Here is a 288,358-nt window from a genome sequence, read left to right on the forward strand (position 1 = left end):
AATGGTCTTAACTTGCCCATAAAGAAACACAGGATAACAGAATGTACTCAAAGACAGAACCCATCCTTTTGCTGCATACAAGAAACACACATCAGCCTCAAAGACAGACATTACCTCAGAGTTAAGGGTTTGGAGAATATTTTCCAATCAACTGGACCCAAGAAAAAAGCAGGGATAGCAATCCTAATATCTAACAAATTAGATTGCAAAATAAAATCAATCAAAAGAGATGAAGGAGGGCACTTCATACTCATCACAGAAGAGATCCACCAAGATGAAGTTTCAATTTTGAACATCTATGCCCCAAATACAAAGGCACCCACCTTCATAAAAGAAATATTATTAAAACTCAAATCACATACAAAGCCCCAAACATTTATAGTGGGAGACTTCAACACTCCACTCTCACCTCTAGACAGGATTACCAGACAGAAACTTAACAAAAATCAAAGCACCTAATAGAAGTTATGACCCAATTTGGATTAACAGACATCTATAGAACATTGCATCCAAATAAAAAAAGAATATACCTTCTGCCCAGCACCACATGGAACCTTCTCAAAAATCAACCATATACTTGGCAACATATCAAATCTCAACAGGTCCAAAAAAATCGGGTCCAAGAACACATTAGAAAACTCATCCAACATGATCAATTAGGCTTCATCCCAGGCATGCTGGGTTGGTTCAACATATGAAAATCCATCAATGTAATCCATGATATAAACATGCTGAGAAATAAAAATCACATGATCATCTCACTGGATGCTGAAAAAGCCTTTGACAAAATCCAACACCCCTTCATGACAAAGGTCTTGGAGAGATCTGGGATAACAGGAACTTACCGCAACATAATAAAAGCTATATACAGCAAACCAACAGCCAACATCAAACTAAATGGACAGAAACTCAATGCAATTCCTCTAATATCAGGAACAAGAAACGGCTGTTCATTCTCTCCATACCTCTTCAATATTATACTTGAAGTTCTAGCCATAGCCATACGACAACAAAAGGGGATCAAGGGGATACAAACTGGGAAGGAAGAGGTCAAATTTTCACTGTTTGCAGATGACATGATAGTTTTCATAGGTGACCCAAAAAACTCCACGAGGCAACTCCTGCAGCTGATAAATACTTTCAGCAAAGTGGCAGGATACAAGATCAACTCAAGAAATTCACTAGCCCTACTATATACAGACAATAAAAGGGCTGAGAAAGAAATCAGAGAAACATCACCCTTTACAATAGCCGCAAACAATATAAAATACCTTAGGGTAACGGTAACACTAACCAAACAAATGAAAGGCCTGTATAGCAAGAACTTTGAGTCTTTAAAGAAAGAAATCAAAGAAGACACCAGAAGGTGGAAAAAGACCTCCCACGCTCTTGGATAGGTAGGATCAACATAGTAAAAATTGCAATCTTACTGAAAGCAATATACAGATTTAATGCAATCCCCATTAAAATCCCAGCACAATTCTTCACAGACCTTGAAAGAACAATTATCAACTTTGTATGGAAAAACAAAAGACCCTGGATAGCCAAAACAACCTTATTCAACAAGCAATATCTGGAGGCATCGCCATCCCTGACTTCAAACTCTATTACAGAGCCATAGTCCTGAAACAGCTTGATATTGGCACAAAAATAGACAGGTAGACAAATGGAATAGAATTGAACACCCTGATATTAACCCATATATGTATGAACATCTGATTTTCGACAAAGAAGTTAAAAATATACAATGAAAGACAGAAAGCATCTTCAACAACTGGTGCTGGCATAACTAGATGCTGGCATGTAGAAGAATATGAATAGATACATGTCTGTAACCATGCGCAAAACTGAAGTCCAAATGGATCAAGACCTCAACATAAATCCAACCACACTGAACCTATTAGAAAAGAAAGTGGGAGGCTCCCTTGAACGAATTGTTACAGGAGACTGTTTCCTGAACACAACTCCAGTAACACAGACACTAAGATCGACAATTAATAAATGGGACCTCCTGAAACTGAGAAGCTTCTGTAAGGCAAAGGACACAGTCAGCAAGACAAAAAGGCACCCCACACATTTGGAAAAGATATTCACTAACCCTACCTCTGACAGAGAGCTGATCCGCAAAATTTACAAAGAACTCAAGAAGCAAGTCCCCAAAACACCAATGGATCCAATCAAAAAATGGGGTACATAACTAAATAGACAATTCTCAATAGAGAAGACTAAAATGGCTGAGAGACACTTGAGAAAGTGCTAAACATCCCTAGCCATGCAGGAAATGCAAATCAAAACAACTCTGAGATGCCATCTCACTCCTGACAGAATGGCTAAAATCAAAACCTCCAATGACAGTTTATGCTGGAGAGGATGTGGAGAAAGGGGAACACTCCTACACTGCTGGTGGGAGTGCCAACTTGTACAGCCACTTTGGAAATCAGTGTGGAGATTCCTCAGGAAAATGGGAATCAGTCTACCACAAGACCCACCAATTCCACTCAACTCACATACCCAAAAGATGCACATTCATACAACAAGAGCATCTGCTCCACTATGTTCATAGCAGCACTATTTGTAATAGCCAGAACCTGGAAGCAACCTAGATGCCCCTCAACTGAAAAGTGGATAGAGAAAATGTGGTACATTTACACAATGGAGTACAACCCAGTGGGAAAAAAAACAATGGAATCTTGAAATTTGCTGGCAAATGAACGGCACTAGAAGAAACCATCCTGAGTGAGGTAACCCAGGTACAAAAAGAGAAACATGGCATGTACTCTCCCATATATGGATTTTAGACATAGATATGGGGAGTGCCAGCATACAATCCCTCTGCCAGAGAGTCTAGGAAACAGAACCTTCATCCAGCGACTGATAAAAACAGAGGCAGGTACCCACAGACAAACACTGACCTGAACTAGAATCCAGTGTCAGAAAGAGAGAACTGTTGGGCAAAGAGTTAAGAGTGGGCTGGTTTAACCCACAGAAACAGTTGACCTGAACAAGGGGGAGCTTTTGAACTTCAGATTGTTGGCTGTGTGGAAAGCATGGGACTGACCCAGACCCCATGAATTTTGGTGTCAGTGATTAAGCCTAGGTAATCTATAGGGCTTTAAGTAGTATTTATCCCTGCCATGCAAATGGACTTTGAGTGTCTATGCCACAATATGGGAGGCTCTCTCAGCTGGGACTAATGGGGGAAGGCCTAGGCCTTGCCCTGGATGAAATGACAGTTACTGGAGGACCACCATGGAGTGCTTCATCCTCCTTGGGGATCGAACTAAAGATTGGGTGGGGGACTGGGGGACCTTGTGGGTAGGGAGTGTAGGAGGTTAGGGAGACGTAGCTGGGATTGACATGTGAAACAAAATTGTTTCTTACCTAAATAAATAAAAAAAGATAATCTTCTTGGGTACAATAGTCTGGTCTAGCATCTATGATCTCTTAGAGTTTGAAGTACATCTTTCTGGGTCCTTCTGGCTTTTAGAGTTTCCACGGAGAAGTAGAATTCTATTAGGTGTGCCCTTTTATGATCCTTTATTTATTCTTTCCTTGCAGGTGTTAACATCCTTTCTTTGTTCTGTACATTTAGTGATTTCAATAATATATGCTGAGGTTAATTTCTCTTCTGTTCCAGTGTATTTGGTCTTCTATATATTTCTAAAGCTTGATAGACATACTTCCTTAGGTTATGGCAAAGTTCTTCTATGATTTTGTTAAACATATTTTCTGTGTCTTTGACTGGAATTTATTATTCTTCCTCTTCCATTCTTATTCTTAGATCTGGTCTTCTCATAGTGTCTAAGATTTCTTGAATATTTCATATCAAGATTATTTTAGATTTATGTCGCACCTGCTGAGCAGCCTGCATCCGAGAATGTAGTGAGGTGGTCGGGATAGATGACTCAGAGACCGGTCAGTTGCTTTAAGAAAACTTTATGCTCCCTAAGTCGGCTTAGGAGAACTCTCCAAGAAAAAACGCTTCTCTTTTTAAGGACTTCTGCCATCCATCTACATACAATTCTCCAACCGAGCTCTCACACACCTCTCACAGCTCTCCCAGACTTCTCACCCTCCTGGCTGGTGGTTTAATCTCCGGCCCCAGAATCGGGGAGAAACCGCAGGGAGCAGGAAGAAGCATCTAGTCGTAGGGGGGATCAAAGTCATGGTGTTTCAGTGAGCGAGCCCTTATCTGAGCCCTATCAAGAGCTTTATAGCACTGAATTGTTTTCAGTAAACATTATCTCGCAGCTGCCTGCTCCCAGGCTGATGGAGGGGTGGGCTTCCAGCCAGGGTCTGTGATCCCCACAGATTTATACTTTTATTTTACTATTTATCCACTTCTACCATGTTTTCAATGCCTGAGATTCTCTCAACCACCTCTTATACTCCATTGTGAGTCTTGTTTCTCAGGTTCCTGTTCAATTCCCTAAATTTTTCATTTCCAAATTTTCTTCAGTTTGGGTTTTCTTTATTCATTCTATTTCTACTTTCAGGCCTCAAACTATTTTATTCATTGTCTTCCACTGTTTGTTTGTGTTTTCATATATATCTTTAGTGTTTCTTCATTTCACTATCATAGTCATGAATAATAACAACCCAGAGACAGATATCGGGGTTAAAGCTTATGATCAGATAAGCCAAATAACCAGCCACTAGAGAGTTCTCACCTCTATCATTGTTCAGACTGAAGGGGCAGTCTGCTTAACCTCAAACTGCTCTAGACTGCACTGCTGCTCAGATTCACTGGACTACAATGAGTTCCTGTCTCCTTCTGCCTAATATTCCTCTCTCCACACAGACATATCACTCTTGTCTCCACCAACCTAGTGCAGGGGTTAAAGGTATGATCTCTGTTTATCTTTTAGAATGATTCACTTTCATGTAGCCCAGGGTGGCCGTGAACTCAAGGAGATCCATCTGCCTCTGTCTACTGAGTATTGGGATTAAAGATGTACACCACCATTGCCTGGCCTCTATGGCTAACTAGTGTGGCTATCTTTGCACTCTGATCTTCAGGAAAGCTTTATTTTTTAGACCATAAGCAAAATATCACCACAGTAGGATTTCTGGGCTCTAGTGGATGCATAATATTCTAGCTGTTATTATGTTTTTACACTGGCATCTAGTCATCTTGGTTCAGGAAAATTATAATTCTAGGTGATGATATCTGGTTTTGTTTTTATTTTGTTCCTTGGTTTTTTTGTCCTCTATTTTTAGGAAGGTGTGGTGGCTTTCAGTTGCCCAGTAGAAAATTCTTCTAGGATTCTGATAGGTGTGGCCATTGGGGAATCCAGGTAAAATATCTTTCTAGATATTAGAAGCTGACTCTTAGGAATGGGGATGGGCTAGAATGGGCGTGGTATTAGGGGCTCCATAGAAAGGAAAAAAGCAGGGTATTCCACCAGGATCTGCTTAGTACCCTGGGAGTAGGGCAGAGAATGAGGAGTAGTCACAGCAGATAGTCTGCTACAGAGTTGGAGGTGAGAAGGAGGGATTAGATTTGGAGAGTGGAGAAAAAGGTGAAGATTTGCAGTTAGCCTACCTTCTTTCCCTTGCTGGTGTGTCCTCTGGGACCTACCCTACATTTGATTTCTAAAACAGCATAAAATAATAAGTTTAAAATTTTTTAAACATGTAAAATCTGCCCCATGTGTGAGAGCTGCTTCATTTTAAATATAGAGCATCAATTACATTTTAGCATTTCTTTGTTTATGTATTAATTTATGTGTTTCCAGCTGTTTTTGTTTGCTTGCTTTTTGTTTCATCATTTGCTGAAAACATTTTGTTGCAAATGGGTCTCATCGGAATACATCTCTGGGCCTTCTATGGGTTTATTTCATTTTATTTCTTTTTATACTTGAAGTCATGGATAAAAGAAATTCAAAATTGCAAATATTTCTATGCTAACCCAGAAAGTCTTCATTCAGATCCTCTAAAGATGAATTCCAGAAGATTATTTAGGTTTAGTGTGGCTTGCCTCTAGCCTAGGACCAGGAACAAGAAACAGCAGGCTCTTGTTCTGGTTTTGTTACGTGCTGTATATTTTGAATTATCCAAAATAGTGAAATACAGACTCCTCTTTCCCAGCTGGATCCCATTGGATTTTTCATAACTCAGACATTTATTTTATACTCACACACACATATATTGCACTCTGTGTATGTATTCACAAAATTATTCACATATATAAGTCTCTTTAGTCCTATATTGCATTATAAAGCCCATTAACACTGTAATATAGATACTTTGATGTTCTCAAAATGCATGAGGACAGTCTTCCTCTATCTCTCTCCACAGCAACAACAATGCTGGTGATAATTCTTTGAATGGGTGACTTGCGAAAAGCATCCTACCATCTGCTGCACTTGTTAGCAAGCATGCTGTCCTCAAAAATACAGAACAGAACAGAGCACTCTGATGGAAAAAACCTTGGGGAACTAATTCTTCAAATAAGAATAATGAAATAACCAAGGGTGGAAATTTCCCCAAGGTCACACTAGGGAGCCAGGGGCAAAGACGGAAGCTGCATGTCCCTAATTATTTGTAGCACAACACGCTTTGGTTGCTCTTAGCTCTTAGTATTCTTCATTACTTGTTTTGCAGCAAAGTAATTTTTTATGAAAACCATATAGACTCCTTATTATCATTAACAGAACAGTACAGAAGTAGTGGGCTGTACTAGTATTTGTCCACTGACAAGGAAAGACATAAAGCTGTGGAGAATTCTTGCTGATAAAGAAGTAGTTTCAAAGACAGGTATGAGCTTCCATATGGAGACATTTGAGAGACACTGGCTACCGCCTCCTCCAATCTAACTACTAAAGTATAAATCTCAACATCAATGTCTCCCTGAGAGATTTAGTCCATTCTCATGCAGTCAGAAATACTTTCTTATGGCCAGAAAAGTTCCCTGGAATAGATGGACCCATTAGACAGTATTATATGACTTATAATCATTACATTCTTAAGCAATTGAGTAATGATGTACTATGTATACACTAATATGAGAAAAATAAGGTCCCAGGACAGGGCCACTGTCTTAACATGTCACCTACAGATAACTTAAAGATTCTTCTTCCTGTTCAGAGAGAGAGAGAGAGAAAGAGAGAGAGGGAGAGAGCGCAAGCACTGTAGCCAGTTGCCTATTGTAACCTCCTCTTCTTCCCTATCCCCTTCATCTCCAGTGAATGCCAAGGATCTCCTCCAACCTTCCTCCCATCTCATGTTTGTTCACTCAGCAATTACCCTTGACTACTGACCTGCCTTCCTATCCTCCAAACAGGTAATATTCTAGTATCAGCCAGTCAATGCAAATCCAGAATTATTTTGCTTTGAAATCATAATCATAGAGGTAGTGGGGTCATGAAAAACAATTGGCAAATAATTTTTTATGAAGATCACTGATTTATCAGTTCTATGATGGTTATCCAACTACTGAAATATTAATAATAAAGCATTACCATCACCAAACCTCCATTTGACTTTTCCAGGTAATTAAGTTGTAACTTCTCATAGACACCTTCTTCTTCTGATCGCTGACCCTGTTTTCTCTTCATATGCAGTTGTGACAACATTGAGCAATTAGCTAAATCAGCATTGGTTTTTGACAATGTGTTTTGCAGGACTTATTTGTAATTTTGAGTGTCTCTTAAATAAAGCTATGATTTAGAAAGGGGCAAGCCTCCCATAGGTGTCAATAAAACATAACACATCAAGTTGAGGCAGAATGAAGCTTCTCCCCCTGCATCAAGGCAACCCAGCATGGGGAATAAGTTCCTAAAAGCCTACTCAAGCACCAGGGACAGGCTCTGATCCCACTGCTAGAAGCCTCACAAACAGACCAAGCTTTACAACTGTCACACACATACAGAGGGCCTAGATCAGAGACATGCAGGCTCCCCAGCTTTTGATGCAGTGTCCCTGAGTCTTCAGCTATCTCCGTGGATTCTCCCATCATAACCTGAACTACGACAGAGGATGAGTGGATGTGAAGGCAGAGTGGAGGGAGGATGAGAGGGAAGGAGGGAGGGGAAACTGCAGCCTGTATACAAGCTAAATGAAAACATTTAATAAAAATAAATAAAGCTATGAAATGGCAAAGAGAAATGCTAATTAAACTCTCAAAGGATGTCCCACTCAAAACTATCTTGAGGTGATCCTCAATAACAGATTATTTTCCCAGGATTTCCATGGTTCTGAGTTTTATCTTCAGCCCAAAAACCAAACAAAAAAATGCAATAGAACTCATCAGTAAACTACTTCAGATGCACCATTGATTTTGTCATGTGGAGGAAGCAAGGGGTTGTAGGTGTTCAGGACAGTGAAGAGATATTTTGCAAAGGAGGACTTGATAGACCAATAACCACTTCAGATAGCAACGATGGTGTCAGATGGCAGACAGCAAAGAAAACTTCACACTTCACTTACTCTTAGTCCAGTGACAGTGTAAACAATTAGAGGTTGCTAAAAGAGAACACACCATGTTGCAAGCATTGATTTCAGGTTCATTTTATTTTAGAAGATGAATATTTCCATGTGGGGGTTATGTATATGTGAGTGTCTGTGTCTATGGAGACCAGATATACTGGATTACCTTAGGCTGAGTTACAGTGAGCAGCCTAAGATGATACTGGAAACTCAATTTGGGTCCTGTCAAGCAATCTCTCCAGCCACTTCAGACTTGTTTTTATAGTTTTTCTCTTATGTGTATGTATGTGTGTCAGTGTGTATGAATGCCACATGTATACAGGGCCAACATAGTTCAGAAGAAATCATTGGATAACCTGGAGCTTGTGTTACTGATATTGTGCTCCACCTCATGGTAGGTGCTGTGAGGTGAACAAGGGTCTTCTGAGAGAGCATCAAGGGCTCTTAATTGCTGAGCCCTCTCTCCATCACTACAAGTATTGATTTATAAGACTAAGCCATGTAGAGGCATTTTTTCAAAATTGTGAATTCAGCTAATTTATCTAGTCCAAGTATCACTATGCAAACTAGGTTAAACTGAGGTATACTCAGGGCATATGTGTCATTTTCATGTCAGTCCTATGCAATTTTTCATTTCTTTGCTTGCATTAAGATGATGTTATTAAATATCTCTAATAGACGCATGCTTGAATTATATTTAAGTAATGCAGTATGTTGTAGCACATCTCTTATTGTGAAATTCAAGGGCCCTTACTGTAATGTGGCCTATGCATGCTGTTGATAATGTTGTTCATTTCTGTGCTGATATTTTAGGTGCAAATCCAGGACTCTCTGCCCAGGTCAAATTTCTATCTATTACAATCCTGCCAGTGTTCTTTTACATAGGAATTTCTAGAGACAACATGTCTCCCATTGATTGAGATAGCACCCACTCAGAACCTCAAAATTACAGTATAGTCAATTTAGACATATCTATATAAACAAATGAAGAATATACTAATTTGTAATTCTTATCAAAAGGAGGTTAAATGGTAGCGTAAAGACCAGAATTATGTTCTACCTTATCTTTGCTAGCATGTGTATCAATTCCCTTAGTTTATTAATTTCTCTGGAAAGAAGAAAATTCACTACCTGCCCCTAATGTGTATAGAATAGCTTCTTGCTGACTGTCAGAAAAAAAAATCAGTTTTTTTCTAACTTCTCTTGCATCTTTAGACTCAGATTTTGGATTGTACCATTCTGTGTTCTAATCAACTTGCTATTTTGTCTGAACTACAGCAGAGTTTGTGCAAGCCACTACCATCTTTGCTTTCTAAACTCTTTTTTAGGAACTCTATTTTACACTCAAGCTACACCTGCTCTATCCATCTCTGTATTCTTTGTTTGATTTACAATGACCCATTTTCCAGCCTCTTTTCATTTTGGTGAAGAGAGTGAACTCCAGATAAACATCCAAATTTAAAACCTATTCATCCCATGAACAGCAAAGAACCCACACTTTACCTCTCAAGTGAAATTATTAAACATTTGTACTGATAATAAAGATTAAGACTTTATTTCACACCCAATGTAGAAACATAAAACTACTCTCTTATCTTTCAAAGGCACAGATTATAAAATACAGGAAACATGTTGGAGTTAAATTTGCAGCTGATCACAGCTGTCAAGTTAGCAACAGATGGACTCACCCATCAAATGGCCATATGGGCTGACAAGTGACCCATAAAAGCGTCTCAGCCATGAGAAACTCACAAAAGTTATAAAGGGAGAATAAATGACAAAGAAAGTAAGAATGTTCTAGCTATTTAACTATAAAAATAAACAAGTTAATTTACCAAAGCAGCGTTCAAGAAGATCTTTTATTAATATAGTTACTTTTCAGATTTTGTGTCATGTGTTATAACTAAAAGTAAATTTAATATACACATTCCAAACTTGATAACAGTCGCCAAAGTATTTTTCTGATATTATGTTTTCCAAAACGTGTTCAGAAATAGGAATAGTGATTAAAATTTCAAAATGTAGACAGATAGAGGGTTAATGACAATGTTGCATTTTGATGAATAGAAGAAGTGATATTCCAGTGAATTCTTAGAGTCATCTGGGATGACCCTCTTCACTTCTTCAGCCCAAGTTGTCCCAAGTGTTAGGTACACAATCTCACCAAGACAAGTGTGAGTATTAGTACTATGAATATGAAGGAAACCAACTTTTAAGACAGGGTCATGTTGGAATTAGTAGCCTCTCTGTGAAGCAGATGGAAGAGGGGGGAGGGGAAAAGTGGGAGGAAAGGAGGGAAAGAGACCAGGGAATGGAATCTAAAAATAAATTAATAAAAAAGAGAAAAAAGAGACAGGGTCATGTACTTGTGAAAATCTTTATGTCACATATAAATTATATGAGTCCCTCTATGTGACAACCTTTCCACTTACACTTTTTAAAATTTCATTTTAGACCTAATAAACAAGTTACTCTTGAAGTTCTCAATTGTTAATTGGCACTTTAAATGAAGTGATGCTCTATTCCTATGGTTGCTTCTTCTCTATTTGAAATGCATTAGCATTCATTTTTAAAGGCTTAATCATGCAAAATTTTATTTCAAGCTCAATAATTTAGGCTGAAAAGTTTCTAGTTGATGAAAATGTCAAACCCAAAAAGAAAAGAAAATTTAATTAGTTAAGTACCTTAAGTTTTTGACAAATACTAAATGGACTTGTTGAACATTTGCTGCCAGAACTCAGAGACTTATTAAATATAGAAATGGGAAAAAATAGCATCTCTCAACATACAGTTTTCCACGACAGAGGACAAGCACTGCCTTCCCTTTTCTCTCCTGTGTCGCTTCTCTGTGTGGGGTCATCTTTTTATTCTGCTTTCCTTTTGGTGCTTATGCTTTAAAATAGCAAGAACCCACAGAAGTGATGTCTAAAAGCAAGTGTGCATGCAAGGTGTTAACAACCTACAAGAGATACACTCCCATCCTTCTGTCTATATAGCCTCACCAATGTATGTAGTAGATTGGAGCAAATGAAATCCTAGGTCAGTGGTGCTCAGTCTGTGGGGCATAACTCCTTTGGTATTCAACAGTCCTTTCTCAGGGTTCACCTAGGACCATGAGAGAACACAGACATTTACAATAAAATTCATAACAGTACCAAAATTGCAGTTATGAAGTAGCCATAAATTCATTTTATGTTTGGGGTCACTATAATATGAGGAATTTTCCTAAGGGGTTGCAGCAATAGCAATATTAAGGACCACTGCCTTGAATGTTTATCGAGTACCCCAGAGAAATGAGAACACCCAGTAGTTATTGGGGGGACAGAGAGAGACATAGAGATCTAAGGAAGTATGCAAGTGGGGAGGTCAAGCTTCACAGTCTAAGATATGAGCTTGGGACCCAGGGTAGATGATTGTGTAATGTAGTACATGTTCAAATATATCAAGGAATCAGAGGGATTGATAACACAGATTCTAGTCTGAGAGCATGAAAAGATGAGAGATCTGAGCTAAAGCAATGAGGCAGAAAGCCAAAGGAAGTAATTCCCTCTTTCTCTGTCTTTCCCTCACCCAGGTCCTATCCGGTCTGCCAAACATTTGGACAGTGGGGCACAATGTTGTCATCTATAAAGTTCATATTCATGAACTGTTCAATTAGGGGGACAAAAATCTAAAAACATATATTATTATTTTTAAGTAAATTTTCTATTTTATATTGGGTCACATCTATAGCTGTTCAGGGCCATGTTCAGATAGCATGCCACAGACTGCATATACTTGCTTATCTATTCACAAGAGAGAGGGCATTGCACAGAAAGTCCACAGGTTCAATTATAAAAGTAATGTTTAATGGGAGCACCATGTGACCTAGCCAAGCAGACACTTGGTTTAACCAGTGCTTTAAGAGCATTTGAAGTAAGGATTCCGGTTGTAAAGCCAGCTTTTTCCTACTTCCTTCCTTCCTTAATTTGGTAAATATTTTAGAAGAAGAAATCATATCAATTGATTTTTTCATAAAAACTTTCTATATAATATATATATATATATATATATATGCAGTTCAGTTCACCTGCCATCAGTACACTTAACCATAGAGTTAATTAAAAGCATCTTACATGGTTCTTTTCTAAATGCTTAGCTAGTCCAGTAGAAAGACCACCAACCTTTTCAGTGCCCATTAAGAAGCAGTAAAATGTAGTGGCCTCACTTAACCTGAAAGTGGACTGAATTTATTCCACAGTCAGAACTCCTAGTATCTCAGCTTGTATCTCTTCCTAACTAGTGGAAATTTTTATTTGAATACTGAGAAGCATTAAATCCCTTAAATATTAAGTCTCTTAAAAATTAACTCTTGGCTTCTCCTAAAGCCATTTCTGGGAATTTTATGTCATTTGGTTTTATCATATACACCATGACCAAGGTTCATGTAATCTCTAGCTACTCATGTTGGAAGGCTAATGAACTCTTATCTGTTATGCCTCTTCATCAAACTTCTTTTTCATCAAACTAACTTTTAAAGCCTATGCTACTCTCTGTCTCATCTGTCTAAACACAATAACCTGCATTTGTCAACTTTCACCCGGGTGTTTACTTATAAATTTCCCTTGTACCACTGTTCACTTGAAGTTATATAGAAAGAAAAGCTGAATTTCCTTAAGTTTGTGTCCTGTATAAGTATTTAATATAATACTTAGTAAGCTACAGGTAGTCAACTGAGATCCACTGTTAATAATCTAATATGTGATAAAGACTAACTTCCTTGGAAATTCATACTTCCCCTTGAAGGCTCAGGAGATATCACTAAAGAGGACACATAAAACCCACAGAAACAACTAACCTGAACAAGAGGGAGCCATGGACCCTACACTGATGACAGAGAGGCTAGTATGGGACTCTAAATTTGGGTGTCAGTGAGGAGGCCTCAGCAATCTATGGGGCCTCGGGTAGTGTATCAGTATTTATCCCTGGCATACAAATGGACTTTGGGAGCCCATTCCACATGGAGGGATACTCTCTCAACCTGGACACATGGGAGAGGGTCTAGGCCTTGTCCTGGATGATATAACAGACTTTTGAGATCCCCCATGGAGGGCCTCACCTGCTCTAGAAAGGAGAGTGCAGATTGGGTCGGGAGTTGGGGGGTGTTGGTGGGGAGTGGGAGAGGAGGGGAGGGAGAGGGAGAATAAGCGTGTGAAGCGACTGTTTCTAATTTAAATTGAAAAAAGAATATGAGAGCTAAAAGATGGAAACAGTCATAAAAATTTACTTCTAAACGTGGACTTTGCACTTAGGAACTCACAGTAGCTGTGGTTACTCACTTAATATCTGAGTCCATCAGCATTTATTGTGTATAAGCTTCCCCTGACTGTAGGGAAGACTTCACTGCTGAAAATGACCAGATTCCTTAGTCCCTTCCTCACACACCAAACAATAGAGGCTACTGAGACTCACCCTTAGACAAGCAAGCAAAGAAGTCTCAGAGACCAGACCAGCTGCCTGGAAGCAGAAACAAGCCAAGATGCATGAAAGAGGTTTAGATTTGCTGATCCAATTGTAGAGGACACTCTCCTCTCCAGCCTGTTGAACTGATTGACTGAAGCCTGTGCCCTCTGGTCCAGCTTCTCAGTCACTGTGAGCTGCCACAGGTGGTATTTACTGATACAACTGTGCTTTCTACTCATGTAATCACATAGGTAATCTCTACACACATAAATCAATCCTTACCTTCTTTTAATGGCCCCAACAAAACTCATCAGTTTACCAAGTTGGAATTTGGTGGAATCTATATATTTGATCTGTCATGAGCTCCCTATCTGGGGATTATACATGGTTGTTGCATCATCCAAGGAAAAGTATTGTCACACAACATTTTGTCACTGATGTGGAAGACCTCATGAGGTCCCAATCCCTGCTTGAGGCACTATTATCACTATAATGGTTCTGGGAATGGGGATGTTACTTTCTTCAGTGGCATAGCCAATAATAAATTTCCCATACTTCAGTAAATAACTTCTCATCCACATTCGTGTAAGCAACCCTTATTAAATTCACTTGTCTTTCATGCTAAGAGATAACAGTAAGAAGGGAATTTTTTGGAAAGAAGGCTTTCAGTAGGAGAGACTGGGGAGGGGTGAGAGAATAATGAATGCAAATCAACTATTATATGGATGTATGAAACCACTGGAGAATAAAAACAAACCCAGTAAGTTTTAGCAAGACTTTTAAATGCTAGAAAGAGTATAGCATAGTATTCAAGGGCAGTGAAATGTCTTGTATTCTACATTTGAGAAATCTACTCACACGTTTAGCAATCACAGGGGTTAAGACACCAGCCAACATGAAAGAGTAGATTTAAACAAGCCAGACTCCCACAAACACACATGCTCTTCTTGTTAGGAAAACATGTTGTGTATAAAGTTATGCTGAGGGCTCCTTCTCCCACAGAATAGCACCTAAAGGAGGTGATAGAATGCAAGAACATGTGGCACTATGCTTGGAATGTTTCTCTGCCTAATTGGTTTGAATTTATGAGTGTATAATAACCCTCTATGTATTCTCAAACCCAGGAAGCATTATAAAATAAGCCTGAGTAATATCCAGGCTGCTTTGTTTTATGGGAAATTTTACAGCATGAGCATGCCGTGCACAAATGCATGGGCTGTGCACAGATGTTTGCATTCATTTATGCTTCTCAGGGCAACAGCAACAATATGAATGAAGTTTGGACAGCCTCATTAAGAACTGCACTCGGATTTATTTTATTATTTTAAAAGAAGATGCATTGTTTTCCTCTTCCATTTCACCTTCAAAGTCAAAAATTCACTTGGCCAATAGCTGACCACCTCTCCCTTTCCAAGTTCTTTCCCGAAATTGTCATTATATTTGCTTTCGCTTTCACATCTCTGGGTTACTCTGCTGTTTTGGATTTTTTTCCTGTTTTGGATTTTAAGCAGCTAGTCAACTCCAGGAACAAACCATCAATGCTGCCCTGTGCCTGCTGGATTTGTCTTACTGTCTGGTTACTTGAATTAATGCTACAATATTTGGGATGCCATTGCATTATGCCAGAGCTATGCTTCCTTGGCTGTGAGTGCCAGTGGAGAACAGTTTGTAAGTAATATTGTGCTTTCCCAATTCAATAAGTGAGTAATTTGTTCCAGGGAGCAAACCTGCATGACTTTCTCATTATGAAAATAAATAAAATACAGAGCTCACCTGCTCTCCAGATCTCTGCTACATGTTTTGTTTTAGATGTTTGGAGACATTAGGAAAACAAAGAGGTATAAACTTCGGAATTAATATTACGGCCCTTGGTGACATACCAGCTGCAGCTAATGAAAAGTTGGATGGATCAGTATTGTGATCTGGTGCCTCCCTTACAATTGTCTAATTTACTGGTGACTCAAGTAAGCCAGATAGAATTAGTGTCCACCTGCATGACGACTCTTACCCTGATCCCTTCTATGCAGGAAGAAAACCTAGAGGGTATTCTCTGCACAGGAGGTTCATATATGCCAACATTTTTTTGTCTCTAAAAGAACTGAGGAGTTAGGGAATCATAGAATACGGTTAATTTTTTTTCTCTCCTAAAATTCAATCCCAGTCACAGATGTATCTTAAAATGTATTTAGCTAAAACTGCCAAACCAACCTATTTAGTATATAACATGCTATTTTTTAAATGATTTTAAATCACAGTTTTCCTACTTCCTCACTACTGACATCTGCAGCTGTACAGTTCTTTGGGGAAAATGTCTTCTCAGGTATTATACAGTGTTAAGAAATGTCTTGGCCTCTACCCATGTGGTACCCATGTCACCTTCCCCAAAGTCCTGAAACCAGAGCTGTTCAAAATGTTCTCAAAGGCACCCAGGGACCCAAATTCACATCTGGGTATTAACTACTACTTAAATAAAACAAACTAGCTTTTAAACAGGGAAAATATGACTATTGTTTATTCCAAGAAATTGATACAAAATAGTAGGGGCTCAGGTGAGAGTAGAAGCAAGGATTTGGAATCAGCCAGCTTGAAGCATTGTCCTCATCGACACAACACATGCTGATGAGCATCCCATTATGTTTTAAAAAAGAGCATAAAAACTCTTGAAAATAACAGCTGTTTTACTATGAGAAAGTGGAGGCCATTTAAGTGTTAAACTTACTCTCAGCCTCAACATCAGCCTTGGGATTCATTTTGAAATCTACCTTCCTTGTTCAATGAAATGCAACATGGTATTGGGATCCCTAACATGAGAGCATGAGGATGCAGAAGTGAGAGTGAAACAGTAAAAGTAAATTAAGTCTGGATAACATCAAAGGCAATTTCTAGAACACAAGAACACCAGGTACTATGCTTGATTCAAATGCAGACTCCCATAATCCCAGTATGGCATTTCCATTGCTGCTTTATTTTTACCAGAATCCAATAGACCTCAATATTAGTGTCCCTACAGTTCCTTGGGGCCACCACTCTCTAACATGTTGGGAATGAGTGCAACAGACTCTTCTTCTGGAAACAGCAGAAACTGGGGGCACATATTATCCAAAAGCACACAGTCTTTCTAACAGCAGTCTATAAAGAGAGCCTATAAAAATGAAGAAAGAATCCTGGTGATTCATGGGCAATTCTGATGTCTCAATACATTCATTTGGGCTATTGATTAAAACTATTTGGAACTCCCATAGAGTTTTCTTCTGTTTTCTACTTTTGGAGCATATAAAACTAGTTCTCCAGTCCCTTTTCCCAATTACAATTCCATTACTCTGCTTTTATTCAAATGACTCCACACAAGGCAGTTGTATAGCAACCACTCTCAGATAGAGAGCTATTTATCTTGGAAGGTGACATACTCTGAGCTTGTAGGCAATGATTGCTACCACATCCCAGATGGACACAAAACTGTGTGCCTTCCCCAGCACATCACTCACAAATTTTACCACTGCATGTAAAAACACAGAGGGTGTGTTGGGAACAAAAAACCTTGGGTACCAAATCTTCTACCATCACAGTATGACCAAATTAACTACTAAATTTCCACTGTCTCTCAGCTGTGTCCCTTCAGCAGGGAACTTGAGAGAGTTCTTTGTTCTATGGCTCTCAACTCATAATTAGTTTAAATATATTAGAAGGAAACATCCTCTATTAGCATTTTTTCCACAAACTGAAGAAAAGTCTGAAAGAATGTCCTAGAAATGATTCCCATTGTCAGAAGTGGCCATGAAGGGCTTTCTCCTCTTATTTACATAAGTTTATATTCCACCTTCTTCAATGCAAGCAACCATGTGACATAGATTCCTGGTGCTGGCTGTGTAGTTGGCATGGAGTAAATGTTATCTGTTATATCTGCTATTTTCTTTTATTTCCAAAAACAGCCTAGGGCCAAAAGATGTTGTAATTTTTTTTCTTTAAAAGGTTTAATCCTCAAAACTCCGGTGAGCCCAGCTTCAGGTAAGATTGGGTCTCTGGCTATGACACCACCCATCCCCTGCCCAACACCCATCCCCTCCATCTTCCGGGGCTGCTCCTGGCATCCAGAAGACCCGCCCACACAGGAAAGACATAAGCCCTTCCAGGCCCCAAACTCCAGCAAGCCCAGCTTTAGGAAGACATCAGCCCTCCCCTCCGACAACCCCAGCTTCAGCTTAAGCTTTAGTGTCAACATCCCCAGCTTCAGCTTCAGGAAGGAAGGAGACCAGTGGAGACAGAAAGACCCCACCAGCATCCACTGGAAGAAGAGATGGGAAAAAGACAGAATAAGAGCTCACTCAGCAATAGAAAGACCAACATGACTCCAACACAATCTAGGGAACCAACACCAGCAAGACCTGAAAAGCAATACATAAATGAAGCAGAAGAGACAGACCTTAAAAAACATTTTATGAAGATGATAGAGATGCTCAAAGAAGAAACGAGGAAATCCCTTAAAGAAATAGAAGAAAAAATAAACAAAAAAATCCATGAAATGGGGGAAAAATTCAAGAAATACACAAATCTCTCAAAGAATCTAAAGAGCACCAAGAAAAAACAACCAAATAAATGAAGGAAACAACTCAAACAGTTGAAGGATTGAAAGCTGAAATAGAAACGATAAAGAAAACACAGAGCAAGGGGATGCTGGAAATAGAAAAGCTGGGTAAATGATCAGGATTTACAGATGCCAGTATCACCAATAGAATACAAGAGATAGAAAAGAGAATCTCAGGTGTTGAAGACTCATTAGAGGATGTACAGTCGTCAACCAAAGAAAATCTCAAAACCAACAAATCCCTAACACAAAATATCCACCGTGAAGGAGCCAAACCTGAGAATAATAGGTATAGAAGAAGGCGAAGAAATACGACTCAAAGGTACAGAAAACATATTCAACAAAATCATAGAAGAAAACTTCCCTAACCTAAAGAAATATATGCCTATGAAAATACAAGAATGTTACAGAGCACCAAATAGGCTGGACCAGAAAAAGAAGTCACCTTGCCATATAATAATCAAAACATCAAACCTACAGAATAAAGAGAAAATATTAAGAGCAGCTAAAGAAAAAGGACAAGTAACACACAAAGGCAGACCTATCCGAATTACACCTGACTTCTCAATGGAAACGTTGAAAGCCAGAAGATCCTGGATAGATGTCCTACAAACACTAAGGAAACAAGAATGCAAGCCCAGACTACTATATCCAGCAAAGCTTTCAATTACCATAAATGGAGAAAACAAAATATTCCATGACAAAGCCAAATTTAAACAGTACGTATCCATGAATCCAGCTCTACAGAAAGTGCTAGAAGGAAAACCTAATCCAAGGAAGATAACTACACTCACAAAGACACAGGAAATATATAATCCCAGTTTATAAAACACCAAAAGAAAAAGGGAGGAGAAACTACACAAAATAACTGCACTACCAATAAATCAAGCACAAACAAGAATCATCAATCAATGGTCATTAATATCCCTCAATGTCAATGGCCTCAACTTGCCTATGAAAAGACACAGACTAGCAGAATGGATATGAAGACAGAACCCTTCCTTCTGCTGCATACAAGAAACACATCTCAACATCAAAGACAGACGTTATCTCAGAGTAAAGTTTTGGGAAAAGATCTTCCAATCAAATGGTCCCAAGAAACAAGCAGGTGTAGCAATCCTAATATCTAAAAAACTAGACTTCAAATTAAAATCAATCAAAAGAGATGAAGAAGGACACTTCATATTCATCAAAGGAAAAGTACATCAAGATGAAGTCTCAATTTTAAACATCTATGCCCCAAATACAAAGGCACCTACATTCATGAAAGAAACATTACTAAATCTCAAAATGTACATAAAATATCACACACTAATAGTAGAAGACTTCAACACTCTGCTCTCACCGCTAGACAGGCCCTCCAGACAGAAACTTATCAAAGAAACAAAAGAACTAATAGAAGTTATGACCCAACTGGGTTTAACAGACATCTATAGATCATTCCACCCAAACACAAACGGATACACCTTCTTCTCGGCACCACATGGACACTTCTCTAAAATTGGCCACATAATGGGAAATATAGCAAATCTCCACAGATACAAAAAAGTTGGAATAACCCCCTGTATCTTATCAGACCACCATGCATTAAAATTAGAATTCAACAGTAACACAAATTGGAGAAACCCTACAAACTCATCGAAATTGAACAATGCACAATTACACCATCCCTGGGTAAGGGAAGAAGTAAAAATGAAATTAAAGACTTCCTGGAATTCAATGAGAATGAAGACACAACATACACAAACTTATGGGACACTTTGAAAGCAGTGCTGAGAGAAAAGTTTATAGCACTAAGTGCCCACATGAAGAAACTGGAGAACAGTCATACTAGAGAATTAATAGCACAGCTGAATGTTCTAGAACAAAAAGAAGGAAACTCCCCCAGGAGGAGCAGATGCCAGGAAATAATCAAGTTGATGGCTGAAATCAATCAAGTAGAAACCAGGAAAACACTGAGAAGAATCAATGAAACAAAGAGTTGGGTCTTTGAGAAAATCAACTAAATAGACAAACCTCTGTCCAAACTAACCAAAAGGCAGAGAGAGAGCATGCTAATTAACAAAATCAGAAATGAAAAAGTTGACATAACAACGGACTCTGAGGAAATCCAGAGAATCATCAGGGCAAATTTTGAAAATCTGTACTCCCCAAAATTTGTAAATTTAAAGGAAATAAATTTCCTGGATAGATATCACTTGCCCAAACTAAATCAAGAGCAGATAAACAATCTAAACAGACCTATAACCCCTAATGAAATAGAAGCAGTCATCAAAAGTCTCCCAAACAAAAAAAGCCCAGGCCCAGATGGCTTCAGTGCAGAGTTCTGCCAGAAATTCAAAGAAGAGCTAATTCCAATACTCCTCAAAGTATTCCACACAATAGAAGCAGGAGGCTCACTGCCAAACTCTTTTTACGAGGCTACAATTACCTTGATACCCAAGCCACACAATGACACAACTAAGAAAGAGAACTATAGACCAATTTCCCTCATGAACATCGATGCAAAAATACTCAATAAAATACTCGCAAACCTGATTCAAGAACACATCAGAAAAATCATGCACCATGATCAAGTAGGCTTCATCCCAGGAATGCAGGGATGGTTCAACATTAGAAAATCTATCAATGTAATCCACCATAGAAACAAACTTTGAAATAAAAACCACATGATCATCTCACTGGATGCTGACAAAGCCTTTGACAAAAATCCATCACCCCTTCATGATAAAGGTCCTAGAGAGATCAGGGATAACAGGAACATACCTGAATATAATAAAAGCAATATACAGTAAACCAACAATTACATCAAACTAAATGGAGAGAAACCCAAAGCAATTCCTCTAAAATCAGGAACAAGACAAGTCTGTCCACTCTCTCCATATCTCTTCAATATTGTACTTGAAGTTCTAGCTACAGCAATAAGACAACTAAAGGAGATATAGAAGATACAAATAGGAAAAGTAGAAGTCAAACTTTCACTATTTGCAGATGATATGATAGTTTACATAAGTGACCCAAAAAACTCTGCAAGGGAACTCCTAGAGCTGATAAACACCTTCAGCAATGTGGCAGGATACAAGGTAAACTCAAAAAAACCAGTGGCTCTATTATATACAGATGATGAAGTAACTGAGAAAGAAATCAGAGAAACATCACCCTTTACAATAACCATAAACAGCATCAAATATCTGGGGATAATGTTAACCAAGGAAGTGAAAGACTTGTATATCAAGAACTGTGAGCCTTTAAAGAAAGAAATCAAAGAGGATACCAGAAAATGGAAAGATCTTCCATGCTCTTGGATTGGTAGGATCAACATAATAAAAATGGCAATCTTGCCAAAAGCAGTCTACAGTTTCAATGCAAGCCCTATCAAAATTCCATCACAATTCTTCAAGGACCTGGAAAGAGCATTAATTAACTTTATATGGAAAAACAAAAGGCCAAGGATAGCCAAAACAACCCTATACAATAAAGGAACTTCAGGAGGCATCACCATACCTGACTTCAAGCTCTATTATAGAGCTATAGTCCTGAAAACAGCTTGGTATTGGCACAAAAATAGGCAGGTAGACCAATGGAAGCAAATTGAAAACCCTGATTTTAACCCACACACCTATGAACACTTGATTTTTGACAAAGAAGCTAAAACTATACAATGGAAAAAAGATTGCATCTTCAACAAATGGTGTTGTGATAACTGGGTAATGGTATGCAGAAGACTGCAGATAGATCCAGGTTTATCGCCTTGTACAAAACTTAAGTCCAAATGGATCAAAGATCTCAACATAAATCCAGCCACACTGAAACTTTTAGAAGAGAAACTGGGAGATACTCTTCAACGAGTTGGTTCAGGAGACCACTTCCTGAACATAACACCAGTGGCACACAAACACTGAGATCGACAATTAACAAATGGGACCTCCTGAAACTAAAAAGCTTCTGTAAGGCAAAGGACACAGTCAACAAGACAAAAAGGCAATCCACAGAATGGGAAAAAATATTTACTAACCCCAGATCTGACAGAGGGCTAATCTCCAAAATTTACAATGAACTCAATAAGCAAGTCTCCAAAACACCAAAGGATCCAATTAAAAAGTGGGGTATAGAACTAAATACAGATTTCTCAATAGAGGAGGCTAAAATGGCCAAGAGACACTTAAGATAATGCTCAACATCCTTAGCCATCAGAGAAATGCAAATCAAAACAACTCTGAGATACCATCTTACTCCTGTCAGAATGGCTAAAATCAAAAACACCAAAGACAATTTATACTGGAGAGGATGTGGAGAGAGGGGAACACTCCTCCACTGCTGGTGGGAGTGCCAACTTGTACAACCACTTTGGAAAGCAGTATGGAGATTCCTCAGGAAAATGGGAATCAATCTACCACAAGACCCAGCAATTCCACTTTTAGGCATATTTCCAAATGAGACAAATTCATACAACAAGAGCATCTGCTCCACTATGTTCATAGCAGCATTATTTGTAATATCCAGAACCTGGAAGCAACCTACATGCCCCTCAACTGAAGAGTGGATAGAGAAAATGTGGTACATTTACACAATGGAGTATTACTCAGCAGAAAAAAATAATGGAATCTTGAAATTCGCAGATAAATGGATAGCACTGGCAGAAACCATCCTGAGTGAGGTAACCCAGTCGCAAAAAGACAAACATGGTATGTACTCACTCATATATGGATTTTAGACATGGATCAGGATAGTGCCAGTCTGCACTTCCACTAATAGAGAGTCTGGAAAACAGGAAATAACCTAAAAGATATGCATAGTACCCAAGAGAAGAGGAAGGAGGCAAGATCCTCTGAACAGACGGGGATCATGGCAAGGGGTGGGGGGGAGTGGGAGCTGGGAAGAAGAGAGGGGTAGAAGAGGAAGAGAGAGTAGGTCATGGGGGAACAGGAAGGTTGAGTGGGGGAGGTAGGATAGGGGGGAGAGGGAATCACAGGTTAGAAGACAGATCAGGCACCAATGTGACCTCTAGTGATCTAAAGGGACGACACCAACTGGCATGCTAAGCAATAGTGTAGAGACCACCTCGAATGTCCATTCCTGATAATGAACTTGATGTCTATAACCATCCGGGAGCCTTCATCCAATGACTGATGGAAGCAGAGGCAAACACCCACAGTTAAGCACTGAACTGAACCCAAGGAACCCAGTGACAGAGAGAGAGGAGCGATGAGTAAATTGGCAAAGAATGGGTTGGCAAAACCAGCAGAGACAGCTGATCTCAACAGGGTAGAGCTCTTGGACCCCAGACCGACAGTGGGGAGGCCAGCATGGGACTTATCTGGACCCCCTAAATGTGAGTGTCAGTGAGGAGGCCTGGGCAACCTATGGGGCCCTGAGCAGTGGATCAGTGTTTATCCCTGGAATACAAACAGACATCATGTGCCCATAACACAAAGAGGGATGCTCTCTCAGCCTGGACTCTTAGGGGAGTGCCTGGACCCTACCCTGATTGAAATGGCAGACTCTAGATATCTGCTATGTGGAAGGAATTGGCAATAGGGTGGGAGGTGGTGTGGGGGGGGGATGGCGGGGTGCGGGAGGAGGGGAGGGAGTGGGAACTGGGATTGACATGTAAAACAAGCTATTCCAAATTAAAATAAAAAAATTAGAAAAAAGTTTTAATCCTATTAAAGAGTATTTTGCTGATGTACTTGTTTTCATAATTTGTGTTAAACAATGTATAACTACCAACTTGGTATTGTGTAAGCATGCCTGAGTCTAAGTATTTTGCTATAGAAAGGTATCATTTCAGTGAATGCTAAAGTTTGAGCACACATAGCGTTCACTTGGGCATTATATTTATTGAGGTCGCTATGATATTACCACAGCCAAATTTTAACTATATATATACATACATATGTAATTATATAATTATAATTTTAAAAAATTAAAAATGCTCTTGCCCACAATTCTCAAAACCGTTACTTAGGAAATAACAATGATATAATATTGCTATTTGACATTATTTTAATATATTGTTCAAAAGTTCCTATATTCTGGGCTGATCTTGTAGTTATATAGCCAAATATCTAAATTTAAAAAAAACTCAAAATAAGTTGACATGATTTTCTCCCAGCTATAATAGATTAAAAAATAAAATCTAACTGTGAATAAAGTTCTAATGAGATCACACGTACTTCTTAATATTTATCCTTGTATCTAGAGATAAGTGTAGCTCTCTCTCCTCATCAAGGAAGCTTCTTTTTGCAGCAGACAGACAATGACAGATGGTGATGAGTGGTGAAAACACAGAGAAAGACTGCCTGCGGAACACCAAACACCATTTGATACATCTGCAACACAACTACTAGAGGAAACAACACAGAAGAGGTTGTGGAAAACTTTACAAGCCAGAAGAGAGTATGGTTTCTGGACATGACAGCTAGGCTGATCCTCTGAACTCATAACAATATGGTCACTTAAACGATAACTGGAAAATGATAACACATCAATTGACATACTAATGTGGGTGGGGCAAATCTCAGTAGGGACCATTCCTAGATGAACAGCTACAGGTAATTAATAACTGCTGAGAAAGGGAGAACAGGTTTTCCTCATGGGTGAGTCCTATAATTGATTATACAATACCAAGTAGTTAACTTCATAAAACAACATATATATATATATATATATATATATATATATAACACACACACGTGAATTTGTGTGTGCGTGTGTGTGTGTGTCTGTGAGCAATACTAAATGGGGTCAGTGGATTTTATGCATGCATAAGTATAAATACATAAAACAATTTTATATAATTAAAGGAAAGTCAGTGAATTTGAAAGGAAGAGGGTGAACAAACACAAGAAGGGTTAGAGGAATGAGAGACAAGGGGAAATTACATAGTGTATTACACATATGTTAAATTTTTAAATGGAAAGAGAAAATAAAGTATATACTCAATGATATGAGCCTTTTCAGAAGAGCCTTGATATTTGATATTTTGAACACACACACATATATTACAACAGCATTCATCCATTTGAACCAAAAGGCTGGAGTCATGTGAAAAGTCTTTTGAGAATGTAAACAATTGTATTAATCTGTTTTATTTTGCTATAACAAACACCTAAGGATGAGTAATAAATGAAGAAAACAGGGTTTCTTAGCTCTCACTTTTAGAGTTTCAAGAACATGGCATTCTATTGCAGTTGGCTCAGTTGACACTTGGCAGTGGATGTCTGTATAATGACAGGAGCAAGTTCAGAACAGATTATGTGGCAAGAAAGGAAGACAGTGACCAGGTAAGGAATGGTCTTGCCATCTTACTAATATTAATATGTTAGTATTTGCTAATTTTTATGTTAATTTGTATACACTGACAACACAATTGCCATCCCTAAGACCCAGGGATCATTGAGGAAGAGTTGGCATAAAGATTGTGAGAGACAGAAGAACCAGAGGTTTTCTCTTATCTTGTGTCTCCTAGAAATGTAGAGAGGCTACACCCATGAAGTCTCATCAACAGGGCTGCTTAAAAGTGTTGCCTTTCAGTTGCCACTTACTCCTTGGAAACGGAGTGAAATCTCACCAAATACTACTTTAATCTGTCACGATGTCTTAATCCCAACTCCTTCAACATTCCAGCACTTGTCAACGTGACACACTGAGGACTAAACTTCTAATAAAAGTTCTCTTGGGGATACATTCTAGCAGTTTGTGAAACATAGCTATAACGTTGCTTGCACCATTAAGAACCTCTGAAAACAAAACACAGTCTCAGCACTAGAATCCATGCTTGTTTGAATTTGAAGGCAGGTGAAGCTTTACAAAGGAGAGAGGAACAAGGAGTTGGCACCCATAGCCCTCAGCTGCAATACTGGTCCATAGAATACCATGACCCGAGTTGACAGATCTGGTCACCCAAATCTGCCTGGCACTGACAGCAGCTCAGCCCTCGGACACCAACTTAGTCACAGGCTGTGGCCCAGACGTCTAGCATCCAAGTGGGCCTTGGTGGCAACATGAGCCAGGAACATCAATACAAACCACAACCATAGCAGGAACATGGACTCATATATTTGATTACTTGTATGGGGGTGTGGGAACTTTAGGAATTTCTCTTGAAGAAGTGGGGCCTCTGGGCATGGGCCTTGAGGCTCTCTTGCATGGCCCCCCTTCCTGATCATCTACCACAATGTAACCCAACACTTTCTCCACTACCTTCCCCGACCATGATGGCCAACATCATATTGAACTGTAACTAATTAAAAATTAGCTCTTCCTTCCCTGTCTTGCTCTTTTTCAGGTATTTGGTTATAGCAATGAGAAAAGTAACCAACATGGGCAGATACAGTTGAATAGTAATAAAATTCAAAAAGGAGATTCTGACATATTCTATATCATAATTAACTGACAAGGATATATGTAATCTTCACCCTTCACTGAGGAAAACGCTCTTTGCAATAGACAGAGGCCACTACAATCAACATGCAGAGATGTGGATCCCAGATCCATTGGATATATGTACAAAAAATTCCGGCCACTAAGGCTCAGAGGACATTGTGGAAGGGGTGAGGGGTGGGAAGCAGAAAGACCCAGAGGAACACGGAGTTTGATGTGAGATTGTGTCTCCTACCAACATCAGAAGCTATACCCCAAGTTACTCATGAACATGAATGCCAAAACATTAGCTGAACAAAGATAGCATCAATGAGCCTGCCAAACTGCACAAGGAAAAGCCCACAATGCTTCAGCTCCAGACAAAGATCCATAGGCAACTGAAAAAAGTTGAGAATGGGAGAGGTGGCTTTCACCAGTGAGGGGCACACCAATCATTTGTCCAGTATCCTGAAATGTATATACATGTAGCACTATATGAACTGAACAGATATTTATATATACAAATATATGTGTAAATACATATACATGTATACATGCAATAAAACTGAGTGAAAAGAGAGGTCATGCATTTGAAGGAGATAGTGAAAGGGTATATGGAAGGAAGAAGGGGACAAGAGAAAGATTGTAATTATATTATAACCTCAAAAATATTTCTAAAAGACATATACTGTGACTTTCTAATTATAATGCATATCTAGAATAATCAGGTTGATAAAATTAGAAAGTTTCGAGAGAGTTGTCTAGGCTGTGGAGACCAGGATAAGTAGAATTGCTGTTTAATGGGCACAAAGTCATTTCACAGGATACAAAGTACTGGAAATTGCTTGCAGAACACGATGAAAATTATCTAAAGGTAAGTTTCATGCAGGAGCATTTTGTAACAATTAAATCTTTTTTTTTTGCAAAAAAAAAAGTAAATGAAGTCTCAGTAGCCGAGATAGAGAAAAGTTTCTGAATGTCACCCACGGATATTTTTGAGCCACATTGACTCACAGCTCTTTTAAGAGCCTTGTCTGCCTCCTCCTTTGCTCCAGGAGAAGACACCTGATGAATCCCTGCCCAACACAACCTTTCCCATTTCAGTTTTATATCTGACACCTAAGGATTTATTTTCAATATCTATCCCAAAGCCTCCACTGTCTCACTGCTTCCACGTTCTCTTTAGGTAGTTTCAAGTCCCAAGAATACTCCCATATTAATCTATAAAACCACAAGACTACAAGGAAATGTTGAATAGTCTCTTCATGACATTAAAACAACAATAATAGTGAAAACTTCATCATTGATACTTCTCAACTAAAAGAGGAATCATTCGACCATTATCTACAAGGCTTAGGGTTCCTGAGGCCCTAATCTTCAAACCACACCAGCACCTGTCAAGTTGTGAAATCGTCTACCTGTTTCTAAGGTATAAAATTGCATCAATGTTTTTAATGTTGGTCTTGCAATTCCACAAAATGATACTTTCTTTAGATCACAAACACTGCCTTAAAAATCATTATATCTTTACCACACCCACAGGCATTTTAGGAAATGTCTTAAACAAGATACTACATGATTTATGAAGTCAGTTCTTAGCCAGTTTCCCCTCGCCCATTAGCCATGAAAGCTATTTCAACTCTCTCAGATCCCTCTTCAAATTTCACTTGCTTAATGAAGCCATTCCAAAAAGGCAGTGAATTGGGCTTCTGGGACATAACAACGAAAATTGAAAGAAGCTGCCAACCACGTCACTGTTGTGTAAATCATTCATCCTCCACTGAGTACTTTTTACCCTAGCAATTTCTCAGTCTTACCTTGATTGTCAGTTCATGAAGCTCAAATTATGTCTCTATATTCATCTCTTCATCTGGGGCGGGATAATTGATACCAGTTGTTACATTTGCAGTTTCCTTCACTGTGAAGATTTCCCCACACTCCTACTTCTCTGGATCTCTGTGCTTATTTATTCAATATTATTGGGTACACTGAACATGAGCTATATGAAAAATGGGAGTTGGAGTGGTCATCTAATTAGGAATTTTAACTCTAGTTTTGCTCACTCTGTAGTTATGTGCAAATCCTTTATTGATCCCGAGTCTCCATTTTTTTTTTACCTATTAAAAATAAGTGTAGCAGAGGCACCCAAGATCATGTCTTCATCTCTTTGTATACAGTCAAGATTCCTTTAGAGCAGCCAAAATCAGATATTCACAGAGAAGCTTCTACCTCCACCCCCACACCTGTTCCCATAGTATAGGGACACCTAGCTAACAGAGTGGCTCTGTCATTCTTATTTGACTTCTATCCTATGGCAAAAAATGTGTGGTTGAGAATGCCACCATTATGTCATCTCTCCCTCAGATAAAAAGTAAGATCAAGGGCTATGTGTATTCACTGTCTTTATGATCATGATATTAAAGCAGTACCTGGTTCCTTGGCCAGAAAGTGATCAGATGTGCATGAAAAGGCATATGGGAAATGTAGTCTCAACCAGAATGCTCATGCAAAGGCATGTGGGAAACGTAGTCTCCACTAGAGGTTTCAATGCAAAATCAGGTGCTTTTCTTTTTAAACATATAAAGAATGTCTATGCTGTCTCTGAAGGTGTTCACAACTCTTAAAGTTCTCGTTGTACCTAGCCTGCTGGAAAAGAAATTTATTTAACAGATTCCTGAATACTGGCAAAGACCCAGGACTTCTGGCTCAGTGTGAAAATGTATTACTCACTGTAATGCAAGCAGTTTGTGTGTCAGCTTAACTTCCCTTTCACCATTACCCACTGGCAACTGTAGATGGATGCCTGCATGTAGATTCTGTCAGTAATGGCTGTACTACAAGAGAGAGACTTTAAATTTATCGAATCCAATTTTTCCATAATGACAAGAATATGCCTACATTTTGCTCTAGAGTCAAACATCATCTCTGTTTTTCAAGGCTGTTTGTCACATAAGCATCTCAGGAAAAACAGTCCAGGGACCAGGCATCATTGTACATGCTTGTAATAATAGTCCCATGGAGGCTGAGGCAGTAGGATATGTTCAAGAACAGCCTGGGCTACACAGCAAGACCCTGTCTAAAAACCAGTGGGTGAGGGGGAAAGAAAGAGAGAGTAAAAAAGAGAGTGGAGGATATTTATTATTTCAATCATAACATTACAGATATGCAAGGGACCTGTAGGCAAGTGTTTTCCAGTGTAGAACACTATTAAGAACGTAACATCATGCTACTACTAAATGTTCTATGGGAACAGGCACATGGCAGAACTATTCCAGGGGAATTGGGATGTAGATTCACTGGCAGAGGTCCTTTGTCTCTGCCATAACTTCTAATTCTATAGTATCTAGTAACAAAAAGAATGTGTACCTGTTAAAGAACCAAGATGTACTTAAAACTAACCAAACCTAAATGAAGACTTGCACAATACTGACAAATGGTTCCTTAAATCTGAGCCTCAGTCTCAGAGTGATGAATGAATTTAATGTGTTGTGATATAAAGTTATTATTTAATATGAGGGCCCTTGACTGGAGGAACACTAGCCACTTAACATCTAGGTTCAAATTTCCTATTATTTTGATTTCTGAACTTGAGCTTGCCACTTAACATTTAACCTCAATTTGTTTATTCTGTGTAATGAGTTGTTAATGCCTTTCTCTGTGTCTCAAGTTTCACTTGAACTAAACTGCTAATCACAGTTGAAAATTTGGGTGAACTGTGGTTACTGGACAATGTTTCTAGCTGTAGGACCTGGACATCCAGTTCAATGAGCTCTTCTGGCCTCCTTTAGGAGTCATATTTTTTCATGTGTACAAAAGAATACACTAAAATCTTCTTTGCCTTAAACCTATATAAAATTTTGTCTAATTTTCGAACAAATTCAAAAGGAGCTAAGTGATTTTTAACAACATAATCCCATTTGAATTTACCTATAACATGCCACAAGTTTTCATGTCACTAGGATCCCAGCTGCTGTCCTGGCATGTAGAGGAAGTGTTGAAGATGATCTCCATATAGTCACAGAAGGAAAGATTGGTTGCCCTCCTGACAATTTCTTGCCATCTTTGATATGAATCTTCCCTCCTGCTATTTGATTCTTTCCTTTTATCTAATTGCTTCAACAGACAATTAAAGTGTGTGAATCCCTTTAATCCCATCTTCAATAAAACCTACAAAACACTTCCCCTACTATATTATCTCCTTTTTATCGATGATCTTCTGACAGTACCACTAATTCTTAGGTGCTTTCATGTTTTAATTAGTTTTCAATATTGGTTCTCAAGTTATCACAAAAGGCTTTATAGACTTCCAAGTGAAAGAAGGGTGAGGCTGTCTATGCCTTGTGCTTCTATTCTGGTCTGCAGCCTTGTATGATTTTGATCATCATTTTATTTTCAATATCATTATTTTCTTAAAAATGAATGTCTTTTGCAAATTTGTCTTACAGAACTTTATCTCCAAATACTCAGGTTAAGTTGAATCTTCCAAGTGTTTTATGGATTTTCTTTCTTTAAACAGATTCCAAGTTTCTTGGGCATGTTTTGTTATATTTTTGATATCTTTGTAATAAATACTCTCATTTTATAATGATCTCATGCTTCTAATTTAGTTTTTATTTCATTGTTGTTATTCAAGGTAACAAATAGGCATAGTTTAGGAAGCATAAACAACATAAGGGCTCATGGAGAAAATCAGCAGTTCTAGATCTTTTCCTCTGTCCCCTTGCCTCTCAGTTCCCAGAGGCAAGCTCTAACTGCTTGCGTTTTGTTTTTCTAGGGCTCAACTCCAAATAGTTAATTAGCACATTTATACCACTATTTCTTTTCTGTTAGGCTCCCACAATGTTAGATGAAAATTTCTCTCACTCAAATGACTCCACACCCCCTTTAATCTATTTATAGTTTTGTTACCTTTTTTTCAAACCTCCAAACAAAAATAATATTTTGGACCATGTTTCAGGTCCATACATAATGATCTTGACTCCTTGCTTTATTAAACCACAGGGCAGGAAGCTGCCTCCCTCTAGTCAGGAGTTCTCCCTCCATAGCTTATTTCTCTCAACAGTACATTCATTTTAATGGGAGCAGGTTTTTCCATTACAATCTATTCTGTAGTCTAATCCAGTCTCTTACTGTTTGTCTCTAGACTGATTCTGAATGATAAAGGTGAGTGATAATTCAAACGATAAGGTAAGGTAATTGCTACATTAAGGATGTAGGTAAAACACTGTGACTCCATTTCCATTTTGGTTATCATGTTCTCCCCTTAAATATAATATTCACGGAACCACTTACTTTGGATTTTTTTTTCTTTTTACAGTTTAGTGGGCACTTGTAAATTCATGCTCTTAAAGTCTACATTTGTATTTTCTTTCCCTTCTCATCCTCCAGAAGAAGTATCTTCATTCTTATTTCATAATATAAGCAAATTGTTCACTAGACCTGGTAAACAACATCCCTTTACCACCAGCTGGTTTGACTCCTCTGCTTCCTTCCATCATCTTTATTATCTGTATAATGTAGGGAGGAGTGGCATACACACATGCCACACTAACCATGCAGGTATCAGAGCTCAACTGTGTGGAGGCAGTTCTCTTCCTTCACTTTTCTGTGGGTGCTGGGATGGAACTCGAGTAATCAAGCTTGTGTGACATCTCTCTAGTCTCAGATTCCTATGTTTTCTGCATTGTATATTTTCTTTCTTTGTTCTCTCCTTTTCCCAGAGAATATCCCCAAGAGCTCATTGAGTCTGAAAAGTGTTTTAATACTAGCAAGGCATTGGACATGCTAGTTTTCATCTGCAAGTATCCAGGGCTATTGATAAAATGTATAATCACATGGCTGTGGAGACACTATCCCCATGATCAGCTCATAGGTAAGAGCTCAGTTTCTTTGATATTTATAAAATTCCATTGTGACTGCTTTTCTGTCTTTTTATGTATTCTTTATGCTTAACACATGTTGGGTTGTCTCAGTCAAAAAAAGTGCTATAATTCTATTATGGGGATTATCCTTCTGAGTTTATATAACCCTAAAATTTGCTAGATTCTACCTTCTTTTTAGCCTAAAAATTTATATTTTACTCCTACAAGCTACACAGTCTTTCCTTAAAGATAATTCCACCACCTGCTATTGGCTAAAACCCTACCCATATTCTGATGGCTCATAAATTTATATTTCAAACTTCCTCTGTACCTATAGTTTTGCAGATCTATACATTCAATTGCCTATTAAACCTGCATATTGAATTTTAAGTCATCTCAAATTCAGAAAAGGCCAAATAAAACTCTTAAAAGTGAATAGTAACTCTCCTTCCTGTAGCATCCATCAACTATCCATAATTCCTGTGGCAGTCTAAGGCCTGGGATCCAGTTCTCTTCCATTCTGAAAGTTTCTTTGGTTTGATCTTTTACAGATAACCCAAGCCGATGAAAGTTGTATGTAATAGCCGTGTCATGTCCACAAATCAACATTTCATTACTTTTTTCTCTGTCTGTCACGTAGGTCCCTGAGTCTTGGATTGTAGGCAATTGAAATAGATGACCCATACACAGCTTAGCACTCAAGAGTTATTACTTCTAGGCACTTTGACCAGTGGTATGGTCAACGGTAGGTTGATCATATCCCAGTGGGTGGTTTCATTGCCATTTACCAAGAGGAAACAAATATTGGACTCAGGCTAATATCAATAACAAGGATTTTTTAATTACATGGAATTGGGAGGAAGACAGCAGTTGTTCTTTATCACATGGACAGGAAAACAAACTAGAACACCTCCTTTCTTTTCAACATGCCTAGCCTCAGTTCAAAATGAGGACTAGGACAGACCCCGAGTATTCTTAATAACACTATTTTGCAATTTTCAATTACATATGTGAAATAATAAATTATTATTCTGTATGAGACTTCCTATGAGAAGTAAGACACCCAAATTTACTTCCTACTTTCTACTACCATACTGGAATACAACACACAGTCAGAAGAGTGTTGTGTTGATTTACAACTTTGTTGATGTGCAACGTGGAAATTTTCAGAAAACAGGCATCTACAAGCCTCAGTATAATTGATAAGGGTCCTAGAGCTGACTGCTGTCCTCTTTGTCACAGCACATTTTAATTGCACACCTTCTTGACCATAAGTGAGTTACAACCACAAAATACATATTTAATATACAATTTCATTGGTGTGAGAATATTACTTTTAAATTTTAAATTCTTTAACCTTTTGGGGTTTTTTCTTTCACCTTTTTAAAAAATTTTTGTCTTAGGGGGGAAGGATGGGGGGATGGAGGGATGTGGGAGGAGGGGAGGGAGAGGGAATGGGGATTGACGTGTAAAACAAGTGATTTAAAATTAAAATAATATTAATAAAAAATCCCATTCAAAGACCAAAAAAATCTTTTGTCTTTCTTCAGCTTTTTAAATATTTTATTCTTTTTTATTTTATTTCAGAAACAATCTCATTGTATATATCAAACCTCCCATTCCCTCGCCCTCCCATCCCCCCATGACCCCACCAACCCCCACAACCCATCCCCTCCACTGGGAACCATCAAAGTCTGTCACATGATTTAGGGGAAGGCCTAAGTCGTCTTTCTTGTATCTGGGCTGCAATAGTATCCCTCCATAGGGAATGGTCTCCCAAATTCCATTTGTGCACTAGGAATAAACACTGGCTTCACTCTTAGAGGTTCCATAAAATGCCCAGGCCTCCTAGCTGGCACCCACATTCAGAGAGCTTGGTTGGGTCCAATGCTGGATCTCCATGCTCTCACGAGTTCAGGTCAACTGTTTCTGCTAGTCCTTCCAGCATCTTCTTGACGCCTTTGTTCATCCCTGCTCCCTCTCCACAACTGGATTCTAGGAGTATGGCTTAGTATTTAACTGTAGATGCCTGCTTCTGTTTCAGTCAGCTACTGGATGAATGCTCTAGGAATGGCAACCAAGGTAGTCATCAATCTCATTATAGGGGAAGAGCATCAAAGGCAGCCTCTGTCTAGATTCTTAGTTGGAGTCATCCCTGTGGATCCCTGAACATTACCCCAGTGCCAGACCTCTCTTTAAACCTATACTTGCTTCCTCTATCAAGGCATCTCCTTTCTCACCCTCTTTTATTTCTCCCCTGACTCAGTTCTCCTGATCCTTCCTTTACTCCTCCCCCTGCCCTTTCTCCCTTTCCCACCTCCCTTCTCTCCCCACCCAGTGCCCCCAATTTGCTCAGGGACTCTTGTCCCCCTCTCCTTCTTTGGGGGGCTCATGCATTCTTCTCTCGGGGTCCACCTTGTTTCCTAGATTCTCTGGTGGTGTGGATTATAGGTTGGTATTCCTTTGCTCTATGTTTAATATTCATATATGAGTGAGTACATACCCTGCTTGTCTTTTTGTGATTGGGGTACCTCACTCAGGATATTTTCTTCCAGTTCCATCCATTTGCCTGCAAATTTCAAGATTTCATTTTTTCCCCACTGAGTAATTGTGTAAATGTACAACATTTTCTCCATCCATTTTTTAGTTGAGGGATATCTAGGTTGCTTCCAGGTTCTGGCTATTACAAACAATGCTGCTGTGACCATAGTTGAACATATGTCCTTGTTATATGTGCATTCTTTGAGTATATGCCCAAGAGTGGAATTGCTGGATCTTGTGGTAGACTGATTCCCATTTTCCTGAGAAACTGCTACACAGATTTCCAAAGAGGTTGTACAAGTTTGCACTCACACTAGCAATGGAGGAGTATTGGGGGAAGTCTTTCTGTGTATATTTTGTCTTATTGGTTGATAAATAAAGCACCGTTGGCCAACACGGAAGCAAGATAGTTGGGACTAGGAGTCAAGGAGGAGTCTGGGAAATGTAGTCAAGAGTAGAGAGTTGCTATGTGATCCTGGGAAGAGAGGATGCATGAGGCTGTGTCCTTGGTAAGATAAGACCTTATAAAACATATATTAGTAATTATGGGTTAATAGTTAATTTAGAGCTAGCCATTAAGAAACCATAGCAAATGACCAACAGCTTTATAATTAATATAGTGTCCTGTGTTTTCATTTGGGACTAATGTGGCTCAGGGACCAGGCTGGAGGAAAAAATACACAGTACAGAGGAGTCTTCCTCTTTCTCCAAAACTCTCCAGCATAGACTATCATTGGTGTTTTTGATTTAGCCTTTCTGGCCAGTATAAGATGGTATCTCAGAGTTGCATTTCCCTGATGGCTACGAATGCTGAGCACTTTCTTAAGTGCCTTTCAGCCATTTTAGATTCCTCTATTGAAAATTCTCTATTTAGTTCTGCACCCCACTTTTTAATTGGATCCTTTGGTGTTTTAGTGGCTACCTTCTTGTGTTCATTTTATATTTTGGAAATCAGCCCTCTGACAGATGTGGGGTTGTTGAAGATCTTTTCCCATTCTGTGGGCTTCTGTTTTGTCTTATTGACTCTGTCCTTTGCCTTACAGAAGCTTCTCAGTTTCAGGAGGTCCCATTTATTAATTGTCAATCTCAGTGTCTTTGCTACAGGGGGTTATGTTCAGGAAGCAGACTCCTGTGCCAATTGGTTCAAGGGTACCTCCCACTTTATCTTCTAAGAGGTTCAATGTGGCTGGATTTATCTTGAGGTCTTTTAGAAAATTCTTTAACCTTTTGCATGCTTTTTAAAAACAGAGTTGAGATTTAGCCATCGTAGCACACAACTCTAATTTCAGCACCTAAGAGTCTGATGCAGGAAGAGCAGGTATTTAAAGCCAGCCTTAGTCATAGAGTAAGTTCAAGGCCAAGTTGATAGAAAGGAATAACTGTCATTATTTTAACATAAAATACATAGATAAATAATAAGAAAAATGTGAAACTTTTAAGCAAGTCACAATGGGAGAAAACAAATATTATTCCTGTTGGAGTAAAAAAGTAAAAAAAGAAAGAAGAAAATATCAAAAGCCACTACATTAATGCTATATGAATTATAGACATACATGGAAAACTAGGCAACCCCCTGAGTCACGAAAGCATTTGGTCAATTCAAATCTGAAAAGTTGCCTAGCTTCACTAAAGATCAAATGAACATGAGTTACAATATCAAGCTATAACATCATACCAATATCAACTTAAAAATAACAGTGTATGTGAAATATTGGAAAACAGGTACTGATACATTACTGGTATCAGTAAAAATGATTGAATAGATTTTTTAAAAACTTACCAAAGTACATCAAAATTTAATTACACACACACACACACACACACACATATATATATATATATATATATATATCAAAAATAGACTCAGCAAGTTGAACATATAATATATATATATATATTTGTAGGTATGCATTCACATGTATATAACAATAATAATCAGAGGAAAAGAGGATGTCAATTTAAGAGTGTGGAGAACAGGGGAGGGTTTGAGGAAGGATAGCTTAGAGGGGTTGAAAACACAGTGATATAATTCTATTTAATTTTTAAAAATTCATTTATTTACTTACTTTTATTGATTCTTTGTGAATTTTACATCTACATCATGCATCCTGACCCCATTCATCACCCAAGACCCTTCATGTTCATCCTCTGCCTTCACAACCTCCCTCTTAAATTAGAATAAATGTTAAAGGAAAAAGAAAAATCAAAACTAAAAACAAAAAAATCTCGGCATGGAAGCTGTAGTGTGCCACAGAGAGTCACGGGGTACACCCTTTAGTCCATACATCATTACTTGTAAGTAAGTGTTCATTGCAGTGAGTCATTGGACTGGTTTGAGGCTGAAGTGGATAAGTTAGCTGGGGAAATGCTAGAGAACTTCTCCTAATGGTGATGATGAGAGAAAACTGGTAAGCTGGCAGGTTGACTAACCCAGTTACTACCCAGGCCCTGAACCAGGGCTATGAGTTAGCCCATCCCAACTTCTATCTCATTTACGAACTGCTGGGGCATGTGAAGGGACTGGAAAAGCAGATCCAAAACTGCAGGCTCTCCAGAACACAAGCAAACAACATCCAAGAAAGTCCCAGTGAGGGTCCAGTACAGGGAATGTAGCAGAAGCCAGAGACCTTGAATTAAAAACACTTTTAAAAAGAAGAAAAATTCAAATAATCAAAATATTTTGATGTATTTAGGATAATCTTGAAAATTAAGGTATAGTCATACAATGGAGTACTCCACAGTCACTAAAAGAAGTGAGGTAAGTCTGTACACTAACATGGAATGATGAAAGTGCCATATTAAGTTATAAAGGCAAATTACTAATCCATTGTGTTTTTAAGGTGGTAGTGTAACACAGTAAAAAATTACAGTATTCTACTTCATGAAGTATCCAGAAACAGTACAGAGAGGCACATCCACTGTTTTTAGAACTGGATCAGGAATAGAAATTGACTATTAGTGGGGATGAGGCATCCCTCTGAGATGATAGGAAGGTTTTATGTGGAATGGTCATGCTTATGGAAAGGCTGACTCACAGTACAAAATTCATGCCTCAGTAAAGTGGTGTGTGTTGTTAAACTAACCTTAGATCATTGTAATATTTCCATGTGTAAGTGCAAGTGGATTCAAATTTGCATAAAATCTGCCTTGGTCTATCTCAATATTGTTTGGATTTTTACTAATAGATATTAATTTTGCAGTCAGAACAATTTATAAAGACAAAGTGTCCATAAAATATATGTGCATGATCCAGCACTCAGAAAGCTGGGCCAGGAAGGTCATAATTTCAGCCTGGACCACATAGTGAATGTGACACTAGCATGAGCTATATAACAACATTTCACCTAAAAAACAAGAAACAAAACTACTAAATCTAGACATTATCTTGCAAAATCTTGCATTAGACATGATTTTTCTTCCTACCCATATCTCCAAAGCACAGATTTTACACACTCTCATCCAGTGATGGGGGAAGGCCTTCTGTGTATATGTTTGTCTGACTGGTTGAAAAATAAGGCATTTCTGGCCAATAAGGAAGCAAGAGAGGTGGGACTAGGAGTCAAGGAGGATCTGGGAAATGTAGTCAAGGAGTGGGGTTGCCATGTGATCCCAGGAAAAGAAGATGCATGAGGATGGTGTCCTCATAAAGATAAGTCCTTATAGAAATATATATTAGTAGTCATGGATTAAGACAGAACTAGCCAATGAGAAGCCCTGGATATTGGCCAACAGCATTGTAACTAATAGAGTCTCTATGTGTTGAGGTTGACGCAGCTCTGGGACAAGGCTGGTGGGAAGAATCTTGTTACAATCCAGAGATGAAAGATTGGAACATGTTGTCAATGTAGGAAAATAAAAATAAGTCATTTCTATTCTCAATATCACAGAATGTAATGCAAAAGGAATAATTAATCACTACAGTGAATACTTAAATAAATAAACAAACAAATATATAAATAAATGCACCTACTTAATCCATGTAGCTTCTCAATGCTTCAATCCAATCATTGTGCACTTGATAGAGATTATAGAGTTGGTGAATGAAAATCAAAGATTGACTGCAAGGAGGTCCAACTGTGGTACCTGGGTGCTAACACCAATATCAAATGCCAGAATCCAGGGTGTGACCATATTATCTATTATCATATTGTCCAAACCAGTTCTTTCTTGGTTATCCACACTCACTTCAATAAAACACAGTTTGCATTATATATATATATATATATATATATATATATATATACATATATATATACACAATAGTTACATATATAACATTTTATGTTTAAATGTAATACTAGTATATGTGATAGTTCATATGTATATATATATATATATATATATGTTTTTGTGTGCCAATTCAAGTCAACACACCATGTCTTGTACTCTGAGATTTTGTTTACATGATGCTAATTGACTCATTTCTGTGACATGACACAGAGAGGTTTCTTAGGCAATGGTGACCAAATTATAATTAATGTTTTCTTTTAAAGACTTTTAAAATAAGTTCATTTATTTATTTGGAACATGCACAAAATGTCATAGCATTTCTGTCCTCCCACCACATGGGTCCCAGGAATTAAACTCAAGTCATCAGATTTGGAAAAAAGTTCATTTATCTGCTGAGCCATCTCACCAGCCCTATGCAGCTCTCAGTGTTTTGCTCTACAGTCCTAATTGGTCAATAACTTTCAGAAGCTATCTTTTAAAACAACAGCAAAAAAAGGCATAATAAAAGAGCCAAACACCCTCTTCTCTTTTAAGTTTTATGGCATCAGGAAGCCAGGTTCAGTAGGGATTGTACACAATAAGTTGTAACTTATCACATATATATGAAGATATACACAGAGATACTTAGACACTTAATACAATAAACAAAAAAAAGGAAAAAGAATACAGGAAACTGTAAAGATGGCACAGCAAGTAAGAGCACATGCTGATCTTCCAGAGGCCTTGAGTTTGGTTCATAACATCCACATTTAGCAATTCACAGCTAACCCTATCTCCTGGTACAGGTGACATGACACCTTCTTTTAGCCTTTGCAGGCAACTACATGCACACACACACACACACACACACACACACACACACACACACACACACACACATACGCATGCACACACACACAAATTTTATTACAAGGAAGTATCTGAAGCTTTTAGATTTTCATATAACATGAAAAATGTCTAGCTACATTTTGTCTCTTTATTTTACAACATACTCTCTTAGTATGTACTAAGAGATTGGACAGATGAAAAGGAGAGAGATGAGAGGGAAGGAAGAAGGAAGAGAGGGAGGGAGGGAGGGAGAGAAGAAGAGAGAGGAGAAGTAAGGAGAGAGGGAGGTGAGGGAAAAAGGGAGGGAAAGAGGACAAGAAAGACAGACTTGAAAATTACTTGACTGCAAGTATCATTCATATATAGTAGCTCCAGGTTATCATCATTCTTTTACATGTGCTCACAGAGTGACTGGCCTTATAGTGTAATTATTTGCAACAAAAGAGTGTCCTCCTCAGACTCATGCCTCTTCCATTCTCAATAGAAGAATTCTACTGCTCAGCTCTGAGCTCTCTGAAAGGAAGATAGTCTCCACTTCTGATTTGCTCTATTTTGCTTGGATTTGCTTTGTTCTTTCTTGTTATTTTAGGTAAAAAGAACAATTGTTGCTAAGCTAAGAATGTTTGCAGGGAAATAAAAGACTCCATTCAGATTGTTTTAAAAATCATATGTTTCATTTCAATTTTCACATTTACTCAAACTTGCAAATTCTTCTAGACCAGATGAACAGGCCAGTGGGTCAACAAGATAAATGTCACAAAGGAAAAATAAATGCACGGAATAAACACTACTACACTCGTTGTCTTCATACAGATTTATATTGCTGTTTTGATCTGCTCACAGAGCCTTTTCTTGAGTTTAGAACTGATTTTAAAATTGCATTTAAAAACCAAGACTGTTCCATGAAAAATATGACAAAATGTTTGTTCTAGTGATTATCACTAAATTTTATTAAAATTAAGAAAAAAATAAACTTACTTGTGTATACAAAGAGGGATGTGTAAGCAATATGTACTGAGAGACAGATAGAAAGACATAGACAGAGAAAGAGAGAGAAACATGTATAATAAATATAACATACCTTGTCCATATATTAGACCAAGACAGATATATGTTTTAATACATTTAATTCTACTTGTCAAATTTTGAAAGTAATAATGTGGTTTACAGAAAAGGGTAGGTATAGAGGAAAATGTAACCAGTTTCTGAATTTTGGTATCTGAGGATATATGAATAATATTTCCCAGATTTATATAAATACCAGATTTATGAAACCTGGACCTAGGGAATTCTCAAGAAAGAGATACATGGACATTTTAACTTTTGTAAGTTCTTGCAAACTAAAAAGTTTAGAGGTGACTTTGTGTGCCTCTCGGTGGAAAAAGTAGGACTCACAAATTCAGTCTAAAAATCCAAATATCATGAGATACCCAGTATCCAACCACTTGGGAGAAAAATCAAGTTTGTATTGGGAAATGAAATCTTTGGATGCCTATCAGTCATCCAAGTCAAGAAATGGATAGCATTTCTGGAAATTTACAGGTGATATTTAACATCTTAGGATTCAATGAATTCAACCTAGAGATAAATGTTCCTGACAAAATGACCCACAGATGGAACCTACTCTACAATTAGATGTCTACAGAGCAAGAATTAAGAAAGTAATTGAGAGGTATCTTAATTAGGGTCATCCTATAAGCAGTATTTAAGAAGTCAATTATTTAGTCATGATCTCTGCACATATTAGTAGGAAAGACATCACCAGAGATGGGAAGGGGAGACAGGCAAGAAAGAGTGCATATTCAGTATTGTTATCACTGCAGAGAAAAAAACTTATCTACTGGGAACCTTTGTCTTGAACATATCAGCCTTCAACCCCCTCCCACTCTCTTCTGTACTCTCCAGCACAACTCTATCCCAGTTTCACACCTTTTTCTTTCTTTCTTTTAATATAACTCACTGAGTCCAGTTAGTGCTTTGTAGTGTGATCCCTATTGGTCTTAAACAGTAAAGCCCAGAGTCAGGTATTAGGGTGAAAGCTGAAAGACCAGAGAAGCAGAGCAGCCACTGTCACTTCTTCCCTCTCTGAATCCTCCAGCTAAAAGGGCCAAGATCCTGTCTACGCCCCCCTCATCTCCACCCCATGTTGTCACTTCATGTCTCCTCTCTGTACAGACCTCCAGACCACTATGGCTACCTAGTGGGTATCTCCACCCTCTGAACTCCAGACAAGTTTTATTTGTCAGAACACAAAGAAAACAACACACAATAGTGCTTCACACATGCACGTGGTGTGGGACCAACCACTAGGACATGTGCAACCTACCAGTGAACACAACCCAAAGGAAAAAAATCACAACAGCTGAAAGTTCCAGAGCTAGACATAGTTCTCCAATTTGAAAAAAACCCCAAAGTATCAATTTTGTTCCTAGACATAACTTTTTAAAATATTTGCACTATTTCAAAAGTAAGTGTAGTCACTCTTTTTGAATTCTTGAGTACATGCAAAAGAATCAGAACCAGAAGAAAGGTTTACCTATTAGAAAGTAAATAGGTGAGTGAAATTTGTTATTTAGCTTACCTTCATGTGCAAAGATAACATTTTGTGATGAAACCACAGAAAAAGTATCAGGCAACGAAAAAAATTTTCTCTATGAAAATAGCCTTTGGCTTGAGTACTTAGCAAGCATATTCTGAAGTACTCCTTTGTAGGCAACCCAGCAAAGGTACTCATTACCCGCCCGCCGCTATTTGTACTTAGAGGACACTACTTCAGAAGAATTCCACTACTCAAGAAGGTACTAGCAGATATTTGAATAGTAGACATTGACTTTGAAGGGTTTTGTCAGGAAAAAGCATCATGTCTGATGACTGATGAGAATGAGTATTTCCTCACTTGTTTGCCTGTAAGAATCATTTACAAGATGAAGAGGGAAAGGAAAACTGAAAAGTAACTTAAATGCCATAAGGAAAGGGTTGCCATCTCACATTTAATAATGTTGTTATTGAAAGTTAAATACCCAGTAATTATGAATATATAGGCCTGTAAGAAATCTACTGTATAATATTGGAGATACATAACTTCTGAGATATCAGAAGACTGTAACATCCCACAATGACCACAATGAACCCCAAGGGATCAATGTTTCATGCACTGCCTGCTGTCTGTCAGCAGCTCATTAGTTAAGGACAATCTTCAGTTCAGTATTACTCAAAGACAATTTGTTGGTATTATTTTTCTCGGTTTTGCTTTATTTCAGTGCTTTAACTTGGATGTGGCTCAGCGTGTTGTTGGTGTTTTCCTTGCAAACGGTTCCCTCTATAGGCAAAGCTTTTCTGATTTTTTGTTCGGTTTCCCATGAATAGAAATCCATCCTCAGCTTCCCAGTTTTCACAGAAATCATTCAAGAATGCATAGCACAAAGATTCATCCCTCAACTTCACCCGTGTGTCCCCACCCTAATGTACATCAGCGGAATGATGACACGCAGAATCATATTTCACTAGCACATGTCTTTCTCCTAATGTATTGGGCTTCGTGCCATCACTTTCAGACTGACATAAAATTCCTGGTGAGTGAAAACTCATAAGTAATATTACAATTAAAAATAAAAGATTACTTATGGGCTAGCAAGTATATTTAGATGTGACTGTTAAATGTCAGGTGTATGACATTTTTCAGATCTCAGATAGATCTATCATGTTAGTCAGGAAGGGACTAGTCACATACTTTTTTTAAAACTCTTCTAGCTGTTCTTGCTTCTTTCAGAAAGAAACATGCTCATGGTGACAAACTTCCTTCCAGACTTGGTGGCATTAAGGTTGGATGTGGAGGTTTGCTGAACTTGCACTTCTTGAGATGATAAAAGCATTTTTCTGTTTTTAACCTTCTCAAGGTATCAAAAAGGACATGTGATAATTTATCTTTGCTTACCATCTTTTTCCTTCCCTCTCTCTTCTTTGCTTCTGTGTGGCCAGTCTCTGAACCAGGATAAACTGAAGCATGAGGAAGAGCACCTGGAAAGAGAAGAATAGGCAGTTCTCAACCCAACCCTAATTGGCATCATTCCAAACTCTACCAAAGACGCCACATTCATATGAGATAATTATCCAAAGTGCCACAGGCCATTCATGGTAAAATAAATAAATATATAAAGATAGGGACTAGTAGATCAGAGACAACAGAGATCATGGCAACCAACAGAGGCTTATTTAACATGTGTTTTAAACATCTACCTGTTATTTTTTAAACCCTCTTTGCAATAATTAAAATCCTAAACCATAAAGGGCTGTACAATATAAAGTAAATCTTAATCTAATTTTAAGTCACTAATAAAATTTAAAGATTTGCACTCTTAAATATAACTACTCTAAATGGTTTCTCATTTCTCACTATTAATTATGTTCAAGTGTCTTGCTAGCTACGTACATAGGATAGAGTGTTTTAGCAGTAATTAGCTTTCAAATACTGAAATCAATAAAATTAATTTCAATAACATTTTTAATTCATTGTAAAAGAGTTTGAATTTTAGTTTGTTTTCATCAGAATAATTTACAATCTTCAAAATTAAAAGCAGAGCTACCAAGGGTGGTAGCTAGTGGAACACTTTGTTACTTCATGCCTTGGGACCTGGATTCAACCCCCAGCACTGCATAGACATAATGTTCAGCATATCTCTGGCTGGTCTCCTCTGCTGCACTCAAGTTTGGCTCTCTATACCCTGATGCCCTCACTCTAGCCAACTCCATTCTAATTCTTACTTCCCTGCATCCCTTGCCAGTTATGGGACTCCCATAGGACCGGGTACCTTACGCCCTTCCCTGAGACCTGAGGTTTAGAACTGCTGTCCCATGCAAGTCTGCCCCAGTTAGCTCTGACCTCAGCCCTGTGCTCACGACTTCCATAACCCTGAATTCCTGGTCTACATAAGTGTAAAACAGTTTGTGATTCTGTCATGTCCTCAGATGTCATGAGCTAAAGGTCTGTGTAAGTTCCTTCTTATAAAACATATTATAAAGCATATTAAAATTAGACACTCCTCATCTCACTCTGGAAACAATACTGTCACCTGCTACCAGCCTGTATGAAAACATAACCAAAGAAACTTTCGTGGTGATCTAAATCATGGAGCAAGAGTTAGAAAGGGAAACTGTAATGCCCATTCCCACTCTCTTCCTCCAGAGCTGAAGTTGACAGGTCATCTCAGTAAAATAATAATACTCTTGTCTCAAAGCAAGAGCACCTTGCATGTCCTTGTTTCCTAAGTAACTAAAGAGGAATAGTCCATACCTGATTTGACCTAACAAGAAAGAAGAGCATAGCAACACATTAACTATAACTATTTACTTGTTCAGAATGCTGTGAAGTCCTAGTCAGCGATGTTTCCTTATGCCATGGGTATAACTTGAAACAATGTCAAGAGGATTGATGAATCTCTCAGATGATGAAGGGACTGATCTGAAACTGTCTCCGTGAATGTCATTAAGAAGATGAAATGCACATGAGTGCAGGTCTGCAATGAAGCAGAGGTGCAGGCTCTCCCACGTTATTCACTGCCACATCTGACAGCCTGGCCATCATTATTGATAAACAGCAGCAATAGTAAGAATTAATGTGTATGTAGCAGATTTTGAGGACATTATCCCTACTGTTCAAGACTGGAAAAGGAAGAAGATTAAATCAAATGCAAAGAAAGAATGTTCAACATATACAATGGTTATGTTGGAATATTTCATCTGTGTTTTGCACATAGTGTAAACATATTATATAAGCCATGATCTTTATATGTGATGTGAACACAGAATGACACAAGGAAACCAACAGAGCTGAAAAATCTTGGATAAGACATCACAGTGTTTGAACACATTTGAACACAATACTCTAGCAGTGGTGAACAGGAACTCCTTCCATGTTTCTTAATCATAGTCTGATAAAAAAAGAACCTGGATGTTTCTTTAAGTTTACTTAGCACATTCTCCCCTCTGCCCACCAAGGAGTATTAAAAAGGAGTTTGAATATTCAGTCTGTTTATAGAAGGGAAAGTTGTAGGCTGTCTCTACCTCTCAGCCTCACAACTGGTTGAACTATAGGCATGCACCACCATGACCAGACTTACATGTTCTTTCTGCATGCATAGTGTCCTTCCAAGATGCAAGATATGGTAGAAGTATCTCAGGGGGAGATAGGGAGTTCTTTGTCCATCCAATATGGTGGATAATAGTTACATGTGGCTATCCATCATTTGAAATGCAAGTCACCTACATGAAGGTGCTATAGAGACAATATACTGAATTTGAAAGACTTCCTAAGCAAAAGAAATTTCATGTAAAAATACAATTTTTGAATAAACCCAGTTAAATAAAATATATTAGTAAATTTAATTTTTCTCTCTGTTTTATGTGGCTTCTAGAAAATTTTAATTACAATTTTAATTGTGCTTTATTTCTATTAAACAACTCTGCTTTGAGGGATTATTGGGGTAAACACAGAGAGTTATAAACATGCTGCTGTTGATTTGGTCTTTACAATGAAGCAAAAGCATGAAACATAAAACTGAACTCACTGCCACTCCCAGGGTACTCCACAGCATGAGACAACCTACAACCTGTCACTGACCCTGACAACAAAAAAATGAAGTACAAGTTTAAAAGCATTTATACAATTCAACAGAGTAATTATGCATTGCTGAATATCTATTGCCATGTGGTATGTGAGTGTGTGTGTGTGTTCATATAAATGAATATGTACATACACATGAACTATTTGCATGTATGGAGATCAGAAGACAGCCTCATGTTGGTGTTCTCCTTTCATCTTGTGTGAGATAGGATTTCTTTAATATTCTTCTACTACATACATCAGAGGTGCTGGCTTCTGGGATTCTCTTGTCTTTAATTTCCATCTTTGCATAAGAGTGTTGGGATGTTATGTGTCCAGCTTTTGCATGGTCCCTGGATATTTGAGCTCTCATCCTCACATTTGTGCATGAAACACTTTTACCAACTAAGCCCTCTCCCTAGTTCCCTACTGTCTTTCTTACAGAAAAGTATTTATGTATCTTTGATCTTCCATCTTATTAATTCTTATGGTACTTTATAAAACTATTACCTTGGAATTTTGGAAGTACAATCTTTGCCACAGAAGTCTTACACAGTGCTGAGAAATACAACTTTGTTGAGAAAAATATACAGTTTTATAACCATAGAATCAGAGACTTACTAATTTTGTTTATGTCTGATGAAAGCCAATAATAAGCCGGGTGGTGGTGGCACATGCCTTTAATCCCAGAGGCAGGCGGATCTCTGTGAGTTCGAGGCCGGGCTGGACCGACAGCCTCCAAAAAAACACGAGACACAGGTTGTCTCGTAAAACCAAAAAAAAAAAAAAAAAAGAAAGAAAAAGAAAGAAAGCCAGTAACAGAGGGTAAAAACATTTAGCTTTATTAAATCTACCCAGATAAAGGATAACTTTATCTAAATATCTTTAAATGCATATCCAAGCTATACATAAATCAGGCAGCCCCTTAATTTTATAAATACAATCTATTTTCTATTTCTACATAGACATTGAAAACCCTTGAACATGGCTAGCTTAAAAGCTCTATAGTTGGGGAACAGATTGAACAAGGAGCTGGGGAGCAGTCTCTATTGCACTGAGGGCCATTTGTGTCTTTTACTGCCTGAATATGTGTGACAAATAGAGCCTGGATCTATGAAGAAGAAAAAAGTTGATACCATCTGATAAATGAGACTAGCAAGGAAGTGAAGCAACCTCCCTGTGTGGCAGTATACTAGCAGCTCACCACTCATTTGGTCAAAGGATTAAAACAAACCAAAGCAAAAGTCTTGTGTGGAAGAGAGTGCTCTGTTCTGCAATGATGAATGTGCTCCCCACAGGCACGTCAATTGTGATCCCTGCATAAATACATCAGAAGGCTAGCTGACTCCTCTTACTCGAAATCTGGCAACATTCCAATCAGAGAAACTTCTAGAACATCACCTGGGCACTTTAATGTCATAAGATAGTCCCGGATAAGGGCTTGTAATAAGACATATACACAACAAATAGTTGAAACTTTCAAAAACGCATATTTTTGCATGCTTCTAACAGCCTCAGGTTTAACGACTCACTCAGCTTGTTTTTCTACAAATTCCAAAAAAGAGACAGCACAACCTCTTGCTAATACTTTCCTTTTCTGCTCTTTAGGGTTGCAGCCATGGGCCTTAATCTGGCTGTTCTTGATTCAGCTGACTTATTTCATTTGGTGAAAGATATAAGACAGTTCAAGCCCTTGACAGATATAGGGACACAGGGAGAGTATTAAATGCAAGAGATGAAAGTTGCACTCCAGATTTCAAGTCTATGGGACAGGCAATTCAGAAAACACTGGAATCTATGGCCAACTCTATGTAGAAAGGTTACTTACATTTCCGATCTATGCCAGTATGATTCAGAATTGTATTCTTCCATATAATCTTGAAATATAACTGTTTAATGATAAGGAAGTGGAAACTAAGGGGATAAGTGGCACATTCAGGTCACTTCCTCTTCCTCCTTTGTGCATGTGTGCTCCACATACAGAGAATAGCTCAAACCCACACTTCAGATCACATACTCTGTTGGGAGTTACCTTCTTGACATGACTCAAGGGGAGGGATAAAGTGTCTATGGAAAATTAAGCTTCTTAAGTTTCAAAGCTCAGTTTCTCAGTGCCTTTGACTTTGCCTGTAAGAAACTAGGACCAATAACCAGAAGCAGGAAAACCCCACACCCCATATATTTGAGAAGATTTCTAGACACCATATTCCAAAAGGCTCATGTATCTGACTCGTTCTCACTTTTTTTTTACTTGCTGTCTGACAATACTTCAATATTTACTTCCAAAAGCAACCAGCCCAGGGCATATTCCATGAATGAATTCTACATGAACAGACTGATGCTTATGTAAATTAGGATGCCATCTTCAGAACTGTCTTCTATACAATGTTGTGACCTCCTAGGCAAACATTTAAATAACTTAGAAAAACTATGAAAGGTCTTGTCCTCCCCAAGGAGATTTTCTTCTGCAATTAGAAGACAATGCCTAAAGGCTATCAGCAGACCTAACTTGTATGACAGCTTCACTACTTAATTATTCTGTAACTATAGAAAAAATATCATCAGTGTTTAATGGGGAAAAATAAAGCTAACCCAAGACTCACAAGCAGAACAAAAAAATTACAATATGACTAGAAGGGTTAGCACAGAAAAGTGGTGACAAATGTTAAGTAGCAACATCTAAAAGTCAGACATCAGGAAGCCTGGAGTGATGGGGAATGATCTTCTGTATATGTTTATCTTATTGGATGACAAATAAAACACTGTTGTCTGATAGAGCAGCAAGATAGTGGGACAAGAATATGAGGAGGATTCTGGGAAATGTAGGCAGAGTCAGTCAAAATGTAGGCTGCTGGAGGAGTAACACCATGCTGAGCATTACAGGGTAATGCCACAGCCTCGTGGAAATACTTAGATTAATAGAAATGGGTTAGTAATTAAGATAGAGCTAGCCAATAAGAAGCCCAAGTCAACAGCCAATAGTTTTATAACTAATATAGCATCCGAGAGTTTATTTTTGTGCTCCAGGCCACTGGGACCAGGCTGGCAGGAAAGAATGCTCATAACACTGGAGTCCTCACTGAATCCCCACACTGTGCTTCTACAAGCTGTTGATACAACTCTCCACTCTACCCAGGTTCTTATCTGAGATTGTATTTGTGTAGACATTAGAAGACATTTATTGAGTCCCAGATTCTCTCTTCCTGTGACTATACAGCACACCCAAGTCCCTATCTACTAGTAAGGAAAAGGGAGCAACAGGATGTGTCATCAAATGTTCCCAAGTAATAGTTTTCCTTGAGAGGTACACATTCCCCTTTCCTACCCTACAAGAAGAGACTGCATATCCTTATTTGGAAACCAACATATCCATTGCTAATAACCCCAATTTGCAGCCAACCAAATGTATATCTTTTATCACACTTCTTTATTATGTATTTAAATTAGGAAGAAGCTTGCTTCCCATGTTAGTCCCAGCTCCCTCTCCCTCCCCTCCACACCCACTCCCTCCACTCCCCCCCCAACTCCCACCCAATCCCCACTCCAAATGTGTATCCTTAAAGCCTTTCTTATCATGGACCTGATTTCACAAATAAAACATTCCTTTGTACATTTGCCTAAAATCCTGAACAATTTTCCAATTAGATAGTAATGATGACAATGACTGTGATCTAGTGTTTCTGGCAGTTTAGAGAGACTTCCTGTTTCTTCCTGATAGTAGAGTAACAAAAAAAGACACCACACCATCTTCCTACATCCACTCTATTGTCTTTAAACTCCCTCCTTGTCCTGGTCCTATGCTTATTGTTCATATTGTTTATTATTATTAATATTTAATTTTAAATAGCTTGCTTCACATGTCAATCCCAGTTCCCTCTCCCTTCCCTCTTCCCGCACCCCCACCACCTCCCCAGCCTCCCACCCTATTCCCACTTCTTTCCACATAGGCGAAATCCAGAGTCTGTCATTTCGATCAGGACAAGGTCCAGGCACTTCCCTAAGAGTCCAGGCTGAGAGATCATCCCTCTTTGTGTTATGGACACATGAAGTCCATTTGTATGCCAGGGCCCCATAGGTTGCCCAGGCCTCCTCACTGACTCTCACATGTTGTTATGTGAGCCCAATAATTGCACAAACAGAAAACAGACTTCTGACCTGTCTGACTTTTTAAGACTAAAAGCCTCTATCATTACTATCCCATAGAGACACATAGGCATTCTAGATTCTACTTGGTAATATCCAGAGCTGACTCCAGGAGAAATGTCCCTATAATTCCAATTCTGCCTCATTTTACCCACCTTAGAGACCCAGCATATTTCTCATATTACTCACCCTATAAGACTGTTCTCCTAAACTATGTAAAATCTACTCTACAACCATTTAAACCTCTGATGTTAAAAATATCTTTGCATGATACCATCTACACCTGAAGACAGTTGCACAAACAGCAACTAAAATGAGATTTCATCTGACACCTAGCAGGAAGGGTCTTGCAGCAGGGAAACAAAATCAAGACTCTCATGAGAGAGTCATGGAATCATACTGTGCACACAATGGTCAAATCTATCGCAAAAATGACCAGCCTGAAGTTAGGAATAAAGCTCTAGAAAAACTACAGCTCAAATGGACCTCTTTCTCCCACATGATTGGTATTCATTAAATGTTACACAGCTTTGACACTCTAAAATCTCACCATAGTGCAGGCTGGAAGAAAAGAAAAGTCTGTCAGAGTTGTGTAAATAAAGACAGTTGGTCTGAACTACATCTGTGTAAAGGTCAAACTAAGCATATCCACATTGCTTCTGATTAATCAGACAAGTTAATACAAGCTCATGATCCCCCTATCTTAACAGAGATTTTGCCATGACAAGAGAGTGTCATTTATAATACTGCCTTCAGATAAATCCACTCAAATGTACCTAATTACAGAGTATGCTCTGTCCAGAGGCTTCCTCAGCCAAGATCCTTGAAGAAAAGCATCAGTAATTGGAAGAAACGTGGTGGGTACACAGTCTTTCAAGTAAAGAAGTCCCCAGTAATGGCATTTCATACAACAATTGATCTGTTACTAAAACTTTTGATCAAATACCAAAATTATGTGAAGCTAAAAGTTAACAAGGGAAATAATACACCCTGTTCAATGCTGTGTCCTTTTATTTAATGAGTGAACACCTCTGGGATTTAGAGTGAGGTTGCTGTTGCCTACATATGGTTTCAGTACCCCAGTTACAACTAAAAATAAACACAGAAGGAGAGAGAACCCAAGTGGTAGGACAGGCAGAGAACTATATCCTGGAATATTTTCATTTGCTTCTTTATTTTTCCTTTTACCATGAGTGACGTTTGTGAATCTAAGAATGTTTCTCTTCATAATTCAGAAGGTGGAAGGAACTGATCCAAAGAACTTCACATACAATATGAAAAGATAAGGAAGACACAAAGATTGAGAAGCAATGTTCAGACTGTAAAATAAGAATAGGGAGAAAAGAGGAAATTGTGTCTTTCTGTACCCACAGGCATTCTTATGCAATTTTATGCTTAGCATTGGACACCAGCTTGCAGCTGTAAGTAGCTCTTTCTCACTCTAGTAACTCATGAACGCAAAAGAGATACAGCACTTCTTACCTCACAGATTTCAAGGTCATCAAAGGCTCTTCAAAGTTGTGGAATAGATTATAGAAAGCACCTTGGGAAATTGAGGCACATATCAAGAGAACACCACTAAACAAGTAGCAAGATTTGCTACAAGCCAGGTATCCATGAGTTAGGTGCAAGGGAAACAAATGAAGACAAACAGTGCTTATTACAGTGGTAAATTCAGTGACCCAGCACATGTGAGAGCTGAAGGTGGGGGTAGATAAGGAGCAAGCAATTATACCTTCCGATGTGATAGCAAAAGCAGAGTATCTCCTCATGCCATACCCAGGCTACTCGTGATGCATTGAGTACACTTTTGTCATCATTTCAAGGCTCCAGAGAAGCCACTGCATTTACAGAAAAAGTTCAAAAGGACTTTTTCTTATCTGTTTATTTGTGCATCCAAGTCACCACACGCACCCTTCAAATGTCTCCAGATGACTGAGTCACAAACACTCTTGTCAGTGTACTTGACATTAAGTAGATTGATTGCATCAGGATGGAAATCAGCCGCATGATAAGTGATGATGTTTTCCTTGCTCTGGAGGGGGAAGGGACTTTGCTATGTTCTATTCAGACTTTATAACGTAGTCAGTAGGGGAGAATAACAAAACTAGTACACTTTGCTACCACACTCTCCTTTCACAGCAGGGATATATGATGACCCACTTGACAACCAACACCGCCACTATAATTTCACATCCCATTTGATTACAATTATTCTACTTAAAATCTCAAAAGCTCCCCAGGTGTATTATAGCTTCATAGCAATAAATTACTTCTTATATTGTTTAATCAAGTATTTATTAAGAGTCTGTTTATGCTCATGGTGAGAAATAGACTTCAAGATAATCTCTGATTTTAGGAATTTCTGGCAAGAGTATGTAAATATGTATGAACTAATTTATGAATGGTCAAGGATTACCGGATATGAAACAGTGTTACTAGGAAAACCATACCAGACATAATTAGATAATAGGATTCATGGCATTTCATAAGCTTTTAACTAAAAGGTGAGTGAAATAAAAAAATAATAGGGTAGCTGATATTTCACCAGGAAATAATGGAAGACTTTCTAAGAGAAGTGATTTTGAAATATTGTGGTGTGCATGTGAAGCCTGAATCACAATTTCCCTATGAGCTGGTATCAGCTCTATTTGATCTTATGCTTCACCTACCTTGAGGCCACTCATGGATATAGGGGACTACAGACAACAATGATTGTGTGTCCTGCATCTAAATAAGCACTTAGATTTTATAGCTTATTAAACTTGTTTGAGTCTCTTTAATGCACAGTGATTGGAAGATTTGGGATTGTGAGTAAAGGAGAGGATTTCATTTATTTTTCTGATGCCCATTCTTCATAGAAAGACCATGTACAGTGTTTAGCTACCACATCTATTTGTTTAGACCCATGAACAATCCTTTTGTGGTTTTAATTGCCAGATGTATTTTCCTTGGCTACTTTCTATCTCCCACTTGAAGAAAAAGATAGAAACATGGTTATTACTCAGAGTTGCATAAATCTTTAGAACCAATTTATATGGAAAAAGCATTGATCCTCTTGGCTCTACATCTAAAAATAATTTTTATTTAATGTTAGTTACATCATTACTCATGGTACTATATTATCTATGAATACTGGCTTCATATAATGCTCAGATTATTAGTGTCTCACTGATGGTGAACACGAATTCAAGTCTTACCCAAAGTACATGAGAAATGTAAATAACTCATTATCCACTCCTGTTGAACTTATAATTAAAAACTAATAGGGTGACTGTAGAACAACACATATCCCAATCATGCTTTCTTGAACTCTTTATGGAAAATCAATGCATCATCCCCACCTTCCATTATATACATGAGTGAAGGGAGAAGAGAAGTCCACTCACAGAGAAATGTATTCATTGTCCAACATTTTATGAAACTGATCCATGTCATCTCTTGGATAAGAAACAATTAAGAGATGACATCTAAGCCAAAATGCATGCTGGTCATAGGAAATAATGGTGCCAAAATTCCCAGTCATAAACAGAGAAAATAGGTGTATCCACCTCCAGGGGGCAGCCTGTCATTGCACAAAGATTGAGGTGTGTACAACTAATTACCATGGGAAACAGCTGTGGAACCACTATCTCTGCCACTCCTACCACCATTAGTTAGGTGGTATAAACTGTGTAAGCACCTCAGTGGGAACTTTGATGGGAAATCAGACCCACAGGCACATGTACACGTATATACACACAATGGGGTAAGTCCAGGGCTCAAGCCAAAGGGTCATCTGTGGAGCCATTGTGTCTGGAGTGAAGAAGGATCATTTTAAACCATCATCTTTCTAAGGGCCTTACCTCAAGCAGGTATTCTAAATGGGCTATCAGATAGAAACATTTTGCTATTGAAGTCCTCCAGGAACATAGGCTTCTCCTCAGAGTCTCAGACAGACACCCTCTGTGCTGAGTAATATGCTATTGCCATCCATAAGCAATATCAGGCACCAGAAGACTCACATTACGTTGAATAAGAGCAATCCTCCTAGAGATCAGAGGCCCCCCACAACCTGCTCTGAGCTCAGAGTTTTTATGTAAATGACAGTGTAGGCTCCTACCTATCCCACCTGCTGGAGGGAGACATAACAAGACCTCGCTTTTCTCAACTTTGGAAAAGCCAATTCCATTGTTAAGACATGACTAATACAAATTGAAACCTTGGTGTGTAATTCAAGGTAAATATTAAAGCACAGAGAATTGAATCAAGTGTCAACCCATTCTTTTGTGATGCAGTCTAGGAAAAATGAAAAACCATCCTTTTCTCTTCTTCCATTCTCTCCAAATAGGGAGATTTCCCTCTTCACATCATTCAGAGCAGAGATGCTACTGACCTTTGGACCAACCCCGTCTTCCCATCCTAGTGGAAGCTAGTCAATTCTATGTGGAATTCTAATTTATCCAGTTGAGAATAGGGATGACACAAGGTTTGTGGTATATGAGGTTCACATGACTGTGAGAACTTTCTTTGAGAAAGATGATTTTAGAATATCAAAATAAAAAATTAAGTAGAAAAAAGTGAATACCATTTTGTAATGAGAAAAGTCAAAACATACAAAATTTGAAAAGTTGATATGCAACTTCATATATAGCCATACTTACTATTTACAGCATTACTTGATGGGTCTATTTCCTAAAAACACAAGAACTATGAAATTTTCATTTGTTCTGTCCTCAGTTAAAAAAACATATATATGATGGGTATCCAATTACATGCACTGCATTTTCAATTACTCCCAGGAGAGAAAACTTCTGTTCTGACAAAGTGTTGATGAAAGCCCAGTCCTCCACTCACAACAATCTTACACAGCTAATAACCAACTTCAGCCTCACACATTCACACTTCCCTGCTTCTACTGCCCACATATTTTTATCCATACCACTATGTGACCTCTGGACTTTTGCCTCTTTGTCATGAGACTGTCTGTGGAGGGAGGAGGGTTGGTCGTAATGTGTGAATGCAATATTTCACTAAAATTGGCCAAAATATAACTGGATATATTAAATTATAGTCCACCTACATAACTACAGCCCAGTAACACCAAATTTAGTTCTAGTCCCTGTATCTGTTTTCTTAACAGGATTTCAAATGTCCATGGCTGCATTAATCTACCTGAGAGTCACATGAAGATACTCTTCATAATTCATTGAAATCACAATAATGTATTCCAAATTTTACAAGACCACATCAATCATGTGTCCACATTGTCAAAGTTCTTCTCTGCATATTGGGCTACAGTCATGTGCCACATAATGTTTTGGCCAGTGATAAATCACATGTACCATTATCCCATAAGATTAGAGTGAAGTTGAGAAAGTTCTGTCAACTAGTGACATCAGAGCCATTATCATTATATAATGCCTAGGTCACCTGTTGGTAGTGATGCCAGCATAGACAAACCTGTTCAACTTCAAGTCATGTCAAACAACAGCATGTACTATAAATAAATTACATAATACTTAATGATTTTAATAAACAGACATATTGCTAGTGTATGTTCTCTATATTATACATTTGCTGATTATTTTATTTTTAAAGAAATATTTATTGCTGAAAAGTATACTGTGTTAGCCACACACAGCCTCAGACATCTAATATTCATCATGTCTCCTCATTGCATCAAGAGATCCCACTAAGGGGATGTCTGATACCATCTGGGTTTCTGGAAGCATACTCTATGATGCTGGGACAATGATGAGAACACCTAAGAGTACATTTTCAGAATGTCATTATCAAGTAACAGGTAACTGTGGTCCCACAAAAGCTAAAGCTCCTGAAGCTACTGTTCCATTCACCTGATTGTAGAGGTGACCACCTCTAACTCTAAGACAAGTAATATTTTTGAATAAACACAATAATGGCATGAAAATTTAATGTTCTAGATCCATAAACTGATAGAAAATACTAAAGGTTGATAACAGTATGATGTCAAATACATTCATATCTACCATTTATGTTTTGTGATTGTGTACTTATTCACTTTACATGAGAAGATTAATATAGGAAACCGTTATGCATCTTTCTAATGTCTCTGGTTGAATTTTTGTAAATTGATCATTCTCCAGGAGAAGGACACATCTAAGAACATATAGCCAGAAGAAGTTAGACTTCATGGCTGGATATCCACAAACAAAGAGGACACAAATTTGAGTGGGTAGTAAGTGTCCATGAGGAAATGGGGTAAATATGAACAAAAACATTGTACAAAGTTTTAAGGAGCGATTGGTAGAGACACCATTTCTGGCAGCAGAAAAAAGAACTACATTACTACATTCTTTATGACATTCAATATTATTTTTAAATACAGACTTCTCTTGCAGAACCACTATTCTTTCTGAACAAGCATGGTTAATTTTTTTCTGGTGAAATTATCACAAATTCTCTGCGGCCAAGAAAATCCAACTTCCTTCTATTCTCCCCTTCATTTCTAAATGAAATTGTTATGTAAAACTACAAAAAGATTTACATATATACCTTCTTGCTACATGTTACTCTTTTTCAGAATTCTTCTCTGATTTTGTACATCAACCCCAGGTAGCTTCTGCTATAGCATCTTTACTAGTTATCTGTTTGTGTTTCTGTGTGGTTGATACCTGCTTCTCAAATGTTAAGCTTTATGGAATTCTTTTAAAGAATTAATGCCATCAATGGAAGATACTTGACTGTAACTTTCTCTCCACTTGATTTACAAAATCCATTCATAAGATAATAAAAATGGAAGTAATAATTTACACTGGAACAAACAGGCAGACAAAATCCCAGATGACAAAGAAACGTTCGTACTGCCAAGAGCCACTGCCATTTATCCTTCAGGAATGCTCAAAGACATAGTTACAGAAAAGACACAAAGACCATGTGGTACAGGACATGCTGCCATCAGCCTTAAGTAAATGAGAACAGAATGGAAAACAAGAGTTTTTGTTGACCCAGCACAAAGTCTTCAATGGAAGGGAGGGTATCTATGTTTAGTGTTCTGTCTGTGTCTCCTGTCAGTTGTAATCAGCAACAGATTCAAGTAAAATGAGGCACTGGGAGATAAATATTCCAGAAAGAAGTTAAGTTTGAAAAAAAACTTCAGGAGATAATGCTGAGCTGGGTGGTGGTGACACACGACTTTAATCTCATTTGGGAGGCAGAGGCAGGCAGATCTCTGTGAGTTCAAGGCCAGCCTGACCTACAAAGTGAGTACCAGGACAGACTCCAAAAAACAAAGAAGCCCTTTCTCGAAAAACAAAAAACCAACAACAAGAAAAAGAAGACAAGGCTGGCAGAGGCAGTTGTATTCAAAACAACAGAAAAGAAGTCTTAATGGAAATGGAACCTGGCTGTCTCCTACCTTTATTAACATGGTGGTACTTTCCCCATAAATACCTATCCAGGAGAGTTTAAGACATCTCAGTACAGGGCAGAAATATAAAACATGCCAAGAACCCATGCATCAGGAAAAATATATAGAGAGAAGAATCAAGCTTTGTCATGTGTGCTGAGAACTTATCAGAAAAGAAATGGTTCCATAAAACAGAATAAAATTGCAACAAAACACTTTGCCATATTGTTTCAGAATTTTTATGAAGCAATTGTACCTTTAAAAGATCATAACAGATGTGTCAGCCAGGTGACAAGAGGAAATTAAACAGAGGTTTTTAAAAAAAATCAAGGAAAAAGTCAAACAAAAACATTATAGATACACAAAAAAATTAGGAAGAAAGAAAAAAATGTTAAAAATAAAAAGAAAGAAGGATGTTGTGAAAGACATAGGTAAAAAACCAAGTAGGTTTTTATACATATAAAGTATTAAAATAAAAATATTATGTATAAGGCATGAAATAGAGTTCAGCATAAAGCCCCTGAAAAAAAAAGCCCATTGAGTATGACAGCATGCATATTTTAAAGTCCAATAAAATTTCCCTGGAATAAAAACCAGGCCATCTGTATGTTGAAAGCACACACTGGATTTTACCTATAAAGAAAGCAATATTGAGCTGGGTGGTGGTTGCGCATGCCTTTAATCCCAGCACTAGTGAGACAGAGACAGGAGGATCTCTGAGAGTTCGAGACCAGCCTAGTCTACAAGAGCTAGTTGCAGGACAGCCTCCAAAGCCACAGAAAAACTGTCTCAAAAAACCAAAAAAAAATATTGGACCAGTGATGCAAATGTTTCAATATGCCTGATATGGGGCTTTTGTGCCAACTAATATTCAGCAACAAGACTTGTAAGATGATTTTAAAATGTAAATTTATATAGTACCAAAGCATATTCTAAATGAATGTTTACACCATAGATGGTTAATTACTCAGCCTCAATCAGAGAAACTACTGCTTTCAGTGAACTGTACTGAATGAAAGTGGCTGCACAGAGTCCTAAGAATAAGTGATGGTTAAGTGTTTAGTTCTAAATGAGACACATATTCTATCCCATCTAAGGTTTGGTGAATCCTGCGGAAGGAGTTAGAAGAAAATAGAAGAGTTGCAATGGGTATTACTCAACACATTATGATCTACTGGGCAAGGAGTGGCTATTGTAGTTATAAGTTCTCAATGAATAAAAATGACTGTACTGGGTCTCCTCATAACAGTAAGGCATGGATGGTAAAGGAGCCCAGGGAGTCTTAGTTTTTCACCTGATAGAGTCAGATAAAAGAGGGTAAGTCATTACTTTCTGGTAATGACATCAAGATCTAGTGGAAAGTTACACAGATAGCCCTGGTTAAACTAAATGGCTCACGAAACCATAACAAAAGTCATGAATATGGAAAGGGACAGGAACGGAGTAGAGATAGGAGTGTGAATGATATAAAAGAGGGTAGAGGGAGAGAATAACTAGAATACATCACACACATTTATGAAATTGACAAAAATAAAAATTTTAAGAATTGAAAAGTAGCAGTTGTTTTGCTTCAGTTGTGGCTGCACGCCCCTTATTCTTCCTCCTTCTCCCTCCTTCCCCTTTGTCCTCCACCCCTTCCCCCTTCCTTCTCCATTCCCTGGTTAGCCAGCACCTATCCCTCCAATAAACTTCACATGGATTTGTTGAGTCTGTGGTTCATGTTTCATCACCTGCAGCCACAACTAACACAAAACAACAACTGTGAAGTATGAAAAGCTGTGAAGGTAAAGCCTGAATTACCCTGGAGACCCTGAGATATTGGAGATACCAGAGTCTTGGGGAACCTGCCAAAGAAAGTTGCTAACAAGGAGTAGAACAAGTTCAAGAGAAAGTAGTGTGTTGCAGTCAACAAAGCTGATAGAGTTGGCGATCTATAGGGTGTTTGACATCAGAGATGGAGTTACAGAGTTTGAAGTTTGGCCAGCTGGTTTTTGGTCATGTTTTGGTCCAGTATTTCCTCATTATGCTCCCTTTCCTACAGTAATATATATTCTGTGCCATTATGTGTTAGAAGTATATGATATGCTTTTAAAATTTTGATTTTACAGGGGATTACAGTTAAGAGAGCTCATGAATCTCAGAAGACACTTTGAACTTTAGACTTTTAAATATGTTTGAGACACTTACAGACTCTTGAAGCCGTATGGAGTGCATTTTTGCATTATAATATGGTTACAAGCCTTTAGGAGGCCAGGGAGTGGAATGTGGTGATTTGAAAGAAGATGACCCCCCAAAAGGAGTGGCACACTTGGAGTAGGTGTAGTCTTGTTGGAGGAATTGTGTCACTCCGCAGGTAGGCTTTGAGGTCTCATATATGCTCAAGCCAGCCAGTATCTCAGACCACTTCCTGTTGTCTGCACAAAGATGTAGGACTCTCAGCTACTTCTCTCATGCCATGTCTGCCTGCAAGCTACTATGTCACAACATGATAATAATGGACTAAAGCACTGAAAATATAACCTGCCCCAATTAAGTATTCTTCCTTTATAAGAGTTGCCATGGTCATGGTATCTTTTCACAGCAATAGAAACCCTACGACAATGGCATTCTGAGATTTTTTTGCTAGAGGCCATCTCAATAGCTTGACCTATTTCTATGGTTATATTTTAGATATAGAAATTACTTGATGGGAGTATTATGAATGTTTTTCTGGTACTTTTGATTTCTTACATATTAAGATATTTTCTACTTTTAAATAACCATGTGTAATGTTGTTAGGAAGTTGTCAGTTTTTTAAATTTTTAAAAGTTTTTAAAATTTTTAGGGGATGGGCCAGGCCCTCCTTTCTGTATCTGGACTGCAATAGTATCCCTCCATTGGGAATGGACTCCCCAAGTCCATTTGTGGGCTAGGGTCTGTGTGCGCTCATTAGATCAGCTCAACTGTTTCTGCCAGTGTCTCCAGTTCTGTCTTGGTTCATTTGGTCATCTCTCCTCCCTTTCTGCAACTGGATTCCAGGAGTATGGCTCAGTGCTCAGCTGTGGGTGTCTGTTTCTGCTTCCATCAGGTACTGTGTCAAGGCTCTAGGGATGGTAACCAATTTAAGAAGTACATATATACTGATATATATATATATATATATATAAGCACATGTGCTCATACTATAAAGTTATGTATTCCAATAAGATTATAATTTAATCAATGTTTAAGCCATGCACGTCTGGAAATAGACTGTCTTTCTTCTAGTGCAAGAGAACACAAGATATTTCAGAATGATTTAGCCAGTTTCCATCTTATACATAATACATTAATATTTGGCAGTGTTTCTCAGTACAAAGCCTAACTTGTTAGGCTAAAAGTTAAAATGTATTATGTTTTCATCATGGTGAAGCTGAGCTTTTCACCAGGTTATCATCCTTTGATACTGTACCTTTTCTGTCAAATCAGATACAACTGAAGAGTTTGAAGGGTGGTTTGAGGAGTTCAAGGTTGATGTACCCTTTGTCTGTGTGATTTATTTTCAGAAATAGAGGCAGCCAAGCAAACCAACTGACAAGCATCCTGGGTTTCTATGCTTCTCATAGATGCAACAGATAGTTTTGTTATTCCCGTTTAGTCTACTTCATATTCCAATATTTTAAGCAATATTAAATCCTATATACTCATACTTCTAAATATTTTCTGTAGCTGAACAAAATATCACACTCTTAGGTAGTTATCTCATTATATTTGTTGAGAACAGCTTTTCCCATAGTCTTGAAATGTCATTTGTTGTATGCCTTAATTGACATAGCACTTCTGTAACAATATAAGTATTCCTAGGTCTCATTCTATGTCCATATTTTTAAACTATTCTCAGTCACTTTTACCCAGTTGGTTTTGACCTCATGGTCACTAGAATAAAGACATTTTCAATTTCAAAGTTGTAAGTACTGGAGGTGCAAGAACAGCCTGGCCCTGATAAACTTGTGAAGGTCACCATTTACATTAGTCTGAGACTTCATTTCTTCCTAATACACTGTCTGAGGGAGGATTCATTTTTAATATACAGACATGCATTCCTAATTGTGTACTTAAGTAACTTAATCATTGTATGGACATCATATAGTTAATAACACAAATTAAAATATCTCAGGCGTCTTTAGGTAATGTAACCTGTGGAGCCTCCATAGTAAATGTACTCTGTCACTAGATAGAAATGTCATTACATGGTATATGACTGTACATAGATGTTCTTCCCAGGCATCAAGGTCTACATAAGCATTAGTTCCACTATGTATAAAGTAAATATTCAGCTTTTAGAGTCACCATCACCAAGGGAGATATTCTTGTTTCTGTAAGAGTACAATGTGAAACTTGTACTCTTGAATAGGCTACTATTCAAAACAAACTTTTTACCTACTTGATAGGAATTCCTCGGGTTGCTTATCCTTTCATCTAGTGTTATTGCACCTGCTCAAAAATTCAGCAAAATCTTAGATAACAGGCCTTTTAGTGGATATGCTAATAATATCTGTAAATATTGTTTTCAAAATCTTTTATGTAATTTTCAGAGTGAAATTATTTGCATGATTTCAAAAAAGCTGAATAGGAAAGATAGAGGGGCAGTATCTAGAAAAGCCTGTGGATTCAGGTCTAAATGGCCACTAATAGTGAAATGTGTGGGGAGTTATTCAGTAGCACTGAAGTTAGCCTTCAAAGTTTCCTCCAGTAGAGTTTCCCATGTAGTCTTCCTTGTATACTCAACTCAGGAATTTTATTCAGGACATCACACTGGTCTCAACTCTGTTAATAACTGCTCTGTATTTACTATCTTTCAGATACCATTACCTCCAGCACTTTATGAACCCATAACTAGCATACCCATACTCTCTGAATATTTAATTCTTTCATTCAGGAAATACAGGGATTTTCTTTTATAACCTTGACATTACCTTGAAATTTTCAATTCCAAATTATAGTGTCATAGAGAAGATTTAGGTATTAGAAGTATAAAATTGAATCATAACTTGTAGTTTATCCTTGGTATAAACACTCAATTCTATGTATCACATGATGTTCTATTCTTAGATAAACCTAAACATGTGACCTCGACTCGGAGAGAAAATGGGAAAATGGGAAATGCACAAACTGACTTAACTCATCCTAATCCTCAATTTCTGCTTCTTTCAGCTAAGTAAAATGATATCTGTACTTCCCATCCTATGGCCTGATGAAGAAAGAGGCTCATCAAATGTAATGCACTACTAATATGATTAAACTATTAAACTAATGCATCATAACTATTGTATGTTTCTAATAAATAAACAATAGAAGTAAAATATGACATCATGTAGTCACATATTAATGCAATATGCAAGTAGATAGTATGATAGTAATTCTGCCCATGCAAGCCAACCTCCACCTCTGTAGAGCATAACAGTGGTTCGAAGTGCCTGGACTAAGATCCTTTTCCACAACTTTGAAAGAAAACATTAAGAATGCTTTTCTTATATTTATTCAATCATGGCAATAGTCCTTATCTATTTTTATTTTATGCCTGTAAGTGTTTGCTTGTGTGTGTACCAAGTGAATATTTGTCCCTGTGTGTGTAGGACAGAAGAGAGAGTCAGAACCACTGAAAATGAAATTACAGATGGTTTTGAGTCACCACATGGGTGCACAAAATCAAACCCGGTCCTTTTGCAAGAGCATCAAGAGCATGTAACTGCTGAGCCTTGTCTTCCAGCCCCAGAATCATCTCTTGTAAATTCAGGAAATACCGTCTCAGCTTTACATTTGAAAGAATTCCATAAAACAAAAATCCCTTTTGTCTTTTCCTTCACTTGAAACAGATGATTTGATTATATGAGATAAACAGGTGTTTATTAAACAGCATAGACCCAGTAGGATGCAAAAGGGAAAATTAATGATTGCTCTGAAACAAGTTATACCAGATCTCGTTTCTCCACATGGAGACATCTCCCAGGCCAACACATTACGTTTTCTGTCACTTTGAGGGTTTGCTTTCATCTCATTTGCAGCTTTTACAAAGCACAGTAGGATGGAAGTCAAATTACTTGTCTCACCTGTAGAAGAGGTCCCTTTCTGCATAGCCCAGGTATTGGAAACCCACAGCAGGAAAGGGCCAGTTCTTCCCTCCTGGCTCCATCTCACTACCTTCACATTCTGGCTGTTCACACTGGTTATCTCCAGCCAACTAACAAATTACACCAAATCCAGGCAGACAGAATCCCAGTTATTTTGCATAAAGTTCCACCCTCCCTTCTCCACATGGGTTCCAACCTACAACTCATTTGCTACTGGACTCCCTCAAATATTTCTCTCTGAATTGTCTGAAGGTCTATTTCACACTAAGATCACAACACCCTTAGAGAACACAGACACCCAGAGAATGGCTCAATTGTGCAGAGGCCTGGGTAGGTATAGACCCATCCAACTGTAACCAGCCCACTTTAGGACTTAACGTTGCTGAGTCTTACAGCTTAGTGCCCAGTTCCAGCACTACTTCCACACAGAGCAGGATGTCTAGGGTGCACTTGAAAACAAAATCATTGACAGTTCTCTCCTGGACTTTAGGGGTATGGCTGGGTAATTAGGCACAGTGTCTTGAGCCTGTCTTGCAGCCACAGATTATAGTAAATGCTGGTTGGAACTGCTCCTGGTAATACTGTGGAAAGATACTCAGAAGAAGGTGCTGTTTCTCATCACTCAGAGCAAGAATACCAAGTTGTGTTGCGAGCCAGAATAGACCAGAGAAGGCTTTGTTAATTCATGCACTGATTTACTGGCAAGATACTAGCCTGGCTGCCTACTAGTAGAGGTTGTGAGCAATGTTCTCTTGAATGAGAGCTGAACAAATGCCACTGGCAAGGACTTGTGCAGGAAGATACAAACTGTGCCCAAGTCTTGGTCCCAGACATTAAAGTCAACCTTCAGACAACTCAGAGAGAAATATTTGAGGGAGTCCAGTAGCAAATGAGTTGTAACTGTTTTTATTACTTAGGTATGGAAGAAAATATATGGCTAACATATTTCATATTATATTTTTAAAATTAAACTGGTCTAAATTAAATAAATAAGTAAAAATTGTGAACATTAATAGGGAATCAATTCCTCCCTGATACTGTGCCTGCCCCTGGATGTGGGTGCTGATGGGATAAGTCCATGTCTGCCAGGCAGTCCTGATTTCAGGATGTAAGGAAATGTCTTTATTATTCTGAGAACCTTACTCTTTAGAAACACTAAACTTCAAAAATGGTTGATTTTAATTGCAACAATGATATCATAATAAATACCTCCCAGAGGACAGACTCATAGAGTAGCAGTTACAAACCAAACCCCCCTGATAATTCCTTTAAAAATTTGTTAAGAAGTTTCAGTATTCCCTTAAAGATTTTCCCCACAAAAATCAAACAATCTTTGAAGTGTGTGTGGGGGGGGTGCGTGTGCATGTTTTTCAGACCTATAATTAACAATCTCACAGAGAAATAATCAGAACTATTCAGGTTGGCTTCCTTTCCCAGATGAAGAGATCTGCATTCAAATATCATATGGGGTAAGTGACAGGGCTTTGTGACTGTATCATGTGAGAGTAATGACAGAGCTGTGTGACTGCATCCCACGGGGATAGTGACAAGGCTTGTATGACTGTATCAGGTGGGTATAGTGACAGGGCTGTGTGACAATATCATGTGGGCATAGTGACAGGGCTTGTGCTGTTTTTCTTCATGCTTCATCAGTTTTGTAACTCGGTTTCTGATCATTCACTACAACAAAGGGCAGAGAGGATGGCAAGGCTATTACTTGGAAAGACTCTCTTGAGCATGGACTGTGCTTGTTTAAAGTACTTGACGCTACAATCTACCTGTGTCGGATGGGTACAATTGCTAGATAAAATACAGGATGCCTGCTAAATTTGGACTTCACAAGGCCAGAAAATACTTCTTTGATATAATTTCTAAATCACCTGTTACTTACTGAATTTCAAAGTGAACTTGGTACCTTGAATTTTTTTTCACTAAGTGTCTTAAAAGTGCTCTCATAGAGGATTCTCAGAGGCTTCCATCCGTTTGAGAGTACTCTTACCTTTGGTAGCAATGGCTGTCACTGTACAGAGACCTTCCAGTTCTGTTTGCTGTGGTATGCTCACCCAACAGGAGGTTCCATTGGCCAGGACCAATGATGGCCTAGAAAAGCAGTGAGCTGCACCTGCACTGCTATCAGAGCATTTGGAATGTTCAAGTAGAAAAGACAGGGACCCACTGATTCTTTAAATTCCACTGGGTATGTGAAGTTCTCCAGAGACTCTCTTGGAAAGTTCATTTTCCTCATCTTGAGGTTTACCTTCTATTCTGATATATTCAGTCAGAATACATGAGCATTGTATCCAGCACAGGGACAGACAGACATATACGAACCACACACACACACACACACACACACACACACACACCACATTGGCGTGTAATCCATGTTGTAAATACACACATATACCTCTAATCAAAACTCAAAAGTCTTCATGTCCAAAGCTACATTTTACTGCCTTTGGTTATCCAGAAATACTGGAGAGAAGAATTGACAAGCCAGGTTTTTATTCCAATTTATTTAATAAGCTGAAAGAAAAAAACCTCTGAATGTAAATTAGTGGTGAGATGCCTGATTAAACTGGACCAGTGACAGCATTGAGTTGGCATGCAAGTCCACCCTGCCTGCTTAGATGCATTTTCTTGGCAGGAACCTTAGAAGAGGTTGGGATGTTGACAGGATAGAATTTGTATACTTCAAAATGTCTGCACATCTATTCTATGCGGCCATGCTTTTGTAAACACAGAGAAGTGAGGCTATGTGGTATCACTATCTTTAATTCCAGCCTACATGCTTCATAAAAGGCAATTCTGAACAAATAACAGGGAAGCACATTTATAAAGCTGAAACCTAATCAGAGAAAGAAAATTCAAAACATTTTTTTTACTTTAAGCTGAGATAGAGTGCAACACAGGTCAGGGTTTTTTTTCATTTTTCTATTTTAATAATGATGTCCAGAGATGGTTTAAAATAATAGAAATGCTTACAAAATCTTTGTGTCTGTTGCCAAGAAACTGCATCTCATTCCTATTGGGCTATAAAATATCATTTTATGCACATAGGTTTGGTTCTACAAACTCAAGAAACAATACCATGAGCCAAGAGCCTGTACTTTACCCTCTGTCTAAATGGCTGGCACTCACCTCTGCCTTCCGTAGCAACCCCACCCATTTATCTCTTTTGTGTGCCCAGACCTCAGGAACCCAAGAACAGCTAGCTTGCTCCATTGAACCTCCCTTTTCACTCAAAATGCATCCAGTCAATGTTTCCATGCGGAGTGGCACTATGATAAAAAAAAGGCTGACTTTTCTAATAAACTAAACTCAGCTCCAATGAATCACCAAACACAGCCTGTACTACTTTCACTCAACACTTCTTGCCTAAGGTAGCATTTTTATTTTCATAATTTCTTAAAGACACTGATGATATCCTTGAAATTTTGGCACAAGGAGATCCATTGTCATGTGGTTGGTGACTACTCAACATTCCTGACCAATCCCTCGGTTCATACTCAGAGTCAAGTGTTTCCAGAATTCTATCATGGAAATCACACTCAGTGAACAATGTCAACCTGAGTCATAGAGTTGTTAATTAAAAAGGGAATACAATGCTAAGCTTCATGGAAGTGCTTTTTTAATGAAACCATTCATTTGCAAGTAGCTTTCTCCTAAACAGGAACTCAGTCTGTGAGAACTAAGCTGATTAGGAGGTATGAATACACATAGAGTTGATGGTGGACCATGCTTTTCTATAGTCCCATAATCAACACTCTCAGCTGAGTATCCCCAAGCAGGACATCCTGAGGTCACCTGCTTCAGTACAGACTCTGTCGCATAGAAATGATTTTGTTCTCCCCTCATCAGGAACAGACATAGCTGCTACACAGGTGGTAAAGACTGTAACTTCGATATCAAGGCATATGGCCTGGGGAACACATACCAGTAGTCACTCTAAATATTAGTGCAGTTTCTTTTAGTGAAAGTGACACACATGAATGTCAATAGGAAAAGATGACAGATAACATTTTCAACCATCTCAAAGCCTCTTCTGATGAAATCAACTGATTGTAATTTAGTTGGCTGCATCCCTAACATAAATCTTGCCATCTGCATTGTGAATTTAATGATAGAAAGGAAACCAGATTGAGCCTAACAAAAACCAGATTCTTGTTCATACATTCAACCATTGTATTGAGTATATGTTGGATACTATGCATATTTGGGGGATTGAAATAGTAAAGACGATCCTTGGACACTGTCACTTTGAAAGGAATCCCTCTCTGTGTGAAATTGCCACACGAGAATTCAAGTAATTAGACTGAGAGATTGAGGGTGATTTTTTCTCAAAGATATTCAGTGAGTAAATTACTTTAGGACTTAAAAGTAAAATGGTGGGCGTGAAGTGGTTTCCATGTAACCTCAAGGGACAGATTCCCTGTAAGGAAGAACAGAGAGAGGAAGTGCTTCAGAAACTCACAGAGGTGCTGAGAAAACACTGGGTATATGATGAGAGAAGCTTAGCAACAGAAACAGAAATGAGGCCAAATAGCACCAGCCACCTCGCTCGCCAGCAGGAGGAGGGAAGCAGAAGCCCCACTCAAAAAGTAAAACATGCAACACTGGTGAAAAGTTGATAGGCAGTCCTACCCACAGGACAAGCCCACAGCCCTTTCTAGCCCGGAATCCAGTTGCAGTTTTTGGCTAAGAGTCTTTACTCCACTGGACAGATCAGCATGGAAGATGAGTCCTATTCTGTTACTGTGTAGGACAGTTATCTTGATAGGACAACAAATGTTTAAACTAAACTACCCTGGGGGCCTGAGAATAAGGAAATGCCTTAAGTGGGGAACCTGAATTTAGCTTACAGTAGCCCCAAGGTAAGAGACAGATCTGAGAGGCAGTTGTAGAATGGAACTGAGGCAGACAGTACAGGAAAGAGTTGAACAACCTGGGACTCTACTTGGATAGAGTTGTGCATGCATCCCTCTTCCAATAACAAATTTGGCTGTCCAATCCTTTACTTGTATGTTCTGTGCACACATACCATTCTCCTTGCAATATACACAGCAACCTCTTCAAACGCCACATAAATTTCCCTCTCTGAACAACAGTACATGTTTATCTGCTACTAGCAATAATCTAGTGTAGACAATTTCTTTTCAAATGCATTCCCTATGTGCCTAGATATAAAAATAACAGAAAAACTAGTCCACCCTCAATTGGTTTTAGGATTTTCTATTAGCAAAATTGTGTTCTCAAGTGAGCACTTAAGAAGAATTCATATTTCTCATATGTGTCTATAAATAATTGACTATCTATATGATCAAAATCAGATGCATTGAAGGGAGGGACATGTACAGTAGAAAAATTATATAGCGTAATATATTACTCAAATGTCCATGTTATATCCTTAGCACCCAGATTTCTCCTCTTGAACTCTATAAATGATGTACCAAACAATAACTGGGGCTCATCAGTATTTTAATTTTTATGGCCACCGGTCAATCTTGTCAAACTATCTTTTTCTAATTTGTGCTATTATTTGACATTGGATAAAGTTATCCTGATTCTTTTGGGAATCTATGTGAGCCCTTAATTATTCATTTATTTTTGCTTTGTTATTGGAAATATATTTTTTCATAAAATATATCCTATTACGATTCCCCTTCCTTCTGCTCCTTCTAGTTCCTCCCCCACCTCCTCTCCTTTTCTGTCTCTCATTAGAAAACAGGCATCTAAGTGCTCATAATAAGATAAACAAATCAGAATATGACAAGACACACAAATGAAATGAAAAGAGGTCAAGAGAAGGAACAAGAAACACATATAGATGCAGAGACCCACTCATTCTCACTCTCAGGAATACCATAAAAACACAAAACCAGAAGTCATAATATATACACAAAAACCTATAGGGTAAAAATTAATAAATAAATAAAATATAAAGCTGAAAAAAGGAAAGAGATAAAAAGCCCCGATTGTTTCCCAGTGAGACTACCTTGGAGGAAACTAAATTTTCATTTGCAAGTGATTATCAGTTGGAAATAGTGTCTGAGTTACAGATGGAGACATGTGTCCATTTCTGTTTTCAGCTCTAAGACCCCATCTGGCACAGACCCATGCATGCCCTGTGCATGCTGCCTCAGTGTCTGTGAGTTCGTATTCCTATCAGGCCTGATGTGCTTAGAAGACCTGTTTCCTTGGTGTCTTTCATCCCCTCTGAATCTTTACTCTTTCTGCCTCCTCTTCCACAAGGTTCCTGGGTCCTGAAGAGAGGAATTTGATGGAGACATCCTATTTTGGGGTAAGTGTTCCAAGCTCTCTTACTTTCAACATATTTGCCTGGCTGTGGTCTCTGTATTTGTTCCCATCTGCTGCAGTAGGAGCCCTCTCTGATGATGTGAGCCCATATTTTTAATTATTTGTATGAGGCCAAAATCTTTTAAACACTAGACCTCAACTTCTACCCCCAGTACCTGAAAAGCTGGGCACGGACCAGCTACAGAGTGTAGGTGGCAAATAGGTCAGGTCAGGCAACACACACACCAAACCCAAGGTAGTTCCAAGCTCAATGGTCAGGAACAAACTCACCAACTACAAAGTCAGCTCTGAAGTTTGATAACCCTGAGTCAGATGTCAGAGAATAGATTGTCCTGAAGCCACCTCTCTACAGTTCACTACTGTAGAAGCTGGGGACTATGACACTCTGGAAGAATACCTAATCTTCACAGCTGTTTCCCTGCAACAGAAAGGTCAATACTTACGGGTCTTGGAAAGTAAAAAGACTGACCATCCTTCTGTTAAGATCTTTGTGCCTTGGCGGTTTTCACCTTTCCCAACAGACCTGACATAGCCTACAGACAGAAGATTAACTACTCCAAGATCTTTCACTAGGGAATCTCAACAGTGTGGAAAACCTGCCCTGCTTTCAGCACCACAGGGATTGCGAAGCTAAATGTGAACTGCAGACGTCCTGGTCTAGAAAGAAGGGATGCTACTGATGTGAAGACAGGTATGGCTGACTTAATACACTTCTCCAACACCTGCTCAACAACAGCGTGAGCCACAGGAAGAAAACAGCCTGCAAGTTCAGGTGAGCCTTGCTCGTTGGTCCCATGCATGTAATCAGCCATCTCCAGTTGGGGGAAACAGAGAGACTGTCCTCTAATATTTCACCATCTTTTTCTTTTTTCTTTCTCTCCCTCCACCTTAGGCAATGCCATTTTTCTCTAACTGAACTTTTTTGTATGCTTTCATTTTATTTTATTAAAATCATGGTTTACATTCTTTTTATCTTCTGGACATTTTGTAATGAAAAGCTCCTATGTTTTCACTTTTTAAATTTTTTATTATCTTGCACATGTGTATGATGTATTCATGGTTTGTATGTGACAAAGCACTGTGCTGAAATCAAAGGACAACTTTGTGGAATCGCTTCTCTCCTTCCACATTTATGTGGGTTGCAATGGTGAACCTTGTGCAGGCCAGTGTTTTAATAGATGCACCATTTCGCTGGGCTCTTTTCTATGATTTGGTCCTTTCTTGAATTTTTCTAATTTGCTTTTGAACATTCTAAATGAGAAATTTCTTTGTACTTTTTTCTTCTTTTATTTTATTTTTGTAGTATGACTCATAATATGTTTTGATTTTTATTAATTTTAGAAACAATTTTATTTACTTATAAATTTCCTCGGTCCCATGCCTCCCAATGACCCAACCCCACCCACTCCCCAAGGATAGTGAGACCTTCCATGGGTGATCATCAAAATCTGTCACATCATTTGGGGGAGGGCATAGACCCTCTTTCATGTATCTGGGCTGCAATAATATGCCTCCATAGGGAATGGGCTCCCAAAGTTCATTTGTGCACTAGGGATAAACACTGGCTCAACTGTTACAGGTACTACAGACTGACCAGGCCTCCTAGGTGGCACCCATATTCAGAGGACTTGGTTCAGTCAAATGCTGGTTCTCCAGCTTTATCACTATGGTCATTGTGCTCTCACTTGTTCAGGTCAACTGTTTCTGTGGGTTTCTCCAGCACAGTCATGGCTCCTTTATTCATTCCTTCCTCCCTCTCTACAACTGGATTCAAGAAGGATGACTCAGTGTTTAACTATGGGTACCTGAACTGCATAGATCAGCTGCTAGATTAAGGCTCTAGGATGGCAACCAAAGTAGTCACCAATCTCATTACAGAGGAAGGGAATCAAAGGCAGGCCCTCCAGTACTGCCTAGATACTTAGTTGGGGGCATCCCTGTGGATCCCTGGACATTTCCCTAGGGCCAGACCTCTCTCCAAACCTGTACTGTCTCCCTCTATCAAGGTATCTCCTTTCTTGTTCTCCTCTATTTTCTCCCCTGTCACAGTCTTTCTGATCCCTCCTGTTATCCTCTCCCCTCTTTTCTCCCCTTCTTTTTTTTCTACCTCCCATCTCTCCCCAGTCCCATGCTTCCAATTTTCTCCCTTATTTGGGGGACATGTGTTTTTCTCTTGTGATCCTCATTGTTTCCTAGTTTCTCTGGCTGTAACAAAACAACACTGCTATGAACGTAGTTAAACATATGTCCTTGTTGTATGAATGTACATACTTGGCCTCAAAGTGGAATTGCTGGCTCTTAAGGTAGACTGAATACATTTTTCCTGAGAAACCTCCATTCTGATTTCAAAAGTAGTCATACAAGTTTGCACTCCCACCAGCAATGGAACAGTATTTCTCTTTCAGCACATCCTCTCCAGCATAGACTGTCATATTTTATTTTAGCCATTCTGGTTGGTGTAAGATGGTATCTCAGAGTTGTTTTGAGTTGCATTTCCCTGATGGCTAAGGGTGTTGAGCACTTTCTTAAGTGTCTTTCAACCATTTCAGATTCTTATATTGAGAATTCTCTATTTAGTTCTATACTCCACTTTTTAATTGGATTGTTTGGACTTTTGGTGGCTAGCTTTTGAATTCATTGTATACTTTGGAAATCAGCCCTCTGTCTGATGTGGGGTTGGTGAAGATCTTTTCCTATTCTGTCTGGTGCCATTTTGTCTTGTTTACTGTGTCTTTTGCCTTCAAGAAGGGTGAGGCCCTTCATAGGGGATCTTGAAAGTCTGTCATGTGATACAGGGCAGGGACTAGGCCTTCCCCCATATGTCCAGGCAGAGCCAGCATCCCTCTTCAAGGAATGGGCTCCCAAAGTCCATCTGGATGACAGGATTAAATGCTGATCTATTGCTCAAGGCCCCAAAGAATGCCGAGGCCTCCTCACAGACACCCACATTCAGGGCATCTGAATCAGTCCCATGCCATGTCTAAAATCCATGTATGAGTGAGTACATACCATACTTGTCTTTTTGTGACTGAGTTGCCTCACTGAGGATGGCTTCTTCTAGTGCCATACATTTCCCTATGAGTTTCATTGTTTTTTTCCCAAGTAGTACTCCATTGTGTAAATGTACCACATTCTCTCTATCCACTCTTCAGTTGATTGGCCTCTAGGTTGCTTCCAGGTTCAGGCTATTGCAAATAATGCTGCTATGAACATAGTGGAATAGACATCCTTGTTGTATGAATGGGCATTTTTGGGGTATATGCCTAAGAGTGGACTTGCTGGGCCTTGTGGTAGACTGATTCCCATTTTCCTGAGGAATCTCCATGCGGATCTCCAAAGTGGCTGCACAAATTGGCATTCCCACCAGCAGTGGAGGAGTATACCACTTTCTCCACATCCTCTACAGCATAAACTGTCATTAGTATTTTTTATTTTAGTCATTCTGATGGGAGTGAGATAGTATCTCAGAGTTGTTTTGATTTGCATTTCCCTAATGGCTAAGGATGTTGAGCACTTTCTCAAGTGTCTCTTGGCCATTTTGGACTCCTCTATTGAGAATTCTCTATTTAGTTCTGTAGCCCACTTTTTTTTTTGGTTTTTACGAGACAGGGTTTCTCTGTATTGTTTTGGAGGCTGTCAGTCCAGCCTGGCCTTGAACTCACAGAGATCCACCTGCCTCTGCGTCCTGAGTGCTGGGATTAAAGACATGTGCCACCACCGCCCGGCCTGTAGCCCACTTTTTAATTGGATCCTTTGGTGTTTTGGAAACTTGCTTCTTGAGTTCTTTGTAAATTTTGGAGATCAGTCCTCTGTCAGATATGGGGCTAGTGAATATCTTTTCCCATTCTGTGTCTTGTTAACTGTGTCCTTTTCCTTACAGAAGCTTCTCAGTTTCAGGAGGTCCCATTTATTAATTGTCAATTTTAGTGTCTGTGCTACTAGAGTTATGTTCAGGAAGTGGTCTCCTATACCAATTGGTTTAAGGGTACCTCCCAATTCTCTTCTAACAGGTTCAATGTGGCTAAATTTATATTGGGGTCTTTGATCCATTTGGACTTAAGTTTTGTGAAGGTGATAGACATGGATCTATATGCAGTCTTCTACATGCCAATATCCTGTTATGCCAGCACCATTTGTTGAAGATGCTTTCTTTTTCCCAAAATGTATAATTTTAGCTTCTTTGTCAAAGATCAAGTGTTTGTAGGTGTGTGGGTTAGTATCAGGGTTTTCAATTCAATTCCATTGGTCTGCCTGTCTATTTTTGTGCCAATATCAAGCTGTTTTCAGGATTATAGCTCTATAATAGAGCTTGAAATCAGGGATGGTGATGCCTCCACAAGTTCCTTTATTGTACAGGGTTGTTTTGGCTATTCTGGGTCTTTTGTTTTTCCATATAATGTTGATTATTGTTCTTTCAAGGTCTGTGAAGAATTGTATTAGTATTTTGATGGGGATTACGTTGAATCTGTAGATTCCTTTTGTCAAGATTACCATTTTTACTATGTTAAACCTACCAATCCAAGAGCATGGGAGATCTTTTCAATTTCTGGTATCTTCTTTAATTTCTTTATTTAAAGACTCAATGTTCTTGCTATACAGGTCTTTCACTTGTTTGGTTAGCATTATCCCCAAATATTTTATGTTGTTTGGAGCTATTGTAAAGGGTGCTGTTTCACTGATTTTTTTCTAGGCCCATTTATTGTCTGTACATAACAGGGCTACTGATTTTTTTTTTACTTAACCTTGTATCCTGGCACTTTGTTGAAGGTGTTTATCAGCTGTAGGATTCCCTTGTAGAGTTTTTTGGGTCATTTATGTAAACTATCATATTATCTGAAAATAGTGAAAGTTTAACTTCTTCTTTTCCAATTTGTATCCCCTTGATCTCCTTTTGTTGTCTTATTGCTCTAGCTAGAACTTCAAGTACAATATTGAAGAGATATTGAAAGAGAGGACAGCCTTGTCTTGTTCCTGATTTTAGAGGAATTGCATTGAGTTTCTCACCACTTAGTTTGGTGGTGGCTGTTGGTTTGCTGTATACTGCTTTTATTATGTTCAGGTGTGTTCCTATTATACCTAATCTCTGGGAAGTCTTTAATTCCTTTTTTTATTTCTTCTGTGACCCAGGAGTGGTGCAGTTGTGCATTATTCAATTTCCATGAGTTTGTAGGGTTTCTGCAATTTGTGTTGTTGTTGAATTCTAACTTTAAAGCACAGTGATCTGATAAGATACATGGATTTATTCCATTTTTTTGTACCTGTTGAGGTTTGATATGCTGACAAGTATGTGGTCGATTTTTGAGAAGGTTCCATGTGGCATTGAGAAGAAGGTATATTCTTTTGTGTTTGGATGAAATGTTCTATAGATGTCAGTCAAACCCAGTTGGATCATAACTTCTATTAGTTCCTTTATTTCTTGGTTAAGTTCCTGTCTGGTAGTCCTGTCTAGTGGTGAGAATGGGGTGTTGAAGTCTCCCACTACAATTGTGTGAGGTTTTATGTGTGTTTGAGTTTTAGTGATGTTTCTTTTATGAATGTGGGTGCCTTTGTATTTGGGGCATAGACATTCAGAATTGAGACTTCATCTTGATGGACTTTCTAATTTTCCATTGAGTAGTCTGGTATAATTCAGACAGGTCTGCCTTTTTATGTTAATTGGTCTTTTTCCTTTGCTGCTCTTAACATTTTTTCTTTATTCTATAAATTTGTTGTTTTGATTATTATTTGGCTGGGAACCTCTTTTTGTGGTCTGCTCTATTTGATGTTCTGTAAGCTTCTTGTACTTTCATAGGCATATCCTTCTTTATGTTGGGGAAGTTTTCTTCTCTGATTTTTCTTGAATATGTTTTTGGTTCCACTTAGCTGTATTTCTTCACCTTCTTCTATATTATTCTTGGGTTTGCCCTTTTCACAGTGTCCTGTATTTCCTGGATATTTTGTATTAGGGAAATTTTGGAGATTTTCTTTGGTGGATAACTGTATTTCCTCTACTGATTCTTCAACACCTGAGAGTCTCTCTTCCATCTCTTGTATTCTGTTGGTTATACTTACATCTGTAGTTCCTGATTGTTTACCCAGCATTTCTATTTCCAGCATCCCCTCATTCTGTGTTTTCTTTATTGTTTCTATTTCAGCTTTCAACCCTTGAACTCTTTGAATTGTTTCCTTTACTGGTTTCATTGTTTTCTTGGCTTTCTTTGCATTCTTTAAGGGACTAGTTTATTTCTTGACTTTTTGGTTTGTCTTTTCCTCCATTTCCTATATATTTTGTTTGTTTTTTCTTCCATTTCTCTAAGGCATTTTCTCGTTTCCTCTTTGAGGATCTCTAATATCTTCATAAAATTGTTTTTAAGGTCATTCTCTTCTGCTTCATCTGCATTAAGATGTACAGCTTTTGCTGGTATGGAGTCTCTCAATTCTGATGGTGTCATATTGGTCTTTCTATTGTTAAGTGTGTTGTTTTACTGCAGTCTTCCCATCCCATCTTCAAGTTTGTGCAGATGGGTTCTCTCCCTCTCCTCTCTGTCTAGTGGATACAAATCCATTTTGTATGTATTTGAAAAAGTCTTTGCTTTCCCTTCAATTTTAAAAAGGCTATGACTCTGTGTAGTTTGTTTTGTTTTGTAGTAAGGGTGTGTTATTGTTTTGTAGTTGTCTGTTCTTTGCTTGGTTGCTGTGAAGTTGTGGATAAAATTAGGCAGTACTATGTTGCTGAAGTATGTCTCCATCACAGCCCTGGTTTGTTATTGTGGTTTGGGTTTTACATTTATCCTTCTTGTTGTTCTTGCATTTCCTGGGTCTGTGGTTTATTGTCTAACATTAGTTTGGGGGTACATTTATGGACATCATTGGCTTACATTTTCTTTCTGGTCCTTTCAATTCCACATGCAAATACCTTTAGTATTTGATCCCATACTTATTTTAAAAATATATTTTTCAAAGTCCGTGTGTATACTTGGGATTTTCACTTCTTAATATTTTCTTCATAGCTTTTGACATTTAAGTTATATCTCCAAGTTTAGAGTTTCAGCTCTGGTCAGTTAATTAATGATCCTGAATGTTTGCTTAATCCTTATTAGTCTTTTATTTCTTCCAATCATTTACAGTATTTCTTACAATTTTAGATTAACTAAGGTCATTTGGGTAGCCCTTGGATTTTAACTGGAGCCTAATATGGTCACCAGTGTGTATACAACTAAAGACTACAGCATTCTTCTCTCTGAATCTATCAATAGCAAACAGTTCAGCAGTGGAGATGGAGTATCCCTTCCTCCAGCTATGACCAACTGTTGGTGAGATCTAGTGCATAGAAGCAACTCAGGCTACTTGACACGATGTCCCTAGAAAGGCAATGTTGCTCTTTGCAGATTCAAATGAACAGTAACCACAGGCTAAACACTTATGTCAGATAGAAAGAAGCCCATTTATAGACACTATATCTTAGAACTTAAACCTATGTCAACAGCAACAAATACTACTTGTGATGTTTTCCTAAGTTTTGGATCCTTCTTCCCTCTACCTAGTTCTCACTGTTTCTGTCACTATCACATGGTTGGACCCTTCTCACTGGGGCATTCCTCTCCTCTTACCCCATCACCCACTCTAAATAACAAGCTCAGACTCAGAAGGACAGCTTTCTACCACATACAGGAATGTATGCACACTGATGACCTCTGCAGCATCAGCCTCCACGTGACTGGAGAGACCCCAAGTAGATTCTGCGACTCTTTCGTTATCCCTTGTGGTTATAGATCTGGAATGCTGGTTGAGAACACAAACTCTGAATCCAGACTGCTTAACTTCAAATCCCAGCTCTTCCATGCACTGCCAAGTCCTTTAACTTCATTATGCCTCAATTGCTTCATTTTGTACAATGGAAATAATAGTGCCCTTGTCCTAGTATTTTTTAAGAAAAATAAGTGTTTAGAGGTCTATAACTTTAATTCTAATACAAACTCTCAATGGGCTGTAGAGATTCATGGAACTCTGGAACACTGAGTAGTAATACCTAAAATATTGATCCTTTAACTCTGGTGACAAGCTAAGAACCAGACTAATTATCTCTGGCCTAAAGCAATCAGGTGTGTCATTAAAACAATTTAAAATTGCTGTGTGAGAGGATGTGGAAGGAGACTGAAAATCACTGTATTTTTCTATTTCCCATAATGATAGTGTACATTTCTGTAGACCCATAATATCATTCCCACTCTATTTTCTTTTACCTGAAAGAAAATATCCTGGGAATCAACCTCTGACTTTTTCATTCTAACACATCATTACAAGAGTGGCCGTGCTGACTTCTGAGCCAAGACACAAAGAATCTGAGTAATTTTATACTGAACTTCTTAGGCTTTCTATTTAGGCTATTTATTGTGGGGCAATAGCACTGAGATTAGTCATAGGTCCTTTTGTTCAGTCACTAAAGCATTAATAGTTATTTCAGAACATACTTCCTCTGTCTGCCCCTTAAGCTGGCATGAAACTGGTTAGCACTGCTGTGATTCTATTGGGCAGTGTGGTTATGAACCCTTCAAAGGCCAAGTTATAGCAGACACCTTGGTTCAATATTGACTATGTAGGACTTGCATGAAGTTTAAATATACTTGCCAAGTTCCTGAACACTCCTCAGAGAAATGATAGTTCCTTGTTATATCAGGCCATATATGTATCATTTTGCTTTCATGACATTGCACATTTGTCCCTAATAGTAGAGCATTAGAAGTATATTGAGGAGATAAGTAATTTCTATAATGTAACCCTTGTACGTCTTAAAGGGAAAAGATTTCAAGTGTTTCCCAAGTTTAAAGTTCTTTGGGTCTCATACACCAACAGAGTAACTTTTAGGAATTTTCTGAGATACAAAATTATAGGTAGATGATAGCAAGAGAGCAGGGGATATTATAGTGAATTTTCTCATATAACTATAGAGGCTAAAAATCCCCAAAAAGTCTGCTTGCTAGAGCATGTTGGATGCCAGTATCATAGTTCAATCTAAGAAGGGATGGTAGAATTCTCACATCACAAGTCTGGGAACCCAAGAAATGATGAAGTAAATTGCAGAATACAAGGGCCAGTGAACTGGAGCTCTGATGGCAAGAACCATATAAGGTCCAGCATCCTACTTTGAGCTGAATACATGAATGTTTTGAATACATGTAAAATCATGTTATTGCACTCAATATTACTCATGATAACCAAAAAATGAAAGTTAATTGAACCCTGATGAGGAATGAGTGATGGACAGAAGATGTGGTAAACATGTTAAAGAAAATATAACACATGCTACAAAAATGGAGGAGATTTGGAGATTTGATTAAATTGAAATAAATAATTACAAAACTAATAATACATGTTTTTGTATAAAGTTTTAGAATCATTAATTACATACAAAATGTAGCTGACAATTTCAAGGGACTAGAGAAAATGGGGAAAAGACAATTATAGTTTATGAGTAGAGACATAAAGTTTTACAAGTTTGAATGAGTACTACATCTAGGACACACAATGATGTAAATATATCTTATACTACATAGCAGAACAATATGAAATAGTCAAGATGGTAAATTTTGTATTGTGTGTTCTATCACAATTAAAAATAAAATAAATATTTTGTAAAAAGCTATGTAAAAATTTGAAAGCTATCTGAAAACATCAGATATCTAATAGATGGAGACAAAATAACTAGTCTTTAAAAAAAAAGAGAATAGAGGAAAGCCTGAACCACTTCCTGCCTATGCAAAGGAGTAACTGAGACATGGATTCTTGGACCCTGGTGAAAGATGAGAAGGACAGCACTTCAGTCCAGGTGCTGCCTTGTGCATTACCTCTGAGGTCCACTTATCCCACCTTAGAGGCAACTCACCCTTCCACCTTGGAGTGTTGGGAAGCAGTTGAAAGGTAAACACATTGGACGACCTTAGGGATAAACAGAATTAATTTACTTCCAAGGCAGAAACCCAAACATGAAACTCCTTGCATAGAAATAGGATCCCCAAAGTCTACACTCTGAAGTAGAGTTAAGGATTTCACAAATTCAGAGCACTGCTTAATGACCCACACAAAACTTGACTTTGTTCACACATAAACTTAGAGCAAGGACTTTAAAATTCCTGGCAGAGGCCATGAGCAATTCTCCCTGCAGAAAATTAGCATCACTTAAGGTAAAAATTTTATATTAATAATTTCTCAAAAATATGCCAAAGAATTGTTCCCCCCTGGGTTAAAACAACATTAACATAATCTACTAGAAACAGTGGAGAGAGCTGGGATGATGGTTTAGTGATTAAGTACTGACCGCACTAGCTTGAGAATCCACGTTCAGGGTCCTAGAAATCATTCATGAAAACCGAGCTCCAGGCGCAGTTTTATATACCTAAAAACCCATCTCTAGAAGAAAGGAGACAGATGGATCCCAGGTTTGATGGGTAGCCAGTTTAGCCAAGACAGTGAGCTACAAGTTGAGTAAGAAACACTTTCAAAAAATAAGACAAATGGTAGAGAAATATACCTGTGAACGTCTGCATTTCACATACAAATGCAGAAGTATGTATTCCAGTGTTCACACAATTTCATGGACATGCATATGCCACACAGAAAACAAAGGAAAGATGGGGGAGAAGGGGAAAGAAGAAAGGGAGGAAGGCATAGGGAAGAGGAAGGAGAGAGGGGAAGACTAGAGACAGGGGTAGAAATACTTGCTGCCAAGACTTCAACATGATTTTGATCTCTAGTCCCACCTGAGAAGGAGAGAACTGACTCCCACAGTTTATCTTCTGGACACTGAGGTATGAGTGTACACACATTCATACATGAAATTAATAAAAATGAAAACATGTGTTAAAGAAAACAAGAAAGAAATAGCAGGCAAACATGTACTTTAAGACAGCAAAGTAATCTTTAATATGTACTTTGTAATAGAACTTAGAAATAGGAAAAGGAATGTGAATAGAACCAAAAGGAAAATAACGGAAATTCTAGGTAGAGATTTTCCCATTCCTCCCTCAGCTTTGAGGAGGTGATGCCTCCTCCTGTGTGAGCAATGTCAAGGGAAAACAATGGTTAAGTAGGATTCAGATGTTCAAAATACAATACACAAAATGTTCAGATTTCAAATGAAAATCATTTGTACATGAACAAGGAAAATCTCACCTTTGATTTAGGAAAAGAAAATCAATAGATGTCAGTAGCAAAAACCAATCAAAATTCTTCAAGCATCCACCTAAGAAATATTTTAGTGATCTATTTAAAATATACTAAATAGGAAAGTGTGATTAGAATAGGTTATATGTGTTGGGAAAGTCCTGTGTATATGCCAATAAATTACTGCTGGCCAATAGGAATCTAGATAGGTGGGGCTAGGAATCCAGGAGGATTCTGGGAAGGAGGAACACAAGAGAGTCGAGATGTAACGCCATTGGGGTAGGAAGCCCGGAAACCTCTCCAGTAAGAAACATACTTAGATTAACAATTATGGGGGTAATTGCTTAAAGCAGAGCTAGCCAGGAAGAAACAAGCAAGGCCAACAGCTTCAATATTAATACAGCGTCTTGTGTGATTATTTGGGGACTAGAATGAGGCAGAGCCCAGGCGGCTGGCGGGGGATATACCAAAGTGGCTAGCAAAGAAAAAGCTTCTCTTAACATATATGAAAATTCATTTCAATAAAAATGTTTAGTTTAGAGCTGAACTCAAGAAAGCCAGTATCAGAGAGGGAGGACTGATCATCAAAGGGATTAAGACTGGGCTGGTTGAACCCCCAGAAACAGCTGACCAGACAAAGGTTAACTCTTGAATCCCAGGCATCAGCCTGGGAATCCAGCATGGGACTGATCAAGACCCCCTGAATCTGGGTGTCAGTGAGGAGGCCTAGGGAATCTATTGAGCCTTGGACAGCAGATCAGTACCCATCCCAAGTATACACACGGTCTCTGGACTCCCATAGAACAATGTGAGGTGCACTCTCACCCTGAACTCTTGGGGAAGGGTCTAGGCCCTGCCCTATATGAAATGACAGACTATGGACACCCCCATGGAGGGCCTCACCCTCCCTGGGGGAATGAGGGGATAACGGGGGGGGGGGATGGGGGGAGGGCACGGGAGGAGGGGAGGGAAAGGGAGAGGGACCTCGTACTGACTTGTGAAGCAACCTTGTTTCTTATCTAAATTTAAAATGGAAAATAAAAAAAAAATATTAATAATAAAAAAAAAGAAAAAAAAATGTTTAGTTTAAAAAATAAATAAAATCCACTTGAAACAACTGGTTAGAAAAGGAAGTCTCACTAAAGAAATACAATACGTAAAGAAAATCCCTGTAATTTGAAAACAATTAAATGAATGGGCTCCACAGTAAAACCAAGATTACAAAGGAAAGTATCTGTGGATTTGGAGTCAAAGAAATTGGCAGATTCTGAACAAGACAGAAGACAGAGCAGGGATAAAAAGACCAGATTTTGGGAACCTGTTCAACTGTAACAAAATATCCATCATTTGTGTCACCACAGTTTCAAATAGAAAAGGAGAAACCATGCAAAACTGAAAGCTTATTCAAAGAATAATGGATGAAAAGTCCTCAAACTTGGCAAAAGGCAAAATCCTACAGACTTATCGAACAGGAGAACCCCAGAGAGATGTCTGTTCAGAGTAAGCATAACTAACGATTTGTCTTTTTGCTCTTGTTAGGATATAAACAAATTGGAGCTCTCATGTTTTCTTGAAGGTATGCCAAGTAGCAAGTGTTCTGATGGCGGTTCGAGTCATGCAAAGCAGAGCATAACCTTACTGTCCAATTTGTTAGTATGTTTCTCCTTTTATTTCTAATTAAGTTTTCAAATTATTGAAAATTGAGAAAAAAAACCAACCTCCCAAGCACCAGAGAGACATGAAACCTTACCAGTCCTATAAAAGCTGTGTCAGTAAATTTCTGATCTGAAACCATGCAGTCATAAGAAGTGGCATGGCATTTTTCAAGAGCTGGAAAAAAGACTATCAACCCAGAATTCCTTATATACCTTTAAAAAAGTGTTTTTGTAGTAATTAAATGGAACATCTTATAATCATAACGTTTCCTGTATACAGTGTGATCACCTGCCTAATAGAAAGATATGCCTATGAAAGTACAAGAATCTTACAGAACACCAAATAGGCTTGACCAGAAAAAGAAGTCACCTCGCCATATAATAATCAAAACATCAAACCTACAGAGTAAAGAGAAAATATTAAGAGCAGCTAAAGAAAAAGGCCAAGTAACATATAAAGGCAGACCTATCCGAATTACACCTGACTTCTCAATGGAAACGATGAAAGCCAGAAGATCCTGGTCAGATGTCCTACAAACGCTAAGGGAACAAGGATGCCAGCCCAGACTACTATATCCAGCAAAGCTCTCAATTACCATAGATGGAGAAAACAAAATATTCCATGACAAAGCCAGATTTAAACAATACGTATCCATGAATCCAGCTCTACAGAAAATGCTAGAAGGAAAACCTAGAGCCAAGGAAGATAACTACATTCACAAAGACACAGGCAATATAGAATCATACTTTACAAAACACTAAAAGAAAAAGGGAGGAGAAACTACACAAAATAACTTCACTAACAATAAATCAAGCGCAAACAAGGATCACCAATCAATGGTCATTAATATCCCTCAATGTCAATGGCCTCAACTTACCTATAAAAAGACACAGACTAGCAGAATGGATACGAAGACAGAACCCTTCCTTCTGCTGCATACAAGAAACACATCTCAACACCAAAGACAGACGTTATCTCAGAGTAAAGGGCTGGGAAAAGATCTTCCAATCAAACGGCCCCAAGAAACAAGCGGGCGTAGCAATCCTAATATCTAACAAATTAGGCTTCAAATTAAAATCAATCAAAAGAGATGAAGAAGGGCACTTCATATTCATCAAAGGAAAAATACATCAAGACGAAGTCTCGATTTTAAATATCTACGCCCCAAATACAAAGGCACCTACATTCGTGAAAGAAACATTACTAAAGCTCAAAATGCACATAAAATCTCACACACTAATAGTAGGAGACTTCAACACTCCGCTCTCACCGCTAGATAGGACCTCCAGACAGAAACTTAACAAAGAAACAAAAGAATTAATAGAAGTTATGACCCAACTGGGTTTAACAGACATCTATAGAACATTCCACCCAAATACAAAGGGATATACCTTCTTCTCGGCACCACATGGAACCTTCTCTAAAATTGACCACATAATAGGAAACATAGCAAATCTCCACAGATACAAAAAAATTGGAATAACCCCCTGCATCTTATCAGACCACCATGCATTAACATTAGAATTCAACAATAACACAAATCGCAGAAACCCTACAAACTCATGGAGATTGAACAATGCACAATTGCACCATCCCTGGGTAAAGGAACAAATAAAAAAAGAAATTAAAGACTTCCTCGATTTCAATGAGAATGAAGACACAACATACACAAACTTATGGGACACTTTGAAAGCAGTGCTGAGAGGAAAGTTTATAGCACTAAGTGCCCACATGAAAAAACTGGAGAACAGTCATACTAGAGAATTAATAGCACAGCTGAATGTTCTAGAACAAAAAGAAGCAAACTCCCCAGGAGGAGCAGACGCCAGGAAATAATCAAATTGAGGGCTGAAATCATTCAAGTAGAAACCAGGAAAACATTGAGAAGAATCAATGAAACAAAGAGTTGGTTCTTTGAGAAAATCAACAAAATAGACAAACCTCTGTCCAAACTAACCAAAAGACAGAGAGAGAACATGCTAATTAACAAAATCAGGGATGAGAAAGGGGACATAACAACGGACTCTGAGGAAATCAAGAGAATCATCAGGGCATACTTTGAAAATCTGTACTCCACAAAATTTGAAAATTTAAAGGAAATGGACAATTTCTTGGATAGATATCACTTGCCAAAACTAAATCAAGAACAGATAAATAATCTAAACAGACCTATAACCCCTAATGAAATAGAAGCAGTCATCAAAAGTCTCCCAAACAAAAAAAGCCCAGGCCCAGATGGCTTCAGTGCAGAATTCTACCAGAAATTCAAAGAAGAGCTCATTCCAATACTCGTCAAAGTATTCCAAACTATAGAAGCAGGAGGCTCACTGCCAAACTCTTTCTACGAGGCTACAATTACATTGATACCCAAGCCACACAAAGACACAACTAAGAAAGAGAACTATAGACCAATTTCCCTCATGAACATTGATGCAAAAATACTCAATAAAATACTTGCAAACCGGTTTCAAGAACACATCAGAAAAATCATCCACCATGATCAAGTAGGCTTCATTCCAGGAATGCAGGGATGGTTCAACATTAGAAAATCTATCAATGTAATCCACCATATTAACAATCTGCGAAAGAAAAACCACATGATCATCTCGCTAGATGCTGAAAAAGCCTTTGACAAAATCCAGCACCCCTTCATGATAAAGGTCCTAGAGAGATCAGGGATAACAGGAACGTACCTGAATATAATAAAAGCAATATACAGTAAACCAACAGCTAACATCAAACTAAATGGAGAGAAACTCAAAGCAATTCCTCTAAAATCAGGAACAAGACAAGGCTGTCCACTCTCTCCATATCTCTTCAATATTGTACTTGAAGTTCTAGCTACAGCAATAAGACAACAAAAGGAGATAAAGGGGATACAAATAGGAAAAGAAGAAGTCAAACTTTCATTATTTGCAGATGATATGATAGTTTACATAAGTGACCCAAAAAACTCCGCAAGGTCACTCCTAGAGCTGATAAACACCTTCAGCAATGTGGCAGGATACAAGGTAAACTCAAAAAATCAGTGGCCCTATTATATACAGATGATGAAGTGACTGAGAAAGAAATCAGAGAAACATCACCTTTTACAATAGCCAAAAACAGCATCAAATATCTGGGGATAATGTTAACCAAGGAAGTGAAAGACCTGTATATCAAGAACTTTCTGTCTTTGAAGAAAGAAATCAAAGAAGATACCAGAAAATGGAAAGATCTCCCATGCTCTTGGATTGGTAGGATCAACATAATAAAAATGGCAATCTTGCCAAAAGCAGTCTATAGATTCAATGCAATCCCTATCAAAATTCCATCACAATTCTTCAAGGACCTGGAAAGAACATTAATCAACTTTATATGGAAAAACAAAAGGCCCAGGATAGCCAAAACATCCCTATACAATAAAGGAACTTCAGGAGGCATCACCATACCTGACTTCAAGCTCTATTATAGAGCTATAGTCCTGAAAACAGCTTGGTATTGGCACAAAAATAGGCAGGTAGACCAATGGAACCGAATCCAAAGCCCTAATTTTAACCCACACACCTATGAACACCTGATTTTTGACAAAGAAGCTAAAACTGTACAGTGGAAAAAAGAAAGCATCTTCAACAAATGGTGCTGGCATAACTGGGTAGTGGTATGCAGAAGACTGCAGATAGATCCATGTTTATCGCCTTGTACAAAACTTAAGTCCAAATGGATCAAAGATCTCAACATACATCCAGCCACACTGAAACTTTTAGAAGAGAAAGTGGGAGATACTCTTCAACGAGTTGGTACAGGAGACCACTTCCTAAACATAACACCAGTGGCACAGGCACTGAGATCAACAATTAACAAATGGGACCTTCTGAAACTAAAAAGCTTCTGTAAGGCAAAGGACACAATCAAAAAGACAAAAAGGCAGGCCACAGAATGGGAAAAGATATTCACTAACCCTACATCTGACAGAGGGCTAATCTCCAAAATTTACAAAGAACTCAAGAAACAAGTCTCCAAAACACCAAAGGATCCACTTGAAAGGTGGGGTACAGAGCTAAATAGAGAATTCTCAGTAGAGGAGGCTAAAATGGCCAAGAGACACTTAAGAAAGTGCTCAACATCCTTAGCCATCAGGGAAATGCAAATCAAAACAACTCTGAGATACCATCTTACTCCTGTCAGAATGGCTAGAATCAAAAACACCGAAGACAATTTATGCTGGAGGGGATGTGGAGAGAGAGGAACACTCCTCCACTGCTGGTGGGAATGCCAACTCATACAGCCTCTTTGGAAATCAGTATGGAGATTCCTCAGGAAAATGGGAATTAATCTACCACTAGACCCAGCAATTCCACTCTTAGGCATTTATCCAAATGAGGCAGGTTCATACAACAAGGGCATCTGCTCCACTATGTTCATAGCAGCATTGTTTGTAATAGCCAGAACCTGGAAGCAACCTAGATGCCCCTCAACTGAAGAGTGGATAGAGAAAATGTGGTACATTTACACAATGGAGTATTACTCAGCAGAAAAAAACAATGGAATCTTGAAATTCGCAGGGAAATGGATAGCACTGGAAGAAACCATCCTGAGTGAGGTAACCCAGTCGCAAAAAGACAAACATGGTATGTACTCACTCATATATGGATTTTAGATATGGATCAGGATAGTGCCAGTCTGCACTTCCACAGATAGAGAGTCTGGGAAACAGGAAAGAACCTAAAAGATATGCATATATACATAGTACCCAAGAGAAGAGGATGGAGACAAGATCCTCTGAATGGATGGGGAACAGGGCGAGGGGGGGGTAGTGGGACCTGGGAAGAATAGAGGGGGTAAAGAGGAAGGGAGTTGGTCATGGGGGAACAGGAAGTTGAGGGGGTGGGGGTAGAATAGGGGGAAGAGGGAATCATAGGATCGAAGACAGATCAGGCACCAGAGTGACCTCGAGTGATCTAAAGGTATAACATCAATTGGCAAGCTAAGCAATAGTGGAGGGACCACCTCGAATGCCCATTCCTGATAATGAACTTGATGTCTATAACTATCCGGGAGCCTTCATCCTGGGACTGATGGAAGCAGAGACAAACACACATCTAAGCACTGAACTGAACCCAAGGAACCCAGTGACAGAGAGAGAGGAATGATGAGCAAATTGGCAAAGAATGGGCTGGCAAAACCAGCAGAGACAGCTGATCTGAACAGGGGAGTGCTCTTGGACCCCAGACCGACAGTGGGGAGGCCAGAATGGGACTGATCTGGACCCCCCAAATGTGAGTGTCAGTGAGAAGGCCTGGACAACCTATGGGGCTCTGAGCTGTGGATCAGTGTCTATTCCTGGTATACAATCTGTCTTCAGGTGCCTATAGCACAAAGAGAGATGCTCTCTCAGCCTGGACTCTTAGGGGAGTGCCTTGACCCTACCAAGAGTAAAATGATAGACTCTAGACATCCCCTATGTGGAAGTATGTGGCAATAGGGTGGGAGGGAGGGTGGAAGGGGAGTGCGGGAGGAGGGGAGGGAGAGGGAACTGGGATTGACATGTAAAACAAGCTATTTAAAATTTAAAAAAAACTAACGGAAAAAAAAATTCCTTAATTGTAACAAAGGCCAACTTTACTGTCTCTAAAATATATCTTAGTAAAGATGACTAAAACTAATAAACAAGACAGAATGAGGTTCCTTAAGTCCTCATAATAGTTACTATTGGTGGAGAACACAGGGCTCGCTGGGTTTCATCATTACTGGCATCTATGGAAGGTATGCTGGAACTCATCTTACCACTCACTAGCATACATTTTACTCTTCAAATCTAAAATACACCCTTCTCGTTCATGTTTCCAGTGTTTTTCCCTTAGGTAGCAGCACCATTTTAGGAGGGTAGAACCTTTAGGAGAGTCATCCAGGTGACTAAAGTCGGCCACTAGGAGCAGACATTTGATGGTTGTCATGTGAAGAGGCTCCATCATGACCTCCTTTTGCATTTCTCTACTTCTGATGTTTCTGTCACATATTGTAGTCACAGTGATTCAGAAGTAGTCAGTACTAGAAACACATACACACAAGTTACACTGACTGGGTTCAGCAGGATGTATTTATGTACATATTCACTTATATGTCTAAGTAACAACAGTGTTTAGAGAAGTGAAGATTATTAATTTGGAAGGGAACAGGAAAGAGGGTGTGATATGGAAGAAGTATTCAGGGAAGAGAAGAAGAAGGGAATGACATAATTATATATTAATAAAATTTAAATATAGGGAAAAGTAACAAATTCAGAAAAGTGGTGTCTCATAGATAAAGTCACTGGAATAATAAGCTTGAATATGTGGTTTGTAAACCTCTGGAAATGGTTTGAAGACAAATTTGGATAACTTTGAAGGTACAGGCTAGAAGACACAGAGTAATATAAGCTGAGTCTAGTAAGAGATTGTATTAATAGTTTGTAAGGTCAGAATTCCAATAGGAAAGCAGGCATTGAAAGCCTAGCTAATGAGGATTCAAGAGGCCTATACTGAAAACTGGATTAGTGGTCATTATGTATAAGGAATTTATGTTTTCCCCTTGTCAGGAAAAATCAGAGTGACACTGATTGAAAAATAATGAGTTGGTTAATTTTGGAGAGAAAGTGTCATGACAGCATAGTATGCAAGTTGTGGCATGGGTTTCTTGGCTATTTTTACAGAAGGGTTTATAGAGAGTATCAACAGCAACAAGCAGAGCAGAAAGATGTGAAACTTATCGAGGAAAGGAACAAATTAACAGTGGCAAACAAAGAGAGAAAATAAGAACAAATGACCCCAGTTTTAAAGAGATGAGAGTCTTTTTATAAAAAGCTAATCAAATAGGAAAGCTACCTAAAAGGCATTTCAGGAATTGCTTAGGCCTGGTCATCCTGAAACAGCTGGCTTGGTACAACAGTGACCTCTTAGAGACAGAGGCAGAATAGCAAAGAGGTGGCAAGAGTTTCTGTGTACCAGGTGAGGCTTTTCATAAAGTGGTGTGTGCCCAGAATCACACGCAATCTTCATTCACTACTGGTGCTGCCATAGACAAAATTTCAGAGTCCAGGAATCAAGGATGAAAATGGAGATGCGAGCACCATCACCCCTATTGATCCACTAGAAAAACTGCTGTCTCCTACTCCAACTGCCTAATGACCTGCTGGCCTGGAAGTTTTGGTTCCATGACAGTTAGGAGATACAAGTATGCATTGAGTTGGAAGGTGAGACTTCCATCTGGCTACTTTGAACTCCTCGTCCCCTCAAGGCAATAGGGTGACAAAAAATTACAGTGTTATTTGTGGTAATTGATCTAGACTGCCAGTAGGAAAATTTAATACTACTCTACTCGTGGTGGGAGAGTATGTTTGTGCTGTAGGAGACCCTTTAGATCCATTCGCAGTAATTTAGGTCAATGGAAAACTGCAACAATCCAATATAAGCAGGAAAATAAATGGTTCAGGTTCTTTTAAGAATGAACATGTGTATCAGCTCTCCTGAACCAAGATCCAGTGAGGTACTTCTTGAATGAGGAGAAAATATAGACTAGTTAGCTCCAAATACCACTCCTCTAGCACCACACTTACCTGGCAGCCTGGATGCTGCGTTTTACCTGCCAGGATAATCAATGGACTCTAAGCCTTTGAAACTAAAAGCACCAAATAAACTCTTCTTCTATAAGTTGCCTTGGTTATGGTGTCTTACTTACCACAGAAATAGAAACAACTAAGCCAATCTATTTTGTTATTATGTAACATAAAATGTATTTAAATATCAATACTTATTTATATTCATATTTAAGTTATATGTTCTCAGGAAAGATATTAAATATTCACCAGAGGCTCTGTCACCTGCTCTGGGAGGAGAAGTTGTAGTGGTATCTTGCCTTGTCAGTGAACTTGTAGTGGTAACCACACCCTTTGGGTGTGGTTTCAGGTGCAAATGTGACCCATTACAAGGTAGAGTATGGGCTGGCTTGTACTATCTTGGGTTACAAAGAGCATTGAAAGGACAGAGACTACATCTTCTGGAGCAGAAAAACTACGGCAGTTATTCACTCTTATCCGTGTAAGGGCTTCCTTAATAAATACCTATTAATCATTTGTCTTGGATCTGGAGGACTCATTTATATCCTGCCTTCAAGAAGTAACATGTTTTAATTGCATGAAGAATACCTTGTATCACAGGTAACAGAAATAAGACCGATTATTGTCTTTATTACATGAAGAGATTTGATTGGGTATGAAGTTGACAATGGCTAGACTTGCAATTGTTAGTCTTGCTAGACAATGTGGGCACATGAAGAAATATCCACCACCAGGGAAGCATATCACTGGGCATGTGTAGAAATCATTTCCAAATAGTATAACATGGCATAATAACCGGGAGAAAAACACTGCTGTAAACATTTAGTGGGTTTCCTCATTTCAAAGAATGTTCAAAAATACTATCATAGCAAAATCAATTTGAATATGTATTTTAATGCATGTATAACATCACAATACAATTATATTAGTACAAAAAGTCAAAGTAAATCTCAATCATATAGATTAATTCCCAACAGAAGTAAATCAATATGCTTTAAAAATGATTATCCAGCATGATCAAAAGAGCATGAGAAAAATTCTGTCCAGCCTCACAATTATGGCTGGATCCCTAATAAGCCAAGGCTAAGTTCTGATCAACTGGCACATGTATCATTCACATTCTTAGCCCATGCTCAATTGGAAATGGAATGGATGGAAGAACTGCTATTATGAAAAGCTCCATTGATTCCTTTTCAGGGCTAAGTGGCTGAACTCTAGGATTATCCATGAGATCTGTTTCCTAGGAAACCTGTTTCACCCAGAGATTAAAAGCAAAGTCCTATGGGAAGGAAGAGCTGCTTGTCCTTTATATTTTTTCCAAAGAGAATAAAATATGTAACTATAGATCTGAGTTCACTCACATAGAAATTTTAGCTACATGTTCAAATATAATTTCTTGTTAAAATCTTACATTTTGGAAACATATGGAAACAGGAGACAATATTGTAAGGTGATGCCTCCTACTAGTCGGTTTCTTCCTAAGTGCTGCTCTCTCAATGCATCTTGATGAATCCTCAAAGTTCATGTTTAATTCTTCACTTTCTATTAGCTTTAGTCAAACATATGTCTCTTTTTATACAGGATAGAAGTGAATGTAAGTGTCAACCTCACTCTTGGCCATTATTTTCCTTACCATTTCTTATACACTAAGCTGAGGCCCAATTATCCCTTCCCTGGTTTCTTCCCCACTTCCATCAGTGCTGTGAGACCAATCAGGTTTTAGTGTGATCCCCATGAAATATACTTCTGAGTGGAGCAACCTTTAAAGTAGGCATCTGCCCTTGGGCCTCTGCTGGTCCTGTTCTTCAACTCTGGTCCACACTAGAAGGATAAAAAGATGTACCTTTGTGAGAAAATTCACACAAGAAGCATCTTTCCTATCTGTGTGTAAAGACAGGGATCCATAAATAGCACAGAATGAGCCTGACCCTGAAGAAGAGGGTAGCCTGTGTTCCTACCCTTCCCCTAAGGACACAAAATGCTACTTAGTTCTATAAACTTCCTCTTTCTGTGGTTTTCTGTGTAGAAGTATATTTGTGGCTTCTTTTCTAGGCTTACACCTTTTACCTGGTTCTCTGAAAACTTACAAGTGTTGGTGTACATTTCAGTTAGCAAGTGGGTGCATTGCTCCATATAGACCTACTTAGGAACTAGACAGGTCTTAAATACTTAGTATTTTGCTTCATTCATTCTTCCTTGAGAACAGGAGTGTTCAAAATGCCAACATATGCTATGTTTCTTTCCCCACTACCAGGTTTCTTCCTCCCTTCTGTTGGTCTTCTTACTCCTTCTATATATAACACACATTACAGAAGAAAGGCAAACCTTGGTCCACCTCTGTTTCAATACTCTTCTAATATTATTGTTGTTCCCTATATACGGAGACAAAATGGTACAAGCAAGACAATCCTTGAGGAATTCTGAGCATTGACACTCTCACTTTCTAGTCTTCACATAGTCAAGTAAACATGAGCCAGCAGATTTTTACCCCAGCCTTTGAATCTTGAGTCTTATTCATAAATAGAACAATAGAGATTTAGTTAAAGCTACCTTTAGTGGCAGCAACAGGGCCAGAGGAATGCAGAAGCAGAATTCCTGCCAGGAATTGGCCTGAGTAGACTGGCCTTCACTAGAGAAGCAGACCGGTAACTGTGGAGTTGCAATTGCTGGAGCTAATAGTAGATTAAGGCACAGGTACTGTGCTCAAGGTAAAACAACAAACATATATCAACTGCAAATGTTACATATCAGAGTTATACTAAGGTAGGGAATTCAAACTGGGTGTTTAGGATTAAAAAAACAAAGAGTTTTCTAGCATTGAAAGCATATGCACACATTTCAGTTCATCTTTATTAACTCACTGATTGTGTGATGGAAACCAAAATCCATCACATTTACTGACTGATCCATGCAGTAGTTGTGGTTCACAAATATTCTGCCCTCGATTTCATTGTTGGTTCTGGAGATCAAGTAATGAACAAGGCAGATATTTTGCCCACATCAGGTCCATATTCTCACCAGAATCAAGTGTATATTCCTGCTTTGCTTTCCTGCAATGCCTTAAATGACAGTCGAAACACAGGGCTCAGTTACTAGATGTCTGAACAAAAAACAATCTTTTTCTATGAGCTGAGAACAATGTTTTGGTGATCTCATTTTTGTTTTTATGCTTTATCTCTTGGAATTTATTTCATCTGTCCATGGCCTGTTCTGCTAACTTCTTCTCTAACTTCTCTTTCTAGTATGTCAATTGGATATTTGCCTTATAGGATTCAGATGTTAGATGAAACCTGATGTGACTATATTCATTTCTTATGGCTAGTACAACAATCTACAGCCTACTTGGTGACATAAAACAACATACAATATCTTTCAAGTTCAGAATGGATGTCAAAGGGCTACAGACAAGATACTGGCAAGGCTAGTTCTAGGCAAATTCTATGGAGCTATGTTTTGTTCCTGTTTCCAAATTCTAGACATCATTTACATTCCTTAGCTTTGATCATAAATCTTATTCCACTTTAACAGACATCAGAAGAGCAGTGTCAAATCTGTCTCTGACCTTGAATCTACTCTTCGGCTTCCCTTCTTCCTCTTTGAAGGGGCCTACATTGGACACATGCAGGTAACTCAGGATAGTGTCTTTACTTTAAAGCCATTTCCTTCATAACTTTAATTCTATCCATAATTTTAATTCTCTTTTATCATATCACAGCACATACTTATACTTTCCTTTGATCAGGATATGTAGATATTGTATTTTGGTTTCTTTTTTCATCACTGTGACAAAATATCTGATAAAACCTTAAACGGGGAAGGATTTATTTTGGTTTCTTACTGTACCAGATACAGTCACTCATGATGAGGAAGGCACAGCATGGCAACTTTGCCTATTACACTAAATGCTTGCAGCTGCTATGTCTTGATTCATAGAAGACCAGGAAACAGAGAACTATGATATAAGTAGAAGTAGATATAACTTTCAAGGCCTGACCCTGGTGACCCACTTCTGCTAGTTAGGCCTCATTTTCAACATCACACAACTACACTACCAGTTGAGGATTAGGTATCTAAACACAGGAAACTATGGAGAAAATTTTACATCCAAATCATAAGATATATCTTACAGTGGGTCATTATTCTATCCTAGTAGCCTTGGTCAAGTGTCTAAGCTTACAGAAACATGGCCTCTTTTAGTTACATATAAAATGTAGATTATCACAGCTGACTATAAAGGAAAGTTGAAATAATGTAAGTACGCTTAAAAATCACAGCCACTGTTTTCCATCTGAGGCACTGAATTCATTTTCTGTCAGCTGCTACATATAGCATCACTCCCCCTTTTTTCTAGTCAGCATATCCATCATTTCACAGTCATCTTGACAAGATCTAAAAGTGGGTTCTTACAATAGTAGGTGTTCTTTAAAGGACAAAACCCTAGCTAAGAGACAGGATAGAACCCAATAGACATGAATGGACATTTATGTAAATGACTACTTAATATAAACTAGATTTCATGAACTCAATTCCTAACAACTATTACCATAAAGATGACAGAAATGGAAAAATTCCCTACAAATCCCTGTGCTCTAACAGTTTTGCCATGGTATGGTCCTAGTTGAATATGTTTCTCATGGACCCCAAATACCATAAGCATAAAGAAGATCTTCCTTACCATGTTTTACGTCATATAATCAATTAATTTATTGTGTACCCTTACCAATCCTAGTCTTTGATGCAATAAAGAGCACATTTTATTTCATTTCACATCGTAATCCAGTATTATAAAGAATATATATGTTCTTATATTGGTTGACCTAATACTATGTGTACATACATGCTTGTGAATACACATGAGCAAGAATGTGTGTATGTGCATGCACATGTTCATGATTGGACATGTGTGGGTGCATTAAAAGATCAGAGGTCAGCCTTGGGAGTCATTCCTAAGACACCGCCCACTTTTATTTTGTTTTCATTTTTGTTTTCTTTGCATTGAGGGGAGGCAGGTTCTCTCATTGTCCCAATACTTGCTACGTAGATCAGGCTAGATGGCTATCAAACCCCCAAAACCCACCAGTCTTAGCTTTCCTGATGCTCAGATAACAAATGCATACTACCTGGATTTTAAATGTTCAGTCTGAGAATCAAATTCAGATCCTTATACTTGCAAGGTAAGCACTTTACAAGCTGACCTAATATTTCTAAGGTAAGTGTTAAGAAATACACAAAAGGAAAATGATTTTCTTCTAAAAATGGAAACTTTTGACATTCCAATGCCTTAACAAAAAGAGAAAAAAATATGATGACGGGGAATTTTCTTGCTTAGTTGAAAATGGATCTCATGTGATAAGGCAGAGCAAGCAACTTTCAGACCATCTGCACTATTTGTGACCATTTTCCTTCATATTCAGAGTATTCTTTCATGTTTTGCTAAAATCCTAGATGGGAATAGAAGCCCCTCACCTCCCAATAAACTGAAGCACTGAGTTACCAGGTTCTCAGATTCCTTGCAGGTAGGATATGAGCATGTGACATGGATTCTACCAATCAAAGCATTTTCTCCAAACTCTAACTTAAAGGTAAATGACTATGAAGAGTTTTTTCTAACATAGTTCAGACAGGAGTGAGAGGTATACTCAGATACCAAAAAAACACAATAAATACATTGGATATCCAATAAACATCATCAGTGATGCCAGCATTGGAAAAACAATAATCATCAGTTATATTGAGTATCTTTCCTTGATTAGCAACCTGAAGACATTGTCTCTGGCTGATAGTCTCAAGCCTTATTTTTTCAGTCAGTTTTGTTCTTTACTTTTTAAATTCTTTGCTATTCTTCTAATAATCCCACTTATATTTAGTTATGGTGGGTTTTATAACTTGTCTCTAGATCTGTGAGAAAATGTTATTGATTCATTTATGCTTTTAAAGCATTGAAAATGAACAAGTGAGTCACACATAGAAGTTAAAAAGCATTTTTCCATACTTGAACAGTTTTATTTTTGAATGATAAAAGGAAAGACATAAGAATATTAAGTTATGAAATACAGAGATTATATAGTCATGGTGTGTATTGTTTTTAAGTATACTTGGTAACAGTCTGGAATATAGTTTTGCGATTGAATACTTGTGTGGTGTGAATAAGGTCCTTGGTTCAATCCCTAGCACCACAATTTTTCTTTAAGTTTAGGAGTGTGATTCAGTAGTGGAAAAATTGCTAGCTTTCATGAAACACTAGATTAAATTCCCAGTATGATAAAATAAAAATGTGCATGCACACACAAATTTGAGAAACCTCAATCATTCCCAGATTTCAGGTCCTCTTCTGTTATGGCTATTGAGCAACCAATATTAATTGAGGAAATAAATACTAGGATAGAAAACAGAAAGAGATATGAGATAACTCTACAAGTATATCAACTGAGAAGCCCACGTGTGAGCTTAGAAGTTGCAAGTTCTTCAGGGAAACTGTCCTAGTAACATTCATATTTTATATTTCTATATTACAGTTTTCCAAAAACAATAAGTGCTGCATATGAGTGGGTAGTTGGTATGAAGTTTCACAGAGGAAAAAATAATTATGGAGTGTGGTGATATTATGTTTGTACAAATAAAGCCCATCTAAAGATCAGAGAACGGGACTTGCCACTAGCTAACCATAGGGGTCTGGAGGTCTGTACAGACAGACAGGAAGTGAGATGGCTGGACAGAAACAGGAAGTGAGATGGCTGGGCACAAACAGGTAGTGAGATGACTGGGCAGAGAAGATATAAGCAGAAAGAAACTGGCTTTATTTGTACAAACAAGTTATCACCACAATGGAGACTGAAAAACTCCTATGATCTGAAAACTGGAATGAGGATGTCATAAATCTGCCCTAATCTGAATGCTTGAGAGTCAGAGATCAGATGTTACAAGCCCCACTCCAAGGACAGAAGATGACCCATGTCTTCAAGTAATCAGAGGAGGATGGGTTTCCCCCTGTTTCTACTTCGTGAGTCAATTAAGTCATCCACAAATTAGATGGCAATCATCAATCATTCACTTTAGAACAATCTACTGCCAAAGAGTCAAATACTGACCTCAAAAAGACACACCCTCACTGACAGAAACAGCTACATATTCTCTGATCCAGCTAGGTTGATTTATAACATGTTCTATCAAAAGCACCTAAATAATCAAAGTCTCTAATGCACATTTCTCCAACTTACATAAACTTAAAATGCCAGAGGTAGAAAATACACGAAATATTATGTAATTTCTTTCTCATAAAACCTGTAAAGCTGAAGTCTAAGGAGAATGAGTCAAAAGTGAGGTCACAGCAACCTTCAGATGCCCAGTAGTCCCCACAAGACACTTCAATGCATTTGATAGGCTATTTAATTTTTTAATTAAATTTTTGCTTATTTGTTTGGTACTCTATGGGTACAATTTAATCACTAGACATCATATTAAGCTCTTTTGTACAAACCCTGTCTACTGGTGGTTGAATTAAATAACGAGAGGACTACAAGTTTTCTAACATGAGAAATCTATAATGAGAAGGAAATTCTATTCATTTGGTTGTTTTATTCATTGGAATCTTTGAAAGGCAATTATTGTTTAATGGGAAAACTAAAGCCTTGTATAATCCTGCTTTGTAAGTATTAAACCATAACAGATGAATTCTCTTCTCTGAGGAAAACTATAATAGGATAGTTGTAAGCAGATCATCCCCATCTCTCTTAGCCTTAGAGCAACTAGTGTTTTGTGTGTGTGTGTGTGTGTGTGTGTGTGTGTGTGTGTGTAAATGACTCTTCTCAACCTGATTTGATCACTTATCAAAAAATAACTGAAGACATAAAGGTGACTTGTGTCCATCTTGCCATTTTATTATCATTGTTACTAACATGCCATGTGCTTTAGTTTTAGCATGTCTACACTACAGATTAGAAGTGCAGTAGATAGAGTTAATTTACTTAAAACAAATGTAAGCCTCTCTGACTACAGAATCTAGGCTTCTTCCACTGCATTTTGTCCCCAACATAGCAGTTATTGTTCTCCTCCCAAGAATTCAATAAAGTAAACAGCAGGCTAAGAAAATGATAGCACAAATAATCTATATCTAGGTAAAATTTTGTACTACTGTGATGCGCCCACACCCATGGACAGGAAATAAGATCAAGGCTAAACATTCATAGTGCTTCTTAATATACTGAGCAACATTATCTCTTGTGATATTTTGTTTGTGTTCTGAAAAATAAAGCTTGCCTGGAGATCAGAGGGTAGAACTAGATACTAGTTAACCATAAAGGTCTGGTTGTCTGTATAGACAGGAGACTGGAGGTGATATGGATGGGCAGAGAGAGGAAAAGATAAGGCCAGGGAGTAGACAGAATCTCAGCCCCTTATTTTCTGAGAATTTCATATAGGTAAAGGGCTGAAAGAGAAATGAGAGAAACATCACCCTTTACAATTGCCACAAACAACATAAAATACCTTGGGGTAACGCTAACCAAACAAGTGAAAGACCTGTATCGTAAGAACTTTGAATCTTTAAAGAAAGAAATTAAAGAAGCCCTCAGAAAATGGAAAGATCTCCCATGCTCTTGGATAGGTAGGATCAATGTAGTAAAAATGGCAATCCTGCCAAAAGCAATCTACAGATTCAATGCAATCCCCATTAAAATCCCAGCACAATTCTTCACAGACCTTGAAAGAACAATAATCAATTTTGTATGGAAAAACAAAAGACCCAGGATAGCCAAAACAACCCTGTTCAACAAGGCAACGTCCGGAGGCATCACCATCCCTGACCTCAAAGTCTATTACAGAGCTATAGTCCTGAAAACAGCTTGGTATTGGCACAAAAATAGACAGGTAGACCAATGGAATCGAATTGAAAACCCGGGTATTAACCCACACATGTATGAACATCTGATCTTTGACAAAGAAGCTAAAAATATACAATGGAATAAAGAAAGCATCTTCAACAAATGGTGCTGGCATAATTGGAGACTGGCATGTAGAAGAATGCGGATCGATCCATGTTTATCACCATGCACAAAACTTAACTCCAAATGGACCAAAGACCTCAACATAAATCCAGCCACACTGAACCTCTTAGAAGAGAAAGTGGGTGGTACCCTTGAACGAATTGGTACAGGAGACAGCTTCCTGAACATAGCACCAGTAGCACAGACAGTGATCAACAATTAATAAATGGGACCTACTGAAACTGAGAAGCTTCTGTAAGGCAAAGGACACAGTCAGCAAGACAAAAAGGCAGCCCACAGAATGGGAAAAAATATTCACTAATCCCACATCTGACAGAGGGTTGACCTCCAAAATTTACAAAGAACTCAAGAAGCAAGTCTCCAAAACACCAAAGGACCCTATTAAAAAGTGGGCTGCAGAACTAAATAGAGAGCTTTCAATAGAGGAGTCTAAAATGGCTGAGAGGCACTTGAGAAAGTGCTCAACATCCTTAGCCATCCGGGTAATGCAAATCAAAACAACTCTGAGATACCATCTCACTCCTGTCAGAATGGCTAAAATCAAAAACACCAATGACAATTTATGCTGGAGAGGATGTGGTGAAAGGGGGACACTCCTCCATTGCTGGTGGGAGTGCCAACTGTTTCAGCCACATTGGAAATCAGTATGGAGATTCCTCAGAAAAATGGGAATAAACCTACCACAAGACCCAGCAACTCCACTCTTAGGCATATATCCAAAAGATGCCCATTCATACAACAAAGATGTCTGTTCCACTATGTTCATACCAGCTTTATTTGTAATAGCCAGAACTTGGAAGCAACCTAGATGTCCCTCACCCGAAGAGTGGATAGAGAAAATGAGGTACATCTACACAATGGAGTACTATTCAGCAGAAAAAAAAAATAATGGAATCATGAGATTCGCAGGCAAATGGATGACACTAGAAGAAACCATCCTGAGTGAGGTACCTGACTGAGGTAACCCAGTCACAAAAAGAGAAACATGGCATGTACTCTCTCATATATGGATTTTAGACATAGATCTGGGGAGTGCCAGCCTACAATCCTATGGCCAGAGAGTCTGGGAAACAGAAACTTCATTTAGTGGTTGATCGAAGAAGAGGCAGACTCCCTTGGTTAAGTACTGAGCTGAACTCAAGAAAGCCAGTAACAGAGAGGGAGGACTGATGATCAAAGGGATTAAGACTGGGCTGGTTGAACCCCCCAGAAACAGCTGACCAGACAAAGGTTAACTCTTGAATCCCAGGCATCAGCCTGGGAATCCAGCATGGGACTGATCAAGACCCCCTGAATCTGGGTGTCAGTGAGGAGGCCTAGGGAATCTACTGAGCCTTGGGCAGCAGATCAGTACCCATCCCAAGTATACACACGGACTTTGGACTCCCATAGAACAATGTGAGGTGCACTCTCACCCTGAACTCTTGGGGAAGGGTCTAGGCCCTGCCCTATATGAAATGACAGACTATGGACACCCCCATGGAGTGCCTCACCCTCCCTGGGGGAATGAGGGGATAACGGGGGGGGGGGTTTGGGGGGCGGGTATGGGAGAAGGGGAGGTAATGGGAGAGGGACCTGGAACTGACTTGTGAAGCAACCTCGTTTCTTCTCTAAATTTAAACTGAAAAATAAAAAAAAAAATAAAAAGGAAAGAAAAAAAAGAATTCTAGTAGCTGGCTACTCTGCTTCTCTGATAGATATATAAGATATATAACTCCAGGTTTTTACTTAATAAGACTAATTAGGATCACACTTCAGTTATCAGTGTAGTGTATCAGCTACATTCATCCTGGAGAATTGGAGGTGATTAAAAAAGCATACTAAACCAGGATTTAAAATAAGAATGACTATGGATTCACAAACTCGGAGATCCTCTGAACAGCCATTTGCAAAATGAAGACATTGGTAACAATGAGCTGATATTTGTTATCTTGACAACAGCTGAGAATGTTTCCCATCCTTTGGTGATTTTTCAACCCCTTCCTAGGCTGTATGTGCTAATTCTCTTTGATCAGATCATACACTATCATACAAATAACTTAATACCTGAAAAGAGAGAGTTTATAAAGCAAGAAGTTCATAGTCAGTCATACCAGATAGTCCAGACTTTCAATGATGCTTGGTTAGGTAATGGTTACTGTTCATGCACACTCATTTGCCCTCAGCATATACTGTTCTATGTATCTAACTCTGACTTTTAAGCATAAGTACCAGCAACTGAAGATTTCTTGAATGACCAAGGTAGACAAGATGTCTCAGAGAATAGGTAGACAGGCAAATTTTTGAGCATGTATGTAACTTCAAATTCTAGAAACTAACCCAGAATCTAGAAGAACACGTTGCTACTTTCAAAACTTGCAAACTGACACTGGAGATCATTACCTCTAATTTATCCTAGGGTTGACTCTTAGGAATTATCATTTCTCCTCTTAAAGTAATTGCCCCTTATTACTTTATTTTCCTTCTTTACTTTAAACTGCTTGCCACCCTTAATAAAATAGTATAGGCAATGTTATTGTGACTTGACTCTTAATAAAGTTTGCATGTAATTCTGTCAAGGGTTTTAGAAAGTCTAAATGGATTTTATTTGTACTCTTTCATTACTATGCATATTTATTCCCTTGTAAAACTCTAGCAGATCAAAAAGCCATCCTAATTTAAGGCAAAAAAAAATTACTGAATTGAAGAAAGAGCCAGAGGCTTCTCTTCCACAGAGCTTCAACTAAATAGAACAAAATTAAAGAAAAAGTTTCTTCTCCCAGCAGATCCCTAGCAGCTTTGAATATCCTTTTACAATGTGGGCCATAAAGGGCTGGAACATTTTAAATATTAAAAGAGTAATTGATGGGAAAGAATGTAAAAGTGGACTGCCTACACTGTATAAACAGAAAAGTGGCTTGTTATTTGCCTTTAAAACGTTTCCAAAGGAACAAAACAAATTTAAAAACCTAAAAGTCCTATTGCATACAATTTCTTGCTATAAAGAAAATGAAGATTAGTTCTTAATACTGTTTTGAAAATAGCCTAAAATTTTAAATCTTAAAAAATTTATTGTAAAGTATTTCAGGAAACCGAAACCAGATTTTAATATTACCAACTCAAAATAGTTTCTATGTGGCCACTATTATTATAGAACATTGTGTGGCCGCCAACTCATGGGCCCTTTGTGGAGTCAAAATGCCCCATTGCAAGCAGAGTGAACATTAGAATTAAATGGAATCAATACTCTTGAGGAAAATTCACCTTTGGGCAAGCAGCATCAGGGCAAAATTAAAACCTTAGAGCCTCGTTATCTGTTATTGAAATGTAGTCCAGAGGATTTCAGTTCACTTCTATTAATAGCTATGAAAAGTCAAAAAGTCTTTTAATTAAGAACCAAGTCTAATCATCCCTAATGCTTTTTCAATGCCTTTGTCTAAGGATAAGCAAGGTCATGAAATTGAATAAGTTGATGTCATATTTATTGAACAGCTTGAGGATGATGTTAGTGTAACAGTGAAAGACTATCCATTTCTACAGGACAACCAGAGAGGACAAAAACTTTTAATCAGTCAAACTCATCTTATTTGCAATGATCTATCATCTGTCTAATAATCATTCATTGTTTTAAGCTAAGAAAAAACAGTGTAAGTAGGTTGTACAGGCTCACACTAATTAATAAATCTGAATCAATTACCTATTAAAACAATACTGAATACCAAAAGGTTATTTCCTTGAAATACAACTACTGGTCTCTACACACAGGTAGCGTAAGGCCTTGCTTATATTAGGTTCTAAAATATATTAACATAATATGAAAAATAATAAACTATCCAAGTTAATGATAAGGTCACATTGAACTATTCAGTAGACACAAGCTCAAAGTGGGTTCCCCTTGCTAGGCTACCAACAGCATTGAGAATGTATAACCTCCACCAGACCAAATCATCTCTAATGCTGTTTGCTAGAACCACACAGTCACTGTTCTAAAGAGCCCTTGGGTGATTCTGGTACTTGCTGGGGTTTGTGTAACACTACTGTGGAGGCAGAAGATAGAGTATTCTGAAAAGGCAAGGAGAATACTGAGGTCAAAGTATTCTTGCTCCTGTTATAATGAATCAACGACCAAAGGTAGCTTAGGAGAGAAAAGCATTTACTTGGCTTATGCTTGTAAATCACAATCCATTATTGAGAAAATTCAAGGCAGGAATTTCACATAGAAGAACCTTGCCAGTTCACTTTCTCACTACCTCAAAGGTTCATGCATAGCTAGCTTTTTCACACAGCCCAGAACCACCTCCACAGAGAATGTCAATGCTCATAGTGAGTTTTGTCTTCCTATATCCATTAGCAGTCAAGACATTTCCCCAAAGACATGGCCACAACAAAGTTACTCTGGGCAATTCCTCAACTAACAGTCCATTCACAGGTGAATCTAGGCAACTTGACAATTAAAATTAACTATGACACCATTTGACTTAGGCTCATCATTTCTCATAATATTTAAATGACTAAAGTATCTAAATCACTGATTATTATAATCACTATTTCTGCATGAACACATGTTCTATATTCATGCAGAAATCAATCAAATTTAAAAATGAGGATGTTAAGTGAATAACTATCTAGAGTAGCTAGAAAACACACACAAACTACACAACTGCCATCTGGGAACACCTACATGGTTCCTACAGTTAGTACTATCAAAGTATAGCTTGCCCCTTCCAAATGCCTTCCAGAAACCAAAGTTACTCTCACAAGTCAATAATACAAAAGTGACTGGACCCCATTGAGCAGGTCTCTGGGCTTTTAGCCTCTTGTGTATTAAAAGAAAGATAAAAAGAATAGAGTGAAGAGCATTGACAGAAAAAATTATGTGTTGAATATTAATAGTCAAAATCTGACTAACACTTATTTAAACAAAGACAGTCATAATGGAAACAAACTATATAAACTATGCATGCATATGCAAATGCATAGTGTGTGTGTGTGTGTGTGTGTGTGTGTGTGTGTGCACTCACCCAGGAAGGGCTTTCACTATTCTGCTTGAATGAAATGGTCAGACATCCACGTCAGAGCCAATTATTTTGGCAAGATAATGACTTATTCTTACTGATCAGACCACACCAGAATTCGAAGGACTCAGTTTCTCCAATACAGAAGGTACACCCCTGAAAAAGAAACAAGGTAGACTAGGAGGCCATATTGAGATGCAAACCTTTAATCCCAGCACTTGGGAGGCAGAGGCAGGCAGATCTCTGTGAGTTTGAGACCAGCCTGGTCTACAAAGCTACACAAAGAAACTTTGTCTCAAAAAACAAACACACACACACACACACACACACACACACACACACAGAGAGAGAGAGAGAGAGAGAGAGAGAGAGAACAGTCTACAACAGTTGAGTTTACTAGTTATAATGACAGATCTGAAGAACCCAAGAGGGGCCCCAGTGTGTGTTTGATGAAATATGGGAGATCATGCAGGTGAGGGGGGACAAGGCAAGAAGATGGTAGATGCTGGAGCATAAGGGAAAGAAAAGTTCAATTCTCTTCCCCCATACCTCTCGTCCTTTCTCATCTTCCATTGTCATTCCTTCCCTTACTCAACTTGTTTCTAAGGTACATCAGTAGAAGGAGTACCTGCTGAGTGCCTTCTCAGCCTCTGTCAGTTCCACTCAGCAGTCAGTCACTGTATAGTGGATGAAGTCTTCCTAGTGGATACCTGGTCCTAAGTTTAGAAAAGTCGTTCATGTGAGAGTCTGATGGATTAGCGTGTTCCAGTATCAACAGTAATGTCTGCCCATGTTGTCCCTGCACCAGAGCTTTGGGTGTAAAGCATAAGAGTTCAGAGTGAAAAGAGAAATCTGTGTCTCTGCTATTATTATTGTTTTCCTCTGTCAATGACATTTTTGACTTTTCAAATAGGGCTCAGTTGAAAATACATTGAGTGTATAAAGTAGTCAATCTTGGCCCATGGTTAGCTGGAGAAGGATTTAAAAGAGCTCTCTACAATGGCCCATGTATCCATATTTCAGACCAAAGTGGTTTTTGTGATCAACTCAGTCCTCACTCTGACAACAGGAGGGAGTTTTTTAAATCCACCTCTGCAGCCAAAACACAGACAATATTTACCATACTTGGGAGCTGGATACTAAATAGAGACTATAAGAGTTGTACAAACATCAGGAAATTATCCCCCTGGAAAGCTAGCCACAGCTCTGTATTGCTACAGTGAGCCAGGATGCTTGAATCAGATGCAGACAGATCCCAAGTCAGTCTTGAGTTGCACATTGGAAGGGAGTAATTTGCTTCTAGAATGTAGCTGTCAATCATACGGCTCAGCTCTCATTCTGACCTACAATGGGTAGAAACTGGATAACTGATTATCTAGTTTTCTTATCCCAAATCAGGGAACTTTGGAGTTAGGTACACTGAAGTTTAATAAAGCATTTAACATGATAAGGCAGGAATAACTTAAACCACACAAAAACAGTCTGTGTCTCATTATAGTTCAGATTCAGGCAAGTCTAAAGCCAGCAAAGGAGGGAGCTTTCACAGGACTTGCCACAAGTTGTCCATATTTTAAAATGACTGATGTATGTGTGTTTCCTCCACTGGACTATGCATATGACAAACAGGAATTTTGTCTTTCTCACAAAAAGCTACCTAACACAAAGTTTTATTTACTCGAGCAATTTGCTGAATGAAATAGCAGGCGACACAAAAAGGAAAAGCTGATTACCTGGACAAACATGTGTTCCTCTATTGGCTCAGCTAGAAAATTGCACTCCCAACAGCTGAACAACATGTAGCTACAGAACAAATGAAAACTGGACTACTGTTGGATCATTTTTGCCAGAGTTAACAGAGTTTTCCTTCCCTACCTCCAAGGCTGCCTTCTTCCCAGAATTCTATTTGATGTCACATAGAATCCTGTCTTTAACTTAGCTGAATAAGTTTGCCCATCAAAGAGACAACTCATGCCAGCCTTCTTGAAGGTGTCAAGTAAACCCTGATGTTATATTATTACACACAGACAGACAGACACACACACACATACACACCTTGAATTCTTTTTCTACTCTTGCCAGTCAATAGGGAGTCCTTTAAATCCATTCATCCTTCAGCTTACTTGGATGCCAGTAGAAGTTCTGAAACTCTATTTCATGAAAGAAAGAGTTAAGCTGCTTCCTCTGAAATGCAACCATGGAGGAGCAGATGGCACATTTGCTGACTGAGGATGTGTTGCTCTCACTTGGGTTTAAATTCCCTCCCTCCACCTGGCATCCCAGACAGCTGTGTCAGCTCCATCTGCCCAGTTTGAAATCATCAGGTGAATGCTCCATTTTCCTAATTGAGGTTAAACTAACCCAAGTAATCAAAGACAGGTATAGGATGTTCCCTGTCATTACTACGTCTCTGATAAATGCGGTAACCACCATCTATCCATGCATACATTAGCTACACTTTAATATTGAAAAGCTTAGCACAGTGAGTTAAAAGATATATGAAGATAAAAGGCAGGCAAGCCTGCTTTCAAGGACTTGACATTTTGACCATTCAAACTAAATTTCTTGAGCAAATTCCTACACACACTGAAGAACATTGCTAAAGAACAGCCACCAAATCTTCCTGCCTAGGAAACTCTCAGCAACCCCTGATAAATAAATCTTGAGGGAGTCAATGGCCTGCCCCCTGCCCAGGAGATCCTGGGGCTCTGCTGTGAGGAGGATACTAGGTTTCCAGACCCTCTTCTAGACCTGGATTCATTTATTACATGCTCAATCCATAGAAACCTAGCACCCTGCTAGGAGCCATGACATCTGAGAAAGGCAAATCCCCTGTTCTCACGGTGTTCACATCTCAGTAGAGAGAAATATAAGTGATAAATACACATATAAAGGCAGTTAACACTTCTATTAGAAGTTTTAAAGAATACAGATTAAGAAACAGCAACCAAGGAAAGGGAGAAATAGCCAATAAGCAGCTAGAAAATGGCTTGGTAGGAGATAGTTCAGTTGCTATTCTAAGATCTGTGTCTTCCTAGGATAGTTGCAGTTGAAGCCTTGGTCAACAGGAAGCAGGTTGTAGAGGGTTATAGAACCTTTGGAAGAAGAGAGCTACTGTGAGGTCCCTGAGTCAAGTATGTGCTTGGAAAGTTGTTCTCACAGGAGGGTCTTATAATCTCCTGTTCTCTTTGCTTCTTGGCTTGAGGTGAAATTGCTGGCACCAGTGCATTGTCATTGTGGTATGAGACCCACCAACTACTCACTAGAGGCTAAACCAGTGAGGCCACCTACCTCACCTCATTGCTCAGCATACCATTGTGAATAATTATATTTCTTCTTAGTTAATTTCAACATCATTATTTTTGCAATACTCAAATTAGAATTATGTTAGAGAGAGAAGGCTATGAGGCTGGCAATCAAGTAGTTATTTTTAAACATATAAACACAAAAATCCATATAGTATGTATGCAGGTTGATTAATATTCATAAACTGAGATGATAATGAAATAAATCCCAGGTGCAAAGTTAAAGACCCACCAAAGCACCTTTCAGACACTTTCTCATGATGTATCCTAACCCTTGGTAGCATGCATATCTTTCTGTTTTACATTAACAATGATATACTATATGCTCTTTTGGTCTGTTATCTATTCTTGAAATCATGCTTATGAGATCTATCCAAAACATATTGTGCATTTGGAAATTACTTACTCTAATCCTATACTAACCCATAGTGTGACTTTGTCAAGACACACTCATTCTACTGTTGGTAGCAATTTCAGTATTGTCAAGTTTGGAGGTATGAACAGTTCAGTAAAAGTGCCATGATGAACATGTGTGCATCCTTCTGTTGGATTAATAACTCAGAGTGAAACTACAAGACGAAAATTACTTGGGTTTCATAGAAATTACCAAAGCCAGAGCACTTATTATTTTTATTTTTCTTAGCATACAAATATGAAATATCATTATATAATTTTTCAAGCACTTTTTATTCTTTTTTTCCATTATCCACATCCCCCATCATCCTTAACATCATGGACTCCAAAGTAGGATCAGCAAAAATAAACTAGAGATATGTACTGCCGGTTGAAATTAAATGTAGTGAATGAGCCCAATTCTGAATCTACCTTATAGCCAAACTATATAAGAAGTATGCTAAACCCTGAAAACAAGAAACTTGACCATGTATGACTTCATTCATATGTGATGCGGATGAAAGGAAATACAAGACATCTTTAGCACTTTTCATTAGTCATCAATTTGGAACTGGCATTGTTTATCTGCAACTAATATGAATGTGTAGTGTGAGAGACAAAGAACATGAATAAGATCATAAGATTCATAAGATTATAAGATCATCAATAAATTATGTAGTAATATTATTTTAGGAATGATTGGGAAGAAATCCCCACACAACCTCTCCAGCCCTGAACTAGAGTTTAAAGTTGCAGTACAAACTCATGATGATGCATATTCTCTCTCTCTCTCTCTCTCTCTCTCTCTCTCTCTCTCTCTCTCTCTCTCTCTCTCTCTCTCTCTCTCTCTCTCTTCATTATTCTCTTCTGAGAAGATATACAATAATAATGGGCACTTCCTAGTGCCCTGGCTATGCTATATCCTCTTTCATCAAAGAAACCAAAGCTGCTTTTTCGCTTTATCAGAAATGATTGACTCCATGCATAGAGAAGGGAATGTGTAAAATGACTTTATAATAAAACATTAAAGTAAAAAAGTAAAAGAAATTGTAGAAAAGCTATTACAATAATTTCAAAGGACTCAAAAGACAACTTGAATATTGTTCCACTAGCTGAAACTGGACAATTGAATGGCAGTAAGGGATTTATATTCATAATGAACTGATACACATAAAACACTGACAGAGCTACAAATCAAAACTAATGCTAGAATTGGTAGTATAGTGGTGAGCATAGCTGCTTTTCAAACTAATGGTAAATATCTCATGAATTTCATTCAATTCAGCTCAAAATGCTTATAACTTGTAAAAAAAAGAATGGCTAGATTTAAGCTCTTATGCTATTTGCATAAAAATAACCAAATTGATAAAATATCTTTCTCATTAAATAATTAATCTAATTAATAAACAGAGCAGTAATAATTGATTCATCAATTAACTAGCAATCACCAATGGACACAAACATGACAAAAGAAGAAACAATATTATAGAGAGCAAAGGAAGCACTGAGGGAAGGATGTCCTGAATGACTGTGTTGTTGACATGTTGACATTGTAAGGACTCCAAATCCTTAGGCACATGGAAAATTGATGAATCTCCACAATACACAACCTAGGATGAGGCTCAGAGGGATGACAAATCTTTTCTCTCATCCAAATGCAGATATTGATAGTATGTGCCAAAGATGATCACCATAGCTCCCTTTCCTAGATGTTTGCAGCATAAAGACTGCTCCCCTATAGCAACTACTCCTACTGAGATTGCTTTAGCTAACCTGTAGGTTTATCTGCCTTCTTGATTCATCTATATATCACAAACCCTATCTCAATAGTTTAGGTGTATGGAGTAAACTCACCTCCCTGTTCAACTATATATATATATCAAAAATATTGAATTTCTGGGGTGTTGCAGTTTCTCCATCTGAGAGCTAGTCAAGTCCATCAGAAGCCAGCTTTGCTTTGTGTCTGTGTGTGTTTGTCTTTTCTTCATTCCCTATAAACCTAAGGAAGATCAAGTCCTCGGACCCACACAAGGACTCAGCACAAACAGACATTCATATATAAAGTATTCTTGCCTAAAGAATTAAAGTCTGAGTCTATTAATCCTCTAGATTGAATCAGCAATCATCCATATTTTGGAAAGAAAGAGGACAATATCCAGCTATACCATAATTCATGTATAGTAAGTGCATAACTAGAAAAGTCTATGTGACAATATACTTGTCTCTTTCAACAAAATAGAAATAAAAATATAAAAAGAGATATAGAGCAGAAAAGCAAAAATTAAGATACTTTTGGGGGTCCTGATTTCAGTTTAAATCAACAAATGTGGCCTCTTTAAGTAATATTTTTGCATATTATTGTCATCTATAGCAGTTTAATGAGGACATCGAGGTTGCTCTTAAGGAGAGCCTTTGGAGGACATACAACCTTCTGACATTGCAGCAAAGCATTGTTCTCTACCAGTTTCACACTGGAGAGTCTCACCATCAAGGTAATAAAACAAATCTGAGAAAAATCACATAGTGTTTCAGACAAGATTACAAGTTTGTTTTGGGCCATGTGCATAACTACATTGGTCAGATGTGACCTGCAGGCAGTAGGTTGGACTTAATAGAATCAAAAAACGTTGGCATAGAAAACAATATATTGAGAACTTGTTAAGAAAAAAACTGGGAAGGTAAGAAGTGTATAAAGTCACAGTACAGATCCAAACAGGGTAGTGACTGATGCAAATGCTGATGAGGGCACAAGTGTTCATTGCAGTCTTATATATATTAAGATTTCTTCATTATCTAAGTTGGAAAATTACAAATATAACAAAAGAAACTGTATATTAAGCTGGCTCTAAATAATAAGGTTAAGAATGTCCCAGTTTCCACTCTCTATTGTTCTTATGGAGGGGCGTAATTATGAATTGCATTAATGCTCTTTTCTTGGAAATGTAATTTTGTAATGTGTAGTCTTCCTGCCAGCCTGGTTCTAGAGCTGCATCAGTCCCAAATGAACACATAGGAGGCTATATTAATTATGAAGCTGTTGGCCATTTGCTTGGTTTCTTATCAGATAGCTCTGATTTGATTATTAACCCATAATTACTAAAATATGTTTTATAAGAACTTATCTTTTTGAGGGCACACTCCTGAGTGCCCGTTGCTCCCAGGAGGTCACATGGCTCTTGAGAGCTTCTTCACTACATTTCCCAGAATCCTCCTAGATTCCTAGTCCCACCTATCTTGCTTCTTCATTGGCCAAAAGTGGTGTATTGACATATACACAGGACTCTCCCATCAGAATTTGAAAAGTCCTTGTGTCTTTTCAGTCTGTTGTCTAATGAAAGACAGTCATGACAGAATTGTTCTAGTCCTTTTCCCTAATTCAGCCATAGATTTGGTATCAAACTGTGAATAACACATCCTACTTGACACTGTTATAGCTTAAATATGTAGTCACAAAGGTTAACTTACTAAAGTTCTTATCTGTGTGAAGGGGTATTTGTTGTCAACCTGGCTATACCTGGAATTACCTAAAATCAGAGCAGTTGATCAAAGCTGGGGAGATTTTCTTGATTGATAATTTGAGGGGGAAATAAACACTGTAAATTTGGGACACACCTCTTGTGGCAACCAGCATTTAATGAAATGGAAAAAGGAAACTTCTTGCTTTTTTCCTGATCTCTCTCTTTCCCTCCCTCCCAGGCACATTCATCTATTCTATTGCTGTGTCACCCCTCACTGTCATTAGAACCTACTTCTTCCTGATTCCAATGTAGACTAAAAGCCAGCAGCTCTCTGGGAATCCTCTAGGACTCCAGCTGTCCTCAGGTTGAGAGTGTTGAGAAATCCAGTCCTACAGACTGAATAACTACCAGATTCTTGGCCTATACATCCCAAACAGCCATTGTCAGATTCCTTAAATCACAGCACATAAGCCGGTCTAATTTGATCCCCCTTGATTTTATCTGTTCTTTAGAGAATCCTGACTAACACAATCTTCAATCAGTGGTATTTCTTTAATAAGTCCTGGAAATTTTAGAGACAAGACCTCGCTGAAGGAGTGAAGTCACTGGGTGATGGTTCTGATGGGCATTGTGTCCTTGGTCCCTTCCTACCTCTTGCCCTTGTTTTAGTCCACCATGAGGTGAACTCTGCCACATGCTCCCACAGTCTTGAATTGAAGAATCCTCAAGAAGTGTGTGCCAAAATAATTCTTCCTTCCTTTATACTATTTGTTCTGACTACTTTATATCATTCCCTGAACATTCCACCACTTTTGAATCAGGGTTCATTGTTATCAGACTGTTAGGAGAGTTCTTACATTTCTCTAGTTGGGTTCATTGTGAAGAAAGAAAGTGCCTCATGGTCATGTGCCCTGTGAGAGACCTTTCACAGTGGTCTCAGGCTTGTACCAGGAAACTAACAACTGTCCAGCTTTGTCTACTATGATTTGTTAGTAACCTACTGACAGCTCTTGTTTTTGCAGCCTTATGGTAACCCAACCCATCTGGTTTTGCATTTAGTGATTCAGAATATTAAGGACATAATATGAAGCAAACACTCTCAGCTTGGAAAGCTTCAGTCTTTAATTGGCACAACATTTGCCATCAATATGATGGAAATTAAACCGACTGCTAACTGCATTTCTTTGGGTGTTATAATTGAGAGCGGAAAAAAAAAGACAGGACCTTCCTTCTCCATACTCATAGACATCAAATCTATTTAACTTTCATTCTAAACATAATATTGAAACATATTCATTCTTATTGTTTTTCTGAAATGTTCACTGTTCCTCCCTGTTTTTTCTTTTAAGGGGGACAAATTTTGAATGAGGAGCTCTTAGAATCCTCTGACACTTGTGAGTCTTTTAAACTAAATTTTCCTCATATCTTCTGACATGGGCAAATCTGCTTGCAGGGATTAGTACTTTGGTCCCAGACATGAATGAGAAAATAAAGGAAGGATTCAGGATCTCAATCTATAGACATATATGTACCGTTTGTTCTCCTTTAGTCACCTATCACCTCTTAGATTAGGTGCTGGATGAATAATAAAGGAGGAAAGTAACGCAAACACTTGAAAAGTCATAGTAACTGCTTAATTAGAGTTTCCAAGATGCTGTTTCAAATTAGGATAATTTTAAATTATTAGATGTGACAACTATATAAACACAAAATGCTTTAATTAGAGAGTTGTTTGTATGGTGGGAGAAATCCACAGGAAGCATCAGTCTGTCTCTCTGCATTAACTTCCTGCAACAATGATTCCCTCTGGATTGCTAAACCCCAGCAACAAGCCTCCATCCATCATCAGATCTGCTCTCAGAAATTTAATCCTCACCTGTTTAAGGCCAGGTCTCTGCTCTTTAAAGGAAAAAATATGAGGGCAAGAAATTCCAACTGAATTCTCATTCAAATTCATATTGACTCCTAGTGTTGCTGAATTTGCTTAATGTATCACTAAGCACATTCTTTTCAGGCTTCATAAAAAATACCATGCCATGCTACTGATGAAATAAAGATTTTGTGAGTGCTTCAACCTTAAAAGTGATAAAGCAAACAAAATCAAGACTGGGACCTCCCTGAAGTTCTTATTAACCTTGAAATTTTACTTTTTTTGTTTTAGGATCTCATGAGAACTTAAACTTTTTCCTTCAAACTCAAAAATCATAAAATGTTTAAATAAAGGAATAGAAGTCTTAGGTACCTCCTTATGCCAACATGTACCTGTCCTTTCTGAATTCACAAACAATATTAAAACCTGCCTTAAAAGTCATTAAACAGCAGATTCCATTTCTTCAGGCACAAAAATATTCATAAATTGATAATTGTGTGTAGGTGCAATTGACAGGCCAAAGACTATGCTGGAGCCTGGGTGGACAATAAGAAGGACAGTTACAACTGGTCCCTAAGCTCATGAGATGTATCATCTCAGAGAAGGACCATCGAAAGTGGTATGTAAACAAATGCAAAATATGAGAATTACATGAAAGGAATCAATGCTGTGAGGTTAACCAATGAATTTGGCCTGACGAGGAAGATGTTAGAAAGGTTCTTTGAGGCTCCAACACTGAAGTCAAGGTGAGAGATAATAGGCCAGAAAGAAGATGGAGATATACTCTGAATGGAAGGATAGGTAAGGGATAGTTGGGCAGATCTTCATAGCATGTTTTAAGCGTTATTTTATTTTAGAGCAATAAGAAGTAAGTAGTTAAGGAATTAACAATTTGGATTTAACATGTTCCCTGGAAGTTCATGCATTAAAGTCTTGGTATCCAGGAAACAGTGTTTAGAGATGGGATCTTTGACAGGTGGTTGGATTAGGAGGGCTCTGGCCCCAGCAGTAGATTAATTTACTCATGAATTTGAAGCTTACTGGAAAATTGGTTAGGAGCTCGGCTATTACATGAACTCTTTCTTTCTGCTTCCTGGTCACAGTGTGGTGAGTGAACTCCCTCCAGCACATGCTACATGTTCCAATCATGATTCCTTGTCTCACACGGAGAAACAACCAGGCTGATGGACCATTGAGTAAAATGTTTAAAACCTACCTTCCTTTATTGTTTAAACTGAGTATTTTGTTACAGTGACAGAGGCAGCATAACAGAGAGCTGGGCAACATAATCCATTATCATTTCTGCTAAATTTAGCACACAAATAGTGTGAAGAATATATTAGCAGAATATCATAGATTCTAAGAGGACAAGATTGGTGGTGATTGGACAATAACCAGGTGAGAACAGTGACTTAACATATTATCATGGTTGAATTCAAAGTATTTATTTGAAATAATTTTTAAAAAACATTTGAAGATTGCATTTTCCACTTGCTAATGTGGAGAAATGTTTGGCGCATAGTAGGTGTTCCATAAATATTTATTGAATAAGTACAGAGTGGTGAAGAGGAGCACAAATTGGCCATCAATAAACAGGAGGTGCTATGTAAAGATAGGTAAATTAATTTGCATTAATACAACCCTGGATTTGGAATGAGGGTGTTAAAGGGTCTGCTTTGATTTGAAGTCAACTTCATAAATTACTAAAAGCAGAGACCCTGATCAAAACATAAGATTAAATTTTTCCTAACATTAACATTCAGAGAATGCCTGATCTCATTAGGATGTGGCAAAGCAGAAACATTTTCTTGTAGAAGACTGGATAGAATATAAATACAGCTGAAACTGGCTTTCCATACCTCTCAGAGGTCCTGAGGTCATTCAGTTTGGTGAAGTCTTGAATTGCAAAGACCAAAAACCCTGGCTGCTCTGTGATTTTTTTAATTACAGAAAACCAACCAAGGAACACAGTAATAAGACACATTCATGGGGATATTAACCTTGGACAGGAGTGGACCCTTCTTTTTTATGTCTGTATAGATATGGCCACGGGAGTCCAACTTAAGAGATTCCTGGTAACTCACTGTGGAAATTAGTCCTTAGTTAACTCTAGGTATTCACCTGATCTCATTGGCTGCACAACACAGTGTGTGTGATGAAAAGGGGCAAGGTATGTATTTCCACTTCCATCTGAGCATACATAAAAGTCCCCTTAAGGAACAAATGAGAATAAAGTTAATGGCACATGTGTATGAAAATGACATAATGAGACCCATTACTTTGTATGCTAAGCTAAAACATTAATCTTTTAAAAATCCCCCATAAGATTCCATTCAGTTAAAGAATGCAAATGAATGCATACACTAGGAAATTCATTCTCACTTCTAGGTTCTATATGCATTGAAAAATTCAAATATGTATTATCTTTGACTTTTTCACTTAGATAGGAATTATGGCCACAATCGTGTATTTTGAAACCCACTGTTGTTTTGGGGGGATTGGTATTGTTTGTGTTTTAGAATAGGGAAATTGATTCTACGAAGGCTTCTTTCTCTCAACAGATTTTCTTTTCAACCTGCTGTTTAATGAGGATTATACATTTTATGATGGTTCTATCAACAAGGTTATTTGCTGGATTTTTGAAAGTTAGAAACAAAAAAATGAAATCAAGGAATTGATAGTCAATGAATATTTTAATTTATAAGTGATAGATCAAGACAAATATAGAGCAATCAGTTTTATCATTATGTAGGTTATAACTTGCTAAAATTTCTCTGAGGTGACCCTGCTTTTAATCTCCTCCAAGGTATTTTAAAGATTTATAGGGTAGAGGGGTTGGTAGATACATGTCTGATGAGGCTGAAATCTCTGAATAAAGGTGACTATAAGGTTTTAGTCTTTGACCTCATTAAAGAGAGTCATTTTTTCTGCTATTCTCTCAGGCCACTTAAAACTTGAAAATAGCATAGTTGCCCTGAGATAACTCCAGGTAAAAATTTGATATCCACTGATCTGCTAAGTGTACATTCTCTAAGCTCTATTTGTTTCCTGTGTCTTTATTTGACATAAATTTAGATTTGGAACTCCCCCAGTATAAGTTCTTAGAACCCACTTAGTAGTATTTGCAAACTATTTCCTCAATCTTCTCTGATGCTCCAGTCCTAAAATGTTGTTCAAAGCACCCACTATAAATATTCAGTACACTCCTCACTGCATCCTCAGATGTCCTGTTCCACATGCATGATGGATGCTTTCTCTAAGATGGGTACAGATAAATGGCCTCATTAACAAGGTGACTATTAAGATGAGTTTAGCACTCACATATTCAACTCTTAAATGTCCATATTAATAAGGGGATCAAGAGGATAACAAGTACAAAATATGGGATAATATAAAAGTAATTTGGAATTGGTACTCATTGTGTGATTTTAAAGATGAGCAAATTAATTTTTTAATTACATTTGGCTTTTCACAGTGAGTTTCTATTCTCAGCTGGATTTCTAGTATACCATAGCCCATGGTATGCTAGAAATGAAAGAAAATCTCAACTAGAATTCATAATTTTTATAAATGATTCATTTATAAATTACCAAACAATTTGTTCTGCCTTGGTAATACCTATGCCTTGCTAATCATCTCAAGAATGCAATTGTCTGTTATAAATTGTATAGATACAGAATCAAATACCGTATTGGACATATTAGACCCAAAGACAAGGATATCACTGAAGACAGACATTTCAACAAGAAGACACACAATACTAAACATGCATATAAAAATATGTGAAGTCAGAATCTAAGATCTAAGTAATGACTGGACAAGCAGTCATAACTGGAGATTTAACACTCCTTTCTTATAACTCGGGAAATAGTCAGAATAGTCACCACATTGTGGTGATATACATGATCTAATAAAGCCATTGGAGATCAGAATTCAAAGCTAGCCACAGCCATAGAAGTTGGGCAGTGGTAGTACACACCTTCAATCCCAGGACTCAGGAGATAAAGTCAGAGGATCTCTATGAATTCAAGGCCACACTGAGCTACTTGAAATCAATCCAGTCCTAAAGAGAAACAGCTCACACAAAGATGATCTCAGTATCTGGAATCACACACCTTTAATCCCAGCCCTAGAAAGGTATATAAAAGCCCAGTGTCTCAAACTGGATTCGAAGATAGTCTCTGGATTCTCTCCAACCATGCTGAGGAGAGGCAGCACTCTGAGGCTTGGTGGAGAACTTGTGAACCAGCCCTTTCAGCCTGAGCTAGAGGTAAGAACTAGTGTCTAGCTGCTTTGTTTTTATGATCTTCTCCTTGAAGCTTGAACCCCAGTATCTGACTCTAGTTATTTTATTTTTCTTGCTACAGATTATCTACTGTTTTAAATCTTCAATGAACAAATATTTTCTACCTAAAAGAACGTCTATATTAAAAAACTTTCCACAGAGAAATGGTATAAAAAGAATAAAACAGAACTATATATATATACATATGTATATATATTCAAATGACATGGCTTAGTCAGTTGAGATACTGTGAATCTGTTATATCAACCCCTTATTTAATTGCCATGTGTGCAAGTGTTTTATAGAAAGAAATTTCACAAATATAAGATGTCTACAAATGACTTGGTGGCTCAAAAACTAAAAGGTTGGCATTGAAAAGTATAAAAATGGACATTGCATTAATTTTCTAAAATTGTTCAATTTTTCCAGGTCTGGAGACACAGAACTTAATAACAGTAGATGCTCTTTCAGTGGACCCAGGTTTGATTCTCAGCACCCACATGGCAGCTCACAATCCTCTGTATGTAATTTCACTTTTAGGGGATTCAATGCCATCTCTTGGACTCCACAGGCACTAGGCATGGATGTGATACATAGACATACATGCAGGCAAAAACAACTTATGTACAAAATTCCTTTTTAATTTTAAAATATTCAACTCATTGAATTTGACCTATAAAAGCAAAACACAAAAACAATTGCTTGGAGTAGGTAAACAATGTAAAGGTAATCTCTAGGAGACAATTTAAAAGAATTACAAAAGAAGCAGTTGAAGGAACTAGAGGCTACAGTGATATTTGACTCAGAGCATGTGGGCTTAAAAGAGTACTGAAATCTTAACAGGCAAGTCCTCAAGAAGTATTTGTGCTTTTTTTTGCAATCCAAAGTTTGTCACCATCGGTTTGCTCTCTGTGGGCAAGCAATGTTCTAGCAAATCGAGTTTTATCACTCTCAACTAACGTAAAGCTATGTAGTTGCCTAAGATTTAATGTTAAAATAAACACTGCTTTGGTCATTTTAAAAACATATAGTAGGCTTGAAAGTGGCTGTAAGATGTATTCAATAATCACTTCCTAAGACTCTAACTATTCTCTTAAATTGTTACAACCTCATTCACAATATACCTAATCTAGGTCCTCAAACAGTGAATTACAACTGTGTGTATTATTTTAAAAGAAAACAAACATATTGTTGTGTCTGAGTGTCTTAGTTTTCTTTAGTCCTCTAAAAGTATATATGTTTCATATTGAAGACTATTCTAAAATAGAATAATACAGGACTTGGAACCTATACTATTTAACTCAAAGCTCAAAACTCATTATCATTTGTTCAATTGAGTTGTATAAAATATTTTTATCAGCCCTTCTATTCAACACACATACACACATACACAACTGTTTCATGGAAATAGAGCACACAAGGTAGAAAGTGACTACAAACAACACGATGACATAAAGGCAACTAAATGACTAAATGGGATATTATATTAATAATGAAAAGGAGCTCATTTGGCTTATCATTCTGAAGCCTGGAGAATGCCAAAAGCAGCCTAGGTGAAAAAGAGTTTATTTAGCTTACACATGCTTCTTGACCAGGGTATTTTATCACACAAACAGAAGAAGGTATTTGTAACTGAAGGAAAACCAACCTGTAAGACAGCTATGAAGCAGCCATGATCTGTTTAAACTTACCCATTGATGTTTCTAAGGGAAACTAAAATCTATATGACTTCATAAATGAAATTAAAAAATGAAGGTGTAAAAAGACAATAATGTGACTAATAATCATGAGAAAAAATTAGCAACAAATTCATTCATAATAATGCTCATTTATGATAATAGAGATTCTAAGATAAAAATTATAAATGTCAAAAAGCAAGAAAGATGATGAGTGAGTGACAAGATGCACAATTTCAACACAAAACTGGAGTCTATAAACAAATAGAACCAAATTTGCATTCTATGTCTGAGAAATATGCATGTTAAATTAAAAAATTATTATACATATTTGCACAGATTTGAAAAGTATAAATAAGTTTAGTGAACTCAAACTGAGGTCAATATTATTATCTAAATTACCTCATTGACAAACAAAAATAATCAGACAGAAAGTAAGAGACACATAAGACAGACCAAATTGATTAGTAGATGTGTAATTGTCAACCCAGAAAAAGACCAAGAAAATGAGGCTGAGGTAATATTTGTAGAAATTCCAGCTAAAAATTTCTAAAACTGATTGAAAAGATTAAATCCACAGATCTTACATGTGTTAGGCACTCCAAGCAGGATAAACATAAAGAAAAATGACATATAACACATCATACTATAATTAGAGCTAGAGGCAAATTTTTAAGAAAAAAATTAAACCAGCTGATAAAAATATAGCTCTTCTCTTACACCAGGCTGGTCTTGAACTCACAGAGATCCTCTTGCCTCTGCCTCCTGAGTTCTGGGATTACAAACAAGTGAAAGACCTGCATCACAAGAACTTTGAGTCTTTAAAGAAAGAAATTTAAAAAGACATGAGAAAATAGAAAGATCTTCCATGCTCTTGGATAGGTAGGATCAATGTAGCAAAAATGTCAATCCTGCCTAAAGCAAACTACAGACTCAATGCAATCCCCATCAAAATTCCAGCACAATTCTTCACAGACATTGAAGGAACAATTCTCAACTTTATGTGGAAATAAAATAGGATAGCCAAGACAATCCTGCTCAACAAAGCAATGTCTAGAGGCATCGCCATCCCTGACTTCAAGTTCTATTATAGAGCTAAAGTCCTGAAAACAGCTTGGTTTTGACACAAAACTTGACAGGTAAAAAAATGGAATCCAATTTAAAACCCTGAGATTAATCCACAAGCCTATGAACACCTGATTTTCAACAAAGAGGCTAAAACTATACAATGGAAAAAAGATAGTGTCTTCAACAAATGGTGCTGGCATAATTGGATATTAGCATGTAGAATACTGCAGATAAATCCATGTCTATCGCCATGCACAAAACTTAAGTCCAAATGGATCAAAGACCATCTGACAGAGGGCTGATCTCCAAAATTTACAAAGAACTAAAGAACAAAGTTTCCAAAACAATAAAGGCTCCAATTAAAAAGTGGGCTACAGAACTAAATAGAGAATTCTCAATAAAGGAGTATAAAATGGCTGAGAGACACTTAAGAAAGTACTTAACATTCTTAGACTTTAGGGAAATGCAAATCAAAGCAACTCTGAGATATCATCTTACTCCTGTCAGAATGGCTAAAATCAAAAATACCAATGGCAGTTTATGCTAGAGAGGATGTGGAGAAAGGGGAACACTCGGCCATTGCTTGTGGGAGTGCTAACTTGTACAGCCACTTTGGAAATCAGTATGGAGATTCCTCAGGAAAATGGGACTCAGTCTATCACAAGACCCAGCAATTCCACTCTTAGGCATATATCTAAAAGATGCCTATTCACACAACAAGGATATCTGTTCCACTATGTTCATAGCAGCATTATATGTTATAGCTAGATCCTGGAAGCAACCTAGATGCCCCACAACTGAAGAGTGAATAGAGAAAATGTGGTACATTTATACAATGAGTACTACTCAGCAGAAAAAAGTGGAATCTTGAAATTTGCAGGCAAATGGACGGCACTAGAAGAAACCATCCTGAGTGAGGTAACCCAGTCACAAAAAACCAAACATGGTATGTACTCACTCATATATGGATTTTTTTAGATATGGATCAGGGGAGTATTAGCCTACAATCTCAGTGCCAGTGAGTAACAGGGAGATTCCCAAGACAGATGCATGATACCCCAGAGAAGTGGATGAGCCAAGATATCCTGAGCAGATTGGGAACATCGGGAGAGGGGAGAGGGACACAGGAAAAAGAGATGGGGAGAAGAGGAGGGGATAAGAAGGCATGGGGGTGCAGGAAGGTTAAGTCAGGGTAAGAATAGTGGAGAGAAGGATGAGAGATACCATAATAGATGGAGTCATTATAGGCTTGAGGAGAGAGCTTACACATCCAGTGACTGATGGAAGCAGAGACAGAAGACTCCTGGAACCCAGTGACAGAGATGGAGGAGTGATGAGCAAAGTATTCAAGACCATGCTGGTAAAACCCAGAAAGACAGCTGACCAGACAAGGAGGAGCACTTGAACCCCAGACTGATGTCTGAGAGGCCAAGAGGGGACTGATCCAGACTCCATGAATGTAGTATCAGTGAGGAGGCCTCAGAAATCTCTGAGTGTTTACCATGATGTATGAATGAACTTTTGGAGCCCATTCCAAATAGAGGGATGCTCTCTCAGCCTGGGCACATGGGGAAGGGCCTGGGTCCTGCCCTGGATGAAATTGCAGACTCTGGAGAACCCCCAAGGAGGGTCTCACCCTCCCTGGGGAATGATACGGGAATTGGGTGGGGGGGCTGGAGGGGTGCTGGTGGAGGAAAAAGGGAGGAGGGGTGGGAGAGGGATCTGTAATTGACATGTGAAGCATCCATGTTGCTAATTTAAATAAAAACATATATTGAGGAAAAATATAGCTTTTCAACTGTTTCTTTAAGGCAGTGTTTCTCAGTCTGTGGGTCATGATTCCTTAGGGGTCACATATCAGGTATTTACGTTATGTCTCACAAAAGAAGCAAAATTGCAGGTATGAAGTAGCAATTAGTTAGATAATTTTACAGTTGGGGGTTAATGCATGAGTAAATGTACAATAGAGTCACAGCATTAGGAAGGCTGAGAACTACTGCTTTAGGGCAAGGCTAGGTGGTGGGTTTTTTTCAAGTTAGAATTCTCTCTCCAGGAAGTGTATCTTTCAAAATAAAAATAATATGGAGACTTTTACATACATAAAAAGTAAACAATACCACATTTAGTGACTGACACTGAAATCAGAACATTAAAAAATCCTCCAAAGTACAATGTATTAAATCCAGACAAAAGTGTAATAAATTTGAGAAATATGAAGAATAGTAGAAAATACATTGATAGAAGTATAAAGAATATTATTATTTATCAATCTATAAGTAGTAAGTGACCTGTCTGATGTCTGACAGCTGGACTTCCACCAACCCTGGATTCTCTCCCCTCAAGACCCAGTGCATTTTCCATGCCCTCCCACCTCATCATCCTTCCTGAAATCAAGCCCTCCCCAACAACTCCAGCACACTCTGTAGGCCTAGATACAGTCCACAACAGTCTGAAGAATAGGTGAGTTACTGACCTCCTAGCTGAGCTGCCCCAATCCCCAGGCCCTGATCTCTAGGACACATCTCATTTACCACCATCAGTCCTGCTCCCAGATCTGGTGCAATTCCACTGTTCTGGATTGGTCTCTATCAGTCAACTAACAGGTGAGTGACACACCTGCCAGATGGACTGCCTCCATCCTCTGAATTCTCTTCCCCCAAAATCCACTCTGCCACCCAAACCCTCTTACCTCCTCATCCTCCTGTGGCCATTCCTTCCCCATAACTCCAGCAGACTCCACAGTTCCAGGTACAGTCCACACCAGTCAGAATAACAACATACCATCCCCTGGGCTCCATATTCTGGCATACAACTTTATAAAAACACCAGCTTTACCAGAGGGCAGACTGGATCTAGGGACCCTAGGCCCCAAAATCCTGGTAGATGATGAGACACCCTACTGAAACTGAAGACTCATCGGTCACTTTGGCTGTTTAGGTCAGAAGACTAGAGAGGAAACAGAAAATGAAGGAACAAAACACCCATCCAACAAAGAGAAACACAGGAATCCACACGTAGACTTTTAATCATCCCAAATCCAGATGCCTAAATGCCAGTGTAAGAACATAATCAACAACAGAAAGGAGAATATGGAACCAAATCCTACAACAGCAAACAACATTCCAATGCAGCTGAACCATAAGAAAACAACCTTAAAAATAACTTTATGAAGATGATAGAATTCTGGAAAGAAGAAATGAGAAAATTCCTTAAAGAGATTAAGGAAAAGACAAACAAAAACTGGAAGAAATCAATAAATCCTTTAAAGAATGCTAAGAAAGCCAAGAAAATAAAGCAAAAGGGTGAAGGAAACAGTTCAAGTCTTAAAATGGAAATAGAATCAATAAAGAAAACAGAAACTGATAAAATTCTGAAAATGAAAAATCAGGGTAAGCAAACAGGAACTACAAATGCAAATATCACCAACAGAATACCAGAGATGGAAGACTTTCAGACTTTCAAGGTACAATGGAGGAAATAGATTCATTGGTCCTGGGAAATCTGTGACACTATGAAAAGACCAAAACTAAGAACAGAAATATAAGGAGGAAATGAATCCCTACTCAAAGACTCAGAAAATATATTCAAAAAAATTATAGAAGAAAAATTTCCAACCTAAAGAAGGACAAACCTATAAAGAAAGAATAGGCTTCACCCAATAGACTAGACAAAAATATTAAGAATATTAAGAGTTGTAAAAGAAAAAGGCCAAGTAACATATAGAGGTACACCTATCAGAATTACATAGACTTTTCAGTGGAAACTCTAAGAGCAAAAATGGCCTGAAAGGCATTTTGCAGACACTAAGAGGCCACTTCAGACAATACACTGTAAAACTTAAAATCACCATAAACAGAGAAAACAAGATATTTCGTGACAAAGTCAAATGTAAACAATATCTACCCACATATCTGGCCCTACAGAAGGTATTATAAGGGAACCTCAAACCCCAGGAAGCTTACTATAACCAACAAAAACACAGGCAATGGATAATCCAGCACCAGGAAATCCCAAAGAAGGGAAACACACACACACACACACACACACACACACACACACACACACACACACACACTACCAACAACAACAATAACAAAATAACAGGAATTAGCAATCGCTGGTCATTAATAACCCTCAATATCAATTGACTCAATTCCCCAACAAATAGACACAGTCTAACAGAATGGATACAAAAGCAGGAACCATCCTTCTGCTGCATACAAGAAACATGCTTCAACATCAAAGACAGATAGTACCTCACAGTAGAAGGCTGGAAAATATTTTCCAAACAAACCTAAGAAGCAAGTTGAGATAACTATACCAATATCTGACAAAAAATAGACTTCAAACAAAATTAATCAAAAGAGAGAGAGAAGGACATTTCATGATCATTAAAGTAAAAGTCCATCAAGATGATGTTTCAGTTCTCAACATCTATGTTGAGACTGTGTCTTAAAAGACTCCATTAGTTAAGTTAAATTGGCAATGGTGACACCTCTGGCAGTTATTTTATTATTCCAGATTATTTTAGCTATCCTGGGTTTTTGTGTTTCCATACAAAGCAGAGAGTTGTTCTTCCTCCAAGGGGCTTTGTTACATTGGCTTGAATGATACAATATGAGTATTCCAAACATAGCTGCTTTCATATTGAAGAGTCTGAGAGACCTTAGCATGGGAGGTTATGTAGATCAGCAGTCCCAGCCTGGTGTTGAAGATCTGGAGAGCCACTGGCCTTCAGACTACATGGAAATCCTGAAGAAACTGGGTTCTGACATGATTGAAGGGATGCAGCAGCAGCAGCAGGGTAAATTGAACTCTCAAACAGTAGATGTGAACTAGTTAATAAGACAAAAGGCAAAAAAAAACAGAGCTCCCTTCCCACATAGTACTTGATATAGCTGCTACTAAAAGTTGTCATTTGCATTTAGTGTTAATCTTTCCACTTCAAAAAAATTCTGACATAAAAAATCCCTTCATTCTTTCTTAGAGTCTACCTTCTCACCAGCAAAATGGGGCTGGTCACATCTACACTCATCCAATATAACTGTCAGGTTAAGGGGAAAAAAGAAGGAACAAGTATATACCGTTGCTACCGATATTAATTTCACTTCCAAATATAAAAATATTTTGGTATTTCTTATCTTTATAACCTGTTATACATTGGGGAGATATATGATAAATGAAGATATTTTGTCAGGGACTCTTGAGATAACAGGAAAAGCACCAAGAAAACTTTTATTGGAAAATGCAGTATCCAATAATCTGTTAATGTGATTCTAGCAACAAAATAATAAAAACTAAAGGCACAACTTTAACAGAAGCAATGGCATGGAACCCACAGCATCTTTCCTAGGTTTTAGTCAATGACACGTCAGACTCATTATGTTTGATTCATTGGGTTTCAGTGTCTGAAGCTGAGGACTGCACTTTCTGCAACCAATCGTGAAAGAACAAATGATGCTACCAATAGACAACTCAGCATCTTCACTGCTCTGCTCTGGAGTTCATGTCACCAGGAAGACATTAGTGCTGAGAGGCTGAAGATGTGGCTGTTCTGGCCTCAAAGCTCATTTATTTGTATCTGATGTATACTGCACATACTAGGTACTTGATAACACACATTGATGCACATCACTTGCTACTTTTTTAGATATTTGATCTGGGTCATGGTTTATCATGTGGGATGAGCAGAACTTTGGAAGAAAAGAAAGTAGACCTCACCCAGAAATGTCAGCAACTTACTTTGAAATACATCAAAAAGCAAAAGGTAACTGCAGGCAGTAGTGTGGGATGGATAGATTGGCAGATACAAGATAAAACAAATACTGGAAAACACTAATTGTAGGACTTAGGTGCTGTGTAGGCATATGTGCGCTCACTGTACAGCCTTATAAGTATTTGCGTTTTCCTTATAGTAGAAACAATTATGAAAGTGGAAATAGATAATAAGGGGGAAATATAGCTGAGTTATAAAGCTTTAAGAATTATAGTACAAATAAGACTGTCACAGAATATACTATATGTTCTTCACAAGAGTAAAGAAAAGAATAATGTTTTAAGTGGTTAGAGATCTCAGGATTGGGGAATTATTTACCCAAGGATACAGAATAATGTAAGTTAAGTCATATTGACTGTAGTTAATAATATTGTTTTAGATTTTTGAAGTTCAATAAATGTTCTTATACAAAATGCTTTCATCACAAAAATCAATTAATCAATCAATGAATCAATAAGGTATGTGGGAGAAATAATAAATGCAAATCTGAAGTTCAGATCTCAGATATTTCCTCCAAACCTCTCAAATTTCCCTACCCATTTGATGTAAAAAATAAAATTGTGTTTGGAGCAACAAATGATTCAGAAGTCTGTAAAATATAAATGAATACACAACTCTGACATTTAAACTCAATATGTCAACAATGCCTTGCATTCAATATGCATTTTGTATATATAAAGATGTGTTTATGTAGATATGAGAATATATACAAACATAAAAAGAAGTAATTTTTATAGCATGTTTCCATGTGCCAAGTTTTGTACTAAAAGCTCGTTTCATACTCAGATATCTTTTAATTGACTCTTCTCACTACAAATGTGTGAAGAAATCAGGGGCTTAATGCACTTATGAAAATTTGTGCTGCATCATGCTGGTACCATGCAGGTAGAAAGCAAGGATTATCTATGTATAAATACCGTGATCTTGAGTATGACTATAATGAATGAAATAAAACATTAGCTAAAAGAAAATGGATGCATATTAAAATTGTGTTACATTTGCTCTCTCTGTTATCAGAAGATAGTACTAATAATAGTTTCAACAGTGATGCATGATGCTTGTCTTTGCTTAGTAATTTATTCCTTCACATATTTATACTATGTTCAATGGTGAGGCTGTGATTTAAAAATCCACCTAGGTGGGCCCAGAACTAGATCTGTTGTAAGGGGTGTTGGGAGTAGGGCTAAGTTCTCTCCAGACGTGTTCCAAGTCTAACTTTGTTTTCTCAGCTTAATTGTTGGCAAATATTCTAGATATCTTCTTGCTGCTCTGATAAATAATAAGACCACAGAAACTTAAGACAGGAAAGACTTTATTTCATTTTACAAGTTATAGTCCATTGTCAAGGGAAACCAAGGCAGGAGCTTAAAACAGAGAACAGGGTGTTGCTCACTGATTGCCCCCTTTGGCTTGCTCAACCAGCTTTCTTACATGACCCAGGTCCACCTACCAAGGAATGGAACTGCCCACATTGGGCTGGCTCTTCTCTCTCTCTCTCTCTCTCTCTCTCTCTCTCTCTCTCTCTCTCTCTCTCTCTCTCTCTCTCTCTCAATCTCTCTCCATCTTTCTTCCTCTCTTTCTCTGATAGTTTGTTCACTAACTCCCTTTCTCCCTCCCTCTTTCTCCCCCTCTCCTCCTTTCACTAAACGTGACTAGAAGGCATTAATCTGTGTCATTCAAGTCCTTCTTGACTGATCTCCATCTCTGCCTTATTATCTGCTGTGCATAACACCACTTCCTTCAAAACCTCTACTCAACTCTTATACTAAGAATGGGGCTCAAACTGTAATACCCCCGAGCACAACAAGATATATTATCCTGTTTGCTGCTGTTTTACTACACAGAAACTTTAGAGGCTTAACTCTATATGTAGATCTTCTCCTTTAAAGCATGTAGAACTAATCTTCCACATTCCTTTCTTGTAAACAGAATCATGTGATTAGTTCTAGCCTATTGGTTGTCAGCACAGTGGACATGCACCATTCCTATGCCCAGGCATTTAACAGCTGATACAAGACTTGCAGCTGATCTTCTCCACAAATGTTTCAGTTTTCAATGTGACTTCATTTCCAGACGAAGATGCCTAAAATCAAAGTACTCCAGACTTTGAAAGTGCTACAAATAGGAAAATTTCCTCAGAGACTAAGCCAGACCTGTACCTTCTTTTTGCATAAAAGAAAAAATTGAAGTTAAGGCACTGAAATTAAAGGTTTGCATTGTAACGCAGTATAATTTAGCAGCCTATCCTAACTACTGTATTTTTCTCTTACTAATTAATACTTTATTATTGCTATCCTTCCCTTGCTTTTTCTTACCCTGTTTGTGGCCACTGCATGATGGTAGAATACTGTGTGTCTTTTTTACCACCTATGTATCTGTAACCATGAAGCATTATCTGAGACATAAGAGGTAGCCAACAGAGATTTACTGGATGAACAGAATAAATTACTATGTAATTTTAAAAGACAAGTGTGTCAAAAGAAGACATGAGAGTATTATCAGATGGGTGACCTCAGCTAACTAGTGTGTGGGAATCTTCACTGGTGAAGAGAGGAGCAATGAGTCATGTGAAACAGGCAGAGGGGACAAGAGGTGCTGTCCTGCAGGACACGGAGGAATTACAACTCCAACCAAGAAATTTGCAGTGTTATAAGAGCATACAAAGAGCGGATTTGGCCTCATCAAAACAAACTGTGATGCAATAAGTCATTAATAAGAGGGAAACAAAAATAAATTAGACAAAAATGAGGACATACACAGGTAATTTATGGTACACTGATATATTCCAGAAGTCAAGGGCAGATTGCACTAGCACGTATTTAATTATTTATGTGATCCTGGAAGAATGAAAGATATGCTAGAATTTCACTTAAAGGCTTGAATAACTGAGGAAATGAAGCAGGAAAGCACTTTTTCCCCAGTTTGCTGCTGTGAAGAGCAAGGATCTCCTGTAAACACAGCACAGGCACATCTATAGTCTGTGTCTGAGAGCCCCAGGGAGATCAGTGTAGTGAGAAGTGAGAGAAGGGGCACTAAAGGCAGAAAAGGTACAAGGAGCAATCACTTCAGGGGATCTGGGCCCAACAACTCAACTATGAGCAGAGCAACAAATGAACCGGCATCTAGGAAGCTGCTCAGAGGTCACAAGCAGCAACTTCCACAGACCAGGCAGAAGGCGTTTGTCAGGAGGAGAAGCTAAGTGGTGCAAACTGTTTCTCTTTTCAAAAAGTAATATCATATTATATTTTACTTTGCAAAAATACAGTATAACTCTCTGAGTCTGACACTGACAATAAATAAATGCTGAGTGTGTCAGAGGCTCATATAAATGTGGGTCAGATATACCATCCAAAATACATCAAAACCACACAATATCCTAATTTCTCCCACGGTCCTGTTAGCTTACTCAATAATTACTTAGCATGTTTTTCTTCAAATTAATAAGGATACGGTTTAGTTGCCTCTTGGGATTTGGACATTTTGAGCAGAACAAGGATCTGGGGGGGGGGCAAATGATCAGTCTTGATAGGAGTCATTTGATCTACAGTTTCAGCTAACACCCTTAGCTAAATCTAATTCATTGCTTTATTTCAGGGGTACTGGATCCTCCTTTAATTTCTATGTATAACTAGGAACTACACCAAAATTACCCTGGTTCCACAAAAATAGAAGAATTACCATAACTTAGTGAAGATAAAAAACTTAGTAGCAGAAAGGTTCTGCCACAAAGTGATCTATCAATTGTTACTTTGAAATGTATCTGAAACTGAGAATGTTGGCACATGCCTTTAAGCACAGCACTCAAGAAGCAGAGGCAGGCAGAACTCTCTGAGTTCAAGGTCATTCAGGTCTACAGAGTGAGTTCCAGGACAACCATAACTACACAGAGAAACCCTGCCAAAAAAAATGTGCATGGATAAAAGTCTACTTTAAAATATCTTAATGTAGATATTTACCTTGAGTTTAACTTGAGTACCAGATGTTCCAAATAGCAACAGAAATTGCATGGTTAAAGGCAGAATGAAAACTAGTATCATGTCCAAGTTCATACCTCACAAAGTTCATTAAAAATACATAAAGCCCTTCAAAATGAAAACTCAGACTTCTGATTTATCCACAGTGGAGTAGCATGATTCCTTCCAGGTCCTCTATCTCTCTAGTGTTTTCAATTGAACATAGTGATCAGAGGATGACTGTGAACAACATAAAGAAGGTAGCTGACAGCATAGTTCTCAAGACTTGTGGAAGAACACAACAGTAAGCTCAATGCAATCACCGTATCTCCTTATGTTGCCCACATCTCCTGAGCAGGAGGATGCAACATTAGCAAGCCCAAGCAGGAAGCTGATGTTTTATGTCACCTGAGGAAACAGGCAGAGATGTCCCACTTCCCAAACAATAGTCTCAGAATTGTAAAGAACTAACCTTCCATCCCCAGAATAAACTAAGTGGTACTTTGATGCTGTTGACAGGTTAGTGTCACTGGGCCAAGACGATCATTTAAATAATATATATGTCAAACTATAAGTGCAGTTCACCAGCAAGCTGACCCTGAATCTTGTATTTGACACAACCTTGGAGAATCTCTAGGACTCAAAACTGAAAAAACAAGGTCAAGTCCAAAGGTTGTTATTTATATGATATGCATAAATATAAATATGAGTTTATATTTATATACATATATTATTTAAATTATAATGTTACATAAATGGAGACTAGATCAGCCAGATCAGGTACCGGGGAGGGACAAGGGGGAGAAGCAGATAGCTGTGGCTGTTAGAGAGAACTTTATGGTGATGGAAATGTCCTGTGTCCATGCATCTGTGCCAATGTGCTAGTTGTGATACTATACTGCATTTTCCCAAGAAGATAGCATGGGTAGAAACTGAAAAAAGTGTTAATGGGATCTGTCCGTAGTATTCCTTGCCACTGCACACTAATCTATGATTATCCTAAATAAAATGATTAATTAGAAGAGAAATTTAATCAAAATATTTGAGATGATCTCTTTTAATCCTGTTATTCATAAATTAAATATTACAGTTTTCTTTTGTATTTCAACATAGACTTGTAGGTTTGCTCTGTTGGGGCTCAGAAAGCATCTTGGAACTGACTGCACTGGAAACTGAGAGTAGCACCTGTAGGGGAGGGATTTCACAGAGGTCCCTGATCAGTGGAAATACAATTGCATCACATTTTATGACAGATACTTCCCTAACCAAGAGATATAAGCTCTTACAATAAGAGAACAAAAGTCAAGAGTCAGACATCTGGAAAACAGAATCCTTGATCCAGACCATCTTGTGATCTGCAGGTCCATTCACCAACTCTGGAAGTGCCCACAGTCCTCATGTCTGTTTCTCCTATACAGAGAATAATTCAGGTAGAAAATGGGGCCTTACTTTGTAGTTCTGTAACTTACATTGCTCTTGTACACATGGGCATATGAATAAATCAGATTGACTTTTCTTCCATCCATTCATTATCAGTTCTTAGCATTGGACTCAATTATCAAAACTTCAGAGAGAAATTTTGAATTTCCCAACAGATTCTCATCCAAGGCATGTGGAACAACTGTTCCAATTTCCTGAAAGCTGAGCTAAAATATTTTTCCTTTCTGACATATTACCTGATTATTAAAATCCTGCCACATCATGATACACTCACTAATTCAAGAAAAAAAACTATTAGAACCCAGTGTGTACTCTTAAACTGTAGACATAGGTCATGAATGGAACTCAGTGCAGACCTACAGTAAGTATAGCATTTCTCACTGTACAGTCAGATGAGCCATTACTCTCAGACTCTAGTCACTATGTAAATCAGTCTGCAGAAAGATCTATGTGTTTCCTATACTCTGCTTACTTAGGTTAAAGTAATTCTCTCTGTATATTATTAGACTTAGTGCCATGATTGTGAAGATAGTACAAGGTCAGAAAGAGAAGTGAGAAGTAGCTGCCATTTTCCTGGAAAGCTTCTCTTGGCCTACGAGGCAACTGAAGTAAGAATGACTCTCAGGCTCCTCCCTTCCTTGCCTGTCCATAGCTGTGCTTATGTTTGGGATGTAAGCTGACAGAAAAATCTAGAAGCAAACCCTGACCTCTTCCTGTTGACACTAAGTGACCCAGCTAAAGCATTTTCATGCATCATCAGTATGTGATCTACATCAAAACACAAAGGTTGTTAGAAAGAAGTTTAACTATTGTATCTAAAAGGATGCATAGAATTTTTTTAATCAGTTGTTTGTCTGGGTCCATCTACTCTGAGGACACTAAACTCTTGCCCAAACACTATAGAGAACACAAAAATGACTGCCATGGACACTTTCATCAAAGACCTCCATCTTAGTAATATTAACTAAAGTAGATCAAAGAATATAACAGATTAAAAGCTAAAAGAGATAGTTTATAGAACCAGATGGACTGTTATCTCACACAAACTGATTTCTTTCCAACATTGCACTGGTTATTGTTTCCAGTATAGCCCATGGCAAGTGTTGGTAAGATTGAAAAAACCACAGAAGAAAATTGGGGATCAAAAACCAGGAAAGCTAGGGACAGAACAAATACTGAGCCATAGTAAACTTGTTTTGTTTGTTTGTTTGTTTGTTGGTTGGTTGGTTTGGTTTGGTTTGGTTTGGTTTTGGTTTTTCGAGACAGGGTTTCTCTGCATTGTTTTGGAGGCTGTCCTGGAACTCACTCTGCAGACCAGGCTGGCCTTCAACTCATAGAGACTCGGCTGCCTCTGCCTCCCCAGTGCTGGGATTAAAGGTGTGTGTCACCAACGCCCAGCTGAGCCATAATAAACTTACATATAGCTGTAATAGAGAGTGATTTTATCACCAGTATTTACATACATATGTTACATTTTTATCATGTTGTGTATGTCCTGTTGCCATGCAAATACCAACTACTCACTTTGCAGAATCCATCACTTTGTACAAAGAACATAAATTGAAGCAAGACATTACATCAAAAACAGATTGTTCAGCCAGTTGAAGTCTGCATGTAAAACTAAAAACTCAAATGCTTGAACCCAATAGCAGGGCCTGATTCCTCACAGAGATACCATAATATAAATTAGCAAGAAGGATTTATGCCCAGCTTAGCCATCCAAAAGATAAATGAACTATAATCCTAGCCAGTAGTCTTAATCTGCCTTCCTACAATAAAAGTTATTATATTAGCAGTTGTGCAAATCCACTGATGGTGGCCCCTTTGCCTCAAACACTGCACCTTTTATAGTTAAGCATCTTTAAAATCAACAGTTCCCAATTAATCAGTAGGAATCAGAAATATTCTAACACCAGGGATCAAAAGAAGTCATTTATGGGTTTAGAATGCTTGAAAGTAAAAACAGTGAAGCAAAATAAAAATTTCACTGGAAAAACCTACTATAAACATGTAATTAACATGTAATGTTCATAGTGCAAAATGTATTGTGGTTATACTGACAATATACCCTTTATCTATTATAACACACTGTCCAAATTATACCATCTGGTTTACAGTCTGATTAAAATATAGTATAAATAGGACCATTCAAATGCTCTTGATATACTTCAGTGGCCGTCTATTGAAATAACTCACTACCCTGTGTCTTAGTTAGAGTTTCTATTGCTCTGAAGAGACAGCATGACCACAGAAACTCTTATAAAGAAAAATATTTAGTTGGGTGGCTTACAGTTGAGAGGTTCAGTCCATTATCATCATGGTAGAACATGGCAGTGTGCAGGTGGACATGGCATTGGAGAAGGAGGTGAGAGTTCTACATCTTTACACAGGCAACAAGAAGTGGTCCAAGCCACTGGGCAAAGCTTGACCAAAAGAGACCTCACTGGGTGTAGCTTGAACCTATATGAGACCACAAAGCCTGCCTTCACAGTGGTACTCTTCCTCTAACAAGGTCACACCCACTCCAACAAGGCCACACCTTCCACTACTGCCACTCTCTTTGGTGGCCATTTTCTTTGAAACCACTACACCCTGTTTCCAACACTCCACAATGCCAGAACGTTGAAGCCTGTGCTTTGGGTGAAGACTCTGTTTTTTTTTCCAGTTTAAATTTAGATAAGAAACAAGGTTGCTTCACAAGTCAGTTCCAGGTCCCTCTCCCTTTCCCTCCCCTCCTCCCGTGCCCTCCCCCCAACCCCCCCATTATCCCCTCATTCCCCCAGGGAGGGTGAGGCCCTCCATGGGGGTGTCCATAGTCTGTCATTTCATATAGGGCAGGGCCTAGATCCTTCCCCAAGACTTGGGGGTGAGAGTGCACCTCACATTGTTCGATGGGAGTCCAAAGTCCGTGTGTATACTTGGGATGGGTACTGCTCTGCTGCCAAAGGCTCAATAGATTCCCTAGGCCTCCTCACTGACACCCAGATTCAGGGGGTCTTGATCAGTCCCATGCTGGATTCCCAGGCTGATGCCTGGGATTCAAGAGTTAACCTTTGTCTGGTCAGCTGTTTCTGGGGGTTAAACCAGCCCAGTCTTAATCCCTTTGATCATCAGTCCTCCCTCTCTGTTACTGGCTTTCTTGAGTTCAGCTCAGTACTTAACCAAGGGAGTCTGCCTCTTCTTTGATCAGCCACTAAATGAAGGTTCTGTTTCCCAGACTCTCTGGCCATAGGATTGTAGGCTGGCACTCCTCAGATCTATGTCTAAAATCCATATATGAGAGAGTACATGCCATGTTTCTCTTTTTGTGACTGGGTTACCTCAGTCAGGTACCTCACTCAGGATGGTTTCTTCTAGTGTCATCCATTTGTCTGCGAACCTCATGATTCCATTGTTTTTTTCTGCTGAATAGTACTCCATTGTGTAAATGTACCACATTTTCTCTATCCACTCTTCAGTTGAGGGACATCTAGGTTGCTTCCAAGTTCTGGCTATTACAAATAAAGCTGCTATGAACATAGTGGAACAGACATCTTTGTTGTATGAATGGGCATCTTTTGGATATATGCCTAAGAGTGGAGTTGCTGGGTCTTGTGGTAGGTTTATTCCCATTTTTCTGAGGAATCTCCATACTGATTTCCAAAGTGGCTGAGTCAGTTGGCACTCCCACCAGCAATGGAGGAGTGTCCCCCTTTCACCACATCCTCTCCAGCATAAATTGTCATTGGTGTTTTTCATTTTAGCCATTCTGACAGGAGTGAGATGGTATCTCAGAGTTGTTTTGATTTGCATTTCCCCGGATGGCTAAGGATGTTGAGCACTTTCTCAAGTGCCTCTCAGCCATTTTAGACTCCCCTATTGAAAACTCTCTATTTAGTTCTGCAGCCTACTTTTTAATTGGGTCCTTTGATGTTTTGGAGACTTGCTTCTTGAGTTCTTTGTAAATTTTGGAGATCAACCCTCTGTCAGATGTGGGATTAGTGAATATTTTTTCCCATTCTGTGGGCTGCCTTTTTGTCTTACTGACTATGTCCTTTGCCTTACAGAAGCTTCTCAGTTTCAGTAGGTCCCATTTATTAATTGTTGATCTCACTGTCTGTGCTACTTGTGTTATGCTCAGGAAGCTGTCTCCTGTACCAATTCGTTCAAGGGTACCACCCACTTTCTCTTCTAAGAGGTTCAGTGTGGCTGGATTTATGTTGAGGTCTTTGATCCATTTGGACTTAAGTTTTGTGCATGGCGATAAACATGGATTGATCCGCATTCTTCTACATGCCAGTCTCCAGTTATACCAGCACCATTTGTTGAAGATGCTTTCTTTATTCCATTGTATATTTTTAGCTTCTTTGTCAAAGATAAGATGTTTGTACGTGTGTGGGTTAATACCCGGGTTTTCAATTCGATTCGATTGGTCTACCTGTCTATTTTTGTGCCAATACCAAGCTGTTTTCAGGACTACAGCTCTATAATAGAGCTTGAGGTCAGGGATGGTGATGCCTCCGGACGTTGCCTTGTTGAACAAGGTTGTTTTGGCTATCCTGGGTCTTTTGTTTTTCCATACAAAATTGATTATTGTTCTTTCGAGGTCTGTGAAGAATTGTTCTTGGATTTTAATGGGGATTACATTGAATCTGTAGATTTTGGCAGTATTGCCATTTTTACTACATTGATCCTACCTATCCAAGAGCATGGGAGATCTTTCCATTTTCTGAGGGTTTCTTTAATTTCTTTCTTTAAAGATTCAAAGTTCTTACGATACAGGTCTTTCACTTGTTTGGATAGCGTTACCCCAAGGTATTTTATGTTGTTTGTGGCAATTGTAAAGGATGATGTTTCTCTGATTTCTTTTTCAGCCCTTTTATCATCTGTATATAGTAGGGCTACTGATTTTCTTGAGTTGATCTTGTAGCCTGCCACTTTGCTGAAGGTGTTAATCAGCTGTAAGAGTTCCCTGGTAGAGTTCTTTGGGTCATTGATGTAAACTATCATATCATCTGCAAACAGTGAAAGTTTGACCTCTTCCTTCCCAATTTGTATCCCCTTGATCCCCCTTTGTTGTCGTATGGCAATAGCTAGAACTTCAAGTACCATGTTGAAAAGGAGTGGACAGCCTTGTTTTGTTCCTGATTTTAGAGGAATTGCGATGAGTTTCTGTCAATTTAGTTTGATGTTGGCTGTTGGTTTACTGTATATAGCTTTTATTATGTTTAAGTATGTCCCTGTTATCCTAGATCTCTCCAAGACCTTTATCATGAAAGGGTGTTGGATTTTGTCAAAGGCTTTTTCAGCATCTAGTGAGATGATCATGTGATTTTTGTTTTTCAGCTTGTTTATATGGTGGATTACGTTGATGGATTTTCATATGTTGAACCATCCCTGCATCCCTGGGATGAAACCTACTTGATCGTGGTGAATGATTGTTTTGATGTGTTCTTGGATCCGATTTGCCAGTATTTTATTGAGTATTTTTGCATCAGTGTTCATGAGGGATATTGGTCTGAAGTTCTCTTTCTTAGTTGTGTCTTTGTGTGGCTTGGGGATCAAGGTTATTGAAGCCTCATAGAAAGAGTTTGGCAAAGACCCTTATGCTTCCATTGTGTGGAATACTTTGAGAAGAATTGGTATAATTCGTTCTTTGAATTTCTGGTAGAATTCTGCACTGAGGCCATCTGGACCTGGACTTTTTTTGGTTGGGAGACTTTTGATGACTGCTTCTATTTCCATAGGGGTTATAGGTCTATTTAAATTGCTTATCTGTTCTTGATTAAGTTTTGGCAAGTGATAGCTATCCAGGAAGTAATCCATTTCCTTTAAATTTTCAAATTTTGTGGAGTACAGGTTTACAAAGTATGACCTACTGATTCTCTGGATTTCCTCAGAGTCTGTTATGTCCCCCTTTTCATTTCTGATTTTGTTAATTTGCGTGTACACTCTCTGCTGTTTGGTAAGTTTGGACAAAGGTTTGTCTATCTTGTTGATTTTCTCAAAGAACCAACTCTTCGTTGCATTGATTCTTTGTATTGTTTTCCTGGTTTCTACTTTATTGATTTCAGCCCTCAATTTGTTGTTTTTAAATAACCACTTCACCTAACAACCTTAAAGATTTGAGTTTCTGGTTAAATAAATACTCCTATCGCCTCTAAGAAAGCAGCATTGCCAAGTATCAGGAATACATTCATTGCCTAAGAGAGGGTTTGGTCTATCAATCTAAATAACCTCTGAGTCGATCTATTAGCAAACCAAGGGAGTACAGTGAACTGCGATCTGGGGGATTTCAAGAAAGAGACAGGAAATCCAAATAAGGCAGAGGAAATACATGTTTGAATTGAATCTTCTCCGGTGACAACCCTGGCCCATCATGCATTCAAAGAAAGAGATGTTCACTGTCCCCAAAGTCAGCTGGGTCAGGGCTATAGCATCTTTGGAGAAACCCTATTATAAAATGTGCCAGTTATAGATAAGGATAACATCATATACCAAAAGTAGAGAAGTACTGAACTGAAGGCAAGAAATCTTTAGAGACTTCCAGCATCTAATTGATCATCTTCAAGTTGTGATGAATATTACATGGAATTGGGAAAGTTACAAGTGAAGGGTGGAGAAACAGATAAATAGAATTATTCATAACAAATTACTAGTCTCTCATTGCTGGGATTAAGTCATCTGGGAAACCTGTTGTTGTTTTCACTGGCTAGGGGAAATGGCTTTGATTCACTGTGAGAATATTCTCAAGACCATCATGTAAAACAAATAAGCCAAACACAGACAGATAAAAAATGCAAGTGTATGTCCTTAATTTCATGGGAATATCTAAAAACTTAACTCATGTAAAGAGCAGAATGGTGGTACCCAGATAGGGAGATTCTTGGTAAGATGATTTTCAAAGTTGTGAAATCTCACCTGGACCGAAGAAATCATTTCAAGAGATCTATTGCACTGCAAAGTAACCAAAACCACTAACAATATACTACACTTAAAAATCACTGTGAGGTGAGAATGTAGATGTTTTTATGACCCCAAACAACCTTGTTACATACCTCATATATCGGCAAATTCATTTACCCATTCTATATATGTATATTTTCCAGTGAATTTTTTATTTAAATTAGAAACAAGTTTGTTTTACATGTCTACCACAGTTCTCTCTCCCTCCCCTCCTCCCCTGCCTCCCACTGGCCCCCTACTCCATCCCCTTTCTGATCCACAGGGAGGGTAAGGCCTGCCATGGGGGATATCACTTGGAAATCCTGACATATCACTTGGAGCAAGGCCTAGACCTTCGACCATGTGTCTAGACTGAGAGAGTATCCCTCTCTGTGGAATGGGCTCCCAAAGTCCATGGGTATACTAGGGATCAATACTAATCCACTACCAAATGCCCCATAGATTGCCCAGGCCTCCTAACTGACACTCACATTCAGGGGTTCTGGATCGGTCAAATGATGGTTTCCCAGCTATCATTCTGGGGTCCATGAGCTCCCCCTTGTTCAGGTCAGCTGTATCTGTGGGTTTCTCCAGCATGTTCTTGACCCCTTTGCTCATCACTCCTCTCTGCAACTGGATTCCATGAGTTCAGCTAAGTGTTTAGCTGTGGGTGTCTGCTTTGCTTCAATCAGCTAATGGATGAAGGTTCTAGGATGGCATATAATGTATTCATCAATCTCATTATTGAGGAAGGGTATTTAAGATAGCCTCACCACTATTACTTAGATTGTTAGTTGGGGGTCATCCTTGTAGATTTCTGGACATTTCCCTAGTGCCATATTTCTCTTTAAACCTATATTGGCTCCCTCTATTATGGTATGTCTTTCCTTGATCTCCTCTATTCTTCCCCTGACTGAATCTTCCTGCTTCCTCATGTCCTCCTCTCCCTTCCTCTACTCCCCTTCTCTTTCTCCTAACTCCCTCTTCCCCTCCCCCCATTCTCCTAATTTGCTCAGGAGATCTAGTCCATTTCCCATTCTCCAGGGAACCATGTATACCTCTCTTGGGGTCCTCCTTGTTTCCTAGATTCTCTAGTGGTGTGGACAGCAGACTGGTAATCCTTTGATCTATGTTTAAAATCCACATATGAGTGAGTGTATACCATGCTTATCTTCTTGTGAGTAGGTTACTTAACTCAGGATGGTTTCTTCTAGTGCCATCCATTTTCTTATGAATTTCAAGATTTCGTTGCTTTCTTTTCTTCTAAATACTATTCCATTGGGTAAATGTACCACATTTTCTCCATCTATTCTTCAGTTGAGGGGGCATCTAGGTTGTTACCAGGTTGTGGCTATTATAAATAATGCTGCTATGAACATAGTTGAATAGATGTCATTGATGTATGAATGTACACATTTTGGGTATATGCCTAAAAGTGGAACTGCTGGATCTTGTGACACACTTATTCCCATATTGCTGAGGAATGGTCATACTGATTTCCAAAGAGGCAGTATGAGTTTACATTCCCACCAAAACTGGAGTAGTGTTCCCATTTCTCCACATCCTCTCCAGCATAGACTGTCATTGGTGTTTTTTATTTTAGCCATTCTGACAAGAGTAAGATGGTATCTCAGAGTTGTTTTGATTTACATGTCCCTGATGTTTAGCACTTTTTTAAGCCTTTCAGTCATTCTAGATTCCTCTATTGAGAATTCTCTATTTAGTTCTGTGCCCCATGTTTTAATTGAATTATTTGGTGTTTTGGTGACTAGTTTCTTGAGTTCTTTGTATACAGCCCTCTGTCAGATCTGGGATTGGTAAATACCTTTTCCCATTCTGTGGGCTGATGTTTTGTCTTAATGACTGTGTTGTTTGCTTTACAGAAGCTTCCCAGTTTCACGAGGTCCCATTTACTAATTGTCAATCTCAGTGGCTGTGCTACTGGTGTTATGTTCAAGAAGTAGTATCATGTACCAAATCATTTGAGGGTACCTCCCAATTTTCTTCTAAGAATTTCAGTATGGCTGGATTTATGTTGATGTCTTTGACCCATTTAGACATAAGTTTTGTGCATGATTTGGGTATCAAGATTATTGAAGCCTCTGGGTGTTGAACCCTGGCTTAGCATGTCCTCAACCAGTGCCCACCCTGAGCTGCAGCCCCCTGGTATTTTGTATTTAGATGGTCCTCTGTCAAAACTTTTCATAGTAGATTCTGGGTTTCCAGTACTTCAAGATGGGCAGTGTGTGAAGCTGGAAGGCAACTTAGGAGAGTGACCAGCATTTGGGCAGTGTGTGAAGCTGGAAGGCAACTTAGGAGAGTGACCAGCATTGGGTAATTATCAGTTATGATAAGCACATCTTAATTGGACAGGTGGTACAAGCCTGGAATCCTGAACTTGAAAGACTGTGTCAGGAACATTTTGGGTTCAGATCTCACCTGGAAGATATACAAACACACACAGAGACACACATACATACACACACACACACACACACACACACACACTATCTTTTAAAGAAAATGAATATTTTATATCAAATAAATTGTTTCTTTTAACTATATTCAAATGTAACCTGATCTAAAGGCACAAGCCTTCAGTCCCAGCACTCAAGGAGCAGAGTTTGAGGCCAGCCTTTTCTACATAGTAAGTTTAAACCCGCCAGTGCTGCATCTTGCCACCTTGTTTTCAAAAATAAAACAAGCAAAACTCAGTAGTCAAACGTACATGAACCCGATTAACTGGAGCCTACCCTTCAGGTGTTAGGTGTTCTATATTCCTCTGATACACCAACATATTTACAGAGTTAACCAAATTTATTAGTGATGGTTTTCACCAAAAATGTATAAAATCTGAGTTTAAATCTACACAGAGAGCAGAGCACTGGGCTGTAGTACAGTTTGTCAGACACACGAGGGAAGAATTGCCAGAGCCATTTACAGGGGGAAAGGAGTTATCTGTCCTATCTGTATAATTCTGTCATTTTTAATAGAAATAACATTAATATTAGAGAAATGTTAATACTAGAAATGTACATTAGTCCAGTAGAAACACTTGTAATTTCAACAATAAAAATTCTATTTTTATATTTAAAAAAGGATAATTGAAGCCTCATAAAAGAGTTTGGCAAAGACCCTTCTACTTCTATTACATGGAATACTTTGAGGCAAATTGATATAAGCTGATCTTTGAATTTCTGGTAGAATTCTGCACTGAGGCCATCTGGACCTGGGCTTTTTTTGGTTGGGAGACTTTTGATGACTTTCTATTTCCTTAGGGGTTATAGGTCTTTTAAATTGCTTATCTGTTCTTGATTTAATTTTGGCAAGTGACATCTATCCAGAAAATTATCCATTTCCTTTAAATTTTCAAATTTTGTGGAGTACAGGTTTTCAAGGTATGACCTGATGATTCTCTGGATTTCCTCAGTGTCTGTTGTTATCTCCTCCTTTTCATTTCTAATTTTGCTAATTTGCATGTCCACATTCTGCCATTTGGTAAGCTTGGATAAAGGTTTGTATATCTTGTTGATTTTCTCAATGAACCGACTCTTAGTTACATTGATTCTTTGTATTGATTTCCTAGTTTCTACTTGATTGATTTCAGCCCTCAGTTTGATTATTTCCTGGCATCTACTCCTCTAGGGTAAGTTTGCTTCTTTTTGTTCTAGAGCTTTCAGTTGTGCTGTTAATTCTCTAGTGTAACTATTCTTCAGTTTCTTCATGTGGATACTTAGTGCTATGAACTTTCCTCTTACCACTGATTTCTAAGTATCCCACAAGTTTGGTATGTTGTGTCTTCATTCTCATTGAATCCTAGGAAGTCTTTAATTTCTTTTTTATTTCTTCTCTTGCAATTGCGTATTATTCAATTTCCATGAGTTTTTAGGGTTTCTGTAATTTGTGCTGTTGTTAAATACTAATTTTAAAGCATGGTGGTCTAATAAGATACATAGAGTTATTCCAATTTTTTGTATCTGTTGAGGTTTTCTATGTTGCCAAGTATGTGATCCATTTTATAGAAGATCCCATGTGGTGCAGAGAAGAAGGTATATTCTCTTGTGTTTGGATGGACTATTCTATAGATGTCTGTTAAGCCCAATTGAGTCATAACTTCTATTAGTTCCTTTGTTTCTTTGTTAATTTTCTGTCTGGTGGTTCTGTCTATGGTGAGAGTGGGGTGTTAAAGTCACCCACTATAAGTGTGTGAGGGTTTATGTGTTGTTTGAGTTTTAGTAATGTTTCTTTTATGAAAGTGGGTGCCTTTGTATTTGGGGCCTAGATGTTCAGAATTGAGACTTCATTTTGGTGGATTTATCCTGTAACGAATATTAAATGACTTCCTTCACCTCTTTTCCCAACCTTTAACTCTGAAGTACCATCTGTCTTTGAAGTTGAAGTGTGTTTCTTGTACGCAGCAGAAGGATGGATTCTGTCTTCATATACATTCTGTCAGTCTATGTCTTTTTATAGGTGAGTTAAGACCATTAATATTAAGGGATATTAATGATCATTGATTGTTAATTCTTGTTTGTTTTGAATTTGTTGGTGATGGTGGTGCATACCCCCCTTTTTTTCTCTTGGCTATTGGTAAAGGGGGATCTGTTTATCTCTTTTGTTGGTATAGTTAACTTCCTTGGGTGGAGTTTTTCTTCCACAACTTTTTGTAGGTCTGGATTAGTAGATATGTATTGGATAAATTTGGTTTTGTCATGGAATATCTTGTTTATTCCATCTATAGTGATTGGAGATTTTGTCGGGTATAGTAGTCTGGGCTGGCATCTGTGATCTCTGGCTTTCAGAGTTTCCATGGAGAAATCATGTGTAATTCTTATAGGTTTGCCTTTATATATTACTTGGCCTTTTTCCTTTGCTGGTCTTAATATTCTTTCCTTATTCTGTATGTTTGTGGTTTTAGTTATTATGTAGCAAGGGGACATTTTTTTGGTATTGTTGTTTTGTTTTGTTTTGTTTTTTGTGGTCCACTCTATTTGATGTTCTCTAAGCTTCTTGTGCTTTCATTGGGCTGTCTTTGTGTAGGTTGGGAAAGTTTTCTTCTATGATTTTTGTTGCATATGTTTTCATATTTAAGGTGGGTTTCTTCACCTTCTTCTATACCTATTATTCTTAGGTTTGGTCTTTTCACAGTGTCCCATATTTTCTGTATATTTTGTGCTAGGGAATTGTTTGACTTAAGATTTTCTTTTGTCTATGAATCTATTTCTCCAAGTGTATCTTCAATGCATGTGATTCTCTCTTCCATCTTTTGTAGTTTGTTGGTTATTCTTGCATCTGTAGTTCCTGATCATTTACCCAGTTTTTCTATTTCCAGAATTCCATGAGACCTTTTTATTGTCTCTATTTCAGCTTTCAAACCTTGCACTGTTTGAATTGTTTCTTGCAATTTTTGGTTTGTCTTTTCCTCCATTTCTTGAATTATTTTGTTCATTTTTTGCTTCCATTTCTTTAATGGATTTTCTCATTAACTCTTTGAGGGTCTCTATCATCTTCATAAAGTTGCTTTTAGGGTCATTATTTTCTGCTTCATCTGTGTTGGAATGTTCAGGCCTTGCTGGTGTGGAGTTCCTAGACTCTGGTGGTTTCATATTGATCATTCTGTTGTTGACTGTGTTCTTATACTGTCGTCTTCCCATCCCTTCTTCCAATGGGTAGGGATGGGGTCTCTCCCTCTCCTGTGGGTAAAGGATCAAGGTTCTCTTCTGGTGGGAGCAAGCAGATCCAATACTCCTATGACTCCCCTCTTCCCAGGGTGGAACTGGGACTTTGGCAGACTCTGGGCGGGCTGTTCTGCCGGGACAGGTTCCCCCATGTGCAGATTCCAAGCCTCAGAAGGCTCCAAGTAGGGCACTGGAATGCAGGCTGGAAACAGGTCCATGCTCACCTACTCTTGTGGGTAGACAGAGTACTAGCAACATGATGCTGGCAGACTCTTGATGGGCTGTTCCACTGGGACAGGTTCTTCCCTCAGGAGGCTCCAAGCAGGGGACTGGAAGGAGGGCTGGTACATATGCATATTTTAGAACATATTTTATAATGTGTCTATTATGACTACAAATAATTAATTTTAAAGAAAAAAATAGTGTCTAAACTTTCCTGTTCTCAGGGTACAATGACAGTGGAAGATAAATTCTCTTATAACCCAAACTGTTGACAAAAATGAGAAATCTCATTAATACAGGATAATGGACCTCAGAGATCAGATAAGCCAAACTCTCATCTTGCAAGTGAAATCCCAGCCAGAGTACTGGGGAACACCTGTTATCTATGCACTTGGGAAGTGGACTTTAGGGGCAGAAGGGTCAGGTCAAGGTCAATAGCAGCTATATAGTGAGTTTGACTCCAACCCAGGCTACTTGAGACTCTGTCTCTAAAGAAAACAAAACAAAAGAGAAACATCAGTACCCAAGAAATAAAAAAACTCACCTGTAACCTAAAAGACTGAAAAAGTAAAATGACAAAACTGAAGAGAAAAAGGCACGAGAATTATAGCTACCAGAAGCACTGACTTTGAAAGTTGCTTTTGCTGCTTTCCAGCTACTGTAGAGCACTAGGCTGAATTCTGTCATTCCAAATTTAAATCCTCATATCCTAACCTTCAGGAGCCCATAATGTGACCTTAATAGAGATGATATCATAAAGAAGTAATTGAGTTGAAGTGAGGGCATTAGGATGTGAATGGGCCCTAACCTAATGTGACTGATGTACTTAGAAAATGGCACAAGTCATACCTAGGCCAATAAAAAGCTAAGGATACAGCCTAGAAAATTGGCAAAGAATGGGCTGGTAAAAACCAGCAGAGACAGCTGATCTGAACAGGGGAGAGCTCTTGGACCCCAGACTGACAGCGGGGAGGCCAGCATGGGACTGATCTGGACTCCTCAAATGTGAGTGTCAGCGAGAAGGCCTGGGCAACCTATGGGGCCCTGAGCTGTGGATCAGTGTCTATCCCTGGAATACAAACAGTCATCATGTGCCCATAGCACAAAGAGGGATGCACTCTCAGCCTGGACTCTTAGGGGAATGCCTGGACCCTACCCAGAGTGAAATGACAGACTCTAGATATCCCCTATATGGAAGGATTTGGCAATAGGGTGGGAGGGTGAGGGGGAAGGGGAGTGCGGGAGGAGGGGAGGGAGAGGGAACTGGGATTGACATGTAAAACAAGCTATTTAAAATTAAAATAAAAAATGATAAAAGAAAAAAAGATACAGCCTAGAATAGTTCTATCTTTGTGAATTTATTTTATTGGCATATGATAATTTTATATAATTATTAATTTCATTGTATTTTCATACATATGTAAATGTATTGATTGTTTTGGGTCCCCTAAATTCTTTTGCTCCCCTCCCAATCCCAATGTTCTTCTTTATAATTTGTCCCTCTCTTATACTTTCATTTTTTGATTAACTGACTGACTGACTGATGACTGACTGATGACTGACTGATTGACTGATGACCCAATGTCTTTGCTTAGCATTACATATATAGTACTGGCTAAGGAATTATTTATAGGAGCCTGGGCATCTTGCCAGTGACTATACCACTTAAAAAATAATAAAGATACTAAAGTCTCACTCTCCCACCATTTACTATCTAAAGATATTTAGGGAAGAATAGGGCATTATGAGCTACACACCCTAGCTACAGTGACTGCTTATAGTCTCTGCCTTCGAGAAGGGAGGTCCATAGGACCTTCTCCTTCCTGTAACAGGGTGTTGACATGCCAAATCTTGCAGATCTTAAATAGTAATCATAGCTCTTATGATTACTAGAGTGCAATGGTGGTGTCACATCCTAAAAGCGGTGTGAAAGCTCATTCATCTCCTCCCTCTGCCTCCTATATTCTTTCTGCTCCATCTTCCAAAGCATTCTCTGAGCTTTGGAGGGTGATGCAGAAGTCCCTTTTGAGGCTGATCATACAAGAGATTCTTATTCTCAGCATGTTGACCAGCTGCAAGTCTCTACAGTTATCTCTGCATACAACAGGAAGGAATTCTTTTGACAAAAGCTGATAATTACATTAATCTATGTGTATAGACATAATTGTTTAGATGCCCTGATGGATAAATCATTCCCTTTAGCAAAACAATAGCAATAGCTCCCCCACTTAAGTCTGTGATCTCCTCAGGCACTAGCTTTCAACCAGGCGTACACTATACAAGGTGTAGATCCATTCCTATGAACCAGGCCACATATTAAATCAAAGAGCCATTGGTTACCTTTATTGTAGACATGCCATGATTGTCCAATGAGCATGTCTTGCCTGTCCTATCAGTAGTGCAGCACACATGGTCCACAGCTGAGTATGACCTTTAATTACAGCTCTCCTTGGTAGCCTACACAGTATCCTCCCTGACATTCTACATGGTACCCTCTAGCATTATTTCATTAAGCAACAGAGAGGGGGCTTTATCCCAATTACAGTTTGATTCGTCTATGTCCTGGAACAGAACATGTAATATAATCAGCAGCAAGATTTTTCTATGGAATAAATCTTTTAGCATCAGTCTCAGCAACAGACAGTCCCACCAATATCTCAGTTTCAGACTTCTGACCACAGAACTACGAGAAAATAAAACTCTTATAGCTCAGGGCACTTGGCTTCTGGTTGTTCATAGCAGCCCTGGAACAAAAGCTTGTGCAACCCGCACAGATACTCATTTTAAAATTCAAATTCTTCCTCTTCTCTTTGTAATCCCATGTCCTATAATAATTACATTTAGCATTTGGAGTGGATCTCTTCACACCTTATGACTCACTGATTTATATTTAGTAGAAACTTGTGGTGATGTATTGTTTTATGATTTATTAAAGCCACTGGAGATCAAAATAGCAAAACAGTGACACTAGTTAGATATAGGAGCTAGGTGGTAGTGGCACACACCTTTAATGCCACAACTCAAGACTAAGAGGTAGACAGATCTCTGTTACTTCAAGGCCACACTGACTACAGGAAATGGATCCAGTCCTAAAAGAAAGGCTCACATGAAAGTGATCTCAGCACCTAGAATCACATGTCTTTAATCCCAGCACTAGGAAAGTACAGATGATATGGCTGGGTGGAGAAAGGAATATAAGGAGGAAGAGACAGGATCTGAGAGCATTTTGCCTCTGAGGATTTGTGGAGACGGGATTGTCATTTCAACTAGGGAGAGGTAAAATCTACTGGCTTGGCTGCTTTGCTTCTCTGATCTTCAACTTGAAGTTTGAACCTCAATATCAGTCTCTGGATCTTTATTTTCATGTGACAGAAACTGCCAACATCAGTAATCCAAAACTCTTAAGTTTAGCCTAAGGCAGATGTTTTTGGGAAAGGACAGAAAAGAATCGCATTCTTTGCCAAAATATCACTTACTAATATTCTTTTCCTCTGAAACCTCTTGAACCAGTCCATCATAATCTACATTGGCCTCACTAACACTGCTTTCCACACTCCTACTAGAATGGTTTATCAAGCCCCACTTAAAGCACTCAACTATTTTCCTAATCTAAAGTATACATTCTGTGAACAAGCAGCATAGTCATGCCTATCATAGCAAAACCCCACGCCTGGTACCAACTCTTGTCTTAATGTTCTATTACTGTGAAAAAACACCGTGACCAAGGTCACAAAGTAAAGAATTTCATATATTAGGCCATGGCAGTGGGTTCAAGATCTAACTCTACTGCACAAACTGACTTATTAGAGCCCATTCTATATGGAGAGACACCTTGCTCAGCCTAGACGCAGGGGTGTGGGGATGGGGTGGTGTCTTGGTCCTGCCTCAACAAGATGATGGGACACAGTAAACTTCCTATGGGAGGCCTTACCATCTCTGAGGAGCAGACGGGTGGTGGGGGGGTAGCGGGGGAGTGGGAGAAGAGGAAGGAGGGGGAACTGGGATTGGAATGTAAAAAAATAAATAAATTGATTAAAAATATATTGAAAAAAGGAAGCATTTAGTTGGGGCTTCCTTATAGCTTCAGAGGTTTAGGTCATCATTATCAAGGTGTGGAGCATGGTGACACGCAGGCAGAGATGGTCCTGGAGAAGTAACTGAGAGCTCTACACCCAGACCCGTGGGCAGCAGGAAGAAAAGGGAGCCATTGGGACTAGTATGGGTTTCTGAAATGTCAAAGCCCACCCCCAGTGACACACTTCCTCTAAGTAGGCCACATATCCTAATCCTTTCAAATAGCGTCACTCCCTGGTAACCAAGCATTCAAATCTATGTTCAAACCATCACAAGCATTGTGTATGGATTTCACATCTGGGAAAAATATTTTTAGAACAAAGGATCTGATTAGAGCCTTAGATAAAAAGGCTTGGTTGCAGTTGGTTATAATAAAGAAAGTTAAATCATGACCACTTCATTCTCAACTGCACAGAAACTGCATTCCTCCACACATCCTGGTTTCTGTTTTTGAAGGGCTGTAGCCTTCAGAAACTGTTGGTATTACCACTGCCAAGGTTTATGCCATCGTTATTTACACATGTTTAAAACAAGACAAAAATGTTAGTGCCAACAGTCAGGCTTGGGCTAACAGCTGGCAGTTGATGGTTTGTTTAACTAGAAAGTAATGTCCTATTTCTATCAAACCACAACAAGGTCTCTGCCCATCTCTATCCACCCTCATTTGTTTGTTTTTTGTTTTTATTTTTGTTTTCTTATCAGCAGCCTTAAAAGTCTTTTGAACAGGTATCCACAACCAAACATTTCATGTATTCTATACTCTGTTCATGAATTATACTTGGAAGGCAGCAGGAAATAGACCACAGTCTGTGGTGATTAGAGGCACATACCAGGAGTCTGAGGCCATGTTAAAGGCTTTTATGGAGCCAACTCTGCTGAAGTCAGGGCTCTTGGGAGAGAAGAACATGCATAAAGCATTTCTATTGCTGAGCAAATCAGCCATGACTTACTATGCAGATCTGCAGGGAAATGAAGGAAGAGAGTTGAGCATGAAAAATGCACTGGGCTTGCAAATGCTTCTGTCATGTCAACACGAGCTGAGATTGGCACATCAAAAGAATAGCTCATCTCTGACAGATTGCTCATGTGTTCCTTAAGAAAATGAGAACTTAGGATGAGATTCAATCATAAATTATTCATTTGTAACTTTTTTTCATTTTATTCTAAAACATAGTCCTGGTCATTTCTTAAGTGACTTTCTCCCTGATCTCATCATTCACAATGCAGACAATTCTCAATGGCAAAAGCAGATCTTACACAGAGGCCATGCAAATTGCCCTGCTTGATGACTCTCACCTATGGCCCCCTTCCTGACGCCAGTGATACCTTCAGCCAGTGAAGGCTACTGAAGTGTCCCTGGTTACCACTTGAAAAATAAAATTCACATCAAATTTGTAAGAACAAGTACTTTTTTCACTAATGCCAAGCCTCCAAATCACCATGATTTTCCTCTATGAAATGGCTGAATACTTTATATGCTAAATTTATGTCTCATTGTAAACTATTCATTGGTTTATAGTCCTTGGGTCCTCTAGGAAGCCTCACAAATCCTTATTACACTCTTTGATATTAAATTTGCTGTTAGAATCTTTGATTTATCTGCTAGGCTGACTCACATGTAAATAGACATCTATGTTCAAACCACTGAAAATTTAAAAACTTTTAAAAAAAAGTCCTTCCTGAGATGTTCAAGGCTATGTGTTTAAAGCTCTCACATTGAGGTTTGTGGACAACAGTAAGATGAAGAGGAGGAAGAGATGTTGATAGTTTTTTCTTGTTGTTGACAGAAAATAAAAACGTGAAGGAGGACACGAGAGAATTGCCATTTTGGAGTCATTTCCAAAGCAAGCTAAGGCTTTCTGTGTGGATATAGTAATCTCCTTCAAATGAGGAGATGAATCATGAAGCATAAAGTGTCTGTGAAGTCTCATAAACAAAGCAATAAATAATGACAATCTGATGAACACTTATCAAAGACTCAGCCCAAGCCCACCCCTCGTCTGTCCTCACCATACCCAGAAATATTAATTTAGAAATTATCTGTATTAGACGCCACTGTGATTTTCTTTCTAACTGATTTATAAAATTATAGGATGAAATTTGAACAGAAAAAAAAGAGAGAGAGAACTGTAATCACTGAGCCACCTATTGAGAGAATCTGATTGAATGGGGGAATTCTCAGAAGCTTTTAAAAGATGTTATCTTCCTACTGCTCTTGTCCAAGTGACCTTAGGCAGTAGAGTATTGCCCCTCATGAAACTGCAGGCATGAAGACATGTTGTTCTTCTTTGACATTTTTAGAACACTGTAATATGTGGGAAGATAATTAATAAAACAATTGTTAACTACTCTAAATACACTTCTAGTTATGGAATGTATACTACATGTGTGAAGAGCCTACCAGAATTATCTTAATTATCACATACTATTTATTGCATCCCTATAACATGAAAACAACAGCAAAGATATACAAAGAGCCTGGTCCATGCGCTCAAGAATGCTCAAAATCAGTTTTCTTTGGTTTTATTTTACACAAGTAGGCAGAAAATGTGAACAATTTTTCATATCACACCTTCATATAATTGTATAATCAATTCTCATTCATGCTCAAGAGTGAAAAATGACAAGCAGAGTAAATAAATCACACACTCTTAAACATACACTTGCCTATTGGTTACATAGAACAGCGCAGCCATGATGACAGCCTGAGACATCAACCTTAAGGTATCATATTTGGCCAGGCAGTGGTGACGCACACCTTTAATCCTAGCACTCGGGAGGCAGAGGCAGGCAGATCTCTGTGAGTTCAAGGCCAGGCTGGACCGACAGCCTCCAAAACAATAAAGAGAAACCCTGTTTCATAAAATAAAAAAAAAATCATATTTAAGGAAACACTGTGATCCAACTTAATCTTTACTTAGTCAGAACTGGGGGATATTGTAGATAAGGCAGGGAAAGGATATAATGAAATTTTATTCATGAAAAAGAATAACAAGAAGTTATTGATTTTTAAGTCTAAAAACACTAAAGGGGAATGTTCAGCTGAAAAATAATGAACACCCTTATATTTATTTCTTTTGCTTTCTTCCCTAAAGAATCATTTTGAACAATATATGTAACATTTTGGTAAGGAAATGTAGGGTTTTCATTTTTAATTTTTGAGATTATAATGTCAAGAATCAAAACACTACTCTGTGTTATTTTCGCAGATAAACTGAAGACATATTCAAAGTCATGATTATGACTTTATGTGATGGTTCATGCCTGTAATCTCAATACTTCGGAGCAGGAGAATTGCCAACCTACACAATACAAAATGTCACTGCAGCCTAGGTTACCGGCAATTTGAAGAGGGGGAGAGAAAGGGAAGAAGAAGGAAGGAAGGAAAGATGGGAGTAAGAGAGGCAGGGAGGGAGAGAGGGAGGAAAGAAGGAAGGAAGGAAGGGAGGAGGGTAAAAGAAGAAAGAGAGAGCACACTTCTTTATCCTTACAGAACCTCCAAGGCCTCTGAATCCTATGTACCAGTAGAACTGTTCCTTGCATCTTGACAACAGAAAAATAACATAGTCCAGTAGGTTTGACATGACTGCATGTCAGTTTCCAAGAATAATCAATTAGAAGATCAGTTTAAAAGGGAAGAACAGTTGTTGATTTTATGCTGGTGTCTGTTACTGGTACTGTTCAACTATTAAAAGTGCTTTGATTAAATATCTGGATTATCTGTTTATCAAATTTGTGCGTTACAAAGCTGGCACAGATAGTGACTCCATGGGTTGCTCAAGTAAAAAGTTGATTCGTTTCAATAGGGGTAGAATGATGAATTGGATTTCATGAAAATACCAAGATAAATATAAAGGCCTGACATGTGGATTTGTAAAAATGTCTAAGTATATAAGAGAGATGATACAAGACTGTGGTATGCCCCCATGGACTGCAGTTCCCATTTGAAGGCCAGAATTTTCTAACTTCCCAATATTAATGGTTCACAGGTATTGTCATTATTTCAATTTTACATGTTTCAGAGACAATTTCTTCTATCTCCTAAAAAAACACAAGTGGCAAATCTGGGCTTGGACACATAGCTTTCTCACTGGGAAGTCCCATTTCCAGTCTACTCCCACATACACAAAGCAGTAAAGACACTGCAATGACTAATGCAAACTGGTGGCACACTGGCAGAAGCAAAGGAGGGAGTGGCCTCCCTGAAGACAGTGATAATAGCATTTTTAAAGATATAATGAGAAAAGTACACAACCAGCATTCAACAAAACAAAAAGAGAAAAATAAATCAGGTAACACTGAGCATAAGAAATCACACAAAAAGGAAGACATGCTGTTAGATCCCACCAATCCAATGATAAAGATCATCTATGTAGCCGGGCGGTGGTGGCGCACGCCTTTAATTCCAGCACTCGGGAGGCAGAGAGGCAGGCGGATCTCTGTGAGTTCGAGGCCAGGCTGGACCGACAGCCTCCAAAACAATACAGAGAAACCCTGTCTCGTAAAACATAAAAAAAATCATCTATATAAACCAGAACAATGTTGCCTCCAAGAGTACTGTCTACAAAGGTACATGGGGATTCTCTGGGATGGTGGGATTGTTTTTATTGAGGTGACTGTCACAGAACATTTTACTATTTTCCACCTCACTAAACTGTATATATGAGATCTGTGTGTCTTATACAGAATGGTCTAAGAAAAAGTAATGAGATTGTGGGTGCTAACAGATAGTGAACTTTCAGAAAAGCATGGCCTACAATGAAATGTAAAATCTAGGAAACATTATTTTCAAGGATCCATTAGCAAAGTCCAGAAAATAGGCAGAATGAAATGTGATAATCATGTTAAATTTATAGCATTCTATATATAAAGATATAAACAGTCATAATTACTTTTTAGAGTATAAACAAAAATCAACATGTAGAAATTCCATCATAATATAAGAAATAATTTCTATAGTTGAAGTAATTCAAGTGTAGAATTACAAATCCCTACACTTTACCATGCCAGGTAAAGTGGAGCAGCTCCTCAGTAGAGATCTGTCAAGAAATGCTTGGCACCTGAGGTGACTCCAACACCATTGCGAGGTTGAATAGATGTGTCTTCTGAGATGCACTTGGAACCTGTGTGGGCAAAGCTCAGATTTTACACACAGGTATCTAGACTCAATTTCACTCCCAATCCACATCCAACCCCAAGAGCACACAGCTACTCTATGTCCGCAAACCCACACTACATTGAGCAGTAGAAGCAACTTCTTCTACTCCAACTCCACCACTTGTCTACTCCTGGATTCTGAAAAATTATACTTTTAAAAGATCTACATTTTCATGATCTTCACTGAGTCTAAAAATATCCTTTTACCATGTGTTTAACACTATTTAGACATTGGTATAAAACTAACTTGTGGGCACTGGAGAGATACCAGAAAACAAAGAATTCCATATTGGAGAGATCCACTCTCCTTAGTAGAGGTCAAGTGGCTTAGGACAAGTGTGATTCTGTTCTTTAGACAGTCCAATAACATCTAACCCTGCTGGGAACATTGTGGATAACAAAAACCTGCTGGTTATCTTGAAGTGAGAAATGCACCCAATATGAACATGTAGAACTCCAGGGAAAGACAAGGCTTACTCAAGACTTAGACATGATCTTTTGCTACTAGCCCAGTACAAAATCTCTGTTAGGTGTCAGATATTTGATGAAAGGTTCATTTTAACTATGTTTCTATACTCAGAAACAAACCAAAGCATTGTGACTCAATGGGTTTCCTCTGAATCTATAATTAGAATAATGTTATGCCCCAGAGGGGAATCTATGAACCTTAGTAGAGCCTAACAAAATCGACTTCAATAAAACAGAAGGGGCAGTGCTACCAAGCTATGTCCAATAAATCACAGAGTCTATTAGTGACGTTAATTTATAATTTCAAACACAGGAATAAAATTCTTCACAATGGATGCTTTAAATTAAGTGAGCAGTCTGGGTCCCAAATTCTGAGTGCAGCAAATCCATCCAGAATTAAAACACAGAAAACAGTCTCTGCAGCCATAGCTTTGGGGAATTGCCTTTAACCCTGCTTAATGAGCCAATATAAAATGTTTAAGAGCACACCAATGCAAGAAGTTAAATTGATCAGACCTGCATTTTAAAGCTTGCTCAAACACTGGCCCTAAATGCCATACATTGATTTCCAAAGAAACAAAACAGGAATTTATTACACACATATCAGGAAATGGGGAGTTCCATAGGGAACTGTATATAAATTATGCACATATAAGGTTAGGAATCACTGATACTACAGTGCTTGGTCTATCCACCACTTTGATGTGGAATCAATCTCCTCTCCCTTGGGTCTTCTCACCTTTCATCTGTGCAGTCTTTCACGGGGTCTCTGGTACCACCTGCCACATTCATGTTAAAATTTCAGCTTGACATGAAAACATGTATCCTCAAAGGCACGAAGTCATCAGGAGTAGTAAGTGCATGGGCTGTGTGTGCAAATGTGTAAATCTGCACACACAGACCTTTGGGAGAGTGTAGAAAGGGGAAAGAAGGGTAAATGCATGCAGGAAATTCCAACTCCATTGAGAAGCAGAACACTGACAAAAGCTTGCAGAAAGGGCAAGCCATGGTGGGTATTGGGCACCCTGCAGCAGAAAACTCAGGAGCCCATCAGAGTATCTCTGTCTACCTGATATTTGGAAATTTTTACATTTGAGTAGTTTATCACCCAACTAAACACTTAAGCTAAACCGCATTATGGCATCATAAACTGTTTCATAAGACTAGACGTAAGAAGTAACTTTATTCAACTTTGGTGACTTTTTCTAAGTTACCCCCATATCATCTAAATTGTCCTGTATTATTTTGGATAAATCCCAGAAAGTGACATGGCTAGAGGGAGCTGTCATCTGGCCCTGTGGACTTCCCTCGGGCAGACGGCACACTGATAAAATGGAAGTATCAGTGACTGAATTGTTTTAATATTGACATTAGAGTTTTTGAAGAATTTGTAAATAGAAATTTGGAAATAATATATATATATACATTTACACATATGGAAAGAGGAACAGTGGAAAATGCAAAATAGCTCAGTCTATAAATAAATGCTTAGAAAAGAAGAAAGAGTAGAGGGGGCAAGAAAAGGCAAACAACTACAGCTTTTAACTGAATAAGGCATTTTTTAAAAGAAAGTCAAAATTCACTGTCACAGTGACTATTCACAACCTAGAGAGAAGAAAGTTTAAATTGTGTAAGACACTATGCTACGTGCTATTGGGATATATAAAGAGAATCTCTATTTTAGCATTGATAGTTCCTTGGAGGATTTATGTAAGAAAGCAGGAGAACTGGGCACACAGAGAAGTCCTCACATATAAGGGATACATGGATTCTAACAGGTCAATTTAGTACTTAAAAGCCCAGAAGTTTCCCATGGGGGAAAATATGGAATAGAAGAAATGATACATGATTATACATAGGAATTTTAAGACTGGAAAATTCAAGATACAAGGAGGAATGGATGGAGGTTCAACTGTAAGTTAATATAGTTTGAATCAACTGGAAATGTAAACTGCTAGTTACAAGTAGAAACTCTTCCTAATGCTATGCTAATTTAGAGTTAACTCTAGAATGATGCAACTGGATGAGTGTTCTTTGTAGCAAACCTGTTACCAGAAGTACACCCAAAGTGATTAATGGTCTCCAAACATGATAGACCAACCACAGCATGTTACTTTAAGTAAAGTTAAGCCCAAGGAAACAGCTAAATCAGTAAAGCACTTGCTAGAATAGGGACCTGAGTTTGGGCCCCAGCACCCACTTTTAAAAGAAAGACAAGTGTATACTTATAATCCCAGTACTAAGGATGCAGACAGAAGGGCTCCTCACGCTTATTGGCTCCAGGTTAGTGAAATCGGTGAGCTCTGTGTTCAGTCAGTCACAAAAAAAGATGCAGAGTCATAGAGGAAGACACTGTGACTCAGCCTCTGACCTGTCCACACACACATGCACATACACTTTCAGTTACAAATAAACATACACACATACACACACACACACACACACACACACACACACAGAGAGAGAGAGAGACAGTCAGACAGATAGATAGACAGACAGACAGACAGACAGAGATGGGGAGGAAAGAAGGATTTGATACTAAAGAATAGTTTTGCCTTCCAGATTTGATTTTGTAATTTTGCACTATTTCCTACTGACAAGCAAGTATAATATTCTCCCTAATGTTATCAAAATTGAATTAATAAAAACTTGAGGGTCAGGTCAGAAAGATGGTTCAGTGAGTAAAGGCACTTGCCACCAAGTCTGAAGACAAAAACTCAATCTCCAGGGTCCACATGTGACAGGAGCAAATTGACTCACACAAGTTGTCCATAGTACACTTAGACCTTTACCCACACAACACACATAAATAAATGAATGTCATTTAAAAAGATAGTGTTCTTGTGGGTTTCCCAACAGAGGCAACAGGGGTTGTCTCTGACTCTTTTGCCTACTTGTGGGGCCCTTTTCTTCCTATTGAGCTGCCTATTCAACCCTGATGTGATAGTATGTACCTAGTCTTATTACTGTTTGCTATGCTGAGTTTGGTTGATGTCCCTGGGAGGCCTGCTTTTTTATGACTGGAGGTGGAGGGAGGGTGAGGCTGGGGGTAAAGGGAGGTGGGAGGGAAAGACTGAGGAAAGGAAGGGAGGGGAAACTGGGTTCAGAATGCAACAATAAGAGAAGAATTTTAAAAGCCAATAATAATAAATTGAATAATTTATCTCCAAAACCATATAATCTATAAGGATAGAGAAGCAGAGAAGTGCTATAGTTCCCAACTACATGTCAATGACCACAAAGGTCAGTAGTCGTTTCCCCTGAGAGTCAAACATATATGACCTGCTTAAGAAGGGGCCAGTGGTAAGATTTTTAAAAATTCTTATTCCAAGTCATTGGCACCCCATAGATCCTTCAGAGGTAAGATGTTTTGTTACATGAAAGCTGCAACGGTGTGTGTTTACTCTACAAACTGATAAACATGTGTTTTGAATTATATGCTTTAAAGAAAGTTGTATCCTTTATAAAATGATAATAAACAGTACTGGAATAAATACAGTGATAACAAACACAATTTTAGGTATTTTAATATGATATTGACTGTATATAGTTTCTAGAAATGTAGAATTTCAGTTCTGTGATTTTATGTTTAAATAATGAGGCAATTTTACCTCATATTATCTATGTGCTTAGAATACAAGGTAGAAGTGGTTCTCAGGCCACTTGCTCATATGACAACTTGGTATAAATAAGAAAATTTAGACTTTTGATACTCAAGACAATTTATATCTTCATAAAATTATTGTAGTAAACTGATCATACTTAGTATATAAGCAATATTTAGAATAAATGTGGTTGTCCTCAAAGGGCATGCCATTGTGTGTGTGTGTGTGTGTATGTGTGTGTGTGTGTGTGTGCGCGTGATAAGATGTGCCACAGCTCAGTGCATGAAAAAAAAGAACTAGACATTAGAATATTTTGCAGTCCTGCAGAGATCCACAGCCAGATATTACATGGAGCAGGAGTCCTTGGAACACACAGCTCTAAATGAAATGCCTCCATCAAGTCCCTCCCCGCAGAGTTCAGGGAACCCTACAGAACAGGAAAAGGAAAGAGTGTAAGATCCAGAGGAGCACAGGACAGCAAGGCCCTCTGAATCAACTAAGCAAGGAACATATGTGCTCACAGATACCAAAGCCGGAAGCACAGGGCCTACAGGAGTCTGCACCAGATCTTCTGTGTATACATTATAGCTTTCAGTATTTTTATGGGACTTCTGAGTGTGTGAACAAGTGGGTCTCTGATTCTTGGTCCTGTTCCTGGGACTCTTTTCCTTTGGTTGATTTGTCTCATCCAAGCTCAATGAGCTGGCTTTTGTTTAAACTTTTCTTTTACTTTGTCATATTTGTTTGTTATCTCTTAGAAGCATGTTCTTTTCTAATGAAAGACAGATGGAAAAGGAGTGGATCTGGAGGAGAAGGAAGATAGAGGAGAACTAGGAGTAGTAGACAAAGGGGAAACTATAATCAGGAAAAAGTGGTGGGCTGGGTATTTCACAGTCCAATAGATCAACCATAAAGTCAGCCATCACAATGTCTAGCATTTTAAATTTGAGTCACAACTGATTTTTAATCAGACCTTTAAGGAACCAATCATTAACTACTGAGTAGGATGCATAAATTCACAAAATATTTGATATATACTTTGTGGGAGACAGACCAGGGGGTGAGGAGGAAGCATTGGATGGCAGCTAGCCTAGAGTTGATAGTTTGGAAGAGGGAGAGGAAGTAGTAGCTGACCATAACAAATCAAATTGACCAGTGAGTTTCTTCACCTTCTTGGTTTGTCCCAAAGTATTTTCTGTTCCTCTATAAAAGTCTCTGTTTCCCCAGTAGCACAGACACTGATATCAACAATTAATACATGGAACCTCCTGAAACTGAGAAGCTTCTGTAAAGCAAAGGAAACAGTGAGCCCACAGAATGGGAAAAGATATTCACTAACCCCACATCTGACAGAGGGCTGATGTCCAAAATTTACAAAGAACCCAAGAAGCAAATCTCCAAAACAATAAAAGGCTCCAATTAAAAAGTGGGCTACAGAACTGAATAGAGAATTCTCAATAGAGGAGGCTAAAATGGCTGAGAAAGTGCTCAACATTCTTAGCCATCAGGGAAATGCAAATCAAAACAACTCTGAGATACCATCTTGATCCTGTCAGAATGGCTAAAATCAAAAACACCAATGACAGCTTATGCTGAGGAGGATGTGGAGAAAGAGGAACACTCCTCCACTGCTGGTGGGAGTGCCAACTCGTACAGCCACTTTGGAAATCAATATGGAGATTCCTCAGAAAAATGGGAATCAGTCTACCACACGACCCAGCAGTTCCACTTTTAGGCATATATCCAAAAGATGCACATTCATACAACAAGGATGTCTGTTCCACTATGTTCATAGCAGCATTATTTGTAATAGCCAGAACTTGCAAAACAACCTAGATGCCCCTCAACTGAAGAGTGGATAGAGAAAATGTGGTACATTTACACAATGGAGTACCATTCTGCAGAAAAAGAAAAAAAAACTATGGAATCCTGAAATTTGCAGGCAAATGGATGGCACTAGAAGAAACCATCATGAGTGAGGTAACCTAGTCACAAAAAGACAAACACGGTATGTACTCTCTCATATATGGATTTTAGACATAGATCAGGGGAGCACCAGCCTACAATCCCACAACCAGAAAGTCTGGGAAACAGAACCTTCAACCAGTGACTGTGGATGGAAGCAGAGGCAGACACCCATAGCTAAATACTGAGCTGAACTCAAGGAAGCCAGTGATAGAGAGGGAGGACTGATGAGAAAAGGGGTTAATACTGGGATGGTTTAACCCCCAGACACAGCTGACCTGAACAAGAGGTGGCTCTTGAATCCCAGACTGATGGCTGGGAATCCAGCATGGGACTGATCCAGATCCCCTGAATGTGGGTGTCAGAGAGGAGGCCTAGGCAATCTATAGGGCCTTGGGTAGTAGGTCAGTATTTATCCCTGGCATACAAATGGACTTTGGGTGCCCATCCCACAATGAGAGATGCACTCTCACCCTGACCTGGATGAAATGACAGACTATGGACACTCCCATGGAGGGCTTCACCCTCCCAAGGGAAAGGAGGGAGTATGGGCAGCTAGTGGCAGGGTGTGAGAGTAAGGGAGGGAAAGGGAGAGGGACCTGGGATTGACATGTGAAGTAAACTTGCTTCTAATTTAAATTTAAATTTAAAAAAAGTTTAAAAAATTCCCTGTTTCATCCCCCCTCCAAAAAAATTTATATTGATTACTACAGGGGTTGTAATAGCCGTTGAAGAACTTAGAACCACGTAGGGCTGGGAGAAGACCAATGGATATCTTACCCAATTGCATCACTACTTTCAACATGGCTACTTTCATCAATCATTGAGAGAAGATAATTGAATGAAATATAGGAATGGAAATGAACAGAAATGGTATAAAATAAAAACAGAGTAAGGTTATAGTGTCTCAGGCAATAGGTTAACTTTTCAAATTATACTTAATCTCATTGAATAAATGAATGATCAACTAAGTGAAAAAGTGAGTGGATTAACAGGAGGGACAACAGTAGTGCCAACTAAAAATTAATAAATTTGACTTCATAAGTTTTAATTGCTATAAATTGGTGGGAAAGTAGCCAGAGAAATGAGCAACATGAATGGACATTCAATAACAAACCTGTAGCCTCTAAGAACCAGAGCACATACCTTTGACCCTGGCATTTGATACATCCTAACACTGTGGTGAAACTTGAAAAAGAAACAAAATAAGTCTTGAAATAAACAACAAAATAATTCAAAGGCAACATGGGGGAGAAGACAAATCAGCAACATTATTGGGACATATTCAGAATATTTTTAGGAAGAGGGAAACCAATCAATTTATCAGGGTTACTTACAGAAGCATGGATGACTCAAAGGCAACTGTATCATCAAATGCCCACCACCTTATTGGTGACAAACTCATGAAAGCTGGAACTCTGAAGTCCTGCACCTGACTTTTAAACAGCCAGACAGGTCAGCAATCTCCACAAGCATGTAGGTTGATGTGAGTCTCCTCCCCTAACAGGTTTTTAGTGCTTCCATGGTGTTGAGGAATGGCCCACATAAATCCTGTAAGTTTCAGGAAGCTTGTGATGAACATAAATTTTTGAAAGCAAACAATCCAACCTGTAAGAATACTTGTGTTGAAAGTTTAAAATACTGTAAACTACAATCAAAAGCTATTCGAAATATTCTGATTTTGTTCACATTCTGATTTGTTCCAGCTGCCTTGGTTTTCCAAAATACAAAGCAAACTTTTACCCAATGCAAGGTATCTGCTGTGGATCTCTCTCCTGTGGTCATACAATCTACTCCCCCATTGATCCTGAATTCTGCCAGCATCACTTCTCAAAGGGGATTTTCCATATCTAGCTTATTTACGTAGTCCCTGTGTCATTCTGAACATGTTGACTCTCTGCTATATTTATTCAGACTGACTAGCACTCCCTAACATTCCTTGGTAAGCATTTGTTTTTGCCCTTTCCACAATTGCATGTGCAACAGAAGCACATTTTCTCACATTTGTGTTATTAAATGAATCTATGCCAGTAGTGGATATAATAAACAAAAGCTATCTTTTTTCTTTCTGGGCTTGTATAAGGCAGGAGCCACCATGCCTGTTCTTAGCAAGAGACTCTAATTCAGTCAAGAGAACAAGAAAACTCTGTAGTTTGTGTTAGTGTGTTTTATGCTGTTGTAACAAAATATACCAGATGAGATAAACTGTAACTAAAAGAAGTAGATTTTGCTCATGGTTCTTGAAGCTGGAAAGTCTAAGAACATATACCTGTGTCTTTCCAGTGTCCACTAAAGACCTTCTTCCTGCATCCCGGTATGGCACAGGACATAGGAAGATATAACAAGTTTCCTAGATCATCTTCCTCTTCACTTTCTTATGAATACACTAATGCCTTTATCTCCCCCATAATATCATCTAATCCTAATAGTTCCCACCTCCAAAATCTCTTTACATATGGATTTGGGAATTATGTTTCCAAAATATGAACTTTGGTGGGGAAAGGGTCACATTCAAACCACAAGAAGGTTGAAAACAGAAAGGCTTCAGGTATGTTCTGATTGGAGAATGTTAACACAGGAACACTAGACAAACTCTAAGTGGCTATTTCTATGTGATTATTTGAGGCTGAATAAACAATTGGCTTTCTCCAGTTATACTAAATTGGAAACAGAAACAGAACCTAAGATAACTGTCAGAAATAAGTACTGGCTGTCTTGGAATGATTGTGGCAGAGGTTATTGTTTGGCTTTGTAGACAAGCTTATAAAGATAATATCTAACTCCCTACAAGTCTGGCACAGAAAGCAGGCTAGCTTCTGCACTGACAAATGGAAATAATGGGCTGGTTTTCTGGACTGCTGGTTTCAGGTTATGGGTCAGAGTTCTACTTTTATATATGCCTTGCCTGTTGTCCATTGTATATTCAGTCTCACAATAAATACCTTATAAACACAGAGCAAAAGAAATAGCTACTGTTAACTGCCAGTATCCAATAGCCAGCAAGTGAGAGTAGAGGATGAAAATGAACTCATTTTTACTTTACATACATACATAAATACATACATACACACACACACACACACACACACACACACAATAAATCCATGTGGCTTTTAATTTAGAAAAATTAAACAGTACATTCAAGCAAAAGCACTATGATCCATTCCACTTTACTGGTTATTTGCAAAATCTGATGAGACTACTTGCTTATACATTTATCTGCTATTTTCCTTTTTAGTTTTTTTTAATTTCTGAGAAGAAAACAAATACTAACATTTACTAGGCCATACCTCAGACGCTCTAGTTGATGTGTTTTGAGGGCCTCTCCTGTTCAGCTGAAACCTTCAAACCTAACTCCTCCATTTGCCACTTATAAAAGTGTGAACTGAGTGACTAATATACTTGAGACATCTCCCTCCCTAAAATAAGTGAAAGAAAGGTCACTATGAAAGGAAGGTAATTAATTCAAATTGAATTAAAGTTGGGCTTAAAAACCTTTGTTTTCCTGGGGACAAATATCCATCCTGTAGGGGTGTGAGATATGCTTAGTAGGCACAATGCTCATGTTACATTTGCATTTTTATGCCACAAATATCACATGGTGAAATTCTCTGTTAGTTGGAAAATCCCAGTAACCAAAATAACCCATCCCCACATTTTCTGAGTTAGGGAATTTTACTATTGTCATCTATTCTGGCTTTTTGTTAAGGAACTTGCATATTAGCATCATATTAAGTATGTTTTCAAAACTTCACAATTGCTTTCAGTATTACTGTCAATGCATGCCATTGTACACGGTGCATAGCCTCTTACAGCCCTTGGTATACTGGTTGGATCAGAATTGTTAGTGCTCATGTATCAGGTACTATAAAATATAAAGACCATATGCCTATGCTCCCAATGTCCTGGTAAGTATCCAACCTATAGATGCTCAGTACTCTGAAAGAGCAGCAGAATCCCCAAGGCATAATATGGGTTAGAAATAAACTCATTTAACTCATTCACAACACAGTTATATACAATAGCCAAGAGTACAGGGACATTTGTTGCAAACATAATCTCTCAGTTTAGAAAGGAAGAAAAGAACATAATGATTTTTCAAGCCAAAAATCTACATTTTGGAAAAGTTATATAGGGAGTGACTTCCTCCCCAGTTCAAGAAAGGTGAGAAATTATTTCCCATTGGGATGATGAACATAAGGCTCCACATTTCAAAGCCACATTAAAATATATCCTAAATCCATTTGCAGAAGGTTTAATATACCACAAATTAAGAACAGACAGTAGTTCTGCTTGCAACATCATTGCCCCTACCTAAATGAACTGAATGTGTCTATAGACAAGGGTCTGGCCAGCTAATGCTATATTTGAAACACCTTTCTACAATAAAATACAACACAAAATTGAGTCCTCACACTGATATAAAATTCAAATAATTTATTACTATATGAGGCATCCAGTGTGTGTTTGGGTGCAAATAAAACCTCTAGCCATTCCAGGCTTCGCTGGAAGTAGTGATCCCTTGTAGAATCAACCTTTGTGTGAGAGATAAACTGTCAGCAGTCAAGAATCCTCCACTTCTGTTTGTACCTCTACATATATGATGAAATAGGATCATATCTACCCTTAACTGGCCCCTCCAACTTTCCACATTGCAATCACTATGCCCACTGCAACACATCATCCTCCACACTTCATGTCTTTTTTTTAATCTACTAAGTCTAGTTAGTGCTGACCATTAAGTACATCCACTAGAGCATGGGAAGCTTATCAGAGGCCATGTTCTCAAAAATAATGATTTCACCTCCCTGAGCCATTGACCATAACTCCTGAGTAAGAGGGAGTGCTCTACATCATCTATGCTGGAATTGTAAATGGTTTGATCTTGTATAGGTCTTATATAGGGGTTTGGATTGTATTAACCATGTCATATCCATAACCCAGAATTTCACGGTGCTCTTCCATATCCTCCAGCTCTTAAATTCTTTCTTCCTCCTCTCCCTCCATATTACCTGAGCCTTGGTGATAGTGGTTGATATAAATGACCCATTTAGCGCTGATCACTTAGTCTCTTCTTCTCAGCACCTTGACTGGATCCACATCTCTCCATTGACTATTGCACACTGCAGAAAGAAGCTTCTCTAACCCAGGTTGAGAGGAGCAGTCTACAGGAATAAACATTTAGAAGGCAATTTGACACCATGGCCATTTAGTAAAATAACAATAGAAGGCCTACCCAAGGGCCTATGCCATGCCCCCAGTCATGGGCTTTTGGTCAGAAGCACAGCACCAGGCATTAAATTGAGACTCTCAACTCCATTACAAAAGTTAAGTGGCTACTTATTCCACAATAGTAGCTTCACTATGGCATCTGTGGGTGAATTTTTAAAATTTAGTATTCTTTCATACATTGCATCCTGACCATAGCTTCCCCTCATTTCACTCCTCCCACCTCAAGATCCACTCCTCCTCCATTTCCCTTCAGGAAAAAATAGCAGGCCTCCAAGATATATCAACAGAGCACAGCATAGAAAGATACAATAAGACTACACAGAAACCCACATATCAAGGTTGGATGAGTCAACCTAGTAGGAGGAAAGTGGCCCTAAGAGACAGCAAAAGAGTCAGAGACACCCCCCATTCCAGTCGCTGCATCTTGCCTGGCATGTCACTATTACAACAGGGTCCAGCATTGGGAAAGATCATTGATGCCTTTCTCCCCCAGCAACCTGCAGAGTAGCTCCTAGCACTATGAAAGTTAGCCATCAGAGAGGACATTTTTGTTTACTTTAAGATTGATTCCTCAACACCCAACAGCCCAAGGGTTTGGTGACCTCAACAATAGGGTCTTTTCATGTAGTTATTATGTGTAACAGAGGGCAATGGGAAAAGCCTGTGTTGTTTTAGAGACCCCAGGGGCTCTAACTCTTAGGGACATGTTATTATACCATGATTTTCACGTAATAGCCCATTTCCTCTGAAAAAGAGTCTTGTGGAAACTTGCTAGTTAGGAAGCTAATTTCAAAATAAAACCTTTAAAAATGAGAGTTTGAATTGAATTATCATGCACCTTCTTTACATCATCCTCCTATGCTCCGTGAAGAGAAGTCATTTCTCCCATTTTACAAATGAAGTTCAGAGGCTGAATTATTCAAGGTTAAGTCTCTAGACAGTCATGATTTAAGCCCTTATGCATCACTCTCTGTGATGCCTTGAAGGCTATTTGATTTCCATAAGATTTCTCATAAGTCACCAGCTCTGCTACTTGTAAGTATAGACTAATTAGCTCTGCAATCTTAGAGAAGTCATGTTAATCAACTCTGCTTCGTCACACTCAACCATAATAATGGGAGGGAAATTGTCCCTACCTGCCCTACTTAAGAAGTTGTTCTCTATGCAAAATGAGATGAAGCAGTAGTAGCCATGTGCATATTGCTTAAAAACAAGAATTGAAGACTTAGCTGTTTGACTACAAATCCCATGTGAATGGTTATTAACTGTACAGTTTTGAGAAGGTTGTTTAATATCTTTGATTTCTGTTGCTTAAGCTGTAACATAAGAGTAATCTGCATTCTTACCTCCTGGAATTGCTCTGGGGATTAAATGAGATCATTTATATAAAGTCCTCACAAAGGTTTATATGACAGAATTTTTGTATATATTCAATATAGTTGTTGACTGATAAATTTCAAAACAACTAAAACCATAACTGTATGTAGCTGTATAATTATTGTTGCTATTGTCAGTTCTAAACAAAGTCAATAGATGCTGCTTTATGTATTTTATTTCCATCATTTACTAAATAATTCTAAGTATATGCTATTTTTAGTAGTGAGCAAACTACTGAAGTATGGAAAAACACATGTAAACTGGGAAACTTGCACAGACTGAATGTGTTACTTTTAGTGAAATAACAATTCCCAAAGGAAACCTAGAGCTAATGAATATCAAGACTTGTACAGAATAAGAGCCTAACAGAAGGTAAGGACAGTAATGTTACCAGATCTGACAAGGCCCAAAACTATGGAACAAGACAGACACTAATGATAGAGAACAACCTACAGTCAGTAAATATCCAAACTTTGATCTGTTTTTGCTGCCTTCTGTATAACAAAGGTAACACTAAAAGAAAAAGCCCAGAGTACAGGCATAGAACGTGAGTTTCCCAGAGCTAGAGAAGAGAGAAGAGACTTCTGCAGAAGAAGGAAGATGAACAGCACAAAATTCTCAATAACAAGTTAAAACACATTCAGCCTGATGGAGGAAGCAGAGTAAAACATTCTAAAGAGTCTGATGCCTAGTAATATATATGGAGTACACTGTAGATGGAGGCCAGGTCCCTTCCCTATATACAGAAGGACATTCCCCATCAATATGCTTTGGGTATGACTTATTAAGTAGAGCCTGAAACCTTGCATTGTAAGTATAGCAAGAACTCTATAAGTGACTGTCTATCAGAGTGGATAACTTAGGAGTTTGTATGTGGCAGTAACTGGGTGTGACCAATAAGGACTCTGTGTGTGTGTGTGTGTGTGTGTGTGTGTGTGTGTGTGTGTGTGTGTGTGGTGATCTGCTTCAGCACAATGGCTAATTGTCAGCTGTCCCTCAAGATATAAGCATTTGATTATAAGCACTGGCTCTATCACTTACTAGAATGGTATCCTAGACAAGGTCCTCTGTGGGCTAATCTTACTCTTCTGTAAAAGTAAGCTAGTATAATGCTTGTCTTCTAGAACTGGTGTAAGAATCATAAGAGTTAATTTCTGGGATTGTGTCAGACAGAATAAAACAACACTATAAATTTTAACTATTATTTTCTGCACAAATATACTTTTGGATAATAGGAAGAAGAAAAGGACACAACTTTTATATACCACATACATAGGAAAAATGCTTTGATCCCAGTTGTACTAAAGAAGGTAGATTTAATATGCATAAACATAACTAAATATCATCATCAAAAGTCATACTAGAACAGGCGAAATAGCTCAAAAAGTAAAGGTGTATTCTGACAAGCTAGGTGACCTAAGATTAATCCCCAGGATCCAGATTGAAGATGAGAGCTGACTTCTACAAGTTATCTGTTGATCTCTGCATGTGTTCTGTGGCATGTGCACATTCATAAACATACACACATGAAAATAAATAAATGTTACAAAATTTTTGGACATATTAGAGAAGTGACAGGTTCTGTGAATTTCCTGAGCTAGACCTTGCCTGTCCAAATAAAGGGACAACTAGGTGTGGACGAAGACCCTATCTGCAGATGTTCTCTAAAGAAGTCCACCTACAGCATGAACCTGCACTAACATGCACCTGTTCCATTCTTTCCAGTGAAGTGCCAAAGCTGACATTTCCCATACAAGCTTCAGCTTGCTATTTTCCCTCTCCTCAGAACAAAGCTGCTTTATTTCGTGTTTTGCAGATGGTGTCAAGGTTCCTGTCAGAAAGACCAGATGGAATTTGGAGTTGGTAAACAGCAGCAGAGATGTTAGGTCCTTAAAAGTCAGCTGGATGTTGTCAATATACTATCCCATACTCAAAACTCTGAAGGCTTGGCTGTCATCCAATTGACAGTACAGACCTTTTAATTCAGAAACACAAGTACAATGAAGCAAAGGAATGGGACTAAGTTTTTAGCAGGAAAGATGAAATGGAATATTCATTTTCACAGGAAAAAATAAGGAGAATGGATGCACTCCTTAAAGAAGCAATGGTAGAGTCAAAATCACCAAGCATTGCTGCTAGAAACTGACAGGTGGTCACCAAAAATCCACATATAAATGACATCAGGTCTTAGAATAAAAAGCATCTGACTCTATTGTTCAAACATGTATAATTTGATATATGAATCAACTTCTTCTCTGCATAATAAGTGGCCCCTGCCTCACCAAACCCACAAAATGTATGAGTGACATTGATTTCAGTCCCACCTACACAGAAGCCTGCCACTCTGCCAAGATATGAGTTTTAATTAATTCTTTGACAGTTTCATTCAATGTGTTTTTGCTCATATTCACCCCTGCTGCCAACTCTTCCTAGATGCACAACCACTTCTCTATCCACCCAACTTTTTGTCCTGTTGTTATTTCAAATCCTTCAAGACCAATGTGTGCTCCCCAAATATTCTTGGACATGTGGGTTTCCACTTCATCTTTCTTAACTTACCAGGAAATACACTCTTAGAGAATATGTCCTCTCCATCTCCCAACGGCTAATTATTGCCACTAGCTCCACAACTAACGGTGTGAATTTATGTCAAACCACCATGTCTTTGCTGGGATTTGATCTAGCTTGAGCAAGCAATTGGCATTTTAATTAAACTTCAAGTTAAAATTGGGAGGATCATTTAACTGAGTGTGATGTTTTTGTTTTCCCTTGTTATTAATATCTGCTACCAGAAAAAAAAGGACAGAGATTCCAGGGACTGTAATGACTGTGCTTCAAATTATAGCTATGTCAGATTACACACCTAAGAATTCTAGAAGCTTGGTCAAAACACTACTGAATTCTCACAAGGACCATGGGAAGCATAGAGGAATAACTTATGATTTTTTTCTATCTTGTTACCAAGAAGGCTATGGATTAACTTATTGAAACCTAAAATCAGCACAGTCCTTTTCAATACACAAACTGCAAAGAAAAAAATGTGTAAAAGAGCTAAGCTGGATATTAAGAGAAAGGATGCTCTCCAAGTTTGGAGGTGAAATTGAATACAACCTGGTACAGAATGCTAAAATTTAGTTGTTTGGTGAGATCATCATTAGAGGAAAATAATCTCTCAGCCCTGTTCTACTATGAACTCTGTACCAAACACAAGGACCCTGGTGACCAACTATTAACAAAAGAGAGGCAGATGGTCATAGAGAAGTCTATTTGTTCCAGGAGGGGACTGAACAGAATAGAGAACAAAGCAGTGTTAACACCTACTCAGAACAAGATCCCAATGACAGATGCTAAACGGGGTTCTATGCTTGATGTAAGGTCTCCCTAACCCCCTTGGGTCCATAAAGCTGAAATAGTTCCCATGAAAGAAGACTAAGAAAGAGAAGTTGGCCTAGAGGAAAATTCAGTATGCAAGATGGTTGAAAAGCTTCACCAAAACTGTGAATAATCTTGTGAGTTCTACCCAAGACCCCTCCTATGTGATTGGACTGAGCATCATCTAAATGCCCTGAAACGGTGGGCTGATGATTAGTTGAAAGGTGAAGCATTAACTAGGCGAGCATAGAAAGGGAAAGGCTTCAGGAAGGAAAACAATAGACTGGGGAAAGACGGTGACAAGAATTTTTAGTCCCAGCATTTTTAGCACTAAGAAATACCCCTAGCAGAGCATTCAGTAAAATGCTTGCCACGCAAGCATGAGTATAAATCCGCAAAAGAGAGGTAAAAGGAGGTGTTATAGTACATATTTGAAATCCCAGAACTGGGGGGATAGAGACAGGTGAATCCCTAGGTCAGTTGACTGACCTTCCTAGCCTATATGGCAAAGTTCAGGCCAATGATACACTGTTTCAAAAAAAAGTATATCACACCCAAGTAATGATACACAAGGTTGTTCTTTGCTGTCCTCTACATAAACACATGCAAGGTACATATAATATTTAAGTTGTGCATCTATACTCACAAACTCACAAACACATGCACACACACACACACACACACACACACACACACACAAAGATGCCCACTTTATTGTGGGAGATGTGACCACTACAGGCATGGATATGGCTGTCATTCCTCAGTACTTCCCATCCATAGCTCTCACTATGCAATCAGTGAGGTTCATTGTAAAATAAAATTGTAGGACTTCAGCCAAGGATCCCTGAATTCTATTTCTTCTCTTAATGGAGACACTATTTCATTCCATGGAATGTTCCATCCCAAAGCATTGCAACTCTCCTATCAGTATGCACTTAACTCTTGGACAAGGGGGTCCAAGCATTAAGGGGTAAGAGACCACTACTAAGTTCCCACTAAAACATTATAGGCCCAGTAGCCAATGACAAGGATATGTTAGAAAATATATTCAACCCCAATCTCCCATGTCAAGTCTCTAGACAGATAATCCTATGCCCACCCAATAGTCACCACCCCAGATAGAGGATGACAACACTTACAGAACAAGGACAGGATAAGAGAGAGACAAGTAAAGCCCAGGACACAAAGAAATGAGAAAGGGGAGTAAAAGCACCTACCCAAGGAGGTAAAAGGCAGTAGAATACAGGTTTGTGAGAAGTTAAGATTAAGGACCCAGCACATACTGTATTTTCCCATTGGGCCTCATTTTAATTCAACGATGAAATTTTAAAGGCATTTATCATGGCACCCTCTGAGCATTAAACCCCTAGTGTGGGGCATGTCTAAGCACAGGCTCTATACAATTTCACTGCTCCTATGAAGCCAGGCCTTTCTTCCAGGCAAGAGGGATCCAGCAGCAACAGGATCTCGGAGAGAATGCCCACAGTGGGGCCTCTGAGATAGGAAATAAAATGTCAAACTACAGTCAGAAACTTCACACAAAAAGGAACTGGACTTAAGGATGCTCAAGAAGCAAGGACTGCCCTCTTAGAGAGCCACCATATATACACTTGTACACAGAGGAAATCAGCAAATGTCCAGACAGATGAGAGGAAGCCATAGCCAACAGATGGGCTAAATAAACTCACCGCATACACTAAGAAAGTTCTCCCATAGTGAAGCAATGATTGCAAACACCAGGTTGGAGACACCTGACTCTCCAACTGTAGCTAAAACTTAAACTTTTCATCACTGAGATAAAGCAGCTGAGAAACACACATGAAGAGAGAAAGAACATGGTCTGGCTCACAATTTCAGAGATTTTGTTCCTTGGTCAGTTGTTCAGTTATTCTTGACATGATAACACAGTATATTTTAAAGGGAGAGTGTGGAGAGTAATGCAGAGAACTTCACATCAGACAGGAAGCAAAGAGACAGAGAAGAAGAAAAGTTCAACAACAAAGGGCATGTCCTTGTTGACAAGGCTCCTATGAGCGCTTCCTCCTACTTTCTCCAACCATTTTCCAATTCCATGCAATTATGAATGAATCAGTGGACTAATCCACTGGGGTAGATAGAGCACTCCTGTGCAACCACCTCTCAGTGATTGGGCTCATCTGCTGGGACCCGAATCTTCAGCACACTAAGCTCTTTACCATATTCAACTACAACCCAGTCTTTGCTGAGGTTAGAGGAAAAATGGGCAAAAACAGGGACTCCCTGTTTTTTGTTTTTTGTTTTTTGTTTTTTGTTTTTTTTTGTGATGAAGATAATGAAAAGAGCAGGAAAGCTCTTAAGAACTAAAATAAACTCATTTTAATTCACAACATGACTGAAAACTTTAAAAATCTACATAAATGGTTGTTATGGAAGTCAGCTTCATTCCATGAAGGAAAGGAAAGCTCAGCAAATTCCGATATTGGGAAACAAAGCCACTGAGAGCCTATATGTGACAGTTGGGAACTGACCAATCAAAATGGCTCTCTCAGACTCACCTGAGTGACTACTCCAAGAAAATGAGGCCTTGATCTTACTTCTGAGAGTTTTAAAGTCTTTTCCCTGCATACAAATTACGTTTCCCCCATTTAGACTCTAGGACACACACCCGTCCTGTGACTTCTCAGACAAAAATAGATGACCTGTGTCTCCTAAAATAAAAATGCTTAGGCAATTTGCAAATGAGTTCCTGTTACCAGTATTTGCAACAACTTCAGAAGTTTCCTAATTATTTGGTTAAATTAATTCTAAGGCAGGCTGTGCCCTCTCCACAATATGATTTAATTAGATGTTCTCATATTAGACTCAGTGAGAAATGTAGATTACCAGTAAACTGACGTTCAGGTAGATTGGCTCCTGAGTGAGTATCTGTCTAAATGACATCAAGGTTATGCCTTGGCAGGAGCACAATGACTGCTTGACCGATCTGTTCAATGAAATAAACTGCAAATCAGCTTACTATACTGAACATGCCAATTGTCGTGATGAATTGACTACATAAAGAAGTGCTCCTATCATGTAAATGAAGTGGGAGGTCGTGCTCTTAATGTTGGGTGTGGGGGAAGTCCAAACTTGGAAGTCTGATCTGTGTCTTTGGACCTTCTCAAAGCAGTTTTTGTGTTGGAGTGGCAAGCAGAAAACCGAACTTTGTAGTATGCATCACCAAAGCTGGTAAGTCACAGCTACTGAACTAATCCTGCCCAGGTAGTGATCCTGTAAAAATAGATGTTAAGTGGGCCTCCATTGCACCCACTTGTTTCACATTGCCTAGGGCTGCTTTGAGGATTTGATGGCAAGAGTTGAGTAGTTGCAGACACTCCGGTCTGAAACAGAGACAATCTGATCCTCTACAAAGGAAGCTAACTTCCCCAACTGCAACCAGATCCTAACCATCAGCTTCATTATATAGTAAAAAACTGTTAACCAACATCAATGAAGCTGCAGTTTCAAATAATGAAAGCATCTGTCATTATACTGCAATCTCATTAGAGCTGTCCATGGATTTGCTATTGTAATTTCTGCTAAGCACCTGCATGCTGTGCTGAACCTCCATTCCCAAATCAAAAGCTTACAGTAGACTTCACAAAAGCTTTCATTTTACTTTGATACATAAAAAGACATATATGTATGTCTTTTATGAAGGAGAAAGTTTTCATTATCAAAAGTGAAACGTCTTATTAGTTATCTAAAACAAAGTGGTCATCCCTGAAATGATATACACAAAAAACAAAAGTAGAGACATAATGTTGCATCTAAATATTTGTGCATACATATACATGTATTTATGCATGCACACATATATGTATGTGATGTATGTGTGTATATATGTGTGTGTGTGTGTGTAGCAACAATTTAATTAAAAATACCCTCTACATACACACATACAAAGTACATATAAGTGGTGCACCTACACACACACAAAGATGCCTACTTCACTATGTGAGAAGTGTTCACTATAGGCATGGCTTTGGGTGTCATTACTAAATACTTCCCATCCATAGCTCTCACTATGCAATCAGTGAGGTCCATTGTAAAATAAAATTGTAGTACTTCAGCCAAGGATCCCTGAATTCTATTTCTTGTTTTAATTGAGACATTATTCCAGTCCATGGAATGTTCCATCCCAAAGCATTGTAACTCTCCTACCAGTATACACTTAATTCTTGGACAAGGGTCCAAGCATTAAGGATAAGAGACCACTACTAAGTTCCCACTAAAACATTATAGACCCAGTAACCAATGACAAGGATATGTTAGAAAGTATGTTCAATCCTAACCTCCCATGTCCAAGTCTCTAGACAGACAATCCTGTGCCCACCCAATAGTCACCACCCCAGATAGAGGATGATAACACTTACAGAACAAGGACAGAATAAGAGAGAGACAAGTAAAGCCCAGGACACAAAGAAATGAGAAAGGGGAGTAGAAGCCTGCCCCCTTTTTTTCTTAGTATTTTCTTTTTTCTACTAATATATTTATTGAGTTTGTAGAATTTTCTACAGTATATCTTGATCATATTAACTTCTCACTACTTAGCCCAAGTCCTCTCAAATATACCACCTATGCACACACACGCAAGCACACACACACATACACACACACACACACACACACTCCTTGTGTCTTCTGTCTTCTTCAGTTTTGTTTTTCATTTCTGCTTTCAAGAAGAGATTGTCTTGTAGTAGATGGTCACGTCCTCTGGCTCTGGGAATCTTTTATCTTCTGCAATGTCTCCTGAGCCTTAGGTTCAGGGCATATGTTATGGTTGTACTGACTGGGACTGGGCATTCTACAGTCAACAGCTCTCTGCATTTTGGCCAGTTGTGGCTTTCTATAACAGCCTCCAACGGCTGCAAAAATAAGCTCCTTTCCAGAAGGCTGGGAGCTACACTTACCTGTGGATACAATGCAATTAAGAATTATAATTTGGGAAAATATCAATACTAGGGTCTCATCTGGTTTCTACCGTCTTAAAAGCCATGGGTAGTCAGCTAAGATTACAATGACAGACCAAATTCCCTTCTACTGCAGGGGTCTTAAGCCCAACAACTAGGTGGTTGCTGGTTGCCCCCAAGATATAAGTGCCACTGTTACACTTTTTGGGATGTCTTCCTGTAGAGTCATTATTATGGTTCATCGGCATTAGAGCAGGATAAGATTTGAGACCTACAATCAAGGAATCCCATTTTGTATGTTCAAAATGTCTGAATAGATAGTAAAACCTCAGGATAATAAGCACAAAATATGAATTAGACACTCCAACTGCTTATAGACTGTCCACACTGTCCCAATCGCTTTTCTTACAGACACAGTATCAGCCTGTTTTTCCAGTGAAATGTAATTTCATAGAGACTAAACCATCAGCTTTCCTCGGGGTGGACCAACATTCTAAGCCTTGGTAAATATCAATCTAGGATGTGCAACAGATTTCATTCAATGAGATGTTGAAGAAGCGGCGGGGGGTGGGGACTTCAAAGAAAAATTTTCTTCATTTTAATTAAAAAATAAATCTCGCTCCAAGACCCCAACCCAGCGAGCCCAGCTTCAGGTGAGATTGGGTCTCTGGCTGGGACCACCCGCCCATCACCCATCCCCCTCCATCTTCGGGCCGCTCCCGGCTTCCAGAAGAGCCGCCCACACAGGAAAGAGATCAGCCCCTCCAAGACCCCAACCCAGCGAGCCCAGCTTCAGGTGAGATTGGGTCCCTGGCTGGGACCACCCGCCCATCACCCATCCCCCTCCATCTTCGGGGCCGCTCCCGGCTTCCAGAAGAACCGCCCACACAGGCCCCTCCAAGACCCCAACCCAGCGAGCCCAGCTTCAGGTGAGATTGGGTCCCTGGCTGGGACCACCCGCCCATCACCCATCCCCCTCCATCTTCGGGGCCTCTCCCGGCTTCCAGAAGAACCGCCCACACAGGCCCCTGCAAGACCCCAACCCAGCGAGCCCAGCTTCAGGTGAGATTGGGTCCCCGGCTGGGACCACCCGCCCATCACCCATCCCCCTCCATCTTCGGGGCCTCTCCCGGCTTCCAGAAGAGCCGCCCACACAGGAAAGAGATCAGCCCCTCCAAGACCCCAACCCAGCGAGCCCAGCTTCAGGTGAGATTGGGTCTCTGGCTGGGACCACCCGCCCATCACCCATCCCCCTCCATCTTCGGGGCCGCTCCTGGCTTCCAGAAGAACCGCCAACACAGGCCCCTCCAAGACCCCAACCCAGCGAGCCCAGCTTCAGGTGAGATTGGGTCCCTGGCTGGGACCACCCGCCCATCACCCATCCCCCTCCATCTTCGGGGCCACTCCCGGCTTCCAGAAGAACCGCCCACACAGGCCCCTGCAAGACCCCAACCCAGCGAGCCCAGCTTCAGGTGAGATTGGGTCTCTGGCTGGGACCACCCGCCCATCACCCATCCCCCTCCATCTTCGGGGCCGCTCCCGGCTTCCAGAAGAACCGCCCACACAGGCCCCTCCAAGACCCCAACCCAGCGAGCCCAGCTTCAGGTGAGATTGGGTCCCCGGCTGGGACCACCCGCCCATCACCCATCCCCCTCCATCTTCGGGGCCGATCCTGGCTTCCAGAAGAGCCGCCCACACAGGAAAGAGATCAGCCCCTCCAAGACTCCAACCCAGCGAGCCCAGCTTCAGAAGAGCCGTCCACACAGGAAAGAGATCAGCCCCTCCAAGACCCCAACCCAGCGAGCCCAGCTTCAGGAAAGAGGTCAGCCCCTCCAAGACCCCAACCCCAGCGAGGCCAGCTTCAGCTTCAGCTGCAGTAAGGAAGGAGACCAGTGGAGACAGAAAGCCCCCACCAGCACCCACTGGAAGAAGAGATGGGAAGAAGACAGAATAAGAGATCACTCAACAATAGAAACACCAACATGACCCCACCAGAATCCAGGGATCCAACACCAGCAAGACCTGAAAAGCACTACATAGATGAAGAAGAGGAGACAGACCTTAAAAATTATTTCATGAAGATGGTGGAGAGCCTCAAAGAAGAAACGAGGAAATCCCTTAAAGAAATAGAAGAAAAAACAAACAAAAAAATCCATGAAATGGGGGAAAAAATTCAAGAAATAAACAAATCTCTCAAAGAATCTAAAGAGCACCAAGAAAAAACAACCAAGAAAATTAAGGAAACAGCTCAAACAGTTGAAGGATTGAAAGCTGAAATAGAAACGATAAAGAAAACACAGAATGAAGGGATGCTGGAAATAGAAAAGCTCGGTAAACGGTCTGGAATTACAGATGCAAGCATCACCAATAGAATACAAGAGATAGAAGAGAGAATCTCAGGTGTTGAAGACTCATTAGAGGACATAGCATCGTCAACCAAAGAAAATCTCAAAACCAACAAATCCTTAACACAAAATATTCAGGAAATATGGGACACCGTGAAGAAGCCAAACCTGAGAATAATAGGTATAGAAGAAGGTGAAGAACTTCAACTTAAAGGTACAGAAAACATATTCAACAAAATCATAGAAGAAAACTTCCCTAACCTAAAGAAAGATATGCCTATGAAAGTACAAGAATCTTACAGAACACCAAATAGGCTTGACCAGAAAAAGAAGTCACCTCGCCATATAATAATCAAAACATCAAACCTACAGAGCAAAGAGAAAATATTAAGAGCAGCTAAAGAAAAAGGCCAAGTAACATATAAAGGCAGACCTATCCGAATTACACCTGACTTCTCAATGGAAACGATGAAAGCCAGAAGATCCTGGTCAGATGTCCTACAAACGCTAAGGGAACAAGGATGCCAGCCCAGACTACTATATCCAGCAAAGCTCTCAATTACCATAGATGGAGAAAACAAAATATTCCATGACAAAGCCAGATTTAAACAATACGTATCCATGAATCCAGCTCTACAGAAAATGCTAGAAGGAAAACCTAGAGCCAAGGAAGATAACTACATTCACAAAGACACAGGCAATATAGAATCATACTTTACAAAACACTAAAAGAAAAAGGGAGGAGAAACTACACAAAATAACTTCACTAACAATAAATCAAGCGCAAACAAGGATCACCAATCAATGGTCATTAATATCCCTCAATGTCAATGGCCTCAACTTACCTATAAAAAGACACAGACTAGCAGAATGGATACGAAGACAGAACCCTTCCTTCTGCTGCATACAAGAAACACATCTCAACACCAAAGACAGACGTTATCTCAGAGTAAAGGGCTGGGAAAAGATCTTCCAATCAAACGGCCCCAAGAAACAAGCGGGCATAGCAATCCTAATATCTAACAAATTAGGCTTCAAATTAAAATCAATCAAAAGAGATGAAGAAGGGCACTTCATATACATCAAAGGAAAAATACATCAAGACGAAGTCTCGATTTTAAATATCTACGCCCCAAATACAAAGGCACCTACATTCGTGAAAGAAACATTACTAAAGCTCAAAATGCACATAAAATCTCACACACTAATAGTAGGAGACTTCAACACTCCGCTCTCACCGCTAGATAGGACCTCCAGACAGAAACTTAACAAAGAAACAAAAGAATTAATAGAAGTTATGACCCAACTGGGTTTAACAGACATCTATAGAACATTCCACCCAAATACAAAGGGATATACCTTCTTCTCGGCACCACATGGAACCTTCTCTAAAATTGACCACATAATAGGAAACATAGCAAATCTCCACAGATACAAAAAAATTGGAATAACCCCCTGCATCTTATCAGACCACCATGCATTAACATTAGAATTCAACAATAACACAAATCGCAGAAACCCTACAAACTCATGGAGATTGAACAATGCACAATTGCACCATCCCTGGGTAAAGGAACAAATAAAAAAAGAAATTAAAGACTTCCTCGATTTCAATGAGAATGAAGACACAACATACACAAACTTATGGGACACTTTGAAAGCAGTGCTGAGAGGAAAGTTTATAGCACTAAGTGCCCACATGAAAAAACTGGAGAACAGTCATACTAGAGAATTAATAGCACAGCTGAATGTTCTAGAACAAAAAGAAGCAAACTCCCCAGGAGGAGCAGACGCCAGGAAATAATCAAATTGAGGGCTGAAATCAATCAAGTAGAAACCAGGAAAACATTGAGAAGAATCAATGAAACAAAGAGTTGGTTCTTTGAGAAAATCAACAAAATAGACAAACCTCTGTCCAAACTAACCAAAAGACAGAGAGAGAACATGCTAATTAACAAAATCAGGGATGAGAAAGGGGACATAACAACGGACTCTGAGGAAATCAAGAGAATCATCAGGGCATACTTTGAAAATCTGTACTCCACAAAATTTGAAAATTTAAAGGAAATGGACAATTTCCTGGATAGATATCACTTGCCAAAACTAAATCAAGAACAGATAAATAATCTAAACAGACCTATAACCCCTAATGAAATAGAAGCAGTCATCAAAAGTCTCCCAAACAAAAAAAGCCCAGGCCCAGATGGCTTCAGTGCAGAATTCTACCAGAAATTCAAAGAAGAGCTCATTCCAATACTCGTCAAAGTATTCCACACTATAGAAGCAGGAGGCTCACTGCCAAACTCTTTCTACGAGGCTACAATTACCTTGATACCCAAGCCACACAAAGACACAACTAAGAAAGAGAACTATAGACCAATTTCCCTCATGAACATTGATGCAAAAATACTCAATAAAATACTTGCAAACCGGATTCAAGAACACATCAGAAAAATCATCCACCATGATCAAGTAGGCTTCATTCCAGGAATGCAGGGATGGTTCAACATTAGAAAATCTATCAATGTAATCCACCATATTAACAATCTGCGAAAGAAAAACCACATGATCATCTCACTAGATGCTGAAAAAGCCTTTGACAAAATCCAGCACCCCTTCATGATAAAGGTCCTAGAGAGATCAGGGATAACAGGAACGTACCTGAATATAATAAAAGCAATATACAGTAAACCAACAGCTAACATCAAACTAAATGGAGAGAAACTCAAAGCAATTCCTCTAAAATCAGGAACAAGACAAGGCTGTCCACTCTCTCCATATCTCTTCAATATTGTACTTGAAGTTCTAGCTACAGCAATAAGACAACAAAAGGAGATAAAGGGGATACAAATAGGAAAAGAAGAAGTCAAACTTTCATTATTTGCAGATGATATGATAGTTTACATAAGTGACCCAAAAAACTCCGCAAGGTTACTCCTAGAGCTGATAAACACCTTCAGCAATGTGGCAGGATACAAGGTAAACTCAAAAAAATCAGTGGCCCTATTTTATACAGATGATGAAGTGACTGAGAAAGAAATCAGAGAAACATCACCTTTTACAATAGCCAAAAACAGCATCAAATATCTGGGGATAATGTTAACCAAGGAAGTGAAAGACCTGTATATCAAGAACTTTGTGTCTTTGAAGAAAGAAATCAAAGAAGATACCAGAAAATGGAAAGATCTCCCATGCTCTGGGATTGGTAGGATCAACATAATAAAAATGGCAATCTTGCCAAAAGCAGTCTATAGATTCAATGCAATACCTATCAAAATTCCATCACAATTCTTCAAGGACCTGGAAAGAACATTAATCAACTTTATATGGAAAAACAAAAGGCCCAGCATAGCCAAAACATCCCTATACAATAAAGGAACTTCAGGAGGCATCACCATACCTGACTTCAAGCTCTATTATAGAGCTATAGTCCTGAAAACAGCTTGGTATTGGCACAAAAATAGGCAGGTAGACCAATGGAACCGAATAGAAAGCCCTAATTTTAACCCACACACCTATGAACACCTGATTTTTGACAAAGAAGCTAAAACTATACAATGGAAAAAAGATTGCATCTTCAACAAATGGTGTTGTGATAACTGGGTAGTGGTATGCAGAAGACTGCAGATAGATCCATGTTTATCGCCTTGTACAAAACTTAAGTCCAAATGGATCAAAGATCTCAACATACATCCAGCCACACTGAAACTTTTAGAAGAGAAAGTGGGAGATACTCTTCAACGAGTTGGTACAGGAGACTACTTCCTAAACATAACACCAGTGGCACAGGCACTGAGATCGACATTTAACAAATGGGACCTTCTGAAACTAAAATCTTCTGTAAGGCAAAGGACACAATCAAAAAGACAAAAAGGCAGGCCACAGAATGGGAAAAGATATTCACTAACCCTACATCTGACAGAGGGCTAATCTCCAAAATTTACAAAGAACTCAAGAAACAAGTCTCCAAAACACCAAAGGATCCACTTGAAAGGTGGGGTACAGAGCTAAATAGAGAATTCTCAGTAGAGGAGGCTAAAATGGCCAAGAGACACTTAAGAAAGTGCTCAACATCCTTAGCCATCAGGGAAATGCAAATCAAAACAACTCTGAGATACCATCTTACTCCTGTCAGAATGGCTAGAATCAAAAACACCGAAGACAATTTATGCTGGAGAGGATGTGGAGAGAGAGGAACACTCCTCCACTGCTGGTGGGAATGCCGACTCATACAGCCTCTTTGGAAATCAGTATGGAGATTCCTCAGGAAAATGGGAATTAATCTACCACTAGACCCAGCAATTCCACTCTTAGGCATTTATCCAAATGAGGCAGGTTCATACAACAAGGGCATCTGCTCCACTATGTTCATAGCAGCATTGTTTGTAATATCCAGAACCTGGAAGCAACCTAGATGCCCCTCAACTGAAGAGTGGATAGAGAAAATGTGGTACATTTACACAATGGAGTATTACTCAGCAGAAAAAAACAATGGAATCTTGAAATTCGCAGGGAAATGGATAGCACTGGAAGAAACCATCCTGAGTGAGGTAACCCAGTCGCAAAAAGACAAACATGGTATGTACTCACTCATATATGGATTTTAGATATGGATCAGGATAGTGCCAGTCTGCACTCCCACAGATAGAGAGTCTGGGAAACAGGAAAGAACCTAAAAGATATGCATATATGCATAGTACCCAAGAGAAGAGGATGGAGACAAGATCCTCTGAATGGATGGGGAACAGGGCAAGGGGGGGTAGTGGGACCTGGGAAGAATAGAGGGGGTAAAGAGGAAGGGAGTTGGTCATGGGGGAACAGGAAGTTGAGGGGGTGGGGGTAGAATAGGGGGAAGAGGGAATCATAGGATCGAAGACAGATCAGGCACCAGAGTGACCTCGAGTGATCTAAAGGTATAACATCAATTGGCAAGCTAAGCAATAGTGGAGGGACCACCTCGAATGCCCATTCCTGATAACGAACAGATGTCTATAACTATCCGGGAGCCTTCATCCTGGGACTGATGGAAGCAGAGGCAAACACACAGCTAAGCACTGAACTGAACCCAAGGAACCCAGTGACAGAGAGAGAGGAATGATGAGCAAATTGGCAAAGAATGGGCTGGCAAAACCAGCAGAGACAGCTGATCTGAACAGGGGAGTGCTCTTGGACCCCAGACCGACAGTGGGGAGGCCAGAATGGGACTGATCTGGACCCCCCAAATGTGAGTGTCAGTGAGAAGGCCTGGACAACCTATGGGGCCCTGAGCTGTGGATCAGTGTCTATCCCTGGTATACAATCTGTCTTCATGTGCCTATAGCACAAAGAGAGATGCTCTCTCAGCCTGGACTCTTAGGGGAGTACCTTGACCCTACCAAGAGTAAAATGATAGACTCTAGACATCCCCTATGTGGAAGGATTTGGCAATAGGGTGGGAGGGAGGGTAGAAGGGGAGTGCGGGAGGAGGGGAGGGAGAGGGAACTGGGATTGACATGTAAAACAAGCTATTTAAAATTAAAATAAAAAAATACACAAAAAAATAAATAAATAAATATTTAAAAATAAATAAATAAATAAATAAATAAATCTCTTCTCTTTCTAGTGAGTATCATGACTAGAGTTATTACTGGAACTCCTAGTGCCATCTTCTCACCAGTCTTGGGTAAAGCACCCCCAAGTAAGGCCAGAGAACCAAAACTGACTCAGGAAGGATATATGAAGCTCACCCCACTACTTGGATATTTTTTTACTGTAGAGGAAACATTTGTTCCCTGTTTAGTCTCATTTTATTTATCAGTACTAGCCATAGATAAAACACAACTAATAACCCAATAAAATAGAATAAAAAATTAATACCCAAGAAAATAATAACTAACTTCTCTTCTAATCAGACATAATAAACTGGGAGATGGTGAGTGACTGACTTGAACATTTTTTCACAAACCATTTGCAGTGGCTGAGGAGATGCCTCTATAAGTAAAGTGCTTTCCAAGAAAACTAAGGATCTAGCCAAGCATTGGTGGTGCACGCCTTTAATCCCACCACTTGGGAGGCAGAGGCAGGTGGACCATCTTGGTCTGCAGATAGAGTTCCAGGACAGACTCCAAAGCAATACAGAGACACCCTGTCTGGAAAACCACTCCCGCCCCCAAAAACGAAAGCTAAGGGTCTGAGTAAGGGAACTCACTACCTAACCAGTCTAAACAATCAGAAAGCTCAAGGTTAGGTAGAGACTCTGTCTCAAAAACTAAGATGGAGAAGAATCACGGAAGACATCAGACTGTTGCTCTCTGGCCTCCATATGCACATGCACACACATACACACAGACTAAACATACATATATTCACTCATACACATTCATGCACACTTGCAAACATATACATTCTTTCTATATATCACACATACACACACACACACACACACACACACACACACCGTAGGTGTTATTATAATGAGCTATGACCTCAGTGTGTCCCTCCCCTTAGTGAGGGTAGAGATCTCACGAATAAAATAAACACTCTAAAGCAGACTCCAGAGAGCTATGGCACGCACCTCACACAGAGGCCAGAATAATTACTATCAAAACAAACACAAACTAAAAATAAATATTGGTCTTCATGCAGTGAGACCAAGACCGCATACCCTATTGGCAAGAGTGTGAAGTTTTGCAGTCACTCTGTAAAGCAAGATAGCATTTTTAGGGCTGGAGAAACGGCTCAATGGATAAAAAGAACACTTGTTGCTATTGCAGAGAAACCATGTTTGACTCCCAGCACTTACATAGTGACTCACAACCATCTGTGACTCAAGTTGCAAGAAATCCAACCCCCTTCTTCTGACTTTTGTGGTCAATAAATATGCATGTGTTGTGCATATTTAGAGCAGGCAAAATGCTCATTTGTACAAAATGAAACAAATCAATCTAAAATAATGAAGGCTTCATTAAAAAACTAAACATATTACTGAGAAAACTGCAGCAGAAAATTTGCAGATTCAAGGTCAGCCCAGGAAACTTAGTGAGACTCTGCCTCATAAATGGATGGATGGATGGATAGACAGATGGACAGACAGATAGATAAGGTTGGGCATATAGCTGAGTGCTACAGCACTGGCCTAGCATTTCAAGGTTTTAGTTCCCAGTCCCACAAAAACTTTAAACATAGATGATCCAGAAATTCTATTTCTAGGAATATGTTCAAAGGAAGATAAGACAGAGACTCAGGCAGGGGTTTGCAAATCTGTGTAGATAACAGCACTCTGCACAACATCCAAAAAGAAGAAACAGCTCAAATAGCCATCAACAGGTGAGTAAATCAATAGAAGTATGTATCTGTACTATATATGTACTTTTTTACATATAGTGGCATATGTGCAAACTTTAAAAGTGAAAGTATCTAAGCTGGATGGTGGTGGTACATTCCTTTAATTCAGTACACAAGAGGCAGAGGCAGGTAGATCTCTGAGCTCAACACCAGCCTGATCTACAAAGTGAGTTCCAGGACTGTTAGAGCTACCCAGAAAAAAACTTATATTGAAAAAAAAGTAAGAGTATTTGAACATATGCCACAATCATATATCTTGAAGGCATTATAAAACCTTGCATGAGTCTGCTTAGGAAATACAAAGTGTTTGGACAAAGTTTAGAAACAGGAAATAGGGTGGTAATAGCAAAGAGCTAGGACAGGGGACCATGGGAAACTGTTAACAAGGACAGAGTTTCAGTTTTGGAAAATGAGGATGTGTTGATTGGCACAGCAAAGCAAGTGTCATAGTCTTATGTTATTACAATGGTAAATTGTGTGAGTATTTTTCTATGATTGAAAATAAAATTCAGCAGATATCATCAGGATTCCTTCTGCTGCAAATTTCTATGAAAATACAATGTCTATTAATGCCTTGTTGAAAAGTAGAAGGTTGGTGTCTTACCACACACCCATCAATTACACACACATTCTGTTACAGAAACACTGAAATGTGAAGAATCCATTTCACTAAGAATAAGCAATATTTAGAATCCAGGTTTTTTGGGCAAGTCACTCACAACGTTAGGAAACCTTGGTGTCTGGTTTGCTCCTGAGTCTGTTACCTCATAATTGTTGTGGCAGAGTCCAAGACATTTTTCTTTGAATGCATTTTCCAAGCTCCAACCCTCACCAGACTGATTTAGAAAATTAACTTGTGTCTCCGGAGCCACTTCTGAATTAAAATTAATGTTTCAAGACTCTTTGACCCACACCCAATCATTCATACACACAGGGACAGGAAGGAGGTGTATACTACAGAAATACTTCCACACTTGGAATTGAAAACAGCATCACCACAACATTTCCAATTACAGAAAAGTTTCCAACAGGAGAGGGGGAAAAAGAATAATTGGATGCTTATCCCACAACAGTATTTTGGCTGATTTAAAATCGCTGAACCCCATTAGTTTTACACTTGTCCTACAACAACAGAAGGTGCCAATGTGACACAGGAAACCCTTGAGAGGAAAGTGGTAAACCATTCATATTATGACAAGGGAAGGTATACAGAGAGGATAGACAGGGTGTAAATTCAGCAAGTGAAAGATTAAAACACAGCCTGTATGATGTCCAATTCACAGATTCTCTGCTCTTCTGACCACTAATGTGTTGACATTGTTTACTATCACAACGCACAGGCAATGAGTTAGCATGACATTCCATATTTACACCATACCAAAAGTAGGAAAACACTAATCAAAAAATACTACCACAGTGTGCATGGTTCACAGTGCTCTACACAAGGAGAGTGTAATGGGAAATGAAGTATATGTACAGAGCAGCTTAGAAAGACTAGTTCTTTTTGTGAAACTCCCCCGGTTCAAATTTCAGCTTTGCTACTTATTAGCTTCCAAAGCTTTAATGAGTTTTTTAATCCTGTTGTCTCTTCATCTGTAAAATGGAAATTAAAATAGCACTTAATTAATATAGAGTCTGATTGACAGGAATGACACAGCAGAGATACCAAGTACACAGCCGTGCACACAGAACTTTTCAAAAGTAATGATCATTTCTTTCAGGATCAGAAGTTTGAAAGATACTGAAAAATTACTGACTTAACCTCTTTAATTACAGCAGTACTTGTTTGTATAAGCATGATCAATACACTCTCAAGTTAACAGCTGATTGGCCAATGGTCAACCATTGTTCTTAATGGACACGTTGAGCTTGCTGAAGTTCCCAGTTCAAAAGGTCTGAGACATGGCTGAGAACTTTCAATTCTAGCAAATTTCTGGGTGATATTGATGCTTCTAGTCTTAACATCACACCTCATGAGCTAATTGTCTGTAATGTCCCACCCTAGCCATGACCATCATCTTCCTTTCCAGATCTTCACTCCCATGGATCTCCTTTATTTCAAAAGCCAGCACTGCATGCCTCGTATTCAAAACTGGCTGTCACTCTGTTCTGGTAAAGGGTACTGTGGTGTTGTATATCTTAGTGGAAATGGATAACAAAGGGCCTGTTCTCTTCCCCCCTACCTGGGCTGTGAAGCCATAGAAGCTAGACCCTGTGGTCTATTAGATCATGGTGTCACTAATCCTATGCTCATGCAGCTCCCTCAGACACACAGAGCTCCCCATGCCTGAGAACTGACTAAAAAAACAAATGCCTATCTACCTTACTTGTGGCTAGGACTCCCATACCTTACTCTGTATATAGATGCTCTACCATCTGAGGACTTCCAAGAAGCCATCTGGTAGATTAAAAGAATCTGACTTTCTAGTATCCCTATCCAAGTTACTCTTAGGTGTTTTTATTAGCAAGAAGGCTAAGTGGCATATTTCACATGCACACACAGATGTGCTAAATGAAAGTGTTGTTTATAAACTATGATTAATTTGCATTTAATTTCATCAAGACAAGGAGCAGAAGCTGGCTTTCTTCATACCGATCACTAATTTTCTATTTTAAAGTTTGGTATGTTTTCCATAATGAACTGAATCAAAACTCTGTTTGAAGATTTGTATTTATATTTTTTAGAATTCAGATTGTTTGAACTTAAAAGACCAATTAAGTTTCTTTTGTCTTTGATTTCATATTGCTGGAAAATAGTATGACCAAGTCTGAATGCTAATTTTTCCTTATTTGCAAGAATTACAAACAATTTCATACATGGCTCAGTGAAAGGATAACCCTTCCTCAACACAATCATAATTTGACAATTATTCAAAAACAACATCTTGATTGCCCCCCTAACACCCTCTGCTTGAGGTGAGTGTGGGGCCTGCTCAGGCCCAACTTCCCTCCATCCTCTCCTTGGAACTTCCTGTGTCAGCTCCCTGTATATAGACCTGCCCAGGCATGCCAGACCATCTGGAGTCTGACTTCTTCCCAGTCTTGGACCCCTACACTTTCTGCTTGAGTCTTGGGCCACTCTACATGCTCTGCTTGAGTGGACCCGCCCCCAGCATGCCAGAGAACTCCAAGACAGCTCTGAACATCCAGATTTGCTGACATCAAAGTCTTCACCCACCTAAAGCCACCAGGAGACAATAAGAGAGGGAGAGACCCCACCTGCCCCCACTGGAACAATGAGGGGGAAGATGAGAGTATAAGAACGCATTCAACATAAAAAAGACCAATATGATGCCACCAGAATCTAAGGGCTCTATACTAGCAAGACCCGAACATCCCAACACAGATGAAGCAGAAGAGAATAACCTTAAAAAACTTGATGAAGATGATAGAAACCCTCAAATAGGAAATGAGAAAATCCATTAAAGAAATGGAAGAAAACAAATGAAAAATTACAGGAAATAGAGGAAAAGACAAACCAAAACATCCAAGAAATAAACTAATCTCTTAAATAAAGCAAGGAATGCCTAGAAAAAACAACCAAACAAGTGAAAGAAAGAATTACAGTACAAGGCTGGAAAGCTGAAATAGAAACAGTAAGAAAACACAGAATGAAGGAATGCTGGAAATAGAAAAGCTGGATAAATGATCCAGAACTACAGATGTAAGTATAAGCAATAGACTACAAGAGGTGAAAGAGAGAATGTCAGGTGTTGAAGACTCACTAGAGAAAATAGAGTCATTGACCAACTAAAATCTAAACTCCAATAAATTCCTAATGCAAAATATGAAGGAAATTACTGTAGCTCTATAGTAGAGATTGAAGTCAGGGATGGTGATGCCTCCTGAAGTTCCTTTATTATACAGGGTTGTTTTAACTATCCAGGATCTTTTGTTTTTCCATATAAAGTTGAAAACTGTCCTTTCAAAGTCTGTGAAGAATTGTGCTGGGATTTTGATGGGGATTGCATTGAATCTGTAGATTGTTTTTAGCAAGATTGCCATTTTTACTACATTGATCCTACCTATCCAAGAGCATGGGAGATCTTTCCATTTTCTGGCATCTTCTTAATTTCTTTCTTAAAAGACTCAAAGTTCTTGTTATACAGGTCTTTCACTTGTTTGGTTAGCATTACCCCCAGATATTTTATGTTGTTTGTGGCTATTGTAAACAGTGATGTTTCTCTGATTTCTTTCTCAGCCCATTTTTCATCTGTATATAGTAGGGCTACTGATTTTTTCTGAGTTAATCTTGTATCCTGCCACTTTGCTGAAGGTGTTTATCAGCTGAAGAAGTCCCCTGCTAGAGTCACTTGCATAAACTATTATTTCATCTGCAAATAGGGAAAGCTTGACCTCTTCCTTTCCAATTTGTTGTCGTATTTCTCTAGCTAGAACTTCAAGTACAATATTGAAAAGATGTGGAGAGAATGGAAAACCTTGTCTAGTTCCTGATTTTAGAGGAATTGCCTTGAGTTTCTCTCAATTTATTTTGATGCTGGCTGTCAGTTTTCTGTATATTACCTTTATTATGTCCAGGTATGTTCATGTTATCCCTAATCTCTCCAAGACCTTTATCATGAAGGGGTGTTGAATTTTGTCAAAGGCTTTTTCAGCATCTAGAAAGATGATCATGTGGTTTTTCTTTTTCAGATTATTTATATGCTGGATTACACTGAAGGATTTTCATATGTTGAACCATCTTGGTATTGGCACAAAAACAGACAGGCAGAACAATGGAATATAATGAAGACCCTGACACTAACCCACATACCTATGAACAGCTGATCTTTGACAAAGAAGCTAAAACTATACAATGGAAAATAAAACATCTTCAACAAATGGTGCTAGCATAACTGGATGCAGACATGTACAAGATTGCAGATAGATCCATACCTATTGCCATGCACAAAGCTTAAGTCTAAATGGATCAAAGACCTCAACATAAATCCAGCCACACTGAACCTCTTAGACGAGAAAGTGGGAGGTACCCTTGAACGAATTGGCACAGGAGACCACTTCCTGAACATAACACAACTAGAACAGACAATGAGATTGACAATTAATAAATGGCACCTCCTGAAATTGAGAAGCTTCTGTAAGGCACAGTCAACAAAACTAAATAGTATCCCACAGAATGGGAAAAGATCTTCCCCAACTCCACATCCGACAGAGGGCTGATTTCCAAAATATACAAAAAATTCAAGAAGCTAGACAACAAAGCATGAAATAATTCAACTAAAAAGTGGCAGTACAGAACTAAACATGGATTCTCATTAGAGGAATCTAAAATGTCTGAAAGATACTTAAGAAAGTGCACAACATCCTTAGGCATCAGGGAAACGCAAATCAAAACAACTCTGAGGTATACCTTATACCTGTCAGAATGGCTAAAATCAAAACCACCAATGACAGTTTATGCTGGGGAGGATGTAGAGAAAGGGTAATGCTTCTCCACTGCTGGTGGGAGTGCAAACTTGTACAGCCACTTTGGAAATCAGTATGGTGGTTCCTCAGGAAAATGGGAATCAATCTACCTCAAGATCCAGAAATTCCACTCAGGCATATACCCAAAGGATGCACATTCATACAACAAAGACATCTGTTCAACTATGTTCATAGCAGCATAGTTTGTAATGGTCAGAACCTGGAAGCAACCTAGGCACCCCTCAAATGAAGAATGAATGGAGAAAATGTGGTACATTTACACAATGTAGTATTACTCAGCAGGGAAAAACAATGGAATCTTCAAGTTTGCAGGCAAATGGATGGAACTAGAAGAAACCATCCTAAGTGAGGTAACTCAGTCACAGAAGACAAACATTGTATTACTCACTCATATAAGGATTCTAGCCATTGTGAAAAGGATTCCCAGTCTACAATCCACACCTCTAGAGAAGCTAGGAAATAAGGAGGACTATAAGAAAGATATATATGGTCTCCCAGTGAAGCAGAAAGGGACAAGAAGCCCTGAACAAATAGGGAGTATGGGAGGAGGGGGAAGGAGGTAGGAGAAAGAGGAGGGGAGAAATGGAGGGGGTAGGAGAACATGAGAGATCAGGAAGATTGAGTGGGGAGACAAATAGAGGGGAACAAGAAAAAGGACACATCAATAGAGAGAGCCACTATAAGTTTAAAGAGAAATCTGAAACTAGAGAATTGCACAGAGATGATCACAAGGATGACCCCAACTAGGAGCCTAAGCCCCTATAATGAGAATGATGACTACCTTAAAAGCCATCCTAGAGCCTTCATCTACTACCTGATGGAAGCAGAGGCAGAGATCCTCAGCCAAGCACTGAGTCAAACTCCTGGAATCTAGTTTCAGACAGGGAGGAGTGACGAACAAAGGGGTCAAGACCACGTGGGGAAAACCCACAGAAACACCTGACCTGAGCAAGTGGAAATTAATGGGCCAAAGTCTGACAACTGGGGAACCAACAGAGGACCAAACCAGACCCCTGAACACAGGTGTCAGTTAGGAGCACTGGGCAGGCTACGGGGCCTCTGGCAGGGAAACCAGGATGTATCCCTAATGTATGAACTGATTTCAGGAACCCATTTCCCATAGAGGGAACTTTCTTAGCCTAGATACACAGGAGAGGACCTAGGCTATGCGCCAAATGACTTGACAAATTTTAATGATTCCTCATGGAAGGCCTCATCCTCCCTGGGGAGTAGATGGAGCATGGGATAGGAGAAATGGTTGTGGGGTATGGGAGGATAGATGGAGAGGGAACTGGAAGTGATATGTAAAATAAGATTGTTTCTAATTTAAATTATATATATATACATATATTTTTTTCAGGAAATATGGGATACCATGAAAAGGACAAACCTAAGAATAATGTGTATAGAAGAAGGTAAAGAAATACAGCTCAAGGGTACAAAAAACATATTTTAAAAAATGGTAAAAGAAAAATTTCCCAACCTAAAGAAGGATATGCCTATGAAGGTACAAGAAGCTTACAGAACACCAAATAGACTGGAGCACAAAAAAACCCTTGCCACATAATAATTAAAACAACAAACTTATATAAAAACAGGACAAGAAACATATAAATGCAGATCTATCAGAATTGCACCTGACTTCTCAATGGAAACTCTGAAAGCCAGAAGGTCCTGGATACATGTTCAACAAACACTAAGAGAACATGGATGCCAGCCCAAACTACTATACCCAGTAAAGCTTTCAATCACTGTAGATGGAGAAAAAAAGATATTCCATGATGAAACCAGATTTAAACAATTAATATACACAAATACAGCCCTACAGAAATTTCTGGAAGGAAAACTCCAACCCAATGAAGTTAACTACACTCACAATAGATAATCCCATGTTACCAAAAGCGAAAAGAAATGGAGGGTGATCCACTGCAATACCACCATCAACAACAAATGAAAAACACACAAGATTAACAACCAATGGTCATTAGTATCCCTCAATATCAATGGTCTTAATGCACCTATAAAAAGACACAGACTAACAAAATGGATATTAAACAGAATCCATCCTTCTGCTGCATACAAGAAACACACCTCAACTTCAAAGACAGACATTACCTCAGAGGGTAATGGACCAATCAAATGGACCCAAGAAACAAGCAGGGGAAGCAATCCTAAAATCTAACAAATTATATTACAAACTAAAATCAATCAAAAGAGATGAAGAAGGTCATTTCATAGTCATCACAGGAAAAGTCCATCAATATGAAGTCTCAAATCTGAGCAACTATGCCCCAAATACAAAGGCACCCACATTCATAAAAGAAACATTACTAAAGTTCAGTTACACATAAAACCTCACACACTTACACAGGGCGATTACAACACCCCATGTTCACCACTAGACTGGACCAACCACCAGACAAAACTTGACAAAGACAAAGGAACTAAGAGAAGTTTTGACCCAATTGGGTTACATAGATACCTACAGAACATTCCATCCAAAGACAAACAAATATTGCTTCTTCTCATTGCCACATGGAACCTTCCCTAAAATAGGTAACATACTTGGCAACATAGCAAACCTCAACAGATACAAAACATCATTGGAATAACCCCCTATAGCTTATCAGATCACCATGGTTTAAAATTAAAATTCAACAAAAAAAATTGCAAAAATCCTACATGGAAATTGAACAATACTCAATTGCACCATTCCTGGGTCGAGTAAGAAATAAAAAAATAAATGCAAGACTTCCTAGAATTCAATGAAAATGAAGACACAACATAGGCTAACTTATGGGACACTTTGAAAGCAGTGCTGAGAGGAAAGTTCAGGGCACGAAGTGCCCACATGAAGAAACTGAAGAATAGTCACATTAGAGAATTAACAGCACAATTGAAAGCCCTAGAACAAAATGAATCACACTCACCCAGGAGGAATAGGCACCAGGAAATAATCAAATTGAGGGCTGAAATCAATAAGGTAGAAACAAAGAAAACAACACAAAGAACCAATGTAACAAAGAGTTGGTTCTTAGAGAAAAGCAACAAGATAGACAAACCATTATCCAATCTAACCAAAAGACAGAGAGCCTGCAGATTAACAGGATCAGAAATGAAAAGAAGAATATAACAATGGACACTGAGGAAATCCAGAGAATCATCAGGTTACACTTTGAAAACCTGTACTCCACAAAATTCGAAAATTTAAAGGAAATGGGCAATTTTCTAGATTGGTATCACCAAATTGAAATCAAGAACAGAGAAGCAATTTAAACAGACGTATACCATGTATAATAAAATAGATGCAGTCATCAAAAGTCTCCCAATCAAAAGAAGCTCAGGGCCAGATGGTTTCACTGCAGAATTCTACCAGAAATTCAAGGAACTAATAAAAGCACTCCTCAAAGTATTCCACACAATATATGCAAAAGATTCACTGCCAAACTCTTTTAACAAGGCAAAAATAACCATGGTACCCAAGCCACACAAAGACACAACTAAGAAAGAGAACTACAGACCAATATCCCTCATGAACATTGATGCAAAAATACTCAATAAAATACTGGCAAATTGAATACAAGAACATATCAGACACATCATCCACCATGATCAAGTAGGCTTCATTCCAGGGATGCAGGGTGGCTCAATATATGAAAATCCATCAATGTAATCTACCATATAAACAAGCTACAAAAGAAAAACCACATGATCATCTCACTAGATGCTTAAAAAGCCTTTGACAAAATCCAGCACCCTTACAGGATAAAGGTCTTACAGAGATTAGGGATAACAGGAACATACCTAAACATAATAAGAGCAATATACAACAAACCAACAGCCAACATCAAACTAAATGGAGAGAAACACAACACGATTCCTCTATGATCAGGAACAAGACAAGGCTGTCCATCTCTTCAATATTGTAATTAAAGTTCAAGATAGAGAAATAAGACAACAAAAGAAGATCAAGGGGATACAAATTGGAAAGGAAGAAATCAAACTTTCATTATTTGCAGATGATATTATAGTTTACATAAGTGACCAGAAAAACTCTACCAGGGAACTCCTGCAGCTGAAAAACACCTTCAGTAAAGTAACAGGATACAACATTAACTCAAAGAAATCAGTAACCCTACTATATACAGATGATATATGGGCTGAGAAAGAAATCAGAAAAATATCACCCTTTACAATAGCCACAAACAACATAAAATGTCTTGGGGGACTGCTAACCAAACAAGTGAAAGACCTGTAAAGCAAGAACTTTGAGTCTTTAAAGAAAGAAATTAAAGAGGCTACCAGAAAATGGAATCTCTCATGCTCTTTGATAGGTAGGATCAACATACTAAAAATAGCAATCTTACCAAGATCAATCTACAGATTCAATGCAATCCCCACCAAAATTCCAACACAGTTATTCACTGACCTTGAAAGAACAATACTCAACTTTATATAGGAAAACAAAAAAACAAGGATAGTCAAAACATCCACGTACAATAAAGGAACATCTGGAGGCATCACTATCCCTGACTTCAAGTTCTATTATAGAGCTATAGTCCTGAAAAGAGCTTGGTATTGGCATGAAAATAGACAGGCAGACAAATGGAATCTAACTGGAGATCCACATGTTAACCCAAACACCTCCAAACACCAGATTTTTGACAAAGAAGCTAAAATTATACAAGGGGAAAAAGAAAGCATCTTCAACAAATAGTGCTGACAGAAATGGATGCTGACATGTAGAAGACTGCAAATAGGTCCTTATCTATCATCATGCACAAAACTTAAGTCCATATGTATCAAATACCTCAAAATAAATCCAACCAAACTGAACCTCTTAGAGAAGAGAAAGGGGGAGGTATCCTTGAACAAATTAGTAGAGGATATCACTTCATAAACATAACTCCAGTTTCACAGACACTGAGATCAACAAATAATAGATTGGGACCTCCTGAAACTGAGAAGCTTCTGTAAAACAAAGTACACAGTCAACAAGACAAAACAGCAACCCACAGAATGGAAAAGATACTCACTAACCCCACATCTAAGAGAGGACTGATTTCCAAAATATACATAGGACTCAAGAAGTTACTCAACAAAACATCAAATAATCCAATTGAAAGGTGGGGCACAGTACTAACTAGAGAATTATCAATAGGAGAGTCTAAAATAGCTTAAAGACACATAAGAAAGTGCTCTACATCCTTAGCCATCAAGGAAATGCAAATCAAAAACAACGCTGAGATACAACCTTGCTCCTGTCAGAATGGCTAAAATCAAAAACACCAACAACAGTGTATGCTGGAAATAATGTGATAGTGTAAACTTGTACAGTCACTTTGAAATCAGTATGGCGGTTCCTCAGGCAAAAGGGAATCAGTCTACCACAAGATCAAGCAATTTCACCCTTAGGCATATACTCAAAAGATGCACATTCATACAACAAGAACATCTGTTCAACCATGTTCATAGCAGCATTATTTGTAATAGCCAGAACCGGGAAGCAACCAAGATGTCCCTCAATGGAAGAATGGATAAAGAAGTTGTGGTACATTTACACAGTGGAGTGGTTTTTTTCAGAGGGAAAAAAACCAATGGAATCTTGAAATTCATAGGCAAATGGATGGAACTGGAAGAAGCCATCCTGAGTGAAGCAACGCAGTCACAAAAAGACAAACATGGTATGTAATCACTCATATATAGATTTTAGACATTGAACAAAGGATTACCAGCCTACAATCCACACCCACCAGAGAAGCTAGAAAACAAGGAGGACTCTAAGAGATGCATATAGTCCCCTGGAGAAGGGGAAAACGACAAATCTCCTGAGCTACTTGGGAGCATGGGGGAGGGGAAAGGGAGTTAGGAGAAAGAGAAGGGGAGAAGAGGAGGGTAGAGGAGGACATGAGGGAGCAGGAAGATTGAATCAGGGAAAGAATAGAGGAGAGCAAGAAAAGACTTACCATAATAGAGGGAGCCATTATATGTTTAAAGAGAAATATGGCACTAGGGAAATGTCCAGAGATCTACAAAGATGACCCCAACTAACAATCTAAGCAATAATGGAGAGGCTACCTTAAATGCCTTTCTTCAATTCTTCAATAATGAGATTGATCACTACCTTATATTCCCTCCTAGAGCCTTCATCCAGTAGTTGATGGAAGGAGATGCAAATACCCTCAGCTAAACACTGAGCTGAACTCCTGGAATCCAGGTGGAGAGAGGGAGGAGTGATGAGCAAAGGGGTCAAGACCAGGTTGGAGAAACCCACAGAAACAGCTGACCTGAACCAGGGGGGAGATCATGGACCTGATACTGATACCTGGGAAATCAGCATAGGACTAATGCAGACCCCCTGAACTGGGGTGTCAATTAGGAGGCCTGGGAAATCTGGTAGTGGAAAAGTATTTATCCCTAGTATACAAATAGACTTTGGGAGCCTATTTCACATAGAGGGATGTTCTCAGCCTAGACACACTGGGAAGGGCCTAGGCCCTGCTCCAAATGATATGGCAGACTTTGAAGAGGCCCCATGGAAAGCCTCAGCCTCCCTGGGGAGCAGAAAGGAGATTGCATAGGGGGTAGGTGGGGGGCAGCTGAGGAGGGGTGGGAGAGGAAACTGGGATTGACACATAAAACAAACTTGTTTCTAAATTAAATTTTAAATAGGAAAAAATATTTAGTGTGTGTGTATTTATGTATGTGTGTATGTGTGAATGCATGTAGTGGAAGTCAGTGGACAATTCATGGGAATTGACTCTTTCATCCATGTGTGTCTGGAACATCAAATTCAAAATTCCCATTTTTCATTTCCAAATTCAAATTTCTATTATTTCTGGAGCCATCTCTTTAGTCCCTGTCTTGGCTACTCTTTTCATTATTTAATTGACTTAGTATTTCTGGTTTTGTCATGGAATGCCTTGTTTTCTCCATCTATTGTGATTGAAAGCTTTGCTAAATATCGCAGTCTGGGCTGGAATTCATGGTCTCTTAGTGTTGGTAGATCTTACCATTTTCTGGTATCTTCCTTAGTTTCTTTCTTTAAAGACAAAAAGTTATTGCTCTACAGATCTTTCACTTGTCTGGTTAGCGGTGATGTTTTTTCTGATTTCATTCTCAGCCCAGGTTTTTTTTTAGTTAATCTTGTATCCTGCCACTTTACTGAAGTTGTTTATCAGCTGCAGGAGCTTCCTGGTTGAGTTTTTCTGGTCACTTATGTAAGCTATCATATCAAATGGAAATAGTGAAAGTTTGACTTTTTCGTTTCCAATTTGTGTCCCCTTGATCTCCTTTTGTTGTCTTATTGCTCTAGCTACAACTAGAGTACAATATTGAAGAGATAAGGAGTGGAAAGCCTTGTCTTGTTCCTGATCATAGAGGAATCGTGTTGAGTTTCTCTCCATTTAGTTTGATGCTGGCTGTTGTTTTGCTGTATATTGCTCTTATTATGTTTAGGTATGTTCCTGTTATCTTGGATCTCTCCAAGATCTTTATCATGAAGGGGTGTTGGATTTTGTCAAAGGCTTTTTCAGCATCTAGTGAGATGACTATGTGATTTTTGTTTCTCAGCTTGTTTATACAGTGGATTACATTGATTGATTTTCATGTTTCATCTCTGGGATGAAGTGCATGGTGGATGATGTGTCCGATATGTTCTTGTATTTTGCCAGTATTTTATTGAGTATTTTTGTATCAATGTTCATGAGAGATATTGGTCTGTAATTCTTTTTCTTAGTTATTTCTTTATGTGGCTTGGGTACCAAGATAATTGTAGCCTCATAAAAAGAGTTTGGCAATGAGCCATCTGCTTATGTTATGTGTAACAGTTTGAAGCATATTGGTATTAGTTCTTTTTTAATTTCTCGTAGAATTCTGTGCTAAAGCCATCTGGGCATTGGCTTTTTTTGATTGAGAGACTTTTGATGACTGCTTCTATTTTATTAGGGGTTATAGATCAATTTAAATTGCTTCTCCGTTCTTGATTTAAATTTGGTAAGTGATATATATCTGGAAAATTGTCCATTTCCTTTAAATTTTCGAATTTTGTGGAGTACAGGTTTTCAAAGTATGACCTGAAGATTCTTTGGATTTCCTCAGTGTCCATTATGTCCCCCTTTTCATTCCTAATTTTGTTAATCTTCATGTTCTCTCTCTGTCTTTTGGTTAGATTAGATAACTGTTTGTCTATCTTGTTGCTTTTCACGAAGAACCAACTCTTTGTTTTGTTGACTCTTCGTATTGTTTTCTTTGTTTGTACTTTATTGATTTCAGCCCTCAGTTTATTTCCTGGGTCTACTCCTCCAAGGTGAGTTTGCTTCTTTTTGTTCTGGAGCTTTCAGTTGGGCTGTTAATTCTGTAGTGTGACAATAGTTTCTTCATGTGGGCACTTAGTGCTATACATTTTCCTCTTAGCACTGCTCTCAAAGTGTCATCGTAAGTTTGGGTATGTTCTGTCTTCATTTTCATTGAATTCTAGGAAGTCTTTAATTTCTTTTTTATTTCTTCCTTGACCCAGGAATGGTGCAATTGCACATTGTTCAATTTCCATGAGTTTCTAGGGTTTCTACAATTTGTGTTGCTGTTGAATTCTAACTTTAAACCATAGTGGTCTGATAAGATACAGGGGGTTATTCCATTTTTTGTACATGTTGGAGCTTGCTATGTTGCCAAGTATGTGGTTGATTTTAGGACTTTATAGAAGGTCACATGTAGTGCTAAGAAGAAGGTATATTCTTTTGTGTTTGGATGAAATGTTCTATAGATGTTTGTTAAGCCCAATTGGGTCATAATTTATGTTAGTTCCTTTGTTTCTTTGTTAAGTTTCTGTCTGGTGGTCCTGGGCTGTGTTGAGAGTTAAGTTTTGAAGTCTCCCACTAAGACTGTGTGAGGTCTTATGTGTGATTTGAATTTTAGTAATGTTTCTTTTATGAATATGGATACCCTTGTATTTGGGCCACAGATTTACAGAATTGATACTTCTTGATGGATTTTTCCTATGATGAATATGAAATTATCTTCTTCATCTCTTTTGATTGATTTCAGTTGGAAGTCTAATTTGTTAACTATTAGGATAGCTACCCCAGCTTGTTTCTTGGATCCATTTGATTGGGAATCTTATCCCAACCCTTTACTCTGAAGTCTGTCTTTGATATTGATGTGTGTTTCTTGTATGCAATAGAAGGCAAATTAAGTTTACACTTGATGTTTTTGTCAGTCATTTGCTTTCTGTTTCTCCAGTCAACAGAGATGCTTCAGTTAGCATGCCACACAACAATCCTCTCAAACTCCACCAGTCGCCAGCATGATCACAATGGCTTCTTGTCAATATTCTGGGGACCATAAATTCTATTGTTCCACAAAATGCAGGTGTTGCTGCTCCATTATGAGTAGTTCTGTACATAATCCAAAGATTGTCACTTTCACTTGCTGGTGGTGATTAAGCATGGTCCTTTCAGGTTTGAGGATCTCTATAGATGGTCTGCATTTTGCTCTAAATGTCCGCCAAAACTGTGGCTATTCAGCCACGCAAAAGTAGGCTGTGCCTTCCATAAAATTCCCTTTCAAACTCAATTAATAAATCTCCTCTAGTGAGGTATGCAAGAATTAGGTGGATTTTCCCACCAGTATGAAAAGTATAAACTGTGAAGAAGGGGTGCTTTACCACCTCTGGAATATTCTACTCTGCTTTCATTGGAGCTGTATCTTTTACATTTCTTATTATTACTTCCTTTCTAAGCACCTTCACAGAGAATAACTTCCAGGCAATTACTCTGCCACTTTTTATACTGAAAATATTTTCTACAGTCCTCTTTAACAAGTAGTCAAGATAGCTTAAAACATTCTGGCTTTATTTATTCTGGCCTTCTGTTCACAGTTTGAGTGAGATGTCAAATTGCTCACAAAATCGCATTTCAAATTTATACAGTCCAATTCCTTCATAGCCCATGCTCTCTTCCAGCTTATCCTAAAAGCCTAATTCTTCAGTGATCCAAATCTATGTCAAACACTCCTGCCACATCCTCAGCATTCCTATGTTGGAAATCCAGTGCTAGGTAAAAGTGACCAACCCTGTCATCACATTGTGGGCCTGAATCCGCTACAGTTACAACCATGACTGCTACCACCACCTGCTTCTTAGATTTGGTCTAAAAGTATTTATTACATGAAATGTGTTTGGAGATCCATGAGTCATGTTAGAAGCCAGTTCTCGTACCCCTAAGGTTACCCATACTTCCTGGTGATCTAGGAATAGGCATCCTTCAGCCAGAAAAAAAATCATTGACCCCAAAATACATTTTTGATTAGTTTCCCATCTACCACTGCCTTTGTACTATGACCTGTCCTTAAATAAATTATTTAATAGAAAATATGAGTCATCCCTCATGTCCTGAATAAAGTAATAACCCACTTTCACATTTTAATAGCTCCAACCTCAGTGGAAGCACAATAACTTTTTAATGCACAAGCATTTTAATTGCCTAGTATAAGCAATTTTGCTAAAGAAAACCTTATTGGAAATTCTCAGTTCAATGTCTCTAAATTCCTGTTTTGCAAAAGCATTTCACATCTTAAATCAGATTTGGTACCTCCAACTGTACAACAGAATTGCATTAGAGATGTTCCAGTGATCTCTGACCCAGAACTATCTGATTAACCATCTCATGCTGACAGCCTCAGACTCAGAACAGCATATCTGAACCTATAATTCACATCCTTTGTATTGTTTGAACTTTAAGTCACTGGGCATTGAAATCTGTTTGAACGTATCTTAAATTGATCACCCATCTATTAGTCAGTTTCCTCTACAGTAACAGAAACAAACAAAAGAAAATATATTAAGCGGACATTTAGATTTGCCAGACTTCAGCCCATTCCCCAGCAGAAACTCTCTGATTGCCCCACATTGCCATAAGACCTAGGTAGGGAATTTGACTCACATTCCTGGCCACCTACATTAGAATCATCTCAAAGCCCTGAAAGTGCCTACCAGGAGCTTCTGCCTCCTCATAATTCCTCTTCTCCTTGGACTTGCCAGATGCCACCCTACTCCCTAACTGAATCTCTATACCTGTCCCACATGGCTAGGAAATTCAGGGAGAAACCTCCCTGTCTGGGCCCTTCTCTTCAGGTCACCTCAGACTCTGCATCTTCATTCCAGAAACACTGTCTCCTCATCTGTTTTAGACACACTAAAACCCTTCACACATTCTTGAATCATGGAACATGGAGAAATCAAGCTGCTACTGGCCTGGAAGTTTCATCGCTATTAGATAGCTTTGGTGCTGCTCAAATTTTTTATGTATACTGCCAAGCCAGGGACAAAATATCATCAATACTCTTATCCAGATGTAAATGACTGGTCTGGCAAGAGATGTTCACTAGTACAATAATGGCATGTATGTTGTTGGAGTAACCAATCACTTTCTGCTTAGATTATAGGCCTGCTCCACAACATGAAATCCATGCGTAGCACATTAATTGAGCCAAAATCCATGGGTGTCTAAGTCAAAGGGGAGAATATAATGCTATCATTCTGCTAAATACACAGAGTAAAAAGACGGCCCCTGAGTTCTTACCTTTATGTGCATAGATTACTACATCACTTAGTCCACCTGAAAGAAGTTTCTTTGCATAGTAGATGGTGTTTAACACAGAGACCACAGTCTGTCAGTGTGTAAAGATTAAGAGCCTGCAAAATTTTCAGTTCTAAACATGGGACATCTGTATCACACTCCTGACACCATGGTACTAGAATCATTGGACCATTGTGGAAGAGGGGGCAAAAACTTGTAAGAATGAGAGGTAATGGACAAGGGAAACAGTATTTGCTGGGCATGGTTTTACAACAACTGTGACAACATGTATAAGACCCATGTAAAATCAAATCAGCAAGCACCCCAGCATGGATGTGGGCAGAACCCATGAAGTCCTTCCCCTACCTGATAAGCTGTTGACAATTGATGGCTGTTGATGAATCAAGGGTTATTTTCTTCAGGTGTGTGATCCTATAGAGGCTAGATATATATATCAATAGATGGTCCTCTGCTAGTGCTCATGTGAGCACACCGAGTGTACTCAGTGAGTTTAAAACCTGAAGCAAATGAAGCTGGGAAGTAAGCATGGGTGAATAGGGAAGAATTATAGGAAATAATTGGAGAGCAGACTTGATCAAATCATGTTATATTCGTGTGAAAATTTTCTCAAACAATAAAAACAATGTATTTTTTAAAAGAAGACATTTATGGATTGGTTAACATGATACTGAGTAGTCCAACATGGCTGCCTTCACACTGCAGAGGCAGAGAATCTAGTGGCTGCTTAGTTCAAAAAGATGCTACTTCAGTAGCCAGGCCCAACCTGGTGCTGAAAGCCTGGAAGATTGCTGGAAAGCTCCTGATGTTCAATGTATGTTAAAAACCAGAGAGAGTTGGATTCTGACAAGAGGGGGAAATGCGCAGATGCTACAGCAGCAGTAGCAGTCAATGAAGTTGACAGCAAGAGTGGAAGAAAGCAAACAAATAGCAAAACTTTTTTCTTGGACCTCCTTTTATCTGGATGCCACTGGAAAGTACCACCTCCCTTTAGAGTAGGTCTTGCAACTTTAAACAACCTTATCAAGAAAAACTCCTCATATGAGTGCAGAGCAGTTTGCCTTTTAATTGGCTGCAGATCCAATCAAATTGACAATCAAGACTATCCATCACAAGACCACCCCTCGGTGGCCTTAAAAATCAATCACATCTCCTTATGCCATGCTTAATTTCTAAATGAAACAAAAAAGCAAGATTGTAATTCTGCCTAACACGATATAACTATCCAATATGCAACTACTAATGCATAATTTCTATTATAGAATAGCTTGCAAGATCCATTGAGGAATACTTAATTTTTCAGTATACCTATCAATATTATAATATTTATTTACAATATTTAATGACATATTATCTCAGTCAATGTTACACCGCATGGTAAAGAAACAGAGGGAACAAAATACAAGTATCAGCTTAATGTGCATGACTACAGCACGAACATGTCCTTATTTTTTGAGTAAGGAAAAGTTTATTCTGGTTCACAGTCCCTCACAGCAGTAAAGTCAAGAAGCAGCTGTGAGAGCTGACAAGTTGCATCTGCAGTCAGAAGAAGAAAGAGATGAAAGCCTGCTAGTGTTCAGCTCTGCAATGTGAAGAAAGCAACAGTTGTGTGCTAGTGTTCGGCTCATTTTCTCTTCTTATACGGTGCAGTATTTACTGCCCAGGGAATGGTCATGCCCACCATGGGCAGGTCTTGCTATTTCAATGAATATAATCAAAATAATCCCCCTGGGCATGCCAAGAATTCCATTTATGTGACTCTAAATCCTTTTAAGCTGACAACTGACACTAGCCATGACACAGTGAACCACAGTAATATCTCAGTTGCTCATTAAATAAGCACTGTGACCAGATGTGGGGACACACTTGCCTAAATCCCAGCACTAGGGAGGAAAAACAAAAAGAACATGAGTGGGAGGTCAGGCTGAGCTACACAGCAAGTTTCATGTGAGGCTCCAAATCAAGACTCTGCCTATCAAAAACTACAGGGGAGTGATGCAGAGACATAAAGTGACCATATGACTGTATGTATCACAGAAAAAAACCTATGAGGGAAACAACCTTCCTTACCTTTTTTTGAATGGCTAAATATTTTCAAAGGTGATTAGGCACACTTAGAAATCCGAAGGAAGCCAGGCATTGGTGGCGCACGCCTTTAATCCCAGCACTCGGGAGGCAGAGGCAGGTGGATCTTTGTGAGTTCGAGGCCAGCCTGGTCTACAAAGTGAGTTCCAGGACAGCCTCCAAAGCCACAGAGAAACCCTGTCTCAAAAAACCAAAAAAAAAAAAAAAAGAAATCCAAAGGAAAAAGAATGAAAATCTTTTTCCCGTTTTTCAGGCAGAAGCTTGTGTGCTGTTCTACTGAATAAACTAAGAGATCAGACTGGGATAAGACAATGAGGACAGAGGTTCTGCACTGCCAAATAATCAGCTCCCCATAACGTAGAGGAGATGTAACACCCCACAGCCAGGACACAAAAGCTCCAGAATAGCAATCTATGTTCTCTACAGAGATCTGCCTGCCTCTGCCTCCTGAGTCCTGGGATTAAAGGCATGTGCCACCACTGCCTAGTTGCCTAGATGTTCAAATTTAGCTCACAGAGAAAATCCTTGACCATCATTAAATTTGGGGACATTATAAAAATTCTTATACCACATAAGTAAAACTCCTAATTATATATTATTTTTATAAAGGTTTGTTTCATATACTAGAATGATCTAAAATGTATTATCTAGTGAGGTTCCTTCTATCCACATAGGAATGTCAACTGGTGTTATTCAAGTCTTGTTGAGACAGACATATTATTGAGAGTGCATGAGTACATGCCATGTACAACCAATACAATATCAGAGAAGATGGTCAAGACCTCTGACTCTTACAGACTTTCTACACAACTTCCAAATCATACTTCCTCAGGGATAAACTCCCAAATTGGTTATCCAATACCAAGTGGTCAACCCTAAAAGCAAAAACACACAAGAACACAAAATGAACTCAGAAAATTTTATTTGTATATTTATGCATCAAATATGTAACATTAATAACTAAAGAAAAAGAGGCCATGAATTTGATAAGGAGTGGAAGGAGGGACATGGGAGAGGATGGAGAAAGGGGAAAACATGTAAATACAGCATCCACAAATGAAATTACAACTACTTCAAAATAAAAGCTGGACAAAAAAAGTCTTATCTAATTTTAGATCCATTTTATATTTTCAAAAGAGACAAAGGAAACCAAGAGAAAAAGTGTGACTCATTGCTAAGCTTTCGGTCAACCATGTACATTACTTGATTTGGGGGACTTGAGGTCAATTTATACTTTTAGGAAAGACTAAAGGAGCTCAATACACACCAACCCCTACCAAAGGAAGCCTATATATAGCTTTGCTACTCCAGTAGTAGAATTGGATGAAGTGTGTTTCTAGCAATCAAAAGCTTCAGCCTAAACATGAAAATTGTAAATGTGATTCTTTGACAATAAACAGTCAATGAGTCAGTCCTGGGAGCAAAATCACAAAAGGATCCTTCAGGTAGCTACAAAGTCATTCTGCTGCTCTGAACTCTCTCGTGCTTGGCTCAGGGAGTTATGTAAGGCAGCAATGGCTACTTGTCAGGGTCACTAAATATACATACATTTAGGTGTGTTAATTTTAAGAGCAAGACAATAGGAATTAGTGGGCTTAAAAATGCATGTGCAAATGTATAGAGCATCAAGGGGAAAAGACTGAGGCTCAGAAATGGCAATGCCTTCTTTCCCAGCACACTGATGAAAAGCAAACCATCTCTAAACCAAAGACATGCTGGGAAGGAGCAAGACAGATGTAAAAGTCACAAGTTCTTCCAGCAAGTTACACATAGCCCATTCCTGTACCAAATGTTTTTTACTATAAATGAAAGGCAGGGGCAGGGCAATTGCTCCTCTATCTATTTAGAATGACTGTGTGTGAGTAAAGTGAGGTTCAGGAGGACACAAACTTCTTAAAGTAGCATTACTATTAGCAGAAGAACCCACTGCAATCCGGGTCTATACCCGCTTTGTTGACTCTTGCTCAACTTGTCCAGCACAAAATCAAATTTCCTTCAAATACAGAGATTCATCCTGCTCTTCTAACTTTATACTTTCCTCAAAAAAAAAGTAATAACGGACTTGGAAAGATACTTTTCTATACACGGCACTATGTATTCGAAAACTCTTTTCTAGATTATAAGGCAAGAGAGAGAATGTGTATTGAGCCTTGATTTATTGGCACACTATCTCATTATAGAAGTCCTGTATCACTAAGCATTTAATGCCAGCAATTTGTCATCCAGGAAAGTTTGATGAAATAATAAACAAAAGTAGCCCCCATCACACTCAGGGACCACCAGGTTACCCCTGCAGCCAGCCTCTAAAGGCAGGTTGACCTAACAAGGTCCCGAAGAAAACACAAATGATGCTTCCCCCTCGCCCCCCTCCCCGCCAGTCCTGCTCTGCAAAGTCACTTAGTGACTGTTTCTATCAATCAGGCCTTCGGCTGAAGGCAAAAAAAAACAAGTATATTCATCATTTTCCTCCCTCTTGTGTTAAAATGGAGAGACAGGACATTGGCAGAGTGCTGACGGCCATGTACTCATGCAAAGCAGTACAGAGAACAGCTGAGCATTGGAAAAGTTCAGAGCTGTCATTCTAATGAGGGACACTGTTTTCCTCACAGCTTTCTACACATGATGCTTTCACCTTCAATATACACATTAGATTGTGTCCTTTTTAAATTAACAAGCTACTTGTAGAGACGATTTGGTTTTTTGGAAAAACTGAGCAGAACATGTAGCATCCTCAATCATTCCCCTGCCCTACCCCACCTCTTGTACACATGGAGCCTTCCTCATCACTGAATGGTCCTCCTTCTTAAGGTGAACTGACATAGAAACATCTTTATTCCACAGAACCCCTCGTTTTCTTCAGGGTTCATTTCTCATTGCACATCATGAACATTTTGACAAATACGTGCCATATATGCCACTATGGCGTCCATCCTAGTAATTATTCTCCCCTAACCATCATCTGACCTCTGCCTGTTTTTCCCTCCCTCCCCCTACCCTTTAAGCCACTGACAGTGATTTTTATACAGTAAATCCTTAGGAGGAACTTCTTATAATCCTCTAAGGTCCATGGTCACCATATATTTGAGCCAAAAAAAATTCAATCTGAAAGAAATTTGCTAAAATTTATGAAAGAAATTTTTAGCAAAATTCAGGATTTTCTAGGACATCAGAATGCTGGAGTGTCAGCAATGTGCATAGGTCAGAAGCAGCATAGAAAGGATGTGGGAAAGGCTGGGTGCTTTCCTTTGCCATCAGGTGGGTTGAGAGGCGTTTTTCCTAAAGTTGCCTGGCATGTGACAATCCATGACTCCTATCCCTTTGAGTTTTTACAAGAAGGTTCTGTCCTGACAGCAAGCCCACAGGTCTTCAGCAAGGATAAGACAAAATCAAATATGGGAAGGAGTACTTTTACACAGGCCTGAAGCCACGCAAGTTTGGGGATCTCAATTCAAAGCAGAAGCATTGTTCAAGGGCAACAGTATGCAGCCCACACACTGATTTCCTGAAAGCTGTGCTTGCAAAAGAAAACTAGATTAAACTAAATCTTTTACTTAAACCAATGTATCAAACTGTTATTATTGTAACATGTTCCTACTGTATTAAACTATTGATGAGATCCTCTGTGTATTTTTGTCATACCGTGTTTTTTTATTAATTTTTTTTTATTTTCCATTTTAAATTTAGATAAGAAACAAGGTTGCTTCACAAGTCAGTTCCAGGTCCCTCTCCCTTTCCCTCCCCTCCTCCCGTGCCCTCCCCCCCATCCCCCCCCCGTTATCCCCTCATTCCCCCAGGGAGGGTGAGGCCCTCCATGGGGGTGTCCATAGTCTGTCATTTCATATAGGGCAGGGCCTAGACCCTTCCCCAAGAGTTCAGGGTGAGAGTGCACCTCACATTGTTCTATGGGAGTCCAGAGACCGTGTGTATACTTGGGATGGGTACTGATCTGCTGTCCAAGGCTCAATAGATTACCTAGGCCTCCTCACTGACACCCAGATTCAGGGGGTCTTGATCAGTCCCATGCTGGATTCCCAGGCTGATGCCTGGGATTCAAGAGTTAACCTTTGTCTGGTCAGCTGTTTCTGGGGGTTCAACCAGCCCAGTCTTAATCCCTTTGATCATCAGTCCTCCCTCTCTGATACTGGCTTTCTTGAGTTCAGCTCAGTACTTAACCAGCCAGTAAATGAAGTTTCTGTTTCCCAGACTCTCTGGCAATAGGATTGTAGTCTGGCACTCCCCAGATCTATGTCTAAAATCCATATATGAGAGAGTACATGCCATGTTTCTCTTTTTGTGACTGGGTTACCTCACTCAGGATGGTTTCTTCTAGTGTCATCCATTTGCCTGCGAATCTCATGATTCCATTATTTTTTTCTGCTGAATAGTACTCCATTGTGTAGATGTACCACATTTTCTCTATCCATTCTTCGGGTGAGGGACATCTAGGTTGCTTCCAAGTTCTGGCTATTACAAATAAAGCTGCTATGAACATAGTGGAACAGACCTCTTTGTTATATGAATGGGCATCTTTTGGATATATGCCTAAGAGTGCAGTTGCTGGGTCTTGTGGTAGGTTTATTCCCATTTTTCTGAGGAATCTCCATACTGCTTTCCAAAGTGGCTGAACCAGTTGGCACTCCCACCAGCAATGGAGGAGTGTCCCCTTTCACCACATCCTCTCCAGCATAAATTGTCATTGGTGTTTTTGATTTTAGCCATTCTGACAGGAGTGAGATGGTATCTCAGAGTTGCTTTGATTTGCATTTCCCGGATGGCTAAGGATGTTGAGCACTTTCTCAAGTGCCTCTCAGCCATTTTAGACTCCTCTATTGAAAACTCTCTATTTAGTTCTGCAGCCCACTTCTTAATTGGGTCCTTTGCTGTTTTGGAGACTTGCTTCTTGAGTTCTTTGTAAATTTTGGAGATCAACCCTCTGTCAGATGTGGGATTAGTGAATATTTTTTCCCATTCTGTGGGCTGCCTTTTTGTCTTGCTGACTGTGTCCTTTGCCTTAGAGAAGCTTCTCAGTTTCAGTAGGTCCCATTTATTAATTGTTGATCTCACTGTCTGTGCTACTGGTGTTATGTTCAGGAAGCTGTCTCCTGTACCAATTCTTTCAAGGGTACCACCCACTTTCTCTTCTAAGAGGTTCAGTGTGGCTGGATTTATGTTGAGGTCTTTGATCCATTTGGACTTAAGTTTTGTGCATGGCGATAAACATGGATCGATCCGCATTCTTCTACATGCCAGTCTCCAATTATGCCAGCACCATTTGTTGAAGATGCTTTCTTTATTCCATTGTATATTTTTAGCTTCTTTGTCAAAGATCAGATGTTCGTACGTGTGTGGGTTAATACCCAGATTTTCAATTCGATTCCATTGGTCTGCCTGTCTATTTTTGTGCCAATACCAAGCTGTTTTCAGGACTATAGCTCTATAATAGAGCTTGAGGTCAGGGATAGTGATGCCTCCGGACGTTGCCTTGTTGAACAGGGTTGTTTTGGCTATCCTGGGTCTTTTGTTTTTCCATACAAAATTGATTATTGTTCTTTCAAGGTCTGTGAAGAATTGTGCTGGGATTTTAATGGGGATAGCATTGAATCTGTAGATTGCTTTTGGCAGGATTGCCATTTTTACTACATTGATCCTACCTATCCAAGAGCATGGGAGATCTTTCCATTTTCTGAGGGCTTCTTTAATTTCTTTCTTTAAACAAACCAAAAAAGGCACAAAATGGAAGAAGAAATGAAGCAAAAAATGCAAGAAATGGAAGAAAAAGCAAAGCAAAAAATGCAAGAATTAGAAGAAGAAACATACCAAATAAGGCAGGAAATTGAAGAAGAAACAAAGCAAAAAATGCAAGAAATGGTAGAAAAAACAAAGCAAAAAATGAAAAAAATGGAGGAAGAAACAAACCAAAAAAGGCAGGAAATGGAAGAAGAAACAAAGCACAAAATCCAAGAAATGGAGCAAAAAGCAAACCAAAAAATGCAAGAAATGGAAGAAAGAACAAACCAAAAAATTCATAAAAGGCAACAAACGGACGAACAGATAAACAGAAAATTGCAAGAAGCAATGCAAACGCTGCAAGGGTTGAAAACTGAAATAGAGACACTAAAAAAAACACAATCTGAAGAAAGGCAGAAAATAGAAAAGCTGGACAAACAGTCAGGCACTACCAATACAAGCATTACCAACAGAATAGAAGAGATGGAAGAGAGAATCTCAAGTGTTGAAGATACATTAGGAGAAATGGATTTATCAACCAAAGAAAACCTTAAATCCAACAAATCCTTAACACAAAACATCCAGGAATTATGGGACACCATGAAAAGGCCAAACCTAAGAATAATAGGCATAGAAGAAGGAGAAGAAATCCACCTCAAAGGGGCAGAAGGCATATTCAACAAAATCATAGAAGAAAACTTTCCCAACCTTAAGAAAGACATGCCAATGAAGGTACAAGAAGCCTACAGAACACCAAATAGAGTGGACCACAAAAAAAAATCCCCTCGCCACATAATAATCAAGACCCCAAACATACAGAATAAAGAAAGAATATTAAGAGCAGCTAAGGAAAAAGGTCAAGTAACATATAAAGGCAGACCTATCAGAATTACACCTGATTTCTCCATGGAAACTCTGAAAGCCAGAAGGTCCTGGATAGATATTCTACCTACACTAAGAGACCATGGATGCCAGCCCAGACTACTATACCCGGCAAAGCTCTCAATCACTATAGACGGAGAAAACAAGATATTCCATGACAAAACTAGATTCAACCAATATGTGTCCACTAACCCAGCCCTACAGAAAATTTTGGAAGGAAAACTCCAACCCAAGGAAGCTAACTACAACCAGAAAAACATAAGCATTAGAGAATCCCTCTCTACCAACAGCCAAAAGAACAAAGGGGCGAAATTCCACCCATAATTCCACCAACAACAACCATCGCAAATCGAAGAAGGATGAGCAATCAATGGTCATTAATATCCCTCAATATTAACGGCCTTAACTCACCCATAAAAAGACACAGACTAGCAGAATGGATTCGAAGACAGAACCCTTCCTTCTGCTGCATACAAGAAACACACCTCACCCTCAAAGACAGACATTACTAGAGAGTTAAAGGTTGGGAAAAAATTTTTCAATCAAATGGGCCCAAGAAACAAGCAGGGGTAGCAATCCTAATATCTAACAAACTAGACTTTAAAATAAAATCAATCAAAAGAGATGAAGGAGGTCATTACATACTCATCACAGGTGAAACCCACCAAGACGAAGTGTCTATCCTGAACATCTATGCCACCAATACAAAGGCATCCACATTCGTTAAAGAAACATTATTAGAACTTAAATCTCATCTAAAGCCCCACACAGTTATAGTGGGAGATTTCAACACACCACTCTCACCACTAGACAAGAATACCAGACAGGAACTCAACAAAGAAGCAAAGGGTCTAATAGAAGTAATGACCCAACTGGGATTAAGAGATATCTATAGAACATTTCATCCACATAAAAAAGAATATACCTTCTTCTCACCACCACATGGAACCTTCTCAAAAATCGACCACATACTTGGCAACATATCAAACCTCAGCAGCTACAAAAAAATTGGAATAACTCCATGCATCTTATCAGACCACCATGCCTTAAAATTAGAATTCAACAACAACACAAATTGCAGAAAACCTACAAACTCATGGAAATTGAATAATGCTCAACTGCACCATCCCTGGGTCAAAGAGGAAATAAAAAGAGAAATTAAAGACTTCCTCGAATTCAATGAGAATGAAGACACAACATACCCAAACCTATGGGACACTTTGAAAGCAGTGCTACGGGGAAGTTCATAGCACTAAGTGCTCACATGAAGAAACAGGAAAACAGTTATACCAGAGAATTAACATCACAGCTAAAAGCTCTAGAACACAAAGAAGCAAACTCCCCAGGAGGAGTAGACGCCAGGAAATAATCAAATTGAGGGCTGAAATCAACAAAGTAGAAACCAGGAAAACAATACAAAGAATCAATGCAACGAAGAGTTGGTTCTTTGAGAAAATCAACAAGATAGACAAACCTTTGTCCAAACTTACCAAACAGCAGAGAGTGAACACGCAAATTAACAAAATCAGAAATGAAAAGGGGGACATAACAACAGACTCTGAGGAAATCCAGAGAATCATTAGGTCATACTTTGAAAACCTGTACTCCACAAAATTCGAAAATTTAAAGGAAATGGATGACTTCCTGGACAGCTATCATTTGCCAAAACTAAATCAAGAACAGATAAGCAATTTAAATAGACCTATAACCCCTATGGAAATAGAAGCTGTCGTCAAAAGTCTCCCAACCAAAAAAAGTCCAGGTCCAGATGGCCTCAGTGCAGAATTCTACCACAAATTCAAAGAACAGCTTATACCAATTCTTCTCAAAGTGTTCCACACAATAGAAGCAGAAGGGTCTTTGCCAAACTCTTTCTATGAGGCTTCAATAACCTTGATCCCCAAGCCACACAAAGATACAACTAAGAAAGAGAACTTCAGACCAATATCCCTCATGAACATTGATGCAAAAATACTCAATAAAATACTGGCAAATCGGATCCAAGAACACATCAAAACAATCATTCACCACGATCAAGTAGGTTTCATCCCAGGGATGCAGGGATGGTTCAACATACGAAAATCCATCAACGTAATCCACCATATAAACAAGCTGAAAAACAAAAATCACATGATCATCTCACTAGATGCTGAAAAAGCCTTTGACAAAATCCAACACCCCTTCATGATAAAGGTCTTGGAGAGATCTGGGATAACAGGGACATACTTAAACATAATAAAAGCCATATACAGTAAACCAACAGCCAACATCAAACTAAATGGACAGAAACTCAGCGCAATTCCTCTAAAATCAGGAACAAAACAAGGCTGTCCACTCTCTCCATACCTTTTCAACATGGTACTTGAAGTTCTAGCTATAGCCATACGACAACAAAGGGGGATCAAGGGGATACAAATTGGGAAGGAAGAAGTCAAACTTTCACTGTTTGCAGACGATATGATAGTTTACATCAATGACCCAAAGAACTCTACCAGGGAACTCTTACAGCTGATTAACACCTTCAGCAAAGTGGCAGGTTACAAGATCAACTCAAGAAAGTCAGTAGCCCTACTATATACAGATGATAAAAGGGCTGAAAGAGAAATCAGAGAAACATCACCCTTTACAATTGCCACAAACAACATAAAATACCTTGGGGTAACGCTAACCAAACAAGTGAAAGACCTGTATCATACCGTGTTTTTGAAGCTCAATATGGAATTTAAATTACAGCACATTTCAAATCAGGCAATCTACTTTTCAAAGATTCAACAACCATATGTAGCTAGTGGCCAATAACATTGAAAAATCTCCACTTTGAAATTTCTCCAACTGAGAGATGTTTCAGACTTTAAAGAACAGAAGTCTATGAAGTTCTATATAAGACTACAACACATAGAATGTAATAGCAGGGCAATTTTAATCATAGAACAGCCTGGGAACTCTTCCCACCCAGATATCCAGCCCTCACCAGTTCCCTGACACACACAACTCTCATTAAGACATCTTAGCCAAACCTCAGGGCCTCAAAGAACAAAAGTTAAAAAGCATTTCCCTCCCAATATACATATGTACATATACAGATGATTTGGTGATAGATAACTGGATGGATTGGTGAAGGAGTATGAGGTGCATAGATAGCTGTTGGGATGGGTGAGATGGATAAATTAAAGACAGATAGATGGAGAGATGAATGGATGGGTGGATAGGTGGATGGATGGATGGATAGATTGGTAGATAGATAGATAGATAGATAGATAGATAGATAGATAGATAGATAGAGACAGACAGACAGACAGACAGACAGACAGACAGACAGACAGACAGACAGACAGTGTTACATGACTGTTTCTGGGAAGATATAAAAGAATATATATTCAGCCAAGTTAGTGCACTGATCCCATATCAAAGAAATGATTCCACTAATGTACAGCTTCATGAGCCAGTGAGTTACTTGAGTTACTTACAAAGATACAGGGAGCAGTTACTTACAGGAACATAGGTGACTCAAAGCAGTCACATTATTAAAAAGCCAACTCCAGCATAGGTCATGACTCACAAAAGCTGCATCTCTGGAGCTCCCATCATGACTCTTATGAGGCTCCTTTCCCCAGAAGCTATTGCTACTAATATGAGCTTGGAAAGAAGCAATATGACTTATAAGTTTCAGGAGCTTCCTAAAACTTGTGTGTTCTCTTTAATCCTAAGCCTGGTAAACTTCATTCCCTTCCTGACCTTTTCATGCATATGTGTGGGGAGGAATGTATGTATGTGTATATGTTTGTGTGTGTGCATGTGAATGGGGAGAGTACAGACATGTACATATGTATATAAAGGTCAGGGGTCTGTATAAAGCTCTCTCTCTCTCTCTTTCTCTCTCCCTCCCTCCTTTCCTCCCTTACTTTTTGAGACAGTGTCTGTCTCTGAACCTGAAGTTCACTAGTCAGCTAAACTAGCTGACCAGTAAATTTCAGAAGTTCTCCCATCTGTGCCCCTCCCCCTCAGCATTAGAACTACAGTTGCACACTACCATGCCTGGCTTTTGATGTGGGTGTCTCGGGTCAGAACTCAGGTCTTCACATTTGTATAGCAAGTACTTTACCAACTGAGCTAACCCCCAGCCCCATACTTACTGAAGTGTGGAGAGCCACCTTCCTCCAGGAAGGAATGCTTCAGTTTGGTAAAATAGCTACACATTTAGAGTTATTTGCCTTTCAGGACCAAGAGGCTGCTAACAAAAGACTCAAATTCTCCTCTGTAAACTGCAGCAACAGCCAGCTCACTGTCAACTCCAGACAAAAGAATGCCAATTGTCACATAATTTCTTGGTGTCAAGAGGAAAGGGAGAAGGGAAAAGAATAGACTGAAAGTGAGATACTGGTGTGCCTTCCTTAAAATACTTAGCCAAACAGAGCGTCGTTTACCAAGGTCATCTTGTGACAGGTGGGAAGGCAATGTGTGACAGGTGTGTTTTCTTCTCCTCCTCACATTATTTTTCAGGAGGGCAAGTGAGAGGGGTTGCTGGGTCTAGATTTAACATGTGTCCCTGAGCATTCAGGAAGGGTCCTCTGCACAGCACTTGTATTAGCTGCTTTCCCATTGCTGTGGTAAAACACAATGACCAGAAGCAATTTACCAAAGGAATCATTTTTTTTATTTATAGTTCCAGAGGGATAAGGGTCCACCATCCATAAGAGGCATGGAAGCCAGCAGCCGTGGTGTCTAGAGCAGCAAGCTGGGAACTCATGTCTTCAATGGCAGACACAAAACAAAAGAGCAAGCTGGAAAATGGTGTGAGTTTTAAACTCTCAAAGCCCTAATTCAGTGACATACTTTCTTCAATGAGGTCTTGCCGCATAAACCCCTATAACAGCAGCACTGAGGATCAAGTGTTTAAATACATCAGTTTATAGGGCACATTGTCCTGCATACTGCCACCATGCCCTTGCCTGTTTCAAGTGTCTTACACATTTCAGGTTGATGCCAACAAACAAGGATCTCCTTGACATCAAGTCTCCTATGTGCTCTCATTTCTTCCTCTCATTTTTGCTCATGGCACATAAACAGAAACCAGCATGATCCCTGAATCCAAATCACAAGTTAACTCAGTTTATGGGATACATTTTGTAGACTAGCTAGGCATGCCTATAATCCAGCAATTGGGAAGCTAGAGTTAAAGGCACTTGCAACTTCAAAATCAACCTAGGGAAGCATTATCTCAAAAAAATCCAAACTAATAATAATAACCACAAGATACCATGCTGAAAGTCGGAAGTTTCACATTCCACACGCAATTAAAAAAATGTTCATCTGGGATGGGAAGGTGGCTCAGTGTACAAGAGCACTTGTTGTGCAAGCATGAGGAGCTGAGTTCAAATCCACAACATCCACATACAAACAAGGCATGACTGTGCATACCTATAGCCTCAGCATTGGAAGAGAAAAGACATGAGCTGGCTGACCACCCAGCCAAGTCAACACAGCATTGTGAACCTCAGGTTCAATGAGAGACAATGTTGCATAGGAATAACAAGGTCAAGAGTGACAGAGGAAGATACTCATAGTTGACATCATTCTCTGGCCTCTGCATGTATATCCACAGGTACACACACATACAAACAGAAAGAACAGAGCATCCTTCCATTCACTCATAAATGCCAGGGACTGATGTAGGAAGGGATGGAGATGAGCCATGCCTCACAGAACTTTACTGGCCTTGCGTGTTTACTTCCATTAGGGATTCATTGAGAAGGAGAAAGAAGCACAGACAAGGCAGGACAAGTAGATTTCTAAATTCCTATCTGTACTTGTACTTCAATAACTTAAAAATCTCACCACATAATTCTTAATACCAAACACTAACTAGGCACTTTATACTAACACTGAGAATTCATGCATAAAGGAAGGCACAAATAAACTAAGCAATTTGACCACATCTGATCACCTAACAAGTCATAGCTATGGATTCAACCTTGACACTCTTGACTGACACTGTGTGTTTTCCATTTAACCATAGTTAATATCTGGAATAATAATCGCCTAAGAAGACACTCTCCCAAATTAATACAGACATTTCACTTGCATACAAAACACAACGCTGCCCCCATGAAGAAAATTAAACAGTAAATACAGAATAGAAACAATTACTATATCCACTAGGTCTGATCACTCATTATTTTAGGGAAGGGCCCTTCATTTTAATCAAGAGAACAATTAACCAAAATGACATTGCAGTCTTACATATATATGTAGCAAAATCTACCTCATTCAATTTCATAAAAGCATACCACTAGACTTAAAGACACAGATTAACTCCAATTCAGTAATAGTTGTTAATTTCAATACACCACTTTCTCCAATAGACTAGTCATCTGGGTATAAAGTAAATGGACATATTCATAATTAATGGCATTGTATGTCATATGGACTAGCAGTTATCCAAACAACACTGAAAACTATGTATTCTACTCATAAGCCCACAAGAACTTCTCTAACATACATCATGTATTGGTGCACAAAACAATTCTGTTATTTTCTTTTTCTTTATTCTCTCATACAAAACATCCTGACCACAGCCTTTCCACCCTCTCTCTATGCAGTTCTTTGTGTTTCTTAAATACCCCCAAATCATTGATATTCCTGTTTTCTCTCCCTTGTCAAAACAGAGGAAACTGGAGTCCCTGAAAATGAGTGTGACCTCTTTGTAAGATGCCACTGATGGCCACTAAGTAAGCCCAGAACTCCTTTGAAACCTGCTAGTGCCTGCTGAGGGACAGCAAGCTAGCAGAAGTTCTGGGTATTAGTAACAAGTCATAAAATTTTAAGCACCCCATCTTCACTAGGCTTACACCTATACTAACCTTTATTTGGTGAAATTCTTTTTATTGAAAACATATTTTTATACAATATATTCTGACTATGGTTCCCATTCCCCTAAGTCTTCCCAGATCCTCCTGCCTCTCCACTCACCTGAATGCACAGTCCATCAAAAACCAAACAGGTTTCTATGAGAGAGAGAGAATTAAAAATAAAAACAATGACCTGATTGAACAAAACAAACAAACAGAAAAACAAAGAGCCAAAAAAGAAAAAGGCACAAGAAATACATATGGGCATCGAAACAAACATATTGGCATACACAGAAATCCCCTAAACACCCAAAATTGGAAGCCATAATATATAAGTAAAAGACCAATTAGTTTTTTGTAAAGTGGTGGGGAGGGGAAGCCCTGAAAAAACATTATAAGGAAAAAAATAACTTCCATAAGAATTATTGTTTGTTTTGTGTTAACCATCTACTGCTTGGCATGGGGCCTGGCCTTAAGAGTGGTGTGTATACCCAGGGAGACTGTTAGAGAAAACTAAGTTTTCATTTGCAAGTGGTTATCAATTAGAAATAGCTTCCTGGTTACAGATTGGGGCTTGTGTCTGCTTCCACTTTCATCACAGACTTAATCAGGCCCAGACCTGTGCAGTCCATGTGCAGATTTACCGCAGTCTCTGAGTTTGTATGTGCTCACTCCTGGTGTGCTTAGAAGGCCTTGCTTCCTTGGTGTTCTCCATACTGTCTGGCTCTTACAATCTTTCTGCCCCTTCTTGCACAATTTTCCCTGAGCTGTGAGGGGAGGTAATTATTGAAAACCTCCCAGCTAGGACCAAGTGTTTGACAGAGAATCCAACACTTCTACAGACACCAATACCACACACATACATACTTAATAAAATACTCAAAAGAACCTCAATCTATGCCATAGGCATGAGAGATAAGTTTTCTTAACTCAGTGTTAGGCCCAAGAACCTGTGAGCTCCAGAGAAACTTAGTGCATAGATGGAAAGAGCAATTTCAGTGGAGACGTTAATGACTGAAAGTGGCTGAGGGGTTATGCATACAGAGAGGAAGCTCCAGAAGACAGAGGCACACTCGGGGGTCATAAGTCAGTTCCTCTCCATTCCCAACAGATGGACCAAATGCTCATGAACTGGAGTGCCCTCACCACTCAAACCCAAAGTTTGCCGAGACCACCACCATTCAAATATATGAAATTAACTGCCAGGTCTTTTTATCTTGCACCCAAACAAATCTACGCCCTAGCTTTGTGTCTTTCCACCTGCCCTGACCTGCTTGTCCGACCTAGTATTTCAATTTCTACAGGTTTGGGTATGTTTTTTTGCAACTAATCTGGAGAAAATCCAATTCTGTTTTGTTCTTCGACTTCTTTAACATTTTCTCCTTCCTTCCCAGGGTCTGGGGAGCCCTTAGGATAGGGGTATCCACTATTTTCCTTTGGTGATTGCAGAGTTTCTAACACAGTACAGAACTGTGCCCCACAAGTAATTAGACTTTCTAGGCTGATGGAAAAAGAGCATTGAGAGACAAAAGGCCCATGTTATGTTCCTCTGGGAGGTAGGAATCTGGACTCAGGTTTGGATGGAACACTGAGTCTGTTTCCAGTCCCTAGAATTCAATCCAGCATTATCTTGGGCGATTTGAATTTATGTTCTAGCATCCTTTTTCTGAGAATTGCTTTGTCTTAATTATTTCCCTTTCTTGTCAAGATTCCCAGGAACAATTAACAGACTAAGAAGCTTGGGAAATGCAACCAAACATAAACGCTGCTGCAGCTGGGAGGACACAGCCCCTCAAAGTCTCCTGGACCTGGGAGGACTCAGCCTTTCAAAGTCTCCTGGACCAAGGTAAGCCAATTCTGACAGCTTCTGTGTTTCCATTCTGCTTAGCTGTCAGGTGATAATATTCATTCCCTGAATCACAGAGGACCCACAGCTTATTAACTGAATAGCAGCTTTTTACAACACATTAGGCAAACGCATGTATTGACCTTTTGTAGTTTCTCTCCATGGTATCATATTTTTTTTTGGCTTACATTAGCACATTCTACTTAAAATGGAAAGCTGCCTGCAAGCTTCACTGGATTTCAGACATGGCATAATATAATGCTGTGTGCTCAGCATTTAGGAATACATCTCTCCCCAGGGAAGTTGCCTCAGACCCTATAGTGAAGGCAAGAACCCCAAGGTCAGGCCTCCAGAGAACACAGCATCTGGAGATGTCTTTTGTTCTTATACACACACACACACACACACACACACACACACACACACACACACACCACTCTAGGCAAGTTCCTGCTATGGGGGAAAGCCTCCTTGTATTAATTATATTAACATACAGTATGTAACTGAGAGGCAAGCTGAAAAGAATCTGGATTTTCTAATCATATACAGAATATTAGAGTCAGACTCGGCAAATTAATACCATTAATCATAATAAAAGGTAGCATCTGTTGCATGAACATGAACCAAGCTCTATGCTGCATGTTCTGTTTAAGTAATGAGATTTGGGGAGGTTTCTGATTATTGGCTTGTGTGCGTGCGTGCGTGCATGCGTGTGCGTTGGGGAAAGAAGGCTTACTTTATTTTCTGATAATTACTGTTCTTATTATACTAATCAGATTCTGCCTTACTCACAGGATGTTGCAGGATCTCACCAAGGTCTCATTCAGGACTCTTCACTTAACAATAATATCTCATGCTACTTCTCAAAGTCCCATCCATATTCACTTTAAATATGTAAGTTTAGCTATACAAGAACCACCACCTTGTAATACCAGCACTTTGGTTGCTAAAACAGAAGAACCATGAATTTGAAGCTAGCCTCAGCTACCCAAGTTCCAGGCTAGCCTGGGATAGCATGGCAAGACTCTCTCCAAAAACAAAAATTAATTTGTAAACTCACTTACAAACAAGGTTTTTTCTCTATAACCTGGACATGAAGTTCAAATAGATGTGGCTGAGACCTCTGGTACACCCTCAGTCCCTTGATCAGAAGAGAGGAGGGAGGTAACACATAGGACTCCCTGTTGTTTTGTTCCCAGAGTATGGTAGCAACCTTTTCTCTACCTGAGCATTGTCTCTATGTGGTATGTGTGAAAAACTTGCTCTTGTTTGCACTTGTGCTTATCCAGGGACCTGTGCGACCTACTACACAGCTCCCTGCTGCAAAACTCACGGTAGACATCATCACTCTTGCTCTCCCTAGTCCTTCTCTGCCATAGCCTGACAAGGGGTAGCATACTGGGGAGGGACACAGATAGAGAGGTTAAGAGTCATAAGCTACACTCCCACATTCCCTCCAGGCCCTTCATCCCAGTTCAGCAGCACAGGGAACTATCTGCCCACTGGGGTGTACTGCTGATCCCTAACTCAGTACAGTTCACACTTCAGGGAGTCTCAATTCAGCAGCCATTCTCTTGGGGTCTTCTATGGGCAATAGGTACAGAAAGGAAAGGCTAATAATGAAAGTGCCTAGAAGCAGTTGAGATCCAGTAGCTGTGACTGTAACTTGATCTAAGTTTTAAATACTATTCTCTTGTTAAAAGACATAACTTCCTAGAGGAAATGACTGTGTCTAGGACTGAGAAAGAGAAAGCAAAATAAGGCTGATGAAGTTCTCAGTGAGAGAAAGCAAAGAACTAAAAAAAAGTCTCAAAAGATGAGGTTATATCGAAGTAACATAGTGCTAACCTCGGGGCATGTTAGCAGTTAGAGCTATGAAAACAAGCAATAAAATAAGTAGCATAGCATATAATTATACTCTAAAACACACTATAAACATGATCTCGTTATAGAATTCAATCAATAAGTATAAGAGATAAAGAAGACCACTATATACTAATAGAAGACTAATCTATTAAGAAAATGTAAGGATGCTAAACATATATGCACTGAGTGTTGGGACTCCCATTTTCCTAAAAAGCACTAATGAATACAAATGGTCAGATAAATACTAACACAGTAATAGCAAGTTCTTCATTCTCATTTTAGATAGGTCACCCAAACCAAAAATCACCATAGAATCATCAGAAATAAACTACAGCAAAGATCAAATGCACCAAAGGAGTAGTTACAGAATATCCACTCAACAGAAACAGAATACATATCCTCTCAGCAGCCCACGGGACCTTCTCTAAAATAGGCCACATTGTAGGTCACAAAGCAGATCACAGTAAGTCCAAAAGAATAAAAATAACTCCCAATATCTCATAAGATCATAGTGGAATAAAACTTAAAACCAAAGGCAAGAATTATGTAAACTATACAAATACTTGGAGACTGAAGAACACCTTCATTAACATGTGAGCATGCTCCAACACATCCAAACACATACCTTACTCATATGTACACTCACACATAAATAAAAAGAAAGAGTAAAAGAGATATTAGAAGAGGGAAAATCCTCCCATGCTTACAGAGTAGCAGAATTCATCTTGTAAAGATGACTTTATTACTGAAAGTGATCCATAGATTGAATGTAATCTCTATCAAAATTCCTACCATATTTTTCACAGAAGTTGAAATACTTCTAAAATTCATACAGACCTACAAAACCCAAAAGGTCAAAGCAATTCTAAGCAGACAGAGAAATGCTGGAAGCATCACTGTACCTGATCTGGAACTATTATGACAGAGCCATAAAAGCAAAAACAGTATGTGTTCTGGTGCAAAAAACAAAAAATGTTAACAAACAGATTGAACAGAGCACCAAACAATAAAACCTCACTACCCTAGCCACCTGAATTTGACATACATGTCAAAATATTGGGGAAAATCCTCTCTTAAAAAACTGCTGGAAAAGCTCAACATACAAAAAAATGAAATGAGATCCATATCTCACACTCTACTCATGAACATCAACTCAAAATGGATCAAAGGCCTGAATGTAAGGCCTGAAACTTTGAAACTGCTGGACATAGGCAGAATACTTCCCATTGTAAGTATATGCAAAAGCTTTCTTCAAAAGAAGAAGAAATAATCCCCAAATTTGAAAAAATAGGATTAGATAAAATGGAAAAGCTTTTGCACAACAAAGTACAAAATGAAAATATATTCATCAACTGTACATCAGGCAAGGAATTTGTATTAGTCAGGATTTTCTAGAGTCACAGAACTTATGGTGTGTGTGTGTGTGTGTGTGTGTGTGTGTGTGTGTGTGTGTGTATGTATGTGTATGTGTGTGTATGTTAGCAGTGAAAGGAAAGTTCAAGAATTTAGGAGTTTCTCAATTCTCTGAGGCTGGGCGTCTCAACTGGTCTTCTGTATATGCTGGAAACCCAAAAGAGTAGGATCCTTTGGCAGTGAAGGAATGGATGTTCTAGCAAGGTGAGGGCAAGCAGGCAAAGAACAAACAAACCCTTCTTCTATTGTTCTTACAAAGGCTTCTAGTAGAAGGTGTGGCCCAGACTAGAGGTGTGCCTTACAGCCTGAAGATCTGGACTAAAGATGTGTGTCTTCCCATCTCAAGATCCAAAAACCTGTGCCTTCCAGTCTCAATATCCCAATCACAGGTGTCAGCTCCATTTCTGGATTGTAGTTCATTCCAGATACAACCAAGCTGGCAACCAGGAATAATCATCACAGGATTAATATCTAGAATATATAACAAACTGAAAAAAATAAAGGCCAAAAATATAAACCACACAATCAGTAAGTGAGCCAACAAATTTAATATACAGCTCCCTAAAATAAAACTACAAATGGCTCTAATATTTATTTTAAGTATGTTCAACATCCTTAGCCATCAGAGAAATGCAAGTTCAAGTTGCTTTGAGATCCATCACACCAGTCAGAACGGCTGTCATCAAGAAAACCAGCAGCAGCAAATGCAAGTGCAAATGTTGAAATAGAGCCTTTACATGCTGCTGATAATGATGAAAACTGCCACTTTGGAGGTCAGGTTAGAATTTCTAGGAAATCAAGTCCACTTGAATGCAAATAAAAATGTCTCCACTAACTTACCTGCTGATGAATAGAAAGGTGAAAATTAATCCATCTCACTAGTATAGCTTGACGTAACAGAACAACCTAGTTCTAGGAATATGATTTTACTTGAGATAACTGTTCTAAAAACTTAGAATAGATTTTCTAAATTTGGTGTGTGGTGATTTTAACGGAAATTTTGTTACTTATCGCTACCTATACACTTCAAAAGACAGAGTGGTTTTTAAAACTAGCCCTCAACCAATACATATACTACAGCCTGAAGGATTTGCATTCATTCCAGACTACAACTGTAAGAAGAATCTCAGTTTCACCAACACAGTGGTAACACAGGGCAGATACCAAATCATGAACATTTCTTGAGGAGGTTTGTACTTTCATCTTGCAATGGGGTAATAGCTAAACTTCAAAATATGAGCTACAACAACAAACTGAACACAAGCATCTGATTTAATTGCTTTTCTGGAAGTCAATCAAAATTGCATCAAAATGATTTATTAAATGATGTATTTTGCAACAGTTTTCGATTTACAAAGTCAATACATAGTTTCTGTGTCCTGCTGATCCAATTTCCCCTAATATTAACATCTTACATAGTCATTGTATGGTTGTCCAAACTAATAATTAACCTTGGCACATTTTGGCCACTTAGCCCACATACCTCACTGATTAGGATGTCACTGGAATTTTTTACTTATTGTGAATACCACATTGCATCCAATGCCACAACTACTTGGGATCACTGTACTGCTATAATACAGTATCTGAGGCTAAGTAAATTATAAATAACAGAAGTACATTTCTCAAAATTCTAAGAAACAGCCTTGATGTGTTCAATTGTCTAGTGACAATTGCTCTCTCCACTTCCAGAGTGGCGCCCTGCAGATGCATATGCAGCCTTATAGTAAGAGCCATAGTCTATTTCATAAGGGAAGAGGCCACAATTGACTACTCACCTTATAAAGGCTCCACCTTTCATGCTACCACATTGATAATACCTTTTTTCAGTGTAAATACATTTCCCAAACATATATAAACTGCAAAAACTGAGAAAATGAAGAAATAGCATAAACGAAAAAATTGAACTAGTTGTTGGTAGTACTCATCGAACCTAGGAGGCTAAGACAGAGATCATAAGTTCAAGGCCAACCTGAGATACATAGTCTCAAGCCAGCTTGGGATATATATGTAGACTCTACTCAACCCAAGAGAAAATGAAATCTGAATCCTAAACTTAACAGAAGGTCAAACAAGCATTCTTCATACAGCTCTGTCAAAGGCTTTGTTCCTGGAGGTGATGAGGGCAAAGGTCCAGTAAGAAGAATTGGGAGAAAGGCTCAAGATCTTTTCTTATCCTGGATTAGGTTGGAAAATTTCAAATGCATGTTTGGGTTCATAAGCTTTGAGAAAACCAGAGTAGGCATTCTCAATCCTTTCGGTAGAGTACTGTTGATGTTTGCATTGCACGGAAGCATACCTCACAAACAGAACACACTCATGTGATCATGCATTAAATGCTATGAGCTATGCTGTTTCACTGCAACCATGGGACAAAAGCCATGCAGACTAGAACTCTGTATAGTGTGTGGGGGGGAGTAAGGCCCTAGGTGTATGACCCTGCACTGAAAATCATGACACAACTTTGCCTTATATATTTGGTCCTTGCTAATTTTTTATTTAATTTGTTCAGTTGGGAAATGTAACTGATGTAAACATGAATTGTCACCCATATCAAATATTATAAAGTCTTCGGAGAAACAGGTCTGATGCTGCTTTTACTTAGCTCTAAGACTTTTTTGTGTAGAATCCTGTTGTCATGGCCTTTATGCTCAGCAATGCTGCATGTCTTTATTCAATCCAGTTCTAGACCCAACCCTCTGTGGCTTCTACTTTCATTCATACCTATCTGCTTATCTCACCCTTTTTTCTTCTTTTTTTATTAATTTTTTTCACTTATTTTGCATACCAATACCCTCCCTCCTCTCTTTATGTTCCCTCCACCCACCTCCTGTCTACCCTGTCCCCTATCTTCCTCTTCAGTTCAGAAAGAAGGAGTCAACAAAGCATAAAATATCAAGTTGAGGCAGGACCAAGCTCCTCCCCCTGTATCAAGGCTGAGCGAGCAAGGCATCCCAGCATGCAGAATAGGTTCCAAAAAGCCAGCTCATGAACCAGGGACTGGTCCTGATCCCACTGCTAGGGGCCCCACAAACAAACCAAGCTACACAACTGTCACCCACACACAGAGGGCCTAGGTCGGTCCCATGCAGGCTCCCTAGCTGTCAGTCCACAGTCTGTGAACTGTCACTAGCTCAGATCAGCTGTCTCTGTGGGTTCCCCCATCATGATCTTGACCTCCCCTCTTGCTTTTATAATTCCTGCTCCCTCTCTTCAACTGAATTTCCAGTTGCCTGGCAGATTCACCCTTTTTTACTCCACCTATCTATGTAACATGTATGTGTGTAAGAATGATACATCCCCTATGTGCCTTGCTTATTTTTATTCTTCTGAGCTTACTCTCATTATTCCTTATGAACTGATTTTTAGCCCTCTATCATGAATCTGGCAATCGTGTTTTATGCCTTCACTTTCCTATGATGTTTAACAAAAATCTAAGTTCACATAATATCAAAGTTTAACCAAACAGGTTAAACAGGTTAGAATGCTTCATCTCATACTCCCCAACGGTTTCATTTAAAAGCATATTGTGGTGATATGATATTTACTATTTATTAAAGCTTGCCTGAGGATTCAGAAAGCAAAGTCAGCCACATGTCAAAGAAGCCAGGAACATGCTTTTAATACCAGCAGTCAGAAGCTAGGAGGTGGCACACGCCTTTAATCCTAAGACTCAGAATTAAGAGTTAGACAGATCTCCATGAGTTCAAAGCCACCCAGATATACACAAGATTGAACAGCTCACACAAAGATGATCTCAGCACATGGGATCTCACACCTTTAATCCAAGCACTCGAGTGGTATAAAAGATAGGAGCAGATCTTCAGTATCAGGTATTCATTCTCCAGCCACATTCAGGATAGAAAGACATTGAAGTCACAGTATTTTCCAGTCACTCTGAGAAGAGGCTTCAGTCTGAGGTTTGGTGGAGCCAGGATTGCATTTCAGTCTGAGGAAGAGGTAAGAGTAAGTGCCCAGCTGCTTTGTTTTTCTGATCTTCAAACTGGAAGCTGGAACCCCAATTATCAACCTCTGGGTCATTTTATTTTTCATGTTGCAACATATTATTCAGTTCTTTTGATGCTGGAAGCTGTATAGCAATATAGACATAGTTCATTAAACTGTGTATATATAAATAACTTTGATGCAACCTTTGTTTAAACATATTTTACCACTATAAAAATAATAAATATATTTTAAAGCATATTATTAGGATCAGTGGATCAATAATTAAAGACCTAGGAGAATGGTGCCGGGGAATTGGCATTTTCATAATTCCTCCCCAAGTATTACTTACATGAACTGGTTTGAAAAACTATCACATTAGACAGCCAATAAACACTAGCTGTATGCTTATATGATAGAGTAATGGCACTCAAATTTGTGTCTAGACTGTATACAATACTGATTCTTAAAATCAAGTTTAGAAGACTAAGTAAAGGCCTAAGTGGTGGTGAGGGAAGTTATACCTCTACTGTCTCAAATGTTAACTATTTACAATACCCTATATTAGAAGACTTTTATAAAGAAAAAACCTTTCTCTATATATCATCTAGTTCATAAAGATTTTATGAAGAATCCTGAAAGAAGTATAAAGCCCTATAAAATAAAATTGCAACATAAATTATCAATAGCATGACAACAGGTACCTGACATACCTCTCGCTATGATTTGGCCTAAGTTCATCAACCTTCACACATCCAAGGGAAATGTTCATGTTAGGAGCAAAGCCATTCTAAAGCTCTCTCTCATCACTCAAATAGCTATCATAAGTGCCACATGAGCAGCGGTTTGTGGAATTGAATGATAATAAGCAGAGGTTTGCCGAATTGAGTGATTCAAGGTTTTCTGAATAGCTTGATAGAGATTGACTAGCATATCAAACCTAGCATCTATTTTAAGTGATTGAAAACCCTGAAATGGCACTGAGATCATATTATTCTCTATCAAGCATGTAGTCAGACAGGATTCCATATGCTTAACCTTCTGCTAGGCCTAACCACTTCTAACTGCTAGGGAGACCCACATGTGACTGTGAGAAATAGTCTCAGACTGTGTCTGAGGGTCCTGACAACTCAGGGCTCCAAATGGAAATTTTCAAAGGTAACAATGGAAAATATTCTAAAACTCTGGAGTGGTTTGCCACTGAGAGCAAAGCTGTAGGCAGCATGGAACATACTGTTCAGAAACACATAATGGCAAGGCTATACAAAGCATGTGTTTTGGAAGAATTGCTTATGATGCACGATAAAAACCAATGTAGGAACCAAAGACAAACTGCAGAGATCTGAGTTGAGTGACAGATGTATATAGGCATTACCTGTAGACTAGACATGGACAAATGGCAAAGACTTGAGTAGAAAATAATAAGCTTGTATAAAAAAACATAAAAAGGTAGATGTTGGAGATTACAATCTGGACAAAGGAAAAACTTTCCATTCGATAATTATAGTAAATTTGCATCATAAAAAATTGGATGTCTGGCCGGATGGTGGTGGCACTCGGGAGGCAGAGGCAGGCAGATCTCTGTGAGTTCGAGGCCGGGCTGGACCGATAGCCTCCGAAACAATACAGAGAAACCCTGTCTCGTAAAAACCAAAAAAAAAAAAATTGGATGTCTGTTGTTCAACCAAGTGTATACTGTTAGCAATACTATACTGTACACAAGGTAGAAAATGCACTTTCCGAGTCACGATGTAGGAAGCCAGAGGAGTAAGAGGTCTGGACCCTGTTCTATGGTAAGCGAAGACCACATGGAAATATTTAGATTAACAATTATGGGTTAACAATTAAGTCAGAGCCAGCTGATAAGAAATCATAGCAAATGACCAACAGCTTCATAATTTTAAAAAATGCACTTTTTATCACAATAATAATAATAATAAATTAAGTAAGCTTGTCTCAATTCACTTAGGAACAAAAACCCAGAATAGGCATAATTTCATGGCTTTCTCCATAACAATATTCAAAGCTTAACTTTGCAATACTGCTCAAAATATATATATATAAAATATCACTGTTACCTAACAATGTAAGCACATACACACAAAAAAAATAGTAAGTTCACCTTCATCTACAAATATATTGAGCATCCACAAAAGGGAGCACACTTAGTGATGCCAGGTGTATAGTGTTTGATGGGTAATTTTCCTACCTAGAAAGTATTTATTTACATGCTAATATTTTAAATTTTGTTAATTATGTGTGGCTGAAATTGTGACATCTCGAGCAAGCAGTCAGTGTAAGCTGCTCTTTGACAAGAAGACACTATAATTAACCACAACATTCCTCATTGAAATTAACATCTGAGTTGGAAAATATCCATGGCTTTTTGATATATTCATACACTAAACTAAAAATATGTGTAAGCTAAAGAAACAGGGACGATCTGAATAGCCCATGCTTTTGGTTAGATACACATCATCATTCACAAAATTTAAAAACATTGCACAATTCTTCAAAGTAGGAAATGATCCTATTTCACTGGAAGAAACTGAGACTCTGAGGGATTAAAAACTTAATCAATTCTTCTAGCTGTAGGCAGAAGACTCCAACCTGAAAACTTGACCTGACTAGCTTCAAAGGCTACCCTTGCATTTCTCAGCCCTTCACACAGAAAAGTCAACTTGGAATCATGCATAATAAATTACAGACAGAAAGTTTGAAATAATGCTTAATAATTTTTAATTATATCCATAAAACCTATGCATTGAAAGTGGAAAAAGAATGTTAAACAGCAGAGCCAGAAATTGTAGACATAACAACTGTACAAATGGAGACATCTAGCTCATCTTTGTCATCTTTGCCAAATTTAGTAGAGAGAAAACAGAGTCATTTCCAAATGGTTTAACCACATTAATTTCCTGTTGCCTTTAATTCAGTAGTCATAAAATGCTTTTAAACAGTCTTTCCAGTTTAAAAAACAAAAAACTACACCTATTTTCTGACAAACAACAGCAAAATGTAGCATCTTCTAATAGCAGTTGCCATATGTAAACTATTATAGCTCACAGTCTTGTTGATTCTGGACTAAGATAGGGAGAGACGGACTAAGTTGGGAGAGTCATATCCTTTAACATGGTTGCAGAGAGATTCTACCCTATTGGCTCAGACAAATGAGATTCACTCACATGCCCGCTGCCTCATGGACAACAGTGGAAGTGGTAGGATTCACTGGCTTGAGAGAGAACATGGGACCTTGGCACAAGGCATATGGAGATATATGTTCATATTCTTCACATATAATGCCAGACTTCATGACTGACTATTGTCTAAAAGCTGAAGTGGAGGCCTTTAGTCTCTTGAGGCTGGACATATAACCAACTGGCACATTACTTGCCTAACATGCACAAGGTCTTGAGTTTGATAGCCAATACCATCACATATAGGTAAACATAAATAGATAAATAGACTATTTAGATATAGAAATATCCCTCAGAAAGCTCCAGGTCTCATCACAACTAGGCTCAGATACCTCCGTAATGTCACTTTCACCAAATTCCATGACCAAAGAAGTCACAAAACCATCACAAATTCAAAGAAAGATGACAGAGAGCTCCACAACTCAAAGAGGAATTTAATTTTTTGAAGCTGACAATCTATTACATTATCACATTATATCACATTATATTAATAGAATAAATATCATAAAATATACAAAGTAAAACATATGGAAAAAAAGGTACAAAGAAATGCACAAATATGGACTGAGGCTTCAATCCTGGTGGAGGCGGCAGGATGCAAAGGATCAAAGAAGAAACAAAAAAGAGAAATTAAATACTTTCTAGAATTCAAAGAGAATGAAGACACAACACACCCAAACTTATGGGACACTTTGAAACCAGTGCTAAGAGGAAAGTTCATAGCACTAAGTGCCCACATGAAGAAACTAGAGACTACTCACACTAGAGAATTAACAGCACAACTGAAAGCTCTAGAACAAAGGGAAGCAAACTCACCCCAGAGGAGCAAATGCCAAGAAATAATTAAATTGAGGGCTGAAATCAATAAAGTAGAAACTAGGAAAACAATACAAAGAATAAATGTAACAAAGAGTTGGTTCTTTGAGAAAATCAACAAGATAGACAAACCTTTGTCCAAACTCACCAAAAGGCAGTATATGAACATGCAAATTAACAAAATCAGAAATGAAAAGGGAGACATAACAACAGACACTGAGGAAATCTAGAGAATCATTAGGTCATGTTTTGAAAACCTGTACTCCACAAAATTTGAAAATTTAAAGGAAATGGACAATTTTCTGGATAAATATCATTTATCAAAATTAAATCAAGAACAGATAAGCAATTTACATAGTCCTATAACACCTAAGGAAATACAAAGAGTCATCAAAAGCCTTTCAACCAATAAAAGCCCAGGCCCAGATGGCTTCAGTGCAGAATTTTACCAGAAATTCAAAGAACAGCTTATACCAATTCTCTTCAAAGTATTCCATGCAATAGAAGCAGAAAGGTCTTTGCCAAACTCTTTTTATGAGGCTTCAATAACATTGATACCCAAGCCACACAAAGACACAACTAAGAAAGAGAACTTCAGACCAATTTCCCTCATGAACATTGATGCAAAAATCCTGGCAAATCAGATCTAAGAACCCATCAGAAAATTCATCCACCATGATCAAGTAGGCTTCATTCCAGGGATGCAGGGATGGTTCAACATACAAAAATCCATCTATGTAATCCACCATATAAAAAACTGAGAAACAAAAATCACATGACCATCTCACTAGATGCTGAAAAAGCCTTTGATAAAATCCAGCACCCCTTCATGATAAAGGTCTTGGAGAGATTTGGGATAACAGGAACATACCTAAATATCACAAAAGCTATATACAGCAAAACAAAAGCCAACATCAAACTGAATGGAGAGAACTCAAGGCAATTCCTCTAAGATCAGGAGCAAGGCAAGGCTATCCCCTCTCCCCATACCTCTTCAATATTGTACTGGAAGTTCTAGCTAGAGCAATAAGACAACAAAAGGAGATCAAGGGGACACAAAGTAGAAAGGAAGATGTCAAACTTTCACTATTTGCAGATGATATGATAGTTTACATAAGCGATCCAAAAACCTCTACAAGGGAACTCCTACAGTTGATAAACACCTTCAGCAAAGTGGCAGGATACAAGATCAAGTCAAGAAAATCAGTAGCCCTACTATATACAGACGATAAAAGGGCTGAGAAAGAAATCAGAGAAACATCACCCTTTACAATTGCCACAAACAACATAAAATACCTGGGGGTAACACTAACCAAACAAATGAAAGAGCTGTATAGAAAGAACATTGACTCTTTAAAGAAAGAAATTAAAGAAGACACCAGGAAATGGAAAGATCTCCCATGCACTTGGATAGGTAGGATAAATGTAGTAAAAAAATGGCAATCCTGCCAAAAGCAATCTATAGACTCAATGCAATCCCCATCAAAACCCCAGCACAATTCTTCACAGACCTTAAAAGAACAATTCTCAACTTTATATGGAAAAACAAAAAACCCAGGATAGCCAAAACAACCCTGTTCAACAAGGAAACGTCCGGAGGCATCACCATCCCTGACTTCAAGCTCTATTATAGAGCTATAGTCCTGAAAACAGCTAGGTATTAGCACAAAAATAGACAAGTAGACCAATTGAATTGAATTGAAAGCCCTGAGATTAATCCACAAACCTATGAACACCTGGTTTTTAACAAAGAAGCTAAAATTATACAATGGAAAAAAAGATAGCATCTTCAACAAAATGGTTCTGGCATAACTGGATATTGGCATGTAGAAGACGTCAGATACATACATGTCTACTGCCATGCACAAAACTTAAGTCTAAATGGATCAAAGACCTCAATATAAATGTAGCCACACTGAACCTGCTAGAAGAGAAAGTGGGAGGTACCCTTGAATGAATTGGTACAGGAGACAGCTTCCTGTATATAACACCACTAGCACAAACACTGAGATCCACAACTAATAAATGGGACCTCCTGAAACTGAGAAGCTTCTGTAAGGCAAAAGACAAAGTCAGCAAGACAAAAAGACACCCTACAGATTGGGAAAAGATATTCACTAACCCCACATCTGACAGAGGGCTGATCTCCAAAATTTACAAATAACTCAATAAGCAAGTCTCCAAAACACCAAAAGATCCAATTAAAAAATGGGGGACTGAACTAAATAGAGAATTCTCAATAGAGGAATGTAAAATGGCTGAGACACTTGAAAAAGTGTTCAACATCATTAGCCATTAGGGAAATGTAAATCAAAGCAACTCTGAGATATCATCTTATTCCTGTCAGAATGGCTAAAATCAAAAACACCAATGACAGTTTGTTCTGGAGAGAATATGGAGAAAGGGGAACATTCCTCCACTGCTGGCAGGAGTTCCAACCCATACAGCCACTTTGGAAATCAGTGTGGCGATTCCTCAGGAAAATGGGACTCAGTCTACCACAAGACCCAGCATTTCCACTCTTAGGCATATACCCAAAAGACACCCATTCACAAAATAAGGATGTCTGTTCCACTATGTTCATGGCAACATTATATGTAATAGCTAGGTCCTGGAAGCAACCTAGATGCCCCACAACTGAAGAGTGGATAGAGAAAATATGGTATATTTACACAATGGAGTATTACTCAGTGGAAAAAAGCAATGGAATCTTGAAATTTGCAGGCAAATGTATGACACTAGAGGAAACCATCCTGAGTAATGTAACCCAGTCACAAAAAGACAAACATGGTATGTACTCACTCATATATGGATTTTAGACATGGATCAGGAGAGTGACAACCTACATTCCCAGTGCCAATGAGTCTGGGAAACAGGGAGTTTCCCAAGAGATATATGCATGATACCCCAGAGAAGTGGAATGAGGCAAGATCTCCTGAGCAGATTGGGAACATCAGGGGAGGAGAGAGGGAACCAGGAAAAAGAGAGGGGGATAAGAAGACCTGAGAAGAAGGTATAGGGGAACAGGAAGATTGAGTCGAGGTAAGAATAGAGGAGAACAGGATGAGAGACTGTGTCATTATAGGCTTGAGGAGAGCTGACACTAGTGAGATCTCCAGAGATCTACAAGAATAACACCAACTGGCAAACTAAGCAATAGTGGACAGAGTACATTAATTGACCCTCCTTGATGGTAAGGTTGATGACTTCCTTATATGCCATCCTAGAACCTTTATCCAGTGACCGATGGAAGCAGAGACAGATACCCACAGCTAAACACTTAACTGTACTCTTGGAACCTAGTGACAGAGACAGAGGAGTGATGAGCAAAGGGGCCAAGACCATGATGGTGAAACCCACAAAGACAGCTTACCAGAGAAGGGGGAGCTCTTGAATCACAGACTGATGCCAGAGAGGCCAACAGACTCCATGAATGTAGTCTCAGTGAGGGGCCTTGGGTAGTAGATCAGTGTTTATCATTGTTTATGAATGATCTTTGGGAGCCCATTCCAAAGAGAGGGATGCTCTCTCAGCCTGAACACATGGAGAAGGTCCTAGGTCCTGCCCTGGATGAAATTACAGACTTTGGAGATTCCCCCCAAGGAGGGCCTCACCCTCCCTAGGGAATGTGGGGATTGGGTGGGGGGCTGGGAGGGCTGGGAGAGGGACTAGGGAGGAGGGGTGGGAGAGGGAGCTGGGATTGACATGTGAAACATTCATGTTGCTAATTTAAATAAAAAATTTTAGAAAAGAATAAAATAAAGAATAAAGGGTAAAAAAGAAAGGCACAAATATGTATGCTGATATTGACTTCCTACAACCTTTTGTTCATTTAAACACAATGACAACTTAAAGCAAGAAATGAAGTTCTAAGAGAAGGGACCAGACAGAGGTCATGGGAACATGTAAATACAGCCAACTTAGCCTGAGGGACAGGATCCCACATCAGACACCATTGCTTTTATGGAGGATTTTTATGAAGGAACCATTGTTCTCCTGACTCCAAAATCTCTGAAGACAATATTCATATTTCCTTTTTAGTTCCATACTATATTTTTAGTTAATATCTGAATTGATGAAACCAACTTATCAGGTTTTTCTTATGCCAAGGCTATAAAACGTGTAAAGGATACCCTTCAAAGTCAGCTTGTTGATCACAAAGACAAGGATTAAAATACAATGAATCACCTCAAGTATATCAACATTTCTGAAAATAAAATATAAAATCATATTTAAGAATACTTAAATTACAGATGGCATCACAACCAAGAAAGTAATTGAGCAAAGACACAAAACCCTGGTAGGTCCCTTAGGGCATTCCACAATACATCCTTTGTATTACCTTGTGCATCTGGATGTTTTGGAGACATACAGACATAGCCCAAACCCCAGAAAGAGCTGTGGAAGGAGCGAGCAGAGGATTTGGAGCAAGTCACCATGTATCTAACTGGGGATACATCAAGGTCCACCTGTCACTAGTAGCCATCTTTACTTTCTGTGTCTACTGAGAGAAGGCCTCAGTGAATCTAGTTTTTTTTCTCTTTTTGTTTTCTCATTACCTGTTGACTTCAGGGTTAACAAAGTGTATTCTTTTAACATATTACTCAAACAAGAATCTTCAGTTTGGTTTTTTTTTCTAGAGAATTTCATCTAAGAGGGACAAAAGCAATTCAATGTTGTGTGAAATAGTTTACAGCCTTGTAAAAGAGAAAGAAAAAACGTATGGTTCTTGAAGTGACAAATGACAAACACACACTGCTGTTGTAAAATGTTCTCAAAAGTAAGAAATATGGGAAATTTTTGTGATGCATCTAATCTGAGGATTAGACGGTAACAGAGTTGTGGCATCTAGAAGACAGATTATTTCTCATCCAAAATTAACTTATGTCTTCCTTTTGGTTTTTACATCTTTTTGTTATTATTTATTATTTTCTTGTCTGTTTTATTTTTATTATGTAAAACAATTTTAAATGTAAATATATTTTGATCATTTTCTTCCTCTCCCCCTAGTCCTTCTACAATCTCTTCCCTCAAAGCTAGAGCACAATTAACAATGCCTCCAGGGTCTATGGAACAAACTCAACTGTTTCTACATTTTATTAGAAATAGCAATTCATGTGAAAATAAGACTGAGGACAGAAATATCTATCACACCTCTATCCTACTCAACATGTTGAGCTGTAATGACAAGAAAAACCCTAGTATAGGTCAGAATGGAAAGGGGTTCAGAAAATCATAAATATAAATTACAAACAATTTTTCTTCCAACAACAGAATCCAGAAGGCAAAACACTTGAATTAAATGGGGGGTAATCTTCCTAGATCTCTACATCTCACAAATATACCATTTAAAACCATAGGTGAAATAAAGACATTTTCAGGGCAACTTAAAGATAATTCATTTTTAGCAAATGTACATTATAAGAAGTTAAAAACAAGCCTCTTAATGGCCAAAGTAAGATAGCATATTACAATTATAAATATCCAGGGTAGAATAATTCACTAAAGCTAGAATTATAAAATGGTAGGTAAGCATCTTTAACAATTTGTAGGTGAAATAAAGGACCTCTCATAGCAAAAGTAATAATATTACCAGATAAACTTTATGACATGTGGGCATATAAAACATATTGCTACCATAAAGATCAGGAAGAGCTTATTACCTTCCCAACAATAAAAGTGTGTGACCTAACTAGCAATGATAAAGCATCCTCATTCATGCTTACATCAATGGTTCTCATCCAAGATACACTATTACATTACTCTAGGCTTGAGATGAGGATGCACATCGTGGTGGGAGTCTGTGATCTATCCAAGCTTTTTACCCCATAGCCAAAACACAAAAGAGTAAGGAGGGAAGAAGGAAAGAATAAATGTTCTACAACCTTCTTTCCCAGTAACCAAAGCCCCTCCCATTGCAATTCACCTTTGGAATATTCCACTACCTCCTAATAACATCATCACCTGCACCAAAATTTAGCATGTGAACCTCTGAGAAGCACATGAAAATTTCACATGTAAGAAGTGTACCCATATAACAGTAAATCCATGTAAATTACCTTTGCATATTCAATGGATCAATATGTTGTTTTCTATTATATTCTTATGGTGGTTTTCTAATGAACTCTTTGGCACAGAAATTTATTTTTGAAATCATCTTCTGTCACTCATTTAAAAATATATTGCAGACTTTGGTAATCTTTAACCTGTTTGTTGAAACAGTCCTTTGTGTTAACTATTCACCAATAAATGCCAGTGTTCATAATGTAAAAAAAAAGTGTACCTGTTTGGGAAGGCCTAGGCCCTACTACAAATGATATGACAGACTTCGAAGATTCCCCTGGGAAGGCCTCACAATCCCTGGGGTGCAGAAAAGGGATGGGCTAGTAGGGGACAAAGGGGTAGGGGAGTGAGAGGAACTGGGATTGACATGTGAAACAAGCTTGTTTCTAATTTAAGTTTTTAAAAAAGGAGGAAAAATAAAAAAATAAGCATACCCCTTCAAGGCAAGTCGTGATAAGGATGTGCGTTACAATCCCTAAAGTAATCACTGAAATAAAATGAAACACAAAGGGATTTAGAGAAAAAATGACCATGGTTAACATGAAATAATAGAAAATATACAAGGAACACAAATGAAATGAAAAGTATATAAGCCAAGTATGTAAACAAGTAAGCAAATTCAGGTATGTCAGTAATTATATATTCATTGTGCATGTATAATTAAAAATACTAAATTTACTCCAATTAAAAATAGTGTCAAATTGTTTTAAAAAAACAACTATTTGTTGACAAAAAGGGTAAACTTTAGTTATAAAGACATAACATATGAAAAGTAAAATAAGTGGAAGCAAAATACACCACATTTTCCTAAAATCCCTTCCCTAGGAGAAACATAAACAGCACCTACTCCTCCCACAAATTCCTACCAACAATCTCAATACAATTCCACCCAAGTTCTCTCTAGGGAACCAATGCATTTACTAGGCTTACTTACTGAGCAGGAGCAAAGGTGACTTTAAAGAAGCCACCCTGGAAGGTCTACACCCAGCAGGAGTGATGGCTTCCTTGTGGCTTCTTTCCTACACATGTCCTCTAGCCACCCTCCCAGGACCACTAAGCCATATGACATTAGGACAGAATTGTATACAACTGGTTGGGAGGGGTGTCTGAATACTACAACGAGAGTCCCAAGACCCTCCAGCTCTTTTCTTCTATGAGGGAAGCTAAATAGTCAACAGCCCCAACTGTGATGCTTTTGTATGAGTTCCCCCAGCAGTATTCCTGAAGGTAGTGGAGTTTGATTCAGAATATAGTCCTATACTACACCTTAAAAATAGAAGCATATGAAGTCTACTGTGATTACATAAATATTAAACAAAATCTACTTTAAGGGGAAGAACATTAATAGAGATAAGGAAATAATTTTGCTTAATAATGAAAGAATATCTCCACCCAGTGAACATTATTCCTACATGGATACATATCAAATGGATATGATATCAAGACATAGAATGAAATTTAACAAGTCTAAAATTTAAAAAATACAGAAATCCATTCGCAAAGGTGATTACATTTTTGACCCTACTAAGAGACTGCACCATGTATACACTTAGTGATAAGGTCTATAGGTTCTATAAGGGTATGATACCCAACCTTCCATAGTTCTTTGTTATGCAAATAAGACATTTCAACAAATAAAACAGAAAGAATATAAAAATAAAAAGTAAGCTCCCTCTTCATTGCTTGTACATGGGTGATGCTCTGTTTTGTAGAAGTTTTTTATTCATCTGGTACAGAGATGGTCCCTAAAAGCTTTAATAAGAAGAGAAAAATTTGGTTTAATCAATCACCTCCACATTTTTCTGATAGAACAAAGCTTGCTATTTTTTAACAATCCCTAATTATAAAAGAATCACCACTATTTGTGTGCATGCCCACATGCCCTCTGAAGTCAGTCTTCCCTTCTTCCTCTCCCAAATCTAACATATAATCACCACTGCTTTATTCTAGCATATTTTATCTTATTTTAATTTGAATTAAATATATTTCAACCCCATTTACTTTATATGAACTTCAGTATCATCAAACTAATTATCAGAAGCAAATGGCTTAACATAAAATTAACCTTCTCAGCTCCCTTAAAGTAGTTATAATTTAAATTCACCAATTCTTTTATTCATGTGTAATTACTTTTAGATGTGTGAATGAAGATAATTAACGATGAGTACAAAGTGATGAAATTGATTCATATGCTCTACTTTTCAGTTTCATTAACTACTTTTCAGCATCTCCAGAATAGAAAGGACCATTCTGCAGATCATGTTCTGTCAGGTGGCAACTCAGCCATCCCAAAGTGTGGCCATCTTCAGACACTTCTTTCTGGACTCCTTTTCCCATTTTGGGAAATCATCCTGTATTTCTTGACTCCTTGATGGTGCCAAGTCCAACCTCAAATAACCTTTGTGATGATGTCCATGTCACACCCTGCTAAGCAAGAGGAAAGCAGTCTTCCTGCATACTGAGCCCTGTTGATGCAGAAAACAATAGCTTTTCACTCAGGGTTGAAGATAAAAGAATGCCTATACTTCTGCTCAAATTTTCACCTTACTAAATATTTGGTGCCTACATCTTTGTAAACATAACCACAGAGAGATTAAATCAAAGTCCCCCACTATGCCGGCTGTCTGACACAGCAAATTCAATAAAGTAGTGGCATTGGCTCTAATTCACCAATGTTAGATTGAAGCTCCTTGGAGCTAGATGTCTAATCAAGAAGAAAAGATCAGAAAACAAGGAGAAAAAAAAAGCTATCACACAGCAAGAAAGTGATTAAAAATCATGTAGTTTAAGATAATAGTAATACAACTCAGATTTATACAATTCAACTATCACTAAAATATGCTCCTGGCACAATTCTATGAGGATGCTATTACCCTTATACCCAAACCACAGAAAGACCCAAAAAAGAAAGAAAATTACAGACCAATTTCTTTTATGAACATGTGTCAGGGACCTCTGCCATACTCCAACCCTAGCATCATCACATCCTCATAGAGAAGACGTGACTTCCAGCCACATTTCGGAAATGCTGCCTCTTCAGATAGGAAGCAATTCCCTAGAAACAGGCCTGTGGTTTACCTGTCAGTTAAAGACTAGCTTAATGGAAATACTACCTAGTCCGTCAAACTATAGGCTTGAGCAATAGACGGTGGGTTGTAAAAGATGGGCTCAGACCCTACGTTAGGTTACCAGGCAACACAGGATGTTCTACCCCTCCCACTGACCTCTTGCCCTGCCAGCTTCCTTGCAGCTGCAGTACCCCCCCCATTTCCTCCCGTCCTCACTTCCCACCTACAATGCTTTATAAACCCCCTTGGGAAAAAAAAAGTTTGTCACCTTGATCAGAATACTGTCTATGTGTCTGTTTCTCGTCTCTCTTGTCCCCCATCTCCCTCCTAGGCGTTCCCAGTCCCATGTTGATTGTCCCGCTGGATAGGACAAGGTGGCACCCAACACAGTCTGAAGTCGGACAATGAGGAGAGAGTTGCTGCTCACGGAGAGAAGGGCACTGCTTTCATTTCAGTGGCCCGCCAAAAGGGAAAGAAGATGTGGTGGTGACCAATGGTGCAGATCTTAAGGTGAGGTAAGTGATGGGACAAGCAATTTCTCAAAAAAGTCTCATTTCTGGGCTCAAAGAAGCCCTCAAGATATGAGGAACTAGGATTAGAAAGAAAGATCCTGCAACAATTCTTTAACTTTCTGATTACTGTCTGCCTTGCTTCCCAGAAAAGGGAACTATTGATGAAAAGACCTGTCGCAGGGTTGGTGAATGCTTTCAGGATTATTATAGGGTGTTTGACCCACAAAAAAAATCCCTGTCAGCACCTTTAGTTGTTATTGGAATCTAATTCATGGCATCCCCAAAACAACTTCACAATGGCCGGACCTTCAAAAATTAGTATCAGAGGGGGAGCACTCTCTTAAAGATGACTCATCCAGGCCCCGTCTGTGACTAAAGCATTTTCTCACGAGGAAGGACCCTTACGTGTTAATAGTGACACTTCCCCTCCTTTCTCAGTCATAATCAATATGGGGAATGAGGCCCAAGAGGAGAAACCTCCTTACCTCGATTCTGTTCTGCCCCCACAAGATTTACCCATCCCTTTCTTTCTTGAAAAAGGGGGCTCCTGTGAGAGATTCGGATAATCTCTCAGCTAGAGAAGAGTCTGACCTCAAAGAGGAGGCATCCAGATATGAGTCAGATCAATAACTTGACCCCCCACCCAGAACTGCCACTATTACACTTGCCTCTGCTCAGCAATTGCCCTCTCCCTCCGAAGCACTCCCTCCCTCTGATTTTTCACCTTTCCAGATTCCTCCTCGCTATACTGACCTTGATGAGATCTTTGGACACCCCAGTGTATCCGCAGCATGGAGAAAGGTCACCTCAGAGTTCATTTCCCTTTAAAAGCTTGTAAAGAATCAACAGGAGCAGGTTAATCTGTTGAGAGCCTTACAGGCACTCGAAACAGAATTAAACAAGCTTTCCCTTCCCCCAGATCTTAACCTGCCCCTCAAAAACAAAACCAAAATCAAACCAATCAGTGTTAGCATTCCCTCTTTCCCTTCACAGTGGCAATGTTGACCCAGAGCCCATGGACCAGGAGGCAGACTCTGGGGAGGAACCTTCCCCAGACAGCAGAGAAGCATAGGCGGCACCACCCGAGAGGGAGGTCCATTTAGAATTGACCTCACACTACATTTTCCATCCCCTTGACATTAAGATATTGGAAAAATTAAAGTCTTCAGTATCCTCTTATGGACCCACTGCTCCATTTACTCTCCTGGAGTGTAAAGAGAAGCTTTTTCCTTGAGAGAAAGCCTTCCCGCCAGCCTGGTTCTAGAGCCGTATCAGTCCCAAATAAACATACAGGAGGCTATATTAATTATGAAGCTGTTGGCCTTGCTTGTTTCTTACTGGCTAGCTCAGACTTAAGTAATTACCCCATAATTGTTAATCTAAGTATTTCTCTTACCGGAGAATAGTTCTGGGCTTCCTATCCCATGGCATTACATCTTGACTCCCTGTGTTTCTCCTTCCCAGAGTCCTCCTGGACTCCTAGTCCCACCTATCTAACTTCCATATTGGCCAACAGTGCTTTATTGACAGAATCACAGGACTTCCCCCATCACTGGAGTCCTTTACCAAAGGGTGGCTTACCCCTAAGGAATTCACCCAACTGGCACAGGCCTCTCTCTTGATCATCTGGAAGTCCGAAAACATCAACGTACCAAGCCTCTGGCCAAGTACGTTGGCCTTTGCTCAAACGTGGGAACTGCACATACTCTAGGTTTGGCTATTGGGGCAGCTATTTAACAAACAGGTCTATCGCAGCCCACTAAGGCCTGCTTTAATTTCAAACAGCCTGGGCATTTTCAGAGAGAATGTCCTCAACCCAAGCAAGCTAAGCCTTCTCGACCAGGATGCTCCATTACCCAAGCTTCCCCTCCTGGGGGGCTGCCACGTCCCCTGTCTACCACTCTTTGCCCCTGCTGTAAAGGTAACTACCACTGGCGGGTGGAATGCAGATCCAGTTTTGATTCACAGGGACAGCCTCTGCTATCACGGCTGTTTGGAAACTTCCCATGGGGGCAGCCACCAACTCCCAATCCCCAGAAGAACCCCAGGAGCATGATAGAGTTCGTCCCCCAACAATCAACCCAATATCACCCACAACACATCCCACCATCTCCCAACTCTGGCAGGCCATAACCGGCAGCCCAGGATTGGACCTTTGTGACTCCACTTATACAATATTGACACCAGAGGAGGGCATCAAGGCCCTGCCAACTGGCACGTTTGGACCCTCCCCCAAGATTTATTTGGCTTGATTATAGGAAGAGTGTCTCATTCTCTAAAGTGCCTTCGGGTAATCCCCACTCCTGTTGCTCCCAACCACACAGAAGAGATTTTTGTTTTGGCTAGGACACAAGGCTTTATGCATGTCTCTCCTTCTCAACCTATGCCACAGCTCTTGCTCTTGCCTATTGTCCCCCTTACCAATCCCTCGTTTAAGAATTACAGACAGCCAGGTGAATTAGGGATTGTGAATGCATTTTGAACACAAAAAATTACCCCTCCTGGCACATGCTTAAACTTAAACTAGATGGAAAGGAATTCTTGGGGCTCCTTGATTTAAGAGATGATGCCACTGTGATTTCTTCCAAACACTGGCCACAATCTTGGCCGCTCACCACATCCTTTACCCATCTTCAAGGCACTGAACATTCTAATAATCCCAAAATCAGCTCCTGCCCCTTGCACTGTGCAGACTCTGAGGGCAATTCAGGCACGGTTACCTCGTTCATAGTCCCCCGACCTCCCATAAACTCCTGGGGGAGACACATCCTCACCCAGATGAATGTTTTTATGTTCAGCCCAAGCGAGGTCATTACCAAACAAATGCTCTCACAAGGATTCCTCCCGGGATGGGGTCTCAGAAGACATAATCAAGGCATTAAAAATCCTATTCAGATTTCATGCCAAGGTGCCAGACAGGCCTTGAATTTCATGACCCATCTTTTTCCTAGTGGCCACTTGCTTGCCTGCTCCCCAGAGATATGCAAATAAGATCAATTGGAGGGACAGACCTCCTATCTGGGTTGCCCAGTGACTGCTTACCCAGGAAAAGCTTTTAGCGGCAAGACAACTAGGGCAGGAGCAGTTAACCACTGGCCATATAGAACCTTCCTCCTCACTCTGGAATACCCCAATCTTTGCAATCAAAAGGAAATCGGGTAAATGGAGACTGCTCCAGGATTTAAGGGCTGTTAATAAGGTCATGTTTCCCATGGGAGCGCTACAGCTGGTGCTCCCCTCCCCCCGCTGCCATCCCCACCCACCTTTTCAAAATTGTCATAGACCTAAAGGATTGTTTTTTTCTCCATCCCCCTCCACCCTGAGGACTGTCACCATTTTGCCTTTAGCCTTCCTCAAATAAATTTCCAGGGCCCTATGGACTGCAACCAATGTCGAGTTCTGCCCCAAGGTATGGTCAACAGTCCCAGCCATAGCTCAAAAATTTGTGACTGAAGTTATAGCCCCTACCCGCCAAGCCTGGCCCCAGGATTACATCCTCCATTACATGGACGATATATTATTGGCTGCCCCTACGGAAGCAGAGGCCCTAGACTGCTTTTCCCATCTCCAACAAGCCTCAACTCAGGCAGCACCCAAGATCACCCCTGGAAAGGTGCAGACTCACCCACTCTACTCATATCCCAGGTTCGAACTCCAAGGCAGGCAGGTTTATACACCAAAAATTGAGTTTCACCTTTCTTGCCTTAGGACTGTTCATGATTTTCAGCAGCTCCTTGGCAATTTACAATTTTTGCAGCTCTATCTTGCCATTCCTCCCAATGTTTTAGCTCCTATATATGACCTGTTAAATGGTGACTCACACCCCCTTTCACCCTGCATTCTAACAGAACATGAAAGACAGGCCCTGGCTGCAATACAGCGGGCTATTTCTTCTCAGACTTCCTTTCAGCATGACCCTCGGCTTCCTCTCCACTTCATTGTCTGCAAAACCAGCCACACCCCCTTAGGAGTCTTCTGGCAGAGAAAGCAGCCTCATACTGGCCATCCACTTCTTTGGGTCCCCCTTAACTCCAAGCCCTCCAAGGTTCTTGCTAATCAACTATTCCCTAACAGTGAGCTTGATTATAAAGGGCCAAAAGCTGGCCCAGCAATACTTTGGTAAGGACCCCAATATTCTCATTGTCTGCTATACAGCTGATCAAGTCACTTGGCTGTTCAAAACAATGATGATTGTTCTATTGTATGCTCTACTTTCTCTGGGGAGATTGATAATCACTATCCTGATGATCCTCTTATTCAGTTTGCTCAGCTACATGCCTTTACTTTCCCTAAGGTGACAGCCACCAGACCACATAAAGAAGGACTCACTGCCTTTACTGACAGCTCTTCCAATGGCACTGCTGCATATATTGTTGATAATAAAGTTACCTCCCTAGCCACCTCCTACACCTCCACTCAATTGGTGGAATTGCATGCAATCCTTCAGGTATTTAATCTTTTACCATCCACCCCATTAAAATTATATACAAATAGTGCATATGTGGCTCCCTCCATTCCCCTTCTTGAAATGGTCCCTTCTATTAGAGCTAATTCTACAGCTTTTCAGCTGTTCTCCAAAATACAGACCTGTTAAGAGAAGCTTTTCCTTTTGCTAGCCACTTTGGTTTATCCCCCACCAGCCGCCTGGGCTCTGCCGCGCCAGCCTGGTTCTAGAGCCGCATCAGTCCCAAATAAACACACAGGAGGCTATATTAATTATGAAGCTGTTGGCCTTGCTTGTCTCTTACTGGCTAGCTCTGCCTTAAGTAATTACCCCATAATTGTTAATCTAAGTATGTTTCTTACCGGAGAATAGTTCCCGGCGTCCTACCCCCATGGCGTCACATGTTGACTCTCTTGTGTTTCCCCTTCCCAGAATCCTCCTCGACTCCTAGTCCCTCCTATCTAGGTTTTCTATTGGCCAGACAGTACTTTATTGACAAATGCACAGGCAAATAACAGGACTTCCCCAACACAGACCCTCATTAGACAAAGGAATTCCCCATTTTTTATCGGACACCTAAGAGCCTACACAGGACTTCCTGGGTCATTCACGGAGGGCAACGTTGTCACTGATGCAACCACTAAGCTCACAACACCAGTCCTTCCTTCTCAGTTTGCATGAGTCCAACAGGCTCATGCACTTCATCATTTAAATGCCTCCACCCTGCGTCAGATGTTTAAGATAACCAGGGACCAAGCTAGAGAGATAGTTTAAGCATGTGGTACTTGCACCATCTCGGCACCAGTCCCACATCTGGGAGTCACCCCCAAGGACTGGTTCCCAATGATCGATGGCAGATGGACGTCACCCATTTCCCCGCCTTTGGTAAACTTAAGTATATCCATGTCACTGTGGATACCTTTACTGGATTCCTTTATGCCTCACCTCTTACAGGAGAGGCTTCTCGGGATGTGAGAATTCACATCCTGCAATGCGTCTCTGTAATGCCCCGCCCCCCCCACCGGATTATACAATGGACCGGGATATACGGGAGCTAAATTTCAAAAATGTTGTAACCTTCTCCAAATAAAACATGTTACTGGCATTTCATACAACCCTCAAGGGCAAGGAATTATAGAATGAGCTCATCAAACGCTCCAGTCCCTACTCCAAAGGCTCTAGACATCCACGAGGCCTACGTGGCCCCACTCCCTGAAGCAGGCTTAATCATACTCTGTTCCTGCTCAATGTCCTTACCCTCGATCAAGGGGGAAGGACAGCGGTAGATCGTCATTGGCACCCATGCTCACAGGACTCTTATGATCATGTATGTTGGAGAGACCCCTTAACCAACAATGAAAAGGGACCAGACCCTGCTCTCATTTGGGGCAGAGGCTCAGCCTGCATCTATGACTCAGAAAATTCTATACCCAGATGGTTTCCGGAGCAGCTTTTAAAAATTGTTAACACACCCTTGTCCAGAGAGGAGCACCAGCCTCCTGCTGAGATATCACCCCCGCCGCCTTGTTTTACAGATGCTGCTAAAAACTCCAATAACCTTGATGTTCCTGAAAATGGTCACCAGGAATTTAGGTCCTCACCCTAACAACCCACACCAACCCTCTAAGCAGACCTGGGTGGTCCTAAATGCATGTGGAGAGATCATCTGGATCCTGTCTCATACCACTGCCAGCACAAACAACTCCTGGTGGCCCAATCTGTATCCCGACTTCTGTAAGCTCAGCCTGGGTAGATAGGATATTGAGGCTTGGACAAACCTTAACATGGCCCCAGAATTGTTCATCTCCCATATCTCCCCTGGAGCTAATGACCCTTGGGCTCAGGGCAGATGCCACAATGCCAATTCTGCCAAAGGCTTAAGCAACTTACATTTTACATTTGCCCAGGATTTCACAACACTCATAGAGGAGGCTTTGGCATCAGGCATGACTTCTTTTGTCGAGCATGGGGATGTGAGCATGGGGATGAAAGAAGAGAAACCATCTTCTTTCAGGGATTTTATCACAGTTAATGCCAATTATACTACACTTATTGACCAAGAGCTCAATAACCATTATCAAGTAGGCTTCATTTCAGAGATACAGGGAGAGTTCAGTATACAAAAATAAGTAAAAATCAGCAAATCTCATATGAACTCATAGAGACTGAAGTAGCAAGCACAGGGCCTCCACAGGTCTGTACCGGGTCCTTTGCATACATACTATCACTTTCAGTTTTGTAGTTTTGTGGCACTCCCAGATTTGTAAACAAGTGGGTCTCTGCTTCTTGTGCTTTCTCTTGGGGCTCTTTTAATTTTCTATTTACTTATTCAACTTTGATATGGCACTTTTTGTTTTACCCTACTATATTTTATTTTGCTATGTTTTGCTATTATCTCTTAAGAGCCTGTTCTTTTCTAATGAGAATCACAAAGGGAGTGGATCAAGATGAGAGAGGAGGTAGGTAGGAACTGGGAGAAGCAGAGGAAGAGGAAACTCTATTCAGATTACATTGAATGAGAAAATAATCTATGTTTAATAAAAGGAAAATATTCTCCTGTGCTTCTTCCTTGTCCAGTTTTGATGTAAAAGATATATGATCTACAGAGGCAGCCAGACCTAAGTCTGAATCACAATTCCAAATGGCCTATGTCAGTATACTGTAAAATAAGTCTTCCAACTTTGCAAGGATGACACAGATTTTGTAGCTAGCATCTGATTAGTAGATGTTAGAGTCTTACTCTAAATAATAATTTGTTGTGGTTTCACCAAATTTGAGCTGGTAAAAACAAAGGTTAACTCTTCATATTTTTAGTCTTCTTTTAATATTCTCTCAGAACCTCTGAAATCACTGGGACCACAGTAAAGCATGAGATATATTCAAGTGATAAAAAGAATAGAAAGGAGAAGACACAGACATTGATCTACAAAACTAATTTGCTTAGGTAATGATGACCAGAATATGAAAACTTGAAGACAAACAGCCAAAGCCAATGTCAAGAAAACTGATCTGGAGATTTATTTTGGTTTCTAGCATTCTTTTCTTGAAATACAACTGAAAACTGAAAGATCTCATTATTACTCTGTTGTTGGTAGAGTTAACATCTTCATTGGGGCCTAAAGCTTTGTTCATATAAAAATAAATTTAATTATTTTAACTCAAATACATTATTTGATAAAAACTGGAAAAATCTTCCCATGTTCTGTCTACGTCAATTTCCTTATGTCTGCAGCTGGAGTAAGAATTCTGAGTTGGATAAAACTTGGGGCTGAGGCACAATGATATTTTTCACTTTACCAAGGTGAGTCTCACCAAAAAAGATGTATTGGGCCTCTAGTTAGCCATTCAGCAACATAAACAAGTTCTTTGACCAGTGCCCAGAAAATTTATTATTCTCAAATGATAGATCATTTGAGAAGTCATAAACGCAGTCTGTCCCACACAATTAAAAAAAATTACTTGCCAAATGAAAAAACCCAAAGGGGTTATGAGTCATGATGAAAGACATGAAACTTCCTCACACATTCAAATTAACAATCTCACAATTGAAATATACTACACTATAATTAATTAATTGGTACATGCTAATTTTGTATGTAGAATTGCTTTTGATAAATTGACCTGGAAACTTTAAAAAGGGATCTAGCAACTGCATCTTCCTTGGAAAATATGTTTGAAGTCTTCATGTCTCCAGTCTACGTGAGTCCCCCATAAAGTGATCTTGATTCATCTGAAGCACCAAAACATATATTTTCCCTAAAAATTATCATTAGTATTGCTCCTCTGTTTTGAGTGAAGGGGTTCTTGACTTTAACATCTGGTTAGTACCACCAAAAAAATAAGAAATCCACCTCGCTTGAATTCATTCTATTGTAATCTACTTAGTTTTGTTTGTTTTCTGCTTGGCAAACAAAAAATGCTGTTTTCTTTTATATCTAACTGGACAACCATGCATATGCTCTCAGATTTCAATTAACTTACAAAAACTAAAATATTCAATTTAGGCTGGTCTATCCAGATCCCCAAATATATTTTTGCCCATTCTTTAACCAAGAATGTTCATGACCCATAAATTGATTTCTAAGGGAAAAAAACATTGTATGGTTTAAATGTTTTGTTCCTTCTTGGAGTAATGTTGAAACTTAAACTCAGTGCTCCTTTGTTCAGAGGTGGGAACTTGAACAAAAATGGAGAGTAAGTCAAAATTTCAGTTAGCTGCCAACATTCATATCTTGTCTCTTACACCACTTCATTTCAAATTTGAAAAATAAGACATCTTAAGTGTCAAACAAGCTGTTAACAAAATATGAAGCTCTGCAAATAAAACTCCAAAATTTAAAATGGTTAGGTTCTTTAAATTAGAGTTTGATACATACATATGTATGTGTGTATGTATTAATCATAAGAATCCTAAGAAAACATCTTATTTATAAATAAAAATGTGGATAAACGTTAGGACTGAAGTTGTGGCCAGTGCAGTTTGCAAGTAAAATTTGTTTATAGAGAATGCTGAATCTCACTAAGTTATTGTCCTCCAAAATTGACAATATTTATAGCACTGCTCATGTTTTACAAAGAATAAAAATGACCTTAAAAGATGCTGCACTAAAACTTAAATTAATGTGAAGTTATTGGTGAACACCAAAGTGCAAATGAGTTAAGAAATGTAGCAATGAACCATGATCCCAATAACATCAGAAAGTCAAATACTTTGTCCACTCCATAGGTAGTTTTTAGAAATATCTGTGTTTTGCAGAGAGAGAGATACCATATATTCTCTGCAGGTATTTGTGAGTTATCGCCACAGGAAAGCATAAATTCAGGAAAAGTTAGGATGGTAGGAAGCAAGAAATATAAATCTGAACTTCCTGACAAGTAAGGTTGAATTCTCAGCAGTTGTATTTCATAAATAATTGTTGAAAGGAAAGGACTTTAATTATATTGAAGTACTTTAAAGTATTACAATAATAGTATAACTTTCATATTGCAAATGTCTTAACTAAAATAATGTAAAATAAAAGAGACAATAGAAATGTTAGTTAATAACGCAAGTTTGTATGTGTTTGCCTCTATTTCCTCATCAAATATGATTATGCCATGACATAGGTGTCCCCATAACATGCAAGCAAAAGATCTAGCATTAGTTATTAAGCTACATATGCATTCACTTTACTTGATTTGTTAGGAGCAACATAAAAGCTTCTAAACAAAACATATTAAATAACTAGCATTAATGAAATCTTACTCAGCTATAAAAACAAATCATGTCATCTTCTAGAAGTTAAATAATACTAGAAACCATATTAGGCGAAATAAATCAGACTCATAAAGATAAATATGGAATGATTTATGTCATTTGTGAATCCTACACTTTATATAGATACAAATAAAAATTTATATGTGTGTGTGATATGTTTACATACATGGCGACTCCTCTCTGCCTACAATTCCCAGAATCCTCTTTGCCTCCTAGTCCTACCTATCATCCTGCCTGGTCAATTAGTGTTTTATTCATCAACCAATAAGACAAACATATACAGAAGAACATTCCCTGTCATAATACACTTGTCTCCAGCAATCTATTCACATCATCAGATCCATAGCAGTGTCAACCATCAAACTCACACCATGAAAACAACCCATTCCAATCTCATTTCTTTGGATCATTAATCTATCCTTTTCCCCAAATCCATAAGCCCCTCTATGATCATAACTCTAAATTCTTACATCATTTAAGTGATATTACATATCACTTTGAGGTTATTCTGGCTAATTTGACCCTCTGCCATTTCATTGCATTCTTGTAGAAAAAGCTCAGCCCCTTCCTAACCTTAACTCCAGTAGCACAGACACTGAGATCGACAATTAATAAATGGGACCTCCTGAAACTGAGATGCTTCTGTAAGGCAAAGGACACAGCCAACAAGACAAAAAGGCAGCCCACAGAATGGGAAAAGATATTCACTAACCACACATCTGACAAAGGGCTAATCTCCAAAATTTACAAAGAACTCAAGAAGCAAGTCTCCAAAACACCAAAGGATCCAATTAAAAAATGGGGGGTACAGAACTAAATAGAGAATTCTCAATAGAGGAGTTTAAAATTGCTGAGAGACACTTAAGAGTACTAAACATCCCTAGCCATCAGGGAAATGCAAATCAAAACAACTCTGACATACCATCTTACTCCTTTCAGAATGGCTAAAATCAAAAACTCCAATGACAGCTTATGCTGGAGAGAATGTGGAGAAAGGGGAACACTCCTCCACTGTTGGTCGAGTGCTGACTTATTCAGCCACTTTGGAAATCAGCATGAAGATTCCTCAGGAAAATGGGAATCAGTCTACCACAAGAATCAGCAATTCTACTCTTAGGCATATACCCAAAAGATGCCCATTCATACAACAAGGATGTCTGTTCCACTATGTTCATAGCAGCATTATTTGCCATAGCCAGAACCTGAAGAAATCTAGATACCCCTCAACTGAAGAGTGGATAGAGAAAATGTGGTACATTTACACAATAGAGTACTATTCAGCAGAAAAAAACAATGGAATCCTGAAATTTGCAGGCTAATGGATGGCACTAGAGGAAACCATCCTAAGTGAGGTAAACCAGTCACAAAAAGACATGCATGGTATGTACTCTCTCATATATGGATTTTAGACATGAATCAGGTGAGTGACAGCCTATAATCCCACTATCAGAGAGTCTGGGAAACAGAACCTTCATCCAGTGACTGATGGAAGCAGAGGCAGACACCAACAACTAAACTCTGAATTGAACTCCTGGAATCCAGTGACAGAGAGGGAGGACTGATGAGCAAAGCGGTCAAGACTTGGTTGGTTTAGCCCACAGAAACAGCTGACCTGAACAAGGGGGACTCTTGGACCCCGACTGATGGCTGTAAATCCAGCATGGGACAGATACAGACCCCCTCCCTGAATGTGGGTGTCAGTGAGGAGGCCTAGGCAATCTATGGGGCCTTAGGTAGTAGATCAGTATTTATCCCTGGCATACTTGCGTGGGTATTGTGGGATGATACAATGAGGGATGCTCTCTCAGTCTGAACTCTTGAGGGAGGGCCTAGACCCTGCCCTGAATGAAATGACAGACTCTAGAGATCCCTCATAGAGGGCCTCACCCTCCCTGGCAAACAGAGTGGAGACTGGGTGAGGGATTGGGGGGCCATGTGGGGGGTGGGAGAGTAGGGGAGGGAGAGGGAGCTTGGATTAACATGTGAAGAAGCAAGCTTGTTTCTAATTTAAATTTTAAAAAAAGAAAAAGAAAAAAGCTCAGCCCCAAATGAGCACAAGTATTCACCTAGGCCCAAACACATGAATGCTCAAGAAAGACTTCCATATCAAAGTGGACTGGCTACCTCATAACTTTATGACTGCCAAATTTGTTACCAATATCCATTCAGGCCATGATTCCTATAATGCCACCTTATAAGTACTTGTTTTGAAATTTCTTTGCTGATCTCATATCTGGAAACATTCCTTCCTCAATTATGCCTTTGCTTCTACCTCCTACTGTCAAGAAAATTAGACATTACTAAACAGGGACTCATTTCAACAATAATAAACAAGCTATCTATGCCTACCCTGCCATTATCATTCTCTCCATCCCCCAACTATTTTCCAATTTGAAGTGACTGTCACCTATTTTTTGACAATCCCTGTATTGTTTGGGATCCTTCATATATATCTTTTCTTATATCCTTTATATAAACAAATATTTCCTTTATATTTAAATACTTCCCCAATGATTTTAAACTATCTCTGATTCACTCGTATTTAAAAATAAAACTCACTCAGACTATCACTATTATCTCTGTAACTGTAACTCCTTTCTTTGTACTCATCTTCCAAACCAAATTCCTGAAACAATAGTAAATATTCTGTTTCTTTGTCTTCCACTTACTTTTTAACCTTCCTTAATTTAACTTCTATTCCCATTATAAAACTGCCACACCTCACAAATGTCATGTATTTTCTTATTTCCTAAGCTTACAAGCAACACTAAACTTTATCTTAATGTTGTTCCTTTTAGAAACATAAACCATGTTTTCTCTTCTAACAGTCTCTTTATTACTTTTGACCAGAAGATATCAGAGCTCCCCAAGAGTGGTCCCCAATCTCCCTGTCCGCGTTATCTAGTCTCTCCCTTCTGATTTCCATGTACTTCTGTAAGCCCTCCATTTTCATCATTATGTTTTTATATCACTTGGTTACATAGCACATCACTCTGAGAAACCTACCCTTAATTACTACCTCTATGCATGAAAATAATCAAATTTTCTTTCTCCATGTCCCCAGAACTGCTCACTAAGTTTCATGTTGTATCACTTGGCTGCCAACTAGATACCTATGCTTGAGCAACTCCATATTACACTCAACTTGTTAAATGCAAAGTTCTATCTATGCAGAGCAACTAAATCCAGAAGAGAGACATCACATGGCAAAAGTCAACTGCTAAGCTGCAGCTTTCTGTACATGGAAGAAAGGCTACAAAATGGGTTGATATCACCAACATCATCTCAATTTTAAGAACAATTAACTGATAATAAAAATAGTACAGGTGATAAAAATGAAACTGATATCTGAACCTATAAACACACTGAACCTGGAAGGGAGAAGTAACAGTGTCTAATTAAATGTGGAGCTGCCTACTAATACCCATTAGTTGGTAATCAGGAGTGACTATGCAGTTGATCCCAATCAACCAGCCAATTAAAATCATTTTTATAGCTTTACATATTTTTTAATTAACATAGATTCCTCCTTCCTCTTTCCTTTGTTCCAGTATTGGTTGAAGGCAGCCAGTTCGATTTGTGGCCATTAAAGTTACAGAAAAGACAGCATCCAGGCTAGGGTCAAAAGTTTTTTTTTTCCCTAAGCATCAAAAGTAATCAAACGCAAATATTTTTGAGCATACTAAGAGTAAAATTCCTCATTGTCAAAGAGAGAAGATTCAAATACGGAAATAAATTTTGTACTTTTGGGTTGAAATTGGAATTATCAGAGTGAATCCATGGTCTATGGCATAAATATTATATACATAAGATGTGTTATATATGCATATACATATACATGTATATCCTGATATGGACTTACATTTTAAATTGATCATCCCACCTGTCTCTCATCTCTATTACTCTTGTCTCTGTGTGTTTCTCTCTGTCTCTGTCTCTCACCCCCCTCTCTCATACACACACACACACCAGAATTATGTGGAGAGCTTGCTAAAATACAGATTAGTGGGCTCCCCCCTCTCATCTTGGTTTCTGACGCCCTGGGTCTGTAAGAACAAGCATTGGTACCTCTTCTAAGGTTCCAGCTGGTGATGAAATTGCTGATGCCAAAACAAAACAAACTACTGAATCACAAACACTGTCTACCAAGAGAGCAAGATATGATAGCCCTCCAGTTATGACAAGTACTTCTAGCACCTATGTATTGGTGTTTTGAAACTGTTTAACATGCAGAGGTAATAAAGGCTTGAAGAAATGTCTAATTTGTGGTCTCGAACAAGGAGAGTTAAACAAAATTAAACTGGAACATGATTTTCTGGAAGAAAGCAAAGAAATACTCTAGGAATCTTGGGACATGTCAAAAGGACACAAACACCAGCTCCAAGAAGAGTCTGCTGGCTAAAGCTATTCAGCATCAAAATAAGAAATGAGAGTAACTGATTACAAAATAGGAATCCATAAATATACAATGATACAGTTCTAGTTTGTAGTGGAATTTAATCTGTTGTCACATACTTGTTAACATATAATGTCCTTTTCAATGAACTTTATGGGAGAGAAATGTAGAGGGCACTTTACTAACTGAATGATTCAAGTTAATATCTCTACAAAAGAGACACTGTATCTACTGAAATACTGCAGCATGCAATTTTTTTCGGCAATGTGTCTAACAAGTTAAAAGTATTCCCTACAAATACACATACCAGATGAACCCATATAAAAGAGCTGACCCCTGAAGTGCTGATATGCAGCCTTTAAAAAGTAGACAGGAGGGGCTGTAGAGATGGCTCACTAGCTAAGAGCACTGACTGTTCTTCCAGAAGACCTGGGTTCAACTCCCAGCACCCACATAGCAGCTCATAACTATCTGTAACTCCAGTACCAGGGACCCAATACCCTCACATAGACATACATGCAGGCAAAACACCAATGAATATAGGATAAAAATAAGTTTTAAAAAAGTAGACAGGATTATGGTAGCTAACACAGAAGAGTCATTCTGAATTGAAGAAAACTAAAGCAACACCATAACTAAATAAAATATGTAGCTCTGGAATGGATCTGGGACATCAACAGAACTGTTAGGCTCTGTAGGTCCAGTTAAGCAAGTGAATGGCTGTAGCTGCTCATTTTGGACCAGGGACTGATTGATAGGGGAAGTCCTTCTGTGCATAGGTTTGTCCTACTGGTTGATTACTAAAGCACTGTTACCCATTAGGGAAGCAAGATAGGCAGGACTAGGAGTCGAGGAGGATTCTGAGAAACATAGTCAAGAGTAGAGAGTTGCCATGAGATCCCAGGAAGAGAGGACGCATGAGGCTAGCGTCCTTGGTAAGATAAGTCCTTGTAAAAATATACAGATTAGCAGTTATGGGTTAATACTTAAGACAGAACTAGCCAATGAGAAACTCTGAGCACTGGCTGACAGTATTGTAACTAATAGAGTCTCTGTGTATTATTTGGGGTTGATGCAACCTTGGGACCAGGCTGGCAAGGAGAATGCTCATTAAAACTGATGACATATAATACCTATTTCAGTAAATAGTCTCCATTATGTTTAACAGAAACTGGCCATGTATCTAAAGCTTAACATTCAAATGGTTCAAGGAGAAAGATAGTAATAATGTATATATCTCATATATATATATATATATATATATATATATATATATATTTCCAGAAAGAGACAAAAGAAAGCAAATGTAAGCCGGGCATTGGTGGCGCACACCTTTAATCCCAGCACTCGGGAGGCAGAGGCAGGTGGATCTCTGTGAGTTCGAGGCCAGCCTGGTCTACAGAGTGAGTTCCAGGACAGCCTCCAAAACAATACAGAGAAACCCTGTCTCGAAAAAAAAAAAAAGCAAATGTAAACAACTGATGAAGTTTGAGAGTCTGAAAACTTGTATACCTTATTTGAAATTTCTGTAACTTGGAAAACCATCAAAAATAAAAGCGAGAATTAAGACAGCCCACAAAGAGTGCCTGGGGACTGCTACAGAGCCTCCCCTCACGGCAGGACCCTACACACTGGCACCACAGATTCCTGGTCTTCTCTTCCACCAACAGGAACAGGGGACCAGGTAAACCAGGCCCTGTACCAGGGCCTGTCTTCCAGTGCCTGGGACTGCCTGGGGACTGCTACGGAGCCTCCCCTCCTGGAGAGAGCCATGCACCCCAGATTCCTGGTCTTCTCTTCCACCAAGGAGACCAGGGGACCAGGTAAACCAGGCGCTGTAAGCAGCCTGACTTCCAGTGCCTGTGGACTGCTACAGAGCCTCCCCTCCCAGCAGGAGCCTACATACCAGCACCCTAGATTCCTGGTCTTCTCTTCCATCAATAGGACCAGGGGACCTGGTAAACCAGGCCTTGTAACTGGCCTGCCTTCCAGTGCCTGGGGACTGCCTGGGACTGCTACAGAGCTTCCCCTCCCAGAGGGAGCCATGCACCCTAGATTCCTCGTCTTCTCTTCCACCAACAGGACCAGGGGACCAGGAAAACCAGGCGCAGTATCTGAGCCTGCTTTCCAGTGCCTGGGGACTGCCAGAGAGCCTCCCCTCCCAGTGGGAGCTTATGCATCCCAGTTTCCTTGTCTTCTTCTCTACCCATGAGACCAGGCAATTCGGGGTCTGGTTCTGGGCCCATGCTCCAGTGCCTGGAGACTGCCACTGAGTCTTGCCTCCATGTGGGAGCCTATGCACACCAAATTCCCGGTCTTCTTCTCCACAAAAAGACCAGGACTAGGACATAGAAGAAGAGAACTACCAGAGTTCTTGTTTGCACCAACAGAAAGGGAACACTGGTCCCCTAACCACCAGACCACTAAGGGGCTCTTTCTGCACCCACTAGAAGAAGGGATGGGGAAGAGACAATACAAAAGCACACTGAGCAACAGAAAAACAAATATGACACAGCCAGATTCTAGAGACTCCACACCAGTAAAACTCCAAAATTCCAATGCAAATTAAGCAGAAGAGAATGACCTTAAAAATAACTTCATTAAAATGATAGAGGCCATAAAAGAGGATATAGGAAAATCCTTCAAAGAAATGGAAGAAAAAACAAACCAAAAAATGCAAGAAATGGAAGAAAAAACAAACCAAAAATGCAAGAAATAGAAGAAAAACAAACCAAAAATGCAACAAATGGAAGAAAAACAAAACAAAAAATGCAACAAATAGAAAAATAACACACCAAAAAATGCAACAAATGGATGAAAAGACAAAGCAAAAATTGCAAGAAACAATTCAAACAGTGCAAGGGTTGAAAACTGAAATAGAATCAATAAAAAAAAACACAATCTGAAGGAAGGCTGGAAATAGAAAAGCTGGGCAAATGGTCAGGTACTACAGATTCAAGCATAACCAACAGAATACAAGAGAAAGAGGAGAGAATCTCAGGTGTTGAAGATACACTAGGAGAAATTGATTCAACGACCAAAATCTTAAGTCCAACAAATCCCTAACACAAAACATCCAGGAAATATGGGAGACCATGAAAAGACCAAACCTAAGAATAATAGGTATAAAAAACCGTGAAGAAAACCACCTCAAAGGGGCAGAAAACATATTCAACAAAAGCATAGAAGAAAACTTTCTCAACCTTAAGAAAGACATGCCAATGAAGGTACAAAATCTTACAGAACACCAAATAGAGTGGACCACAAAAAAAATCCCCTTATCACATAATAATGAAGACTCCAAATATACAGAATAAAGAATGACTATTAAGAGCAGCTAAGGAAAAAGGTCAAGTAACATATAAAGGCAAACTTATCAGAATTACATCTGACTGCTCCATGGAAACTCTGAAAACCAGAAGGTCCTGGATAGATATTCTACCAACACTAAGAGACCATGGATGCCAGCCCAGACTACTATACCCAGCAAAGCTTTCAATCACTATAGATGAAGAAAACAAGATATTCCATGCAAAACTAGATTCAAGCAATGCATATCCACTAACTCAGCCCTACAGAAAGTTCAGGAAGGAAAACTCCAACCCAAGGAAGTTAACTACAACCACAAAAACATAGGAATTAGGTAATCCCACTTTACCAACAGCCAAAAGAAAAAAAGGGTAGAATTCCACCAACAACAACCATTCCAAATCAAAGAATGAGCAATCAATGGTCATTAATATCCCTCAATATTAATGGTCTTAACTTGCCCATAAAAAGACACAGGCTAACATAATGGAATTGAGACAGAACCTATCCTTCTGCTGCATACAAGAAACACACCTCAGCCTCAAAGACAGACATTCCCTTGGAGTTAAAGGTTGGGAAAAGATTTTCCAATGAAATGGACCCAATAAACAAGCTGAAGTACCAATCCTAATATCTAACGAATTAGATTTTAAAATAAACTCAATCAAAAGAGATGAAGGAGGTCATTACATAATCATCATAGCAGAAATCCACCAGGATGAAGTTTCAGTTCTGAACATCTATGCCCCAAATACAAATATGTTCATAAAAGAAACATTACTAAAACTCAAATCACATATAAAGCCCCATACACTTATAGTGGGAGACTTCAACACCCCACTCTCACCACAAGACAGGAATACCAGACAGAAACTTAACAAAGAAGGAAAGGGGCTAATAGAAGTTATGACCCAATTGGGATTAACAGGCATCTATAGAATATTCCATCCAAATAAAAAAGAATATATCTTCTCGCCACCACATGGAACCTTCTCAAAAATCAACCACATACTTGGCAACATATCAAACCTCAACAGGTACAAAAAAATTGGAATAGCTCTATGCATCTTATCAGACCACCATGCGTTAAAATTAGAATTCAACAACACAAATTGCAGAAACCCTACAAACTCATGGAAATTGAATAATGCACAATTGCAACATTTGTGGGTCAAAAAAGAAATAAAAAAATAAATTACAGACTTCCTAGAATTCAATGAAAATGAAGACACAATATATCCAAACCTATGGAAGTTCATAGCACTAAGTGCCCACATGAAAAAACTGGAGAAAATTTACGTTAGAGAATTAACAGCATAGCTGAAAGCTCTAGAACACAAAGAAGCAAACTCACACAGGAGGAGTAGATGCCAGGAAATAATAAAATTGAGGACTGAAATCAATAAAGTAGAAACAAGGAAAACAATACAAAGAATCAATGCAACGAAGAGTTGGTTCTTTGAGAAAATCAACAAAATAGACAAACCTTTGTACAAACTTACCAAACGGCAGAATGTGAACAGGAAAATTAACAAAATCAGAAACGAAAAGGGGGACATAACAATGGACTCTGAGAAAATTCAGAGAATCATCCGTTCATACTTTGAAAACCTGTACTCCACAACATTTGAAAATTTAAAGGAAATGGAAAACTTTCTAGATAGCTATCACTTGCCAAAATTAAATCAAGAAAAGATACGCAATTTAAATAGACCTATAACCCCTATGGAAATACAAGCAATTATCAGAAGTCTCCCGACTAAAAAAAGCCCAGGTCCAGATGGCCTCAGTGCAGAATTCTACCAGAAATCAAAGAAAAGCTTATACCAATTCTTCTCAAAGTATTCCAGGCAACAGAAGCAGAAGGTTCTTTGCCAAACTGTTTCTATGAAGCTTCAATAACCTTGATCCCCAAGCCACACAAAGACACAACTAAGAAAGGGAACTTCAGACCAATATCCCTCATGAACATTGATGCAAAAATACTCAATAAAATACTGGCAAATCAGATCCAAGAACACATCAAAACAATCATTCACCACAATCAAGTAGGCTTCATCCCCGGGATGCAGGGATGGTTCAACATACGAAAACCCATCAATGTAATCCACCATGTAAACAAGCTGAGAAACAAAAATCACGTGATCATCTCACTAGATGCAGAAAAAGCCTTTGAAAAAATCCAACACCCCTTCATGATAAAGGTCTTGGAGAGATCTGGGATAACAGGAACATACCTAAACCTAATAAAAGCTATATACAGCAAACCAACAGCCAACATCAAACTAAATGGACAGAAACTCAAGGCGATTCTGCTAAAATCAGGAACAAGACAAGGCTGTCCACTCTCTCTATACCTTTTCAATATTTCCTAGAAGTTCTAGCTAGAGAAATACGACAACAAAAGGAGATCAAGGAGATACATATTGGAAAGGAAGAGGTCAAACTTTCACGATTTGCAGATGATATGATAGTTTATATAAGTGATCCAAAAAACTCTACCAGGGAACTCCTACAGCTGGTAAATACTTTCATCAAATTGGCAGGATACAAGATCAACTCAAGAAAATCAGTCGCTCTACTATATACAGACGATAAAAGGGCTGAGAAAGAAATCAGAGAAACATCACCCTTTACAATCGCCACACAACATAAAATGCCAATACTTTGGGGTAATGCTAACCAAACAAGTGAAAGACCTGTATCACAAGAACTTTCACTCTTTAAAGAAAGAAATTAAAGAAGACATCAGAAAATGGAAAGATCTCCCATACTCTTGGATAAATAGGACCAATGTATTAAAATTGGCAATCCTGCCAAAAGCTATCTACAGGTTCAAAGCAATCCCCATTAAAATACCAGCACAATTCTTCACAGACCTTGAAAGAACAATAATCAATTTTGTATCAAATACAAAAGACCCAGGGTAGCCAAAACAACCTTATTCAACAAAGCAACATCTGGAGGCATCACCATTCCTGACTTCAAGCTCCATTATAGAGCTGTACTCCAGAAAACAGCTTGGTATTGGCACAAAAATAGACAGGTTAACCAATGGCATTGAATTGAACACCCTGATATTAACCCATACATGTATGAACATCTGATCTTCGATAAAGAAGCAAAAAATATACAATGGAAAAAAGAAAGCATCTTCAACAAATGGTGCTAGCATAACTGGATGCTGGCATGTAGAAGAATGCAGATAGATCCATGTTTATTGCCATGCACAAAACTTAAGTCTAAATGGATCAAAGACCTCAACATAAATCCAGCCACACTGAAACACTTAGAAGATAAAGTGGGTGGTACCCTTAAACAAACTGGTACAGGAGACCACTTCCTGAACATAACACCAGTAGCACAGACAGTGAGGTCAACAATTAATACACGGAACCTCCTGAAACTGAGAAGCTTCTGTAGCAAAGGACACAGTCAACAAGACAAAAAGGCAGCCCACAGGATGGGAGAAGATATTCACTAAACCCACATCTGATAGAGGGCTGACCTCCAAAATTTACAAAGAACTCAAGAAGCAAGTCTCCAAAAGAATAAATGGCTCCAATTAAAAAGTGGGCTATAGAACTAAATAGAGAATTCTCAATAGAGGAGTCTAAAATGGCTGAGAAACACTTGAGAAAGTGTTCAACATCCTTAGCCATCAGGGAAATGCAAATCAAAACAACTCTGAGATACCATCTTGCTCCTCTCAGAATGGCTAAAATCAAAAACACCAATGACAGTTTATGCTGGAGAGGATGTGGAGAAAGGGGAACACTCCTCCACTGATGATGGGAGTGGCAACTCGTACAACCACTTTGGAAATCAGTATGGAGATTCCTCAGAAAAATGGGAATCAGTCCACTACAAGAATCAGCAATTCCACTCTTAGGCATATACCCAAAAGATGCACATTCATACAACAAGGATGTCTGTTCCACTATGTTCATAGCAGCATTATTTGTAATAGCCAGAACTTCAAAACGACCTAGATGCCCCTCAACTGAAGAGTGGATAGAGAAAATGTGGTACATTTACACAATGGAGTACTATTCAGCAGAAAAAAAAACAATGGAATCCTGAAATTTGCAGGCAAATGGATGGCACTAGAAGACACCATCTTAAGTGAGGTAACCCAGTCACAAAAAGACAAGTATGGTATGTACTCTCTCATATGTGGATTTTAGACATAGATCTAGGGAGTGCCAGCCTACAGTCCCACGGCCAGAGAGTCTGGGGAACAGAACCTTCATCCAATGGCTGATGGAAGCAGAGACAGACAGCCAGAGCTAAACACTGAGTTGAAATCAAGGAATCCAGTGACAGAGATGGATGACTGGTGAGCAAAGGAGTTAAGACTGGGCTTGTTTAACCCCCAGAAACAGCTGATGTGGCAATGGTTATCTCTTGAATCCCAGACTGATGGCTGGAAATCCAGAATGGGACTGATCCAGAACCCCTGAATGTGGGTGTCAGCGAGGAGGCCTAGGCAATCCATGGGGCCTTGGGTAGTAGATCAGTATTTATCCCTGGAATACAAATGGAGTTTGGGTGTCCATCCAACAATGAGAGATGCACTCTCACCCTGGACTTTTGGAGGAGGGTCGAGGCCCTGCCCTGGATGAAATGACAGACTATGGACACCCCCCATGGAGGGCCTCACCCTCCCTGGGGAAATGAGGAGGTATTGGGTGTTTGGTGGGAGGGCGTGGGAGGAGGGGAGGGAAAGGGAGTGGGACCTGGGATTGACATGTGAAGCAACCTTGTTTCTAACTTAAATTTAAATTTAAAATATAAAATTAAAAAAAAGACAGTACACTGAAACAATACAAATAGAAACATCAATCTCCAGTTGAAGACAGGATGGACAGTACTGTTCTTGACCAGCTTTGTTAAAAATCACATTAAGGGACAAAACAGACTTGATGTATGAACTTGACATTTCACAGAAGGTGTGTGTTTGAAACAGAATTCTGATGAGAACTCTGTTTCTTTTTACCATAGCACGGTACCTTCAAACTTACATTTATTTTCAGGCAGAGCAGTAATTGTGTTATTGTCATTAACATTTAAGCACTTACCCTTTCCAACTGTGAATCGTAATTTGGAAGAATTTCTCTTTCACACTCTCTCCTCCTTATTAACAGCTTAGTTTTGTCACAGAACACGAAATGTGTAGCATGTGGGTGGAGAGACCATTTCCTCTACTACACTGAGAGGGAACACTTAATTGCCCCTCATTCGGACAATCTCATAATTTAGGTTTTTCTCTTCCTCTGAGCAGAAATAAATATGTTTCCTAAAATGCACATATTGCTAATTCCTGTATATTTTAGGGATTTGCTAGCATTCCCTCATACTAATGTAGACAAATTCTCTTATTCTGCTTGCCAAAACAGAGGCTCATTACAACTTGCAAAGTCACCACATTGACTTTCATCCCAAAAATAATTTTACAGCCTCACCCAACTGTACATCTTTTAGCACTAAACAAAAATAAAGTCACTATCTGGACAGTCACCACTTAAATAAGGAAGCTAAGGCAGGGGGTCACAGGTGCTATTGACTTAAATGTTCCTTAGTTCTGTCTTTGAGATCATGCCCTCTCCGTTGTGCTGTCATGTCTATAGAGCACATTATCTATAAGTTTCTCATTATAGCACTTATTCAGGAATAAAATGCACAGATGTGTAAATACAATGTACTGGAACAGCATGTCAGCTAAGAGCCTGCTTCTTGTGACTGTGATGGTTGTATTACTTAAGCTAGTAACATTTAATACCTTCATGACATTAAAAGCATACTTTATAGTTTCTATCCTTCCAATGTTCTCATCCTAAGTTAAACAAATTTTTCTAATAAGATATTGATAAAGAAATTTACAAAATATGGAAAGTGTCTCCTTCCTTCCTTACTGTGGTTTGGATGTGGTTTGTCTCTGATAAAATTAATCTTCAAAATGTCATGTCTCTATAATAGTACCAGGAGAAAATAGGGCCTTTTAAATTGTATCATGATGATACCATTCTCATGAATAGCCTAACACCTTTCTTGACAGATTGAGTTGGGTTTTCCCATGGAATTGAATTAGCTTTCTTGTGACTAGAGTGTATTTTGTTAAACTAAGTCCCAACATACACACACACACACACACACCATACCACACATCTTCTTCTATAAACACTTGGCATCTTCCATTTTTCTACCATAAGTTGAACCAAGGTGTTCTTACCAGGAGCCAAGCAAATACTAACATCATGTTCTTAGACTTCTAGAACTATGTACTAAATAAACCTCTTCTTTTTTATATGAATTACCATATTTACATGTTTTGCTATAGCAACTGAAAATAGATTGAGACATCCTCATATCCTCTCACAAATAACCAGTTGCAACAACTTAGCATGAGAATTTGGTATACAGAGGACATAGACAAAGAATGGCTCAGAGCTAAGAATTTATAATTTCAAGAGTTAGAAAACTGATGGATCTGTGCTGGGAGACCCTGTTTATCAGAGGTTGTAGTCTACCATGCCTGGCAGCTCTCGCTGAGCTCAACATGGACAATACCCAAACCCCTCCTCCCCCACCCCTGACCCCTACCCCCTGGTGGAAGGCACCCTATTCTCTACCTGACCTTATTTGGAGACTGTCCATAGGCCCAGATGCCTGACTTATCGCTAGTGTGACCCTGAATGTAGTTCCCTGGAAAAGCTTTTCCCCTGCTCCCAAATGGTAATTAGACATACTGGGAGCATTATGATAGGACAGTGCTTCACAGATGATAACTAAGACATGTATTAGGAGCTTTATGATAGAAGGTACTGTTCAATGCAAATTAGTGCAGTCACTAACTTTTGCATACACATCAGTCAATCATTCATAAACACTTGTACTTGGACCAAAGTAAGGTTTTTGCCTTTCCAATCCTGACCAATTTCCCACAGATGCGAGGTGTTGGACCGTGACAAGGCCAGCTCATGTCAAACAATACATATTCATTCAGAACTGCACTCACTCCTTACAGGTCTTGTAACCTCAATTAATCGAGTCTTGAAACTCCCTAACAGACATTCCCAGAGGTTTGTCTCTTAGGCAATTCTAGATCCTGTCGAGCTGACAAGCGATATTACCCATCACACACACACACACACACACACACACACACACACACACGTTTCATGTTTGCTTTCAAATCCATTTCATTTACAATAAGTACATTTGCCAAGCACATGTAATGAAGAAGATTCTCTCTGTTGGATAAGACACAAAGGCCTTTACTCTGCACATATTAGCTTGGGAAACAGTGAGTTAAATAAAGCCTCTTTCCTAGTAGTCTTTTCCTTCTCTTTTATGTCCTGCTATGCCTGTGGCTCTTCCCATAGGACAAAGATGTCTAGTCAATGACTTGGCCCTTTCACAAAACATCTCTCACAGAGCTCAGGTTCTCTCATTGGTAAAGAATATGAATGAAAAAAATCAAAGTCTGAGTTTTTGTCGAGCTGCTTTTTGAAGCATCAATCAAAATTTATAGCAAATTTATAAAACATAATTATTTTCTTCATTTTTTCATGACAAAAAAATGTGGGCTAACAATAACAGCTAGAACATAATGAGCTAGTATTTGCCAAACATATTATCTAGCATGCAATAAGTACTTGATAAACATTACATATATTTACACTGTAAGTAAGGAGAATGAGGTAGTGGCACTTGGTGCCTAGAGGAGAAATTCAAGACTTAAGAACTTGAAAGCTGAAAAATAGAATAAATATTCCTGCAAGGTAGAAAAGACACTAATGAGAAAATTCAAAGAAAGTATGAAAGGAAAAGAACTAGCAGTTAATTCTGCACCATGCTTACAGCCAAACAGCTTCAGATCTATCCAGAGAGCTAAAATCCCTTTAGTAAGAGCATCGTTACTCTGGCAATACCTTATTCATAAAACAAATATTGCTAGATCTAAACAACATATTAATACTAATATAGTTTCACTGGGTGACATCAATACCCAAGTTTCACCAATAAGCAGGTTATCACAACAGAAACTAAACAAAAATCACTGGAGTTAAATGATACCATAAATCAAATGCACATAACAGACATCGCTAGAATATTCTACCCAAATACTGAAGAATGCACATTCTTCTCAACAGCTCCTGCAACTTTACCCAAAATTGACCACATACTAGAGTACAAAGTAACTCTCAACAAATACAGAAAATTAAAATAACAGACTTCATTCTATATGAACATGATGGATTAATGCTAAATACCAACAGAAATAGAAACTACCAAAAATACAGAAGCTCATGGACACTAAATAATGATATGCATAATGATCATTGGACAGCCCAGAGATCCAGGATAGAACCAAACAAGACTGGCAAAAAAAAGTCAATGAAATGATTCTTAATGATATTCTGCTATACTCTTCTATCAGTACCTAGCCCAATTTTCAGCAGAGAGGCATCACCTAACAACTGACGGGAGCAGGAGCAGGGACCCACAGTCAAATGAGACAAGAGAATCCAGAAGTAGGCGGAGAAAGAATTGTAGGAACCAGAGGTGTCAAGGACAGCATGAGAACACTGCCAATGGAATCAACTACACAGGACTCCAGACACTGAAGTGACAAAGATCCTGTATGGGTCTTATCTGGGTCCTCTGCATATACCTTATGGTTGTATAGCTCACTGTTCTTGAGGGACTTCCAACAATGGGATTGGGGGCTATCTCTGACTCTTTTGCCTCACTTTTGGGACCCTTTCCCCCATACTTGGTTGCCTCTTCCAACCTTGATATGAAGGTTTACGCTTGTCTTATTATAACTTGTTAGGCCATGTTTGGTGGATGTCCATTGGAGACCTGTTGTTTTTACTTTTGTTTTTTCAGAAAAGAATGGATCTCAGGGAGATGGGAGGTGTGGGGAGGGACTGGGAAAAAATAAAGAGAGGAAAACTACAGTCAGGCTATAATGTGTGAGAAAAGCATAAAGGGGGCGAAAGTAGGAGGTACTCAATGGAAGCCTGGAAAGGCTCATTCTATTATGAGCAAGGAAGTCATCAGCAGACAATGATCTTCCTTCTGCCATGCCCTTTTCTGTGGACTGCTTCCTGAAGGTGCTGCTCACAATGGAAATAGATCTTCCTTTACTAATTAAGGCAATCAAGAAGGCTCTTAAGATGTGGCTCCTTTCTCAAGTGATTCTAATTTATAGCAAGTTGACATTTAAACCAGATTAATTGTGTATGTGCATGAAATTTTCAAAGAATAATTTAAAAACTAAAATTGATAATGAAATCCAAACGTACGTGATAAAAGTTTCTAGTTCAATCTATTAATGGAAAAGTATATTACAATTTGTTAGGAAGCATTTGTTGAGGGCCTTAAGGAAGGAAGAAAGGTATTACTCAAGCTAGGACGATATATTCATCAGAAGCCAAATAACTCAATCTAAAACTTATTCACAGCCATAATGTTATTTGTTGGCACAGAGAGCTGCTTACTAAACTAATCCAAGATGCATTGCTTTAGTATAGACAGTACTAACTTGCAAGTGTCCTGGTGAGTGACGTAGGCTGGAACAAGCTAGGCTCACACTGTGCCCTGAAATCAGCTGCAGTTCAACTATTCTGGGATGTTGAGCTTCTGACATTGCAGCCTGGCTCCTTGTGTCACCCTGCAGCAGTTCTCATGAAGGAAAGCAAGAGAAGCTCTAGAGAGAAAAAGAAAGGAGATATGCTTTTTGTGACCTCCATGAATATCCCATTTGCCTCTGTCAGTCACATGACTGCAGTGAACCAGAAGGGAGGTCTTGGATTCTAGCCCTGTGCTGGTAGAAACTGCAAAAGCACAGATACTGGGTAAGTGAGGAGTCAGCATGGCAACATGGTTTCATCCAAATATGTTGGATGGATGGATGGATGGATGGATGGATGGATGGATGGATGGATGGATAATCTCCAATTGTTTTCTCTGTCCTAGGCATCTCTCATGGATTCCTGAATAACTTCCAAAGTATTCTATGAGGTAGTGATATGATAAACATTTTATAGACAAGAAGGCTGGGGCTAGCAGAGGTTAATTGTGTAGCCTCTGCCAATAATTGGCATAGCCTACTTTAAACATTGCTATATCCAAATCTCATGAATTTTTGTTTCCATTTAAACTTCAGAGAAAATTATTTAAGGTTAAGTTAAAAGGTCAACTTAAAATTAAAAACTCAAATTGGAAAAAAGTAGAATTTTGTTTAAATCCTCATTATAAATTCTACATCTTCTGGAAAGATGTTTCACAACTATTCCTTCATAATATTTGATAATGTTAGGTGTAAACACATCATCTTGTTTGCCAGATTCTTCCTAAGGATTCATAAAAAATAGGAAACTGCATGTTTTCTCTTGGCCTGGAAACTGGGAGATACTTTTGAGTTTTATATGCTTAGCAAATGACTTTTTATGTACACGAGAAAATGTGCTACTTGGGGCAGTTTTACATGCAGGGATTCAGAAACCATCTAATGCATCCTGTAAACTGGAATTAAAGCTCCTCGCATGGTCAGAGACCATTGCATTGAATATTAGAAAACCTTAAGTTGGACAGTCATAGTCATGCTGTTTGCCAACACAGTCCTTACATTTTGTTCCTTACTGCAATGCGTTTATTAGCACCAGTAATAAATCATTGTTCAGTACAGAGAAATCTGACCTCTGAAACAGATGGACTGGCAAGACTGAGCACAAAGTTGGATCAAGACAATAGTCATACCACTAAGAAGCTGTAACTCATTTTATCTTGGCACATTTCAGTTTCCTTTCACTTGCTTTGTTCCTTCTAGGTCCTATGATGGCATTCCTTAGGTGTGTTGGATTACTGTAGTCTGCCTAGCAACAAGGAGGAGAAGTAAGCCCCCAAGAGTGACAGTACTTGCATGGAAGTCTGGAACCAGAAAGCTCACTGTACTTTCAAAAAGCAAGTGTGGTACTGGTTTCCTGGCACAATTATCAATGGAGCTACAGACTGATGAATAAGGCCCATTTATCTGGCAGGATAAAGAAAAGCCCGGGGTTTAGCCAAACCACAACAGAGAATGTTGCATAGGCAAGGTAGACAAATTGGGTAAATTTCCAGCTTGAGCAATAGTTATTAGTTCCCCACTCCCAAAGCACTTGTCATTCAACCCTGTTGCCAACCTACAAGCTAAATTGTGCTGACAGTGATTGACAAAGAATGAGCCACTGCTGGACCTCACATGATCCCCCTACCCAGGCTAATTTGATGTCAACTTGACACAAGCTGGAGTTACGTGAGAGGAGGGAACCTCAATGAAGAAAATGATTCCATAAGATATGATGAGACAAATCTGTAGGACATTTTCTTTTCTTTTTTATAATTTTTATTGATTCTTTGTGAATTTCACATCATGTACTCCAACCCCACTCATGTCCTAATCCTTCCATATCTGCCCTTTACCCTTGTAACTTCCCCTCAAAGGAAAATTAAAAATTAAAAATAAATAAAATCAACAAAATTTAAAAAATCTTGCCCTGGAAGCTGCAGTATGTCACTTTGTCTAGGTGATTTTACTTGCATGGGTTATTGGTCTGGTTCAAGGCCTGTGACTTCTGCTAGACTACCAGTACTGGACTCACGCCAAGACTCTTCTCAGATATCCCTGTGTCCTGCAGATCCTGCAGCTTTGGTTCTATGGGACCAGTCCCTGCACATGCTACAGCAGGTCATCACTTGGGTAGATGTTGGGGTGGGCCAATTCACCTGAATCTGGGTCTGGGTGGTAGCTGAGTTTGGGTCAGCCCACCAGCCACAGGAACCAACTCCCACGCACTGCTGAGGCAATGGGTGTAACCAGCTTTCCTGCACTCAAATCACCACTGGTGCTAAGGTGTGGTAGCCAGTGCAGGGCAGGACGAGCTTAGCACCGCAATCAGTTATCAACACATCCTCAGACAGCAGCCCAGACCACAGACATACACATGACCTACGGTGGTAACCAGAGTCACTGATATCAACACAGACCACTGGTACAATGGGGTTATGGACCCAGACATGACCCTCAGTGGCAGCACAGGCCTAGACATCACCATGGCTCTCACATCAGGCTGGCCCACACCACCATCGTGTCTTCAGTTCCCCCTCTCTTCACAGTGCACAACTGCTACACTTCTCTTTCCCTCCCCTCTCTCCAACACACACTTGCTCATAACAGTGGCACCTTCCTGGTTCATGCCTGTGTCCTCTGGACACCTTCTGCCCTGGGCCCCATAGGAAATTTTCTTAATTAGTAATTGATGTGGGGGGGTGATGACCAACTCATTATGGGAGGGGATACCCCTGGACTGGTGGTCCTGGGTTCTATAAGAAAGCAGGTTGCTTAAGTCAATAAGCAACACCCCTCCATGGCCTCTGCATCAGCTCCTGACTCCAAGTACCTATCTGGTTTGGTTCCTAGGAGCCTTGGCTTCGCTCCATGGACTGTGATGTAAGCCAAATAAACCCTTTCTCTCCAGGTTATTTTGGTCATGGAGTTTCATCACAGCAATAGTAACCCTAACTAGGACACTTCCTAAATGTACCGGTGAACTCACAAATTTGCCCAGAAAGAGCCAGCATTTGGATGCCTGCCAGAGTGACAGATTAACAGTCAGAACTACAGTCCCATGCTGAATTGAAAAACATGTCTAATGCTTTCTGTTATCTCCAGCATATATAGAATCAAAGAAGCATGAGACATGGTGAATGGGGACAGAGAGGAAGAGGGAGGGCAGGTAACTACACCTCTCTTCTTCCAAAGTCCTCAAAGCCATGTTTAGCCTCGACTTGGAGGTAGAAAGAGCTGATCAGCCATTAAACAGTAAGAAGACTGAAGATTCAATTTGGCCTAGACAGGACTGGCATTGTTAATAACTTAAGGTGACTGGGAAGTGATGGGATAAACATGAGATGTCATGGATAAATAGAAAGGCAAGGTGCTGCCAAGTGTGCCTGGAGATTGTGATTAGGGAAAATTAATACGATTTCATCTCTGCACTCTTCCTCCATCGATGAACCCATTACTCTTATCTGGGTCTCAATTTTCTCCTTGGAAAGTTGGAGTGCTTCCAAGTTTGATATTCTTGAAGAATCTGACACTTAATACCACCTGGCCAGGATTTTCATGTGACAGTCAGGTCATCTGATGCTGTGTACAGCTTATAAACTATCCATACTCCATCTTCAATCCATAAGACCACAATGAAAATTAATATTCAGAAGCATAGGAAGCGAGGCATGAGCTTTCCCTGGTGTTGATGTCATCATTCAGTAGCTGACCTGTCAGATCCCAGGTGTTCAAACATCCCTGGTCCTGCTTTGGAATACATTTAAGCTCTTTGGCCTATTTCTTCAGCCTAAAACACATCATCAGGTTTCTGGTAGTTGTTTGATAGATGTAGTGAGCTTTTACAATGTTCTCTTTAAGCCATTAATAATGGCTCCTGTATTGAGTTTTTATTTGGGGGATGTTTTAAGTTTTTCATGGAAGGCAATAATGGGTCATTTGTCTCCCACTAGTAATTAACAAATCATTTGCTCCCTTCTCTTGTGACTATTATTAAACAATGATAGTGGGAATTTTGTTCTGAGTGCTAATGTAATTCTTTACCTTGCAAGAATACAAGTTTTATATAAATCTTCGGGAAATATACCAATTACATTTACACATTTGTGTGTATGTGTGGTTAAGAGGAATCCTGTATGGAAGTATAAAGCAAATCATGTCTAATATGGTTTTATTTCTTTTTGTAATTCCATTTCCTAGTCAATGACTTACAATTGAGCTCATCTGATTCCTTAAATGTGTCATTATAGATCAAGCTAAGAGATGTCACAAGAGGTTGTTACAGCAATGAGTACCCTCCCAGTCGCCAGGCTCCTGACTACACGAAGAGCACACTGGAAGGATGAGCCGGGAACTGTGTTTACTTTCCCAGTACATAAACCTTGCAGCTGATAAGGAATCCATGGTATTTTGGAAGATAGGCTTGTTTTTATAACTATTCTCCAGTGAGCAAAAATAGAAGTGGCTTTAATGGGCTAGCAATAATTGACTTCATAGGTTGTTCTCATAGTAGTTGGCAAAGCATTACAGGAGTTCTATCTTAGAGGAACCCAAAACATGGGCATAAGTAAAGTATTGCCTTGTTCATCTAGGGACGAGCTACGCAGACTAGAGAATGACCTGTTTATAGAAGTATATGTTTTCTCAAAAATCGTACTTGATATGTATGTGAAAACTGTTTTAATTCCCATCATTTAAACTGGTGATAACAGAAATAGACTAAGTACATTTTAACTGAGAGAATAGCTAACAGAAACCTGGACCCTAGGTCACAAAACTGTTTACTGTATGGTTTACAAGTATCTACTTCTCCTCTACCGCATCTCTAAGAACTACGTGCCCAGGGGCTCTAGTTGGCACTTCTAGGAAAGAATTTTCATAGCTATCAAAGATAAATGTACCCAGGAAATTCATTTGGCTCACTGAGTTACAAACATTAACAAGAACAAAGCTACGATAAAATACAAAAAAAATCAAGCATGAGCTTGGTACTGTGGTCATTAATAAAGTGCAGGAGCTGAAGTCCTCCAACAAGCCAGATGTGTGGAGCTGTGCCCATAGATTTATGAGGAAAAGCCACCATTTCAGTCATACTTTTGCTTTGAATTCAGCAATAGAGCCATTAAGTGGCTATCCATAGTCATTCTTGCCTATGTGGATGGGTGATAGCTGGGCCTGATAACCAAGCAAAGGGTCCAGTGAGTTTCATGGGCTTTCTCACTTCCCAACTCAGAGTGCTTCTACACGATGACTATTTATCTCTACTGAAACATGTGTTATTTAAAACAAATTCCTCAAATCTTCCCATTGATTTTTTTCCCAAGTAAAACATAAAGAATAAGCAATAAACTCATCATTTATCACTGGTGAAGCACATGGGAAGTGTCTCATCTAATTTGGATGAAAGCTATGGTACACTGCTGTCCAATATGAATGCCAACAAAACAGAATCGAGTTTTAGAGAAGACAGGACCTACATATTTTATAGCCAAGACACCTGTTTCTCATAGATAGTGAAGCTTAGGCAGTGAGTGCAATGCAGATCTGCAACTGGAATTATGTACCACTCCCACCCAAGACCTGGTGGATTTAAGGCTGGAACTATGTGCACTCAAATTCTATTTACCATATGCTAATGGAGATATTTATGAATCTCCTAAGAAATTTCACATGTCTCAAAGTATATGCAAAATGGTCACCTTTTCCATAGGCATGTCTCTATAAGACTAAGTAAATTGTCACAAGTGATCTGAGATTAAGAAAAAGTTCATCCTTGACCTTTGTTTCCACACCTGCCCTCACCAGATTTGTTTACAATTTTTGGCAATAGCCTTACATATTATTCTTTCATTATGCATTGTCTCTTGTGTAGAATAAAAGCGAATACTTTTTTCTAATTTGGACTCCAAGCATGTCAATGCCTCCACAAGTCACACGTTTCCTCAAGTAACACAGTTGATTTATGCTGTGCTCACCTACCTGATTTTATGAATGTAGTTTTGTGGCTGGTACATGGTTTGGTCTGAATGTTTAAGTCTACCCAGAGTTCATAAGTTAAATCCACACCTCAAAAGTGGAGTCTTTGGAAATATATTAGTTCATTTGACATTACAGCCCTCATGAATGGGGTGTTTTTATATTAGATGCCTGTGAGATCTGAGAACACAACAAAAAGATACAGGTCTGGTAAACACATAGCAGGCCATTACAAGATGTGCCTGGACTTCAATTTTGTACTTTGTAGACAGAGAACTGTGAGAAATCTTTTTTTGGTTTTTATGACTTGTCTATTCTACAGTATTTCATTATTAGGAGCCCAAATTGAGTATAACACTACCCCATCTAGGTGATCTTATTTACAAAAATGATACATACCTAGATGCCAGGAAGATTGGAAATTGACCCTTTCTGAGGGCGCTGACTCATGAATAGTCACCCAGGAAATAAAGCAGGACAGAGGCAGAAAAGGTCCAAAGCCAAATACTGATTCCACAAGTAAGGTCAACCAAGGATTTATGATTCTACTCAAATTTAGGACTAGATCCTTAAAATTGTCCACAGCAATTAACATTTGAAAGGTGCTGTTTCTTCACCTCTGAAAAGAAACACTAATTGTGAAGAGAACTCAAAGAATGTTCCCTCTGATTTATTCTAGAGCAAGTGCAATACCCCAAGGTCAGTGCTAAACATATCATGTTCATTATTATGTGATCTCATAAACTCTTTGGGATAGGTTCTTCCGCCCCCCAACTTCACAGACAAAGAAACTAAGGCTATAGCTTAACCAATAACTCCTTTGCAAGTGGCAGAGTCAGATTTGAACTTCCGTGCCCTGTGTCCTAGATTTTCTTTGCCTCCAGTAGCGTTATACCTGCTTCCTTGATCCTGCCACTTCTCTTTCATCTCCATTCTAAGTCCATCAACCTTTGCTTGCCTTGGGATGCTCACTCATCTGGAGATGTTTGTACTTAAATCCCTCTTGCTCTTGGTCTCTGTCTCCCAATAACACTTCACACCTTATGGCCTATTCTGTGCTGACTAATGACTCTAGGCTAGCTCAGGTTTTTGGTGGTTGAAGACAGTGACCCTGTGTATATCAAGTACAGACAAATCTTGTTTTTCAAACATGTCTTTCAATAGCATCACTTCAAGAATTGCTTAATGTCATGATATTGGGGGTCTCGGTGGGTAGTATGAAAAAGAAATATTTGTGGCAGAATGTCCAGGGGCTGATATTTCACAAATCCTCTGACTTTGGTGATTGTCACTTTCTTTCTGTAAAACATTCAGAGATGAACCCCTGCTGCGGAAGGATTATGCACCTGATCATTGGGGGATCAATTTTCCATTAGCTCAGCTGGACCAGTCCCATTCTTCCCATCATAAACACGAGCTCCATTCTTTAAGGCCCCAAACATGTTCCTGCTAATGAAAGTACAAGGATCTGTTTCAGTCCTCCTTAAAAACAGAGAAAGGGAGATGGAGAAATGAAAGACAGATTAGATCGCAGCCTTGCTTTTCTTCTATGTCTCATTTTCCTTTGGCTCGCTTGCACAATTATCTAGATTATGCTTAAGCAGCAAAGCTTCCCTTTTTGCAGCCCCTCTCAGACATTTGTATTAGGTAGGGGAAAGAAAGGTTAAGGAAAAGTTCCTCTGAACAAATGAGCTTGTAGATGGAAGCTTTCATTAGACACACAGCTCATTGATTCTAATCGGGGATTCAAATTGGAGAGGTCACACTTGACCTCAGCCCTCTACCACTGGGGCAGATAGCAGGAACCCAGGCTGGCTCTGGTTCCTGAATATCAATTAGAGCAGAAACATCCATAAGACATGCTTACATGGATTATGCATAATGAAATGGGGCTTTTAGATCTCTTATCTTTTTCCTACTTTCTGTCTCCATGGGGAACACAGTAAGTTCCCTTAATAATGAGAAAATATGCTCTGCAATTCAAAGAGCATTACCAGATCACATTTAAGATATAATAGCTGAAGATGACAGTAAATAAGGCAGAAAACAAGAGTTGAAAATGTAACAAAAGAAACCAAAAGTTAATCTCTCTTAGATCATGAACTTAAACTGCAGTCATTCATAACAGTACACAGTGGCAACCCATTTGATTAAAAATACATAACTATGCACATATGTACTAAAAATAGAGCTGAGGGCTGGAAAAATAGGCAATGGAACATTTTCCTTTAGGGTGGTAACCTAGTGACTGTTTCTGAGTGGTAGAAAAAATATTTTTTCTTTATAAATGTGTTCCCCAAAAAAGATGCTAAATTCCTAAAGCCTAGTACCTCAGAATGGAAGAGATTGTCTCAAACCGGATTTGTTCAGATGCTGAAGTTCAGTGGGCCTGACTCTAATATGACAACTGTCCTCCTCATAGGAAAAAGAGAACATGAAGAGAAATGGCCTTGGGAAAACATAGACACTCAGGGCAAAGACCAAGTGATCACAGAGGTAGAGGCTGGGGTGACACAGCAGAAAGACAAGAAACATGTAAGAAGCATTCTCTTCCCTACAGGCTCCCATGGGCCCAGGTAGACACCTTGAATTTTGGACTAATGACCCCATGGCTACAAGAAAGCCAATGCCTGTGAGTTTACATCATCAGCTTTGTGGTGTCTTCGTCAGCACGTCCTAGCAAATAAATGCAGTTATGCTTTCCAGAATTTGATGGCTTTGTTGTTACTTGTAACAAAGCCTCATTCCATTTTAAAACCAAAGTATGGGAAAGAAAACTTAATGACTGATATTTTTGTTGTAAATCACCTTTGATGATGTTATATAACAGGAGTTACAAAAATCATAGCTGAAATTCAAAACACAGCTATAGGGGTCTCTAGAGTCCTGAGTTACTCCACTTGCTGAGATATAGTTGTGTCCTAACCCTGTACTATCTTTCTCTCAACTTCTAGCAAAAGGGCCTCCTGTTCCGCCACTCACACACCCTCTCCCTCCATCACTATGCCCTAGTTATTTTCAGTCTCATTGTCTCAAAGCTTTCCTCTCTATATATATAACATTCTTTCATTTATTCTTTCATCAATCATTTCCAGAGCACGACTCTGGGGCCAGGCAATGAACTCAAGAGGCAAAAAATAAATAGGGACCATCCTTGCACACAAATAGTTCACCATTCAGTGAAGCAGAAAGACTAGAAAATTCATTAGAGTGCAGGATATGACTTGGTAAGTATAGACTGTCAGGGGTCTATGCAGAGTCAACTGTGAGAGCATGGGGCTAAACCCCTCATACAGACTTGGAAGGGTGGGGAAAGGGAAACCAGAAGTATGTGCAAGTCCAGCAACGAGAGAGAAGGGAACAGGGAGAGAGAGAGAGAGAGAGAGAGAGAGAGAGAGAGAGAGAGGGGGGGGAGGGAGAGAGAGGGGGGAGGGAGAGAGAGAGAGAGAGAGAGAGAGAGAGAGAGAGAGAGAGAGAGAGAGAATTTGAACATAAAGGAAGAAACTCTTTGCAGATCGAGAAATGCAAAAGAACTATGGTGAATTTGTAGGAACCTTGAGATGAAACTGGCGGATAATGGATAAAGCTACATTAATGGAACCCAGAGGCACAGACCATGAAACAAAGAAAGAAAGAGACGACAAAATAAGAGTTCTGAGCTTGAACCTGCACAAAGGAGAATGGGTAAGAGAGTTAAAGCTGTTTACGAGAAATATTATCCTAGGAGTTGTAGAGAGTAAGTGGAGTCCACATGTTTAGGTTCCAAGGAGAGCCTTCTTCTGTATCATAGATGGCCATTGTCTCAATGTAAGTTCACATGCTAAGAAAGTGAGAATGGTCCCTGGGGTTCTTTTATATGGGCACTAAGTCCATTTATGAGGACCATAAACTCATGACCTAGCTACCTTCAGAGCCCTACCTCCTAGTGCCATTGCATCACATAGAGGTTAGGAGTCCAACATGCGGTGGGGTTAGCATCATGTACATTCAGTCACCTGAACTGCCTACACATTTCTCCATCAATAGGTACTCAAAATTACAAATATTTAGATCTTAATATATGCCAAGTTCTATTCCAAGTACTTTAGATGAGTTATTTAATTGAGCATCACAATAGTTTTGTGGGTTCTTACCAACATCCTCATTTCATGAATACAGAAACTGAAGGCCTAACATAGTCTTTTGAGACTGCTTCTTAATGATGAAAACATCAAAAAGTAAAGTTTCCAGTTGCTAAGCAAATGGACCAGAAGACAGGTATGACTTACCAAGGTCAGTGAGGTCTATGTATGGATTATCTACAAGGTCTGATGGTTCTGTACTTTAGGAACAAAACCCCATTTCCCCTTAAGAGAAACACCTCTTCTGCACTGTGTTCATGCAGCGCTTCCCCTGGCACCAATTCCTGGCAGCTGATTAAATACATTAAATCAGCCCACAGGAATAAGCCAAACTCTATTAGTCACTCTGTAAAAATGCTAAGCCTATTTATTTATTATGAGTTATTCATAAACATCAGGACAAGACTATAATTTAACACCACCTGCAATGATTCCTGAAAGTAGCAATATTTTATCATGACGATCTGATTAATTAACCTGTTCAAACGGAGCTCCAAATCAGGTGACAGGGAAGTATTCATCTTAATCTCAAAACCATCCTTTTCGACCCATCAAAGAGGAGCAAATCATCTGAGGGAGTCAATTAAAACCATCAGATGTTGACACTGTATCCATTCAAGAAATGCTGATGATCTATTAATATTTCCTTTTTAAAAAACTAAACACAGTCTTTAAATATTTTTACCATCTCAGTCATTTATGTTCAAAAGCATTGTATCATAACCCATGGTGGCAGAAGTCCCTGACTTGTCCTCAATGGATGTCCCTGGAGGTACAGACTTGGGCATCCACCACCTGGAAAGAAACATGAGTAGATTCCTAAGGCACTGTGAGTATGTTTAGGGTGTTAGTGTCATATCTGTGTTCTCTTTGTGAAATTTCATATTATGTCTACTTTTCCCCACATATTATACATGCTATATGTCAATAAAAATTATCAAAAATGAAGAGATATTGAAAAGGAATAACTCATATACTTGACTGCAGTATCAACTGGAGATTTAACTAAAGATGTCACTACTCCAACAATTCCATGTCCCAGGATTCAATGAATGGGCAACTCATGTTATACAAATCTCAGTAGACCTACTCATATGCAGATAAAATTTGACTATATACATACTCTATGTACATGTATGTATATATAAATAAGTGGGAATATTTGTGCATCGTGAATCATGTAACAACAGGCATACATTCTGAAGAATTCTTTGTTAGGTAAGTTTGTTATTGTAAAACCATAATAGAATAAACTAACCATACTATGGCAGCACTAGGTCATGTTACCATGTGGACAACCATTGTATACATAGCCTATTAGCAACTAAAACATCATTATGAGATACAGGATTGTATCTGTGCAAGATATATCTGTTCATGTGTAAATATACAAATTGTATTATTATATATTCTTTCCTTCAACAATGGTGTACACCATTATTACTTGAGGAGATTAATACCAAAACTAAAAATATTAATTTAAAAATAATTCCTGCTATGCTGCAAGTGATAGTAAATGAGTTTTACTGACTTGCAGCCACAGTTTTCCTACTCATTATGGAGCCTGCCCATTTATTCTTTGTGCCATTCTTGGCAGAGCCACTCTTTTTCCATGTTAGTTTAGCAGCCCTTGCACAAGACTCTTTTGGTTTCTTCGACATCTTATTCAGTGCTCAACCTTAATGCAGAGGAGAAGGGGCTGGGTCCTGCCTCAACTTAATGGGCCAGGCTTTGTCAACCCTCCATAGGAGCCCTTACCATGTGGGAGGAGTGGACATGGAGTGGGCTGAGGGGGGAGGACAGGGGGGAGGAGGAGGGGTGGGAGGGAAAACTGTGGTTGGAATGCAAAATGAAATTTTAAAGAAATAAACTTTTAAGAAATGAAAGAATCTTTTTGGTTGACAATAGAAAACATCGTTCTTTACTGATTTCCAAAGTGGCTGTATGAGTTTGTACTCCCACCAGCATTGAAAGAGTGTTCCCCTTTCTCCACATTCTCTCCAGTACACACTGTCATTGGTGATTTTTTTTTATTTTAGCCATTCTGACATGAGAAAGATGGTATCTCAGAGTTGTTTTGATTTGCATTTCCTGGATGGCTAGGGATGCTGAGCACTTTCTTAAGTGTATTTCAACCATTTTAGGTTCCTCTATTGAGAATTCTCTGTTTAGTTCTGTACCCCACTTTTTAATTGGATTATTTGGTGTTTTGGTGACTAGCTTCTTGAGTTCTTTGTAAATTTTGAAGATCAGCCCTCTGTCAGATGTGGGGTTTGTGAACATCTTTTCCCATCCTGTGGGCTGTCATTTTGTCTTGTTGACTGTGTCCTTTGCCTTACAGAAGCTTCTCAGTTTCAGGAGGTCCCACTTATTAATGATCAATCTCAGTGTCTGTGCTATTGGTATTATGTCCAGGAAGTGGTCTCCTGTACCAATTCGTTCGAGGGTACCATCTACCGTCTCTTCTAAGAGGTTCAGTGTGACTGGAATTATGTTGAAGTCTTTGATCCTTTTGAACTTAAGTTTTATGCATGGTAACAGATATGTATCTATCTGCAGTCTTCTACATGCCAGAATCCAGTTATGCCAGCACCATTTGTTGAAGACGCTGTCTTTTTTCCAATATATAATTTTAGCTTTTTTGTCAAAAATCAGGTGTTTGTAGATGTATGGATTAATATCAGGGTGTTCAACTCCATTCCATGTGTCTTCCTGTCAATTTTTGTGCTAATAGTAAGCTGTTTTCAGGACTATAGCTCCATAATAGAGCTTGAAGTCAGGAATGGTGATGCCTTCAGACATTCTTTTATTGTTTGTACAGGGTTGTTTTTGCTATACTGGGTCTTTTGTTTTTCCATATAAAGTTGAGAATTGTTCTTTCAAGGTTTGTGAAGAATTGTGCTGGGATTTTGATGAGGATTGCATCGAATCTGTAGATTGTTTTTAGTATGTCAGTTCCTCAGGAAAATGGAAATCAGTCTGCCACAAGATCCAGAAATCCCACTCTTAGGCATATGCCCAAAAGATGAACATTCATACAAAAAGAACATCTGTTCAACCATGTTCATAGCAGCATTATTTGTAATATCCAGAACCTGGAAGGAACTTAGTTGCCCCTCAACTGAAGAAAGAATGGAGAAAATGTGGTACATTTACACAATGGAGCACTACTCAGCAGAAAAAACAATGGAATCTTGAAATTCACAGGCAAATGGATGGAACTAGAAAAAAAACATCCTGAGCAAGGTAACCCAGTCACAAAAAGACAACAAGGTATGTACTCATTCATATCTGGATTTTAGACATAGAACAAAGAAGTACCAGCCTACAATCCACACCGCCAGAGAAGCTAGGAAACAAGCAAGACCCTAAGAGAGACATATATACATGGTCCCCCGCAAAAGGGGAAAGTAACAAGATCTCCTAAGCTACTTGGGATCATGGGGTGAAGGGAGAGGAAGTTAGAAGAAAGAGAAAGGGAGAAGAGAAGGGGAGAGGGCAACAGGATAGAGCAGGAAGATCGAGTCAGGGGAAGAATAGAGGAGAGCAAGAAAAGAGATACCATAGTAGAGGCAGCCATTATAGGTTTAAAAAGAAATCTGGCACTAGGGAAATGTCCAGAGACCTACAAGGTTAAATCCAACTAACAATCTAAGCAATGATGGAGAGGCTACCTTAAATGCCCTTATCTGATAATGAGATTGTTGACTACCTTATATGCCATTCTAGAGCCTTCATCCAGTAGCTGATGGAAGCAGAAGCAAACATCCACAGCTAAACACTGAGATGAACTTCTGGATTCCAGTTGCAGAGAGGGAGGAGTGATGAGCAAAGGGGTCAAGACCAGGCTGGAAAAACCCACAGAAACAGCTGACCTGAACAAGGGGTTGCTCATGGATCCCAGACTGATAGTTGGGAAACCAGCATAAGACTGTTCCAGACCCCTGAATTAGGATATCAGTTTAGAGGTCTGGTTAATCTACAGGGCCTCTGGTTGTGGATCAGTATTTATTCCTAGTATATGAATGGACTTTGGGAGCTGACTCCACATAGAAGGATACTCTCTTGGCCCAGACACATGGGGGAGGGCCTAGTCCCTCCTCCAAATGATATGAAGACTTGTGAAGATACCCCATGAAAGGCCTCAACCTCCCTGGGAAGCAGAAAGGGGTTGGTGGGGGCAGGGGAGGACGGGAGGGAGAAAGAACTGGGATTGACATGTAAAACAAGCTTGTTTCTAAGTTTTAAAAAAAGGAAAAAAAAGAAAGGATCGTTCTTCCCAATTTGGAAGAGAGAACCTGAAACATTCTATGTCATTCAACTTTTCTTTTTTGATACGTTTATTTATTCCTTGATAATGCCAAGCACATATGCAATGTATTTTGATCACCTCCACTCCCTACTATCCAACTCCTCCTAGACCCTCTCATGCTATGTTTCCCTCTCAACTTCTTCATAATTTTTTATATAACAGAGTACATTTAGTTATCCCATCTGATATCCACAGTTCATCTACTACAGTGTGGCCAACCTATCAGGGACCAGGCTCCTAAGGAAATTGACTTTCCCTACCCAGCAGCCTTCAGTTATCAATAATTCATTCCTTAGCCAGGTGCCAGTTTTCATGAGTGCCTCAAGGTCCACACTTTAACTTTGACTGACTTGCCTTTTTCCAAGTCTTGGGTGAGTTCGCCAGTGCAGTGGCACTGTCATGTCCATAAGACACTATTTAGCAGAAGTCATTCCCAGCCTCTGGCTCTTACAGTCTTTCTTTCCTCTTCTGGTATGCTCTCTGAGCCTTGGGAAGAAAGTGTTTGATATAGACATTCCTTTTAGAGCTGACCACTCCACAGTTAATTATTCTCTGTACTTTGATCAGGAATGAATCTCTGTATTAATTTATATCCACTGTAAAACAGAAGCTTCTCTAGTTTCTTCTTGTAGTACATAATAATTAACATAGAGACAACCCCCCCAAAAAATAAAAGGTCAACATGTAAAGGACAAAAGACTAAAGAAAGTCTGGTCCTGAATCAGACATCTATATCTCACCCCAAAGGCCACGGATCTTTTTAGACAAGGATGCTAAAAGATAATAACAACCAGAGACAGTGGATTTCTTTAAGGCACAACAGGGCAGAAGCACTTTTGAATTCACAGTGATTATAACAGCATAAGCAAGATGTGTACAAGCTCTAGCCAGACACAAATTCCAGCATTGAGGTAGAGGGTAGATAAGTAATCCCAATACTGTCAGAAGAGGTATTAGCATTTGATGGTTTCTGGGTGTGTTCTTGTTGTTTGTTTGTTTGTTTGTTTTTGTTTTAATAATATGGCCTCTGGTAGGCTGACCACACAAGGGCAGGTTGCAAGACTTACTGAGCAACACAAATTGGACTCCACAGGAAAAGAGGGAAGGAACTATCTCAAAGATGGTTAAGGGTTGAAAATGTTGAGAGGATGAGAAGAGGGTGAATACATTCAAAATATAACGTATGAAATTCTCAAAGAATTAATTAAATTTATATTGAATTGGGGGTTTCATTAATCTGCAGGTATAAAGGTAAGTATTTAGAAGATAGCTATACTGTGTCCATTTAGCAGGTAGAAGTAATAGGTTCTTCATAAAAGCCTATGACTTCCCCAGCCACAGATTCTTGACCAGATTTATAACAGGCATGTGTTCCATCTTGTGGAATCAGAAAACATTCATGCCACTATTTCAACAATGGGCATATGTTGCCAGGCTGGTTGTTATTATACCTCACAGGACTCACAGCTATATAAGATTATTAATGAGTTTCTTTCCCCCAGCACCATGCACAGCATTCTCTAATACCACAAAAGCTATCCATTTCAGGTCAGTACCAGCTTGAGTTGGCACCATAGTCCAACTGCATGGTGTCTTTAGCAGTAGAGTTTATCATCAAGATCTTGTGGGGAACCAAGAAAAATGTTGATATCGTATACTATTGTAGGATTCTGTTGGATTACCTGATCAAAAACTCAAAGGGATCCTCCTGCCTCTGCCTCCTTCAGCAAATCCTACCAGCATGTGCCACCACAACCAGCCATAGTAGAGGAAGCTATTATAAGTTGGAGAATACATCTGGCACAGATCTACAAAAATGACACCAACTGGCATTAAGGCTGCCTTAAATGCCCTCCCCTGATAATGAGACTGATGACTACTTATATCCCATCCAAGAACCCTCATCCAGTGGCTGACGGAAGCAGAGGCAGAGACCCACAGCTAAAAACCGAACTGAACTCCTGGAACCCAGTTGCAAAGAGGACTGATGAGCAAAGGAATCAAGACCAGGCTGGCGAAACCCACAGAGGCAGCTAGCCTAAACAAGGGGGAATGCGTGGACCCCAGACTGATGACTGAGAGACCAGCATGGTACTGATCCAGACACCCCCCACCACAAACCTGGGTGTCAGAGAAGAGGCCTCAGCAGTTTATGGGACCTTGGAGAGTAGATCAGTATTTATTCCTTGCACACAAATGGACTCTGGGAGCCCATCCCACATGGGGGGATGCTCTCTCAGCCTGGACACATGGGATAGGACCTAGGCCGGGCCCAGGATGATATGACAGACTCTGAAAATCCCTCATGGAAGGCTTTACCCACCCCGGGGAGAAGAGGGGAGATGGAGTGGGATGGGGGATTGGGAGGAATTGGGGGGCTGGGGGAGGAGGGGAGGGAGAGGGAACTGAGAATAACATGTGTAAAAAGTTAAATAAAAAATTATTATATTAAAAAACTCAAAGGGAAGTAACCCACACCTGTCACTGGCCTTTGGTTTGATAATCTGTAGTACATGAGAAAAGAATAATCCCGCAATATAGGGTAATTCTGCTAAGTATATAAGATCCAGGAACAGCAATCCTCAAGGGACCCTCATTCACACTAGGAACACTTGAGCCCCAGGTCAGGTGGCCAAAAATATGTGAGGAAAAAAGACAGCTCCGAGGAACTCAGAGGAGGAAGAGAGCAGGAAAGTAGGAGTGTGCAGAAAGTCTGAAATAGAGGGAATGGTGCTCTCTTGAATGACTTGATGCTGGTTGCTCTTTGTCTTAGTTAGAGTTTCTCTTGCTGCTTTGACAAAGCACCATGACCAAAGAGCAAGTTGGGGAGGAAAGGGTTTATTTGGCTTATACTTCCATAGGAACTCAAACAGGGCAGGATGCTGGAGGCAGGAGCTGACACAGAAGCCATGGAGAAGTGATGCAGAAGTGGTGCTTACTGACTTGCTTTTCATGGCTTGCTCAATCTGCTTTCTTATAAAACTCAGGACCACCATCCCAGGGAGGACACCACCCACCATGGGCTGGATCCTCCCCATTGGTCACTAATTGAGAAGATGCCCTACAGCTGGATCTCACGGAGGCCTTTGCTCAACTGCTGCTCCTTCCTCTCTGATGACTCTAGCTTGTGTCCAGTTGACCCAAACACTAGCCACTACAACTGACACCTTGTCAACTCAACACACAAATACATCACTATTAAGCCACAACCTTTCCTTTCTTATTCATCCCCAAGATCTAAATAACTTTAAAAGTTCCACTATCTTTACAAATTCAAACACATTAAAAACCAGTCCCTTTAAAATAGCCAATATCTTTTAAAATCTGGTCTTTGAAAATTCAAAGTCCCTCAACTGTGGGCTCCAAAAGGGAAAAATCAGGGCATAGTCACAATCAAATCAAAGCAAAACGAAATTCCATACAATCACAACTCACAATCTTTTGGACTCCTCCAAAGGCTTGGGTCACTCCTCTGGCTCTGCCCTCTGCAGCACACACAGCTTGTTTTCTAGGCTCCAACTGGCTCCACTCCACATCTGCTGCTGCTCTTGGTGGTCATCCCATGGAACTGGCATCTCCAAAGTACTGGGCTCTTCTGCTGCAACTGGGCTGCACTTTCACAAGTAGCCTCTCAGAAGTTCTCTTCATGGTGCCAAGCCTCAACTTTGCATGAACCTTCAGGCCTCAGTCTTCAATGACTACAGAGGCTGCACCTTCACCAATGGCCTCTCCTGGCCTCTCTCAGTGCCAAGCCTCTACTGCTCTCTATGACCCCTTCATGCCTTCAAAACCATCACCACCTGGTGACTCTTAAACAATACCAGATGTGGCTGCCAACATGAGATACAACTGTGGATGCTTCTGGAACACAGTTTCTCTGTGTTCTCAGGAAACATTTTCCAGAAGATTTCACCTCAGTGATTCTGGTCTCTTCTTAGTCACTGATAATTTCTTAGCTCCAGCCAATCAGCATCAAGTATGGGGGGGGGAAGTTTCACTTTAGTGGTTCTAGTAGTTTGGTTAACCACAGTTGATTCTTCAGCCCCAGATAACCAAAACCACAGATTCTTAATCCAAAATAGCAAATGGCCCTGACAGAGTCTTTAAACTTCCCTCTGAAACCTCACAAGCCAGGACTCCATCCTCTGCACTGCTTTCAACATTCTTATCTTCCAGATTCCTAAAGAACATCCCACAAAGCTCTCAACACTCAATGTTTCTTCTGACCCAAAGTTCCAAAGTCCTTCCACAATCCTCCCCACAGCACAGTCACGTCTGTCACAGCAATGCCCCACTACAACGGTGCCAATTTGTCTTAGTTAGGGATTCTATTGTTTTTGGACAAAACACCATGACCAACAAGCAAGTTGAGGAGGAAAGAGTTTATTTGGCTTAGACTTCCATATTGCTATTCATTATTGAAGGAAGTCAGGACAGGAACTCAGGGCAGGATCCTGGAGGCAGGAACTAATGGTAAGATCATAGAGGAGGAGTGCTGCTTACTCGTTTGCTTCCCATGACTTGCTCAGTTTTCTTTCTTATAAAACCCTGGACTACCAGCCCCAGGATGGCATTGCCCATCATGGGCTGCCCCACCACCACCATTGATCACTAATTGAGAAAATGCTTTACAGCTGGATCTCATAGAGTTATTGCCCCATCTGAAGACTGACTCAACTGATGCTTGTATCATGTTGACACACAAAACTTGCCAGTATACTCTTTGTCCTCAAGCAATGGCCCGCAATGGCCCCCAATGGCTCATATATTTGAATGCTTGGTTTCCAGTTAGTAGAACTGTTTGGGGAAGATTAGGAGGTTTGGCCTTGTTGAATGAGGTGTGACACTGGGCATGCTTTGATGTTTTAAAAGCCCATGTGTTCCCAGTTAGTAGGAACTCTTTCTGTGTCTCTGTTCTCTCTCTCTCTCAAGGTTGTTGTCTCAACATGTAAGCTCTTAACTACTGCCTACTCTAGGTAATCTATTGAGCCTTGGGCAGTAGATCAGTATTCATCCGGAGTATACACATGGACTTTGGACTCCCATCCAACAATGTGGATGAACTCTCACCCTGAACTCTTGGGGGAAGGGTCTAGGCCTGCCCTGGATGAAATGACAGACTATGGACACCCCCATGGAGGGCCTCACCCTCCCTGGGGAAATGAGGGGATAATGGGGGAGTTGGGGGGAGGGCACGGGAGGAGGGGAGGGAAAGGGAGAGGGACCTGGAACTGACTTGTGAACCAACCATGTTTCTAATCTAAATTTAAACTTAAAAATAAAAAAAATTAATAAAAAAAGAAAAAAAGCAAAGACAAACATTAAGCATGATTTTTTATTTATGCAAAAATCATTAATATAAGCAAGCTGAGAACATTGTTGGCTCCCCTAACCACGTGCTTAGCCCAAACCTATCTGCACTGTAGTCTTCACAATGGCATATTGGGCCCAAACAAAGGGGAAACCTGGAAGTGGAAACCTTGGCAAATAGTGAGGGTATGTGGACAAAAATGCTCTGTTTTCTCGTCTCACTGAAGCTAGCTTGGTCACCAATAAAACAGCCATAGGTTCCTGGACCCCAGCAGCTAGCAGAGACCCAGCATATGCAGAAGATTGTGTCCTCACTAGGGACAATTGTGCTGGGGTCTCAAGTACATTGACAAGTCTCATAAAGGATGTAGTATTCTTTCAATTGCAATGCCAAGATATTTCACTAATCTACATCAGGATTTTCAAACCTGATAAAGAACTTCACAACTGGAGCTTGCAACCTATGAGTGAAATCAATTCAGTGTCACTCAACCAGCATTTCCCTTTAAATGAGACAGACAGGACTAGAAAATATCAGAGTACCAGATACAGAGAGAATAATTATCTCATGAAATATTTATTCACGGCTTTGAGAGCTACTTATGTATGTATGTGCCTATGTATGCATATGATGTGTATGAATATGTACAATAGGTTATAATACAAATGTCTTACTGTGAGTTACAACTATTTAAAAAAAACATTTAGTGCAATCAATGCCCTCATGTTGTATCAAGAACACTGAAGTCCAAGAAACAAAGTAACATAGTCAGTTAGTGGTAATGTTATAATTACAATGTAGTCCCCCACTCTTATTGATTATTTGGCACTTAAGCAGTTTTTCAAAACCAAACTTACACCTACCTGCCTTCTACCTTTGCAAGAGGCACACTCCTGCCCAGGGCTTGTTTAAAGATGCGTTTTTAGTAACTCCATTCATAATCTTAAACAAAATTCTAAGCTAAATAGTAATGCTGACCTTTGTTGAGCTCTATGCCAGACAGATGGGGAGCCTAAGGCAAAACATCAAGGTGCTTAGTTGTTTGTCTTGTAAATTTCCTCACTAAATATGACAGAAAGGAATATAGCCGGAAGGCCTGTGAATGTTTATTAAAGAAAGTATGTCTTAAGAAGGCATTGCTGATAACAACACACAGGGTCCAATTTGCTCCTTTATGATACAATTCTCTTGTAGGCAGAGCTTAAGGGTTTTTTTTCTCTTAAAAGGTAAAACAAAAACAAACAAAAAAC

The sequence above is a fragment of the Mesocricetus auratus genome, unplaced genomic scaffold (assembly GCF_017639785.1).
Source record: "Mesocricetus auratus isolate SY011 unplaced genomic scaffold, BCM_Maur_2.0 Super-Scaffold_6730, whole genome shotgun sequence".
Taxonomy (NCBI): domain Eukaryota; kingdom Metazoa; phylum Chordata; class Mammalia; order Rodentia; family Cricetidae; genus Mesocricetus; species Mesocricetus auratus.